This window comes from Taudactylus pleione, unplaced genomic scaffold (genome assembly GCF_031769625.1).
Source record: "Taudactylus pleione unplaced genomic scaffold, aTauple2 ptg000110l, whole genome shotgun sequence".
In the NCBI taxonomy this organism is placed as follows: domain Eukaryota; kingdom Metazoa; phylum Chordata; class Amphibia; order Anura; family Myobatrachidae; genus Taudactylus; species Taudactylus pleione.
This window is the reverse complement of record NW_028284512.1, coordinates 6,902,534-7,190,891: the sequence shown is the minus strand read 5'-3', so window position 1 is coordinate 7,190,891 and position 288,358 is coordinate 6,902,534. Positions and strand designations below refer to the sequence as shown.

The window sequence follows — 288,358 nt, the reverse complement described above, 5'->3', positions numbered from 1 at the left end:
AATTATAATGGACTATGGGCCTGATTCAGACTTGGGAATAGAGAGAGATAGCAGTTAACTGTGAACCTGAACAAACCATATTGCAATGCAAGGGGTGTAAATACATACTTTATTTTTGCATGTGGGGTAAATACTGGCTGCTTTTGCATGTAGCCCACAAATACTGCACAGCTTTATTATTACTCTACAATTTAGAGGTCAGTTTGGACACCTCCCTCCCAAATCTAAATCTCTCTGCACATTTTAAATCTGCCCCACCGGCAGTGCAGCATGGTTTCACTAAGATGATCAGTTGAGAGAGATATCTCACTCTATTCCCAAGTCTGAATCAGGCCCTATGTTTTTGCAAGATCATTTGTATTACAAGAAACCTATTTTTCCTTTCTCATATTGTGTATACATTGTGACACTTGTGGAGTAATATAAGATGTAAATGTCAGTGTAATAAGCATTACATTGTATGACAAAGAGATATATAAATACTAAGACATAAGGAAAAAGTAAGTAACCACAATGACACTGAAAGCACTTACCTCAGGTATTGCCAGGTGTTTTCTTGGCATAAGGACCATGGGTTCAGGTACTGCCAGGTGTTTTTTTGGCATAGGGACCACGGCCTCAGATACTGCCAGGTGTTTATTTGGCATTGGGACCACAGCCTCAGGTACTGCCAGGTGTTTTCTTGTCATGGGAACCATGGCCACAGGTACTGCCAGGTGTTTTTTTTGCATAGGGACCACGGCCTCAGGTACTGCCAGGTGTTTTCTTGGCATGGGAACCATGGCCTCAGGTACTGCCAGGTGATTTTTTGCCATAGGGACCATGGCCTCAGGTACTGCCAGGTGTTTTCTTGGCATAGGGACCATGGCCTTAGGTACTGCCAGGTGTTTATCTGGCACAGGGACCATGGCCTCAGGTACTGCCAGGTCTTTTCTTGGCATATGGACCACTGATGACAATTTAGGCAGCAAAACCCTAAAAAGAGATAACAGACACATTTGCACCTAAAGGACTCCATGAGAATGTAACAATAGCTAAGGTTAGTATAATATAATAATGTACCCATAGCTACATATTATGGTGTATTAGGATTAACATTTGTATAGTAATAGCTAATAAAATACTTCATAACAATCTATTCTTATCTATAAATTACACTAATTTTCATCACTTTACATTTCTATCCATTAATCACATTGTTACATATTGTTCATGTGATATCTGCACAAAGTACTTACTCAGAGCATCTCTTAGGACCAGTGTTACTGAAACTGGGTGCTTTGTCCTTATTGTCCGGCTCTGTGGAAGAAATACAGAAGTAGTACAGTTACTACTATGTCTGGTATATGTTTTGTGTCTGTTAAACCCCTATTTGTTCCTATTGTTCCTGGGTCAGTTGCTTCCTTTGCCTAATCTGTAACTGTAAAGACCAGCATATGTACATACCTCCCAACCACCCAGCATGGTAACTTGTGGTGCAACTACAATCTGTATTGCTGGGATAAGTGTTTATTCAGATTGTTAGTGCATAACTATTATAAACTGACCTCTTAATCTTTTCATTATAAAATACAAGAATACCTGGAGGACGAGGGTCTTTCAGCTTCACTTTGTCTTCTCTTGTAACCTCAAGGATGTTGTTGGGGGCACACACACGGTTCCTCTCCACCTGCAGGAAGAAGGGTAATCAGCAGAGAGTTAGTTACTGGGCACCGGCACAATCCGAGAAAACAGGGAGACAGGAGATTATGGATGGGTAACCTATGTGCCCTCACACAGGGGCCTATTCGTGATGTTAATTATTGGGGTCCAAACGACCCTAATAATTAACATTCTAACTCGCCGTGGCTGCTGCAGAAATTCATCAGTGCTCCAGCACGGTGACAGCTAGTGCGAAACCTGCTGTCCCCACGAGTGGCTTCACTGCTCCTTTTTGGAGCAGTGAATCTTTTCACTGCTCCTCTCGGAGCAGTGACGGGACTGTGCTTGCACGAACTACAGGTCATGCATGTGCACAAGAGCCCAACATCCGGTGGAAGGAGCCAACAGGGGCGTAGTGAGCAACAATTTGCCGGGACAGCTCGTTATAGCTTCAGCTGTCCCGGCAGCAAACTTTATATAGTAAAGAAAATGCGATAGAAAGTGAAATATGGAGAGAAAAATTACGTTTTTTAAATATCCCACTAAAAACCCTTGTTCCACCACAGTTACACCCAGTAACATAAATAAATATGTACAACTGTAAAGTCCAGCATATCTACACACGTCCCAACTGTCCCAGCATGGTAACTTGCGGGGTAACTACAATTTGTATTGCTGCGATAAGCTGTGATGTAGATTGTTAGTCTACAACTATGATAAATGGACCACTTAAACTTTAATTACATGGTAGAAGAATACCTGGGGGACGAGTCTCAGCTGAACATTGATTTTTCTGGCGCCTTCAGGGATCTTGTGGGCCAGACTCAGATGGTGCACCTTCACCTGCAGGAGGAAGGGAGGACAGCAGAGAGTTAGTTACTGGGCACTGCAACACTCAGAGTACACAGGGAGACAGGAGATTATGGATGGGTAACCTACGTGTCCTCACACAGACATGTAATACCACAGGTGTAGCCTTTATCACTGATTGAGCCTGTAGTAGATATTACTAACATATTTCAATTGGCAGCTGAATATCTAATAGAATTTCAGTATTTAATTCTATAATACTACAATGGATGACTAGATGTGTTATATATAATTAGAATACATTTGTTTTACTAGTTTTATCTGGAGTTTTTTCATTACTTTGTTCATATTTCTTAGTATTATATATTTAGCTTATCCTATTGGGTGCGATACGATTCAGCGCGTTGTTAATTCGTAAAAATTGTGGTTCTCATGACTTAACATGGGTATTAGTCGCGAGAACCGGCATTCTCCGTCTAAAGTACCGGCCGCAAGACTGTTAGTGCACTTGTGTCAGGTTTCGCCTCGCACCCCCAGGAGGATGCGAGAAGAAATCCTTTAGTTGGGCCAAACATCAGGCTGAATGGAATAGCTCTGGGAGCCCCCCCATGGGGGTACTCATCATCAAATTGAATCACGGCCATGGACTTGTCCACTACCAATTACTTTTATTAATTTACAATTATAATGGACTATGGGCCTGATTCAGACTTGGGAATAGAGAGAGACATAGCACTTAACTGTGAACATGAACAAACCATATTGCAATGCAAGGGGTGTAAATACACTTTTTTTGCATGTGGGGTAAATACTGGCTGCTTTTGCATGTAGCCCACAAACACTGCACAGCTTTATTATTACTCTACAATTTAGATGTCAGTTTGGAAACACTCCTCCCAAATCTAAATCTCTCTGCACATTTTAAATCTGCCCCACCGGCAGTGCAGCATGGTTTCACTAAGATGATCAGTTGAGAGAGACATCTCACTCTATTCCCAAGTTTGAATCAGGCCCTATGTTTTTGCAAGATCATTTGTATTACAAGAAACCTATTTTTCCTTTCTCATATTGTGTATACATTGTGACACTTGTGGAGTAATATAAGATGTAAATGTCAGTGTAATAAGCATTACATTGTATGACAAAGAGATATATAAATACTAGAATATAAGGAAAAGGTAAGTAACCACAATGACACTGAAAGCACTTACCTCAGGTATTGCCAGGTGTTTTCTTGGCATAAGGACCATGGGTTCAGGTACTGCCAGGTGTTTTTTTGGCATAGGGACCATGGCCTCAGATACTGCCAGGTGTTTTCTTGGCATAGGGACCACGGCCTCAGGTACTGCCAGGTGTTTATTTGGCATAGGGACCACAGCCTCAGGTACTGCCAGGTGATTTTTTTGCATAGGGACCACGGCCTCAGGTACTGCCAGGTGATTTTTTGACATAGGGACCACGGCCTCAGGTACTGCCAGGTGTTTTTTTTGCATAGGGACCACGGCCTCTGGTACTGCTAGGTGTTTTCTTGGCATAGGGACCATGGCCTCAGGTACTGCCAGGTGATTTTTTGACATAGGGACCATGGCCTCTGGTACTGCCAGAAGTTTTCTTGGCATAGGGACCACGGCCTCAGGTACTGCCAGGTGTTTATCTGGCACAGGGACCACGGCCTCAGGTACTGCCAGGTCTTTTCTTGGCATAGGGACCACGGATAACAATTTAGGCAGCAAAACCCTAAAAAGAGAAAACAGACACATTTGCACCTAAAGGACTCCATGAGAATGTAACAATAGCTAAGGTTAGTATAATATAATAATGTACCCATAGCTACATATTATGGTGTATTAGGATTAACATTTATATAGTAATAGCTAATAAAATACTTCTTAACAATCTATTCTTATCTATAAATGACACTAATTCTCATCACTTTACATTTCAATCCATTAATCACATTGTTATATATTGTTCATGTGATAGCTGCACAAAGTACTTACTCAGAGCGTCTCATAGGAGCAGTGTTACTGAAACTGGGTGCTTTGTCCTTATGGGCTGGCTCTGTGGAAAGTAATACAGAAATAGTACAGTTACTACTATGTCTGGTATATGTTTTGTGTCAGTCAAACCCCTATTTGTTCCTATTGTTCCTGGGTCAGTTGCTTCCTTTGCCTAATCTGTAACTGTAAAGACCAGCATATGTATATACCTCCCAACCACCCAACATGGTAACTTGTGGTGTAACTACAATCTGTATTGCTGGGATAAGTGGTGATTCAGATTGTTAATGCATAACTATGATAAACTGACCTCTTAATCTTTTGATTATAAAATACAAGAATACCTGGAAGACGAGGGTCTTTCAGCTGCACTTTGTCAACTCTTGTAGCCTCAGGGATTTTGTGGGGGGCACAAACACGGTTCCTCTCCACCTGCAGAAGGAAGGGTAAACAGCAGAGAGTTAGTTACTGGGAACTGACACACTCAGAGAAAACAGGGAGACAGGAGATTATGGATGGGTAACCTACGTGTCCTCACACAGACATGTAATACCACAGATGTAGCTTTTATCACTGATTGAGCTTTTATGACTGATTGAGTCTGTAGTAGATATTTTTAACATATTTTAATTGGCAGCTGAATTTCCAATAGAAAGTAAATGATCACATTCCAACCAATCTTCTAATAAAACTGATTGTGAATGTTCATAATGTTTGTTTTATTTAATAATAAATCCCTTTTTCCACCACAGTTATACCCAGTAACATAGATACATATACAGTTACCCCTTGGGGGCTGCTCACCAGTGTTTTGATGTACTTGGCCTTGCTCCCATAGGTGAGTGTGCTGCGAGAGTCTTCATAGGCAGCATCCGCAGGGCTGATGTGTGTGATCATCACCATTCTGCTCCTGCCACTCAGTGCACCCTGTGATAGATAAAGCTCTGGTTATAGGGGAGATCACTGAGGAATCCTTACACATTGTAATGAGCAGTTTATAGATCTACTACTATTGTTCTATACTATGTTTGTGAGAAACAAATGATTGCACTAAATACTAATATCATGGTTGATGGCAGCTATTATCTGAGATAACACAAAAGAACAATGTTTTAGGAACAATATTCCTGATGACTGGGGTTCAGGTATAGATGCTGTGGCCACATCCCCTGTACACAGGACCTCAGCATTTACAATAAGCTGTGGCCACACCCCCATACACTAGAGCACATAGTTCTGTTTGATAACTCACATTCATATTCCTTAATGCTTGTATCCCAACAAGATATCGAAGAAGTGACTAATGCTACTTATACATCAGCCGTGGGTGTATCCAGGGACTTATTAAGAGATGTCAGTTCATTGACAGCAGCCAGGGAGAGAGGAGGGGGCCCCAGTTGAGGAGTGAGCATGGGCCCCCTCCTCTTTCCCCAGCTCCCTCCTCTCTCCCCGGCTGCCATCAGCGAACTAACAGCAGCAGCAGGCTCTGGGCACTAGAGTGTGCCCGGAGTCTATTGTGCATGCGTAAGTCATCGGAAAAATGTTGCGAAAGCCAATTTCCTGGTGACTTCCTACTGTACATGCAAAAAACACCAGGAAAAGGCAGCGGCAGCTATTTTCAATGCATTTTGTGTAGCATTACTCAGTGGGAGTGGTAAGTAAAAAAATAAGTATGGGTGCAGGGTGTGTGGTGCAGGCCCCCCCTGAACCGCACACCCTGTACCCATTATAAATATGCCCTGGGGTGTATCTATAATGGGTGCAGGGTATACAATGCACATGTCCAGTGGTCTCACACCGCACACCCTGCACCCATAACCTATACTTAACACTCTGCTAATGCTGTAATCACCAATGTAGTCACCGGGAAAGTGACATGGGTGCAATATTTCCGAAGTCCTGCACATGCCCAGTAGAGAAAGCGCAGTGCCAGAGTATAATTAGTATAATTAGTGCATGTGCCTGTAAGAGAATGAGGAGGCCTGCATAGACACTGCACACGGGGTCCTTCTCTCTTATCACTGTCCCTGACATCAGGTACAGCTGTATGGTCATATGTGTGTAGGAAATCTCATAGTAATAACATACCTTTAGCAGCCAAGTCAATTTGCTGTCCCGATAATTGATATGGCCGCCTGGTCTCTTGCGTAGCGCCATAATGCAGTTCCTTAGGGCCAGAAGGGAGCGGTTTATATAGCCACTTTCTCTCAGGGTTTGGCCAGTGTTCTTAGTCTGATATAGAAACAGAGAAGATTATGAGAACACATCTGACTTCAGCCACAGTGTGGATGTGGTACAAACACATAAACTACTGTATGATAAAACTAATTACACAATTTACTTCAGTTGTGTCCTAAGACAGTGATTCCCATTCACCTTAGTTTTAGTTAGTGATATTGGCTGAAATTCTTTTCTTACTGCATGTAATTTAACCCAAGCTATTAAAAAAAAATGTAATTCAATTAGTAGTACCATTAATTTGATACTAGTTTGTTATTAATTAAAAAATTACTTTAGTCAAAAATGTAAATAATTTGATAAGAGTAAGGTCTCAGTGGGTGGGGGTCACTGACATAAATGTATGTAACCAAGGGGGTGGTGGCCGGTAACAGATTGGGAATCACTGCTCTAAGGGGAGAAAGAACATGCTTAGGGAGTACTCAGTGGCATCACAAGGGGGAGCGGGCCACACCCGGGTGTCACCCGCCGATGGGTGACACCAAAGTGCAGACTCCCCCTGACGACTAGTGGTGAAGCATGAACACTGCAGAAGGATAGCAAACTCTTACAATATTTACCTCTTTGGCATTGCAGGGAAAATACAAAGAAATGATAATGATATGTAAAATACAAGTGATACCTGGCATGCTCGCTCTGATCCCGCCAGGTCTACCATGTACAGCCCGCCCGTGCACACTCCATCATTGCTTGTCTGCTTTACGGTGACTTGTACAACAGCATGGGAGCGGGATGAGTTCTTATTGGCAGCTGTGGCTGCCTTAGAGCGGCGCTTATTCCCTTTAGTCAGTAATGCGATGGCCTGAAAAAGAAAGTAATATAGATGCACCAACACTCTTGTGGTTACACATGACAACTCATAAAGTTACACTTGTCCATGTGTTATAGCTACAGCAGGGTCACTACACCAGCGATCACATAGTCATGGGCTCTGCTTATTCATTCACACATTAATAGGTTCTTTACAGACAGCAAACCTCTTTATATTAGTCTGTACTTATATAACCTATTGTCATTTATATCCTCCTTGTTCAGTGCTGCAGAACCCTTGTGGTGCCTTATAAATAAAAGATGATAATAATAATATAGACAGGGATGACTAGTGGTGAAGCATGGACGCTGCATAAGGGTAGCATAGACTAATGATAGTCACCTCCTCAGGACTGCTGGGGAAGAACTCTGCAATCCCTTCTATCCTGGTGTTGCCGTAGGGATCCTCTCTAAGCTTCAAACATCCAGAGGACGATCTTAGTAGATCCCGAACAGTTTCATTGTAGACCTGAAAATGTAATGAAGGAATAATCACTCTCTGTAATACAAGGAATAATCACTCTCTGCAATACAAGCACAAGTGCGTAAATCACATTTACACTTTGGAAAGGACTTGGGTTACTTGTGGTTCTCCATATGCAGTATATCATGAGGAAAGTTTTTTAGGGAATGTACATATACAGTAGGGCATATTCAGTTCTGCACCAGTCCCCATGAATTTTCAAAAAAGCAGAGTAGGGGGTCTCAGTTGCCCCCTCAAACTTTGTTAAGGGCCTGATGATTGCTAGTTATGCCCAATTACACATGTAGGGGGATCATTTACAGTTGGCCGCATATGTGCGCAGAATGTACATAAAGAGGACACATAAAAAGCTTATTTCATGCATTTGTTGGGCCAGAATCATCTCAAGGTGCATCCAGCTGATATACAGCATTTGCTGCAGGTGTATGTCAGGTTTAATAAGTGTGTATAGCGCACAATAACACAGAGATGGTGTAGAGATGTGGATTGATAGTGTTATTACAGGTTGAGTATCCCATATCCAAAATGCTTTGGACCAGGGGTATACTAGATGTCTGAATATTCCGTATTTTGGAATATTTGCATAAAATAATTAAATTACTTGGGAATGGGATCCAAATCTAAACACAGAATGCATTTATGTTTTATATACGCCTTATACAAACAGCCTGCAGGTAATTTTATACAATATTTTTTATAATTTTGTGCCTTAAACAAAGTTTGTGTACAAAAAGCAGAGATTTCACTATCTCAGTCATGCTAAAAAATTCTGTATTTCGGAATATTACATATTTCAGAATATTTGGATATGGGAGACTCAAACTGTAGTATATTATTAACCTCCTATATGGCCTGCCTGACTCCCATCTCTACCCTCTGTTATCTGTCCTCAATGCTGCTGCCCAGCTCATCTTCCTCTCTAAATACACTACATCTGCCTCCCCTCTCCTACAAGCCCTTCCCTTTGAGAACCCAATTCAAGCTCCTCACACTCACTTACAAAGTCATCACCCAGCCCTCTCCCAGTTACATCTCTGACCTCATTTCCCTTCACACTCCCGTCTGTCCTCACTAATGAATGCTGCTTCTTCTGCCAACTGATTACTTCTTCCCATGACTGCCTCCAAGATTTTGTACATGTTGCTCCCTACCGCTGGAATTCTCTACCTCTCCCTGTCAGACTCTTCACCTCTCTACAAAACTTCAAACAGGCTCTCAAGATGCACATCTTCATCAAAGCCTTCCATCTCTCAGTCTAACACTCTGTCCGAGATTAACATAAATGTCTGTATTTTGATGCCTATGTTACATCCCTTGCCGGGATTTCTTTGTCAGGATTGAGACCGTCGGTCTCATAACTACATCCCGTTGTTACCTCATTAAAACTGAAATAAGATGATTGTGTCCTGCAGTAGTCCTAGTGGTATCAATTAAGTAATGTGAATATATTGCCGTGACTCCATATAACATAGCCGGGATTCTAATGAATCTACTACTATCAGCTGATGGGGTAGATACACAATCAGCCAATCAGAGGATAATAGTTATCATCACTCTGTGTAGTTGCATCCGGTCCTCCAGCACCGGCAATAGACACATAACCCAAAATCTGCCTTTGCGTCATGTCTAATTGTGCTGCAGTTTACGTCACCTATGTATGCTCGCCACTGCCTGTACATGCACAATATGTAAATGCATATCTTATGCCAACCCCCAGAGTTCCATCCATCTCTAAATAAGACACATAGAATATAAACCAAGCACATATTCCTCACATATTTACCTCAGCATAGGACACTGACACTGAGAATTTATTCTGCCCTCTCTGCACCTCGATGGTCTTATACAGATCTTTCAGAGTGCGAAATATCACTCCGGGCTCATGGCCATTGCCCATCATTGTAAAGGTCTTCCCGGTGCCTGTGATAAATATAAAGGTATTAGGCATACACTCACTGACGTTACAAGAAACAATGGCAGATATGTAATTATACAATGTGTCATGTCAGTAATGAACAGTGACAGACATCATGTGACTAAGCCAATATTCATCAGGATGCTGCTCATCAGGTCACTCTCTCAGAGATGTCACCATTTGTTAGTGAATGGGTAGACTGTGCAGCATTGTATATTTGTTCTGCCTCCATATTTGGTGATGGATGCACCTATTCCCCGGTCAGTGAGAGTTAGGAGCAGTGGTAACCACAGCCTATCACAAGCTGACAATGTAACTGGAAACCTAATTCAAGATGCTATATAAAAATCTAATATATGCACATTTGGGAGCTATTTATTAAACAAAAACAAATTGTGACATAGTTATGTGATCCAATACAATTTTACCAGTACAGCTATAGTGTAATATATTGTTAGACTATAGACCAAATCTATAACAATATTTTGGTAAATGAGATTTACCTTCTAACTACCACACTTGTCACCATTCTCATGCTATTACCATGCCCCAAATAGAAGAGTTATACTTAAGAACTATGACTTGTGCCCTTATTGGATGTTTTCAGTTTAAATGTTCATCTATTATCTTGTAACTGTCATCACTATACTGAGGATTCAGTGCTCAGACCCGGATTGTGCCATGTACCTAACGCCTCACTTTCTGGAACCACCTGGATAATTGCACAATTACTAACTAGCTCACAATTACTAACAGTACAGATGGTCCAGATGTTTTACCACCACTCATTTCACCAGCTCACTACTTTTACACAGTAAATATAAACAATTAGATTTATGTATTAATAACATTTATATTACCTGTAGGGCCGTACGCAAATATAGCAGCACTGTACCCCGAGATGATATCATCCACTAGGTTCTTCATTGTGGTCTGATAGACATGCTCCTGAAATGAGACATATTTATTGATGATACATAAGCAATCATGAAAATAATGTAAAAATATGCCCTATAGTGAATAAGGAGAAATGACAGCTGTACAGGCATTACTGGCTGATGCTACAGTCACATATGATGATAATTATTCTCATGCGCTATTTTACTCCCTTACAAGATGCAGCATGAGCAGCGCTGCCATATGTATAATGGGTGTAGGGTGTGTGGTGCACATGGGCACCTGAATCCAGGGGGGTCCACACCGCACTCCACACACCCATTGTATGTACTTACCATGCAGCTGCCTCAAAAGAAATCTACATTGTGGCACCATTTGCCCAGAAATATACAGTATGCTTGCACAATAGGCTCTGGCCATACATGCCTACCCTCCCGGTTTTCACAGGAGGCTCCCGATTTTTCAGGTAACCCCCAGCACCCCCGGAAGGGTAGGCATTTCTCCCACATTCTGCCCACTTCCTAGTGAAGTGGGCAGAATTAGGAGAATTTCTGCGGCAATCGCGGGTATCCGTGTAGGGGGCGAGGCTTAATGACGTGATTCTACATGATTCACGTCATTTGGCTCCACCCCTATTTATATTTAAGCCAATCACGGGCATTTTTCCACGAGGGGCGGGGCTTAATTATGCACATCATCAGGCCCCACACCCATCACCACCCACCTGCTTCTCCTCCCAGGGCTTCTCCCAGGGAAGAGACAGCAAAGGTAAGCAACTATGGGCTCTGGCACAGTACTAGAGATTGCACCTCACGTACAATGGTTTGGGGGAGTGGAACCCGTTCAGAGACGGCACACAGGAACCCTCCTTTCATAGGATGTCCCTGAGTACTATATTATATATAGTATTAACTTATTATTCATTGTAAATATCTCAGCATTACAATCACCTGGGTAGCTGCTTGATCAAACACCTCACTAAAGGTGAACGTCCTCTCCCTGGTCCTGCAGCAACGCAGGACATCATCAGGATCCTCGCCAGGGTCCTGCAGTAGTACTGTCTGTAAGGAAAGAGAAGACACATGTTCACTATATGTCACCAGGCTCTACAAGCACCTCTGTGGCTGGAGCCGAAGATGGATAAAAGCAAACTCACACATATTATAATAATAACTTATTGGATTGTGTCACAAGTGTTTTGCTACCTATTATGGAACTACAATTCACAGCATTAGCTGGTGCAGCCTGGGGAGGGGTTACCACACAGACCAATAGGAAGTTACAAGCAGAGAGCTCACCACTCCCTACTGGTCTGTTGGTCACACCCCTATCTAACAAACTAAGGCCCCATTTAGTAACAAGTTTTATCACCAAAACGAGTGATATATTTCACTGTGTATGATAAATGGTGCTCCAGCCAATCAGCTCCCAACTGTCATTTTTCTAACAGTTGATAGTTGGGAGCTGATTGGCTGGAGCACCATTTATCATACACAGTGAAATTTATCACGTGTTTTGGTGATAAAACTTGTTACTAAATGAGGCCCATATTCAGCAGGTTACTAAGAGGGAGGAGAAGCTTAGGAGCCCTGCAATGGTGTTTTGCAGCAGGTCCAGTATTTGCATAGTCCAGCAATGGTCCATGATTTGCACAGAAAGGTAACACCTGGCACTATCTGTGCAGCAGGTCATTACTCTGATTAGCTTATGGGTATATGAGGACTGTGGATAGCGTTCCACCTCTGATAGTCAAAACAAAACATTTTATTTTTATGATGTTTATAAACACAGATATAAGATATAAATATATATATATATACACAAATATAAATTTATATATATCGTGAAAAATCATATAAATAAATGTGCTATATAAAGTAAAATTTAAACAACATATAAATGTTAGAATAATGTATTGGTAAGAAAACAATTGATTAAGTAAATGTGTTTAATGTTAAACTAATTCAGTTTATCACTAAAATAATGTTATTAGCATTTTCTTACCTGCTGCCCGAGCTGGTGTACAATGCATCGGGCGCTGCTCTTGGCCTCTGTCCTATTAAATGGACGGATGCGCAGAACGACCTGTGAAATAATTAATCAGACAGAAGAATAATGCAGGATTATTCATACCAAGGTAATCTCCCTATAGTGGCAAAAACCACTAACATAAAGCAAACCCAACAGTGATATAGATGCACTTCCCCTGGTATAACAGCATTTCACAGTATTTTTGCTTTTATTTTAAATAATTTGAAATCAGAACATTAACATAATTATTAGAAAGTCTGGAAAGCTACTAAACAAAACACATTAATACTTTATAGTAAATAATATAAATACAGAGAAAATTAGAGGGTTTTTTTAAACTAATGTATCTAACTCTACCCTGAACTTATATGAAATCATATGATAGTGATCTATTACCATTACCCATCAGTAATACAGTGAGCCTATGGCTCTATAAGAGATACTTACAGCCATTTGATGGTCCTTAGGATGGTTATTTCCCGCCTTCTTCATCTTAAAATCATTTTATCCACTCAGAAATGAAAAGAGAAATATCTGTACTGTCACTAGTCCAGCAATATCAGATATGACACAGGAAGCATCCAGCTGCCTTATTATACCCATCATACCTCCAATAGTGACATCATCAGCTGCCACTGTGACATCACTAGGTGCCTTGGCAGGGGGCTACTATGTATCTCAGGCAGGGCATTGGGGGTTAATAGTAAATGCAATGTGATGACTACATGCCAGTAAATCAAAACATAATTGGGATGAGCAGAAATGTAATCATTACACACAGCAGTGATGAGTATTATCTGTGCACTGTGTGTGTCTGTGATACATTCAGGCCCATACTATGCATCTGTGGAAACATATACAGAGTGAGGCTCATGTAGTGTTGGACATACAGCTATTGTGCTGAGTTAGATACGCATTTTCATACTGAATCTACGTACTATAAAATGTGCATATACGTCCGTATTCAAATTTTGCCACCTCTTAAGCATAATTGCCTACTTTTGAAAATTAATTTCAGGGAGATTGCGAAAGTAGGACCTATAAGCGCACGGTAAAGTGGGCGTGTACTGCTACATCTGAGAGGCGTGTCATAAAATTGATTACTTTTCAGAAAGTGCACAGGGATCATTGTGCCTTTTAACCAGGGCCGGATTAACAATGTGGCGGAGGAGCTACAGCTCCAGGCCTCCTATTGAAAATAGGCCCACAGGATATGCTGTGGTGCAGACAGGAAAAATAATGTTTTTCCTGTCACCACCACCAACAGCCCAGTTCACGCACCTCCCGGCCGCCCGTTACCACCTAACAGCTCCTCTCGGCTGGTCAGTTGGCCCAAAGCTCCGCCCACTTCAGTCCCACCAAAGCCCCGTCCCCAAGTAATATGAAGCTCCGCCCCCTATACCGTCCTAGTTCTACTCCAAAGCTGTGTACGGCAGGCTGAGGCTCCTAACTACAGAAGGGAAACAGCCAATCATGTCATGATCGCACAGGTCAGTGTAATATCTGGCCCCTGAGTTTATGTGTATATATTTTTCTAAATAGATTATCCATCTTTATATATAGGTGTTAAGGTGGGAACAGGAGCATATATATATATATATATATATAGGGCCGGATTAAGGGGGGGGACGACAGGGGCGGTCGTCCCTGGGCCCCACACATGGAGGGGCCCCCACTAGAGCAGTGGTGTGTTATCTGCGCCCACCGCTAGTGCCCCCTCCGCTAGTGTAGTGTAGACCGCTCAGTGAGCGCAGTCCACACTACACAGTGACATACACACAGCCGCCGCCGGCAGCGGTGTGTATGTTACAGCAGCCGATGATAGTCACACAGACACTCATTGGCTGCTGCACAATGGAGGGAGCCGGCTGGAGCTTACTCATGAGCTCGGCCTTCCGGCTCCCCGGCAGCATGTGATGAGAGAGACGTCATGACGCTGACGTCTCTCCCATACTGAACTGCAGGAGAAGAGCCGGGACCCGGAGCTGACTGCGGCGGTCGCGTCAGGAGCGGCGATTCAGGTAAGTTGTGATTTTTTTTTTGTGTGTGTGTGTGTGTGTAAGGGGGCCGCTACAGAGGGCACTGCATGGGGGGGGCGCTACTAGGGTCAGTGCATAGGGAGACTACTGCTGGGGCACTACTACTGGGGGCAGTGCATAGGGGGGGACTACTACTGGGGGCACTATATAAGGGGCACTGCATTGTGGGGGACCACTACTGGGTCTAGGGGAACTATATATGGGACACTACTGGGGGACTCTATAGGGGGACCACTACTGGGGGCATTATATAAGGGGCACTGCATAGGGGGACCACTACTGGTTGCACTGCATAAGGGGCATTACTACAGGTGGCACTGCATAGGGGGGACTACTACAGTGGGCACTGCATATGGGGGACCATTACTGGGGGCACTGCATAAGGGCCACTGCTACTGGGGACATTGCATAAGGGGCACTACTACAGTGGGCATTGCAAGAGGGGCATTACTACTGAGGTGAATTAAAAAGAAAATAAAAATGTTCCTAGGGTGACGAGAAACTAGGCCCCCTTCAAGTTTGTTGCCCAGGGGCCCCCACAGACCTTAATCCGGCCCTGTATATATATATATATATATATATATATATATATACATATATATATATATATATACAGGGGCGGGCTGGGCCGGGGGGCAGGGTGCCATATGCCCCCCAGGCCGGTAGACTTTTGCCTCAGTGAGGGCCGGTATCACTAGTGTACATGTATGACTGACGCCCAGGTGACAGGCAGAAAGTGCTCTCAGTAACTCCGACTATAGCAGCATCAGAGCGTCTGGGCAGCATTCTCTGCCTGTCTGTCACTCACATCTATGCAGCTTGTGGCTGCACACTGAGCAGCACTCCTTCCGTGGCCGCTCTCCGTTGCAGGGGCTGCACTTACCTCTCTGTGTCCTCTGTCCCTTCCCCGGGCTCCTTCCTCTCCCCGGCTAAGGCCCCGCCCCATCACCAGGAGGCCCCGCCCCCTCTCCTACCCTGTCTGACTATATTAATCTATCTCCTCCTGTCCCAGCTGAAGACCCCGCCCCCTCACCCCGAGTCTCCGCCATTCCTCTAGTCTAACCTGTCTCTGTCATCTCTTCCTGTACCCTGGAGCTCCGCAGGGACCAGAGACAGAACAGCCTTCCAGGCAGGTAAGTGCCAGTGGAGGTGTACATTTTTACATTATATTTGAGAGGGGAAGGGGGGGTTGGAATACTTATGCAATGGGGGGGTGTAGTTGTTTTTATCTTGGGGGGAGGGGGTGTTTTAATACTGTCGGTGCTGGGGGTGGTGTAATAATGTGTGTGTATGTGGGTTGTATTATTATTGTGTGTGAGGGCTATATTCATAATATCTGTGTTATATGTGGGTCACTGATGATTTCTGCATAATCTGGTGATAGCTACGTTATCTGGCATTATCTGGCAGCCATTACAACGCTCCCTGATCAGGTGGTCACTGCGAACCTCTCTGCATTATATGGCAGTCACTGCAATGCTCCCTGATCAGGTGGTTACTGCGAACCTCTCTGCATTATATGGCACATCTCTGCGATGCTTCCTGATGTGACGGTCACTGTGAACATCTCTGTATTATATGGCAGTCTCTGCAATGCTCTCTGATCTGGCGATCACTGCAAACCTCTTTGCATTATCTGGCAGCCTCTGCAATGCTCCCTGACCTGGTGGTCACTGCAAACTTCTCTGCATTATCAAGCGGTCACTGCAATGTTGTCTTCATTTTATTGTGGTCACTGCAAACCTCCCTGCATTATATGGCAGTCACCACAACGCTCCCTGATCTGGCTGTCACTGCACACCTCTCTGCATTATCCAGCATTCACTGTGATGTTTCCTGCATTATATAGTGGTCACTGCAGTGTTCACTGTATTATGGTGGTCACTGCAGTGCTCTCTGTATTATATGGCGCCCAATGTGATGCTCTCTGTATTATATTGCAGTCATTGCAATACTCTCTGTATTACATAGCGGTGACTGCAATGCTCTCCGTATTATATGGTGAACTCTGCGACGCTCTCTGCATTATTTGTTGGTATGTATTATATAGCAGTCACTCTGATGCTTTCTGCATTTTCAGACTATTGCTGTTATGTTCTCTGCATTATATGCTGGTCACTATGAAGTTTTCTGCATTATGTTGTGATCACTGCAATGCTCTCTGCATTATCTTGTGGGTATTGTTATGATCTATGAATTATATGGTGGTAATTGTAATATTCTCGGCATTATATGGCTATCACTGTGATGTTACTTGCTTTATATGGCAATCGCCATAATATTCTCTGCATTACAATAGTGGTCACTGCAGCAACGCTCACTGGGCCTGATTCAGACCCGCTTGCGGAGTCGGCTCCGTCGTGTGCATGTGCGAGACCCGGATAGCGACGGGCAATCCGTCGCTCCGGGTCTCGTACCAAAGGGGGCGTGCTGTCGATGTTGAGTGACAGCACGCCCCCTTTGGTGGGTGGGCCGGGGGAGTGGCTGCCCAAACGGAGGCGTTCCCATGTGAACGGCTCCGTCTGGGGGCGGCCCCACTGACATCACAAGTGTGTGAGAGCCGAAATCTCTCTGGGGCTTGCGGCAACGAGACCCTACCACAAGGGTCTCGTCGCAAGCCCGATGGTCGCGATGGTCTTGACCATCGCGACCATCTTCCTGGCCGCTCGCTATAGCTGTGGGTGGTCTCCCACAGCTATGCGAGCGGCCAGGAGGCCGCTCTCAAAATCAAGAAGGCCGGGCCTAATTCAGAGCGAGTGCTCTGTCAGAGCGTCCGGCTCTGAATCAGGGCCACTGTACATTATATACCGGTTACTAGCCACTGTTCAAATCATCTAAAGTCTCTCCTGTGTTATGCTTCAAAAATAAATACGGAGGGTGAAATTAACTTGGTCCTTAGGGTGCAAAAATGTCTTGGTACGGCTATGTGTGTGACAGTGCGACTAGTCAAAGGACATAGCTCTGTGAAAGAGCCAGAACCAATTCCAGGATGTTGGGTAGGCTGCTCATATTTACAATTTTTTGATAAACTATTTCAAGTCAGTGAATGAGTACAAACATGCATTGCACACTCTTGTTGCTGCGGCAGCCATTGTTAGATGTGCTGAACTCTTGCTTGACTGTGGCCTATAAGTTCTCATATGAGGGTTTTAATAAATTGAGATTTTCCGTTCCGTCGCCTTTGAACTTATCAATGAAAATAGTACTTGTGTACTTGTGCTGCAGCTTCATAGCCTATGAGCATAATGCAGATATTCTACCTGGGATGTTTGCTTATTGTTCACTAACAAATAGTAGAATACATTATTATTATGTCACATTTGTAATGTCTTTATTTATTTTTTACTTATAGAATGGGAATTTATTAACCATACGTTTTATAAATTATCATAATCACAAGAATGGTCCCTGTATTGTATGCCAGTCACTGCAATAGTCCCTTATATTATATACCTGTTACTAAAATTATGCCTGTATTATATATTGGTCACTAGAATGGTCCATGCATGATATATCGGTCACTAAAATGGTCTCTGCATTCAATACCAGTCACTAGACTGTACCCTATATTGCGTATCAGAGACTAGAATGGTCCCTTTATTATATATCTGTCACAAGAATTGTCCCTATATTGTATATTGGTCACGAGTATAATCCCTGTATTGTATGATGGTCACTGGAATGATCCCTGTATTGTATAATGGTAAGTAGAATAGTTCCTGGATTGTATATCCGTCACTAGAGTGAGCATTTTGTAGGCATTTTGTAGGGGTCACTAGAATAGTTTCTGGTTTGGGATGGGACTGGTCGTTGTATTTGTTTATAGCTCTTTGACATAGCAATTTTTCATATATTTCATTGACTATTTAAAGCATACCCACATTAGGCATACCTTACTTACAGAGGCTATTATCATGTGTTTTCTCTCCATTGCAATGCACTGGTGGAGAAACCGGGCTACTTACTTGTGTCTGCCCCCCAGGCCAACAGATGCCAGCCAGCCCATATATATATATATATATATATATATATAAATATATATATATATATATATATAAATATATATATATATATATAAAATGTAATATGTGTGTATGTATAAATATATGCACATATATGTAAGTGTGTGTTTGTTTTAGGGGTGTGCATCGGCCACTTTTCGTGTTTTGTGTTTTGGTTTTGGATCTGGATCTTTCTTCGTGTTTTGGATCTGGATTGGTTTTGCCAAAACCACCCTTCCGTGTTTTGGGTTCTGGGTTTTGTGTTTTGGATCTGTATTTTTTTGAAAAAAAGCATAAAAACAGCTAAAATCACAGAATTTGTAGGTTTTTCTGCTCCTATGCTATTATTAACCTCAATAACCTTAATTTCCACTCATTTCCAGTCTATTCTGAACACCTCACACCTCACAATAGTGTTTTTATGTCCAAAAGGTTGCACCGAGGTAGCTGGATGACTATGCTAAGCGACACGAGTGGGCGGCACAAACACGTGACCCATCTAGGAGTGACACTGCAGTGGCAGGCAGGATGGCAGTTAGAAAAACTAGGCCCCAAACTGTACATAATGCAAAGAAAAAAAGAGGTGCAAGATGGAATTGTCCTTGGGCCCTCCCACCCACCCTTATGTTGTATAAACAGGACATGCACACTTTAACAAATCAATCATTTCAGCGCCAGGGTCTGCCACACAACTGTGGCTGAAATGATTGGTTCGTTTGGGCCCCCACAAAACAAGCTGGCAATTAATGTGTCCCTGCACAAACTGGCTCTACGGAGGCAAGATGTCATCCTCATCCTCCTCATCCACCGATTCCTCACCCTCTTCAGTGTGTACATCCTCATCCTCACAAAGTATTAACTCGTCCCCACTTGAATCCACCACCACAGGTCCCTCTGTACCTTCTGGAGGCTGGTCTCCCTGGAAGAGCTGATAATTCATTTTGATGAACATCATCTTCTCCACATTCTGTGGAAGCAACCTCCTACGCCTTTCGCTGACAAGGTTCCCGGCTGCACTAAACACTCTTTCGGAGTACACACTGGAGGGGGGGCAACTCAGGTAAAATAGAGCCAGTTTGTACAGGGGCCTCCAAATTGCCTCTTTTTCCTGCCAGTACAGGTATGGACTGTCTGACATGCCTACTTGGATGCTGTCACCGATGTAATCCTCCACCATTCTGTCAATGGTGACAGTATCATATGCAGTGACAGTAGACATGTCAGAAATTGTTGCCAGGTCCTTCAGTCCGGACCAGATGTCCAAACTTGGTCCTGCCTGCCCTGCATCACCGCCAGCGGGTTGCTTAGGATACCTAAGTTTTTTCCTGGCAGCCCCAGTTGCGGGAGAAAATGAAGAAGGAGCCGTTGACGTGTCACGTTCCGCTTCAGCTGACAGTGTGTTCACCAGCAGGTCTTTGCACCTCTGCAGGCTTGTGTCGGCCGGAAAGAGAGACACCACATAGGCTTTAAACCTAGGATCGAGCACGGTGGCCAAAATGTAGTGGTCTGATTTCAACAGATTGACCACCCTGGAATCCTGGCAAAGCGAATGAAGGGCTTCATCCACAAGTCCCACATGCCGAGCGGAATCGCTCCGTCTTAGCTCCTCCTTCACTTTCTCCAGCTGCTTCTGCAAAAGCCTGATGAGGGGAATGACCTGACTCAAGCTGGCAGTGTCTGAACTGACTTCACGTGTGGCAAGTTCGAAGGGCTGAAGAACCTTGCACAACACGGAAATCATTCTCCACTGCGCTTGAGTCAGGTGCATACCCCCTCCTTTGCCTATGTCATAGGTGGATGTATAGGCTTGTATGGCCTTTTGCTGCTCCTCCATCCTCTGAAGCATATAGAGGGTTGAGTTCCACCGCGTCACAACCTCTTGCTTCAGGTGATGGCGGGGCAGGTTCAAGAGTGTTTGCTGGCGCTCCAGTCTTCGGCACGCAGTCGCTGAATGGCGAAAGTGGCCAGAAATTTTTCGGGCCACCCAAAGCGTCTCCTGCACGCCCCTGTCGCTTTTCAGAAAATTCTGCACCACCAAGTTTATTGTGTGAGCAAAACATGGGACGTGCTGGAATTTGCCCAGATGTAATGCCCGCACAATATTGGTGGCGTTGTCAGATATCACAAATCCCCAGGAGAGTCTAAGTGGGGTAAGCCACTGGGCGATGATTTCCCTCAGTTTCTCTAAGAGGTTGTCGGCGGTGTGCCTCTTACTGAAACCGGTGATACACAGCGTAGCCTGCCTTGTAACGAGCTGGCGTTTCTGAGATGCTGCTACTGGTGACGCTGCTGCTGTTGCTGCGTAAGGTGATACATCTACCCAGTGGGCTGTCACAGTCATATAGTCCTTAGTCTGCCCTGTTCCACTTGTCCACATGTCCGTGGTTAAGTGGACATTGTGTACAACGGCATTTTTCAGGACACTGAGGACACTTTTTCTGACGTTTCTGTACAGTCTCGGTATCGCCTGCCTAGTGAAGTGGAATCTAGACGGGATTTGGAACCGGGGACACACTACCTCCATCAATTGTCTAAATCCCACTGCACTAATGGCGGATACCGGACGCACGTCTAACACCAACATAGCAGTCAAGGCCTCAGTTATACGTTTTGCTTCAGGATGACTGCTGTCGTACTTCATCCTCCTCGCTAAGGACTGTTGGAGGGTCAATTGTTTAGTAAAAGTAGTGGTGTTCCTACTTCCTCTCTGGGATGATGAACGACTCCCAGCAGCAGCAGCAACAGCAGCAGCGGCAGCAGTAGGCGTAGCAATGCAGGATCCTCCGGAGGAATCCCGGATAGGAGAGTCAGTCATGCCAGTGATATGGCCTGCAGGACTACTTCCGATCCTGACTAAGGAGGAAATTGACGAGGAGGGAGTTGACGGTGTGGTTTGCAGGCGCTTGGATACAACAGGACAACGGGATTTAGGTGTCCCTGGACTGCTTACGGTCTGAGCCAAAGTTTCTGAACTTGACAGTAACTTTTTATGAACGCGCTGCAGGTGCCGTATAAGGGAGGATGTTCCTAGGTGGTTGACGTCCCTACCCCTACTTATTTCACCTTTACATATGGTACATATGGCAAGACAGTTGTTGTCCGGATTTGGATAGAAATATTGCCAGACCAAAGAGGTGGAATGTTTGGTCTTCTGCCCAGGCATGACCGTGATGGGCTTTTTCATCCCACGGACAACAACTGTCTCCCCCGGAGCCTGATTTAAACAAACCACATCACCATCAGAATCCTCCTCGCCAACTTCCTCCTCAGCGCCAGCTACACCAGTATCCTCATCCTGTTGTACTTCAACAGTGACATCTTCAATTTGCATATCAGCAAGTGGACTGTGGGTGCTCCTTTCAGCACTTGCAGGGGGCGTGCAAATGGTGGAAAGAGCCACCTCTTCCCGTCCAGTGCTGGGAAGGTCAGGCATCGCAACCACCACCACACTTGGACTCTCTTTGGGGATTTGTGATATCTTCTTAGAAAGCACAGTTCTTCGCTGTGCTTTTGCCAGCTTAACTCTTTTGATTTTTTTAGTGGGAGGAGTGCTTCCATCGTCATGTGAAGCTGAACCACTAGTCATGAACATACTAGGGATCGACCTTAGCCGTTCCTTGCCACTCCGTGTCGTAAATGGCATATTGGCAAGTTTACGTTTCTCTTCAGCTGATTTAAATGTCTTTTTCAAGGTCATTTTCCTGAACTTTGCCATTTGGGATTGTATGTGCCCTCTACTATGACATTGGGCATCGGCCTTGGCAGACGACGTTGATGGCATGTTATCGTCTATGTCATGACTAGTGGCAGCAGCTTCAGCACTAGGAGGAAGTGGTTCTTGATCTTTCTCTATTTTATTTTTATCGGAGAAAGTTTGGTCCTCCATTTATGTTATATCGATTTGATATATACGTGCGGCTAAACACAGAAAATAAATTTTTTTTTGGTTCGGACTGGAGTGTACTTTGTGGGTTACAGCACCCTTTAACGGTCAAGCCAGCCGGCCCTTTACTTATGACACAGGCGCACTCTTGGCACTACTTTGTTGATGCACGTGCGGCTACTGCGCACACAATTCACAAACACAGAAAATTATTTTTTTTTGGTTTGGACTGGAGTGTACTTTGGGGGTTACAGCACCCTTTAACGGTCAAGCCAGCCGGCCCTTTACTTATGACACAGGCGCACGCTTGGCACTACTTTGTTGATGCACGTGCGGCTACTGCGCACACAATTCACAAACACAGAAAATAATTTTTTTTTGGTTTGGACTGGAGTGTACTTTCGGGGGTTACAGCACCCTTTAACGGTCAAGCCAGCCGGCCCTTTACTTATGACACAGGCGCACGCTTGGCACTACTTTGTTGATGCACGTGCGGCTACTGCGCACACAATTCACAAACACAGAAAATAATTTTTTTTTAGGTTTGGACTGGAGTGTACTTTCGGGGGTTACAGCACCCTTAACGGTCAAGCCAGCCGGCCCTTTACTTATGACACAGGCGCACGCTTGGCACTACTTTGTTGATGCACGTGCGGCTACTGCGCACACAATTCACAAACACAGAAAATAATTTTTTTTTTGGTTTGGACTGGAGTGTACTTTCGGGGGTTACAGCACCCTTAACGGTCAAGCCAGCCGGCCCTTTACTTATGACACAGGCGCACGCTTGGCACTACTTTGTTGATGCACGTGCGGCTACTGCGCACACAATTCACAAACACAGAAAATAATTTTTTTTTTGGTTTGGACTGGAGTGTACTTTCGGGAGTTACAGCACCCTTAACGGTCAAGCCAGCCGGCCCTTTACTTATGACACAGGCGCACGCTTGGCACTACTTTGTTGATGCACGTGCGGCTACTGCGCACACAATTCACAAACACAGAAAATAATTTTTTTTTGGTTTGGACTGGAGTCTACTTTCAGGGGTTACAGCACCCTTTAACGGTCAAGCCAGCCGGCCCTTTACTTATGACACAGGTGCACGCTTGGCACTACTTTGTTGATGCACGTGCGGCTACTGCGCACACAATTCACAAACACAGAAAATAATTTTTTTTTGGTTTGGACTGGAGTGTACTTTCGGGGGTTACAGCACCCTTTAACGGTCAAGCCAGCCGGCCCTTTACTTATGACACAGGCGCACTCTTGGCACTACTTTGTTGATGCACGTGCGGCTACTGCGCACACAATTCACAAACACAGAAAATAATTTTTTTTTAGGTTTGGACTGGAGTGTACTTTCGGGGGTTACAGCACCCTTAACGGTCAAGCCAGCCGGCCCTTTACTTATGACACAGGCGCACGCTTGGCACTACTTTGTTGATGCACGTGCGGCTACTGCGCACACAATTCACAACCACAGAAAATAATTTTTTTTTGGTTTGGACTGGAGTGTACTTTCGGGGGTTACAGCACCCTTTAACGGTCAAGCCAGCCGGCCCTTTACTTATGACACAGGCGCACGCTTGGCACTACTTTGTTGATGCACGTGCGGCTACTGCGCACACAATTCACAAACACAGAAAATAATTTTTTTTTAGGTTTGGACTGGAGTGTACTTTCGGGGGTTACAGCACCCTTAACGGTCAAGCCAGCCGGCCCTTTACTTATGACACAGGCGCACGCTTGGCACTACTTTGTTGATGCACGTGCGGCTACTGCGCACACAATTCACAAACACAGAAAATAATTTTTTTTTTGGTTTGGACTGGAGTGTACTTTCGGGGGTTACAGCACCCTTAACGGTCAAGCCAGCCGGCCCTTTACTTATGACACAGGCGCACGCTTGGCACTACTTTGTTGATGCACGTGCGGCTACTGCGCACACAATTCACAAACACAGAAAATAATTTTTTTTTTGGTTTGGACTGGAGTGTACTTTCGGGGGTTACAGCACCCTTAACGGTCAAGCCAGCCGGCCCTTTACTTATGACACAGGCGAACGCTTGACACTACTTTGTTGATGCACGTGCGGCTACTGCGCACACAATTCACAAACACAGAAAATAATTTTTTTTTGGTTTGGACTGGAGTGTACTTTCAGGGGTTACAGCACCCTTTAACGGTCAAGCCAGCCGGCCCTTTACTTATGACACAGGCGCACGCTTGGCACTACTTTGTTGATGCACGTGCGGCTACTGCGCACACAATTCACAAACACAGAAAATAATTTTTTTTTGGTTTGGACTGGAGTGTACTTTCGGGGGTTACAGCACCCTTTAACGGTCAAGCCAGCCGGCCCTTTACTTATGACACAGGGGCACTCTTGGCACTACTTTGTTGATGCACGTGCGGCTACTGCGCACACAATTCACAAACACAGAAAATAATTTTTTTTTAGGTTTGGACTGGAGTGTACTTTCGGGGGTTACAGCACCCTTAACGGTCAAGCCAGCCGGCCCTTTACTTATGACACAGGCGCACGCTTGGCACTACTTTGTTGATGCACGTGCGGCTACTGCGCACACAATTCACAAACACAGAAAATAATTTTTTTTTGGTTTGGACTGGAGTGTACTTTCGGGGGTTACAGCACCCTTTAACGGTCAAGCCAGCCGGCCCTTTACTTATGACACAGGCGCACGCTTGGCACTACTTTGTTGATGCACGTGCGGCTACTGCGCACACAATTCACAAACACAGAAAATAATTTTTTTTTAGGTTTGGACTGGAGTGTACTTTCGGGGGTTACAGCACCCTTAACGGTCAAGCCAGCCGGCCCTTTACTTATGACACAGGCGCACGCTTGGCACTACTTTGTTGATGCACGTGCGGCTACTGCGCACACAATTCACAAACACAGAAAATAATTTTTTTTTTGGTTTGGACTGGAGTGTACTTTCGGGGGTTACAGCACCCTTAACGGTCAAGCCAGCCGGCCCTTTACTTATGACACAGGCGCACGCTTGGCACTACTTTGTTGATGCACGTGCGGCTACTGCGCACACAATTCACAAACACAGAAAATATATTATTTTTTTAGCACTTGGGGGGAGCACCCCTGATGGACAGAGCACCCCCTGGACAACACTACAGCACCCCTTTAGGACTGGGACACTGCACAGGACTTTGGAACTGACTGCACAACACAGTCCAGCCAGCCCCTATGGACTTTGAAGTAGTGGACACAGCCCCTATTAACAACAGCAGCACAGCACAACACAGCCAGCCCCTATGGACTTTGAAGTAGTGGACAACAGCAGCACTACACTACACTACACTACACAGCACTAACTCCCACCCTCCCTCTTCACTGTCCACAGCCGAGTGAGAAAATGGCGCCGACGCGGGTACCTTATATAGGATCCAAAACCCGCGAGACTCGGAAGGCGGGATGATGACGTTTTGCCTCGATGTCAGATCCGAGTCAGGCGGGAAAAGTCGAGCCTGACTCGGATCGGACTCGGATCGGGGGGGCTCGGGGGGGTTCGGATTTCAGAAATCCGAACCCGCTCACCCCTAGTTTGTTTATATATATATATATATATAATATATATATACATACATACAATGTATATACACACACACGGCAGTATTCAATTTGCAGCGAAAAGTTGGAATCGGCGATAATTTATCGCTGATGACGTCATTTTCGCATATTTCAATTATCCCTGTATTCAATTGCAAAGACTTTTCGCCAGGGAGAAAAGTATTTGAAAAAAAAAAATGGGATAACTTTTCACCATGTTTTACATGGCGAAAAAAAGTGCAGAATTGGGGTTTAAGGGTGCAGGCTTAAAAAAAAATAAATGTGTGTCAAAAAAAGTTTAAAAAAAAAAAAAATCGGGACACCCCAAAAAATTAACTTTAATTTTGGGATTAAAAATAAAATGGGGGACAAATATTTAAAGTAATGAAATTGAGTCAGGGGGGATCCCCATGTATGCAGCAGGTGTTTTGAAGAATGCGGGTAGTAGCTGCAAGTGCATTTTTGAAGAGTTTTAAAAATGCACTTTAGGGACTTAAAAATATGTTTGCACCCATTTCCATGTACCCCAAATTTGATGGAAATAGTTAATTAAAAAAAAATTATCTAAATGCTATTCTTCACCCCTTCTTCTAAAGCCGCATTTATACTCCTGCTGCGGCTATTAAAAACCCTGACTTCCTTTAGCAGGCAAAAATAGGGGTACACATAGTGATCCCCCATGTCTGGACATCTTTAGGGGGGTCCCTGGATGATTTCCCAAAAATTCCCCATTTTTTTCCATACTTACCTTTGCGCCGAGTCCTGAATCTGCAGCTTCTGGAATTGAATACATGGATAAGCGGGCACGCGCCCAATACTTTATCCTTTCAGTTCCAAATGTAATACCCCCCACAGTGGTAAACAGGGAGGGACAGGAGCTTGAGGCACACTTAAGGGGACTGAAGCGGGTGTGGTGTGATATATCAACATGATGAACATATCACTCCTGTTGGCCCAGCAGTCTCTAACCTGCTCTTGACAGCTGCAGCTGTCTTCCCCCTCCAGTATAATGCTGGGTACACACTAGACGATATGTCATCTGATCTGATGAATCAGACCGATGTATTAGTCACATCATCTAGTATGTACCCACTATGAAGCAGACGATGCTCACTCTGGCACGTCGTCAGCGACATCCTCTGTCGGCCCTACATGCAGGGCCAACGGGGGATGTCATTAGCGAGTGCCATGCTGCAGAATACAGCATAGCTCTCGCCGTTGCTGCCTGCATCGGCAAGTGTGTATACACTTGCCAATGACGACTCCCCCGATCGGGCTGGGTACACATTGTCTAGGCTGTACCCAGACTAACTGTAACTTCCCCCTAGTACTATCCCTCCCTGCAGTGCCTACCCTATACTCCTTCACCCCCCACAGCCTAACCCTAACCTTCCCCTAGTGCCTAACCCTCCCACGCAGCCAAACCCTAATGTCAACATTTTCATTTCAACATGATGAATGCTGACATTATGGGGTAAATTTACTAAGAATCGAGTCTGGGAGAGTTTGGGCATTTTATCCCACTCGCAAATTTACTAATGTAAAACTTGGGAGAGAGATCTCCTTTGCTACATTAAAATACTGGAGAGTTAGCAAATTATTTTCAATTCACCATTGGCAAAACTAGAGAACCTTTTCACTAGTGAAGATAGGATTTGGGAAGAGAGAGTTTCTATACTCTCATGAGAAGGGAGAACTCTCCTGTAAAAACTTGTGAAAAAAAATTCACCTGCCTGTGATCTGCGAGTTTGGCAGAAACACACACAGATCACTGTGATCCATGTATGTTTCTGCCTGGAAAAAGCAAAAAACGGGTTCAAAGTTATTAAAAAAATTGACATAGGGCTCCCCCCTAAAGCTTAACCAGCCCTGGACTTGCCAGCCAGTCCTGGTTCTTAAAATTACTGGGAACAAGACGAGTAGGGTTCAACCGTAATTTAAGAACCAGCACCAGGCAGAAGGGCCAGACCTGGTTTTAAATATAGGGAGAAATAAATGTACATGACGTTCTTCCTATATTTAAAACCAGCTCCAGACCCTTTCTAGCGGTGGGCTGATGCCCCAGCCAGGGGAGCCCTTTCACCGGGCCCCCCAGCCGCAGTATCAGCCCTGACCGCAAATCCTCCCAATAAAGGGGTCCCCCACTCCATGGCACCCCTGACCTAGGCTGATAGCCTGGGGCTACCCCGCCACCTCTAGGCGGTGGGTAGCGGGTTGATAGTGTAGGTGTAGTGTGAAAAAATTACAATTATTCACATTGTATTTACAGTGGAACTACAGGTCCCAGCAAGCCTCCCCATCATGCTGGTACTTGGAGAACCACAAGTACAAGCATGTGGGGCATTAATGGTCCACTGGTACATGTAGTTCACCTGTAAAGAAATGTGTAAAAAACACAACACACACACCGTCCAAATAAAGATTTATTACATCCATACACACTCACACATACTTACCTGCTGCCAGATGTTCACGTCCCCTTCTCAACATAAAGTATCCTATGGATGTACCTGAAAAAAAGATCCAATACTCACCTTTTGTCCCACGATGTTCTCCGCAGAAATCCAATAAGGGCCACAAACACACTGTAACTACAAGCTTCAGCATGTAGTTACATTACGTGAATGACAGCTCTTGAGATTGAGGGCTGTGAGCCAATCAGCGGCGGCTTCACATTAGCGGCCGCTCATTGGCTGGGACCCACGTGGACTTAGCCAATGAGCGGCTTCTCCACGTGGGTCCCAGCCAATAAGCAGCTGCTAATGTGAAGCCACCTTGAATTGAAAATGGCTTTTACTGACAATCGCAGAGCGAACATGTTCCCAGCCACCAATTCTGTGAGAGTCTATTGAATTTTCTACACATTTCAGAATTTTTAGGCATCTTTAAATACCTCTCTTCAGTGCAAAACATCCATGCAAGCTTTGGCTTACTTGACGAGTGGCTGGATAACCGCTGTATGTAATTTAGATTTGTGCAATTTGAAAATGATCTTGTTTTGATTCTATCCATATGTGGCATGCTGGCTCCCTGTAGCAGCTATCACAAAGAGATTTATTACAGTTCTGATGCAACAGCTGCCTTTCCTTGTCCTTCTGTACTATTACATAGCAAAACAAGTACTCGTACATGAGAGACAACAAAATGCCTGATTGTACAGTATTACTTTGTTTGAGCACAGGTGGCTTTTGAAAGTCACTATATTGGCTATTATATAATTTATTTCGGGTTTTTAAAATCTAGTGTATATTCATCATTCACTCACTTATCTCTCTTTCACAAATGGAACAAGTGTATATTCCTCATTCACTAACTAATCGCTCTTTCACAAATGGAACAAGCTAATGGTAATGGCCTAAATCAGATGTGGACGCAATGCAGATATTTATGCAGATTGAGCCATTGTGCATGTACAGGGATGGATTGTGGCTGTAGATCAGCCCTGACCATCGTCCTGCCTGTGGGGGTGTGGTTAAGTGTGACGGGGGCGTGCCGCAAGTCATGGGAGCCTAGCCTCGTTGCACGCCCCCGTCTCTTAGTATCCCGGGTGAACAGAGCTCTAGGAGGCGATGGTGCTCGGCAAGGATTTAAGACCAGACCGGCCCATCATGTGCGCCGTGTCCATCATGTACACCGCCTAATATTGCCGCCGCCCCTTCCCTCCCCCTGAACTCATACCATGAACTCCAGCAGGGGGTGGAGGGCGGCAGCCCCCCTCCAAAAACCGTCCCTGAGGCCATCGGCCCTTCTGACATTTGCCAGATGGCCAGTCCGACCCTGTGCACGCGTGTAAGCCATACTGCGCACAAGCAGTGATTAAATTGCAATTACGCTGGGGCTCTAGATCAGTCCTGGCATTCCTTCAGGTGCAAGTCACAAAAATATGTCTGTGATTTCACAAAGTCAGCATGAAGCTGCAGTTCACATTTAGGCACTTTCGTAGATGACCATTGCTGACTACAGTATCTCATGGACATGATTACAAAACCAGGGTATTTCGTAGTTCAACCGTTCCTTTCTTCATGTAGTACATGCAAAGCAACCACTAGATGGCAATAGACCAGGTGGAAAACTCAGTAGAATCATTATTACATACAGCACAACATTTAGCATGTGGATAGCTCCAATGTAGAGTGATGGAGACAAGCTGAGTAATGCAGGAGGCTCAGTCCAGGATTCCATGCGGGGAAATGTAATAGCATGCAACTTGTAGGCATTGATGAATGGTGAGATTGAGTCTGCCCAATATTTTAAATGTACAAAAAAGAAGAAAGAAAAAAGAAGAAAGAATTACAGATGCACAACTCCAACATTATTCATTATATATTAATAATACATTTTGCAATAGAATTTTGCAAATGATAAAAGAGGTTTTGGCATAATCATGGCCATGGTTATGGGCCTACCCACCGCGCCCAGGTAACCTCTGAGGGTATGTCCCTAACATACTGGGGTTGAAATCCAGAGCGCAGGACACCCCCAAACCAGCCCAGCTGAGCCACCCCAGGGCATTACTCCAATAAGGAAAGGTGAAGTGTATGTAGGATAGATAAGAGCAGCCTGCTGCTGCATGTAGGGAGGTGAAAAATAAAGATGTGAAAATAATACATATATATTAAACAAACAATGAAGGTGCTAAAAGTGCAAGAAAGGAAAAATGTGTATATAATGTGATGCCCTGAAGCAGCCCAACCAAAGCAATCCAGGGGGCCCACGCCCCAAAAATCAACCCGAAGCTGCACTACAGTATAAACATTTTTAGGACTTACCTAGATTGTGCCTCTTGTTAAAGTGCAGTCAAAATGCCAGATCCCTGCTTAAAGGGTCATTTTTAAAAAAAGGTAAATCAAGGTTGTTTTTGCCTCTTAAACGATTGCCACTTTAAAACATCGGTCAGACTCACTGGGATCTCACCAATACCTACAAGTCGCAGGCTATTACATTTCCCTCCATATCAGTATGTAAAACAAATGTCCTTCCACCTATTCTCATATTCAGATTCCATAACATTGGTTGACGGAAGTAAAAAACATTTACTGTATAAGTGGAATTGAGAGACTTTCATACTGAATTGCCATTGGGGCCATAGGGGTTTATGATGTTTTGCAAATTTGCCCCAATAAATGACAGCAGAAGGTGATTCTACTTTAGGCAATTCATGAAGAAACTCTGGGGACAGCGGCAGCGCATCCGATAATATAACACTGTACTTATGGGGAATACTAACTGCACATGCAAAGGAAGGTGTGTTGGAGCATCTAGTCTACCGGGCATGAATCAGAAGGTGATGTTAAAGGCTCCGTACATCAGACGGCCAATTCCACAATCCGACTAGAACCGCCAGTTGGAAAGGCTGTTCGGTGGCCATCGATCATCGCCGGGAAATTCATCATGTTAAAAATCCCTGATTTGCCGATCCTGGTCGTATTTTGGTTGGGATCGGCAAAACAGGGATATCCAACAAGTTGGATTTCACCGATGCCCCGCCCCCAGTGTCTCATGGTTACAAACTTGTTATCCTCTTCACTGCTGAGCCCATTTTGGGCTTGCCACATTCTGACATCAGTGTCTGTAAATATTTTTGCCATGCCCACATAAATTGCATCTTCATTTATGTTTTTTTCAGCTTCCAGAAAACACCATTAGTTTGCTTATTTCTCCTCACACAACAAAAAACGGGTATGGATCATTAGGTCTATAGTAAAAAGGTAGACAGTGTTTAGGTAGACAATACAAGTTAGACAGGCAATAGGTCGACAGGGTCTGAAGGTCAACACTCTAAAGGTCGACTAGTAAGAAGGTCGACAGGGTCATTAGGTCAACACAGAATTGGTCAACATGTTTTTTTTGTTTCCTAACCCTTATCTTCACCCTAACCCTCCCCTTGGTGCCTAACCATCCCTCCTGGTGCCTAACCATCGGCGTAGGGACCTCACCCTAACCATCCCTTCTAGTGCCTAATGTTAACCCTCCGGTATGTACCCAACCCTCCCTCCTGGTGCCTAACCCTAACCGTTGGGGTAAGTGCCTAACCATTGGAGTAAGTTCCAAACCCTCCGGTAAGTGCCTAACCCTAACAAAAAAAACAACACATGTTGACCATTCGTGTGTCGACCTAATGACCATGTCGACCTTCTGTCCCTGTCGACCTTCTTACTAGTTGACCTTTAGTGTGCCAACCTTCAGGCTCTGTAGACCTATTGCCTGTCTAACTTGTATTGTCTACCTTTTTACTGTAGACATAATGACCGGATACCGCAAAAAAAAATCTGTCCAAAATTGGCAACAAAAAATGTTTTTTTTTTTTAATGAAACTGCCCACTTTGGCACTGGCACGCTTGCTTTCGCCCAAACACCCCCGTCACCACCCACAAACGGCTCTTCCTGTCAATCACTCTGTCTGCGTATCCTCTGCGATTCCTGTCCCGATCGCAGTGGCTAGTTCGCGCACGTGCACTGCTATACATATGCATGTGCAGTACGCTACAATCGACCGATTGCGTGCATATAAGCAACTGCATTCCTTGCTGAACCAGTACACAGACGCACTTACATTTGTATGCAGCAGCTGCAGGTCGCTATTGGGGGCAGGCACATCACATCATTAAGCTCCGCCTCCTCGCATCATAATATCGCGATTCACCAGGTGATATGGGGGTGGGGCTTGTGGTGAAGGGGAAATTGGTCCGTCAGGGGGGCTTCTAGGTACTCAGAAACCCCCCCTGTGTGCTCTAGTGTGGGGGCTCCTCTGTGTGTGGGGGGTACCCCGTGACAACAGTGCACCAATGAACAACAGCATTAATTGAACAGGCGTTAGAACTCATAAAGATCCCACATTGTACTAATAATATCCCCAACTATTCCACGTTACATTAATATCCCCCACAGTTAATAAGGAGCCATCACATAACATAATATGCTCCACCAGCCCCCACATTTAGCAGAGAGCAAACATTTAACATTAAATCCCCACAAAACATTAATACCCACATACAATACACACATCAGCCCCAACATAACAACAATACTTTCCCCACAGTTCCCACTTAACATTAATTCCCCCACAACACTCTCACCTGCTCTTAAGTATTATACAAAGCAAGGAGACTTGGCTGCCTGCTTCCATAGCTGCACCAGCTCGTGTGTGCAGAGGGAGAAGAGAACAGAGGGGATGGAAAGAAGGTGAGTGGAGGGACAGATGGCTGATCCGTGGTGCAGCACATGGGTTGGTACTGAGGGGAATTGGAGTAGTAAGGGAATAAAAGTACATAGGAAGGAAATGAATGGTAGGAGAAGACAGGAGTATTGAGGAGAGGGATGGAAGGAAATGGAAGGGAAGCAGAGAAAAGGAAAAGGAAGGGAGGAATGTTGAGCCATGTCAGGACACATAGGTTGCTGGTCCTGGGTTAGGGCCTAGTCTGGGAGGTGTGGCAGAAGGGGCGTTCCTTGCCTGCAAGGGGGGGCATTTGTTCCCCTCAGCAGCACAGCAACCCCTTAGTGACATCACTGCCCAGCCTACAGAATATCCTCCCAATAATCCAACCCACAGCAAAACACAGCACACGTTGTCTGCAAAGATTAAACACAGACAACTAGAGAGCTTCCCCCCCCTGCAGCCTAACATTAACCGGGTCATGTGGTTGTGATATCATTAGAGGTCCTTTAGCCCACTTGGAGCTAGCATCTACCCTCGCTCACTGAATTGTACATCATTATCTATCAGGGCTTCTTATTGTCGTCAATGGGCAATTCATTCTCAGCTCTGCAGATTCTGCCAATTCACTGGTGTCATCCCCTTGTATGGTGTCACCAGGTGCAGTCCGCACCGCCCTAGTGATGCCACTGAGTGCACCTATCGATGGACTTCCCTGCTCTGGGGAATGGCAGGCGGCAAGTCATTTAAGTAAGGGGGGTGCAGCTTAGCCAGTTGCTGGGGGAGGGGCTAAGCTCCATGCCCCCTGCACAGAGGGGAAATTATTGGCACCATAGTTGCCTTTGGTGGCAAACTATCGATGGTTGTTAACCAGCCTCCAGGAAAGAGAGCATTGGCTGGACCAGAGACAGCACTGATAACTGGGCCTAGATTTCCTAGCAAGTGATTTGGCCCGGGGAAGCACTCATTCCTACAGAATTGATTTCATAAATATACTGGTTCAGTCCACAAAATGGCTACCTCCACTATGCTGCGGTGATGGATGCTCTATTAATACCGTTTGCTATAAATCATAAAAACAAAGCAGTTATTTATTTTTAAAACAGATGTCAGCTTCTGTGGTGTGACTGCTATTGTCTCCAGGGCCCAATAAATCATGTATGACTTTGTTCTATGCAAAGAATATAGCAGAAATGACAGTCTCCTTTGTAAATTAGTATTGAACATAATGGATACTATTTATTTCTTTCCTCATTGTAGAGATTTTAAAAACCCTTTTTATCATTACCTGTTTATTAAATCATTTCTGTAGAATGTATTTTACAGGCCTGTGATCTATTATAATATATAATTTGGAAGAGTTCACAATGGCGATTGTTGTTTGTGCAACAAGTTTCAAATGGAATGGTATCGATATACCGGCGGCTCTTCAGCCTGACAGGAGGAGATCCCGATGAGGGAAGGTAAGTACTCTAACCCTGCCCTCTCCCCCCGGTGGTGCCTAACTCTAACCCCCCCTCCTGTCACCATAAACCTAAGTCTTTCGAGGGGGTGCCTAACCCTAACCCCCCCTCCCCAGTGGTGCCTAACCCTAACCCCCATAGCCTAACACTAACACTCCCGGGGGTGCCTAACCCTTACCCCCCCTCCTGGCACCCTAAACTTAAGTCTCCAGGGGGGGTGCCTAACCCTAACCCCCCAGTGGTGCCTAACCCTAACCCTCCCTCCCCACAGCCTAACCCTAACACTCCCAGGGGGTGCCTAACCCTAATTTCCCCCCAGGTGTGCCTAAACCTAACCCCCCCTTCCCCGGGGACATGACAATACTCACCCGCCCTGTGGACGTTCAGGATTCCATCAGTTCGGGATGCCAATGCCGGTATCCTGATCTAATTCGGGATATCGGCGTCAGTATTATACAGAGAGGTGGGATTCCGGTGTCGGTATATCGACACCCGGCATCCCATCCACCGGCAATATCACTACATCCCGTTTCAAACTACAGTACTGCTAAGCTTATGGCTTTATAAGAAGTTTTTAAAAATAACACTTAGCTGATAAAATGATAAATCTTATGACTTTACTTACGTACGTGTATATATGGATTTGTCACTTGTGCAATTTTATTTTATGACAAGGCTGTCTCCTGTGATGAAGACAGAGCACTTCCTCGCTGCTGTGATTTCATGTCAGCATGCTTCTCTGTCTGCTGGATCCAGCTTGTAAGGAATAAAAGCAACATTTCGTTCAATCAACAGCCAAATTATCGTGTGTGTGATATTTACACAACACTTTATACCTTTCCGTATTTATAAAAAACCTCAGGAAACATTCACTCTCAAACCCCCCAATTTCCGTACCATGCAGTGATTCTGTTGCACAGAGATGAACTGTGAGGAGGAATATGCTACAGCACTTCAGGAGTCGTGATGAAGTAATTAATACAAATTAGCAATTGCTTCATATGAGACACTCTTTCCTTAATTGATTCTCTTAGACATCCAATTGAGGAACACATCCAGAAAATGTCATTAGTAAGCTCGGCCTGTCTCTTGGGTTCACTTAAGTGCAATACAGTTTTTTTTATCTTTTGTGCAAACACACCTAAATTGCTGCTGTCATATAACTCTGTGTTTGTACTTGGTGGTGGTTTTCCCCTTAACATCGTTTGCGACCATGCTAGGCTGTGCATTACCGGACATGGTCCCGTCCTCTCAGTATCCTCCCCCAGTGTCTGCCGTGCTGCCGGTCACTGCTGATTGGGCAGCCCGGCGCCAAGTTAGGCCAAGTACATGTATTTATAAACTATCCAACATCATTTAAAAAAAAGGAGCCGCCGCCATCGTAATTCAAAGTTGCGATGTCCCAATATAGCGCTGACCGATATATTAAAAATCTATATTAATGTTCTATTACCAAAAAAAATATATAATTTTTTTGTTTTAATTGTGTTGGATACGTTATAAATAGATGTTTTTGGCCGAATTCAATCATAAAAAACCCCCAACAATTTCTGAGCAGTTTTTGGAAAAAGTATTGGCTTGGCATTATGCTGAGCATCTGGTAAAGCATGCTGGAACTTGTAGTTTCACAACAGCTGGAGAGCCACAGATTGGTCACGCCTGCGGTAAAAGTTCAGAACATAGGGTACACTATATATTCCGATGCTGTAGGAGGTCAGGGAGAGAGATGCTTAAGAGCCCCCAGTGCCATGTCGCTTCCATTGCTTGATAATTAGAGTATGATACCAGATAGCCTGCTCATGGCTCCCATTACTCCCCTGCTAGAGCCGTTCTCCATGTACAGACACTTGTGTGCCGAATGTGGCCTGCTGTCTTGGAGTTATCCTGGACTACTCCCTCTCCTTCAAACCACATATCCAGAACCTCTCACAGTCCTGTCATTTCCATCTCAAAAATATTTTCAGGATCAGACCCTTTCTCATCCAGGATGCTACTAAGACCCTCATACACTCACTGGCCATCTCCAGACTACTGTAACATCCTCCTATCTGGCCTCCCTGACTACTGTCTCTCTCTTCTCCAGTTTGTCCTCAATGCTGCCGCTCGACTCATCTTTCTGCCCAAATATCTGCCTTCCCTCTCCTACAAGCCCTCCACTGGCTTCCCTTCCCCTTCAGAACCCAATTCAAGGTTCTCACACTCGCTTACAAAGCCCTCACACATTCTTCTCCCATTTACATCTCTGACCTCATCTCCTTTCATCTCCCTTCACTCTCCTGCCTGCCCTCTTAGTTCAACAAATGCACGCCGCGTCTCATGCCAACTGATTACTTCCTCCCACTCCCGCCTCCAAGATTTTGCCCGTGCTGCTCCCTACCTTTGGAACTCTCTCCCTCTTCCCATCAGACTCTCCACCTCTCTACAGTCCTTCAGATGGGCTCTCAAGACCCACTACTTCATCAAAGCCTTCCAGCTCTCATCCTAACCTGCTACTCCATGCTCCCTCCTCCCTGTCTACCCCATCTGTGTCAAGCCTGTTTTTCTGAACCTCCCCTTAAGAATGTAAGCTCTTGCAAGCAGGGCCCCTCTACCCTCTTGTGCTTCTCCTTATTTTATTTTCATCTACTTCTTACTCCCCACTAGGGCAGCTAACACTTGGGTGCTTATGCTCTGTTGCTTATGGTCACCAATGTAGCAATTTATATTATCCATGTCCTTGTCCTGCATTGTATTGTATTGTATTGTACGGTTAGTCACATTTTTGGTTATGTATTTTGTAAGGCACTGCGGAACACTTGTGGCGCCATATAAATAAACTATAATAATAATAACAATAATAATAACAATGGTAAGGCTCCCTAATCATAATGACTTGTATTAATATGCCCTTGTTATAAAGGGGATTCGCATCCTCTGATATATTTGGTATTTTACTTACCTAGTTACCCATTCTCACCTACCACCAAAAGGCTGGTGGACTGGAGCCTGGAGAACCATATGAAACTGTAATGGCAAAGCTTTGTAAGTTAAGTAAGTCAGGCAGCTGATTATTCTGGCCAATCCAAAATGTTAATATCGTTAATGGAAGGAATTTATCTTACACCAATACTTCTTGACTAGTGCCAGCACTGTTCATAAGCATCACCAGCTTCTGGTATATTGATCTGATTGCAAAACTGCAAAGCACACGTCAGAAGTATTGCTGGTAACAGGTCTAAGGGTTGAGGTACAATATCACCTCTTGGCACTTCTGCTCAAAACAGCAATCTGGACTGAGGGGCAATATCTGAATGTAGTCCTTGGCCTTAACTCACAGCCAAGGATTGCACAGCACAGACAAAGGTTTGAATCCAGGTTTGTCATGTTTATTGTTTTGCCGTGTTTTTTCCCTCTGCCTTTCCTCTAAGAACTCTATAATCTCCTAAAGACCACGGTCTGTACACCCCCATTATTTTACAGCCTACTTACCCACTGATTTGGACTCACGTCCACCACAATCCTACTTTCTCCCACTCTTTTAAGATGACATGATCCATTACGGCTAGTCTCAAGGCAAGCTCCTTGGTCAACACAAGTGAGTTTCTATGTACTACTACCCCGTCCTACCTTTTACTGAGAACAACAATTCTTCACTCCAGCAGTCATTTGCCGGACCTACAAGGGGACATTTCATGACAAAAACATTGTTTTGTATAAACTATTATACAGATAGCGAGATTCACTTAATACATTCTTTTTTTTATTGTTTTGCTGTTTTTATGATTCATTTATTCATTTCGATTTTATTCTTACACTGGGGCTTAAGCTATTCTTTTTACTGCAATAATTATGTTTGTACTTTATATATTTTGTATTATTATAAAACTTTCCAAAGTTATTCCTACTATAAGTATACATCATTTCTATTCATAGTGCGGGAGGCAATGTGCGGCATGGGTATTAGTGTTAACTTTCTATAAGAAATGTATTTTATGCTATTATACATGTTAACGACAGAATACATGCATACCTATACAGAAAGTATTTGTGGGGTTTTTTATTGAAAGAGTTAAAACTGGCATAATAGGACTGTGAGGTCTATTTACTAAGTCTTGGATGGAGATAAAGTGAACGAAGATAAAGTACCAACCAATCACCTCCTAACTGCCATGTCACAGACTGTGTTTGAAAAATGACAGTTAGGAGCCGATTGGTTGGTACTTTATCTCCGTCCACATTATCTTCATCCAAGGCTTATGCGGGCCATACACGGTGCGATATAGTAGCCGATCCGACGGATTGGCACGATATAGCTGCTATATCATACTGTGTACGGGCATTATATCGTCCCGTGCGCGCTCCCGTGGGGTCGTACATTGCATCCTTAGATCTCACGGAAAATTCACTCGATCAGGGGCGCGATGTACGACCCCATATTGCGCTATGCGGGTGAGGGAGGGGGTGCCGGCATATCAGGCGGTCGGTCACCACTTCGCTCCGTGGGCCTGATTCAGAGGCGCTCGCAAAAAGCGAGCACTCACTCTGAATCAGGGCGGGCCGGTGTTTTTTTTTACACCGGCCTCTTGGCCGCTCGCTAAGCTGTGGGTGACCACCCACAGCTTTTGCGAGCGGCTAGGTGATGGTCGCGACCATCGAGGCTTGCGACGAGACCCTTGTGGTAGAGTCTCGTTCCCACAAGCCCCAGTGAGCTTCCTGCTCTAATAGAGCAGGAAGCTCTCCACTGACATCACTGGTGATGTCAGTGGTGCCTCCCACAAACGGCAGGCGTTCCTTCGGGGACGCCTCCGTTTGTGTAGCCTCCCCGCCTACAAAACGGGGCGAGCTGTCGCTCAACATCGACAGCTGCCCCGTTTGTAGCGAGCCCCGGAGCGAGAGAATTTCTCTCTCTCTCCGGGGCTTGCGCCGCTCGTGCGCACTGCCTAACAATCGACCCGCTTGCGAGCGGGTCTGAATCAGGCCCCGTGTGTGGGGACTGCTCGATATGTCGGGCATCGGATCGGCCGTCGTCATACATGGTGCATATCACACCGTGTATGCCCCGCTTTAGTAAATAGACCCTGTGTCTGGCTCTGTGTCTTTGGGTCTCTCACAAACATACCCACAACATGCAAATTCACTGAACTCCAAGCAGTCCATTTGCATCAGTAACAGGCTGATAACATCATGAAAAAAGGGGAACTACATTAACCCCTCAATCAGTGCACAATACCACCATGGACAGCAATTATTGCTTTGCTTTTCTCCTCTGCAAACTGGCACTACAAGTCTTTACAAGCGTATGGGAATTTAATTCATATGTGCTGCATATGGGCATAGACACCCCTACAGGATATATATTTCATAGGTACCATTAAATTAAATATATCATCATCTTGGTTAATGCACAGTCTGAACCCAAAGTAACTGAAGCCTGAAGAAGCAATATCATTTAAACCCTGGATCCACTCAACTCTTCTGGTGTTCCCCCCTCCTCCACAGAGTCATTGGGTCACACCAGTGATAGTCCACCCTGGATCAAGCAGAATTTCCAGTCAGATAGAGACATGTGGGGTCAGGACACGGTCCAGCACACACAAATGATTTTCCAATAACAATTAGTTGGGCTGGAGAGAGATGAATAATCGTCTGTACCCAGATTGATTTCAGATGCCTGGAAAGCCGTGCATGAAAACCCCACTCTGTGTAATAAAATCTCAGTCTGCACATTGCCTGCTTGGTAATTAGGGTTAGAAGCTGGGAATGGATAAAGACACTTAAGTGTAATTTTACTGTTTATCATGAACGCGTAGACAGCTATATTTTTCCCCATATATTAACCCCTCTTTCGCTGCAACGGCTTGTTTACAGCAGCAAAGGAACCCACATTCATCTCCATATAAGGGCCTAATAAATATTCAAGAGCCCAGACAGCTATTTAGTCACAGCAGAGATTTATGAAACTGACTGGTCAGGTTTTTTCTGCAAAACACACCTGTGCATTTACCCTGAGGCTGCACACTGGCTGGGTAACACATAGGCCCCGATTCATACCCACTCGCTAGGCCTGTGGGCGTATTTTTTATTTTTTGTCTCCGGCCGCTTGCAAAGCTGTGGGAGCCCACCCACAGCTTGTGCGAGCGGCCAGGAGACCATCGCGATAATCGCCACCATCAGCCTTGTGGTAGGGTGTAGCTGCCGCAAGGCCGAGTGGACTTCCTGCTTTGTATATACCGTCCTAAATTGCCAGACGCACCTGTGAAGCAGCATATCCTGTATTATGGTGCATCGTCTGTTTAGGTATGGGGTAAATGATTACAGAATCTCCAACTGCAGCCATTGTGCAGGTAATGATAATTTGGCCTAGTACATGATGCCCCTTAGGGTGAGTCATCCACCACACGACCTCAGCAAGTTGCAGAATCATACCATACCACCAATACTGCATGTACTTAAGCTGGCCATACACCAGACCAACTTTCCACCAACCATCTAACTTATACCCCTTTTCCACCAAAATACCGGGTCTGACCCGGAGTTGGAACAGGGTTCCTATCCGGATCAGACCTGGAATTTATCCGGCGCCGACTCGGGATATTCCCGAGTCGGCGCCGCTCACACCGCAGTCGGGTCTGCACAGACCCGGCTTTTCCGGCGTGAAAGTGGACGTTTGGAGATGACGTCATTTCCAGGCACCACTGAAGCCAGACCAATCGGCCGGCTAGCAGCGCACTCCAGGTCATCGTGACCCGGAGTGCGCTGTTCTCACAGCAGGGTTTCACGGGCTACGCACGTGTTAAACCCTGCTATTTACCTGGGTTGGATTGCCGGGTCACTCGACCCAGCGATCCAACCCTTACCCCTTTTACACCAAGGAGCTGCCCGGGTTAACCCTGCAATAACCCGGGTTTTAGCACCGGTGTAAAACGGGTATAATACCCCTTTTACACCAGAGCAAAAACCTGGGTTTTTGCTGAGTCTACCCGGGTCGCAGCTCAGTGTAAAAGGGTCCTGAAAAATAACCCGGGTCAAGTGACCCAGGAATCCTACCCAGGTAGCTATCAGGGTTGGACCCACGATGGACCCGGGTAATGGTGCCGTGTAAACGGTACAACCCTGGTTATCCGACCTGGGTCATGCCTAAAATGAGCTAATTTGTGGTTGTGGAGCAGTCACCTCCCACTTTTTATGACCTCACAGGTTTAGCAGGGCAGACCTGGGTTCAGTGTGAACAGGGCCATACTTGCCTACTTTTGAAAACTAGTTTCAGGGAGATATGGTGGTAGCATAATGTGACAGAGGTCTCATTGGCCCCTTCTAATTAGATTGGAGGCCACACACCTGTCTGTGCACACACAGTGCAGCGCTGCTGATCAGTGAGTGCAGCGCTGCCGGCTCCGCTCTACTCTGCCTCTGCCCGCCGCCGCCGCACCTCCCAGCCACAAGCACAGCTTCCTGACTAGCCGGCCACCGCTACCCAGAACCCTGCGGTGGCCGGCCCTTAAGTATCATGGCGTCATGGGTCGTGACGTCATGACGTCCCCTCCGTAAACTCCGCCCCCCGGCAGTCCGGTTTGCGCATGCGCAGTAAAGGAGGGTTAGAAATAATCGGGAGATTCGGAAATGTTTGCGGGGGAGCGGGAGGGTTAATTAAAAAACGGGAGACTCCCACTAAAATCGGGAGGGTAGGCAACACTGGACAGGGCTGACCTGGGAGTAACCCAGATCGAAGGTGCAGCATAAATGGGGTCTGACATGGGTTGGAACCATGTCCAAATATCCATGTCAGACCCAGGTTTTTGGTGGAAAAGAGGTATAATTGGTTGGTTGGAATGAAAATCCGGTAATGCTTGGGAGCAAATGACAATCAGCAATTTACTGCCAAACACCAGAAAACACAAAAAAGGTCATTCAGGCAAGTTGGTTAAATCCGCTTGATTTAAAAACTTGTCAGAACAACAGCTTTCGTCTGTATTCCGGTGTTTGGGAGCAAATGACTGATTGTCAACTGTAAAACCTGGTTTATTACTAATAATTACCTTATTATAGCACAGTGGCGCAATTGTTAGCTTGCTGCCTCACAGCACTGATGTCTTGGGTTTGATTCCCACCAAGGCACTATTGGTGTGGAGTTTTGTAAGCATCCTCCTGTGTTCCTGTATCCTCTCACAATCCAATAAAATACTGGTAGTTTAATTGTCTTCTGACAAATTATTAACCCTAGTGTATATGTGACATGTAATATGGAATATAGATTTCACTAGGGCAGTGACTGATGTAAATGACTAAATATTATCTGTAAAGCGCTGCGTTATATGTGTATATATTACTGTTAATAAATAAATAATGATGCATCTCACTCTTTGGACCAACATATACCAGGGATTGGTAGCATAAGACCATTTTCAGAATGATAGGCGCTAGGTATAGCCCTTATAGATAGACAAGGCTGATTCTGAATTGGACTCATCTGCGTCCGATTTTCCATACGCCAGCCTGCTTACTAGCTCATGCTGATAAGTAAGCTTCCACATATCCATGCATCTGCCCGTGGAATGCGCTTACCACACACTGCTATTCCATCTACTGCTGCAACCATCGTTATCAGCTTCTGGACATGTACCTAATCCATGCTGGGTGCAAAGGATCGTCTGAAATGGACATCCCACCTCGCTACTGAAGTTGGCAGTTGGATCGTCTATTGTATACAGAGGGGTAAATTTACTAAAGTGAGAGTTTTTCAAAGTAAGTTTTAGAAGAGATGTTGCCCATAGCAAGATTCTAGCTACTGTTTTCTAGGAGGGGCTGGTTAAATGTTAAGTAGAATCTGATTGGTTGCTATGGGCAACATCTCTTCTAAAACTCACTTCTAAAAACTCTCACTTTAGTAAATTTACCCCTGAGAGGGGAAGCGGCAGTAGGCAGGGGAATTACAGCCACAAACACTATAACATTAAACTCAATAATAACCAAGTGTGATAAACGATGTTCATTTTAGGAGCCATAAAGACATTTTCTGGAGCCAGTGAATAAATGAGTAATTTCATCCTAAAACCTGATTATACCATGAGGGGCATCCTATTTACAGCAATGTTTTTTTTCTCCCAAACATAATTCAGAATAGTACTGAGGGCCCGATTCAGCACGGATCGCAATTGCTACCGCGTACGCAGATCGGCCGATTATTGCTTAGCAGGTATGCACCGCACTGCGCGTGTCGATCACACTGCGATTATGTATGCAGACAGGAATGCATTGCAGAGTGAGTGGCAGTCTGTGAGTGTTTGGGGGTGGTGACGAGGGAGTGGTTGTAGAAACGCAGGCATGCCTGTTCGTTGGAACGCCATTGCATGGGGCGTGCATTGCATGGGCGGACGCTCTGCAGTTAGCGGCCACTGATTGGCTGGCGGGACGTGCAAACCCCGTTCAGTCCCGTCAGCTGGCATTCACGAGGTATCTGTATGTGTGGCAACACACATACAGTTACTGGGTCCGTCTAGTCGGGATTCATTTTTTTTTTTTTGCCAAGTCCCGGAGATCCTACGGAGACCAGCGCCAGGATATAGGTGAGTATAGAATCTTTTTTGCAGCTACAGCCGTGGAATCTACTGGAGAAGAGGACAGAAACATCTGGCAGCAGGTAAGTCATACATGCCTACCCTCCCGGTTTTCGCGGGAGGCTCCCGATTTTTTGGGTAACCCCCCGCACCCCCGGAAGGGTAGGCATTTCTCCCGCATTCTACCCACTTCCTAGTGAAGTGGGCAGAATGAGGAGAATAACCGCAGCGATCGCGGGTCTCCGTGAAGGGGGCGGGGCTTAGGATGTGATTCTGCATGAATCACAGCATTAGGCCCCGCCCCCTATGTAAATTTTACCCAATCGCGGCAGTTTTGCCGCGAGGGGGCGGGGCTTAATGACGCAAATCGTTAGGCCCCGCCCCCATCAGCCCCTTGCTGCTTCTCTTACCTGGGCTTCTCCCGGGAAGAGATTGTTGAAAGTAGGTAACTATGAGGTAAGTATGTGTGAGTGGGTAGGTGTATGCAATAAACTTTTACTAGTCACGGTGTGTGTGTGTTCTGTATTTATTTAACTATTTATTTTACAGTGGGGGTACGGTTGCCAGCCGCTTGCTGGCACTTGTAGTTCCACAAGTGCCAAAGGGCAGGCATGCTGGCACCTGTAGTCCCAGTGTAAAATACAATAGTTTAATTCTGTTCTTTACATCATAACCCCCGTACCCAATGCTCCAGGGCTTCAGTCCAAGCCTGGGGTTTCGGGGAGGGACCCCTTCTTGGGGGGGTCCCCTGAGATACCCCGGCTTGGCCTGAGCGGCTTGGACTGATAATACTTTGGCCACGGAGCCCCGTAAATAGGGACTCCGGGCTGTAGCATTACAGCCCAGCCGTTTTGGGTCCGGTGCTGGTTTTAAATATAGGAGGGTACCCTACGCAATTTTTTCCCCCCTATATTTAAAACCAGGTCTGGTCCTGCAGCCTGGTGTTGGTTTCTAAATTACGGTGGAACCCTACTCATTTTGTTCCCCGTAATTTTAGGAACCAGGACTGGCTGGCAAGTCCGGGGCTGGTTAAGCTTTAGAGGGGGGGGACACCTTATGTAATTTTTTTAACAAACATTTAATCCGTTTTTTTTTTACAGCTACAACACAAGCAGCTTACACATATCTCACTGATATGTGCAGGCTGCTTGCTCTGCAGAGTTTTGCAGAGAGAAGACACTGCAATCTCGGGTGAGTAATCTCCTGCAAACCCTGCTACTCGGGGGAGAAATCTCCTGCAAACCCTGCTACTCGGGGGAGTAATCTCCTGCAAACCCTGCTACTTGGGGGAGAAATCTCCTGCAAACCCTGCTGCTCGGGGGAGTAATCTCCTGCAAAACCTGCTACTCGGGGGAGAAATCTCCTGCAAACCCTGCTACTCGAGGGAGAAATCTCCTGCAAACCCTGCTACTCGGGGGAGTAATCTCCTGCAAACCTGCTACTCGGGGGAGAAATCTCATTCTGCTTCACCATCGGACATCTCACTCTCAGCTAAACTCACTTCTTGGTAAATTTGAGATTCTCAGGAGCCTCAAATCACCCGAGTTTCGGTGTAGCTAATCGAGTTGAAAAAAAAGCAAACTCTCACAGACTCGATTCTTAGTAAATTTACCCCTAAATGTTTCGGACAGCCAGGAGCAGAGGGTACAGGGATTCTTCAGTCCCCTTTAGAGATCAGATAAACAGGAAAACTTTCCTCTGGCACAGATGGTCATGGGGAAAGATATATATTGTGTAATACAATACGTTCACAACAGATTGTGAGTGACAATTCTGATGAGGTTCTGCTCCCCTGCTTATGGTGAGAATTAGCGCCTTGTAGAAATCCCCTCTCTGCTGGGTCTTTAATCGATCACATGGATCAACCTCCAGCACGGTTATATGAAAGACAGAGGTGGTATACATACAATATACTGTAATGCTTCCTGAAGATCAGAGAACGCATACCTTAGAACATTTTGAACACCTGATGAAGGTGAAGTGCACATAGGCCCTGATTCAGAGCCGGACGCTCTGACCAGAGCGCTCGCTCTGAATCAGGGCACACCTCCATTAAAATGGAGCGTCCTCCTGGACGCTCGCATAGCTGTGGGTCACCACCCACAGCATATACGAGCGTGCAGGATGATGGTCGCGATGGTCTTGACCATCGCGACCCTGCGAGCAGAAGCCTGCGGTTGAGTTTCTCAACCACAAGGCCAGGAGTGATTTTGGGTCTGGGCCGGCTTCTGACGGTAGGCGTTTCCTTGGGCGTACTGTCAATCAACATCGACAGCACGCTCCCTTTGATCAGACACTACGAGTGAAGGAAAGTCCTTCGCTCGTCGCGTCTCGCGCATGCGCACGACGGAGCTCCCTCCGTCGTGCGCATGCGCAGTGCAGACCATCGACCCACTTGCGAGCGGACAGCCGCTCGCAAGTGGGTCTGAATCAGGGCCATAGTGCAGAAATAACCCTTCTGCTAGGCCTTTAGAAGTTTAGAGCAGCATTGCATGTATTAGCTTGTAAAAGCATTCCTCAATGAATAGTTCACTAAACTTTTATTCTGTATGATGTAGACAAGTCCATATGAAACAACTCACAATCTCACCTTAAATTTGTTCAGCTACAGTTTTGGATGGAATTCTAGGAAAAGATCTGTAGTATTGATCCTAACAGAGCCTTGCACACATTAAAATGTGAGAATTGTCCCAAGACACAGGCTACTACTAGGGAAGGGGATAGATCCCCTTCCGTTTCTGTACGATGACGTCATCTGCCAGTGTCCAACGTCATTCCTACCATCCAAGTGGGCATAGAGGGGGAATATAATAATGTGGCGAGCGAAACGAGCCTGCAAGGGGCCAACTTTCTAATTTTCGTGAAAAGTGTGGGCAGAAACCTCCACTTCCGCCCTCACTCACGTCACTTCCAGGTACGACTAGTGAAAGGGATTTATACTCTTCTCTACTACTAGCTGAATGTCCATTTCCTGGTTCTTGGAAAACTGCTCCTCCACTAGCTGAGCTCGTTTTGACATGTAGGTGCACTCATGTATCTAATTCACACTCAGGGCCTGATTCAGAGGCGCTCGCAAATAGCGAGTGCTCGCTCTGAATCAGGGCGGGCGCTGGTTCTTTTAGTTGCGGCCTCCTGGCCGCTCGCATAGTTGTGGGTGATCACCCACAGCTATTGCGAGCGGCCAGGATGATGGTCGCGATGGTCAAGACAATCGCGCCCATCGTGGCTTGCGATGAGACCCTTGTGTAATAGAGCCAGAAGCTCTCTCACTGACATCGCTTGGGAACGCCTCCGTTTGTGAAGCCACCCCGGCCACACCTACTAAACGGGGCGAGCTGTCGATCAACATCGACAGCCGCCCCTTTTGTAGTGAGCCACGGAGCGAGTGATTTTTGCGCTCGCTCCGGGGCTCGCGCGTGCGCACTGGGCCAACATCGACCCGCTTGCGAGCACTATGCGCTTGTGAGTGGATCTGCATCAGGCCCTCAGCTCAGAAGTCCTCTATGGGCCATATTCAATTAAACTGTGGCAAGCTGATGACGTCATTTTCGCCGATTTCACTTATCCCCGTATTCAATTTGTCCGACATTTCGCCGGTGCGAAAAGTCTATGCATTGGGAGCAGCGAAAAAGTATCACCTATGAATAAGTGGCGAGAACAATTGCAGAATTGGGGTTTTGCGGTGCAGACTTCCCAAAACAACCCTGCCCCCTTTGGACAGGCCCCCAAAGGTATTCTGTGTCAAAAATGTTTTAAAAAGTACCACATGACACCCCAAAAAAGGTATTTTCATTTCTGGGGCAAAAAACAAAAAGCTGGGGGACAAACTTCTAAACTAGCGAAATAGACTCAGGGGGGGTCCCCAAGTATGCCCAACGTGTTTTTTTTATTGCAGGTGGTTGCAGCAGGTGGATTTTTCAAAATTCATATTAGCCACTTTGAAATATGCTAGTACCCATTTTCATGTACCCCAAATTTGATGGGACTACTTATTTTCCCCCCAAAAAATTGCTAAATACTATTCTTCACCACTTTACCAAAGACGCTAAATAGCACCTATTGAGACCATATAAAAACCCCAAATACCTTTTGCAGGGCTATTCGGGGGTACCCATAATGAACCCCCATGTCAGAGCATCTTTAGGGGGTGTCAGGCTGATTTCCCCAAAAATGACAGCACTTTTTGCTTATTTTGTTATCGCCGGCTCCCGTTTTCACTGTTTTGGAATTGAATACGGGGATAAGCGAGGACGATCGCGATAACTTTTCATCGGGAAAACCTCCGATGACCGCGAAAAGTCTGGCAATGGACTTTTCGCACCAAATTGAATACGGCCCCTATGTGTCAACTTCTCCCATTGGATGGTGAAAACTGTGGCACCAACAAATAAAACTTTCTTCACTCACAAATCCTACACTTACTGTACCTATAAAAACAGATGCATTTGTGCAAAAGTGATGTCACAAAGTCGCATTTATACCGCCGTAAGACTTTTGCATGGTGATACATTTAGGTTAGTGAGGATTATATGTGTGAACCTTTTTAGAGCAATTCTGCACTAAAACCAAAGCTATTGTCTCCCTAGTTAGACTTGCGATCACTGGCAGAGATAGGGGAGTCAATTACAGAGATTTAAAACATGCAAATTAATTTGTGGATCAGCTCTGATTCGGGTTACTCAGATTCGTGAATTGAGGCATCATTTACAAATCGTGCATTCAAATTCAGTTGTTTCTGCACAGACAAAATTTCTGAGCTGTAATAGGTTGCTACTGACTTGTTGCTATGGTTTTAGTGGAAAGTTAGGTCTTTGATAATACTAGTACACAACTCTCAGTCTGCCCATAGGTGGGATCCTGTTTTGGCTATGGATTCAGTCAAGAAAGAGCGACTTATGTGCACATTTGTCACAAGGGATATTTCTCAATGTTTTCATTGGTGAAGAAGGTACAATAGAAAGAGACAGAATAAACACAGCTATGAATAAGCTACTTGTAACTTATTTCTGCTTTCTTTGTTATTCTACCTACAGTATGCAGTGGTGTGACTAATAGCCCCCACTCTTAGGGGCCTATGTATTAATAATCGCGGTACTTCCGCGATTATTAACGTCCCAACTCGTTGGTAATATTTTCATTTTTTATTGAAATTATCTCGGCTATGTACTACCGGGAACTGACAGGGACAGCGGTTGCGGTAACCGCTCTCCCTGCGAGTTATATACCCGGTATTTCGGAGAAGTCTTTCACTGAAGTGGAAGACTTCCCCGGGGGAAGCTGACACTACGAATGCGCACAGTGTCAGCTTATGGGACTGGCCGGTGGCTGCGGGGGAGAGATCAAAAGATCTCTCTCCTGCCCCTGTAGCCCCCATAGGCAAACAGTATCTGAAGATGGTGTAAACTACCGGTACTAAACTCCGAAAAGCTTTGCTTTTTGGAGTTTAGTACATAGGGGTCAGATTGTAGTACTCATTGATAATGATGGGGACTGCAATCTGAAGTGCTAATTTGCACTTTGCCGGAGATTTCTGTGAAATCTCCTGCATTGTGCTATTAGTACATAGGATCGATAAATAAAATTATTCGGAAAGTGCAGTTTCTGCATAATTTTATGTAAAACTGGTTTGATACATAGGCCCTCAAGTCACAGCAGCAATGTGAGATGTTGCATCCTAGTAACTAATATTTATACAAAATCACATTTTTTTCAGATTAATAAGAGTCAGACAACGATAACACTCAGGGTCATATTTTGTCATTCGCCAGTGGTTGTAAAAACAGTTGTGAAAACAATGGTGCCCGGCGTAAGTACCCTGGTTGCCATGATGACCTTTTGCATGGGCAGATCATAATCTGGCTATCTTTGGCATTACCAAGGTACAATAGTAAATAGCAGACCTTTCTGCAGTTCTCACTCCAAATGCATGTATAATTCCATATGTGTAACTAGTTTTAATAAGCACACAAGTGGAGACATTACTCATAGCAACCAATCAGCTCCTAACTAGCATTTATCTAGTATTTATAAGGTGAGCTGACCTGATTCATCTCCCTCTAAGGGCCGTATTCAAATAGGTGCGAAAAGCTGTTTTCGGACGTTTATTTTGCGAAAATTTAGCAATTTATATTTACTCCGTATTCAATTCCATTCCGTATTCTCCAATATAGAGAGTCAAGGCACTGAAATCGGCGATACAATTTCGTCAATGGAATAGCAGGAGAAAAAAGGTGCAAAATCTATATTTTGGGGTGCAGATGTGGGGAAACCACTCAGAACTCTTGCTACACCCCCCCCCCACTCAGAACCCTTGCTACACCCCCTCCCCCCAAAGGCCAATTCACCCACACAAAAAACAGGAACACCCCAAAAAATGCCCTACAAATTTGGGGCGAAAATGAAAAAAGCGGGGGGAAAACTTTAAAAACTAGCTAAATAAGCTTCTGGTTGTCCTCTAAGAGGGGGCCAAGTGTTTTTGGGATTGCAGGTGCTTGTATGTAGGAGGAATTTCACTTTTTCTAAAACTTCACTTTAAAGACATTAAAATATGCTAATACCCTTTTTCAAGTACCCCAAATTTGATGGAACTACTTATTTGCTCCAAAAAATACAGCTTTATGCCATTCTTCCCCACTTTTACTTAGACTCTAATAGCAAGCAATTACCACCACTTAAGTACCTTAACTAGTTCAATAAATCAGCCCATCTTTTTCTGGGGTACAGAGTGATTCCCCCAATTCTGACAGTACTTTCCGCTTGTTCTGCATTTGCAATACGGCAAAAAGCAGAGACGAACACGATAACTTTTCACGTCCAAAACACGCGATGTAGGCGAAAAGTCGGGTATGCGGAACTGTATCGCGGATGCAAAACTAATTGAATATGGCCCTAAGTCTGAGAACAAATTATTACTATGCTACCTGAGGTCTGCAAATCATAGATGCCGAAGGGTAGATTCAATTATCCCCATTTGCTCACGTGGTAATCCTGCGGCTAACTTGCGTTAACCCATAGATTCCGGGTAACTTTAAATGCCCAGAGCTATGGGTTACTGTGCTTGCGGCGCCTGCATAAGATCTTGTCGCAGATTTCTGTTCGCACCTCAGGAGGGAGTGAACATAAATCTGTGGTAACTTCAGCCTGCAGGCTGCAATTGAATATCCCCAGTCACCCCTACAAACCCGTGGTAAGCAGCGCGGCTAATTGAATCTGTCCCTTAGTTATTCAAAAATGCATGCCAAGGCTTTATTTTATTTTTTGCCACCAAATAATAGCAATCACTAACTAATATGGATATAACATTGTTGACACATAATCACTGAGGAACATTTTAATACCAGTGTTATGTTTCTGTGGATTTCCACCAGCTTGATAACAAACGGTAACACAGAATTCTATTATAATCATATCCAGGGGGTCAGGCTTTGATGGGTTTGTGCAATGTTCTATGTATGTACTGTATAACATACATACATAGAACAAAAGAATTGTGTTATGATAAAGCCAGGGGCGTTTTAAGAGAGGAGGGGGCCCGTGTGTACTCCTCGTGCGCGGCCACCTCCTCTCTCCCTGGTGGCTGGCAGCAGACTGACGCGGCTGGCCAGCCACCGGTGCATTAGTAGACTCCGGGCACTAGAGGGTACCCGGAGTCTACTGCGCATGCGCAGAATGCCGGAAAAAATGGCCGCGGCGGCCATTTTTCCTGTGTTCTGAGCAGCAGTGACACCCGACACGGGACCTCGGACATGTAAGTTTAAAAAAAATATGGGTGCTGTGTATGCGGTGCGGGGCCCCCCTGCACCCATTATAGATACGCCACTGGATAAAATGGAGTTGTATTATCAAGTTATATAGTTATAGGGGAAAGGAAAGATGTTGCGCTGTAATTCAAATGTTGTCCAGTATGGGAACCAGCTGCTGACACCTGATAGAGGGCCTGATTCAGCAAGGATCGCAGTTGCTTATATGCACACAATCGGCCGATTGTTGCGTTCTGCACATACGTATGCATCACAGTGCGCGAACTAGCTATTGCGATCGGGACTGCGATTGCAGAGTCTACGCAGATCCAGAACAGAGTGATTGACAGGAAGTGCCGTTTGAGGGTGGTGACGGGGGGGTGGTCGGGCGAACACATAAATTATGCGTGGCCATACACAGCCGTAGCACTGATAGCGTGCGTGGCTGTTAGCAATTTCTGAGTAAGGTTTGGGCTTGTGCAAGTGTGGGTATGGGTCCGATGTTACTCAATGTTACCGATTGTTTTGCCATATTGCTAAGTATTACGGATATGAGACAAGGGAAAGTGGGCGTCCTTATGTGAGGCTGTGATCGCAATGCTATACTGCGATCGCAATGCATTTGCATAGCACCGCTGATATTAGCAACTGCATTGCGTGCGCATTAGCAAAATAGTGATCCATAGTGAATTAGACCCAGAATCCTATGCCATCCAAGTGTGTTTCGCTCATAAAAACTGTATAAGGTGCCACTACAACAAGTGTCCCCTAATTGTTAGTAAATACATGTTTTATCTCAAAATTTTTAATGCAAGACTATAAATGATTCGGGGAATCTGTGACACACTGAAGCCCATATTTTAGTAACCAGTAATTTGCCTCTGGCTGGTTGAATTAACAGTAACTGTAGTGAACTGGAGCTCAAGAGAGACAGGTTTCATTCCTCTGCATGTAAATCCTGGATTCTATATTTATTACAGAGCAGCAGCTTGTGATTATTTTAATGATGGCTTCTGAAAAGATCATGTTATGCTGAATGATGCCAGATATAGCCTATTCTGCATACGTGGTGAATGCATTTCTGTTAGGATAGGGTGTTTATAAAAAGCTAGGGTTTATTTTCAGGCTTATTTCGTAAGCACAGGCACCGATCTTTAAATAAACCCTTCAGTCTATTAATAACTGGCAGAAAGCATTCCAATACAAGGGCTCCATGCTGCTCTTTTGTGTGTACCAAAGGAAAGTGAGACTGTTTGAATTGATAATCCTGGGAAGTAATCACTACTGTCCAAACACTCCTAATAATGCTAGCAGCTCTCCCCTGTAGGTTTACTTAACAGTGTTTATACTGTAGATATTACAGTGATTGGAAAACATGTGTTGTAGATAGGGAGGGTGGCAGTTGTAGATAGGGAGTGCGGCAGTTCAATTGCGGTAACCTAGCAAAAAGGGATTGGTTTACTAGAACATAGGAGCTAAGAGATGTTTGTACAACCTATGTGAAAATGTCTTCTATTTTATAATGATGTCTTGTAATCTTTATTCCAACTGAAACAGATTGTTTGAAAGGATGGCCAATTTCAGACACATATGTAGCAGGGTTTGGTGCACCATCTGGGGTGACATATCATGTAATATTATGCTGTCGGTTGTTGTAATCCCTACAACGTATTGTGGGCCTGATTCAGTAAAGATCGCTATTGCGATCGCAACTCCGTAATCGCACGCAGGTCTGCTGTGAAAAAATGCTAATGAGTACAAACGCAATGCCATTTCACTGCTAGCATAAAGAAGCCCACTGCCTCCCACTACCGCTATCTCACACCCGTAATACTTAGCAATCCCTTACAAACATTGGTAACATCGTCCCCTCGCACAATTGCAACAAGTCTGACCTTACTCGTCGCACGCCATTGCAGTGGCCAATTTATGCACGCCCCTGTAACAGCGTTAAAACGGTCAGGCATGTCTGCGTTTTACCGACCACACCCCCATCACCACCTTCAAACATTCATGGCTTGTCAATCACTCTGCGATGGGTCTGTGTAGTCTGTGTAGTCTCTGCGATCACAGCACGATCCTTCAGTGATATAATTTGGGTGGCATACATGACAGGGACCGGCTCTGCAGTTAGTATAACCAATGTTGAGAAGCCCTTGAAGTGTTAAATAGAGAGCAAGTGTGTGGAACATTAGAGGCATTATAGTAATACCCCCAATGGCAATGATTGCATGATGCCCCCATTTTCCCCAAGGTCTGCATCATGGCTTCAGCTATGGAGCTGCGAGGGGCAATCTGAGTAACTGAGATTGGCGATGGTCTCACAGATGATCCGATGCTGCATCTTAGGATGCAGCACTCGGATCTGCGATGCTGTCAGGAGGCGTCTACTTACAACAGACGACTCCTGCAGCTGTGTAATACCACATAACTATGAATCAGGCCCATAATGTGGTCAGAATTTTGCTTTGTGTTAATATCATGATTCGGGGGCAAAAAACCCCAGTAAATTATAGTAATATATGCTGCCTGTCAAACAAATATACTGTAATCTTAGCAAAGCCCATAATGAAAAGTGGTCCTTGATGGCATTGTCCTTGAGCCCTCCTACCCACCCTTATGTTGTATATTAAAAAGCACAGGCACAGTTTAACAACCAAGCACTTCAGCAACAGGGACTGCCACTTTTGTGGTTGAAGTGCATGGTTTGTTTGGGCCCCCACAAAAGAGAACATCTTTTTGGTTTGGTTAAAACAAGCAAACCAATGGGCTTAAGGCGAACAGTGTAGTTAATCATCATCACAGTCAGAAAATGTCATTATCATCCTCATCATCACTCTTAATATCATCATCACACTATTTTAGCTCATCCCCACTGGAATCCAGTTACAGAAGTCTCTGTTGCAACTGATGGCCTTTCTCATAAAATTTGTTGATCATTTTAACAAACATAAGGTTTCCTGCTGTGCTAAACACTCTTTCTGAGTACACACTGGAGGGCGAGTAGCTTAAGTAAATCCCAGCTAGTTTTAACAAGGGGTTCCAAATTGCTTTTTTCGCCTCCAAGTATTCAAAGGGACTATGTGAGATGCTAATTTGTACATTATTATTAAAACAATCCTCCACCATTCTATTGATGTTTACTGTATCAGATTGAGTCACAGCAGAGGTGTATGTAATTATGGACAATTCTCTTAAACCTGACCAGATGTCATAATGTTTCACTCTGGTGCGTTGAGTTGACTCTTGTCTTGGAAAAGGTGAGTTGTTTTCCTAGCAACAGCATTTCCAGGAAAAACTGAAGTAAGCATCGTCATGTCATGTGTCACTTGAGCTTACAACTTGCTTGCAAGAAGCTCTTTGCATCTCTTAAGATCTTTGTCAGCTGGAAAGAAAGACATTACATTGGAACATAAAGCTAGGATCAAGCATGGTTGCCAAAATGTACTGATCTAATTGCAAGATGTTGCAAACCATTTGTTCCTGGTGAAGCAAATAAATAACTTGATCTACAAGTCCAACATATTATACTTTGCGGAGTGGCTTAGTTTCATCTTCTTCTTCAACTGCTTTTGCAGTAGTTTAGTTTAGGGTATGACCTGCCTCAGCTTGTCAGTGTCTGAACTAACTTCATTGGTTACAATTTCAAATGGTTTTCAATTTCACTAGCTTGCATAAAGCAGAGAATAGTCTCCACTGTGCTTGAGTAAGGTACATCTTCCCTCCTCTCCCTATGTCATTGCTTGATTATGTATGTTAGGATGGCCTATTGCTGTTCCTCCAGTCGCTGAAGCAAATAAAAGGTGGAATTCCACAAGGTTACTACCTCTTGCTTCAGTTGGTGGCATGACAAACTGCTGTTGCAATCTTCTACATGCGGTTGCTGAATATGCCCAGAAGTTTCTACAGGCCACAGCCAGCATCTCCTGAATGGACCGATCATTTTTTGAAAGAAATTCTGAACCACCAAGTTTATTGTGTGCACAAAACATGGTACATGTTCAAATTCACCCAGTTGTAATGCTCATACAATGTTAATTTGAGTTATCAGGAATGACAAATCCTGAGATGAACGGGGTAAGCCGTTTTGCTATCACATTACTGAGTTTTTCCAGCAGATTGACACCAGTTTGCCTCTTAGCAAAGCTACAGAGAGTAGCCTGCTTGTGAATGAGCTAGGGTTGCTGCTGATGGCAATACACACAGTGCATTAACTATATTGCACACTCACGTGCAAGCTCGGTGTGGGAGAGCGAGCGTGTGCTTTCGAGAAATAACTTATTTATTTTGTGTTATGGTATTAAAAGTTCAACTTTAGTGTTCAGTTGGCTGTCACAATCATGCAATGTTTAGTTTGATCAGTACCTCTTGACCACATATCTGTAATTAAGCGGATAGTCAGTAAAATGGCATTTTGTAAGCAAACAATAACTTTTTGTTTAACATCACAATGAAGATGAGGAATTGCTGTTCTGGTAAAATAGAAATTAAATGGAATTTGGTGACCTCAAATAATCGTCTAAAACCAGATGCATTGAAGGTGAATAGCACTAGTACTGGGTTGCTCCTGTTCTTCTATAAACTGATCCATGATTGTTTTTCACACCAGGACAGGGGTAAAGCTACTGTAGTTGAACTTAACTGCCACCACACCAAGTGAACATACAATGAGATAATATATGTTGCCTCTCAAAAATACACACTCTTTAAATTGAACTATAAAAGAAGACTGGAGATCTTTTGTTTTAAAACAGTAATTTATTTTTTATTTTTTTGCAATTATTATTTTGTGGTGCAGCATCAACACAGAAGAAGTACAGTAATATATGCTGCCTCTCAAAATCACACACTCTTGAAATGCAGACTGAAGATTTTTATAGACACCAATAAAAAAAAGACAGGTTATGTGAACGTAACTCCCAGAATCTGGTAGGCTGGTATAGTCATATGAATGAATCCAAGATGACGACACCCATGCTCCGCCATGGGTACTACCAGATGGGATTTTCCAGGCCCGTGAATAGATGTGAAACCCAGAGTTTCAGGAACTCCAGGAGTGACCAGGAGTGGCATGGATGCAGAATACAAGACACCTCCAGACCCAGTAATACAATAGGCATTCTAGTGCATGAAAGAGCAGTAGCAGGATCACAACTTGCAAATAAAGACCATGCTCTGAGCCTTTCCTTGCCACTGAATGTGGTGTATGGCCTGTTGGTAATTGAAAAATTTTTTGGTTGTAACTTTTTGCTTCATAGGTAGAGATGATGTTTTCTTAAAGATTGACAAACATTGTTTAAATTTGGAGTGCTCTTTATTACACCTTCTTCTCACCCTAAACCGGTATCTTGCCTTAGGCCCCATGAGGTCTCAATCCGGCTGTAGGTCCTCCAGGAGCATAAAAAGTACATCTCTACTCTTCAGAAGGCACTTATCTCTTCCCCCCTTCTATCACAAGTGCATATATGCTTAAAGGGGATGTAGTCAACAGTCATAATACCGACAATGGCATCCGCACTGTCAGAACAAAGACAGATGGCGGAGGTAAGTATTGAGGTTAGGGGGAGGGTTATGGTTAGGGTTAGACTGTGGGAAGGGCAGGTTAGGGTTAGGCTGCAGGATGGGAGTGTTAGGCTGTGGGAGGGGAGGGTTAGGCTGCGGGACGGGAGAGTTTGGGTTAGGCTGTGGGAGGGGTGGGTTAGGCTGCGGGACAGGAGGGTTAGAGTTAGGCTGCAGAATTGAGGGATAGGGTTAGGTTGTGGGAGGGGAGGGTTAGGATTAGGCTGCGGGACGAGGGGGATAGGTTTAGGCTGTGAGACAGGAGGGATAGGGTTAGGCTGTGAGGCAGGAGGGATAGGGTTAGGCTGCGATGCAGGAGGGATAGGGTTAGGCTGCAAGACGGGAGGGATAGGGTTAGACTGTGGGAAGTAAGAATTAGGGTTAGACTGCAGGAGCGGTGGCTCAGAGGGAGGGTTAGGGTTATAATACTTACAAAATCTGCTGGGATTTTGAATCAGAATCCCATACCCAACCCGCTTAAGGACATATTCAGTTAGGATCGAAAAGTCCGTTATCGGCGATAATTTATCGCCGATGACGTCATTTTCACTTATCCCCATATTCAGGTGCGAAAAGTCTTTATAAAAAAAAAGGAGATAAGTTTGAGTAGGTGGTGAAAAAAAAGTGCAGAATTGGGGTTTTGGGGTGCAGACTTAAAAAAGTACCCTGCACCCCTTGGTATGTCCCCTTAAAGGAATCTGTGACAACATTTTTTTTTAAAACGTTTGATAGGACACCCCAAAAAAAAGTGGTTTCGATTTGGGGGCAAAAAAAAAGTTGAGGGACAAACTAAAAAAGTAGCAAAATAGCCTCAGGGGGGTCCCCAAGTATGCATCAGGTGTTTTTTAGAATGCGCTTGGTTGCAGCAGGTGGATTTTTAATGATTTTTTAAATATCACTTTAGGGACTTAAAAATATGCTACACCCATTTTCATGTACCCCAAATTTGATGGGACTATTTATTTTTTTTAAAAAATGAAGATAAATGCTATTCTTCACCACTTCTTTAAAGACGCGTTAAAGCACCTGTCGAGGATGTTTAAAAACCACAAATACCTTTAGCAGGCCAATTCGGTGGGGTAGTGATCCCCCATATCGGACCATCTTTTAAGGGGTGACAGGCTGATTTCCCCAAAAATGACAAGACTTTGATACTTACCTTTCCGCCGGCTCACGTTTTTGCCAATTCCTAATTAAATATGGGGATACGCGGGCACGAGCCCGATACTCTATCCCTAGGAAAAGCTGCGATGAGGTCAAAAAGTCCAACCTCAGACTTTTCACCTCAAATTGATTATGGCCCTTAAAGTTCTTGTGTTTAGCAGAATTAATGAAGTAAAGGGATAATGTCATTTTTGCATTTGTCACATAGAATCTTTATTTGTTGCCTGGAAATGTGTTTCTCATGGATGTCTCTTTCTCCTTCCACAATTTCCCAATGGAGACAGATTATACTGTAAATGAGACAGTAGTTTATGAAAAAGTTGTATGTCAACATAGAAATTGACAAATTCATTAAATTGATGGGTCTTCTTGGTCTACGTTAATAAACTCACATTCCACTCAAGTCAATACCTAAAGCAATTGAACAATGATAGAGCCACATTGCACATAGTTAATAACTAGATATTAAGAATTGGAAATTAACAATCGTTCACAGTGTGCATGTTATAGAGCGTTGATGCAAATGAACAGTTTTGCAGTTAGTGGTACAATGCACTGGAGAATAATAGGGCTATTATCACTATGTTATATTCTGTATTATTACATAGTTATTTGTAACCTCGTTCTTTCCTGTACCTTATTCTGCACTTATGAGTATAAAAGCAAGCATGAGCAGCAGCAAAATCTATGTCTTGATTGATATGATCCAGTTATCCATTAGAAGTAGTCCCATGCTTGCCCTGCACCTTCCCATGTAAATTATGTGAAGTGTTTACACCTCTGTAGCTCTCAGAGAGAAGCAGCCATAAATCCTGGCAGTCAGATGCATTAAATCAACAGTAATGTTGTGTGGTTGGAGGCTGCAAAGAAACCCCATCAGCCACCCCCCTGTCTACAGAGTGAGTTACTGCGTTGTACGGCAACTGGAGCAGCGTTACCATGTCTGGCTCATCTTCCAGTTTAGTGGCAGCTGATCATTTATTTACTGTACAACAAGCCATTTCCTTGCTGGAGTAGCTATAGAGGCCTAGGGAAGGGTGAGAGATTAACACCAAACAGTACAAAGGGACGTTTGAGCAATATCTGCATGGCAATATGTCTGCACAAATTAAGAGATGCTATTTGTTTGGGTAAACTGTATTTTCAAATGAGGATTATTTGAATGTATGTAGAATCCATAAGAAATCAGGTGGTATTTATTACCCCAATGGGATCTCAGCAAAAGCTGTGTTCAGGGGATACCTGCATATATAAGGTATTACCCCAATGTATGAAGGAGGGACTGCAGCTGATATCTCCATATCTGGTGCGGACCCTCCCATAGGCAAACGCAGGGGGGGTTTCCGTCTGCCTGGAAACCTCCCCCCTCAGAATTCACCATGACCACAATAGTAATATAATAGAAGGTTACTAGTGCTGCATGTTCTTCTCAGTATCACAAATGAAATAATTAGCACCACCTGTGGATGTTTTAACATGTATCAGCCAGTAATAAATAACCTGTGCACCAACTAGGAGATCTGGAAAACATGCACTATTTGGGATGCACTGCTATAAAGCCCAATATGTACATATATGTCCAGGGCAGTGCTAGGTTCTTCTGCTGCTCTTTCAGGCTCCCGGACTTGCTCCAATTGTCTGGAATGAAGCCCACATCTAAAATAAAATCATTCAGCTCAGACAAGATGGCTTACTGCCGCATCTAATGGCTCACTGTGATCGCTGGCCCTCTATATGCTGGAATTAATACACACAATACACTTTGTATGGCACATATTAAAGCTGGATAAGTACTAATTATGCCCTCTTCATGGACTGACCACACTCACTCTAAAATCAAGGATTTGGAAACCCCCTTATAGAAATCCTCCTTTTGCCACTGCCTCCGTTTCCAACAACAGCTGCAACCCTCCATGGGTTTCTATGGGGACTAAGCTGCCAAATTCACCAAGCTCCAGAATGCAAAGTTGGTGCCACTGAAGCCCACGGGCCACATTTTGCAAACAATACGGGGTGAGGGTTCCTCCGAAACTGCGCCCGCACAGTAGCACACGGGAGTCCTAAAAGAGGAATGAAGAGACCACTAATTAAATCACATCCCTCCAAACACATCACAGGGCCTTCCTGTGGGTGGTATTTGATACATTCAGGTGGTATATAATTTCTTATTGCTGCGAATAGCTGCAATTAGATATACAATCCTGATAGTTGATACATACGCCTCTTAATCACTAGCCTCAATAATTTATAGAAACCTTCACCATTAAACTAATAGCCTATTAATTACATGAATCACTACAGGCAGCTCAGCTGCAACCTGCAGACAAAGCAGAGAGAGGACAGATTTAACCTTAAGGCATTTCCTACGCCTTTAGTGTGCCAAGTTCTTCTCACCTGCTGACATACTGTAGTGCAGCATCATTAGTTGACCTCCGGGATCGTATTCTAAATTGGAGTTGAAATATAATATGTCTCAGTGCATAATGTGTTTGGCCATGTCAGCCACAGCCACTACTAGTTGGCCTTGCTGACATCACTAGTGTCCACATTCCATATCCCACCAGTATCATGCGTTAAGGGACATTGCAATACATTTCTGTTGCATTAGCTGCTGGATATGCCTCAATTTAAAAAGAGATGGTTCCCCGTCTGCCTGGCTGCTCCTATTTCAGAACTCTGACTGCTTCCCATTTATTCTCTAAAGAACAGTGTGCAGGAAAGAGGGAGAGAAGGGAGGGAGTTCCCATAAATAAAGGCAGAGAACATGGCTTTGATGAGATATCGATTGATTGAGAAGTGGAAGGGGGTTTGCCTATGATACTGGAGGTGAATTAGAACAACAGCTTCAAGCATTGCTTCATCCACCTCACAATTAAATTATCACTGCCAAAGTGACTGGAACTGCCTTAACCCTTTCCTAGGACAAGCGGCCGCCCTGTCAGCTAGTGCAGCCGGTAGCATCAGATGCATTCTAAATACAAAGCAATCACATGTTACGGAATTATGAAACTGTTGCATGAAATATTAGCTCAAAATGTTGAATGATTACACAGGCACAACTTGACTTTAAGGGTCTGGTTCAGAGATGGACAAATGCCAATGTATGTGCAGCTGAGTGATCATTTGCTACTGCGCAAAACGTCCCGAAATACCAACGGAGCGGACATTAGAAATGATGTTGCAAAACTATGGGCGTACCTGGGCTGTGATTGGGCGGTGGCCTGTAGTGAACGCATAAAAAGGCCGTCTCATAGGTGTTATGAGAGTGTCAGTGGCGTGTCCGTGACCGTGGCTGGGTTTCCAAACACAGTAGTCACAGAAGCCATGTTTATAGCAATCTCAGAATACACGGCGCCCGCCATAGGCTGGTACAAGGGTCGACGGAGGACGCAATGGTGTACAATGTACGTGGGCATTGATAGTGGGTGTCTCAGGACTTGCACAGTCCAGTGCACGTTAGTGCACAAGGGGAAGGCTGAAACTAGCATTTGCATATTATCCCTGCTGCGACTCCGCAAATAATCACAACTGCGACTGCATTAGCATTCACCTCTGTATTAGAGGCGTGTGGGTCTGGTTCTCAGAGAACAGAAAACAACCGAATTTAGGGGTTCCGAGATCATAATCACTTTGGGGTACCGAGTCTGAGTCCCGGCTCGGTTATTCCTGCGTTTTAGAACTCTGATTTAAAAACCGAACTCGGGTTTTGGATTGCATGCTGACAGGTCAAAATGACGTAAATTTAGCAGTTTTTAAAAAAAAAAAAAAATTTAGGAAAAAAAAAAAAATACATGTTTAAAACCAAAACACATGAGGGTGATTTACAAAACCAAACACAAAGATGGATCCGGATCCAAATCCGTGTCGGTGCGTATCTCTACTCTGTATTAGGTCCTGTGTTTTCAGTCCTAGCCCGACACACGTAACACAAAGCAGAAATTATTGTCTATCATCATCCCTGCTCTATCCATAGGTTAGACATTCCACAAAAGGCAAATGTACATATTGATAGGCTGGATTCAGAGTTGCCTGCGATGTCTGCTCTGAAAAAAATGCAGATCCCCTGTTTTTAGAGTTGGTCGCATCTGTTTGGCCACACTATCCCTATACATGGGATATAGTCGGCATCCCGGCATGCAGGATGCTGATGGTCTAAATACCGGTGCCAAAATCCAGACAGGTCGGGATCCCAGCACCAGTACCCTGACTGTCAGAATCCTGAAGGTAAGTATCAGGGTGTTAGGGGGAGGTTAGGGTGCGGGGTTAGGCACTATGGGGAGGCAGGGGCGTATCTATCCATTGGCCAGGAAGGCACTTGTCAGGGGCACCGACCAAAGGGGGGGCGCCGCCCGGCAGTGCCACCAGTAGCCAAGGGGTGGACAAGTCCCTCGGCCCCACAAGTGTAGGGCAGACCGCAGTGAGAGCGGTCTGCCCTACACAGTTTACAAACAGACAGCCGCCATCGGTGGCTGTGTGTTTGTAATAGCAGCCAGCTAATGAGAGTCATACAGACTCTCAGCTGCTGTGTTGTCCATGGAGGGAGGCAGCTGGAGCTCACTCATGAGCTCCGTGTTCTGGCTCCACTCGCACCATGTGATGGGAGAGACGTCATACGTCATGACGTCTCTCCCATGCAGGAGAAGAGCGGGCCGGGACTCGGGCAGCGGCGGTCGCGTCAGGAGTGGGGACCAGGTAAGTTGAATTTTTCTTTTTGTTCTTTGTGTGTGTGTAAGCCTGGCACTAAAGGGGGGGTGGCACTGAAATAGGGGGTGTCCGCTACTGGGGCACTTTATAGGGGATGCCCGCTACTGTATTGGGGTGGCCACTACTGGGGGCAATTTCTGGGGGGTGGCCACTACTGGGGGCAATTTATGGGGGGTGGCCACTACTGGGAGCACTGTATAGGGGTGGCCACTACTGGGGGCACTGTATAGGGGGTCTACAACTGGGGGCACTGTATAGGGGACTACTACTGGGGGCTATTACTGGGGGCACTGTTTAGGGGGGCTACTACTGGGGGCAATGTATAGGGGGGACTACTACGGGGGGCACTGTATAGCTGGGACTACTACTGGGTACTATTACTGGGGGCACTGTATAGGGGGGACTACTACTGGGTACTATTACTGGGGGCAATGTATAGGGGGGACTACTACTGGGTGCTATTACTGGGGGCACTGTATAGGGGGACTACTACTGGGTACTATTACTGGGGGCACTGTATAGGGGACTACTACTGGGGTCTACTACTGTTGGCACTGTATAGGGGGGACTACTACTGGGGGCAATGCAGCATAGGGGGATTACTACTGGGGGCACTGTATAGGGGGGGCTACTACTGGGGGCAATGCAGCATAGGGGGGATTACTACTATGCCAGGCACTGTATAGGGAGGCTACTACTGGGGGCAATGCAGCATAGGGGAGATTACTACTGGGGGATTACAGTACATTACATTGCCAGGGGCGCTTGGATCCCTAGATACACCCCTGTGGGGAGGGTTAGGCACCGGAGAGGGAGTGTTAGGATTAGGGTGCGGGGAGGGGGAGGTTAGGTTTAGGCAGTAAGGAGGAGGTTAGGTTTAGGCGCCGGGGCGTGGGTGTCAGGTTTAGGGTGCGGGGAGGGGGTGGTTAGGCTTAGGCACTGGGGGGGATGGGGGGTGGTGGTTAGGGTTAGCCACTGGGGCGGTAGGGTTAGGGTAGGGGATGGGAGAATACTTACGATGCGTTCCTATGGGTGTCGGGATTCTGGCTGGCGGGATGCCGCTGTCGGTATTCTGACCAGCGACAGCCAAGATTTCATACCCAACCCCTATACATCCACTTGTGAAAGTATCCTTCAACGCTATCAATGCGCATTTGCCCCAGCGCTATGCTTGACACACATCCTACGTACAATCACCCATAGGTGCAAGCTCCCGGACATACGCAGCTGCTGACATATGTGAGATGTTGAATGGCGGAATAAACACAGAACTTGGAGATCGCGTCACTGATGCTTCTAACGTCTCTGCCTTGGCCCTGTTCCGCAAAAAAAATTCAATCCCATTATTGATTTATACTTTTTCAAAAAAATAAATGGTTAGTGTGTATTGACTTCCATCAATTGTCAATTATCGCTTGCTAAAGTATTGATCATCTAGCCGTCAGTACTGTGCTGTCTATGCTGACAACAATGATTTATAATTAAAAAGAACAAGGTAGTAGCAAACAGCTGAAATTTGTTAAATCAAACACTGGCGCTGCTAATAGGGCATTTTTTATTTTCAACCTAAATGAGTGAATTTGTGTGATTGGACCTCTCTCAGCTATGGTGACTTAGTTACACTGAGCTGAAACCAGAGCTGGATTAAGGGCCACATGGGCCTGTGGCTGAAAATGTTCAAGGGCCTATACTGAGAAGGGGAGGAGCTATGACCTGTGCTGTGTGGGTGTGGCCAGAGGCATGTGTGTACACCCCCTACATTACCAGCCCCAATGTCTCCCTAAATACATAGAAATAAAAAAATATTGCATCATTGTACTAAGCCCTGGATAGAGATAAAGGACCTCATTCAGAGTCAGTCGTTGCGGCCACACGGTCGTAAGGGAAAAGGGGCCGGATATGCAAATGATGCACTCGCAAGTTGCGTCCTTAAGATCGGATCGTTAGCTGGCCGACCAAGGGGAGGATGCGGCTGTAAGACAAAAAATGCGCCCCCTTCTCGTACGCATTACACATCATCTACGGCCATATAAGGATTAATCGAGACCATCGGTAACCATCGGAACTGGTCGTAGAGCTTAAGGTTGACCATACCATCTCTTAAGCACTACGATCTGGTCAGTGTACAAACCACCCATGTCACGTGTGCCATGACACTACTTTGTTAATTATGCACTCCCATAAAACGCCGTTCGCATAATTAGGCACGCCTGCGTTCGGATCTCCACTCCCCCGTTTTCAAGCACCTTCCCCTGTTACCACCCACAAACGCCTCAATCTGTCACTCAAACTACCGACCTGGCTGTGTTCAAGGAGAGAGAAATTTCTGATCGTAGCAGCTAGTTTGCGCACGCGCATTGCGAACTTTACGCATGCGCAGTTTAGCGAACATCGGTGGCATACGACCATGCGGCCGCAACGACCGACTCTGAATGAGGTCCAAAGTACCAACAAATCAGCTCCTAACTGTCATTTTTTAAACACAGGCTGTAAAGTGACAGGTAGGATATGATTGGTTGGTACTAAGGGGTCTATTTACTCAGCCTTGGATGGAGATAAAGTGAACAGAGCTAAAGTACTAGCCAACCAGCTCCTGTCATTTTTCAAACACAGCCTGTGACATGGCCGTTAGGAGCTGATAGGCTGGTACTTTATCTCCATCCAAGGCTTAGTAAATAGACCCCGTTATCTCTCTCCAAGGCTTAGTACATCTCCCCCTTTGTGAGGTCTAGAAAAACTATTTTAATACTTATGATTTATGTCTGACAGTGTGGCCAGCTTGACAGCTGTACATCATCATACTATCATGCTGATAGGCCTATTTTCAAGTGGAGGCCTGGAGGTGTAGCTCCATCTGCCCCTTTGTTAATCTGGCCCTGGCTGAAAGACATACAGGTAACAGTATATAGAGAATTTCTTTAGCTGCCTGCTCTAAAAACCTACTGTAGCATTTGTGACTCTTGACTGCATTCAACAATGAAAAAAATAACACTGAATTAATCATACTTGGGAATGGATCCTGACATCAGTCACACAAATGTATCTAGAAAAAGAAACAAAAACACTCATATAATATTTAGGAGGCCCAATTACCAACATCCAGTATTTCCGAACATAAGAAAAGGTCATTGAAAGACAGTGGTAAGAATGTTTCCTAGGCCTCTGATTGGTTGGCCAGGCCACCAATGCAGGAAGTCCATCGATGAGACTCCTGGTTACATTGATTCAGTGCAGGATGGCGATCGTGAGCATTGGGTTGTGTTCAATGAGGTCTCATATTCTTTTGTTGGAGGAGGGTGGGGGTATTTGTTACTTCTTTTTGGTCTGTATTGGATGCTAGAAAGAAAACTTAATGGGGTGATTCATCACATTTGACAATGAGAAAACTTTTAATGGATCTTTTTTAATTAAGATTTAATGAATGATTTTTTTGGACAAGAGTATCTTTTGCTGAAATAATATGTAGTAAGGGCAAAATATGTTTCTGTTTGTGTTATTTTTCTCTGCATCAAGTTCAGTAAGATTACAGAGAGCGAGTTTCTGAAAACGGTTCTCTGTAGCAAAGGATGAATCAAAGATGCAGTAAGATTGCTGTTTCTTTGATGTCTGGTCTCCGCGATAGTCAGGAGAGACAGACCATAAAATCTAAAGGTGTCAAATAAAAATACCCTGAACTGAATCTAATATAGGATTTGTTTGCTTGCTCCCTACAGCTCTAGAAATATCCATCAGATTCAAAAAATTGCAGGGAGACCACCCACCCATTCACATGAGCAGGCAACAAAATCTGGAAGAGCACTTACTTGCTGCAAGGCTCGCATGATGCAAATTGCTTTAATAAGCTCCACCCGCATCAGTAACAAGCAAGCGTCAAGGTTTACTCTGGTTGATGGGGCTTGATAATATAATTGCCCTTTTGAAGTAAATAGTAAGACAGCGCTACTCGGAGGAAGTAATTGGTCATTGCAATCAAACCTGAGATGAGAATAACTTTTGAGCAATGTATTAGAGGATTATGGGGCCTATTTATCAAAGTGCTCGGCCCCGTTATTCAAGTGGAACAATTGTTTTGGCATGAGTTATGCATTTGTAAGTATCAGACCTATTTATGAAACTATTAATATTGGCAGGGCTGGCTCATGGGGTGTTCGACCAGTGTGGTCGAACAGGGGTGCCACCCCATAGAGGGCGCACCCCTCCCAACGCATGTGATTTCAGCGGGACAGCAGTGTCCTGCTGTTCCACCCGTGGGCCGAAGTGTCCCGTGGGTGGTCCGGTCGGAAGGTTAGGCACCCCCACTGCAGCGGTGCCGGAACCCGGAGTAGCTGAATGGATGCATTCAGTCCTGGGAGAGGGTTGGGAGAAACCAAGATTTGAACCGCCAGGCTTACGTCCGGCGGTCATTCATATAGTTTCCAAGAAGCTTTATGGTCATGCAGAATGGCCGCCTGAACCAGTCAGAACCACTTAATCTGCCCAGGAAACGGCCGGTACTCCCTATTGCCTCCCCCAAAGGCCTCTAACTGTTAATTACTTTGCGAATGAAAAGTGGCTACGAGCGACTACGGTAACTTGACGCATGCACAGTGCAACCCAGACGCATGCACAATCAGACAATAATTGCGCAATTGCATGAACATCGGAATAGCCTACATCCCATTTACCGAATTTCAGAATCCCGGGGGTATGTGCGCTCCCCATACCCGCGGGATTTAATTTAAAAAATAGTGGATGCGGGGTTTTCATCATTGAAAACCTTGCGCCGCATAAAATGAATAAAAAAAAAAAAAAAACACCTGCGCGGGGTTCTCCACAGCTCCTGGTGGCTTCCCCTCTCTCTTCTTACTGGAGAGGGGGCTGCTGGGAGTCCCGGGGAATGGTGGGAGGGCAAGGGCTGCTCTGATATGTAGTTCTCCCAGCGCCCATTCTGGGGGGAACATAATGAGACGGGGGGGGCACACTGACCCCGGGACACACGCACACAACACTCATACATATACACACACACTCATACACACTTACATACAGCACACACACTGACATACTCACCGCTGCTGCAGAAGACCCGTCTTCCGACGCTGGATGAAGAAGAAGATGCAGAAGACAGCGCTGCAGAAGGTAAGTAATTAAGGACTAATTAAGCTAATTGGATACTTCCAATTGCTTAATTAGTCCTCCATGGGGGTGCCGCCGGGGTGTCAGAGCAAGTCCCGGTGATTTCTCCTAAAATCAACGATTTTATGCAAAATCACGCTAGCTCAGGAGGTGCATAAAAAAAAACCTCCCAGCGCAACTAATAGAATAGCAGAAAACCTGCACCTGCAGGAAAAACCTCGCAGGTGCGGATTTTTTGCTATTCTCGCAGCCTAATGAATATGCCCCTATGAGTGGTGGATTGTCTGTAAATAAACTGTGATGTAATGGCATTAAAATCACTTCCCAGCACCAGCGAAGTATCAATAAAGGGATAAAGCAGAACAGCAAGTGGTATAAAAAAGGATTTTTCATAGACAGCCGGGGCATAAACATTACAATAGGTATAAGGGACACTATGGAGCTGAGCTCTGACAAAAATATAAGTCCGCCTGGATCAGATGCTGCATAATATTGATAGGGATACCGTTTAGTACTAAATAGCCACACCACGAGATTTGGATTTATATGATGAGAAAGCAACTACCTGTTGCTTGAGCATGATTAGTTTGAAGCAGAAGTTCCCAAACTCGCCGATTACAGTCCATATATTAAGGATATTCAGGCTTGAGTCCACATGGTTAAGTCAAATTGAGTCACCTGTGCCCAAGCATGTATATCCTTAAAATGTGGACTGTAATGGTGGAGTCTGGGAACCCCTGGTTTAGGAATCGGTATGTATTACCGCTGGGATGAATTCCCAACGCCAGAAGGCTGTCAGATGAAGATCCCGACTAAGGTAAGTTAGTACCCTAACCCTCTGCTCTTCTCCCCCTAACCCTCCCTCCCGGGGTGCCTAAATCTAACCCACCCTCCCCGCACCCTAAACCTAATCCTCCCGTGGGGTTTGCCTAACCCTAACCTCCTCCCGGTGGTGCCTAACCCCCCCTTCCCCTAGCCTAACCCTCTGTCCCCCCAGAAGTCCCTAAACCTAATCTGTCCCCCCTGCAGTTATGAGCTCCCGACGCACGGCTTAGCTAGGTTCGGTGTGCCGGGCGTCGGGATTTCGGCGTGGGGCTAATGATAGGCATCGGTGTTTAGATGCCTATCATTAGTCCCATGCCGGGCTTTCACTGTCGGGAAGCCGGCAGTCGGCATTTTGACTACATCCCCTGGTTCAAGGTGTTTCCGGAGTCAGTGAAATGAGTTTCCTGTAAAAAGGAAACATCAGCTTCAAATTCAAATAAGAGATAATTTTACATTGTTTTACTGGGGAACTTACAGTATACCCAGGACATTCCAGGAGCGGATTCTGATGTTAGGCAGGACAAAGGGGGGGGGGGGGGTGACTTAAGAACAGAGCTGAGACCCAAACCAAGGAAATGTAAAAAGTAACAGATACCATTGTTAGGCAGCACCGATATACTGTAGCGTGGGGACGTGGGTGGAGAGGAACAGGGGGGTGGGAAATGAAAGACGAAAAGTAGGAAAGAAGAGCATCAGTTGGAAGTAAAGGCAACAACAAAGAAACGTGGGGGAGATTGGCTCCCTGGGAATATAAGTTATGGAAAAAGCATTCACGACATATAACAACAGCAACATTAACTTTAACACGGAGATGATGAGATATAAGAAATGAAGTGGGCAATGAAGCCGCCCACCTACTCATCCAAACTTGAGAGAAAAACATCTTGAATGAAGACATGTTAACTAGCAACACTGTAGACATTACAGAACAAAAGACCTTGGTATTTGGCAAAATAGAAAGAGAGAAATTGCAGGGAGATAACTTTGCTAACATGAGTTAGAAAACGAATGAAATTACGTAGTAAGGGGTCTATTCATCATCACTTAGGAAGGGCCCATGGCCCGATGGGCCAGTCCGGATTGAAACCCTGGCCGAGCAGCTCTGCCACCCGGTGCGCTGCTCAGCCGGAACCCTGAGAGACGGGGGCGTGTGGCGAGGCCGAGCCCCCCTATGGCCAAGCCACATCACCGTCCGCTGAGGCCACACACCCTTTTAGCACCCATGCGCGCCTACGCCGCGCACATCAGGGACTTATGCCAGGGCTGTTTTGCAGCCCCAGTCCGTCCCTGCTTAGGGGTCTATTTATCATCACTTAATTTCTACAAAGGCAGGTGAAAATTAAAATTTTTACCTGCAATTGTAGAAATGAATTGTCCGGGTCATTCATCAGGAAGGTAAAGAAGGAGATATCACAGATATCTCCTGCTTACCGGAATTGCCCGCTGTCACCATACACTACTGGTAATTTACCAAGAATTTACCAAGCTCCGAAAATACAATATTTTTGGATATTGACTGCGGGAGCATTCGCCATCTTCAGATGGCGTTTGCTCCCGCTTGGGCTCGCAACCTGCTCCTTCCCTATTGGATGGAATACCGGGTTGCGAAGAGGGATCCCTCCGCCCCTGTCCGGCTCCGGACGTCGGGGCTCTTGTGCGCATGCATGACCTGTAGGTCTCGCATGCGCACTTTTCTCCCTGCTCCGAAAGGAGCAGTGAAAATATTCTCACTGCTCCGAAGGGAGCAGTGAAGCATCTCGCGGAGACAGCTGATTTTCGTATAAGCTGCTTCCGGCGCTGGAGCAATTATGAATAGCTCCAGAGCTCACAGCACGTTAGTATGTTAATTATCGGGGTCCGTTCGGATCCCAATAATTAACATAACGAATAGACCCCTAAGTCTCACTAGTAAAATATCAAAATCAATAAAAAAAAGATTCTATAAACAGAAATAATCATCAGGAGCATACTCAGCAAAGCTCCTGCTGGATATAAAAGTGCAAACTTTCTTTGAACCTGGAACTTGGCACAGATAGTGGTCATTTCTTTTGACCACACGTGACCTCAGAAGAGTAATTTTGGAAAAGGAACAAACGATGATCCATTTATTCAAACCTACTATACTCAGTTTGTGTGCTGCAGACCAAATGATGACTTTGTGGAGGCAACAAAATATCACTGTACAAGGATGAGTGGAGTATTTAAATGGACCAATGAGCACTCTCGATAACAATGATCTGCAAGAAGAAATTTGTCTAGATTAGGACCCTTCAAGTTTTCAGGTAGACCAACTGCTCTCAAATTCAATTTTCCAGATCCTCTAACTTATTAAGGGCTCTATTTATTAACATTATTTGTTTTCACACCCTTTTCACATTATTTTAGTATCACATATAGTTATTACAGGGCAATTGGAGTAGAATTTGTAAAATTCTACTCCAACCCCTAAGTATCACTTATTTTTAGTAAGCAGATAGCATTTCCCATAATTGTAATGGGAAATGTGATCTGGCCAAAGTTACTAAAAATAAATTGTGAAAAAAATACCTAGGGAGGCCCTGTGATAATAACGCCACCTGGAGGTGGCGTTATCCAGGGTCTCCCCCGGTTACCGGACTCCTGCTCCGCTCTAACGGGGAGAGCAGAGCCAGGAGTCGGTCCCAGTAATCAGCTGTGTGGTCTAAACAGACCGCAAGTTGATTACTGTAAAAAAAAAAAAAGAAAAAAAAAATAGTCAAAATTTTTTTTACTTACCTGACTCCAGGGACCGGTGATCGGGCCTCCAGTGAGGTCTCCCCTCCGGTCAGCTGGTCTCCCATAGTGCACTGCAGCCCTGTCATCAGGTGATCGGGTCCCAGTGCAGTATGGGATATCACCTGACCGGACGCATGGAGGACATCACCGGAGGCCCGGATCATGCAGGTAAGTGCTATTAATGAAGGGGGTGGGGTCGCGGAGGGTGGTCACGGGGGGTCCGCGATCACGGGGGGCGGGGCTTAGTACACTACAATCCGCATTCAATATGCCGATTGTAGTAAATAGAGCCTTATGTAGCTAATAGTTAGGGTTTTTTTGCAGATATGTCAGCTGCTGTTGTAAATCAAATATCAAATATAGCTTGCTCATGTTCCCTGAGTTTTGTTTCATTTGCTACGACGTGGAGATCTGTGGAGGCCAGCTGATCTTTGTAATCTGTAATAGATTGGCGAACTCAGCAGCCTGCTGTTTCACGATAGGAGCCATTGTACTGTATCTTTAATAACATGCACCATGTCATCGCATGCCAATGGTAAAGCAGGAGATACAGCGGTTGATTGAGATGTAGGTGAGGATAACAAATCTGTAGTATATGATGCAGTAGAAGGTGCTATAGTACAGAAGAAACAGCAGGGGGCTCCACATATAGGGAGGGATCCCCTCGTCTGCAATGTTTAGGGCGTTGGAATTTTGCTGGAGTAGGTGGCATTATCCATAACCCTCTAGAGGAATACGTGAGGGGGTAGAGGAAATCCTATGATGTTTATGAGGATTGTCAAATACACTTGTAGAGTGAGGAGTATATTTACTAAAGTGAGAATGTTGCCCATAGCAACCAATCAGATTCTACTTAACATGTAACTAGCACCTTCTAGAAGATAATAGATAGAATCTGATTGGTTGCTATGGGCAACATCTCAAATTCAAAAGATTCTCACTTTATTAAATGAGAGTCAGTGAAAAAGTTATGCAAAAATCAGCCTTCCATGTAAGGCTTTTAGGGCTCTATTTACTACAATCCGCATATTGAATGCAGATTGAAGTGTGATATTATCGACTGAATTCGCAGTGCAAATTTAGGCAATATCAAAGGGATTTACTACAAATCCCTTGCAGGGACAGAGCTTGCGATTAAGCTCTGTCCCTGCGAATCCCCTCCGTACACTAGTCATGGTATTTTTGCAAAAAATACCGTGACAAAGTGCCCGCGCATGCGCCGACCGGCCGCCGCTGCTACCCCCCTCGGCGATAAGCCCCGCCCCCCGCAATCGCATGACCCCCGCAATCCCCCCCCCCCCCGCGACCCCCCCCTCTCCCTTAATTACACTTACCTGCATGATCCGGGCCTCCGGAGGCATGGAGGACATCACCGATCAGGTGATCTCCCATACTGCACTATGACCCGATCACCTGATAACCGGGCCGCGGTGCACTATGGGAGACCAGCTGACCGGAGGGGAGTCATCACCAGAGGCTCGATCACCGGTCCCTGGAGTCAGGTAAGTTAAAAAAAAATTGACAATTTTTTTTTTCTTTTTCTTACAGTAATCAACCTGCGGTCTGTTTAGACCACACAGCTGATTACCGGGACCGACTCTCGGCTCTGCTCTGCCCGTTAGAGCAGAGTAGGAGTCCGGTAACCGGGGGAGACCCTGGATAATGCCACCTCCAGGTGACGTTATTATCACAGGGCCTCCCTAGGTATTTTCTTCACTATTTATTTTTAGTAACTACCAGGCAGATCACATTTCCCATTACAATTATGGGAAATGCAATCTGATTACTAAAAATAAGTGATACTTAGGGGTTGGAGTAGAATTTTACGAATTCTACTCCAATTGCCCTGTAATAACTATAGGTGATACTAAAATAATGTGACATGGGTGTGAAAACACCCTTTTTCACTTTATTTTAGTAAAAATAATGTTAATAAATAGAGCCCTTAAAGAGCAAGTTTGGAGAGCTCTATTATCTGGGGTCACTAAGGGGCCTATCCATTAGCAGATAAATTGAATGATAGAATGATATATCGTCAATTTATCTGCTGTGGAAAGGCTCTGAACGATGACTGATGCGCACTCCCACGGCCGATAAATTTAATCTTTCATCTCTCCAACATGTCAATTATCGCATATCCCTGCCAGATGTTATCATATTAGAAATATCTGGCAGTTTATAATATGCGGTAAACGATGAACGACGAACAATAATTTATTCAAGCCACCCTCGGAAAACTCAGAATTCCCGCCACTGTTCCCTGGAGAGAAGCAGCAGCTACAGAGCACCGGGGGACAACGCAGCTTTGCAAAATAACAAAGGTAAGTACAGTGCATCTATGGGGTGATTGGTTAGTGTAGCGGGTGGTTTGTAGTGCAGTGGGGGTGGGGTAGCGGGGAGTTGTTTATAGTGGGGGGTTTGCAAAGTAGTTTATAGCGGGGGTAGCAGGGTTGTTTATAGTGGGTGGGGGGGCAGTGGGCTTGTTTATAGTGCGGGGGGGCAGCGGGCTTGCTTCTGGGGGGGTGGCGGGCTTGTTTATAGTGCGGTGGGTGGGGTAGCTAGTGCGGCAGTCAAAGGAGGTGCGTGTTTTTTTTAATTGTATTTTATTTTTTAGGTGTATGTAACGAGTAAAGGGGCTCTACCAGGGGGCACTATGGGGGCTCTAAAGGGGGCACTATGGGGGCTCTAAAGGGGGCACTACAGGGGCTCTAAAGGGGGCACTACAGGGGCTCTAAAGGGGGCACTATGGGGGCTCTAAAGGGGGCACTATGGGGACTCTAAAGGGGGCACTACGGGGGCTCTAAAGAGGTCAGTACAGGGGCTCTAAAGGGGTCACTACAGGGGCTCTAAAGGGGGCACTATGGGGGCTCTAAAGGGGGCACTATGGGGGATCTAAAGGGGGCACTACAGGGGCATTATGGGGGCACTACAGGGGCTTTAAAGGGGGCACTACAGGGGCTCTACAAGGAGGGCACTACAGGGGCATTACCGGGGGATGTGAAGGGGCATACAAGGGGAACTGAAGGGGCACTAAAGAGATGAAAAGGGGCACAAATGGGAGCACAGCAAAGGGGATCTAATGGGAGCACAGGGTCACTACTGTTTGCAAATGTCTATTAAATATATTATTTTAATATTATTTTGCAGATGTCAGGATCCAATGCACGCTGATTTTGGATGGGATTCATCGAATTGTACCAGGCCAATGAGTGCCTGTGGAAGTTATCCAGCAAGGACTACTCAGAGAAAAAAATCAGGCACTTAATAAGCTTGTAATCTACAGCCGAGGCTGAGAAAAAGATGCTAACGTCGACTGGGTAAAGGCGAAAATTCAGAACTTCAGGACAGTGGCACTGATTCAGAGCCGGACGCTCTGACAGAGCGCTCGCTCTGAATCAGGGCCATCCTTCTCTTTTTTTAGAGCGGCCTCCTGGCTGCTCGCATAGCTGTGGGTGACGAGACGAGACCCTTGTGGTAGGGTTTCGTTGCCGCAAGCCCTGGAGTGCTTTTGGCTCTATCAGAGCCGAAGGCATTCCCACTGACATCACTTGTGATGTCAGTGGGGCTGGCCCCAGACGGTAGGCGTTCCCATAAGAACGCCTCCGTCTGGGCAGCATACTTACCTACATTGCTGGGCAGCTTTCCGGAAGCAGCAGGAGGGGACCTGCTGCTCTCCTCTTCGGGGGGCGGGGCCAGACGATAGATGACATTAGGCCCCGCCCCCTTTACAGTAAACCCCCGTGATTCGCGGGTCCGTGAGGAGGGGGCGGGGCTAAATGACGCGATTTGCCTAATTTAGCCCCGCCCCTTCCCGACGGACCCGATAATTTCAGGTAAAATCTCCCCATCTTGCCCACTTCACTAGGAAGTGGGTGGGATGCGGGAGATATGCCTAATCTTCCGGGATCGCGGGGGGTTACCTGAAAAATCGGGAGCCTCCCGCGATTCCCGGGAGAGTAGGCATGTATGCTGGGCAGCCACGCCCCCGGCACGCCCACCAAAGGGGGCGTGCTGTCACTCACCATCGACAGCACGCCCCCTTTGGTACGCGACCCATAGCGATGGCTTGGCCGTCGCTATCCGGGTCTCGCGCATGCACACGACGGAGGCGGGTCCAACGTGCGCATGCGCACTGGGCCAACATCGACCCACTTGCGAGCTCTGAATCAGGCCCTGTGTTCTTAAAAGCACACAATAAGTACATAGAATGCACAACATTCGGGAGCAGGTGCTGATGAAATCCAGAAGCCCAAGCTGTGGTATTATGACCTGCGCCTATTTGTTCTTGACCAAGACCCAAAGACACGGTCGCGGTGATCGCTGGAGCCAAGGGTTGAGGAGGAGGAGGACCTCGAAGAAGAGTTGGAGGGTCAAGATGAGATAAGCTATTAAAAATGTTATACTATTTGGATTAGGTAAAGTCTATTGCTTACCTTAAAAAAAATGTTTATTGATTGTGCGTCAGAATTTTTACCTTTCTCAGGGATTCCTTAATTTCCAGATCACTTTATGGTAAGTATTATTGTTTTAGTAAATGTATATTAATTAATTTTTTTTTTTTTTTTCAAGGTCGAAAGACCAGCTTATCCAACACATCCAATGCCTCCTCCGTCACATCCCCGCCCGTATGCTGCATCGCGTAGCCCAGCGTCACCATCTCCCTATCCCAGTACATCGATGAGTAGTGTGGATGAGTGCAGAAGCTACCCTCCAGGTTGACGAGGAATTTTTTAATTAGTATTTTTTTTATATTCAGTTTTTAAAGTGTTTTTTTAATTGGTCAGTCCTTTTGTCTATGGGTTTTTTCAAGAACGACCGTGAGTTTGGTCAAATGGCAAATGGACTTCATCAAACTTGCTGCCCGAACGTTGTGTCAGCTAGTTACTTATTGTGCTCAAAGAACACTGTTTTGGAGTTTTGTTTATTCCCCTTTACCCTATTGACTCGACTGTATTTCACAACATTGTTATGTGCCAGATTCTTTTTCTGTTTGAGTAGTCCGGCACTTGGCCTGGTAGCAAGGGATGAATCCCATCCATACTTCATCAGAAGTAAAAAAAAATTAAATGAAATAAACAGTTGTTGCGTTTTCATTTTTTTTTTTTTAATATTGGTAAATTTTGTGTCTTAACATGTGTAGTATTGGTAAATTGTCTTGTGCTAATCAAGTTGTTTTTTAGAGGCAATTCTACAAGATTTGGCTATCTGGATCACAACTGGAGAAGGGCCTTGTTGAATTAACATAGGTGTCTTTACTTGGACACCTATGTTAACTACAACGGCAGAACTACGATGGACATTATTAGCAACAAGGTAAGTACTTATAACCCTTTTACACCGTGTCAAAAATCCAGGGTTGATGCGCATCAACCCGGGATTTGTGGCAGTGTAATTGATCCAGCCAGGTCCATGGACCCGGTGATCCATCCTGGGTAAACTGCAGGGTTGGCCACGGGTTGTTCCCGTGCCACCCTGTAGTGTAAACGGCGCAATGCAGGTCTAGAAGACCTGCATAGCGCCGCAGGCCGGACAATTGGCTGGCTTAAGTAGCGCTTGGAGATAACGTCATTTCCAAGCGTCCACTTTCATGACGGAAGAGCCGGGTCTGTAGAGACCCTGCTCTGGTGTAAACGGTGCCGACTTAGGAATATGCTGGATCAGCGCCGGATCTGATCTGGCCCTTAAGAACCCAGGATAGCTGTGTATGTGCCTGGGAAAGTTCAGAGAGATAGTTAGGCTCTGCATAGGTGAGAGACGCTGGGAGCTCCTGCACTCCAAGATGGCTGCTGGTAGTTTTACTATAACAGGAGCCAGGGAGGGACCCACCATCTTCACCAGTCACCCATATCCTCCAGCAGTGTGTAAGTAGGCTGCGGTATGCAGACCACTCCAGGTGGCTCAAATTTCGGCTTCCGGCAGACCACAACGTCCAGGGGGGCAGCAGGTAGTATTTGAGGGCAAGATTGCCAACTGTGGTGGAGTAAGAGTAGATAAACAGTGCTACAAAGTGAGGAGCTCAATGGTGCCGCTGCCATTTAGGGGTCTATGTACTAAGCAGTGATAAGTGACAGAGTGAAAAGTGATAAGTCTGTGATAAGTGCCAGCCAATCAGCTCCCAACTGTCATTTTTCAAACACAGCCTGTGAGATGGCAGTTGGAAGCTGATTGGCTGGCACCTTATCACAGTCTTATCACTTTTCACTCTGTCACTTATCACTGCTTAGTACATAGACCCCAGTTTGGTGTCCAAGATACGGAGTCTGATTTTTATACACTGAGGGCCTGATTCAGCAAGGATAAGTACGCACATTGCCGATGTTTGCTTTCTGCGCATGCGTATGCATTGCAGTGCGAGTGCGCAAGCGGCTCACTGCGAACGGGAAAACAATTGCTCAGATTACACAGATTCATTGTAAAGTGATTGATAGTCAGCCGTTCTGGGAGTGGTCGGCTGAACGCAGGTGTGCCACTGCGTTTGAACGCCGTTAAAGGGGCGTACATAAATTAGCCACTGTGATGCCATACGTAGCTTGGGTGTGCACTGCGTACAGGAAAGTTAGCAATTTATAAGTAAGGTCTGACCTGCCTTAATTGTGCGAGTGGCTCCGATGGTACTCGATGTTACCGATGTTTTGGCTGGATTGCAAGGTATTACGGATGTGCAGCACAGTAAGGTGACATGTGGTGCCCCCCCCAGCAGCACAGTAACAGTACGGAAAGTAACCTCATTACTGCTGGTTAGTTACTGGCCCCGCTCACTTAACAGTGCAGGTTGCATGAACAGAGGGAGGGGTCAGGAGGAAGGCAGAGGGTGAGTACATGGGATGGGACTAAGAGGAAGGCAGGGGGCGAGGCTCAGGAGAAAGACGGGGGAGCAGAGGACAGGAATCTGAAGGAAGGCAGGGGCCGGGCTCTGAAGGAAGGCAGGGGCCGGGCTCTGAAGGAAGGCAGGGGCCGGGCTCTGAAGGAAGGGCAGAGGACGGGGACAGAGGACAGTTATTTGGAAGAAGGAAATAAGTGGTATGCTAGTTGACCACAGAATGCTTGAACAGGAATAAAAGGGGCAGAGGGGCTGGGACGGGGCTTGGGTGGAAGGCAGGGGGCAGTGACAAAGAACGGGCCTTGGGAAGAAGAACTGTCAGATGGCCAGTATGGCCATGTCTACGGCCATCTCCTTGGCACCCCCTCAAATACGACGCCCGATGCACGTGCCCCCTAGCTTCCCCTTAGTTGCGGCCCTGATTTGTAAATGTATTAAGCTTGAGATTACAGAAGGCATTTGAATTTCTCCAAGGACCGAGATGTGGGCACGCAGACTGTGAACATATAAGTACAATGAAGAAGAATTGCGGGTTCCTGCTTTTGGCGGTTCATAGACTAGGGGGTATATATATTAAAGTGCTGGTTCTACTTAACATTTTACTAGCACCTTGTAGAAGATAATAGGTAGAATCTAATTGGTTGCTATGGGCAACATCTCCACTCCGTTACTGTAACTTCCATATGACTAACAAAATACATAAATAAGGCAAAATCAAGAAGTATTCAAAGATGGACGCAGTTAGCATCGCTGCCGTTACTGTCATTCAGGCTGCGGCTTAGGGGGCACTGCATGTGAGGATTCAGGACCCGTTCTGCATGCACAATCCCCCCAACATCGTAGTTGTATTCGAACCATCGGGTTTTGTGCACAACTATAAATCAGGCCCTGTATACGTATGCATTTGGTAAGCAAATAATTACATTTGTGTACATTTTAAAACTCTGCTCACCTCTGTTTTGTGCTTTTTTCAGTGACGCTATTGCCGCCTATTGAGCCAGCGACAGCTGAGATTGTAGAACTAACCCATGTTGATATAGATTATCTGTTTATTACTTTCACACTTAAGAAAACTGTTGATGTCCATAAAGTGAGAATTAAAATTCAGATGTGAAGCATCTTCTAAATAATACAAATACTGATTTCTGTTTCGGCGGTTCCTGTGCAAGCATCGAGTTGTACTTGAACAAGAGCTCAAAGTACACAGGTTTCTCATGCCTAACCATTGACCTTAATGAACAATAGACGACAGACTACCCTTGTGTCTACATCCTACAGTATACGTGTCACTAGCTGGAAGAGGTCAGCATCTGGCGTACCTCCATCAGCCTCTATTCTAATGATATCCAATGCTATACACATTTCTCACTCCCCCCTCCCCTCTGGGTACACGAAATCTCTGTGATGTCACTATAGAGTTGCTATGGAAAAGAGTCATCTAGCCGTCCAATGATCATGTTTATTTTACAAAGAGCTAATACATTCAGGATACTCATAATCCATACTAAGAAGGTAACCCCTTTCTAAACCAGCCCCTTGCACTGGTAGAACAATACTTTCAAGCCATGTATAGAAATAGTTAACAAGCAAGATGATTTTCTCAGCTACTGATCAGGGGAAGAGTTACGGCTTAGGAAATGTCTCCTTTAATCAATCTTTGGAAGTATATTATTTACTAACGTTTTAAACAGCACATACTTTGGGGTTGATGTAGACTTGAACACAAGTCATTTTGCTGAATGTATATATTGCGTGTTTTTGCACTGCAATTGTTTAAGACCTACGCACGCGCATCTCCACTTGGCGTTCACATGTAGGGTAGGTATATAGAGGACATGTCAATGGAACTCTGGGAAATGCAGAGTCGTGTAAATGTCTAAATACGTCTTTTATCAGATGGGTATCTTGCACCAGGGAAAAGAATAGGGCAAGTGCTTGCGAATAATGATGACTGCTATGAAACCAAGCGTATGGATAGAGGCGGTCCGGTTGCAGAGATCCATATAACTCGACATACAGGTGAACATACGTAACATTTATTTTCATGCACAAAAATAATGTCGGAATAGGTACTGCTGACTCTGCTCCAGCCCTGAGCAGGTACTGCCGACTAGTTGATCTTACAATTTAAGGGGTCTATTTACTAAGCAGTGTTAGGAGACAGAGTGAAAAGTGATAAGGTGCCAGCCAATCAGCTCCCAACTGTCATTTTTCAAACACAGCCTGGGAGATGATAGTTGGGAGCTGATTGGCTGGCACCTTATCACTTTCTTATCACTTTTCACTCTGTCTCCTAACACTGCTTAGTAAATAGACCGCATACTTTGTTGTAGATGGCTCCTTAATGGTCAGATCCACGGACTCATATTAATGATGGATTAAATGGTGATTTATACCTTTGGACAAACCTTCATCCTGTTTATTGTCACCACACTCCCCCCCCCACACACAAAAAAATACCTAAACAAAAACAACCAGGTGGATCCTCTGCTGCCACGTCATCTGTAGCTATGGCAGTTTAAAAAATGCATTCCTATAACATGGGGGCAGAGCCATAACAAAGGGTGCAAGGCTAAGGGGAGGGCACAGTTGCTGCCCCAGATGCACCAGTCTGACTTGTAGGGTTTCTGGAAGGACATCTTGCTGTCTGTAGAGGTGCCCGGTTCTTTCTATGGATGTGCCCGGAGCCCGTCTTCCTGCACCCGGCCCCCTCTTCTGTGACTTTATGACATTACATGTGCTGAGACGGGAGCAGAAATGCACTTGTACAGACCTGCATGGGAGTACTCATGTTTTTCTTTACAAGAATAGCCATTCATTTATTCTAACACTGCTTCTTTCTTGTGCAAAGGCATCTATTATTCTGCTCAGCACATTTCAAGGTGCTCACCCTCTTCCCATTCATTGGGAAGTACACCCTGTAAATCAAATAATCAATGTACACCTGGGAGCGGTTACAATACTACGTAAATTATTTATTATCAGTTATTTATATAGCGCACACATATTCTGCAGCGCTTTACAGAGATAGTTGGCCATTCACATCAGTCCCTGCCCCAGTGGAGCTTACAATCTATATTCCCTATCACAGGTGCACACACATACACACTAGGGTTTTTTGGGAGCCAATTAACCTACCAGTATATTTTTGGAGTGTGGGAGGAAACCGGAGGAAACCCACGCAAGCACAGGGAGAATATACAAACTCCGCACAGTTAGGGCCGTGGTGGGAATTGAACTCACTACCTCAGTGCTGTGAGGCAGTAATGCTAACCATTACACCGTCTTTGCTGCCCGTAAATGGTTATACAGGTAGGAAAAGCCTGCTTGTTTTAGCCCATGTCCCATAGAAGTGTGAGCTATAAACAAGAGATATATATGGGCACCCATACATTGTGAATATATTTATTTATCAGTATTTACTTTTATAGTGCCAGTATATTTTTACAATTGATATCACATTAAGGTCCAAACTACATACATTTTAGTGTCAACCCTTCATTAATTTCATTTTTTTTAACATTTTAAATGTATTCGTTGGTTTCCTTTTAGTTATGTCCAAATTGATTTGAGAGTGAGGGAACATTGGCAAAGTCCATAGTATATGTATATGTAATTTTATTTGGGTGGGGTATACAAGGTCAATATTAATTATGTTGACAGCATATGAATGTCAACAATGGGATTTTACATGAAACCCTAAATCTAGTTGCATCTATACCCCAACCTTAATCTAACCCTAATTTCAGCCAAAACCTAACCCTAATCTAATCCTAATTTCATCCTAAACCTAACCCTAATCTAACCCTAATTTCAGTCAAAACCTAACCCTAATCTGACCCTAATTTCATCCTAAACCTAACCCTAATTTCAGCCAAAACCTAACCCTCATCTAACCCTAATTTCAGACCAAACCTAACCCTAATCTAAACCTAATCCTAACTCAAAACCTAATTACTGCTTAACTTTAACCTATTTCTAACCCTAACATTATCCGTCGACATTCTGTCCGACTTTCAAACTGGAAGGTGAAAATATAGGCTGAGGCCTACAGTATGTCACCTCAGAGATTGTGGAAAAATCCTTTGCAGGGAGTCAAAGGATCTGTGTCCTCCCTTAAAACACAGTTTTATCCTATAAATGTTCCCTCATATACTAACATTGCTCAACAGTGCTTGTTTACACTATAATTAAACTATACAATCAGAAGTTAACTTTTATCTACTGTATGTAGTCATACAATAAAATGAAGTGTCTCTGTGGTAGAACAGTACTGTATCAATTTTAGAGACTCGCCATTGGTGAGCTAATTCATGAATATTTCCTGATTGGCCAAAATTTGTGTAAATAATGCCCTATAAAAGGAGCTTATAGTCACACAGACACTTATTCTACCTCTACTGTACGAGGGCAGGGGCGTTGGAACGATTATATGTTGGGGGAGGGGGGGGCAACATAAAATCGTTCCGGAGTCTGCCGCTCCTCTCTCCCCTCCTCTCTCCGTCTCCCTCCCTCTCTCTTACCTGAGCGGCAGCCACGTAAGAGTCACTGTCGGGGCTGTGCTTTATAGCAATAGGCTGTACAGCCCCTGCACCAAACAGAGGAGGAGGTGTAATGTGCGGTGTTTTAATATAAAGACTGCACATTACGCCTCCGTGCGTTCTAGGGGCCGTGCAGCCTATTGCTATAAAGCACAGCCCCGGCCATGACCGTCCGCCACCCCTTTCAAATGTTGGGGAGTGGGGCGAGCCACCCCCTTGCCCCCCCCATTCTGACGCCCATGTAACATCTGTGGCAGTGTCACAAAACAGCAGTTATATTGAGCTCAGAGCAGTAGGGAGGGGTGTATGAGCCGTGCCGTCACCCAGGCACAGGACACTGCCCAAAGGCCACTGTATCTGACTAGTAGGCTACTTGGAGCAGCACCTTGTTGCCATTAGTGCAGCTTCAGTGCTGCTTGGAGTTTCCTTTGGACACTCCAGGCAGGATGCGGTTAAAATACAGACAGAGGGGATTCTGACAGTCAGAATGCCGGCATCGGAATCCCGATACCTGTCAGAATCCCGGCGCTGGCATCCTGACCGCCGTAATCCCGAATGTAAGTTGCGGGAGGGTTAGGCACTAGTGGGGAGGGTTAGGTGTAGGATGCGGAGAGGGGGAGGTTAAGCTTAGGCATTAGGGGGGAGGTTAGGGTTAGGCACCGAGGAGGAATTGTTAGGGGAGGGGGAAAATTGGATACCGACCAATAAAGTGTTGGTATTCTTACCCTGTTGGATTCTGAACATCGGCATCCCGTACCCATCCCCTCCAGGCACATACCCTGCAATGTGTAGAGCTGTCCGGAACATCCGGGCAGCTCTCCACACGGTATACAATCGGGAAACCGGCTGCCTTAATACCGACAGCCGGCTTCCCGACTGTCATATCCCGGCGAGGGTGAAATGCTGGGCATCTATATCTAGACGCCTAGATCTAGACGCCTGTCATTTCCCCAACGCCGGGAGACAGGCGCCCGGCATCCCGATCGAAGGGATGACTGGCGCCGCAAGCGGACAGCCACGGGGGGGGAGGGTTAGGTTTAGGGCATCTGGGGGGACTTAGGGTCAGGCACCCCCCCGGGAGGGTTAGGTTAGGGGGAGGGAGGGTTATGGTTAGACACCCCCGGGGGGGACTTAGGGTTATGCAACCCCCCCGGGGGACTTAGGTTTAGGCAGCGGGGAATGGGGGGTTAGGGTTAGGCACTTAGAGGGGGATTAGGGTCAGGCACTTGGGGCGAGGTTAGGGTTAGGCACTCCTAAGGAGGGTTAGGGGGTTAGGTTAGTTTATACTTACCTTACCGACGATCGGGATTTTAAGCGCTGTCGGGCTTCCGCTGCCGGGAACTCTGCTTTTGTCGGCCAGGCGCTGCCGGGAATCGAACCGCCATGCGGCCGGCGGTATTTCATACCGATTCCCTCCACACTTATCCTGCCATCTGCCCCTCCCATGACATCACAGGTTCAGAGGCAGGGCCGACATAAGGTGCCGTTGAGCGCTGCTGCAGTGCTGATTAAGGCCCTCATTCAGAGCGGTCGTTCGTTCAAAAACAAGGGGTGGCTATTCAAATGATCCGTTCGCACATTGCAGTCTGTTCACACCTCTAAGTCTGAACAAGCGAGCAAAACATACGCTCGTTTATTTGATAAAAACGCCCCCTGGCCGCTCGCACCATACGTCATATCCGCTATTTATTAGATTAATCGAGTACATCGTACAGCGTATGAACTGCTCGCTATTCTTGTGGTTGGTTTTTTCAACCGCTATTTTGCGAGCAGTTCTGAGTTTAAAAAAACCAAGTGACGTGGTCAATGACGCTGCTGGATTAATTATGCACACCCTTAAAACGCCCGTTTTGACCTTTAAGCACGCCTGCGTTCGAATTCCACTCCCCCGTTTTCAAGCACCTTCCCCTGTTACCACCCACATACGCCTCATTCTGTCACTCAAAATAGCAGGCACTCGCTATATAGCGTACAAACGATTTTCGGCCGCACTGACTGGTTCGCGCATGCGTACTAAAAACCGTACGCATGCGCAGATGTGCGAACATCGCTCGGAACGAGCGTACTGCCGCTAACGAGCGGCTCTGAATGAGGGCCTAAGCCTTTACACATTCTGAATTTAATCTTACTGTTTCCTAAACTATTGTAAATCCAGATATGGATAAGGATAACAGAATGTGTTAATCTTCTATATCTATACATTTCCTCCTTTCATTTAGTTAATATGAGGCAAATATCTTTTTTTTTTTTCAAATGCTATAACACTTCCTTCATAGTTCCCTTGGGCTTAGGACTGACCATACAATGTTACTTGGCTTAAACCCCACAAATCCTGGCTAAGTCAGCGAGAGTGAGAGGCTTGACCCAGACTTTCAGTGTATCGGATCCATCTCATTAATCGCATCACCCCTCTCACTCCCTGCACTCACTGCCTTCAAGTTATTGATTACGCCAACGGCAATACAGACGCCTGGAGTTTTTCCCAAGCTTTTTAATGCCTGTAGGTTGAATCAGTATATACACGTGGTTCTGCAGGGATGGTGTCTCATAGACATAATTATTGCGATGCAAGAAGTAACGGGGGGTACGGATATTGCCTATAATGTATGAGCTGGGGAGGTTTCAAAGTTGATAAGATGAAATAACAAAAAGTTATGGGGGACATACAGTTTATACAGAGCTGTACAGTTACTGTACTGTATATATAAAAAATAACTACATAAGTCATAAACTGGTAATCTACATATAATAATCATTGTAACAGTAAAAATATGGAATAGCAATTCAAAAATGAAAATGTAAACAAATGTGTATGTAGACAAGCTAGTGTTTCTTTAAAATAAACAGCACAACTGAACGCCTGTCACTGTGGTTGGTAATCCCGTTTTATGAACTGAATCGCACCACGCTACTCAGTCTTTACAAAGAAAAGGCCTGAAGTGGTTAACAGTACAGATGGAGCCCAGCATATTGCACAATTAGGTGCATACTCCATGGTTTGGAGGTTACACAGTATATCCCAATTAAACTTGGTCTGCATATACAGTGGGCGGTTGGCTGATGTGAGAGTTAAGGTGCGTATACACGCAGCGATTTTTTTTTTACGACTAAACGATAACGATATTGTTATTGTTCAGTCATCCAAAAAATCGTTCAGTATCAGCCCCTAAACGGTGAACGATAACTACCAATGCGCGCTCCAGTTTGTAGTTGGTAGTTAACGTTCATCGCCCGAACGATATTGTCAGGTTGAACATGTTCGGGGATGAGAGGGGGAGCCCGGCACTGAACGATATCGTTCTTAATTTCATTCAGTTCGTTTGTGCTCAGTGTCGTTAACGTTTCTGTACATAGTGCCTGATTCAGCAACTAACGCAGCTGCTACTACGTACACGCAATCGGACGATTGTTGCGTATTGCGTATGCATCGCAGTGCGCGAACTAGCCACTGCGATCAGGACTACACAGACCCATCGTAGAGTGATTGACAGGAAGTGCCATTTGTGGGTAGTAACGGGGAGGGGCGGGGCCGGCTGAACGTAGGCATGCCAGTGCGTTTGAACGCTGTTGCAGGGGCGTGCATATATTTTCCACTGTGATGCCCTACTCAGCCTGAGGCCTGATAGCGTGTGATAAAGTTAGCAATATCCGAGTAAGGTCAGAGCTTGTGCAAGTGTGTGTGAGGCTACGATGGTACTCGATTGTAATGATGTTTTTGCAGTCTTGCTAAACATTACGTATGTGTGTTAGGTAAAGTGGGCGTCCTTATGTAGTGCTGCGATGGCATAGCGATTGCAGTGGATTAGCATACTATCGCAGTTTAACTGCATGAGTAATCGCTATTGCATTCGCAGTTGCGTTCCGTAGTGATTGTGATTAAGTCCCCTAGTTGTGTAGCGTTACTGTATTAGGCTGTCATTGTGGTGTTTTAGTGCAGGAGCCTGTAGTTATTGGATATAGCGATTTTGTTCTATACCCTCCCTACCTATATACTGTAAATAGTACATCAGTATAAAGAGGGGTAGTGTGAATAAATTCCCACTAAACGATAAGCAATTAATATATAGGGGCATATTTACTAATCATCGGGTTTCAGGTGCCGGCATCCTGTACCCATCCCATCTGACAGCTATGGGGGCTACAGCTACCGTCACATAGACAGAACACAGCAGATATTGGAGAGAACTGCTGCGGCCCCTCTTTCATATATTCGGGGGATCCTTAATATTTGTGGGTATCCCCCGAAAAACACTTTTTTGTGGAATATCCCACAAATATTATCTGATAAATAGGCCCCATTGACTTAACAGCAACTGCTAGTGAAAAAAGACTTATGCCTGAAGTGTACACAATTATAACTTGGGATGTGCAGGCTCGGCTTAGTTCGGATTTTCCAGCCAAATTCAGATTTTTCCCACCAAAAATCGTGTCTCAGAAAGAGGCAAAACGTCATCTTTCATGGATTTTTGTCCAGGAATGATGATGTTTGTCCATGAAAGATGACGTTTTGCCTCTTTCTGAGATCCGATTTTTGCCGGGAAAATCCGAACTAATCCATACTTGCCTACCCTCCTGATTTGAACGGGAGCCTCCCAAAAATCGGGTGCCGCTCCCGACCTCCCGGGAAGGCAGTCAAGGCTCCCAGACACCAGCGACCTGTCTGCCCCCTCTGCACTTACTATAAAAATCCCAGCAGTGGAGGGGCCAGCGTCGCGATTCGCGCTGAATTGTGTCATCACGGCCCCGCCACCTGCATACAATGCCTTTAAAAACGGCATTGTGAAGAGGGGGCGGAGCCACGATCACGATTCCATGCCCCCATGCTCCGCCCCAAAATGCTTGTCACCGCCGGGCCACGGCCCATTTTTGCCGCGTCCTGCCCTCCGCCGAGAAAGCCCGACAGCTCCCTCCCTAAAGGAGGGAGTGAAATGTCGGCATGTATGAACTATTCCGAGCCTGTACATCCCTAATTAAAACAAAGGAAAACATGTATCACTGAGCTGGTATAAATTGCAATAAAAAAGGAATAACATTCCTTTTAATTCCACTTTGTATCATGGAACACCCAAGGACTTGTAAATAAACATATGATATTTATTACAATAACATACTGTACGTATAGTACATATATTTCATTAGATGTCAATAATAAAATCAGAAATAAAAGAGGATGGTACCATCAATACCTCTTGAAAGCAATTGCACTCTGTCAGACAAATGCTGAATCTAGTTATTTTGCTAAATGCTAAATCTAGGTATTTGCAGTATTTTCCTATAGAGGTAATAGTCTCTGGTATGAGCAGCTGCTAAATACTGTAGCTGATCCTTTTAATACTGAGGTAATAACACCTTGTGATCCGGTAAAGGAGTGCAAGTCCCCCAAAGGGGTCAGGCCAATGGGGAGAAGGCTATCCAAAATGACACAGCTGTACGGGGATCTGCGGCAGCTGACTGCTGTAAACCTCACGGCTGGGGCAGAGCGCACTGAAAGATGGCCACAGGGGACCAGTGAAGCGACACACAGGTTACCATTGAGTTGGCTGCTAAATGCTTGGACTGGGTGAGTTCCGGTATCTTATTAGTTCAGCAAGTGGAATCGCAGGGTAGAGGAGGTCAACGCGTTTCGCATGGAACTTTTTCAAGCTAAGCTGATTTAAAAGGAATTTTATTCCATTTTGATTTTAGTTTACACCAGTACAGTGATACCTGGCAGTCCCAGAGAAAGTGTTTTCTCCCCCTGGGACTGCCATTCTGGACCGCGATTAGCAGTGCGTCTAATAGGAAGTCACTCTCCTGCCTTGCCGTGAGCCCTATCCGACTTCTAGGGGTTGCAGCTAATGCAGTCTCTAGAAGCCAGTGCTTCTGCACATGTGCCGATTGCGGGCCCTGCCAGATGCAGTACCTGGCAGGAGCCAAAGAGAGAATTGGACAAAGCCAACCAGCCTGCTGCATGGGTAGCCCCCCCACCTGAAAAAGGTATCAGCTGATGCTGATATCTACATATTCAATATCCATGGACCATAGTTTCTGCACAACAAAATCACAATGATAACCTACTACAAGCAGCGCTCCTCGGCTTCGGACAGATAAGTATACAGTAAGTTATGTACAAGAACAAACATTATCTGTATATCAAAACAGTACATAGTAGTATGCAGTGACACGCGGTGAGGTCAATGGCTGGGGAGGCACACATGGAGATGGGTCTGGGAGCCTGTCTCACCCCCTAATCACTGTAACTCTCCTCTTCACTACACTAAGCTTCAGTGTCCATTGATTCTCCTACCTTAATCACTGAGGGGTCGTTTCAGACCCGGAAGCTAAGCTGCGCTCTCTCGCTGCCAAAAGGGACCGGGTATGCAAATTCCACAATCGCACTGTCTGGTGTAAGGACGCCCTCTATGTTTTAAAGAGTGATGGCAGAGTGAGCACAAGCTGTTATAAAGACGCCCACTTTTCTTTCTTGGCACACGTCATCTCCAGGAAGTGTATGATTAATCAGAACCATCGTGAACCATTGAAGCTGCACGCAGCGCTTGAGGTAGACCCTACCCCACCGCAAGCACTGCGATCACTGCAGGCTGAAATACAACCAAGTGACATGTACAATGACGCTTCCATGCTAATTATGCACACCCATAACACTCCATTTTGACGCCCGGACGTGCCTGCGTTCGCAGCACCACTCCCCCGTTCTCAAACACCTTCCCCTGTTACCACCCACAAACAGCACATTCTGTCACTCAAAGTAGCGCTCAGACTTTCTGCTAAGATCGCACGATTCCCGATTGCAATGACTGGTTCGTGCACTGCAATGCATATGCATGTGCAGACGGGCAACAATCGCCCATAGTGTGCATCCGCAGCTTAGCGTCCGGATCTGAATCGGGCCCGGTGTCTTCTCTTGCTGCTGTTGCTGACTCAGCTCTGATCTCTAAACATTGCAGTGCACTTTCTGGTCACATGACACATCCAAGGTGTCCATCAGTGCTCAAGGCACACCCCCATACTTAGAGGCATGCCTCTATTAGCTCTCTATCTGTGCAGCTTACTGCTCAAGCTGTTGCTGTCTCATCTCTCGTATCCCTGCTGTCCCAGGGAGCTCCACAAAGCTGGTGAGTGTTAACTATAAAAATAATTACAATAAACAAAGAAGATGTTTATAAGTTATACATATCTTCTTTGTATTATTCGAATAATTTTTATATCAAATCTCAGGAGTATGACAGGGGAGGCGCTGCCTACTCTGCTTACATGTCCCTGGTATTATGCATAAAAATGACTGCATCTATTGCATGCAAATTTTTATACTTTCATTTATTCATCTATTACCATTGACTATGTATAAAGAAGAGACTGTGTTACAAAAATAACACGCAGTGATATTAAACGAGAGATTAATTGGCTTGTACAGCATTGAGCACAAACATCTCAGTGCCAGCTGCACTATGCCCCATGCTGGTTACACAGGCAGTAACAGATTCCACTGTGCAAGGCATGCCATTCCACACATAGGCACTTACAAGCCACAAGGGAAGAAAACGGAGATGGCATTGTATTAGGCAAATATTTTCCTAAGGAACGGATTCAGAGATAGACGCAAATCCTGTCACGACTGCAATTCTGTGCGCAGTAATCTTGCAAAACTGTGCTAATGACTTAGCTGATGTCTTGTGCACTGAGGGCCTGATTCTCTATATATTGCTATTCTGCAGTTGCTATAATCAACGGTGACATGTAAATGTTTGCATTCGCATTGCAGATGCAGCCTGACATAAGGACGCCCACTTCCCCTTACTCACATCCGTCTACTTGGCCAACATAGAGAAGCCATCGGTAAGACCGAATAACACCGGACAGGTCATGAAGCCCTGGCCTTACTCAGGAATTGCTTACTTCAGCACACGCTATGAGACCTCAGGCGGCGTCTGGTATCGCAGTGGCTAATTTATGCACACCCCTACAACAGCGTTGAAACGCAATGGCACCCCTGTGTTCTCCCAACCCCCCCCCCATCACCACCCACAAATGGCACTTCCTGTCAATCACTCTGTCATGGGTCTGCGTATCCTCTGCGATCGCTGTCCGGAACAATCGACCGATTGCGTGCATATAAGCAACTGAGTTCCTTGCTGAATCAGGCCCTGAGATGTCAACCTCCGGCATCTAACATTGGTTGCCCATCAAACTTCTGAGTAAGCCTATGATGTCTCAGACAGAGCGGCTCTCCTGAGATGCCGGGGGCTCTGCAGCTGCAAATGAGTTCGGCTCCACAGAGCATGCTCAGAAAACAGCCCCGACTCTCCTGTGTTTTTTTAACCACCCCCTCGTTACCTTCCCCAAACGCTGATTAGCTGTCACTCACATTGCAAATCCTCTCTGCAACTGCCTCCTCTAATCCACTGCGTATGTACGCGGTGTGAATATGGTGCATGCGCAATGGCGAAAAAAAAATCGCTCCACTGCGTCCAACATCGATATTGTGTCCATCTCTGAATCAGCCCTAAGTCAGAGTAACACTCTTGGTAGGCATTATGCTATGAAACATCATCATCTTAAGGCTGTTTTCAGGCAACTGGAGCCAAGTGTAGATATTTCACATGATATTACTTTAGCAGGACATAACGAAATGGAAGTAGTAGTTTAAAGACAAATAAAAAAACAGTGAGGGTTGTTTGCTAATAAAATGCAAATGTGAAGTATTGCATAGCAACCAGCATTCATTTGCTTTCATAGATAAACTGCACTAGATAAATCAAAGTGAATTGCATCTAGCTGCTGATTATTGATTCATTTCAGGTCATCACAAGCAACCCGGGCTGAAGGTGCGGTTTCTATAGTAAGTGATGTTACAGATAAATAGTCACTAAGCAAAACTTACTTACAGACCAGAGGTGGAAAAGATGTTTGCAGAGAAGCTGCTGAGCTATGCTAATGACAGTATTAGAAAAGGGAGTGTATTGAGAATGAAGAAGTCTCTGTTGGTCCACACTTCATTATACAGACAAAGATGTTTGCATGGTACATTAACTAAACATCACAGTACAGCCCCCACACCAGGAAGGCAAATACAGACATCCATCCATCACTTAACTTGGAGCATCCTGCAGTGTTACTAAATAATGCAAAAGGATCTAGAGAAAACTGACCCTGTTATAGACTAAGTCCGTGGACTATTATTAATCATAAGATCAGTTTAAAGGTTAATTTATTTACAAGAAAAGGGGTTAAATGTGTATCTAGCTACTGAGATTAGAATATACTCTGCATCACATTACAGCCACAGGTGTATGCAATAGTAAGGACTTGACATAACATAGGTTCAGTAAATGTAAAATCACATCTTAGGAACAAAGCAGAGCAAAAAAAAAGACAAACTACTGTAGGTATTCCTTCAAGTTATCTTGCCAGGCAAACAATGGAGAGTCACAGGCAGTTCTGTCTGCACTGAGGGCCTGATTCAGATATGGATGGAGTTGCAGAGCCGCGCACACGCTGCTGAGCAAATCCGTCCATCTCAGATGTAAATACAGAAGGGGGTGTCAGGCAACTCCTTGCTGCATTTGGGATACCAGCACTGCGACCGACATCGCAGACTGGGATGACTGGTTGCTCCTTTGGTCAGGCTAGGGGGAGCTGATGCTTCCCGCAGCCTGACCAGGTACTGGTCACTAAAGAAGCCAGGAATCTCTGTCCACCAACGCAGACCCTGGCCTCATCCCTCCCGGAAAACTTCTGGGAACGGTGACCATGCACGCCCCTGCTCCACCCTTCAAACGCAGCATGTCATTCAACATCGGAGTTGAACGTTAATCACCGGATTAATGTACATTTCTGAATTAGGCCCTAAGCCTGTACCCAAGTCAATGAATTGGGACTAGGAGACAAGCGACAGAGTGCACTTGAAGCAAGGAAACTTCTAGGGATGAACAAAAGGGAGGGGGGCCCTGCCCGTGAGAGCTTAGCTAATAAGAGACACAGGGACATTTCATTAGCTACACTGACCAGGAATGGTTGCATATATGGGCTGAAATTCCAAAGGACACAAATGATCACAGAGACCACTATCTATAGGATGAAGAAGTAAGCCTCGAGCAATGGAAGAAGGTGGCCTGGTCTGATGACTCTCACTTTCTTTTACATCATGTGGATGGATCGAGTGCGTGTGCATCAGTTACCTGGGGAAAAGATGGCACCAGGATGCACTATGGGAAGCAGGCAAGCCGGCGGAGGCAGTGTAATGCTCTGGTTTAATGTTCTACTGGGAAACTTTGAGACCTAGCATTCATGTGAATGTTACTTTGACACCTATTAGCAAAGTATCAATAGGTGTATGGGGATCCAGAGCCTATTAATTTGAGATTGCTGGGACCATAACCTATTAGCAGAAGTGTGTATCAGTGTGGTGCACAGCAGTGATGCTAGATGTAGTAGTCCCCCAGACAACTTACTCACAGGAGGGAATACACTTTGACATAGTATATATATGTATACATGATATTGAGCATGTTGTCACGACCCTGTTTAGTTTTCACCTTTTGCCTGTAGACTTACCCCTGCCAACTGTCTCATGGATCTGTGTGTGTAATCTGCCTGGGAGATCTGCTCTGATCATGCTGGCTGCTGCACATCTCTGTGTGCATTCATTTCCACAGTGATTATTCACCTGGACCCTCCTCTGTCTGTAAACACTGCTAGCCTTGATTGGAATCGCAGGTGTAGTTCTGACTTTCAGTACTGCAGAGATGATTGCTCCCTCTGCATGTTGTGCCTCCACCACTCAGAGAGCTACTACCAGGCCACCTGTCCGTATCCACCAATTCCTGCGAGACCAGGGTATAAACACCGTCCTCTGATGGCATTCTGGGCCTGAACATCTCGTTACTTCCCGTGGTGTATAGTTTGTGCTTCTTCTGAGTACAAGTGTATCCCAGGCTCCTGCTGGTTCTTAGACCAGTTCATCCGGTAATCCTGCTAACAGCTACACCTGGTGCATCCTACAATCCTGCTGGTTCCTAGACCAGTTCATCCAGAAATCCTGCTTACAGCAATACCTGGCAATCCAGAAATCCTGCTTACAGCAGTACCTGGCAATCCAGAAATCCTGCTTACAGCAATACACGTTGTTACGTGACACATATATATATATATATATATATATTTATTTTTTTTATTATTATTTTTTTTTTATTATTATACTTTTTTTTTTACATACACCAACTACAAATGTTTTATTATACTTGTTTTTAATATGTATTTTATATGCATGTGTAATAAATATGTGTTTATTATTAAGATATCCATCTTGTCATAGAAGATATCTCTAGGTTACTGCCATCCACGATTCTCTATATAAATATATATCAAATGCCAGTTGCGCTATCACCTTTTTTCTTTTTCTTCAGAACCAGATATCAGGAGCAGTACAAGGGGTCAGATGAAATCGCAGTCACAAACAACGGAAGGTCAAGATCAGGATAAAAGGTAAGTACTATGAACGCTGGAGTATGGAATGGAGCCTATACTCTGGCACCTGTCTGGTGCCAGAGACTTCCTCTTATAGAGGAAGTTAAAATCTCGCGCCAAACGTGACTTCACATTTGACGCACCTGTGCCTTTAAATTACTTTGCAGGACGGCGCGCGCTACTAGGAGAGCCGCGGCCGCCTGCAGGTCCAGCCGGCATGCGGGGGACCCAGAGGAGACGTCATGGCAGCAGACGCCGGGGACTCCCCGCCCGCTGCCCGACGCAGATTCCAGTGCTGCCAGACCCGGTAAGTGGAAGCTGGGGTCCGGCGCACTGTGACAGTAGTGTACTTGCGGTGTTTGAATAGGCTCTGCACAGATAATATGTTAGTGAGTCTTGGAGTCATGTCTAGTCGGCATAAATACCACGGAAAAAGACGTGCAAAGATGGTGTGCTCGTGCAATAGCGCGTGTTCAGAGGTTAGACCAGTCATTGAGCTACGGCAGCTCAGCTTAGCTGTCTGCACCGAGCATGGAGGCAGCACCAGTGCCCTACTCTTCCAACACCAAATACATAAACATTGTTGTAGTCCAAGTGTACCCCTCCATGGCAACGGTATTCCCTGACGGCAGTGGATAATGCGTCCTGCCACACTGCAAAAACTGTTTAGGAATGGATTGAGGAACATGACAAAGAGTTCAAAGATGTTGACTTGGCCTCCACATTCCCCAGATCTCATTCCCATCGAGCATCTGTGGGATGTGCTGGAAAAACAAGTCCGAGCCATGGAGGCAGCACCTTAAAGTACATGACTAAAAGCATCTGCTGCTAACCTTGCCAGATACCACTGAACACCTTTAGAGGTCTTGTGGAGTCCATGCCTCAATGGATCAGACTCGGAGCTGTTTTGGTGGCATGAATGGGACCTACAAATTATATACTGTATATATCTTATCCTGTAGATAGGTACAGTACAAAGCTGCAGTGTTAAATGTACTGGAATTGCCTATTTCTGCCCCTTACTATACACGGTTTACATGTTAATAGCGCTGAACTTGTCTCCATGTGCATCTCTGTACAAGTAGGTGCATGGTTCTGGATACGAGCACAGGGATGCGATCGGGAAACCGGCTGACATGATCCCGACAGCCGGCTTCCCGACTGCTTTATCCCGGCGTGGGTTAAATGACAGGCATCTATATCTAGACGCCTGTCATTTTCCCGACGCCGGGAGACAGGTGCACGGCATCCCAATCGAAGGGATGCCGGGGGGCTGCGAGCGGACAGCCACGGGGGGGAGGGTTAGGTTTAGCGCACCCGGGGGGGACTTAGGGTTAGGCACCCCCCTGGGAGGTTTAGGGTTAGGCTAGGGGGAGGGAGGGTTAGGGTTAGGCACCCCCTTGGGGGACTTAGGTTGAGGCAGCAGGGAAGGGGGGGGTTAGGGTTAGGCACTTACATTGGGGATTAGGGTTAGGCATTTGGGGGGGAGGTTATCGTTAGACACCCCTAAGGAGGGTTAGGGTGGTTAGGTTAGGTTAGTGATTACTTACCTTAGGACGATTGGGATTTCCAGCGCTGTCGGGCTGCCGCTGCCGGGATCTGTTCCAGTGTCGGGCTGCCGCTGCCGGGAATCGATGCGGCCGGCAGTATTTCATACCGATTCCCTTGCACATATAGGGTCTGATTCTGGATCACAAGCTGCTGTGACCACTGTAGCATCTTTTGCCGTAGTCGCGTCTGCAACTTTATGCTGATGCCATTATCAGCCTTTCCCTGTGTATATCCGGGTGTTTGAATGTGCAAGGACTGAGGCACCCACTTTGTGCTTCTAGAGATGCTGTAATACCGCTTGGTGCATCATTAGGCGTCACTATCAGTCGCCCGATCAAAACTTGTACCAGCCAGGGCCAGATTAAGAGCCTCATGGGCCTGGGGCTGAAAATGCTCAAGGGCCGATACTGAGAAGGAGAGGAGGTGTGACCAGTGCTTTGTGGGTGTGGCCAGAGCCAAGTGCATCTGTACACACCCTATACCAGTTGTAGCCAACCCTGGTCCTCAAGAGCTACCAACGGTGCATGTTTTGCAGGTCTCCTCACAGAATCACAAGTGATATAATTAGCTCTACCTGTGGATCTTTTCAAATGTGTTAGTTAGTAATGAATAGACCTGTGCACCTGAACTGTTGGTAGCTCACGAGGACTGAGGTTGGCTACCCCTGCCCTATACTATCAGCTCCACTGTCTCCCGAACTACATAAAAATAGAAAAATTTATAATTTTGTGAGGAAACTAGAAAAACTATTTTAATATTTATATTTTATGGCTGTCTATGTGACCAGCTAGACAGCTTGTCATCATCCTGCTGCTGATGGGCCTATTTTTATGTAAGTCCTGGAGCTGTAGCTCCATCAGCCCCATTGATAATCTGGCCCTGGCACCAGCCCTATAGTAGGTGCAGGTTATCCGTCTGAGTGTGGCTTCCAATGGAAGCGATTAAGCATTTAAGCTTCTGTGTGTGAAAACACTGCAGCAACACGCCCATAACACGCCCATAACACGCTCATAACATGCTCATAACAAGCCCATAAGACAGACCATTTGCGTCCATCTGAATAGCCTCGCCAAATCACCGCGAAGGAACGCCCAGCACGTTTCCAGTACATTTCTAAAACCATGGGGTATATTTACTAAAGTGCATGTTTTTAGAAGATTCTACTTATCATTTATCTAGCACCTTCTGGAATATAATAGCTAGAATCTGATTAGTTCCTATTGGCAACATCTCCACTTCTAAAATCCCGCAGTTTAGTAAATAAATATACCCCCATATGTCTGAATGGCAGCTTCGCCTCTGTGCGCACACACAGTGTAACACATGTGCCGTACAAGGTTTTGGGGCTTTTTACACATATGCAATAGCAAAAAAAAGTGACCCTTCGTGTGCTGTCTTATACTGTCCAGGATGATTTGACCTTGTGATAGACTGTCATTGCGACTGACTAGATCACTCCGACTTTAGGCTACATTAGTGCAAGGGATAGTGAGGTTACAGTAGGCAGATTAAGGGCCTGATTCAGAAATTTACACTAATGCAGTCGCAACTGCATTCTCTCACGGATCGCAGTTGCTACAATATGCTAATGCCTTCCAAAGCACAGCCGGGCATAGGTACACCCACTGCTGCCTTCTCCTATCTGTCCAATGATGTGCAACAGCATAAACATCGGTAACAGTGACGCAGATCGGGCAGCCACATAGCGTGTAAGGCAAGTGTGACCAGCCGTAAACACTGTGTCTCTCCTGACACGCAGAGAGCTCTCATGCTGTGAAGCTCGCAATGGCTAATTTAAGCATGACTACCTGTCACTCACTTTACGAGTGGTTCCTATGTATAAGAGTAATCACAATGGAATAGCTGTGCGTGCGAAGTCAGTGTGGCTTTCGCACATGTGCATTTGCAAACAATCACTGCATCTGCGAAGATATTGGCTTTACGTAAATCTGAATCAAGCCTTAAGTCTGTGTTCTAAATAACTGGATGCACAATAGATGGCATCAAATTTCCAATGAACGAACAGTCATTTGCATTTATTTCCTGGATGTAATTAATATTAGCTCAGTTCTGCTCATCTGATAAAAAAAGACGATAGGCTTGTTCATTAGAGACAAATGGCAAATCGTATATTTTCAGGGTAACCCTTCTTTATCTGATGACAGATGATTTTACCTTGTCCTGTGGATTCTCCTTTCCTCCCATTGTTACTACAATGTTTAAATAAATGAAGAAATACAAATTGTAACTTTTGTCCCCAGCTACTGTATCATTAAGACTACCTCTCCCCTCCACATTCCTTCATCCTGTAGCTCCTGCTGCTGTTCCCTCTGTCCCCCTCCCTCTATGTCTTACATAGACAGAGCCCAGAGCTGCTGATGAAATACTCTCAGCAGTTTTCGTGCCTGTCTAACAGATTGGCTCTGAGTGTTACACCAAAGACCATCCATATTTATTAGCTACCTTTCCCGCTCTCCCTCCCTCTCACTCTCCCCCCCCACCTTCCCTCCTCAGCTCTGCCTCCCTCCTTTCCAGCAATGCTGATGCTCAGAGATACTCACAGGGAAGAAGGCATGTCTCTGCGTTCTGCAGCAGTCTGATTAGGCACAGGTAGCTTCATATGTGTACGCTTAGGAGGAGCATGAGGACCCAACATCTGCTGTCCTCTCTGAGGATCAGCAATCTAACATTTTAAAAAAGGAGTCCCATTTTCTATAAGTATATATGTCCTGGTACCCCCATTATCCTGGGTAGCAGTGGACGGCAGCCCTGGAGAAGAGACTACTTCATAGGGGGGAGGGGAGGAGAAGTGGCACCCCATTTCTGGAAGATGAGGGGGGCAGCTGCTTATCATCCTCATAATGTTAAGCTTCCCCCCTCTCTGCCCCCCATGGATTACCAGGTCCCTCTGGATGGATAATTAAAGGTTTTTATACTTTTGATCTGGGTCCCCTACTATACCGCTATTGGCTTTGGACCCAATAGAAGGGGAATTGAGTACACATCTCTGACTGGAAACCAGGCAAGATTGGGGGTGACCAGCCCCCTTCTATCACAGACCTGCACCCTCTCCAAGCTAACATGGGATGTAACATGTGTGTGGTTCGGAAACCAGAGGAGCATTACAAAGTGATGCTGCAGGTAAGAGATACCTTTTTTTAAAAAAATGTTTTTGTTTTTGTTTTAAAAAAAAAAAAGCATGATAAGGGTTAATAGGTAGGGGGGAGCGACACGGCTTTGGCGAAGATGACAGAGGTTAAAGAACAAGGATGGTGGAAGCATTAGAGGAAAGGAATGTGGGTGATTGAGACGAAGGTAAAGGGAAAGGGTGTGCAGGAAAATATAATCATGGGGAAGATACATAATAAGAACAGTGGGAATGAGTAGAAATATACAAATATTAAAAACAATGATATAAAATAAAAAACAGGTGCTACTAGATGGGTGTGGTAAAACAGAATGAAGGGTGTAAAGGGGGAAATTTGGGAAGATAAGATAAGCTGAGCATATCAATGTGATAAATGTAATAGAGGTTGTACTGTATCATTTTATACTATGAACATTTACATATAATGTCACCGATACATATACTCTCAAAGCACCCATACACTCTCACACTTGCATGCATACATACATACACGTGCGACAAAAATACACTCACGTGTCCCGCGCAACCACTCACCTTCGCACATTGTTGGACTCTCATACGGATTTGTGTTTCGGTTTGGTTCAACACACATACAGCTTTGTTTTTTTTTGATCTCACAGATGTAGCCGTGTTCTCACATACATAATATAGGTATGTGCACGTTGTCTTATTTGAGTATGTTAATACAGTATAGTTGACATTACTATATCTCTATTTGCTCTATATTGTAGTAATTACTTTAGTACAGTATCTTCAGTACTTATAGTGGTAAATAAAATATCTATTATGACTATACGACTGTGAATGCATTCTTGGCACATGTTCACACGTGTTGTTTATATGTTTAGTGAGAATGTATATATGTAGGCGTAAGTATCTGTATGTGGGTGTATTAATGATTGGGCATGAATGTGGTGGTATTATTAAAGGATGAGGAAGACGGGGTATAATGATTGGTTAATTAATTTAGTGGGTGGTCTGAGACTGGGATAGAAACCACAAATAATATCTTCAGCCCCTTGGAGGCTGTATTCCTGCTTTTATAAGATTGAATTTACATAGATTACCGATATAAAGATACGCCAGTACAGCCAGGAATGGATACTGTATATACTTTTGTTTAAGTTCAGTGTTTTAACTCATTTAAACCCAACAACTCCCTTACTCACCGCTAATCTGCTAACATGAGTAAATGGTCCTCATTCACCTGGTATCTTAACGTCATCTTTACAACACAATATTTATCATAAACAACTCTTGCATCTGTCTGTAGCTCACTGTCCAATCTATATACCTTTATGACCATATTATATGGTGTATTAGATCCTGCCTATTTAAGTAGATGTCAACTTAGGGTTAAATTTCCACTCGAATATCAGTGGGCTGCCATTCTCTGCGGGGAACTTAGGGCAGTCCCCGTGTATCGCTTTATTATCTATTGTCCCTCAGTTTCTATTTTCTATATCTGACCTTTATCTTCCATGATCCACCTCTGTCTGCGAGTTCCATTCGCTTCAGCCTCATCCCACACCCAACAGCCCATTGTTTCTCAGTATAGCAATGTTTCTCCCCATTCACCTTTCATCACCTTCTTAGCTTATTTCCTTTTTCACACTGTGCTGCTTTTATGTCTTTCTTTCATTGTTCCTCTTAGGCTATATTTATACTCTTTGTATATGTTTGCGTTCATTTCTATTCTGTTTTTATTCCCCGCTCCATTCTCTTTCTCTCTCTCTCTGTCCCTGATCCTGCTGGTGAGGTTTTATAGTGGCAGTAAGGAGGGTTTTATTATACAGTTAAAGCCACCTTAAATCTTCTCTGAGATTCCTCTGGCATGAGCCCATAATAATGAATCTTGTCTCGGTCCCGGAGCACTGTGTGACTGGAATAGAAAGCTGCATTAGGGAACTTGTGAGCAAGATGAGAGAGAATCTGGAGAGGATGTTTGAAGTGTGACAGAGTATTGTTACATTGGATTACCAATTCTCTTTTTCCTGTTATCTAACAATTAAAAAAACACTGTAATATATATTGATTTAAAGTTAAACACGCCTACCTGGTGCTTTACAGTTTATCATATATTCTAAGTTTAGTCTTTCATGGTCCATGATTGTCAAACTGACATGTTGCTGCTATGACAACAACTAATTGATATTTTGCTACATTCTAAAATCATGACCAATAACCTGCTCATTGGGGTATGAGTTGGAAATTATGATTAACAAACAGGGCCTGAGTGATAAACAGGTAGCTTGTACCACTGGATCCGTTATCATGGGGTCATATATTGTAAACAGAGTTATTTGCAATGTAAAATATGGAAGTTGAACATGTTGGAAGAAATTGTGGTATATTATATAAGCCACACAGAGTTTTTGGTACTAGCTGGCTACAAAACAGGAAGTGTTTTTATTGCTTCCTGTTTACAGCTTCCTGGTTGCTCTAGGGAGAGATACATGACTGGATATACATGCGTAACAGCTACCAGGGACTCCAGCCAAAAGTGTGTGTATATATATATATATATATATATATATATGTAGATATATATAATTTGCTGGGGATTTGTCTGCAACATTCTACAGTACTCGCTCAGAACTCATATTTTGCCACAGTAACTATTATATTTGATGGTTATAGGGCCTGTTTCATTACGGATCGCTATTACTAAATCGTATACAGATGGGTAATTGTTGCATACTGTGCATGCAGTGCACATGCGCGAAGGCACCACTGCGATCATGGAGACCACTCAGAGCCGTCACAAAGTGATTGACAGGCAGTGAGCGTTTGGGGGTGGTGACGGTGGAGTGGTCGGAGAAACGCAGACGTGTCTGTCCATTTGAACGCCGTTGTGTGGGCGTGCATAAATTAGCTAGTGCGTTTGCATACGCAGCTTAAGTACTCACTGCGTGCATTGAGGTTAACAATTTCTAAGTAAGGTCAGGGCTGGTGTAATTCTGCATGAGAGGCCGATGGTACTCTATGTTACCGATGTTTATGGAGGTTTGCAAGGTATTACGGATGTGAAATAGCGGCAGTGGGCGTCTCTATGTTGGCAGTGCCACGGCATTGCGATAGCAATCATTAGCATATTTTCGCAGCAGCCCTTCATGCAATTACGGAGCAGTGATCGCAATATCGATCCTTAATGAATCAGTCTTTAGTATCTACATTTTTGATGCACCCTAAGCAAAGAATATTCTACAGTTGTTTTACTACATCTTCCAACTACAATCAATCAGGTGATTTTAATGGACTAAAAGGGAGTCCCAGTTCCCTGTTTGAAATATAGGTAAAAAAGATACTGGCAGTAGTTCATCAATCACCATGTAGTATAACACAAAATCCTGAGCTACAGGAATAACCCTACCCTTTTACTATTCGATATACATATTCTAATCTCGGCACCTTAAAGTAAGAATTCCCAATACCTTTCCCGTTGTGAAGCTCTGCATAGATTGCTGCCATAGAAACTGTCATATAAATACTTCAAAGAGGGAAATCAGTTCTAGCATTAAACAAATGTTTACATAGTTGGGATTGAGCTGAAAGATCTTATCAATGTGGAATTTATCTTGTGTATGTGACGTCATATTGTAAACCTATAATAATCCATGTTTTATAGGTTATTTAATCAGTAACAGTCAAACAAAAGACATAAGGAGCACTATACTGTAATTGCTGGCTGTTGGAATACTCCGTACTGTTACCATAATAAAGCTCTGCATATTACTGCTACGTAACCAGCTCAATAAATATAAAAAATGCAAAATTGTTTTTTGTTTTTTTTAAATTAAGAGTTAAAGTATTTCTAAATACAGTGTTGAGTAAAGTACCTTGCAAATTTGGTTCAATGTGCATTATGTATCATCTTTTGTGTGCCAAAAATGTTAATTTCTGGTGTTAATCAAACAATGGAAGACCTTTAATGGAAATATTAGACATGAATGTATGAGTAATAGAACCCTGTATACTGTATTATTTGGCTCCTTTGCTTTCAGCAGTTTATTTCTCCTGCCTTATGAGAAAATCCCATTGCAGTACCAGGGAGCTGTCCGCAGTGCTGAATTGGTATAACAATAGGGCTGCTAGCGGAACTCTCCTCTCCTTACATCATTTTGCTTAGCAACACCTCATAATCCTATAGAACATAAAAGGTTAAATTACCAAATGCCCTGCTGGGGACACACTGCTGTTGCTATTTTAACTGTAAAACAATAACTTAATTCTTTAATTAAGAGGTGAGCGCTTACTGCTAATTTTATTGCTCCTGAATCACTGAAGGCTGTGAAATATTTAAGGTGGTTTATCTAGATAACAAAATACCTCAGCCTGGTGTAGTCTTAACACAGTAAGACCACATGCTAATTCCAATTATTAAGAAAAGTTCAGTTATATTGACATTTACTATATTATTTGCCAAATATTTATTTCTACAATTTAGAGCATGCATTAAACAATTTGGCCATCTCCTACTGGCCATGCATACACACTGTTACAATTCATGTGCTGTATGTGTGTGTGCATACATACATACATGCATACATACATACATAATGTTGAATATGTACACACACAGAGGAAACTCTTTCCCCTATCTGAGCACAGAAAGAATTGTTTTGACAGCAGGGTTAAATGCTGATAGAACACGTACATATAACTGACTGTCAGAGGTGACATGTGAGTGAGAATTAGTGCTAGTAAATGACAAGGAGAGAGCTTGCACAGATAACAACACAATCAGTGCGCTGCACATAAAGTCACAATTCAAGAGGTGTAAAATATACATGTAGATATATCATATAATAAAACCTTAAATTAAAATAAGTCCTACCAGTGTATAACAAGAGATGTATATATATATATATATATATATATATGTATATATATGTATACACAATGTATACAACCCATAAGAAATAGGCGGCACTCCAGCCGGTGATTTACTACAATGTTTCGGGGTCAAACCCCTGTCATCAGGACCCCGAAATGTTGTAGTAAATCACCAGCTGTTACTTTGCCTTTCCAGTCCTGGAGTGCCGCCTATTTCTTATGGTTTGTGAGGAGGGGGCCAAGTACCCCGGCGTGAGCACCCTGGCAAGTTTTTCTTAAGCTCACTTTCTCTCTGAGCGTCAGTAATTTGGATATATATATATATATATATATATATATGGGAAACAGTGGGGAAGCTGATGGACGGAATCCAATCCGCTGGCTTCCCGACTGTATAATCCCGGCAAAGGGTTAAATGACAGGCATCAAAATCCCGACGCCTGTCATTTTCCCTACGCCGGGAGCCCGACACCCATCTTAACGATCGAAGGTAAGCCGGGCGACGGGCGCAAACAGCCGTGCGGGGGGAGGGCTATGTTTAGGGTTCCTGGGGGGGAATTAGGGTTAGGCACCCCCCCGGAGGGTAGGTTTAGGCTAGGGGAAGGGGGGGTTAGGGTTTAGCACCCCCGGGGGGGAGGTTTGGGTTAGGCACCCCCCCAGTGGACTTAGGTTTAGGTGGCGGGGAAGGGGGGGTTAGGTTTAGGCCTTAGAGGGGGGAGGTTAGGGTTAGGCACCCCTAAGGGAGGGTTAGGGTTAGGGGGTAAAATAGGTTAGAGAATACTTACCTGGGGACAATCGGGATTTTCAGTGCTGCCGGGATGCCGCTGTCGGGATTTGAACCGCCGGCTATATCACACTGAACCTATATATATATATATATATATATATATATATATATATATATATATATACAGTTTATACTGGAGAAATAATTTTAAAAAAAGGACGTTCCCGGATTAAAACTTCAAAACAGAACTATTTGAGTATAAAAACATTCACATATAAAACCTAGTTGTTGTTTTGGACAAGAAGCTGTTGACACCCTTATAAAAGCTTAATACAATTTCCATATGGAAAGAAGGTGAATGTGATTCTCTGCTTACCTGGGTGGAATTCAACTACCCAGTACTGATAACATACAGTATATACAGAATTTGGTGTTGGAGGTGTGAAATCTCTACCTTATTCTGAGAACCAAGGGTTTCCTAAGAATATCCATTGTTCCAGTATGTTTGAGACCATTTGGAATTGCAATAAGTATTCCTTTACGTGAAGGCACAGAGATTAACCCCTGAAGAAGTCTCTAAGGAGACGAAACACATAGGGTAACTGGTTTTTATCCTAATTCTGTGACTACACCATTACAAATACAAGCTTTAAACCTAAGGATTTAAAGGTGGAATCCTGTAAACTTAATCAGCATAATCTAATATTGTATTGGTACTATATAAAATGTTTTTTTATTGTAATAAATTGTAGTTGTTAAGATTTTTTAAGGGTGTCAACAGCTTCTTGTCCACGAAAACTACTAGGTTTTTATATGTGAATGTTTTTATACTCCAATAGCTGTATTTTGAAGTTTGAATCCAAAACAGCCTTTTTATTAATTCTCCAGTATAAATTGTAAAGTTACTCAAGCGCTCTCTCACAGACCTTTTTACATTTCTATTATCCAGTCCCACTAACAGGGGACTCTGTATGAGCAGCTGCTAGGTTGCTAGATTTAGTTCTCTGTATAGGTGCAGAATAGCGGTGGTTTGTATAGCTATATATATATATATATATATATATAGATATATAATATATATATATATAGTGTGTAGATATGGAGAGATATATATATATATTATATATATATATAAAATCCTTAATGAAACCTTGTTTCAAGACTACGCACTGAAATTAACTATTTATTTAAAGTGGAGATGTGCTGGTTCGGTTTTACTCGGATATGTTCGGATCTCAAAAACGGCATCTCATTGGCAATCAGCTATCACATAGCCAATAAAATAAATCTGAACTACTGTAATCCGAACTTGCGATAATTTTGGCGAAAAACAACCAAGTAAAACCCAACCCGCACATCTCTAATTTACAGATGTGGTAAAAAGAAAAAAAAAACTAGATATAGAGGGCTGAGCTACTACTGTTTGCTAGAATATAGAATGTGTGGAGAAGTTGTAAATAAAATATTACTTGTTGACTCACAAAGAACTATCAGGAAGAAATTTTTTTCCAACCCATCGATTTGACAGCTGAGGCATTTAACACCTGGAACCTAAGGCAATTGCCTCCGTACTTTTTCTCTTGAATGAGCTCTGATTCAAGTATGTAAAATAAGATGTAGTAATTTTTTTTTTATTTGTTATGGAAGTATAGCAGCAACGTGTGACATTTATAATGACATTTTGATGCTTATATTTGGCTTTTGCAGCTCTTTGCAGAAGGTACAATACTGTATATTCATTATTTTTTTGTGGTGAATAGAAAATATTTATGTAATTTAAAATGAAATACTGAAATGTAATCAATTTCTCTTACCTGGGTTCTAGGAATGTCATTCCTGATCCGCAAGTATATCAATCCTCACATTTACATAGAAAAACATTCAGATAACTTCGGCGATAAAAAGAAAACTGTTTAGAAAAGTGCCGATAGAATAAGTTTATTTGAGACAAATGACACAACATGAGGACAATTAAATAATGGGCTTTGTGGAGCCGTAATGGGATGTAGTTACCATGCCGGCGGTCAGAATGCCGGCGCTGAGAATACCGGCGCCGGAATCCCATCAGCAGACAGAATCCCGGTTCCAGAATCCTGACCGCTGGCATCCCGGGGTTACGGTTAGGCACTAGGGGAAGGGTTAAGGTTAGGCTGCTGAGGGGACGGTTAGGGTTAGGCTGAGGGGGAGGGTTCGGGGTTAGGGATGGTATACTTAGGTACTTGTGTCAGTATTCTGACTGTCGGGATTCCACTGTCGATATCCTAACTGCTGGGAACCCGTACCCAACCAGCTGTAATAACTCCTCCCACCTATATACTGTGTGTATCTGATTATGGCGGCCTGAGTGGGCTCAGCATGCAACAAGCACTGTGTAAGAGTAGCCTTTTGTTTTGTCTTCAGTTTTATATTTTCTGCCTCTTGTATTAAAAATGTATCATAGCATTATATTTTTCATATCAATCCAGGAAACATATACTACTATGGTTGATCTTTTCTCTTCTGAAAACATCTCAGTAACAAATATTGCCATGTATTGGAATGCACAGAGCCCATATGTATTTTAAAAGGATAAGGATATAGGTACAGTTAGATCAATAAAACAACAAAGTCTTAGTTGCCCTCTCTCCCTCAGGGTGGGATGTATACATCCTGCCACTTACTGCAAGCATAGCACCTTTATTAACACCGTATGCATGTACATTTGTTATTAAAACTGCAAATGACAGCTCTTCCCATAAGAGCTTTCCTTTGTGGTGTGAGGACTTTCAGGTTTATGACCCAGGATTCTTACTGAGCATGTGTAGCCATAATACAGCACATGCGCGAGCCACAGGAGACCCTAGGAATTTTGGAAATTGCTGCAAAAAGAATAGATGGCATTGTCTATTGGGTACAAGCTATGGAAAGTTTTGCTCTCCGGTGCTGGATACATATGGGGTATGTGGTCGCACCTTCTAAAATGCGGTTTGACCGGATTTTAGTGTTAGTACATCCCCCCCTCAATCTGTTGTTGCACAAAATCTCTCTAATGGTCAGAGGCATTCTCTAATGGTCAGATTACAAGATCCTGTAATAGTCAGAGTGGGAGATAATCTAATGGCCAGAGCAAGAGATCTTCTTATAGACAGAGCAGGAGATCCTCTAAAGATCAGAGCTGGGGATCCTCTAACGATCAGACCAGGAGATCCTTTAGGGGTTAGAGCAGGAGATCCTCTAGTGGTCAGAGCAGGAAATCTTCTCATGTACAGAACAGGAAATCTTTTCATGGATACAGCAGGAGATCTTCTCATGGACAGAGCAGGAGATCTTCTCATGGACAGAGCAGGAAATCTTCTCATGGACAGAGCAGGAAATCTTCTAATGGACAGTGCAGAAGATCCTCTAAACTTCAGAGCTGGGGATCCACTAATGGTCAGACCAGGAGATCCTTTAGGGGTCAGAGAAGTAGATCCTCTAGTGATCAGAGCAGGAAATCCTGTAGTGGTCACAGCAGGAGATCCTCTAGTGGTCAGAGCAGAAGATCTTCTCATGGACAGAGCAGGAGACCTTCTCATGGACAGAGCAGGAGATCTTCTCATGGATAGAGCAGGAGATCTTCTCATAGACAGAGCTGGAGATCTTCTCATGGACAGAGCAGGAGATCCTCTAAAGATCAGAGCTGGGGATCCACTAATGGTCAGAGCAGGAGTTCCTTTAGGGGTCAGAGCAGTAGATTCTATAGTGATCAGAGCAGGAAATCCTCTAGTGGTCAGAGCAGGAGATCCTCTAGTGGTCAGAGCAGGAGATCCTCTAGTGGTCAGAGCAGGAGGTCCTCTAGTGGTCAGAGCAAGAAATCTTCTCAAGGACAGAGCTGGAGATTTTCTCATGGACCGAGCTGGAGATCTTCTCATGGACAGAGCAGGAGATCCTCTAAAGATCAGAGCTGGGGATCCACTAATGGTCAGAGCAGGAGTTCCTTTAGGGGTCAGAGCAGTAGATTCTATAGTGATCAGAGCAGGAAATCCTCTAGTGGTCAGAGCAGGAGATCCTCTAGTGGTCAGAGCAGGAGATCCTCTAGTGGTCAGAGCAGGAGATCCTCTAGTGGTCAGAGCAGGAGATCCTCTAGTGGTCAGAGCAAGAAATCTTCTCAAGGACAGAGCAGGAGATCTTCTCATGGACAGAGCAGGAGATCTTCTCATGGACAGAGCTGGAGATCTTCTCATGGACAGAGCAGGAGATCCTCTAAAGATCAGCTGGGGATCCACTAATGGTCAGAGCAGGAGTTCCTTTAGGGGTCAGAGCAGTAGATTCTATAGTGATCAGAGCAGGAATCCTCTAGTGGTCAGAGCAGGAGATCCTCTAGTGGTCAGAGCAGGAGATCCTCTAGTGGTCAGAGCAAGAAATCTTCTCATGGACAAAGCAGTCGATCCTTTAGCGGTCAGAGCAGTCGATCCTCTAGCGATCAGAGCAGGAGATCCTCTAGTGGTCAGAGCAGGAGATCCTCTAGTGGTCAGAGCAAGAAATCTTCTCATGGGCAAAGCAGGAGATCCTTTAGCGGTCAGAGCAGTCGATCCTCTAGCGATCAGAGCAGGAGATCCTCTAGTGGTCAGAGCAGAAGATCCTCTAGTGGTCAGAGCAGAAAATCTTCTCATGAACAGAGCAGGAGAACTTCTCAAGGACAGAGCAGGAGATCTTCTCATGGACAGATCTTTTCATGGACAGAGCAGGAGATCTTCTCATGGACAAAGCAGAAGATCCTCTAACAGTCAGAGTAGCTGATCCTATAATGGTTAGAGCAGGAGATAATATAAAAATCACATTATGAGATCATGTCATGGACAGAGCAGAGTATCTGCATAGATACTGTGGCTTTTCACTTAACTCTACTCCAAAATGTAGTTTTGGGTGGGTTTAGGTATGGTCCAAAAATCTATTCTTTAACTTAAGTAGGAATGTGTGTTCCTTTACTTAGTCAAGATGATATCAGCTATAGACTCTAGAATTCATCATTGTGGAGCAGACCCAAGGCGATTTGGTGATTGGTGATTTAGTGATTGGTCATATGGGGTTAGCTCTTTCATTCCTTATGGTGTTTTTTGTTTATGTGGCTTTACAAATACGTGCATGAGTCGTTAAATAACTAGCAAACAAATATCAATCAGTAATTATCTGTTTACGTAATTCTAAATTAATTGGAATTCAACATACATACAATGTTGACATCATAACTGTCGACATTACGAATGTCGACATTGTTACTGTAGACCTTTTGACTACATCCCCTATACACAGGTGAAACATAACAAGCTAAAAGGATCAGTGGGAAAGGAGTATACACGGGCTGATTCTGAGTTGGACACAATATTAACAATAGTTTAAGTTTGCGCATGTGTCTGAGTCGCACAGCGCATCCATCCCGAATGTCAGCGCTCAGTACAGAATACAGAATCAGCGCTCAGTACAGAATCAGTATGTGATTTATAGTGGGTGTTCCTATGAGATAACGGGGAATGGCTAAGCCGATGCTGGCATGTCGCTGAAAGCGGCTGCATCTAAAGATGCTGAGCCACTCTCACAGGAGGCCATACTCGGATGGAGAGACTGCACCAAGTATCAGTGGTACAACTGATGGTGCACTTAAAGATGCAACAAAACAGAAATGCACTTTCTCAAGACGCTGCAAGTAGGCATCTCAGTTTTCTGAAAATCGGATGCAGCATTAACATAAGATACGGCCGCAACTGCGCTCTACACACAATCAGGCCCACAATGTTTCATTTACATTAACACATATCTCGAAACATGTTAAGAACATCTAGTGTTCCTTGTAGCATACACATGATAATGCAAGGGTATAAATAACACATACAGTAGTGGTATGTACTGGTCATAGTAGAATTTGTACAATAAATGTAAATGTTGGATTATTTCGCTAGTGGTGATTGCACATGATCACCTTTGCACTTTGTTGGTAAATAACCCCAAAAGCCAATTAAACCAAATAAATATAACAATTTCCCACAACACTGCTCCTTTCCCCGACAGACAGCTACTGATAAAAGCCATCCTTATTACAGCTGATCACCATATTAATAAGAAAATAATCACTCAATTAACTGAATACTCATCAACCAAGTAGAGTATTAAATGATTCCCACATGGAAACACCAGTAACTCAATCTCAGAAATCAATTACAATGTCTTGAAAAGCAGTGATTCTCAAACCACTTCTCTATGACCCCCAACAGGCCAAAAATTATTGATATCTCCAATTGATCACACATAAGTCAATCATAGGTCAAACAGGGGGCCGGATCATTTGATTGAGTCATGTTGGGCTCATGTCCCGATGCTTTTAAACAGATATTTCCCAACAAATCGACATTACTCTGCAGTGTTCGCAAGCTATCACAGCCAAATATATATTCTACAAATACACTTACAGTAATAGTTTTTGAAGTATAATTCAGCTTTGTAATTTTATTTTAATAAAACATTTATTTGATTATATTTATTTAATTGTGATGAGCCTATTAAAATGGACAGGATAAAATTGCTGTATATTGTATCGCGATATACTTAGATTTTTGCTGAGGAGCAGCTGAGAGACAGGGGAGGGAACTGAAAAGATCCCTCTCTCCCTGCAGATTCGGAAGGAAGCCTCTGCTAACGATATCTGAAGATAGCGTTCTGGAGCTTGGTAACTTGCAAATTACAGCATTTTCCACTACAGATATGGAAAATATGATAACAGTACAAAGATGCTGCTGTTCTTTAGTCAAGGAGGAGATTTTTGCGAAATCTCCTCCTAAATGACTTTATTACATTTTGACTAAAATTATGTGAAAAAAATAAATTTTTGCATTTGTTTAGCAATAAGATGAATAATAAATACTGTATGCTCCATAAGCTGCATCTTATAGGGATTTAAAGTTCATATACAGATAATAAATCATGTCAATGCAATGTCCACTCTGGATATGCCAACAGCCCTGCGTTCAAGTTCCAACAAAGGAAACAATTACAGTGTTGTTCTCAACAAACTCAATAGTGAAACAACATATGGCATCTAGAAATCATCAGAGCCAAAACTCTACAACAGCCTTGCACAACCTGCGGCCTTGCGCTCATTATATGCGCCCCCCTGGTGTAACCGTCAGACAGGGTCGCCACTCTGGTTGAGTTTATTTTTTTCTCTTCCTCGTAAAGATTTTTATTAATTACCATTTTGTTTCTGCACCTGACACCGGGGAGAGGGGTGGGACTCAGCAGAGACATGTCTGTGACAGGCAGCCTGGCGGCCAATCAGATTAGCTGCCATGCATCTGTCTTTGCAGAGAAGTGGCCTCAGAGCTCTGGATAATGTAATCATTACATTGCAAGATTGCCACTAAACACTTAAGCTGGGTACACACTGACAGATATATTGGCGGCCAGTGTGTACCCACGATATGTCTGCGAACGTCGTCGTTCACAGACATATCACATTGGCTGTGCTGCACAGCTGATGGACAGATGTGTCTGCAGACATATCTGTCCATCGTCAAGTGTGTACAGGGGGACTGCAGACCGCCCGTACACACACAGCAGCTACCGCAGTGACATGCCCCCAACCCTCGCCCCAGGCCGCCGGGACCCGCGGGCAGACACAGATGATTGCCGTTCAGTGTGTATGAACGACCGTCATCTGCAGATATATCTATATAGTGTATATTCTGAAAGACAGGGTGAGCCACAGCTCCTAGCCCAGGTAAGTATATTTTCTTAATGGATCTCCACACTTCATCAATTTTAACAATGGTTTTTATTTAAAGGGAAACTAAAGGAATTGCAGAGAGTTATTTAACTGCCTGATAGCAACAATTACTGGCTTCTATTGCATGTTAGAGAAGTTTGTATAATTTATTTTCTTTCCCATAGTCAGACTGGGACTTTTTAAAGCAAACGTTTGCATTAAAGCACATTAGCCCATATTGATTAAAATGTCTAAAGAAAAAAATGTTTTTCAATCTTCCTGAATCTAATATCACAGGGAGCAAAATTATTCTGTAAGAGCCTCAGGATTGCATCTGTTTGATGGTACCATTACTGACCCTACAGCATTGAGTGCCAAATGCAGAGGGTACAGCAGTAGCAACACTATGGGTGGTGACACTTAGTACGGCACTGAGAGACTCATTGCGCACGACAAAGGCAAGCGTGAGCCACACCCCTAATATTTGCCGTTTTGGGGCCATGACATAGCATCAAGCACGTTCTTGGCACTCTGGGGGCTTGCACAGTACTCCGGAAGCTGCTGGGCAGCCCCCAGCCTCACCGGACAAGTTGGGTATGCATATGTGCACCCCATCCATCACCGCTGCTGAGCTGCTCGGTGACACCATCTGCTATTTTGGTGCCACCCCCTGGGATGGTGTCACCCAGTGCGGCCCATGCCTCCCTAGTGACGCCACTGCAGTACAGTGGCAGTGCAGGTGGATGTGTTGCTATGAGCTTGTGATGGTGTTGCTACAGAGGGAAAGGGACCTGTGTTGCTCAATGGGATGGCCACACCCCCGATGGTGGTGCATGCTGCTTTGCGGCATCACATAAATGACTGTCTCTATAGGAACCTTCCAGCAATGCTGCAAGGCCTTTTTCACTAGTAAATTGTATGTATTTAACATGTTTGAGCCAGTAATTCTTTATTGTGGCCCCATCAGTGAGTGGGACCTCCCAATGAGGCCCTCAGACTAGAAAAGGTTGTGCACCTCTGATCTACAACAATCCATGCAAGAACATAAGCAGCTAACAGAATTTTATTATCAAGCATTTTAAGTGTATTTCTTAACGTAACTGATAGCAATGCTACGTAACTGTGTGAATATAAAACTTAAAACAAAATATTTTACCTATTATTGACAGTTTCCTCTATATAAATGAACATAAAATAAAGATATAATTAATCTAGAATGCTATTTAAAGAAAGCTTTACCTCTCCTAATTAGGAAAGCATAATACAAAATTCCCATTTTGTTAACAACCTTTAAATTGCAGTGGAGGAGATGTGTGTGTGGGAGGACCAATCACAAGCTGCAATCTCTTTTTTGTGGCTCATGATTGGTCCTCCCACTTACACCCCCACACCAGCACCCCATCATAATCCAGGGATATGAGAGAAATAGAAGCAAAACTTCTGGGGAGAGGGGAACCACAGGATAATTTTTTACCTAGGTGGCTCTGCAGCTTTAAAGAGTACATTATAGATATGACTGGGAGCAGACTGGGTTGGGACGGACTGGTGGTCCGGTGGTAAATGTATATTCTTTGTTGCTGTAAGTCATTGTGGAATGTGGAACATATCATTAGGGGTCAATGGGTGGGTCAGGTGCACATGTGGGGTTGGGGAGAGCCTGCTTGTGGAGTATATTATTAATATGGGGGGATCTGGTGCATATGTGTGGCTGGAGGTAGCCTGCTTGTGGATCATATTGTTAATGTGGGAGGGGGGGTCTGGCGCTCATGTGGGACTGGAGGAGCCTGCTTGTGGACTATATTATTATTGTGTGGAAATCCACGAGGGGGGGGGAGTCAGTATTATTCTTAAACTGCCACCCCCCCTAAAAGTAAAGTCTAGATCTGCCACTGCCTCGTGATAACTGTTGCCATCTGTAACCCAAAGACTACAGCGCCTAATGCCATCTGGAGATGGCGTCAGCTACTGGGGCCAAGCGGAGCTTTATATATTCGGTAAAAAAAGCAGCCCCCATAGAACCCTATATGGGCTGCTTTTGCGAGTGAATACTATATCTGCTGCAGTCCCTCTGGTACATTGAGGGGATGCTGTAAATATGCGATATCCCCCCAAAACTGGTGTTTTCAGGGGATAGTCTGCAAAATTGCTCCAGTAAATTGGCCACAAAGACTGAATTGCTAGCTTGGTCTTCGTGCATTGTTGTCATAAGGTTTTCAGTTTTATTTGAACACAATAAAGGGAAGTCAGCTCTTATACCAATAGATTAGGAAGTTTAATTAACTGACATAAACTAAGCATGCTACAAAGCAGTATTCTGCTCCCTCCTGAAGTCTGTGTTCTTGGCATGTGCTTATTATTTAAGCTAACTTTGGTGTGATCATGCTATTCCAAGGTTAATTGTTTCAGTAATTAACTGTAGCCAACAAAGCCGCTACAGTATACATCACAGAGTACAGTGTTCTTGTTTGTTGTCTAGGTGTCTTCATTAGCAATAAAAAATCTTTCTTTGTTACCATTTTCCAATACCCTCTCACCCCACACCCCTGCTGTATTCTTTGAACTCTTTCCCCATAATGTCTTCATTATTCTGTAACGAATCAGCAATCACCGGCTTACCCCATCCTCTTGTTTCCAGCTCTCCCCCTGCTCCCGATTTCTCTCTTTCCTTCCCCCATATTCCCTCCCTCGCTGCAGTGACACAGAACTCTGCATTCTAAGCTGCAAAACTACCGCACTCCTTCAGCCCTTTGCAGGTTAATGTCTGTTTTTATGCATTCTAACTCATTTTGCCAGAAATAGCAGGCGCCTTATGGAAAAAAAAAATGACAAAGTCCAAGCAATTTCCTTTCAACAAAATGCAGTGACACAGAAAACAGGTTTGAGAAGAAAAAACAAAAAGGCCCTCTCGAAACACCTTGACAACCACTTCATTATGTGACTCTAATTGATCTGGGGGAATGAACCACTCTTGGTACAGTAGATGTCATTTGGCAGCTCAGGGGTTAACAGCAGGCTTCAAGCTCCCCAAGATAAACTATAAATATATGTACGCATATTGTAGATACGTAGTGATGGTCACATAGAACGCCATCATGTCTTGGGTGAATGGTAGATTTGCAATACATTAACTGTGGTTAAGTGAGATAGTGAATTTATCTTGCACATGACATTATTGCAGCAATAATGCGGGGCTGTAGGGCAAAGTAAAGACAATAGACCTGTGTATACGGTAGTTCTATCGTGACCTGTCCTTTGATGACAAATGTGTGGAATAACCTGTCTTAAAATATAATTATTAGCATTTTTATTTTTATAGCACCTTAACTGAGGCCAGCACTGTACAAAGACTATTTGTCATTCACATCAGTTCCTGCCACCGCGCTGCCTTGGCCTAATTCTGATAACTTTGTCAGATAAGCTGTTTTGCACCCATACACTATACCTTTACCACAGCATGCTGGAGTTTGAAATTAGGAAATAAGGACTTTTACATCGTGTCCTCACTTGCCTGCATCTGCGATATTTGGTCTTGTTTTGGGGATCATTCTTAAGGCCCCCAAAGATCTGCAATGTATTGGGCCAATTCCCCCATCCCTAGACTCCAGAGTCGGGGCTTCGGTGAAATCCAACATGTTGGATTTCCCAAATCATCACCAAAATATGATCGGGATCAGCAAGTTGGTGATTTTTAACATGAAGAATTTCACAAATACCCCAACGGATCGCCGGTCATCAATAGCCGCCGATCGGCATTTCCTACCGGCGGATCGGCGGTTCCAGTCCAATCAGGAGTCGAGGAAATGGCCGGCAGATGTATGTAAAGGGCCCTTTACTGCTGGATGTCTGGCCTTTAATAATTGCTAGTTATTGATAATTTCAGGGCTAACACCATGATTTTTTTCCGTACTAAAACCAACATTTCTTCCATAGCCTTGCTTGTTTATTGCATAGACCCAAGTATTAAGCCCATGGGCTCAGCCTGTTATTCCAGGTTTGTATATTTGGCTAATACCTTTTTCTTTGCCTGTCTTAGTTGTTTTTTTTTCTGTATCTTTGAAATTCTCTTTTATCTGTATACTCTGCTCCATTCATGGTCATGCATTCTAGTATAGTACCTTCACTTTCATGGGAAGGTGTATCAAACCTTCTAAAGAAGTCAGGTAGAGAAGTTGTCTATTGCAATCAATCTGCTTCTAGATATAATTTTTCATAAATGATATCTAGAACATATTTGTTTGCTTTGCAACTACTTCACTTGTCCTTTGGCACTGGCGGTCGTGAGCCAATAGCAGCTCGTGGACTGGCAACCAATCAGGAGTGATCGCTGCGGCCGCTCTTGATTGGCTGCCGATCGGCGAGCTGTGATTGGCACATGGCTGGTGCCAAATTCAAAATGCCGCCATTGTGTCTCCATGGCTGACGGTCCATGAGCTGCAATCAGCTTGTGGCCCATCGCAAATCCACACCACTGCCACTCGATACCTCCGTGCTGACAGGCGGTTCCAGAGCGCCGTTCCTGATAACGTCATTTTTCAAAACTGGAATGGCGTTCTGCCTGAAAAAATAGCCCTGTGGAGAGTCATCCATACAGTATGCGGACTTGCACACATCTATGATTCATAATCTATTATTTCTATGACCTGTAGCCCATATAGTGTATGAGTAATTGAGTATACTTTCTGAATGCCACTTCTGCTACCACTGTCCTCTTCTTGCTTCCGTCTTCCTTGTTTCCCAGAATATCATACCTAAAGCAGCTTTGGCAAACTGATGTTTAGTAAATTTACCCTGGTTTTTGCACCATGTTAGAAGAGAATGATTTAAGTGGCGACACCTGTGTGCTAACAATGAGGCTTTCAGGGCATTTGCTCAGCAGTATCAGACAGTGGGCCTGATTCAGACCCGCTCGCGAGTGATGAGCGCTCGCAAGTGGGTCAATGGTGCCCTAGTGTGCATGCGCACGACGGAGGGAGATCCGTTGTGCGCATGCGCGAGACCCGGGGAGCGACGGGGAAGCCGTCGCTCCAGGTCTCGCACCAAAGGGGGCGTGCTGTCGATGTTGATTGCCAGCACGCCCCCTTTGGTGGGCGTGCCTGCCAGACGGCGGCGTTCCCATGAGAACGCCTACCGTCTGGGTCCGGCCCTACTGACATCACTAGTGACGCGACCATCGGGCTTGCGACGAGACCCTGCGGTAGGGTCTCACTGCCGCAAGCCCTGGAGTGATTTTGGCTCTATCAGAGCCAAAATCACTCCCACTGACATCATGTCAGTGGGAGTGATTTTGGCTCTGATAGAGCCAAAATCACTCCAGGGCTTGCGGCAGCGAGACCCTACCGCAGGGTCTCGTCGCAAGCCCGATGGTCGCGATGGTCTTGACCATCGCAACCATCATCATGGATGCTCGCATAAGCTGTGGGTGGTAACCCACAGCTATGCAAGCGTCCAAGAGGCCGCTCCATTTTTAGGTAGGAGGGCCCTGAGTCAGAGCGAGCGCTCTGGTCAGAGCGTCCAGCTCTGAATCAGGCCCAGTGCCCATCTCTTGCATTCAGCTCATTCCTATATACTGCATAAATCATAGTGGACACCTCTTTACATATAGGGCCTGATTCAGAGGTGGACGCAGTCAGGGTCGGACTGGCCCACAGGGGTACAGGGGAAATCCCTGGTGGGTCCCACTGCCTGAGGGCCCCACTTCCTCTTCTAATATCAGGTTTCAGACACTGCACTTGAATGATACATTGTTACTCTGTTACAGAGTCATTTCCCTATTTTGGAATATTTGGATATGGGAGACTCAACCTGTATTATAAATGATGTTTCCATTATGGGAAATATCTGGTTTCCCTTGGTAGTGAGATGCATCTACACATGAGAATATGAAAGAAAATGTACAGTAGGTCTATTTTCAGAGCTGCTATTGCTGATCAGTGCAATATAGAGAGGATATGAGTAACAGAACCTGATCAACTCCTGAGGCAAACTATTTTATTCATCTATTGACTTCAACTTGGCCATATTGTTATTATTTTGATTGTGCAAGTGTAGGCTGTACACATATGGGAAGCCCGGGGTATCATTCTCTTCACCCTTCTTAATAAGAGCCGTCTCTTGTTTTTGCTTTGTAATTTGGCTTTTTATTTTTTTATGAGCTTCTGCTAAAGATTGTAGCAAGGACCGGACTGCCAAAGATCTCCTGCCAGCCAAGATGCTATGTCTGGGTGATCCTCACAGATAGGAATATCTATTATGAATTATTGAGTCTGCCTTCTGGCCCTTAGCAGCAGAGTCTTTCCTTTATCAGATAAGTTTCATCTAAAAATCAGTCCACGCACCACAATATGCAGCATACTACAAAGCATCTAAGTACTGTATCTAATGCATATCTATCAATCAATCTATTGCAAATCTATCTATAGCCTATCTATGTATCTACTGTACGTAACTATTTATCTGTTTGTCACAATCCGCATCTCAGATGCAGATGGGCTGTGATAAATTCGCCCAATATCGCAATGCGATATACATTACAAGGATGTATCAAAAATCGCATGCAGGGACAGAGCTTGCGATAAAGCTCAGACCCTGCGAGACCACTTAATATACTTTTCTCTGTATTTTTCTAAAAAAAATACAGCAAGTATGTGTCCGCGCATGCCCTGGCGCTGGCTACCGCTAGAGCAGGAGTCGGAGAACCGGTGGAAGAGCCCCAATAACGCCATCTGAAGGTGGCGTTATTATCTCAGGGCTTCCCCCGATATTTTTTCAGAATATATTTTTAGTAGATTTCAGGCAGACCACATTTCCCATTACAAGTATTGGAAATGCGATCTACTTACTAAAAATATGTGAATTGAAAGGATTGGAGTAGTTTTTCATGAGAACTACTCCAATTGCCCTTTAATACATTCATGTGATACTAAAATAATGTGAAACACGTGAAAACACCCGTTTTAACATTATTTTAGTAAAAATAATGTTAATAAATATGCCCCTAAAATAAAAATCAGTCCATGTACCACAAAATGCAACATACTACACAGCATCTAAGTCAGGCTTGCCTACCCTCCCGATTTGGTGGGGAGCCTCCTGAATATCGGGTGCCACTCCCTACCCCCCGGAAAGGCAGGCAAGCCTCCCGGCTGCCGCCTGCCCCCCCGACTACAACTAGAAACCCCCCACAGCGGGGGGCCCGATGACGCGATTTGCGCTATATCGCGCCATCGTGGCTCTGCCCCCCGCTTCGCAATGCCCATATTTTCGGCACTGTGAAAATGTGGCGGGGCCACGATGATGCGATCACGCTGTCACGCATGCAGAGTCAGTGCCCAGCCACGCCCCCGCAGTGTGCAGGCATTCAGCTCCCTCCCGGAAGGAGGCAGCTGAATGTCGGCAACTATGATCGAAGTACTGTATCAATCTAATGCATATCTGTCAATCTATCACAAATCTATCTATAGCCTTTCCATGTATCTACTATATGTAACTATTTTCCTGTTTGTCTATCAATCAATCTATATCATATCTACTGTATCTATCAGTTTATCTCGTGGCTGTCCATCGATTATCGTGCCATTGTCTATCGATTTATATTATACTGTATCTACCTTGTCTATCGATTAACTCGAAATTATTGATTTATCACAGATGTCTATCTGTGAAACTATCTGTTTGTCTGTCTAGGTTATTACTATCAATCGATTTATCGCATGACTACACCCCCCCCCACGATCAATTTGTCTCATAGCCCCCTATCAATTTATTGTATAGCTATCAATCTATCTATCCATCCATCTAACCAGTGTTGGCTCATACCATTCTTGAGGGGAGGGGCTGCTTGCCGTGGTGGTTTCTGGTCCTGGACTTCAGTGCCGGGGTCTCGCCTATGGTTGCTATACGGGTTCATACTGGAATTGGGGTCCTGTGTCCTGAATTCGTGGGGAGGGTGTCTAGTGGGGCGGCTGCTGTCACTGAGGGCAGTCTGGGGTCCCTGCCGCCCAGTCGCAGTGTCCAGCCCAGGCATGCCCTTCACCACGCCCCTCTCTGTTCTGCAGCCTGGCATGCTTAGTGCTGTGTCTTGTCATGTTGTGTGTCCTGCTGATGCATGGGCTGTGCAGGGAGTTCCTGGGAGGACAGGAGACTAGAAAATGCTCTGAGGTACAGAGCTGTCATGTGTCCATTCTGCTTCTCCCTTCTCTCTGCAAACACAGTAGTGAGCAATGCAACAGTCTCAGCAAATAATCGCAGCTGTGATGTTTAACCTACTTACTGGATGCTGAAAACTTCTCATGATGTGGTGTTTTATTCATGTTAGTAATTTTATACATGTATTGAGTGTATACTAGGCATATGTATCATACAGCCATTACTGAGTAACATAGTGCTCAGGTTTTGGGGAGTGCATGGGGTTCCCCAGCTCTATTCTATACTGTGATAAAGTCTCTTATGCTATATGCTCTATAGCTCATTGATCTGAACATATCCCTACTCTCTGTCTGATTAATTCCACAGCTGTGGGATTATAGCTAACTTACTTTATATAGGGATGGAATTACAGGACAGTTACTGGACGGACAGCATGTGCCCATGATCCGCCTTTCTGATCAGTACATCAGCTGCAACTGTTGCTGTGAGGGCTTGCATAGGGGCCCCAGAGCCACCCCTGTGCTGAGCTTGAGGCGGCGGGCAAATTATGTTTTAAACTTCTTTTTGGAGGGGGTGTGGCCATGCCTCTCTGATTTGGTCACCCCCCAGTGTGTCCCAGATTTTTTTTTTTTTAAATATAGCAACCCCAGGCTTGACTGGCGCAAGCACACAAACCCCGGCAGACCGGCGCATGCGCACAAAGTCCAGCATCTACTTACTGCATCAACTGCAGCCCCAAGGAGCCAGGCAAGGCTGACAGCAAGACAGGGAAGTGGTTTCCCACTGGAAGCATGCTCTCTGTTACTCACATCCTCCTGGGACTGCCTGTCCTGTGTGTGATTAGCAAATACTGCTTCCCATGGGAAGTCATTGCCAGAGTAGCCTCTGCGGGGGTTGGGTATGATATACCGACAACTGGAATGCCGGCTGTCAATAGACTGACAGCGGCAACCCTGTTGACTACAATCCCGACAGGGGAACGGTAAGTAGTATTCCCCTGTCCTATTTACCTCCTAACCCTCCTTTACTGTACCCTAATACTAACCCTCCCTACCCCACACCCTAACCCTGCCGGTAAGTGCCTAAACCTAACCCTCCCCCCTTAGTGTCTAACCCTCCCACCCTAGTGCCTAACCCTACCCCCCACCCGATGGAGCCTAACCCTAACTCCCCCGTCTAGAGCCTAAACCAAACCCTCCTCCTCCCCCTGCAGCTAACTCCTACCCAGCCCTGCTATACTTATGGCCCCACTATACTTAAGATCGGAATGCCGGTTGTCTGGATTCTGGTGTCGGCATCTCCAGCCATGTTAAGATTCCGTCGCCGGATTTCCCACGCTGATTGGGATTCCGGTGCCAGGATTCCGGTAGTTGGCATCCCGCCTGTCGGTCAAATTACCGCATCTCCCTTTGCATACAGACCAACTGGCTCACTGTAGGTGGTGGATTTTACTGTAAAATCTGCCACTGTATCTAACCATCAATCTATCTACCTACAAATGCCACCTTGCCACTCTAAGTCATGTTGCCCCTATACACCACTAACCACAGCTCAGTCAGAAAGAACATTCTGCAGCTCTGCTGGCCTTGTTGCAGAGCAGACTACAGTGGTGAGAGAGAAGGGTATTGGTAAACATGACAGCCGGTCACTAAAAGAAACGTTCTGGAGACCGTGTTAGTACTAATCGTAGTGTCGCCGCCTAATCTTCCCTGTTTCCCGAGCACCAACAATTATATTGTAGCCTCACTTGGGAAGATAAACTGTTGCAGAACAATTCTGTGTGTACTGTAATTTCTATATGAAAATCAATACATAATAGCAACTATCAATAGAAAAGTAGACTAATGGTTACAAATCCATCAATTCTGTGTCTGTAACAAAATTCCAACATCTCAGAAGTGTGCATAGTGACATTATTATATAGGAGAGATGGAATGGAAACAGTTAACAGAAAATTAGCATTTATTTAAGTATTAAGTAACAGTAAGACTGAACCTGCCCATTGTAGCACATGGTAATAAAGACCCTGCTATGCATAATAAAATCACTATATTACTAAACAAGTCACTCCAGTGGTTTTTATTATGGATTTTGGTTATGGATTATTGGTGTCTATATAGGTTTGCAGGTTTTGTTCACGTATGCAATTAAACGATGTGATTTATGGTTTTAATATATGTTGTCCTGTATGTTATTGACTCTCAAAGCAATTAAGCTCAAGGGATCATTTAATAATGTAGCATGACCACCTCACATGTTTTATTTCTATTGTAATGGGAACAAAATAGAATGCTGAGAGTTTAAACAAATTTGCATAGCATAACCACTTTAACAACTGCAAAATTGCTAATGAGTATTTCTGCTGTTAATTTGGTAAAGATGAAAGTAGTTGCCTGGGTGAACCGAACAGTAGGGAATTATTTGGACCAATGTCATGAGAGTTTGGAGCATGAAATATCTTGATCTTTTAAAGGTTATTCAAAAGACTGATCACCTTCCACAGAGAAAGGACTTTCCCCAAATAGAATCGGAGAACAAGCAAAACTAGAGAATGATGAATATAAGAGTCACAGGGTCTAAGTCAGATGTGCGCGGAATGCCAACTTTCATTCAGTTGAGCTGCGGCTAGGGGGGCACGTGCCCCAAGCTCTAGATTTGAGGGGTCGCCGAGACAGTCGGTGCCAAAAATCGGGAAACCTGTGATGAGTCGGAAACATGCCATGGTGGCGGTAGGCTTCAGAAGGTAGGCAAGAGCAGGATTATGGGGGGGGCACGGGGGGCGAGTACCCTCAGGCCCCTCGGCCGGAGCACCTTGCCCCATCTTTAGCTGATGTCTGGCCCAGTGATTGTGACGGGGCTCCGTGCCTGCCCTGCTAAACTAATCATCAGGGTGCAGGCACAAAGGGATCGAGATCACCCGGCACTATAAAGTTTTTTTTCCTTGTTTGTGCTGCACGCGTGACTTCACACACGCTGAAGAACAGTGGCCCTGATTTAGAGCCAGACGCTCTGACAGAGCGCTCGCTCTGAATCAGGGCCGTTCTTTTTTTTTTTTGGAGTGGCCTCCTGGCCGCTCCCATAGCTGTGGGTGAAAAACCCACAGCTATAGCGAACGGCCAGGAAGATAGTCGCGATGGTCAAGACCATCGCGACCATCGGGCTTGCGACGAGACCCTTGTGGTAGGGTCTCGTTGCCGCAAGCCCCAGAGAGATTTCGGCTCTAACAGAGCCGAAATCTCTCCCACTGACATCACTCGTGATGTAAGTGGGGCCGGCCCCAAACGGAGACGATCACATGGGAACGCTTCCGTTTGGGCAGCCACTCAACATCGACAGCAGGCCCCTCTTTGGTACGAGACCCGGAGCGACAGATTGCCCGTCGCTATCCGGGTCTCGCGCATGCACACGACGGAGCCGGCACCGTCGTGCGCATGCGCTCTGGGCCACCATTGACCCGGTTGCGAGCACTCAGCGCTTGCGACTGGGTCTGAATCAGGCCCAGTGTGTGAGGAGCCTGCCACTGCCGCTACCTTGAGGAGGATCAAGGAGAAGATCCAGGTAAGTGGTGGGGTGGGAAGGGTAACACAAACACAGGCTGCTGCTGCAGAGATATACGGAGAGAGACAGGCTGGTGCAGTGATATGGGAAGGGGGGTTGGGGAACAAACTGCTGTAGAGACACCAGGAGGGGGAGTTCTGAAGAATAGAATAGAGTCTATAGGTATGACAAGGGGGGGGCGCCAAATTACTGCCTTGCTCCAGGTGACAAAAATCCTAGTTTCGGCACGGGTGTAATTGGCTGTGTTCTCAGACGTAGTTTAGAAGGAGACACTGCACCTGGCACCTGCCATAGGCTGGTGCAAGTGTCTATAGTGAACGTGATAATGCGCCGATGGTGGAGTGTGCGGAACCATCTGCAGAGTTACTGCGCACACTGAAAGGGGGCATTTCAGGGCTTGCTGGTACACGACGGGAAGGCTGCAATTATCATTTGCATATTATCGCCGTTGCGGCTCCATGAAAAGAAGCAGCTGCGGCAGCGACTATGCGCACCTGTATTAGGCCGACGGGTTTTTATCCTGTTAGAAAAGTAAGTTGAATATAGTGAAAGTTCTAGACTGTGATGGGTACCAGTCCTGAACCTGGCACACAAAGCATATTAGCCAATAGTAACGTGTGTTCTAGAACCACTCCATACCCCCCCCACCAAAAAAAGAAGTCCAGCCTAGTGATGTCACACAAGCCCCAATCACCCACTGGCTGGGTCGTGGCTGTCTGTTGGCACTGACACATTGGAGTATTTGGTGACAGGAGCAGAATGTGCAATGCCTGCAGCCTGTAATTAAATAAGAGTAGGGCTGGGAGTCTGACTGATGATGATCCAGCCTTATTAACAGTGTTGGAGCCCAGTCAGCATTTCCAAAATTCTCAGACACAGTGAAGATTCTGGAGAATGCCAAAGTTCACATATCTGCAGCTAAGGCTTGCGCTATACTGTATGCGCTATGGGCCTGATTCAGAGATGGACGCAATCCCGATGTTTATGGAGTTGAGCGATTATCGCGTTCTGCGCATGTGTCTTAGTCGCACTGCCCATGCTTCAATTTACATTACCATTGGCACTCGCAGCAAATATTTTCCCACAGTGTGATTGATGGTCAGGGAGCATTTGGGGGAGGTAATGGGAGAATGTCAGCAAAAACGCAGGCGTGTCACTACCGTTTATGGGGCGTGTCAGAGACTGTGACTACGATCCCGTACCCAGAAAACATGGCTCCGGCCTCTCTGTTCCCACAGCAATTCTGCGCGACCATAGGGTTACTCAGAAGGACGATCATCGAAGAATCTGCGACCGATGCTGCCTGTTTATACACAGATGCTTGGATCTGCGAAGCTGCCAGCGGGCATCTCCATACAAATCCCTGTGTCTGCGACATTAGCATAATTACGCACATCCACTGCATACACATAATCAGGCCCAATGTGAGCTATTGCTCCTTGTACACTATGCATACCAGTGGCGGCTCCAGAGGTGAGGCTGCAGCGCAGTCCAAAATTCAAATAGGGGACCCACACTAACTGTTCTTCCAAACATCACTGGCTGGGACACACTGGCAGTTGGTGTGACTCCCCTAGTTGAATTTTGGACTGTGCTGCAGCCCAGCCTCTGGAGCCTCCACTGCTGACTACCTATTTTGGAAGCTCACAAGCATGACTTGCAAACACTGCATAACACCAAAAGTACATCAGGTACCTGGTATATGGCCTGATTGTGAGCTGCATGCAAGTCCAAATGCAGCCACATGTCCCAATTCTGTGCATGCATCACACCCTACATAGGTAACTTAGAACATCCGTGAGTGGCTTTCGGATCACTGCAAGAGACAATGCAGGACCTGAGCTGTACATGCGAAGTGCGGCTACTGCGCATTTGCAGATCTTCAATCATTGGAAATTTATGTGAACATTGGCGTTACGTAAATCTCGGAATCAGGCCAATTGCTCATCTTTTTATGGCATCTCCCACCGGCTAGCAGGAAATAAAGATGGTGCCAATTATTTCCTTACTGTGCCTTTTTAAAGTCTAAATATAGATTTGTATTGACACAGTCCTTGACTGCTTTCCAAAGCATCGTTTTAGGGCTGAGTTGCACTAATGGTTTTTGCAATGCAACAAATTGCTTCTGACGGGTTGCATCACCTGTCAGCTACGGTCCCCTGTGAGATCTTCCCCACATGCAACTGTTAGACAGTCATACGCTTCTCTGACATAGTTGTACCATGATGCAATTTTTCAGTGTTGGACCTGTCACATGTAACATTACAAATCACATCTATTCACATGAACTAGTCATATATTTGTTACATGTAGCATTTGATTTTTGTTAAAGCCTACTTACAGCTGATCTAACCTAAACAATGTTATGTGGCAAGATTCAATAGATTTTATATTAATTGTGCTTACTGGTAAGTGGTAATACATGTCTGCCTAAAGTCGCTGGCCCTCATTCAGAGGCGGTCGGAGGATGCAAGCGGTCGCTCAGAAACTGGGCGGCCGCTTGCATCCTGGCTGGCCGCCTCTGTTTCGGTCGTTAGGCTGTGGGTTTACACCCACAGCTCTAACGACCGCTAGGGTGATGGTCACGATGGTCATAGACCATCGCGACCATCGGGGCTTACGACGAGACCCTAGGGTAGGGTCTAACTTGTCGTAAGCCCCGGAGAGTTTCTGGCTCTGTCAGAGCCGGAAGCTCTCCACTGACATCACTAGTGATGTCAGTGGGGCCGCCCCCAAACGGTAGGCGTTCCCATGGGAACGCCTCCGTTTGGGCTGCCACCCCCCCGGCCCGCCTTACAAATGGGCCGAGCTGTCAATCAACATCGACAGCTCGCCCCCTTTGGAAAGAGACCCGCTACGACCGGCGCTGTCGGTCGTAGCGGGTCTCACGCACGCGCACGAAGGAGCCGGCTCCCTCGTGCGCATGCGCACTGGACAAACATCGAGGCGGCCGTGCGGTCGTAGACCGTACGACCGCCTCTGAATGAAGCCCTCTGTGTGGCCTGTCTATGCTACTCATAGGGCCTGATTCAGCTGTGCACTGATGATCGCGGATTCACGATTATCGGAAATCTGCACTTGCGCAAGACCCGTTCTGGGCATGTGCAGAATGGGTCTGCAATCGTGCACACAGGGCCTGATTCAGCAAGGAACGCACGCTAGCAGAAGCACGCACCCGTCCGGTGCGAGAATTTGCTAATCAATGCATACACACGGAGACCGCAGCACAAGATGCAAACTCCCAGCCCCATACTAAGCCACCCATCTCCCTTTACTCACAGCCTGATCAGCACACAAGATAGCGTAAACATCGGTAACATCGAGAACAATTAGCATAATAGTGGTTGACCTGACCTGCTGCAGGATTTTGGGCGCTTCCTGTGTACAGCTTACAGTATGGCTGCGTATGCCGCCACACTGCCTTAAATATGCACGCCCCTATAACGGCGTTATAACGCCTGCGTTTGCCTGACCAACCCCCGTCACCACCCACAAACGGCACTTCCTCTCAATCAGTGTCGGAAGGGTCTGTGTACATACTGCTTGTAGTCTGCTTACCATAACCCGATTGCAATGACTAGTTCACACACGCACAGTGCGATACATACGCATGCGCAGTGCAAAAGCATCTACCGAGTGCGTGCGTTCTCTCCTTTGCGTTCCTTGCTGAATCAGGCCCACAGTCCAGAAAAAGTCTGTCAGTCTGCTGCCATTTCTGGGCAGGGAGGGGGCGGCGATGGCAGATTATGTGACGCTGCATCCTTGGACGCAGCTCGGATCATCCTGCTGCATTACCATATATTAGTGCGATCGCAGCAGCTAACATGTTAGCATTTGCGATAGTAAATCCGTCTGCTGCTGAATCAGCCCCTTAGTGCAGACCTATTACCTAACTCAGAGGAGGCTGTAACTGTGTGGGCTGAACTAAACTAAAACCCAATGGCGTATCTATAGTGGGTGCAGGGAGTGCAGTGCACACTGGCCCATGCCGCACAACCTGCACCCAATGCTTTATGTATCATTTGCCCTTCCTGCCAGCCGGCCGCGTTTTATTTATGGCTATTATCTTATGAAATACAGCACTGCTGCCATATTTACAAAGACAAATATGCGAATATGCGCTGGCATCAATTTTCTTCAAGGGGGAGGGGGGGGCCCACAGACAGCTGCAAATGGACTCCTGCTAAAACCTACATCAATTACTTTATATGTATATATAGATAGAAAAACATACTGGGAATAAAAACAAATACACATACTGTATTGTAATAATGTTTATGTAAGCTCCCCAAATGTGCATAGTGATCAGGTATTGGCAACTGAGGAGCTTCATGACAGCAGGGAACACAGGACACAGTGAAGGTCTCAGGCTGGATCTCTGCATAGCTCACTACACCTGCTCAGATTACACCAACAGCCTGAATGTATGGAATAGCATAGCTTTGCAGCACTTTCATTTTTTTGCTGATGTGTGCGGTTTGGTGCAGTGTGTGCGGGGCTATGATCTGTAGTATTATATGTGAAGGCATCCAGAGACCCACAGGAGAGGACTTAACACCTGACCCCAGTCATCACATGACACATTTCTTCTATGGTAATAGGGTGCAGGATGACAGCTGCTGAGCCAAGGATATTGAACTCATTAGTCACTATGACTTGGTGAAGAGAACAAGCAGGGTAGAAAATGAGGGCGAGCGAGATTGCCTGCAGAGAGTAACATATGATGTGTTAAAGACTGTGTGGAAGGTGCAAAATATTAAAGCTTTCAGATGTTTCTATGCTACCTATCGATCGATACCAAAACTGACAACAATCTACCATATAAACCCACAGCCTGTCGTCACGCTAATCACTTCTAATTGTCAGTGTGTATGGCCTGAAAATGACTGATATAATAATATTACTATTAAAAAAAAACTGAACTAAATTGATCAATTTACAATTGGCGATGTTGGTAACTGTGATTATTCTAGATCAGGGGAGCACAAACTTTTTTAGTCTGAGGAAGAAATAGACGGCAAGTAAGTCACAACCCCATAGCAACACATTCTTCTGCATTACTACTGTACGCTCTTCATGTGGCTGCCACTACTGTAGGGTCAGTAATGGTGCCATCAAACAGATGCAATCCTGAGGCTCTTAGAGAATAATTGCTCTCCCTGTGACATTAGATTTAGGAAGATGATTTTTGGCTTCAGACATGTAAACAAATGTGGGCTTCAGTGCTTTAAAGCAAACTTTTGCATGCAAAGTACCAGTCGTGCGCTGACTATGGGTATGGAAATAAGTTATATAAAAAAAAATTGTAAAATGCAACAGAAATCAGGCATTTGTTACTATTAGCAGAGTATAGAATTAACATGAGGCTGGGGGTTTGGGCACTGGACCCATAACCTATTAGCAGAGTAATGTAATGTGAGCAGTGTATTGTGATATAATGTAGATATATAAAAGCAGTCGTGAAAATTAGAAGGCAACAATTAAACTCAAGTCAATAGCAAGGTGAATGATAATCTAGACCATTTATTGACACATTTAAAAAAACAGTCACACATGTGACCTGACATAGACCATAAAAAATTAAATAATAATAACAATAATAAAGTGGTATTAGAATCTTATTATAAACAATATAGATATTTCAGTAGAAACTGCACTAATACTTTCATAGCAAAAATAACAATTTAAAATGTTTTTTAAACACCGCTGGATTGTACATGCATTGACCAATAGTGAACCCTTGTTGGTGTAGGGTTAATTGTACAATGAGCTGAATTAGATCATACTAACGAGAGATACTATTTAAACACCAATAACAGACTACATTGTATCTGCCTTGACAAAGACGTCAGTGTGACGTCGAAACGCGTAGGCGCTCACTCACTTGCTGAGATCCTTAACTACATCCCGACCAGAGTATATGTGATGGTATGCAGTTGTATGGTGATGGTGGCAGTTAGTCCACACTTGATATAACATCACCAGTTATTAGGTTTATTAAACCTGGTAGAAACAGCAGGTAGTAAACAACACAGGCATATAACAGGTGCAGTTGCAACAGAGTAGAATCAGCCTGGAGCCCTGTGGGGTTCTCTCCACCATTATCAGATCTTAGTACTTTCAATTTCAGACCTGACTGGTTTATAGCAAGATTCTTGTATATTTTGATCTTACCTATTACTACACTTTTGTTCTTCAGAAAATAAACATATGTAATTCTGAGTGCCATGAAATAATGTTTCCCACTCATGGACTCTACTTCCATTGGTCCACACACATCAATATGTACAAACTCCAATGGCACTTGTGCTTTGGATGCGAACTTAGGAAAGGTGCAACGTGTTTGCTTGCCTTTCACACAGCTCTCTCATGCTGGTCTTACAGGACAGTCACCATACCATGTTAAAGCTTCTGTACATTGTCATAACCTTGGTAACCTAGCCGCCTGTGCCACAGTTCCAGTTGATTGGTTCTATTCCTCAGTGACCATTGTACGGAACCCCTCAGTGTCTAGAGTTTATAATTGTTGGTACCAGTTTGCTGAAGCAATAACAGTCCATCTACCTCCTACATTAGGCACAAATAGTAAGTCTTCCGTGTCTGTGACAATTTCTTTGACATTCATAGTGTAATTGGGCAACTTAAGTGGCACCCTATACCTCTGGTTTGAATGACTCTCATTTGGTTTATTGACAATTAACAACCATCGATGGCTTATCACCGATGATAGATAGCTTTATCTTCAATGGCGAAGATCTAATGGTTCTCCGCCATCGATAGTACAGAGCTCCCCGATGGTTTTTTCTACTTCGCACCGGGAAATGGAAACCTAGCTCGGCCCCCAGACACAACTAGTGAAGCGCCGCTCCCACCTCTCATTGGCTCAATATTAGAGCAGGGATGATCATCGGTGAGTGAAACCATCGATGGTTCCCCTGGTGATGGTTTCATAACATTGAGATTAACCACCAATTGTACCATCGATGGTGACCATCTATGGTTAGCCCACTGATGGCCATCCTTAGTGCAGTACCTACTCACCATTAGAACCTACCAACTTCTGTAATCAGCTTGTTATTCCCGATTTCCAAGGACAGTTGGAATGTACAGAAAGAGCATAGCAAGAAAAGAGTGCACATTCGTGCAGTGGCAGGACTGCAAAGCTCTGAGGTTCTTGCAATAATTAACTTCATAGGACACCAACCCATGCACCAGTAGCTCTTACTGTGGCTATCTCCTTCATTTAAGTTGACTCATTCCCACTGTCACACTTAAGTGATGAGATGACACTTGTTACATTTGATCTGCATTCTGAGGCCTTGTGTCCCAACTAGTAAGATTTATTTATTACCACACACACACATACAGTATTCCACATTGCATTACAGAGACTATTTGGCCATTCCCTTCAGTCCCTACCCCAGTGGAGTTTACAATCTATATTCTCTATTACAAGCACACACACATACACACTAGGGATCATTTTTGTTGGGAGCCAATTAACTTATTAGTATATTTTTGGAGTGTGGGAGGAAACCAGAACACCCGGAGGAAACCCACGCAGGCACAGGAAGAATATACAAACTTCACACAGTTAGGGCCATAGTCGGAAATGAACCCATAACCTCAGTGCTGTGAGGCAGTAATGCTAACCATTATACCTTGATCTTACGCTTACTGTGCTTTGAACTTGTACAAAATTCTCAGTATTTGTTTCTGTTGGTATGTGTTTTTGAAACTGAAATAATTTAGCACATACAAAACTCAACACTAATGCTACTACCAAGAAGTTATACTCTTGCCTAAGATTTTGTAGCATCGCCATAGCAACCTCCTTGTCATCTATTATGACTCCAACTAAAGTCAATTGATGAGCGATGGATAACATTCTATCTATATTCATTCATGTTATTACATGTACTGAGCCTTAGTTGATTACAATATGTGCCTTATTCCCAACCTTATACTGATAAACATTTATTTTCAAATATCTCCGTGCTTATATGTTGAGAATAAGTGGTTACAAATGACAAAATATATGTGAATCCTGTGCTAGGTAGGGAGATGCTAATTCTTAGCAAATTAATTATTACAAGGCATTGTATTTTAATGTTATTGACTTGGCAGTAATTGTCCTGAAGCTCATGGGATTTATTGCCCTAACCCGTGGTCCTGATCATAATGGGAATGGACATGATTATATAATTGATACATTGAATTTGCAAATACGATAAACTGTGGGCTAAGTAAAATTTACATTGTATTTACATTTTCCACATCCTTTTGAAACATACATATTTTAAAATTTCAACAAGATTTGTGATATAGGTTCTTATTTTATAATTATCTGGGAGAATTACGCCTCCAAGTGACTTTCATTTTTGGTATGTATGTGTCTTCCAGTAACTTTTACTAAATACATTGCTTTTTATTTACAACACCCTCATGTGCCTTTTAGCCATATATTAGTATCATCGGGATGTTTATTTTTAATGGCCTAGGAAATTACACCATTGTATTTCCTATAATTTATGGAGTTTATCTGCGAAACTAGAGTCCCGATACTTGAACAAAATGTGGGTGTGATTTAGCATTCAGGAGAGACTTTGGGATGGTTGGGGTGACGGACATGTTTACTGGGAAATGTAAACATGCAAATCTTCAATATCTGGTCAATTAGAAATTGTTCACTTGGATGTGGACCAATGATCTAACTTTGTGGCCCAAACAACTAGGTTGAGCTAGACTAAGTTCCAATTGTTTCTATATATTCCCGTTCAGGGCTCGGTGTGAGATACGCTTTACTTCCCACTAACAAGTTGTAAACATCAGTCTTCTTGTGATAGGCTTTAGAAAAACATACACATGTAATCTCAACGAAATTCAAAGGAATTGCAAAGGTAATAAGCAAACATACAAATGAATGGCAGCAACTTGACAGGGAATTCCTGTCCTTGAAATCTTCCAATCTGAGAAATGTAGCCGGCGGTAAACTTGAAACCGGGTGTCTGTTGTTATGCAAGACAGCCAGATTGTGGAGAACATTCAGAAATAACCGAGGAGAAAGTTATATAATAGATGTAACTGATGTAGCACAAAGCTGTAAGGTGTTGGATTGCAAGGAGCCCTGCTGATGTTCTCTCCAGGCATGTGGGCAAATAGAGACAGGAGGCTGCCAAAGCATTTACACAACAGAATACATTAAGATCTATGCAGTTTATCTCTACAGAGGTACTGTTTGCAGGTTGTAAAATAATATATGTACATTTGTAGTTAAACCATATAATAATAATAATCCATACATGACTATTGTTTAATATAGAGATGCTTTACACATCACAATCTTCTTGCATAAGGCGTCTGGTATCACTATTCTGTGCTGTTGCGGGACTTTTTTTCTTCAGTGACAGAGAGGGGTTAATAGCTCTAATAAAGAACAAACCCCCCTGGCACTCCTTCCACTAGATTAGATTAGGGCCCACTTCTCAAAACTCAAGTGTCCCCCAAAACCTCTTTATTGTTACAAAAGGACTGCTGGTAATGTATGGGGTAGGAGAGTCACAAGATTGGCGTGTGACTGCAGATGCATCAGTTGCAGAGATGGATGCAAGACAGCTGCTGCCTCATGGCCCCAAGATGGTCACTACCTCATGGCCACCTTTGACCTGGTCATGCAAAACAGAGAGCCAGTGAGTTCAGTGTGACTCCAGGTCTTAGAAAGGGAGTCTCCCAACATGCAGAAAGGAAGGAGACCCCGTCTGTGGTCAGTGGCTGGTAAGGTCATCATCTCGAGTCCTAAGGGCATCTGAGGATTAGTTGAAAGACTCATGGAAGAACTTGCAGAAGCAGATGCAAGACTTATTTAATAATTAACGTCGGTATGCATGCGCTGAGTGGCGGGAAGCATCGCATCCTGCCCTAAATCACTGAACATTTAATCCAGGCTGATGTTGCTGGGTACAGGATAGTGTGAGATAATTGCAGATTTAACCTGAAGGAATTAGACAAGACTTTTGGACCTTTATCGAGGAATCTGTAATTATACGTTTGGCACACAGCCCTTGCAATACACAATGCAAATAAAGAGCAAGCTACAATTGATATATGCAAAGATGGAGTTCAAGAGGCAGTAGGAAGCCACACATATATTGAATGTATAGTCAGTACAGGTTATATCCACAAGGACTTACAGCTGAAGCTATTAGACAATCCAATATGTTTAAATCTAATATAGAGGTGGGGTTTACTATCTAGATGGACAGACATCTAGGTGACAGTGGGGCTAGGTATTTATTATGTTAGTATAATAATCAGAATTGTAGCTGGGAGAGCTGCTTCAAGGATGGACATTGGAAACCAACGGTTGGCAACCATTGATGTTCCCGGCTCAATGGAAATGGTTTTTTTTCATTCAATGCAAGGTTCTCGATAATGCCACCATTGTAAGCCTGCTTTATGATGTTTATCCCATGGTGCATTGCCTCGATTCAACCCGGAAGCGGTGTCCACAGCACAGCTCCAGAGCTAGGAACACTGCACATGTGCACCAAATAATCATTGATGGTTAATTCATTGCATGGGTAACTTGTAATGGTTGCATGCCGTTTCAAGTCATGTTGTTCTGGCGGCTCCGCTGCCACTCTTTAATGGACATCTTGTGACCATACCAAATTTGATTTAGCTATGTCTAGTTGCATGCTTGACCTGGCCACAATTTTAGTTCTTGCACATACAGATGTGTCAACATACATCTTACTTCCTAGCATGTTAAACAGCTCTTCTTGTTGCGCCATGCCGTGGGGTGACTCGGTAGCGCCGAGCATCTTTTGTGCAACTTTTTACCTTTAAATGCATCTTATTCGCAGAGTGATGCAAACAGGATGCACAAGCAGCTTCTGCTGATAAAATGATATGTTACATGCCTAGCTTCTGTGTGCAACTGCGGCGGTATCTGCATGTGAAAAGCTATGTTACAGTGTCACACCCGCAGTTAGGCTTTAACTAACTATTCCAGTCCCCCTCCCCAAACTGAAGCTCCATCAACCGCTCCTTCAACCCAATGACTGAAGATGAAGTCAGCTCACTCCTTTTTCATCCTCTAACCCAATGGTTCCCAAACTTTTTTGAATCACAGCGCCCTAGAGTATCAGCATTTTTTCCATGGCACCCCTAGGCCAAAAGTTTCTTATTGAGAAATTCTGCAAAAATTATTAAATTAAGTAAATTGTGCTTCTTTGTCATCCTTAGGATAATTTACGTGGTGGTAGACAGTTGTGCTCCGGCTTTTCCACATATTTTATGATAGGAAAAACCAGTGCTGGTGGCTACCAATGATTCACTATAAATAATTTGATTTGTTTCTGGACCACTAGCCTGTGGCCCCCCTGGAAGTACCCCACTGCACCCAGTTTGGGAACCACAGCATTAAAGATAAAATTTGAAATGAGGAAGAAAGTATACAAGGCATGGATTGGGCAGCAACACTGAACAAGACAGGATGGAGAGGAACACTGAGAGACTGAGAATGGGAGCAACAAGACGTGAAGGTGACATACATGAAGAGGAAAGACAGGGAGAAGTCACAGAAAACGACACAGCTATGTGTCTTTCAAATGGCCATGCTGCACTCAAGAGCCTACAAACAACTCATAGGTTAGGAATCATTAATCCCTTTGGTGAACACAACCTCCACAGACCCAGACATTCTAAGTGTGGACCAAGAGGACTTTGGACAAACTACAAAGTAGATTGTGACGACCTTTTTTGCCCAAAAACCTTCCAGTGTTCACTACAATGTCAAAGTACACTGAAGACATATTCGTCATAGGGATCAATAATCCACATATATTTTAATACATTCACAGAAGCCCCTTGAATACACACAGTGCATCACACTACAGGCACCTGAAATACACCCATGGGTTAGAGTCCTCGTGCATACTTAAAAAATAATACCTAGAGCAGTGGTTCCCAAACTCGTTTGAATCACGGCACCCTAGAGTATCAGCATTGTTTTCATTGCACCCCTAAGCCAAAAGTTTGTTATTGAGAAATTCAGAAAAACATGTAGTGCAGTAGTAAAGTGAAGTAAATTGTGCTGACCTGTCATCCTTAGGCTCAGTTATGTGGTGGGTGACAGGTTTGCGCTTCTGTTTGTCCACATATTTGCATTACATTGACCATAAATAATTTGATTTGTTGCTGGACCACCAACCTGAGGCACCCCTGCAAGTGTCCTGAGGCACCCCAGGGTGCCGCGGCACACAGTTTGGGAACCACTGCTCTAACCTAAAAACCTGCCCGATTTCTCAATGTATCCTATCCCTTCTCACCTAGGGGGAGATGCATCAAGCCTTAGAGAGTGATAAAGTGGAGAAGTTGCGCAAAGCAACCAATAAGTTTCAGTCATTTGGAACAGAGTAAAGGTGCCCCATACACGGTGCGATATACACCTTGGGACGCGACGGCCGATACGATGGGCGTCATATCGGGCGGTCCCCACACACGGAGCGATCCGCTGCCCGATATGCCGGCACCCCCATCCCCCACCCGCATAGCGCTGCATGGGATTGTACATCTCATCCCCAGATGAAGTAAACATGCAGTAAGATCTGGAGGTGTGATGTACGACCCCACGGGAGCACACACTGGCCGATATCATGCCCATACATGGTACGATATAGCAGCGATATCGTACCAATGCGTCGGATCAGCTGCTATTTCGCGCCGTGTATTGGCTCCTTAAGATACAGTACCAGTCAAAAGTTTGGACACACCTTCTCATTCAGTGGTTTTTGTTTATTTAAATTATTTACAACATAGTAGATTAATACAGAAGACATCAAAACTATGAAAGACCACATATGGAATTATGTTGTAAACAAAAAAGTGTTAAACAAATCAAAATATGTTTCATATTTTAGATTCCTCAAAGTAGTCCCCTTTTGCTTGTATGACAGCTTTGCACACTCTTGGCATTCTCTCAGTCAGCTTCATGAGGTAGTTTCCTGGAATGGTTTTTCCAACAGTCTTGAAGGATTTCCCAGAGGTGCTGAGCACTTGTTGGCTGCTTTTCCTTCACTCTGCGGTCCAACTCATCCCAAACCAGCTCAATTGAGTTTAGGTCGGGTGATTGTGGAGGCCAGGTCATCTGACGCATCACTCCATCACTTTTCTTCTTGGTGAAGTAGCCCTTACATAGCCTGGAGGTGTGTTTGGGGGTCATTATCTTGTTGAAAAACAAATGATGGTCCCAGTAAACGCAAACCAGATGGCATGGAATGGCGCTGCAGAATGCTGCGTTAAGTGTGCCTTGAATTTTGAATAAATCATCAACAGTGTCACCAGCAAAGCACCCCCACACCATCACACCTCCTCCTCCATGCTTCACAGTGGGAACCACACATGCAGCTCACCTTCTCTGCTTCTCACAAAGACACATTGGTTGGAACCAACTATGGGGGCACTACTGCCTCTGTAGTAGTGCCCCCATATAGTGCCCCTGTAGTAGAGCCCCCATATAATGCCCCTGTAGCAGTGCCCCCATATAATGCCCCTGTAGCAGTGCCCCCATAATGCCCCTATAGTAGTGCCCCCATAGTTATGCCCCTGTAGTAGTGCCCCCATATAAGGCCACTGTAGTAGTGCCCCCATATAATGACCCTGTCGTAGTGCCCCCATATAGTGCCCCTGTAGTAGAGCCCTAATATAATGCCTGTAGCAGTGCCCCCATATAGTGCCCCTGTAGTAGAGCCCCCATATAGTGCCCCTGTAGTACAGCCCCCATATAGTGCCCCTGTAGTAGAGCCCCCATATAATGCCCCTGTAGCAGTGCCCCCATATAGTGCCCCTGTAGTAGTGCCCCCATATAGTGCCCCTGTAGTAGTGCCCCCATATAGTGCCCCTGGAGTGCCGCTTGTACAAAGAAAATAAATAAATAAACAATTACCTTAATCCCCGCTCCTGCGTCCGCCGCCATCCTGTCCGCCCGGCTGCTCCTCAGAACTATGGGAGAGACGTCATGATGTCTGTGCCATAGTGCGCATGGGGAGAGCCAGAAGTTGCAGTTGAGAAGAGAACTCCAGCCTCCGGCTAACGCGGCGCTGCATGGAAGGAGCCGGGCGCTCGCTGGTAATAACATCTCAGCGGGCGTCCGGCTTAGAGCCCTCCCTGCGGCGCCGGGCTGGAGGTATCTGGCGCTGCACCCTGCACCAGTGACCTCCCTGCGGCGCCGGGCTGGAGGTCACTGGCGCTGCACCCTGCACCAGTGACCTCAATTCCTGGGGGTAATGGACGGACAGCCGGGCATGCAATGATTAATATGCATGCCCGGCTGTCCATATATTACCCCCAGGAATTTAATTTTTACCCCATTTGGGGTAATTTACCCCTGTTCCCCGACCAGTGCTGTACTTGCTCTTTCTTGTTCTATTCCCAATGCACAATGCAGAATCAGGCCCACAGTCTTTGAAATGACAGTTAGGGGTCTATTCAGCAAAAGTGACGATGTTGCCCAGAAGTTTATCGGGCAACATCATCACAAATTTTTATGAATTCTTAAAACTTAAGTAAGCTATTCAGCATTATTTTGTGCAGGGACAGCAGTTGCGGTAACACGCTGTCCCTGCGGTGTTACAGAAGGTATTGTTATCGGTTTCCGAAAACAATATCCTCTGTTTCTGCTACCACGCATGCTCAGTCATCTGCTACCGAACAGTCTCCGTCCCGGCTTTGAGGTGACCATGGAGGGGTAATTTTAATTGTTTAATTATGGTCTTTCCAAAGTTATTGACATGTGTAGACAGGCTTTATACTAGCCTGTATACATGTATATTTATGTGCTTTTATATTTAAAATGTATACAGGTTGAGTTTCCCATATCCAAATATTCCAAAATATGGAATATTCCGAAATACAGATTTTTATTGGCATGACAGATAATGAAACCTTTGATTTTGATGGTTCAATGTACACAAACTTTGTCTAAGACACAAATTTTAAAAAATATTGTATAAAATTACATTCAGGCTGTGTGTATAAGGTGTATATGAAACATAAAAGAATTTAATTTGTGTGCACAAACTTTGTTTGAACCACAAAATGATTGAATATATTGTATAAAATGACCTGCAGGCTGTGTATATAAGGTGTATATAACACATAAATGCATTCTGTGTGTATATTTGGGTCCTATTCCCAAGATATCTCATTATGGTATGCAATCATTCCAAAATACAGAATATTCCATTATCCAAAATACCCCTGGTCCCAAGCATTTTGGATATGGGACTCAACTTGTATATACATTTTAAATATAATAGCACATATTTATACATGTATACAGGCTAGTAGAAAGCCTGTATACACATGTCAATCACTTTCGGCAGGTTTAACAGGCTCTAATTGGACTTACCTGCATTCCGAGATGGCGTTATATAAAGTAATGATATTTCGAGCAATTTAACACTTTTTGATTTGCTGAATAGCAAAGAGCGTTAAAGCACTGTAGAGATCAATGGCTGATCTCTAAAGTGCGAGATGGAAATTAATGGAGAAGATAATTGCGTTATCTTCTCCAGTATCTCATTGCTGAATAGGGGATTTACATAAAAAATGCAGAAATCATAATTTCCGCATTTTTTATGTAACAAAATCATTGCTGAATAGACCCCATAGACACTGATAGGTTGGTTTCGGCAACAACTTCACGTTATCTCTCTCCAAGCCTTGATATATCTTACCTCTAGTGAGTAGTTATTGCACCACGCTGGTCCCTGCATTCACGTAATGATTCAATCTTTTCTTCTCCACACTTATTTTCCCTCTTGCTCTTATCATTCCCATTCTCAGGTCACCCTCTCTTGACCTACATCGACCCACTTCTCCCATCTGCTTCAAAATGACTTGCATGTGATAAGGAACGGTATGATTCCTTGTAAATGCATAGCCAGACCTCTATTAATAAACATATTTAATGCAAATGAAGCATTAGGGTAATATAATACAAAAGGAAAATAATATTTTAATAAAATACTGGCTTAAAAATACAATAAATATTTGATGCGTTGTGTTGAAAGGGTAAAATTGATGTGTCTTAAAATGATAAGCTAAAATATGTATAATCAGTATAATTTATTCTCATATATTCTCATATACTAAAAAGAAATTTGATAGTTAAATAATGTTTTGTATAAATAAATAGTAATAATAAACAGCTCATACATTTACTAGAGGATTCTACATGTGCCAATGTATTTCCGCCCTACTGATATAGTATATGGCACAGTGTTATATGGTAATGTCTAAATCCTCTTCCTGGAGAGGACCCTGATGTCATCTGCCAGTGTCCAGTGTCATTCCCTACCATGCAAGTGGGCATAGAGGGGGGATATAACCCTGTGGCGAGCGTAGCGAGCAACCGAGCCCGAAACGTGGCGAGCACAGCCAGCCCGCGAGGGGCCAACTGTCTTTTTTAGGTGGGGACAACTTACTTGTTTAGCTGGCCTTAATGGGCCCTCACTCACGTCACTTCCAGGTCCCTAGCATGAAGGGCAAATAAGCTCTACCGGTGTCATATACTGTAACCAGGTGACTTTTGTGCAGCAACTAGTTGTTTCCAAGTGGCCCTACACTTGTATGAACATTTATATGTTTGTGTAAATGCTGCAATCACTTTACTCAGCCTCAGTCACAGAAGGTCAAAGTAGTATGTTTCAACCGCCTCCAATCCATACTTGCCGACTTTTGCAAGCCCATCTCTGGGGGGTCCATGGAGACGGAGGTCCAGGTGGGCTGGGCCATGGAGAACCATGTCATTGTGATTCCTGGCTTTGTGTCGCTGGGGGTGGGGCAGAGATGACGTGATTCATAGCGAATCATGTCACCTTATAAGTGGAGGCTTTCAGCAGGTTGCACTGCAGGAGAGATGCCCACTTTTCTTGGAGGCAAGAGTTTCTCCAAAAATTCAAGAGTCTCCCAGCAGTGGGCAAGTATGCTCTATTCAGGCCCGAGCACCCTCTCATCTGAGCCCAGGCCAGCATCATGTGATTGTGTCTGAGTGAAGAGAGACTGCGGAGCAGAAAGGCCCGCCCTTGCTGCATTGTTAGTGCTCTGAGGCACATTTTATTTAAAAAATAAATAAGAAAGGAAGTTATTTAAGCAGCCATGAGCCACCTACATCGCCTATAAAATAACCCAGCTCTGACAACAGGGATAAAGCATATCAAGATACAACTGTAGACTGCATCACTTGAGTACTGTGACCAGGTCTGATGCTAATGTTATGCAAACTAAGGTTGTTGTAGCGCCAACATTTCTGCCCACCTAAAACAATGAAATACTGCAGGACATCATGTCACTCATTTTCATCTTGCCTGGCACCACTGCGCTAAGCTACAGCCGCTCTGGGGATTTAGATTAAACACAATCCTCTGCTTCATCGCCTGAAAATAGGACAGAGGAAACATGGGTGTTTAATTATTTCACTTAACTTTAGCCATAGTCTTCTACTCTCCTGGTATGTCCGGGAGGCTCTAGGAATATTGGGAGACCTTTCACACTCTGAGAACACTAAGGCCGATGTCTAGTGTGTATAGGCCTTGTTAGCGATGGGACTCAGCGGGGTGCCGGCAACAGCAAGTGCGTACACATTTCCCAATGCTGCGAGCGATGGTGCAACAGCGGGGGCCATGCTGCATTCGTCAGCATGGCCCCTGCTGATGAATACCGCCCACTGAACCTGCATGCCAGAGCGCGCATCGTCAGCAACCTAGCCAGTACACAGAGGCCAGTGTGGACGATATGCAGTCCGATCCGGTGGATCCGATGACATATCATCTAGTGTGTACCTGGCTTAATACTAATCTTATAGACAGGTTTCCACTGCCCCACAGCCTCGCCATGCAACCCTCAGAGTATCACTGCAGTCTGCTCTCTACAATGAGAGCAGAGCTGACATTAGGGATGGCCATTAGTGGGTTAACCATCGATGTTCTCCATCAATGATACCATTGGTGGTCAACTCAATGGTATGAAATCATCGACAGGAGAACCATCAATGGTTTCACCCACTAATGGTTAGCTCTGGTCTATTACTAACTGGGCAGCGGGCCAAACAGAGATGAGGGTGAGGCTTTGTGGGTCGTGTCTGGGGGTGGAGGTAGACTCAGTGTCCCGGCACCAAGTAGAAAAATAACAACAGTGGGTAGCTCTGTACCATCGATGGCAGAGAACCATTGAATCTATGCCATAGATGGTAAAACAATCTACTATCAGTGGTTAACCATCAATGGTTGTTATCCATCCCTAGCTGACAGACGGCCTCTGCTGAAGTAGACAGGAGCCACAGACACATCTCAAAAAGTGCTGTGACATTAAAGAGTACAGTGGCTGAAAGTGTGCTCAATTGTAATGTTGGGGGATATATACAGTATCATAACTTCTAAAGTGGACTATTTGAAAAGTTACCCATAGTACCCAATCAATTTCTACCTATCATTTAGCTAGTAGTACATTCTATAACATGATAGGGTGGGTCTGATTAGTGGCTATGGACAGTAGTGGCTACTAGATCTCTTTAGCAAGTTTCATATAAAACATCTCCCTTTACATGAGTAGGGTGAAGAAGTCATTGACTGACTATAACTAACACAGGATCCGTAGTCCACTGCTGCCAGGGTCGCATGGGGATTGGGGGAAGGGGCCTATTGAAAGCAAATAAATGATGGGATGGGGTGGGGACTAAATTTATTTAGTCAATAGTATAGCTAATGTTAAAGGCTTTCAGTCTACTTGCATTTGTAGGCCGTGTGACTAGCCAATCCCCAACCCTATCACAATCATCCAGTTTGAAAAACTGAAAAACCAGTTAATGCAGGAGCAACAGATGGCTAAATGATGGACAACACTGACTCGTACACCACCCACCTTTGCCTGTTGCTCCTCCTTCCTCTTACTCCACACAGGGCAAGAAGTGCATGGCTGGTGCACAAGGGATACGGGAAGGTTGGGGTGGGGGGCATCCACTGGTTCACAATCCACCCCTCTGCATGGGACTGCATTTCAGTCAGACGTATAATATAATCACTGCAGTGGTCTGTACCATCCCTGACATGCACAGTGGGAGACAGTGTGCACACTGCAGGTGTGGGACCCCTTAATTGAGGAGGAGGACCACTGTGCCAGGAACAGGGGGTAAATATAGCGAGGGAAGGGTCTGAGCCAGTGGCGTATCTATAATGGGTGCAGTGTGCGCGGGGCACATGGGCCCCCAGGTCCAGGGGAGGCCCACACCGCACACACTGCACCCATATTTTTTTAAAACTTACCTGTCCGAGGTCCCGCGTCGGGTGTCACTGCTGCTCAGAACACCGGAAAAATGGCCGCCGCTGCCATTTTCAGGTGTTCTGCGCATGCGCAGTAGACTCCAGGCACTAGAGTGTGCCCAGAGTCTACTGAACATGCACAAAACGCTGGAAAATGGCCGCCGCGTTTTAAGAGAGGAGGGGGCTCCCTCCTCTCTCCCCGGTGGCTGGCAGCCGACTGGCGTGGCTGGCCAGCCACCGGAGCATTAGTAGACTCGAGGCACTAGAGTGTGCCCGGAGTCTACTGCGCATGCGCAGAGCATCAGAACAATGGCCGCGGCGGCCCCCTCCTCTCTTAAAACGCCCCTGGTCTGAGCATGGATATCTCCGATATCTGTCACAGTCCCTCTATTTCCAACAGCAGAAGCAGTCCCCATAAATTGCTATGGAGACTGCTAGGCTGCGAATTTGCCACTTGGACCTCCCCTTCCTGGAGATCCTAGAGTGAAGCTGCCCAGGCGTTAGTCGTTGTAATCTATGGGATATATTAAGCCGAAATGACCAGGGCAGGGTTCCGTAGGAAGGAATCCGTACTGGCAAATGCCACCGCCCATGTGTGGTCAGCAGGGGGACATTAACGATCATTTCACTTTTAGTACATTGCAGGGACCCTGTCCCTCCGTGTGTTTATTAATACATTCAGGCGGTATGTAATTTCATGGCGGTGATAAGAAAGTTATAATTATCGGGTTTAAAACCAGATAATCGACAAATATGCTCCTTAAAATTAAAATATTACACAAATAGAAAATTGGAGGAGACCTGTAGAATTAAAAGACCTTGTCTGTCGCTGACCCATAGCAAAGCACATTTGAAGACCCACAGTTGTTACTGACGCAAGCCTTGTACCTACTGTATCCATCTATCCAGCAAGCAGCTGTGTAAGGAGTTTAACTTGCAATGGGAAAGCTGAGACTGAAATAGGAAACACAATGAGAAGTGATCAGGATGAGTAAAGTGCTGAAACAAAAAGGCAGAAAAAAATTATAATCTTGTATAACTTGCATCATTCAGGCAACACAGAGGTTAAAATGAGAGGTGATTGGGATCCAGATTAATTTTGGTGCAGACAATACTGGCATGTGATGTGCTCCTGGCTCCTGGGTAGACCGAGAATTCCTCAAACAATAGATAGCAGTAAATTACTTTTTCGTTCTGCAGTTTCTTGTTTTTTTTTTCTTATTGTCTCATCTCTGATGCACAGCACAGGGTACATGGCTCATTTCAAAAGCAGGCTTTAGGGCATGACAGCACTCTAAGGGCACACATCCTACCTGCCAGCACTGTCCTAATAAACCTGAGACTGGATGGGGGGTATTACAAGAAATAATAGACACGGAAGTTGAGTATTGATGTGTGGTATATGATATGGTTTTTTTTTCACTATCTATTGCTGGAGGGGCTTTCATAACCAAGGAGCATAACAGACATTATTGATTTGGACCAATGTGTGTTTCCGCTCCTCTACTACTGAGGCTGGCACAGTTGTTTCAAAATATCTCGGCAACATAAGGATGATTACAGAATCTCGCTTCATGAATCCAATCTAAGGGTTATATATACTAAAGTGCGGGTTTATAGAAGTGGAGGTGTTGCCCATGGCAACCGATCAGATTCTACTTATCATCTATCTAGCACCTTCTAGAAGATAATAGCTAGAATCTGATTGGTTTCTATGGGTACATCTCCACTTTAGTAAATATAACCCTAATAACCCTTAAATCACGACTTTAACCTAGCATTTGAGGGCTGGGTCTTTCTGCCGGTTCTAGGCTGACGCTCCTTTGACACAGAAAACGAAATTACCGGGTAAAGCACTTTCACCAGGTAATTTGCTGTTCAACATGGGTATATTTTCTGTGTGAAAGGGTCAACCTGGGTCAAAATTGGCAGGTCTCCGACCCTGGTAAAAAGCAGGGTCGAAAACCCGGTAATTATGACCCGGGTTGACCATTTCACACAGAAAAAGGACCCTTGTCGATCAGCAAATTACTGGGTAAAAGTGCTTTACCCGGTACTTTCGTTTTCTGTGTGAAAGGGGTATCGGTATGTGGGCACAATCAGTGTGTGGGCACAGTTTTAAGATTTTCCTGCTGAATGTGAATAAAGTCTCTATAGTATGTTTTGTTTGATCCCAAGTTGACACTAAAATAGATCATTTCTGCCCATCAATTGTATTGTAGCAGAGATTAAATGATCAACAAAGTGTAAATATGTAAATTAATGGTAACCAATGGCAGCAAGTTAGTAACCAATCAGTTTTCATAGTCTCATTTATGTAAATAACCAACATCTGGGTGTTATGAGTTACTGCACAGTTAAACTTTCATAATAAATAGATTTTACTGACTCAAAACCACCAAGCCACCGAACAATACCAGGTTTTGCTGAACTACATCAGGGTGCTCATACTATATACTTCCCCTATAGGGGTAAATGTTTTTACTGTACAGTTCTTGGGTAAAGTCAGTGCAACTTCATAGAAGCCTAACACAGGCGCCATTCTTTATTTTAAATGCTCAGTATTATAAAGTAGCTGAGTCTTGGGGGTTAATTTACTAAAGTGAGAGTTTTTAGAAGTGAGTTTTAGAAGAGATGTTGCCCATAGCAACAAATCTGTAAATTACTCCTTTGTGGTGGCATTCACTAAGCCTTTCTTTTTTGGAGCACTAGGCTTGTGCTATTTATTCAGCAATGTCATTATTAAAATTTACTACAGTAATACAGACTTATTAAGTTATTACTTTCCCCTGTATGCCTTGCAGTGTAGTAATCTCCTATATTATCCAGTTCCAGTTCTCCTGCATTCAAGAATCACTACCAAACAGCTGGTAACATTACGGTGGGCTGGGTTGCTATGCAGGTCTACCGAAGCTGCTATAAATCTCACTGCAGGGTACAGAAATCTCTGGGGAATACAGAAATTCAGACTTTTCTGGCTTTCAAGGTAGTTCAGAGAAACAGCTGCAAGGTGCTGGTTATTCCAAAAGCAAATCCACAACTTCACATAGGACGCAGTACATCCATGCAAAAATATTCATGTGCATTCTGAGTAGTGTGTGTGTGTATAATACTGTCTGTAAAAAATGTAAACAAATACATCATATTAAAGAATCAAACCAATCCAATTCAAGAACAGAATATATAACCATGAAAACAGTTCATGTGCACAATCAGAAATAGTCCACACAGGATGTATGACTTCCTAATACACCAAAGGGGTGAAAACCTGGTTGTACCCCAGGAAACACACCCAGGAATCTCTCTCTCTCTCTCTCTTTCTCTCTCTCTCTCTCTCTCTCTCTCTCTCTCTCTCTCTCTCCTCCCCCTCCCCCTCCCCCCTAGCCCAGGTGCCCTCAGAGGGTAAAAAATACCAAACTACGGCACATACAGGTTTTATTTTTGTAAGAGGACTCCACACAACAATGACCACTGTATGGAGTCATCTCCAAAAGGACCTGTGAATGCCGCAGTGTACAATGTTCTATATATAAATATAATATTGAAAGAAATGGACACTGCCAGGATACAATTTAGAATAGGGTGCCAGGATACAAAAATATAAATGCAGAAAAACAGAAGTCCTGGATAGATTCAAATACCAGAGTGTTTAGTAAAAATCCATACAATGTGCAGCGTACAGTTCTGTACGCTGTACATTGTATGGATTTTTAATAAACACTCGGTTTTTGAATCTATTCAGGACTGCCATTTGTCTTCATATATATATATATATATATATATATATATATATTGTATATATTGTATATATGTATTTAGTCAGGCAGCTTCCCATACCCAACCCATATATATATATACGATATTATTTTGCAGCATAAGCCGCTGTATAAGAAGGATTAGTAGCGTAACATTGAAAATGCTCTAACAGCATCCTCGTTCCTCCTCCAGGCACGGGGGGTATGATACATGTTTTGACCCCTTCTACTGTACTGAGAATAATGATGCAGAAAATGTAAAGGTCTTTTTGATGACTGTTGCATAAAGCACAGCTCCCCAGCAATACATCTATTCTCAGTTAGTAGGAAAAAAGCAGTAATACTATACAGTATTTCTCCTCAGAATCCATCTGTGCATATTAACCAATGCATGAGTTATACACTGAAAGAGCAAGCTTTAAAGAAGTTCATACTGTAGGTCAGTTTTCAGAGACCCCGCTCCCCAAGCACAGCAACTAAGCAACTACTGTAGCAATGTCAGGGTTAGGGTATAGGTTAAAACAAAATATTCAGTATTATATGACTGTGTAATTTAATGGAGCAACATTTGAAACATAATATATATTTCCAGGCAGCATGGTTAGTTGAATGTACTGACGAGACCAAGGAGCACATGTTATGTCCATGCTATCCTGCGCTGCCCGGCTATACGGTGCACACTCACGCAAAGCTGAGCGAGTCGGCACAGGATGGGGGCTGGGAACTCCTTATTGCAAAAGAAAAGCAAACAATCAAACACAGCTATTAAATCTCATTACAGATTATCTTCATTTCCTAAAGTGTCCTAAATGGATTACATGCTTACAGCTGGTACTGCCGCAGGAGAGTAATGTCAGGGAGAGTAGTGGCAGAGAGGAATTTGCATGTCTGTGTTGTCACTTATCAGTAATATGTGTGCTCTGTGATTAATCTGTGTTGTTAGTAATATGTGTGTTCTGCATGTCTGTGTGTCAGTAATGTGTGCTCTGCAAGTCTGTGGGCTTGATTCAGAGCCGAACGCTATTTGCGGACGCTCGTTCAGAAAAAGGGGCTGGCTATTTAAATTAAGCGCTTGCTCTTTGCGGTCTGTTGACGCCTCTGAACGAGCGAATGAAACATGCGCTCACTATTTTGGAAAAAACGCCCCCTGGCCGCTCGCATCATACGTCATCTCCGCTATTTATTAGATTAATCGAGTACATCGAAAGGTGTATGAACTGCTCGCAGTGCTTGTGGTTGGATTTTCCTACCGCAATCATGCGAGCAGTTCAGGCTAAAAGACAACCAAGTGACGTGGTAGATGACGCTGCTTTGTTAATTATGCACACCCTTAAAACGCCTGTTTTGACCGTTTGGCACGCCTGCGTTCGGATCTTCACTCCCCGTTTTCAAGCACCTTCCCCTGTTACCACCCACAAACGCCTCATTCTGTCACTCAAATTAGCAGGTATTCGCTATTTTGCGAGCACACGATTTTCGACCGCACTGACTGGTTTGCGCATGTGTACTAAAACCCATACGCATGCGCAGATGTGCGAACATCGCTCGGAGCAAATGAGCGGCCACTTACGAGCGGCTCTGAATCAGGCCCTGTCTTCTTAGCAATAAGGAGCTCATTCAGACCCGCTCGCAAGATGCGATCGCTCGCTGGCAAAAAGGGGCCGGATATTTAAATTAAGCGCTCGCACTGCGTCGCGTAAGGACGCCCACTATGTTTTGGCGAGCTACGGCAAAGTGTGCTCGCAAATGTCTGAAGACGCCCCCTTGCCACTCGCAACACACGTCATCTCCAGGAAATGAGGGATTACTCGGGACCATCATGAGCCATCAGAACTGCTCGCAGCCCTTGGGGTTGCCTTAGCCTGCCGCAAGCACAGCGATCAGCGCTGGCTGAAATACATGCAGGTGACGTGTACAATGACGCTACTTTGCTAATTATGCACGCCCTTTAAACAGCGTTTTGGCGGCCAGACACGCCTGCGTTCGCACATCCACTCCCCCGTTCACAAGCAAATTCCCCTGTTACCACCCACAAACGGCACTATCTGTCACTCAAAGCAGCAACCTTAGTGGCTTATGAGCTACCAAAATCCGATCGCAACAAATGGCTTGCACACTGCGAATTATACGCATGCGCAGATGGGCAAAAATCGCTCAGAGCGAGCGATCGCGCCATAGCGAGTTGGTCTGAATGAGCGTCTAAGTGTGCTCTGCAAGTCTGTGTTGTTAGCAAATTAGCAATATGTGTGCTCTGCAAATGTGTGTTCTTAATATGTGTTCTCTGCAAGTCTGTTCTGTTAGTAATATATGTGCTCTGTAAGTCTGTTCTGTTAGTAATATGTGTGCTCTGTAAGTCTGTTCTGTTAGTAATATGTGTGCTCTGTAAGTCTGTTCTGTTAGTAATATGTGTGCTCTGTAAGTCTGTTCTGTTAGTAATGTGTGTGCTCTGTAAGTCTGTTCTGTTAGTAATGTGTGTGCTCTGTAAGTCTGTGTTAGCAATGTGTGGTCTACGAGTTTGTGTTAAGGCTGTGTTAACACTACCAGATTAAAATGAGCGATTGAACGATAACGATATCATTATCATTCAATCATTCATAAATCAGCCATGAAAATGTCGAAAACGACCAGCGATGCGCGCTCCCGCTGGTCGCTTATGACATCTGTCATCGCCTGAACATGCTGGTCATGTTCAGGGATGAGGGAGGGTGCCTACACTGAACGGCTGATCATTCAGTGTAGGCACAGCACAGACTGTGAAACGACTGCACGATTACAATGTCGTAATCGTGCAGTCGTTTCACAGTCTGCTATTGGATGTGCCCCTTTAGTACATACATACTTGCCTACTTTTGAAAAAGCATTTCAGGGAGATTGTGAAATCAACACCTATGAGCACGGCGGTAACGTGGATGTGTACTACTACATCTGAGAGATGTCATAAAATTAACTTAAATCCAAATGTAAACAAGCCGCAAAAAACACACTGATACTTTTCAGTGCTTGCTCATATATTATGTATTACAAGTGGTTCCATATCAATGGCCACAAGAAACCTTATGTATGAAAATGCATATAGCCATAGACATCATTGTGCCTTATAACCAATGCAAGGAAATGGCACTGATTATACCATATGAATGTACAGATGTGTCCGCTTGCATCTTTGCTGACCACGCAACAAACGTGCGCACGCCTCATCGCGCCATGTGATTACCCACAGCAGCATACAATACGGTACGCTATGGCGTGCACTGCGATCACACCATACAATCCGATGGAGTCGCAGGTGCGAACTCAGTGCGCGTACCCGTTCACAGGCACACGCAAAGATGCAAGAGGACACATCTGTATATATCACCGATTTTTCTTTTTTCAAGTGTATAACAGCTACATAATTGGGGGTAAGGAGCAATCAGGGAGATTGCTAGACTCTTCAGTGAGTCAGGGATATTGCTACTATGGTGTGTACAGACGGGACAATCGACAACGATAACAATATCGTTGTTCAATCTCCCGGGTGTGCTGGACGATTGATATCGATCATCCAGCACACCACCAACTCACCGACTATAGCGATCAACGATCGCGGGTCCCTGTCGTAACCTGGTCGATATCAACCAGGTTGGCCTGCATGCACGGGTGATGGGCGATATCGATGGGCATATGTGCTGCGCATCGCAGGTAGTTGGGCACCGAAAAATGCAAGATATGAATGATAACGGTATGATCGATATCGTTATCGTTCTTATAGTCCATTTTAATCGTACCATGTGTACGCACCATTACAATCAGGGAGAGTTGACAAGTATGTAGTAATATATGTGTACTCTGCGAGTCTGTGTTAGTAATACTGTATATATCATAGTTACCAAATCTCCCTGATTGTCAGGGAGACTCCCTGAAATAGTAGCAATCTCCCTGACTCCCTGAAGAGTCTGGTAATCTCCCTGATTGCACCTTATCCCCATCATGAAGCTGTTATAACAAAAAACAGAGATATACAGTTACAGTATACATTCAAATGGAATCAGTATAATTTCCCTACATTGGTTATCAGGGCCGTAGCTAGGGTAGTGCGGACGGTGCCATCGCACAGAGCACCACAGGTCAGGGGGCACTGTTTGGGTGTGTCAAATTTCTGTTTATTATCATTCTTGCTTGTAGCTTCCTCTTATTTCATCCCCAGCATTTCCTGGCCTCTCCTATCTCTTCCCTGGCCCTTCCCCAAGAAGCCATGGCCCTTTTTGGGTGCATTATGTCCCTTTGAAAAATGAGGGGGGTGCCAATGCTTTTTCTGGCACAGGGCACCAAAAAGTCTAGTTACGGCTCTGTTGATTATTCGGCACAATGATCCTTATGGCTACATGCATTTTCTGAAAAGTATCAGTGTGTTTCCATCAACAAGTAGATCTTAGTAACGGCGTTGGAGCTCATTTACATTTGGAAATAAATCAATTTTATGACAAGTCTCTCAGATGTAGCAGTACACGTCCAGTTTCACGCGCACTCGTAGGTGTTGGTGTTTCACAATCTCCCTGAAATGCTTTTTCAAAAGTAGGCAAGTATGATATATATGTCTGCTCTGCACGTCTGTATTAGTAATGTGTGCTCTGCGAGTCTGTGTTAGTAACAGATGTGCTCTGCATGTTTGTGTTGTCAGTAATATGTATGCTCTGCAAGTCTGTGTTATTAAAATATCTGAAAGTCTGTGTTTGTAATATGTGTGCTCTGCGAGTCTGTGTTATCAGTAATATGTGTGCTCTGCGAGTCTGTGTTATCAGTAATATGTGTGCTCTGCGAGTCTGTGTTATCAGTAATATGTGTACTCTGCAAATCTATAAAGTGGATAATATTTGTGCTCTGCGAGTCTGTGTAATATGTGTGCACTGCAAGTATAGGTGCCCATCCACTAGCCGATTACACTGTACGATTGCACGATTACGACATCGTAATTGTGCAATCGCTCAGAAATCGTCCGCAAATCGTGCACAAATCGTGCATCAAATGTCGGAAACGACCAGCGATGTGCGCTCCCGCTGGTCATTTCCGACATCAATCATCGGCCGAACATGCAGTCCAATTTGCCGATAACGACAGATTGACCATGTTCGGGGATGATTGATGTGCCTACACTGAACGATCAATCGTTCAGTGTAGGCACTGCACCCTCTAGGAGAACGACGGTACGATTACGATGTAGTAATCGTACTGTCTTTCCCTGATCTGCTAGTGAATGGGCACCTTATGTGTTGTTAGTGATATGTATTCTCTGCAAACTCTGTTATGCTGGGCATAAACTATACAATTATCTGTCAGATATCTGTCCAATCTGGCTGGTTGGAATGAAAACCTGGTATGGGAGCAAATGATAATGGACCATTTGCTCACAAATACTGGAAAACAGACAAAAAGATAACCGAGGTTCGGATAGAACAGAGGGCACATAAACCCCTAGGCAGGGATGCGTGGGGTTAATAAAGTTACAGTAGGTAGGGGAGTGTTAGTGTTTTATGGTCAGATTGACATTAGGTTAGGATTGGTGGAGTGTTGTGCAAGGGGTGTGGTTAATAGGAGTGTGGGTAGGTCAGCACTGTTACTCTGTCTCTTTGGAATCTGATCTCCCACCCTCCCTCCCACTTTTTTCCTCTTGTGTCTTGTGTCGGCTTTATTTCAAGGGCGGGAAAGAACGGCAGTATCTATAAAGCGTCCACCTTGCTGCAGTATGAGCGGTGCGCCCCCTTCTATGCACTGGTTAGGCTGATTTTACCCTACTGGGGTCAGCGGCACCTCTCGTCGGAGAGGGCTAAAATAGTGCATTGGGATGGGGCTGGATACCGTCTCACTTGCCAGAGAGGGATATCGGCCCTTGCAAGTTTTATATCACTATTACACTTGAATTGGGATATTGGCCCGTTCAGTGAGTGTTTTTACATCCTTGCATAAGTCTAGTGTGGGGCGTCAGGTTACTGGCCGTTCTTTCTTATGCCACCATACTCTGATTGTAAAATAAATAAAGCTGACCATATATTTTTGATCGCATATATACTTGGTCTGTCTCTTTATTATATTTAAGCTTGGTTTAATAACTTTGTTGTTGCACGCATTATCTGCCGATAGGGAGTTTAATGGTCGTTCAGACAAATTGGTTAAAACACACGAATTTAACCAATTTGAACAATTGTTTTTTTGTCAGTTTTGCAGTGTTTAAAAGCATATGATGGACTGTCATTTGCTCCCAAACATTACCAGGTTTTCATTCCAACCAGTCAGATTGGACAGATATCTGACAGATAATTGTATAGTGTATGCCCAGCAAGTAATATGTGTGCTTTGCAGGTCTGTGTTGTTAGCAATATGTACATGTGTGCTCTCCATGTCTGTGTTAGTAATATGTGTGCTCTGTATGTCTGTGTTAGTAATATGTGTGCTCTGTATGTCTGTGTTAGTAATATGTGTGCTCTGCATGTCTGTGTTAGTAATATGTGTGCTCTGCATGTCTGTGTTAGTAATATGTGTGCTCTGCATGTCTGTGTTAGTAATATGTGTGCTCTGTATGTCTGTGTTAGTAATATGTGTGCTCTGCATGTCTGTGTTAGTAATATGTGTGTTCTCTATGTCTGTGTTAGTAATATGTGTGCTCTGTATGTCTGCGTTAGTAATATGTGTGCTCTGCATGTCTGTGTTAGTAATATGTGTGTTCTCTATGTCTGTGTTAGTAATATGTGTGCTCTGCATGTCTGTGTTAGTAATATGTGTGCTCTGCATGTCTGTGTTTGTAATATATGTTTTCTCTATGTCTGTGTTAGTAATATGTGTGCTCTGCATGTCTGTGTTAGTAATATGTGTGCTCTGTATGTCTGTGTTAGTAATATGTGTGCTCTGTATGTCTGTGTTAGTAATATGTGTGCTCTGCATGTCTGTGTTAGTAATATGTGTGCTCTGCATGTCTGTGTTAGTAATATGTGTGCTCTGTATGTCTGTGTTAGTAATATGTGTGCTCTGCATGTCTGTGTTAGTAATATGTGTGCTCTGCATGTCTGTGTTAGTAATATGTGTGCTCTGCATTTCTGTATTAGTAACATGTGTGCTCTGCATGTCTGTGTTAGTAATATGTGTGCTCTGGGCCTGATTCAGAGCCGGACGCTCTGACCAGAGCGCTCGCTCTGAATCAGTGCCCTCCTACCTAAAAATGGAGCGGCCTCCTGGCCGCTCGCATAGCTGTGGGTGACCACCCACAGCATATGCGAGCGGCCAAAAAGATGGTCACGATGGTCAAGACCATCGCGACCATCGGGCTTGCGACGAGACCCTGCGGTAGGGTCTCGGTGACCGCAAGCCCTGGTGATGTCAGTGGGGCCGGACCCAGACGGTAGGCGTTCCCATGGGAATGCCTCCGTCTGGCAGCCACACCCCCGGCATGCCCACCAAAGGGGGCGTGCTGTCAGTCGCCATCGACAGCATGCCCCCTTTGGTGCGAGACCCGGAGCGACAGCTTGGCTGTCGCTGTCCGGGTCTCGCGCATGCGCACAACAGAGCTCCCTCCGTCGTGCGCATGCGCATTGGGGTAACATCGACCTGCTTGCGAGCGTCCTGCGCTCGCGAGTCGGTCTGAATGACCCCCACTGTGCTTTGTGTTAATTATGATCTTTGGCCCTGATTCAGAGCCGGACGCTCTGACCAGAGCGCTCGCTCTGAATCAGGGCCCACCTCCATTAAAATGGAGCGTCCTCCTGGACGCACCCACAGCATATACGAGTGTCCAACAAGATGGTCGCGATGGTCAAGACCATCGCGACCATCGGACTTGCGAGTGAAACCCTGTGGTCGGGTTTCTCAACCGCAAGGCCAGGAGTGATTTTGGCTCTATCAGAGCCAAAATCACTCCCACTGACATCACTAGTGATGTCAGTGGGGCCGGCTTCAGACGGTAGGCGTTCCCATAGGAACGCCTCCGTCTGGCAGGCACGCCCCCGGAACGCCCACCAAAGGGGGCGTGCTGTCAATCAACATTGACAGCACGCCCCCTTTGGTGCGAGACCCGGAGCGATGGAAAGTCCTTCGCTCACCGGGTCTCGCGCATGCGCACGACGGAGCTCCCTCCGTGGGGACCATCGACCCACTTGCGAGCGTACTGCCGCTCGCGAGTGGGTCTGAATGACCCCCTTTGTGTGTACATTATGTCTGGAGGGGTTGGGTATGGGATGCTGGCGCTCGGGATCCCGGCTGTCAGAATCCCGATGTTGGCATCCCGACAGTGGTAGAATCCCGATGAGGAGAGGTGAGTATGCTAACCTAACCCCTAACCCTGCCCTTAACCCTCCCTCCCCCGGTGCCTAACCCTAACCTCTCCCCCTAACAGTTCCACATGTTATCTGATGGTTCGGCCTGAGTGTTCAATGGATGTGTTTGTAATTCAAGTGGATAGCTAAATTGGAAATGGATCCTGTATATAAGTATAGCTGATCAACCAAAATAGGCCACTGTGTGGCCAGCGTAACTTTCAACTATCTAAACAGCAATTGTCTCTTCAGTGTTTCCGGTGCAGCACTCACAGAAGTGATATTTTAAAGGGGCAATGCTTTAAAAGGCAAAACCATGTTGGTTTTGCCTTTTAAATTATTAAAACATCGGACAGACTTGCGGGGAACTCGCCGATGTCTACAAGTCGCAGGCTATTACATTTACTGCATAGTAACAAAATAGTAACTAAGATGATGGCAAGGCGACTGCTGTCCATTATTTCCAATGGTTGCAGTTCTACCAGATACCGTAGGACAGTCAGACTGGTTTCAAAATGATCTGCATGCTTTATTGCTTAATATACTTCGCATAAGTGCAACTCACTTGCATTTAATTAGAAGCACCTGCCATTGCCTATGTATTTCTGCATACTAAATATAAGCAAGCTGTGAATGTTTTATGCAGCAAAGAAACATGATGTTGGCGACCACTTTCAAGAATCCACAGCTTGATAAACAGATCCCTAAAGGCCATTACCCACTAATGTTGCCTTGATCGCCAATGACTCAGCACGGCAGACGTGATGAACATTTGATACGTGTGGGGGGGGGGGTCAATGGAAAATACTCCACTGACACCATTGTGGTCACTTGCAGTGAATGCAAGTAAAGGGAGCCTACATCATTGGAAATAATGCGCTACGCTGCAAACACTCCGATGTTCGGCAATCTGTGCAGACGCCAGACCCGTTCTGAGCATGTGCAGAACGGTTCTGCGAGGCCGCACGTAAACTGGCAGCAGACTGTCAGTGGTTGACAGTCAGCAGCTATTTGGGGGTGGGGAGGGGGTGGCGATGGCTTGTGTCACATTGATGTAAGTACCAAACGCTGATGCAATGTGGAAAGCACTTGTACATGAAACACAAAGTTTATGTAGCCAAACGTACTGCTGAGACCGTCACATTTATTTGCCTCTGACATTTTATCACTTAGGGGTATATTTACTAAAGCTTCTAAAACAGACAATTGGTGATGTTGCCCATAGCAACCAATCAGATTCTGTGTATCATTTTCTAGAATGCAATACAGAAATGATAGCTAGAATCTGATTGGTTGCTATGGGCAACAACACCACTTGTCTGTTTTAGATGTTTTAGTAAATCTACCCCTTAATGTCAGTGTATTCTTTCACCAATTTATAATCATCCTATACCCCAACCCAACTTCTGTTCTCCAGGGACAGACAACAGAATGTTCATTGTTACATCTTGATTATTAAAGAAATTGTCCTATTATCTTTTATAGCATACTTCTTGATATGTTACCATAGGATAATTCATTACACGCCTGAAGCTAATCAGTGCTTGAGGAAAGAGTCCCGCCAGCATTAAACATGGTGCGTGTTATTATCTAACGTGTGGGTAAAATCCTATCAGGTGCCTCTGTAATTAATCCCAAAACTGAGCCAAAATCTAATTAAGCATAATGAACAGCATAACATGGAAAAGGTCAGAAGTATAACCTCTGTGGAGTTATGCTATAGAAGTATTGATTTTAACGCCTGCACAGATGGAAAGTAAAACATGTTTATTCGCCTCATCAAAGCAACTCTGTCAGCATAACGGACACTGGAGTAATATTATTTTCTTGATGTATTTTTTGTTACTACATTTTCTGCATTGTAAAATTATTATTTTTTTCTGGTACAATGAAACATTAACAATCTATATTTTCTTGCCTCCGGCAAAAGGAGAAGATAGAGACCAACCTAGTGTCTCTTCTGGTATTTGTCAGAAGCAGAAAAAGATTCCATGTGCACCAACACAGAGGGAAGTACGTGTTAATGAATTGCTCTGATTTTTATTTATAACTGAAATTTCTACTACGAGTGACACTTTGACATCTGCCAAAGGATGGAAAAGCCAGCAGTGCTAGATTTTATTGTCAAAGAAAAATCACTGTGAGATAAAGAAAGCATTGACTGCAAAATCTTACTTGTATTGATTTCCGTTATTCATAGACAAAAGACGTATTTACAAATAAACAGTAATTATGTTCAGTGCTGTGGAGAGCGTGTCATTTCAGCACTCTGGACAGAGCATTAAACCATATCAAGGCCTCTAGGCTGTTATCTTTATGTGATGTGACAAGTGTTTACATTTTGGATTTGCTGCAGTATCTTAATGTTGTTTTTTTTTATTGTGACTGAATTTCATTTATTATAGCAATTTTTTTTTTTTTATGGTGTTTACCTATGGGATTTTGCTTTGATAGTATATTGAACTAATTATATTTATTTATTACAAGTTATTTATATAGCGCACACATATTCCACAGAGCTTTGCAGAGAATATTTGGCCATTCACATCAGTTCCTGCCCCAGTGGAGCTTACAATCTATTTTCCCTACCATATGTACACACATTAGATTTGGAAGCCAGTTAACGTACCACTATATTTTTGGAGTGTGGGAGGAAACTGGGTACTCGGAGCAAACTCGCGCAAGCACCAGGAGAATGTACAAACTCCACACAGTTAGGCATGTGGTAGGAATTGAACCCAAGAACTCAGTGTTGTGAGGCTGTAATGCTAACCACCCTGTGCTGGCCACGCCCCCTGAGAGCATGACATCATGGTATCATGAAGAGGGGGTAGAACCGGCTGTTCTCCCGGTAATTACAGCTGCGATGGATGCTTGGGGGTGGGGCACCCCCGGTAATTACAGCTCTGATTGGAGCAGCCTCAGGGTGCTCTGAGAGGGGGCTCTAATAACTGCAGGGTGCCTGTCTGGAGCATTCAGAGGACTCTCCGGTGGCACTGCAGTAGCAGTTCTGGGTGCAGGGTGTTCCAGGCACCTTGATAACCAGATGCAAGGGCTGTGGGTGAGCGATAGTGCCGGTGTGTGGCAGTACCGCTCACACTCCTCTAGTTACGGCACAGCTAACTATTATACCAACGGTGCTAAATACAGTGATATTATCACTGCTTTATTTATAATGCAATGTCATATAACACAATGCAGTGCATTGTACTGCATAGAGAGGATCAAGACATGACACATCAATATGACATACAATGACATAAAACTGAAGGTAAAGATGCCCTTACCCTAGCAAACACTTGATCCATCAGGTAGTGGGACAACAATTGCTGGTGGAGAAAGCGCTGGCAGTTATTGTTAGGCACTAGCATTATCCAATAATCAAGCATTTATTGGTGACTTGGAATTCTTTGCAGCTGCTTGTGGTGCATTATGTTTGCAATGAGGAGAGTCAGCAAATGGACAAACACGAGACACAAACCAGTCACTGTAGAGGTCTGAAAACAGTAAAGTGCTGGTAACCATAACTGTCTTTTGAACTCCTGCCCTTGTGCTTGACACATCATTCACTTTGAAACCCTTTACCACAGTACAAAATTTAGGGGTGTGCATCGGCCACTTTTCGTGTTTTGTGTTTTGGTTTTGGATCTGGATCTTTCTTCGTGTTTTGGATCTGGATTGGTTTTGCCAAAACCACCCTTCCGTGTTTTGGGTTCTGGGTTTTGTGTTTTGGATCTGTATTTTTCTTTAAAAAAAGCATAAAAACAGCTAAAATCACAGAATTTGTGGGTTTTTATGCTCCTATGCTATTATTAACCTCAATAACCTTAATTTCCACTCATTTCCAGTCTATTCTGAACACCTCACACCTCACAATAGTGTTTTTATGTCCAAAAGGTTGCACCGAGGTAGCTGGATGACTATGCTAAGCGACACGAGTGGGCGGCACAAACACGTGGCCCATCTAGGAGTGACACTGCAGTGGCAGACAGGATGGCAGTTTGAAAAACTAGGCCCCAAACAGTACATAATGCAAAGAAAAAAAAGAGGTGCAAGATGGAATTGTCCTTGGGCCCTCCCTCCCACCCTTATGTTGTATAAACAGAACATGCACACTTTAACAAACCAATCATTTCAGCGCCAGGGTCTGCCACACGACTGTGGCTGAAATGATTGGTTAGTTTGGGCCCCCACAAAACAAGCTGGCAATTAATCTGTCCCTGCACAAACTGGCTCTACGGAGGCAAGATGTCGTCCTCATCCTCCTCATCCACCGATTCCTCACCCTCTTCAGTGTTGTGTACATCCTCATCCTCACAGAGTATTAAGTCGTCCCCGCTGGAATCCACCACCACAGGTCCCTCTGTACGTTCTGGAGGCTGGTCTCCCTGGAAGAGTTGAAAATTCATTTTTATGAACATCATCTTCTCCACATTTTGTGGAAGCAACCTCCTACGCCTTTCGCTGACAAGGTTCCCAGCTGCACTAAACACTCTTTCAGAGTACACACTGGAGGGGGGCAACTCAGGTAAAATAGAGCCAGTTTGTACAGGGGCCTCCAAATTGCCTCTTTTTCCTGCCAGTACAGGTTTTGTTGGAGACTAGTGCACTTTGTGGGTTACACCACCCTTTAAGAAATGAGCCAGCTGGCTCTTTACTTATGGGACACAGGCGCACGCTTGGTGCTGCTCCTTTGTTGATGCACGTGCAGCTACAGTGCACACAATTTATGGAGCGCACTTTGAGGGTTACACCACCCTTTAACAGACAGATGCACGCTTGGCGCTGCTGCTTTGAGGATGCACGTACAGTGCAGCCAATTCACAAACACAGAAGAAAATGTTTTATTTTTGTTGGAGTGCACTTTGGGGGTTACACCACCCTTTAACAGACAGAAGCACGCTTGGCGCTGCTGCTTTGAGGATGCACGTACAGTGCAGACAATTCACAAACACAGAAAAAAAAAATATTTTTTGGAGTGCACTTTGGGGGTTACAGCACCCTTTAACGGACGAGCCAACCGGCCCTTTACTAATGACACAGGCGCACGCTTGGCGCTACTTTGTTGATGCACGTGCGGCCACAGTGCACACAATTCACAAACACAGAAAAAAAAAAATATTTTTTGGAGTGCACTTTGGGGGTTACAGCACCCTTTAATGGATGAGCCAACCGCCCCTTTACTTATGACACAGGCGCACGCTTGGCGCTTCTTTGTTGATGCACGTGCGGCCACAGTGCACACAATTCACAAACACAGAAAATATTTTTTATTTTTTTTGGAGTGCACTTTGGGGGTTACAGCACCGTTTAATGGTCAAGCGAGCCAGCCCTTTTCTTATGACACAGGCGCACGCTTGGCGTTACTTTGTTGATGCACGTGCGGCTACTGCGCACACAATTCACAAACACAAAATAAAAAATTTATTTTTTTTGGAGTGCACTTTGGAGGAGCACCCCTGATGCACAGATCACCTCCTGGACAACACTACAGCACCCCTCTAGGACTACAGCCTTTATGGGACACTGCACAACACAGTCCAGCCAGCCCCTATAGACTTTGGAGTGGACACCGCCCCTATGGACAACTGACTGCACAACACAGCCCAGCCAGCCCCTATGACAGCAGCACAACACAGCCCAGCCAGCCCCTATGGACAACAGCAGCACAACAGCCCAGCCAACCCTAGCTCCCACCCTCCCTCTACACTGTCCACAGCCGGAGTGAGAAATGGCACCGACGCGGGGACCTTTTATAGAATCCAAAACCCGCGAGATCCAGAAGGCGGGATGATGACGTTTTGCCTCGATTTCAGATCCGAGTCAGGCGGGAAAAGTCGAGCCTGACTCGGATACGACTCGGATCGGGGGGGCTCGGGGGGGGGTTCGGAATTCAGAAATCCGAACCCGCTCATCCCTAGTACAAATGTGATGTTGGTTTTGTAACCTTAGGCTGTCATCAACAGCTGGTTCCATCTATGGAGCAAATGTTTACATGGTACAAGCAGGTTAAGCTTTCTTCTTGTTGAAATAAAAATGCACTTCTCACTTACTGTAGATTGTCTTTATACAACTCAGTGTACAGGGAATGTGTTGAACTGTTTTAACAGAAGGGATTTCCTTTAATAAATGATAAATTAGAAGAAAATAATTGGGCTTAGGACAGTGCAGGAGACTATTCCCAGGATATAAGGACCTTCATTTCACACTGAGGCTTATAAATTACACCAATGCTCTCCAAAGTGATGTCCTTTCATCCTGCCATGTATGTCCAATCCTCTAGTGGTGACTGCCTGAGCAGAATGCTTCTTTTATCCTAGTTTGACAAAGATGAAACTATTTTATTATTGGAGGAGGGGTACTATTTTGACACTGGGGCTTTTGTTATGTAGGTTATTGAGAAATGTGACACTGGAACTATGTTTTAAGCCACTGGTAGGTTCTCTGCATGCTTCTGATGTTTATCTGTATTGTTGTTATTCAGTGGACTTCCTTTGTATTTTCCTATGGAATAAAAAGAAAATGAATATATTTCCATTTTAGCCAATAGATGGACAGATAGATAGACCGGTAGATAAATTCTGAAAGGTTGACAGACAGGAAATATATACTGGACAGATAGGCATGATAGATAGATAGATAGATAGATAGATAGATAGATAGATAGATAGATAGATAGATAGATAGATAGATAGATAGATAGAAATACATACAGTACAGGACATCTAGGCAGGACAAATAGAGATATAGGGGTTTATTTATTAAGCCTTGGATGGAGATAAAGTGCAAACCAATCAGCTCCTAACTGCCATGTCATAGGCTGTGTTTGAAAAATGACAGTTAGGAGCTGTTTGGTTGGCACTATATCTCCATCCATCTCCATCCAAGGCTTAGTAAACAGCCCCCATAGATACTACAGAATATTAATGAATATATCTGGCACCTTGGCTAGGAAGCTGCAGGCTTCAAATACAGGGCTCTGCATGATAAATGCTGATTTTCACTCTCCATTTCCATCATGGAATCATGATAAAGATAAATGTGTAGGTTGGCGCTACTAAGGTATATGTTTTACCCCTAGCTGCTGGTCACATTAGGGGTATCCCCACCCCTCTGTTACAAGTTTCTGAAAAATGTGTGTCCAAGCGCTCCAGAGTATCGGGATTCATATTAATTAGCGTTAGTATTTGTGTGTGGAATCATGATATGTTTGGCTTCAGTTCAAGGACAGATTGGTCGATCTGTGTAACAAACTAATATTATGTTAATCCTCAGTGAATTTCCCAGAAAATATATAAATGAATCTTTCCTTCAGCAAATGATACCAAAATACCACCCCACAAATAAATTTGCCTTTTTCTTGGAAGGGATCTTGTTGCATCCTCTATACGACAGCGTGGGTGGGATTTCTTCTTTTCTATAATAAACATTGCATAGAGTACATGATATTTGTAATGGTAAATAATAGAACTTACTTTATTCATTAAGAAGTCTATTGTAAGATTAAGTTGCATAGGCGAAGCCTTTCCAGTTTATTATAATAACAAACTGCTATATGTAAATTAGATGTTTTGGATGGTTATTCTTTAATTACTTGGTAATATATTGGATTTCTCTTTGCAGTTAGGGTCTGTGAAGAATGGGTCCCTGTGTTATATAGTTAGCAATGACAATAGATAGGCTGAGCTGGCATGTTGCTTGTCGGGAGAAAGATACAGGTCGTGTCTTGAAAAATATTCTGCAAGAAAGGTGCTGATTGTATTCCATTTGCTAGAATGGATAATCCACTTGGGTGGGTTATTTATTACATGGAATGAGCATTATCCAATATGTACCCTATAGAGCTGATGCTGAAGATGGTAGATTTTAATTTATTGAGGGTAAGCAAGGTCCTTTTGCAATTAGGAAGAATCTTTTCCGGTACGTCGGTGGCTGGAAGCACTTGCTCATTACACCGAAGGTTAGTCTTGAACGGAGCAATGGATTGTCAGTGAGAGAACAGATCTTTGGGCTAGATTAGCATGGTGGGGTGATGACTCCATAGTAACCTGTCCTAGGAATATACTGTCACATTTGTTATACTGTACAGACAAGGCTTTAGTCTGTGACATGTAGGAGAGGTGGGTTGAAGGACGTTGACGTGTTGATTGTAATCTTTGTTGCTTAAATGGAGTTTTACCAAAAATGTAAGACTTCTTAATAGCAACAGTTAAATACATTTAGCTCTATTTATATTGTTGTATAGCTGGCAAAAACACACAGATATTTTAAACATAATCTTAATATTTAATCTGGTATTGTGAAGTCATTCCATGTAGATTGTAAAATCTCACGAGCAGGGCCCTCTACCCTAATGTGCTTGTCCTTCCCTCACTTAGACCATCATCTCCTCCTCACTGTCTACAACAGGGCCAGATTAAGGGGGGGCGCGACAAGGGCGGTCACCCTGGGGCCCCCACACAGGGTTGGTGTGACCCTGCCAAGAACAGGTGTCCCGCGGCACCTGTTCCCATTGCTCTTTGTTCTGCTGCATGCAGTGCAAAGCGGCTCCTGTATCCCCTCATCAGCGTCACGTGACACATCACACTGATGAGGGGACTTGGGAGCAGCTCTGCCGGCATCAGTAGGCTCCATGTGACTTGGGGGTTGGTTAGGCTTTGGATGTTTGGATAAAAAACTAATACTGCTTTTATACCTAACTTTCGAGTCTGACACGGAGGTTGGAAAAGGGTTCCAAACTGAATCAGACATGGAATTTAGCTGGTGCCGACCCAGGATATTCCCGAGTTGGCGCCATTCACACCAGCCGGCATATGGCGCGCTCCAGGTCACCGTGACCCGGATCGCGCCGTTTACCCTGCAGGGTTTCATCGGAATGCCCTTGTTAAACCCTGCAAGTTACCTGGGTTGGATTATCGGGTCACTCCACCCGGGAATCCAACCCGGTCCCCTTTTACACCAAGGAGCTACCCAGGTTAACCCTGCAATAACCCGGGTTTTAGCTCTGGTGTAAAAGGGGTATAAATGTACCATCACAACAAGAGGTTAAGCAGCAACATTTGAGAGCCAACTAACCAGAAGCAAAATCATTACCAAAGTAATTTGCTTCTGCAATTATATCAGTCTATCAAGATACTGTATATTAAAATTGATTAACTACAAACTTTCATTGAATTAATTTACTTTAAACCATCTGCTAAGAGGCAATGTATAATGTATGACATCAATGGGTGAAAAATATTTGAAGGATCATTTCCAAAGACAAAAAGACAAAAGTTATTTGGATTAAAGATAAGGATAAATCTTTCAATTGTAAACCATTTTGGGAATAAACCATAAATTTCTATTTTATATTTATGGGTACAGGACCTTTTAACCTGAACGCATAGGGTTTTTATGGTACAGAGGTGAATTTACTAAGCCTTGGATGGAGATAAAGTCCCAACCAATCAGCTCCTAACTGCCATGTCACAGGCTGTTTAAAAAATGACAGTTAGGAGCTGATTGGTTGGGACTTTATCTCTGTTCACTCTATCCCCATCGAAGGGTTAGTAAAGAGTCTTCACACTTTTCAGTTGCTTGGAGCATCTGGATGTAATTTCTTTACATAGTGGCACTTTTCACAGTGACTATAGAATATGCTCAGTGATCACGTCTGTGTATACTGTAGGACACTCCACTCCTCTTTAACGTGTTTAGTAGTGCTCCTCACAGGTATTGTTGGAGAATGTACTCAGTGTGTAGGATATTTGCCTCCCTGCTTCATCAGGTAACAGTGCTCCTCACAATGACTGTAGGTGACCTCAACAGTGCTCCTCACAGTGATTGTAGGAGGATGTGCTATGTGACCATGCCTATGTGTAGGACCCCCTCAGCAGTGCTCCTCACAGTGATTATAGGAGGAAGTGCTATATGACCATGTCTATCTGTAGGACTCCCACAAGAGTGCTCTTCAAAGTGATTATTAAGGAAGTGCTGTGTGCTGTGTGATCTTGCATATGTGTAGGATCACCTCAACAGTGCTCCTCACAGTGAATATAAGAGCACATGCTATGTGACCATGGGGTCTATTCACTAAACCTTAGCTAGAGATAAAGTGGTGAAAGATAAGTCCCAGCCAATCAGCTCCTGTCATTTTTAAAACACAGCCTGTAAAATTAGGAGCTGATTGGCTGGGACTTATCTTTCTCCACTTTATCTCTCTCCAAGGCTTAGTGAATAGACCCCCATGTCTGTATGCAGAGCCCCTTCAACATTGACCCTCACAGTGATAGTAGGAGGAAGTACTACTGTATGTATCCATGTCTGTAGTCTGTGTCTAGGACATCCCTCTTCTCATTGTTTAATTATGCTTCTAAGGCTTTAAAGTACTCTTATGATAAGCTGATACTAATTGCTTATCAAGAAAGATGCAATGATATTATAATAACATTTTGGGGGTGATGATCCCAGTGACGTGCCCCCTTTCAATATACATGTATATGTTACTCCAAATGCTGCTTACTGTATGTTAATTTATCCAATGTCTGGATACAATTATAATGAGTGTATAAAAGAAAACATGACTGTGTGGTAAAGAATACAAATATACAGTCAGCTAGGTTTTGAATCTCTGCTTTATAGTGAGTGATTAGCCTCTGGCTGTTTATAGGCAAGATCATTTGTACATTTAGAACAACTATAACATGAAACAGCCACAAAATGCCACTGCTGTATTCTTTCATCTTAAAGTATCTTTATGGTGACATTTTTCCTGTTGAATGGAAGAATGGAAATAAAATAACATGTAACAAGTCGTACCATAGCCACTGCTACACAGCACCCCGGTCCCCACTCCCTGAGCCAGTGCTGTAGGGGAAATGGCAGAGGGTAGGTAACTTCTGTATATAAGGAATTGCAGGGATGGGTTAAGATTTCCATTGCTTGAAACTGTTTAACTGGTTTTAAATTTTCAGTTTCCTGTTTTTAAAAAATAAGTAAGAAACCCTATTAATGGACAAATGTTTGATTGGACCTAATTCCGAGCACTGATATAATAATATCTATGAATATAGAGATACTTCCATTAAACACAGGTTTAACATTTTGGAGAGTGATCACTATATATAAAAGCAAATATTATAACTAAAATAACTTTATAATTAACCAAATTTGTCTACTCGGGATATAGTCAAAAGGTCGACAATGACAGTTATGACATCAACATTGTCAAAATGTCGACAGGCAACGTGACCACATTCTCAGAAATGGTGAAATGTCAACATTGTCAGTATGTTGACATTAGGGTAAGCCTGTGGGTGGAGGGATATGGTTAGGCTTTGGGTGGGAGGGATAGGAATAGGCACTAAGGGGATGTTAGGGTTAGGCTGTGGGTGGAGGGATAGGGTTAGGCACTAGGGGGAGGTTAGGGTTAGGCTGTAGGTGAAGGGATTGGGTTAGGCTGTGGGTGGAGGGATAGAGTTAGGCACTAGGGGGAGGTTAGGGTTAGGCTGTGGGTGGAGGGATAGGGATAGGCTGTGGGTGGAGGGATAGAGTTAGGCACTAGGGGGGAGGATAGGATTAGGTTGTGGGTGGAGGGATAGGGTTAGGAACTAGGGGGAGGGATAGGGTTAGGCACTAGGGGGAGGTTAGGGTTAGGCTGTAGGTGAAGGGATTGGGTTAGGCTGTGGGTGGAGGGATAGAGTTAGGCACTAGGGGGAGGTTAGGGTTAGGCTGTGGGTGGAGGTATAGGGTTAGGTTGTGGGTGGAGGGATAGAGTTAGGCACTAGGGGGGAGGATAGGATTAGGTTGTGGGTGGAGGGATAGGGTTAGGAACTAAGGGGAGGGATAGGGTTAGGCACTAGGGGGAGGTTAGGGTTAGGCTGTCGGTGGAGGGATAGGTTTAGGCACTAGGGGGAGGGATAGGGTTAGGCACTAGGGGGAGGTTAGGGTTAGGCTGTCTGTGGAGGGATAGGGTTAGGCACTAGGGGGAGGTTAGGGTTAGGCTGTGGAGGGATAGGGTTAGGCACTAGGGGGAGGGATAGGGTTAGGCACTAGGGGGTGGGATAGGGTTAGGCTGTGGGTGGAGGGATAGAGTTAGGCACTAGGGGGAGGGATAGGGTTAGGCTGTGGGTGGAGGGATAGGGTTAGACACTAGGGGGAGGTCAGGGTTAGGCTGTGGGTGGAGGGATAGGATTAGGCACTAGGGGGTTAGGCTGTGGGTAGAGGGATATGGTTAGGCACTAGGGGTGGGATAGGGTTAGGCACTAGGGGGAGGTTAGGGTTAGGCTGTGGGTGGAGGGATAGGGTTAGGCACTAGGGGGAAGGATAGGGTTAGGCTGTGGGTGGAGGGATAGGGTTAGGCACTAGGGGGAGGGATAGGGTTAGGCTGTGGGTGGAGGGAAATGGTTAGGCACTAGGGGGAGGGATAGGGTTAGGCACTAGGGGGAGGTTCGGGTTAGGCACTAGGGGGTGGGATAGGGTTAGGCTGTGGGTAGAGGGATATGGTTAGGCACTAGGGGATGGGATAGGGTTAGGCACAAGGGGGAGGTTAGGGTTAGGCTGTAGGTGGAGGGATTGGGTTAAGCACTAGGGGGAAGGATAGGGTTAGGCTGTGGGTGGAGGGATAGGGTTAGGCACTAGGGGGAGGTTAGGGTTAGGCTGCAGGTGGAGGGATATGGTTAGGCACTAGGGGGAGGGATAGGGTTAAGCACTAGGGGGAGGGATAGGGTTAGGCTGTGGGTAGAGGGATAGGGTTAAGCCCTAGGGGGAGGTTAGGATTAGGCACTAGGGGGAGGGATAGGGTTGGGCTGTGGATGGAGGGATAGGGTTAGGCACTAGTGGGAGGGATAGGGTTAGGCACTAAGGGGAGGTTAGGGTTAGGCTGTGGGTGGAGGGATAGGGTTAGGCACCAGGGGGAAGGATAGGGTTAGGCTGTGGGTGGAGGGATTGTGTTAGGCACTAGGGGGAGGTTAGGGTTGGGCTGTGGGTGGAGGAGTAGGTTTAGGCACTAGGGGGAGGGATAGGGTTAGGCACTAGGGGGAAGTTAGGGTTAGGCTGTGGGTGGAGGGATAGGGTTAGGCACCAGGGGGAAGGATAGGGTTAGGCTGTGGGTTGAGGGATAGGGTTAGGCACTAGGGGGAGGTTAGGGTTAGGCACTAGGGGATGGGATAGGGCTAGGCTGTAGGTGGAGGGATAGGGTTATGCACTAAGGGGAGGGATAGGGTTAGACTGTGGGTAGAGGGATATGGTTAGGCACTAGGGGATGGGATAGAGTTAGGCACTAGGGGATGGGATAGGGTTAGGCTGTAGGTGGAGGGATTGGGTTAGGCTGTGGGTGGAGCGATAGGGTTAGGCACTAGGGGGAAGGATAGGGTTAGGCTGTGGGTGGAGGGATAGGGTTAGGCACTAGGGGGTGGTTAGGGTTAGGCTGTGTGTGGAGGGATGGGTTAGACACTAGGGGGAGGATAGGGTTAGGCACTAGGAGGGGGTTAGGGTTAGGCACTAGGGGGAGGTTTAGGTTAGGCACTAGGGGGAAGGATATGGTTAGGCTGTGGGTAGAGGGATAGGTCAAGCACTAGGGGGAGGTTAGGGTTGGGCTGTGGATGGAAGAATAGGGTTAGGCACTAGGGGGAGGTTAGGGTTAGGCTGTGGGTGGAGAGATAGGGTTAGGCACTAGGGGGAGGTTAGGATTAGGCTGTGGGTGGACGGATAGGGTTAGGCACTAGGAGGAGGGATAGGGTTAGGCTGTTGGTGGAGGGATAGGGTTAGGCACTAGGGGGAGGTCAGGGTTAGGCTGTGGGTGGAGGGATAGGGTTAGGCACTAGGGGGAGGTTAGGGTTAGGCTGTGGGTGGAGGGATACAGTTAGACTGTGGGTGGAAGGATAGGGTTAGGCACTAGGGGGGGTTAGGATTAGGCTGTGGTTGGAGGGATACGGTTAGGCACTAGGGGGAGGTTAGGGTTAGGCTGTGGGTGGAGGTATAGGGTTAGGCACTAGGGGAGGGATAGGGTTAGGCTGTGGGTGGGAGGATAGGGTTAGGCACTAGGAGGTTAAGGTTAGGCTGTCGGTGGAGGGATAGGGTTAGTAAGTAGTGGGAGGTTAGGGTTAGGCTGTGGGTGGAGGGATAAGATTAGGTATAGGAAATACGGTTAGGGATAGGAGATAAATACTCACCAGAATGCTGCATTATCGGAGGTCTGACCTGGAAGTGATGGTCACATGACCGCCATGACCTGGACGACGCTGCTGGAGCAGATTCAGCCATTGGGAGCAGGTAAGTCAGTGCTGGGCCACCAGGGACGATAAGTCGCCATTCTAACATGTTGACAATTCATCCGTGTCTACATGATGAATGTTGACATAATCAATGTTGACATTATTACCATGTCGGCATTATGACTGTCGGCATATTGTACTCAACCCATCCACTCAGCATTTGCCCGACCCCCTTGCATAAAGCAGACATTTGTATAACTCATATCTTTTTCGAACGGACACAGCTTGATATGCATTTTGCTGTATGTGATGGATGAGATACTATATTATTCTATCACAATTTACTTGCAACAAACTGCAGAGAATAGTCACCAAAGACTGAGATTGCCTTCAAACATTGTCATTGGAAAAATGTAAAACATATTGGGGCTGACGGAGAGTTGAACGCAAGTCGACCGTAATTGCTCCCAGGTAATTGCTGGGAGAGGCCGGGGGCTGCTCTGCAGCTCCAGAGCTCTGGGCAAGTCCCCAGCACGTTGTTAACCACGAGTCACGCAAACCAAAAACAGCACAAACCTTGGGACGTGGCTCTGAGGACACGACTCCACACCTCCTTTGGTGTGGGCCTTTGGCGTTCACAGTGGTTTCTACTTTATCTCTCTCCACTTTATCTCCAAGACTTAGTACATATATCCCTATGGTAATATAAGAATCTCTATGAATCCTTCTCTCCACATATTATGCCAATACTGCCACTACGTAATCATCCTGTACTCTCCCACCTCTCACCCTCCCATCATATACCTGTTTTTTCCATCATTAGTCGAATTCTTCTCCTGCTAGTGTCTCATTCTTCAGTAATGAATAGCCTCAATGTGTCAGCTCTATTACACGTTCTGTACCATTCATCCCATCCCATTCCATTGAATGTATTTAACAACCCGATGCAAAGATCACAAATTCAATGCAACAAAACATCCAATTATATATTAGCTTTGATTATTTAAATAATAAAGATATTTGATCATTTTAATGATCATATATATTATTTATTGTATGCTGTTGTTAGCTAAGGCTGATCATTTACTGCTGTGTGTATTATATATACAGTATTTGCGCTGTTTCTACTACAGTATGTCATGTCACATGCTGCTAACCCCTCTGTGTTATAAGATACTTTTTCACAGTATATGTAGATGCTATATGAGGGGAAGTTGGGGCAATAGTAATAGCGAACTAGTCTCTGCCTTCCTTGTGAAGGCTAAAATCTTTTTTGTTTGTGCGCATGATTAAAGTGGAACGTGACCAGAAATAATTATGTTTATATGTTGTAGAGGAGTATAAACTGTATGGTATCACCTTTCCTTCAATGTTTGATTAGTTTTGGGTAATCAGAAAATCAAATGGAAATTGTCCAGCTGTGAAGGGTATGCAGTCGGGATGCCGGCGGTCTAATCCCGGCAAGGGTCTAATGACAGGCATCAAAATCCCGACACCAGTCATTTTACCTACGCCGGGAGCCCGACGCTCGGCATCCCGATCGAAGGTAAGCCGGGCACAGACAGCCACGGGGGGAAGGGTTAGGTTAGGGGCTCCTGGGGGGGATTTAGGATTAGGCAGCCCCCCCGGAAGGGTTAGGGTTAGGCTAGGGGAAGGGGGGGTTAGGGTTAGGCACCCCCAGGGGGAGGTGAGGGTTAGGCACCCCCCTGGGAGACTTAGGGTTAGGCTGCGGGGAAGGGGGTGTTAGGTATACACACTTAGAAGGGGGTTAGGGTTAGGCACTTGGGGGGGAAGGTTAGGGTCAGGCACCCCTAAGGGAGGGTTATGGGGGGAGAAAGGTTAGCGATACTTACCTTAATTAACGATCAGGATTTTCACCCTTGCTGGGCTGCCGCTATCGGGATTTGAACTGCCGGCCGTGCGGTAAATCATACCGATTCTCTGTAAAGCATGGTCCTGTAGCGTCCACATCCTTATGCACATACAGTAGGGCGTGATACAGAGACGGATGCTAATGTCGCCGCAGCTGCACATAAGTGCGCAGCAGCTGTACGAAAATATGCAAATGTTGCAACTGCCGGGATTTATTTTGAGACACCCAGTGGTGGCTTCCCAAATCCAAGTGGCCGCGTAAAAAGATGCAGCTTGGTCACAGATCAGTTGATTATCAGATGACTGAGTAACTTCTGAGTAGCCCTATGTTCGTGCAGAATGGACGTGGGAACTGAGATGCCGGAGCCATTTTCACTGCATACAGGATTGCAGTCGCAGGCAGAGGCACGCCCCGAAAACGGTCATGATGCATCTGTGTTTGAGTTGACACCTCCCCGCTGCCGCCCACAGACAGTCCCTGCCTGTCAGTCATTTTGCGAATAGATCCTCACTGTGAGCGACACGGACAATTAATCTTGACGCGAGTGCAGTGTGGCTCAGACGCATTCACAGATCAGCGACAATCACTCAAACTGCATAAACGGCATTGCGCCCATCTCTGAATCAGGCCCATAGATGGGAACCAGAGACGTATTAAGAGAGGAGGGAGCCCGTGTGCATTCCCCGTCCGGGGCCCCCTCCCCTCTCCCCAGCAGCCGGCCATGTACTGATTGCAGCAGTAAACTCTGGACTCGAGTCAGTGCCCAGAGTCTACTACGTATGCGCAATACGCCGGGAAAATGGCTGCGGCAGCCATTTTCCAGGTGTTTTGTGCAGCGCTACAGCCGACGTTCGACTTCAGAGGGGTAAGTATTAAAAAATATGGGTGCAGGGTGTGCGGTGTGGGCCCCCCCTGGACCCAGGGGCCCGTGTGCACTGCACCCATTATAGATACGCCCCTGATGGGAACATCTGACCTGGAGATGTGGGCAGTGTATTACCATACCTCCCAACATTTATCCAATGACAATCTGGATAAAACCTCTCATGATCCAAACACAGCACAGCCCCAATTATCACAAAGCAAGCCCTACCCTGGCCAAACATGCCTACTTTCCAACTAGCCATCCCACTTACTACCAAGTGCCACCTGCTTCCCTATAAAAAACGTCCTTTTTTTATGTCCACGAATTGTAAATAATCTGCACAAATTATTGATAATGATGAGAGGTATAGAGTCAGGGACCGTGATCATAATATTTGGCAACACCTAGGGGCCTATTTACTAAAGTCAATTTGTGGATATCACCCGAAAACTGGTGTATTTTCGAGGGATATTGCAAATAAACAATATCCCCTGAATGTATCTCAGAGGGACCTCAAGAGAAGATATGTTCCAGGTCTTGGCCTCGGTGGTAGCCACTGTAGCTATGGGCTACAGATCGCAAGAGTTACTGGGAGAGGGATCCTTAGGATCTCTCCCCGGCACTATCCACTTGTGCATGCGTGCTCAGTAGCGCTGAAGGAGAATTAAGGGATCGCATTAACGAGCCCTTCACTTTTACAACACTGCAGGGACTGGCTCCTTTTGGAGACCCTGACGAGTGTTTTTCTTAATACATCTGGGCAATGATTAGTTTCTTATTGCCGCAAATAATGGCGATTATAAATTATAATTATTGAGTCTAGGGGGTATATTTACTAAAGGTCGATTTTGATCAATTTAAAATCGATCAACATCGATGTTGTGTTCCTGGACCAAAATCACACATTTACTAACAGACAATTTTTAATTTTTTTTTATTTTTTTAAGTATTAGTAAATGTGTGATATAGCCCCAGAAACACGACATCAATTTTGATCGATTTTCATCAATTTTAAATCGATCAAACTCGACTTTTAGTAAATATACCCCTAGGATCCAATAATTAATAAATATGCCCCCCTAGTGTATGCTGGCATTGATAAATTCCATCCCAAATTCATGCTAATTACTTTGACACCAATCTAGGAGTCAGAAGAGCATTATTATACTAGCCACTCATTTTAAATGAATGAATAATCCTGTTAGTAACAATGTATACCATTGTACTGTAGGTTATTTTTTACATCGTTTACCTGTTTATGTACTGTATCGCACTTTAAAAAAAAAAAGACATTTCCATTCTACCGTTACCATGTTCCATGCATCATTGTGCTTATTCTATACCAAAAAAAAGTTCACTATAAGGGGTAAATTTACTAAAGTGAGAGTTTTTAGAAGTGAGTTTTAAAAGTGATGTTGCCCATAGCAACCAATCAGTAAAATAAAAATGTATGTATCATTTTTAAATGTATCAATAGAATTATCATATAGTAAACAAGTGACCCCCTAGTCAATGCTCCCTGACCCTCCATCACGATCCCTTCCACTAACTATAAAAATGCTCTGCTCCCAAAATGTCTACATACATAGGCAAACGCAGGGGGGGTTTCCGTCTGCCTGGAAACCTCCCTCCCCAGAACACACCATGACCACAATAGAAATAGTAATATAATAGAAGGTTACTAGTGCTGCATGTTCTTCTCTGTATCACAAATGAAATAATTAGCACCACCTGTGGATCTTTTAACACGTATCAGCCAGTAATAAATAACCCGTGCACCAACTAGGAGATCTGGAAAACATGCACTATTTGGGATGCACTGCTATAAAGCCCAATATGTACATATATGTCCAGGGCAGTGCTAGGTTCTTCTGCTGCTCTTTCAGGCTCCCGGACTTGCTCCAATTGTCTGGAGTGAAGCCCACATCTAAAATAAAATCATTCAGCTCAGACAGGATGGCTTACTGGCGCATCTAATGGCTCACTGTGATCGCTGGTCCTGTATATGCTGGAATTAATACACACAATACACTTTGTATGACGCATATTAAAGCTGGTTAAGTACTAATTATGCCCTCTTCATGGACTGACGACACTCACTCTAAAATCAAGGATTTGGAAACGCCCCTCTAGAAATCCTGTGTTTGCCACTGACATTTATTGCACAGCAACCATAGTTAAATAAATGAATCCATGTTTAAAAGTACCATCCACGAGTGATTACCATCCTTTATTGCCAAGGTCATATACTGTAGCACTATGAAACATTCCTATCTTGTCAAATTAACTTATTATTTTTAGTTTACTAAGGTAAATTCATTTTTTCGTGATAGGCTCTTTGTTGCATCATGAAGTTTGTTCTGTCCTGGATATTGGACCTTTGTCACACACCAGTGCCCAGGGCCCCATTACTAGGTCCGGCAGTGTCACCTTACTGCCATCTGTGTACCCGCTGGCTACCTGCAGCATCCGAGACCTATATTCACATCTGTAAATGTGGCTGGCATTCCACTCCTGACGGTTCCTGCTGTTCTGCATCGTGGGCGCCGCCATCTTAGACTGTATCACACGATCCATTCTGTCTAACCAGCTCCCAGCACTCTGGTCACATGTCTCACCCAGCCTATTAGCACTCAGGGTGCCCTATTTAAATCAGTAACTGCTGACAGCACAATGGCAGTACAACATCTTTCCGTGATGATCAGTACCTGGCTCCCGAATCAGTATCTGCTCCAGTGCTATTTAGAAAACCTGCTCCAGTAATGGTTCACAGCATTCTGCTCCAGTGTTTGCTTCACAAACATCCTGCCTCAGTGTGTTACAGCACACCTGCTCCAGTAATTACTTCACAAGCATTCTGCCTCAGTGTGTTTCAGTACACCTGCTCCAGTGATTATTTCACAAGCATTCTGCCTAAGTGTGTTCTGGCACACCTGCTCCAGTAATTACTTCACAAGCATTCTGCCTCAGTGTGTTCCAGCACACCTGTTCCAGTAATTACTTTACAAGCATTCTGCCTCAGTGTGTTCCTGCACACCTGTTCCAGTAATTACTTCACAAGCATTCTGCCTCAGTGTGTTTCAGTACACCTGCTCCAGTGATTATTTCACAAGCATTCTGCCTAAGTGTGTTCTGGCACACCTGCTCCAGTAATTACTTCACAAGCATTCTGCCTCAGTGTGTTCCAGCACACCTGTTCCAGTAATTACTTTACAAGCATTCTGCCTCAGTGTGTTCCTGCACACCTGTTCCAGTAATTACTTCACAAGCATTCTGCCGCAGTGTGTTTCAGTACACCTGCTCCAGTGATTATTTCACAAGCATTCTGCCTAAGTGTGTTCTGGCACACCTGCTCCAGTAATTACTTCACAAGCATTCTGCCTCAGTGTGTTCCAGCACACCTGTTCCAGTAATTACTTTACAAGCATTCTGCCTCAGTGTGTTCCTGCACACCTGTTCCAGTAATTACTTCACAAGCATTCTGCCTCAGTGTGTTCCAGCACACCTGTTCCAGTAATTACTTTACAAGCATTCTGCCTCAGTGTGTTCCTGCACACCTGTTCCAGTAATTACTTCACAAGCATTCTGCCTCAATGTGTTCCAGCACACCTGCTCCATTAATTGCTTTACAACATTTCTCTCCAGTATAATCCAGCAAATCAGCTGCAGTATTGCTCCAAAGCATATATCACTGCAGCCTGCTCTATTATTGCCCCAGCTCTCCGTTCCAGTGTTTCTTGCAGCCTGTTTCAGTTGTGCTCCTGGCACCCAGTTCCAGTATAATTGCAGTCTGCTCCAATATACCCTGCTTACTGCTACACCTGCAGGCTATCCTGCTAGCCTGCACCTGTACTCAATACCTGTCTGCTAATCACTCTGCAGAATCAGTCTTCTGTTGCTCCTAGTGGCCTGCATGAGGAATAGCATTATTAAGCCATCTAGCTTCATTCATACAGCTAGCCCAAGGGGTCCCAACCCAAATTAACAAACCCTCTCGGGCCATGATAACCTTATTTGGCGAGCTGGATACTCAGCTGAACGTGGTACTTTTATCAGATAAGCTTAATGATGTTTTACTTTTTCTAAGTGGCCTTTTTTTTGTATTTACTGTTGAAATAATTCCAACGGTGTTACACTATATAAGCCTGCTATAGCTTGTGATTTGTTGTAGGACTGCCTGTTTGGTGTCTTTATATTGCTGCTGCATTAAGAAGCTGTCATCTGCTGATGAGTTCTGTGATATCATGCCTTTATAAAGCTTTATTGATGTACATGCAGTTTAAATGGGTGGGATTAAAATTATCAATATGACATTGTTACACGTACGCCCCTCAGTCTTGTTTTTAACTAGAGATGTGCGCTGCTCCCCGTGTTTTGGTTTTGGATCTGGATTCATCTTCATGTTTTGATTTTGGTCTTGCATAGAGATGTGTGGTTCGGTTCTCCAGAAATCCGAATCCACCCGATTTTAAATCCGAATTTCGGGTTTTGGATTGCATAAATTACATGATTTTAGCTGTTTTTAAAACTTATCTATTTTTTTTTTTTTTTATCCAAAACCAAAACACTTGAGGGTGGTTTTGCAAAACCAAATCCAGATCCAAAACCTTGAAGGCGATACAGATCAAACCAAAACACGGGGTCGGCGCGCATCCCCACTCTTGCAAAATCACCCTCAAGTGTTCTGGTTTTGGATCTGGATTTAAAAAAATAAAATAAAAAAATAGATAAGTTTTTAAAAACAACTAAAATCATGTAATTTATTTTGGATTTAAAATCCAAATTAGAACTGCAACTCAGATTTATACGGATCTCCTCAGGAGATTAGAAACACGGATAGAATTTATCCGGATTTACGAAATTCGGATGGATCCGGATTTCTGGAGAACTGAACAGCACATTTTCAACTTATTGTTTTTTGGATGGTTTTTTTACAAGACGATGCAGCAGATTTTCAAGAGTATATCTCTTAAAAACCTTCATTTGGGTACAGTACTAAATTTAAGGGAATTGATTTTGTGCTATTACTAGAGGTTACAGAGAAAAAAGTCTAGGTTGGCAAAAAACTGAAAAATAATGTGCATTTCGGAATTACATATAAAGACCTTTTTCAGGGAGTAAGTAATGTTTTAAGAACAGACACAGGATTTTTGTATGCCGCTGAGTAGGTCGAAAGGTTGGTTTCTCAGGGTGATGGTGGTTATTAAGCAGGTGTTTTTAAGCCCACACTCCATGTGAGATACTTTTTATGTTTATTTTATGCTTTATTTTATGTTATCCTTTTCAAGTCTTTTTTTGGACTTTTTATTGATTTTAATCTATCTGTTATACTGCCATTTGTTCTTGCAAAAACAACCATCTGTATTTTAATTCACTGCCATGGACATGCGAATGTTATTTCTGTTTTTCCCAATTAATGTGTAATTTGTTGTCCTATATATGGGAAATCATAAAATGATTTAATTTTTATGCTTGTTCTCGCCCACTCCCCCTACTCAAACACCCCCAGCAAACTATAACATTGTTTAAGTAGATTAACAAATAAAAAGTAAATCCCCAGATTTTAGGTAAATGAACAAATAAAAAGTAAATTCCAGCAACATTGGCACATAATAGGGTTATCACCTTTTCATTTTCAGATTCCCAGACAGGGAGCATGACCAGTAGTGTGGCCCAAACTGCACCTTATACTGCATGTCTCAGAGCCCCCTCATGCCCTTTTATATACCTCAGAGCTCCTCATGCTTCTTTATATGATTCAGACCCCCTGATGCCCCTATATATGATTCAGGGCCCCCATCCGCCTTTAAATGCCTCAGAGCCCCCGCATGCCTCTTATATGGCTCAGAGCCTCCTCATACCCTTATTTGATAGTCCAGTGCCTCCTCATGTCTTTCTATATTCTCAGAGCCCCCTCAGCAATGCCATTTTTTAGGTCAGCATCAAAGCCCCCCTAATGCTTCTTCATATGCCAACCTCAGACCCCCCCCCCCCCCCCCCTCAGGTGGCCTTTGGAGCTTACACCCCTGTGCTGGTGACAGGTACAGGGTAACACATAGGCACAGACACTGGTAAGTAGCAATTATCTTCTACCCTCTACCTCCACCTCTACTGTGGCCTCTGGCCCGTGTGCTGCCATAGCAGAGATTCCAGCACCTTCTTCATCCACTGTGTGTACAGTGTATTAGCCCAGCACCTCTACTGTGTTCCAACCACTGTCCTCCACACACTACAGAAGGAGGATGACCATCGACCATTGATGGCTTGCAACCAATGATGGTTTGCCACTGATGGTTGATAGTTTGCCACAGGTGGTAGATGTCCGATGGTTCTCTGAAATCGATGACAGAGACGTTGCAATGTATTTTTGTCCTAACACAGGGGGCATGGCGCTTAGCTCTACACCTATTACACTTAGCCCCACCCTCTTCCCTGATTGGATTGCCGCTTAGCTCTTCTTCCCCGTCATGTCACTCAGCCCCAACATCTCTTTGGTTGGCTCACCAATTTCCACAACAGTGATACCAACTGATTTTTCAAACCATCAATGGTTTCTCATCTATGGTTTAATGCCATAAATGTAAAGCACCAATGGCACTGTCAATGGAGACCACCGATGGTGGACCTTTTGTTGGATACCCCTACGCTCCATTCACACCTCTTGTCAGAAGGATTATTCAGAGAACGTGGACCATGGGGCAGGCTGGAGGTGGAGTGGCAGAGAAGGATGGCCGTTGATGCACTGACAGTGATTTCACCAGCGCCGCGCCCCACCATTTTGGACACTACCCTGGATTAGGGAGCCTTTGGACTCCAGACAGAGCTGCTGCTTTCCGGACTGTTCAGAGGAATTCTGTACGGGTGGCAACCCTAGAACCATGTAAATAGGTCTGGTCATAGAGCTATAAATGAGGATTTAAAGGGTTACTGTTTAGAAGCAATTCAATCTCACAATATAACATTTAGCATTGCTTGGAGTTCAGTAAGTTGAAATATAAATAGCGTTATAATGACCTGATGTGTACTTTTCACCATAATCCAATTAGATCAATTGACCCACACTGTTCTGAGTATAAAATTAAGTGTAAAAATATTCCAATAGTTGCCAATACATGCTTATAATTATATATGCCCTGTCCAAGTACAGTCAATAGCCCAAACCAAGATAGAGAAACGGATAAACCAAGTGGATTCAGAATGATTTCAATCAGCCAAACAGTGTTTAGTTTAGTTTGACAGTATTTAATGTCATCTTAATACATGTAATGAAGTAGCTGAATTGGAAACCCCCAAAAATCTATATTCTATTCTCTAGCATATAGGTCTATGCTCCTTCTCTTCAAGAGTCAAGCAAGCGATTACGTACAGTAGGAAGTAGAGTTTCTGGAAGTAAGGCTACAGCAACATACATACAACACGACTCAAGTTGCGTGGCTGTATTTGCATACTGTGCATGCTGAGCGGAGAATGCATAGAAAATAAATCAGTTCATTTGTTTTTAACTGTACAGTGTCATTATGTATAGAACAATTTAGCTCAGACTGTGCAGGATTTCTTTAAGAGCAATGAATGTCTGCAGCATCTTCTGAAATTCTTCAGCGATATAGGGGTCTATTTACTAAGCCTTGGTTGGAGAGAAAGTGGACGGAGATAAAGTACCAGCCAACCAGCTCCTAACTGTCATTTTTCAAACGCAACCTGTCATGGCAGTTAGGAGCCAATTGGCTGGTACTTTAACTCCATTCACTTTATCTTCATCCAAGGCTTAGTAAATAGACCCCATAGCTCTTTATTACTAGTTTGAGGAGCACTGTGCACTGCAAATATCATAGCCCTTTAACATTTATATTATAATACACAAAAATGATCTTAAAAAAGGAATGAAGCATGAAATGCGAAGGAAGAAGCACTTAAGCAAGCAAAACTCATGTTCTTCGCCTATCACTCAAGTGGACATTTTGAATGGCAGCGAGGAAAAATTAACATATTAAGATTAATAACATAGCTTGAGGTTGCTCTGTCCTTAAACTATGTTAGGCGTTTACATTTTACACCTTCTCAATCAAAAGTGACTTTGTGAGAGACTTAACTGTGAGCAGTCTGTCCAGCAGTGATGGTAGAAAACCGTGAATAAACTATTTCTGCACAAACATAAAGCTGGGGACGTGATTTGTGTTTCCAGAACTCGACACAAAAATATACAGTAGTATATCACATCACTGCTGTTTTTAAGACATTATTAGGCCAAGAGCATAGGTTGATATTAGCAGGCCCCCACGTCTCTTTGCAAAACACAAGGGACAACCCTGCAGCTGTATCCCAAGAGTGTCAAGTGTACTGGACCAAACAAACAAAAAAATAAATGTATTGTACTATAAGAAGTTTTATTTTACGTCTTTAGAGGCTAGATCAGAGATCGGATAGATCATGCTTTAGGTTAAGATTTAGGGTCCTTTTCATCATTAAATATTTGGGGCATTATTCACGAAAACACTCTTTTTTCGGGGATATCGCAAGTATTAAGTATCCCTTAGATGTACTATTGAGGGATTGCTGCAGATATCTTCAACGTCTGCTATGTCAGATTTACCAAGCTCCTCCTGAACCCTCTTGGCATTGGGCGTCACACATGCGTGATCTGTAGACTGCTAAAATCGCATCCAGATTGCATTGAAGTATGTGATGAGTGATAAATGGGCCCCTTAGACTTATGTGTTAATTGGGCAGGACGGTTGTTGTAATGGTTAGCATTACTGCCTCACCGCACTGAGGGCCTGATTCAAACCCGCTCACGAGCGCTATGCGCTCGCAAGCGGGTCGATGGCGGCCCAGTTTGCATGCGCACGACGGAGCCGGAGTGACAGCACGCCCCCTTTGGTGGACGGGCCGGGGGCATGAATGCCTACCGTCTGGGGCCGGCCCCACTGACATCACAAGTGTTTGAGCCGAAAGCACTCTTGGGCTTGCAGCAACGAGACCCTACCACAAGGGTCTCGTCGCAAGCCCGATGGTCGTGATGGTCTTGACCATCGCGACCATCATCATGGCCGCTCGCATAAGCTGTGGGTGGTTACCCACAGCTATGTGGGCGGCCAGGAGGCCGTTCAGAAAAATCAGAGGGCTGGCCTTGATTCAGAGCGAGCGCTCTGTCAGAGCGTCCGGCTCTGAATCAGGCCGTGAGGTCGTTGGTTCGTTTCACACCGCGGCCTTAATCGTGTGGTGTTTGTATATTCTCTCGTGCTTGCGTGGGTTTCCTCCAGGTGCTTCAATTTCCTTCCACACTACAAAAATATACTGTTAAGTTAATTGGCTCCTGACAAACAAATTCATTAACCCTAATGTGTATGAGTATGTACATGTGGTAGGGAATACAGATTGTAAGCTCCACTGAGGCAGGGATTAATGTGAATGGCCAAATATTCTCTGCAAAGTGCTGAGGAATATGTGTGCGATATAAATAGCTGGTAATAATAATATAACAGCTATATAGGTTTTAACATTAACAGGTCTGTTTATTAAAGGGTAAAAAGCCCTATGGCAGCGAAAATGGCTGTCAGTGTTGGCTTCTCATTGCAAAACCTATTTAACAAAGATCTGGGTTTCGATGGCGTACAGAGAAACCTGATAGCCAGGTCACGCATGCGCATACCCCAAGACTGACCTGGCGATGCTGCAAGTCAACACTTAGGCTGGGTACACACCTAAATGACCGGCAATCGTGCCGATGTTCAGGGCGATTTGCCTTCCCCCTGGACATGGCATGATTGCCGGGACACACTTGAAAGACGTAATGAAAGACCGAACAATCACTGTTCCGTCCTTCGTTAACTTGTACAGGCTCATATGCGATATCGTATGATTGACTGTGTAGCACAGCCGATCGCTCTATACCGCATGTGACCGCGGGTACGTGCAAATTGGGCATACACACTGCACGATATGCCCGATCTGTCGTTCTGATTTGGCTATATCGGACAAATCGGGCCGATATCGTACAGGTGTGCATGCACCCTTACTGCTATGGTCCAGTATCACAAGGCAGCCCAGTTTCGCTCTGCTTCCTCAGCTATATTTTATAGATAAATGTTGGTGATAACAGGTTCTCTACGGCTGCGATAATCAATGGTAGAAAATCATCATTATCAACACTTTTCCGTAAATCGGCCTGTGAAGCTGTTAGGCTGTAGTCGTGGTTTTGTTCTTTTTTTTTTTTCATTAAGTTTACATGAAAGAGGAAATTCTCCTATGCTTAACAAAGAGACTATAATCTTTCTCAGAACTGAGGGGCCTGAGATAGAAGATCTTTTAGGTCTCCTCCTATTCAGTATACAGTAAAATATTATATAGTCCTGGTGGGACAATAGCAATTGTTGGAAGGATAACAATAATCCTAATTTCACCTGAAATAAAATAAAATTACAGACATAGTAATAGGTCACCCCTGAAATGAGCAATACTTTCTACTGTACAGTCTTATTTTAAATCACTTCATAAATACATAATAACGTTTATTATTATTATTATTATTATTATTAAAAGAGGACCAGGGAGTTATATAACCCTCCCCTTACCCTTGGAAGAGTAGGGTACAGTGACTGCCTACACACATGCTGTAACACAGGAGTGCCTCTGAAAACTCTAACCACAATGCATTAATAATACAATGTTTATGGGGCTGTGTATCGGTAATGGCAGGAGTTCCAGTTGAGGACCCCTGCTGTTCTGCTAGTCAGAGAGGGGGATGGTGACGTTGTGTAAAACACTCCCTGAGGTGGACATCCAATTAGATGTGATTGCTGGGTTTTTACTGTATTTATAGCCAAACCAATTCTTTATACACAACAAAGAGACTTGAATATCATGTGAAGGTTCAGTGCATAATCTTTTTTTTTTTATAAATTCTTTATTTTCAGAACAAAAACACATTTTTGTAAACAAAAAATCAATACATAACACGGACTGTATATATAAGAAACATTACACACATATACAGACATATCCTTACATACAGACATCTGTTTTTGTAAAGAGAAAAGAAAAAGAAAAAGAAAAATACATACAATAAAATAAAACAGAGAGAGAGTAAGACAATGGGGGAAAAGGGGGAAGGTATGCAGATAGACCCTGAATGCACCGAAATCCGAAATAAGACAATTTATTTCCTTTTTTCCCATAATTAAGAATGTGGAATGAGGGCTGCATATGAGGCAGATGATTTAAAGTCAATCCATTTGGACCAAATAGCAGTAAACTCAGAGTGTTTCTCAGGGGCTGAATAAAGAACATCATCCATTGTCATATAGAAGTCAAGACGTTGACACCATTCCCAGACTGTAGGAGGGGTCCGGAAGCGCCAATGCACTGGGAGTACCGCCCTTGCCGCATTATTAATATGACTAAGGAGGGACTTTTTGTATAGAGAGATCGGGTCAGATGTATGTGAGAGCAACCAAAAATCCGAGCCAGATGGAACAGTGAAGCCTAAGATCTCCGAAGCCAGGGCTATTATTTTACCCCAGAAGGGGATAATTAGTGGACAATCCCACCAGATGTGCATCATCGTACCCGTTTCCCCAAGACATCTCCAACAGAGAGGAGACACCGTGGGATAGCATTTGTGGAGAATGACCGGGCAACGGTACCATCGTGTCATGACCTTATATTGTGTTTCCAAAACCTCTAAACTGTTGGAGCACGCATTAATAACTAGAAACACTCTGTCCCAATTGATATGTATATCTTTTTTAATAAAATCTCTATCCCAGGCCTTTACAAAAAGAGGGTCTCCAGAAAACATGTTATGTAATAAAATCTTATATATACCCGAGATTATATGTGTAGGAGGTTGCCGATGCGAACACATAGATTCAAAGGATGTCATATCTCTAGCAAATACTGAAGGACCCCCCAGAGAAGAGACAAAATGTCGGATCTGAGTGTAGGCCCAGAGAGATTGGGTTGTAAGAGAGGTATTGGCACATAGATCTGAAAAGGGTACGAGTTTACCTTTGGCCACAAGGTGACCAGCTCTAATAATCCCTGCAGCAGACCATATGGAAGAAAACCGCCCAGAATTCCCAGGAGGGAAAAGGGGATTGTATAAGATAGGGGTAAGAGGAGATATCACTGAAGATATTCCGGGTTTTACTCGCAATTTTCTCCACATTTCTAAAGTAGGGCCCACTGTTGGGTGTGCGGAACGAACAATTTTGGAACACCACGGCAAAGTACTCAGATGAAGATTAGACGATTCTGACTCCAGCTCCACCCACTGCTTACCCACTGTACCCCGAGTCCAATCTAGAACTCTACCGAGTATAATGGCCTGATAGTAAGTGGATATCATTGGTAATTGTTGGCCTCCCTGACTTTTCTGCCTAAAAAGCACTTCATGTTTAAATCTGGGCTTCCTACCTCCCCAGACAAATTTTCGGATGAGGGTATGTGCTTCTGACAAGAAGCTTGAGGGAAGAGCAATCGGTGTGGCCTGCAACAAATATAAGAGGCGCGGAAGAATATTCATCTTGATAATATTTAGGCGGCCTAGCCACGAAAACTTTTGCAAACTCCACTTATCCAATTCTTTACGAATAGAAGTGATCAAAGGCGTATGATTAAGGGCAAACAGGTCACATAAACATCTAGGAACAAATATGCCTAAGTATTTAAGAGAAGAAGTCTGCCATTTAAAGGGGAAGGAGGTACCAAGTGCAGACACTGTCTCGACCGAAGCGGTAACATTTAAGGCAACAGACTTACTATAATTAATCTTAAAATTAGAGAGGTCACCAAAACGCTGGAATTCTTTCATTAAATTAGGGAGAGAGGTAACCGGATTAGTTACTATTGCTAGCAGATCATCCGCAAAGAGGGCAAGGCGATAATCCCATGAACCCACCTTAAGACCCGTGATACTAGGATTCGCTCTAATTGCTCTTGCCAAGGCCTCCATGCAAAGTACAAAAACCAAGGGAGAGAGAGGGCAGCCCTGACGAGTACCATTTGATATGTTGACTGGGGCCGACAAGATCCCATTCACTCGTATCTGGGCCGAAGGGGCTCTATATAGGGCCAAAATTTTAGAAAGGAAGCTTGCACCCAACCCTAAGCGATTCAACACCCCTGTCATGAAACCCCAATCCACCCGGTCAAAAGCCTTTTCAGCATCGGTGGAGAGGAGCACCATGGGAATATCAGAGGAGACTGCATGGTGTATTAAATCAAGGACTTTGGTGGTATTGTCCTTCGCCTCCCTACCCGGGACAAAGCCCACCTGGTCAGAATGGATGATAGATGGGAGATGAGGCTTAAGCCGATTAGCTATAAGCTTTGCATAAAGCTTGACATCTACATTTAAGAGAGATATCGGGCGATAACTCGCTGGTAGTGATGGATCCTTGCCCTCCTTAGGGATAACCGTAATGTGTGCTGCAAGCGATTGATCTGAGAAAGGGGTATACTCTGAAACTGCATTACAGGCCCGTAACAAAAGAGGCAAGAGAGTATCTTGGTAGGCCTTATAATATGACAGCGTGAAGCCGTCAGGACCAGGGCTCTTTCCGGATGGGGAAGATTTGATGGCAACAGATAATTCGTCTTCTGTGAAAGGGGAGTCAAGAGCCTGTGTCACCACTTCGGGGAGAATAGGGAAGTCTATTTCTTCCAAATACTTCTGAATCTGCAATACTCGAGCTGCGTGATCTAAATTCGCATTATCCGGACCTAGATTATAGAGGGCAGAGTAAAAAGTCTGAAAGACTGCTGCAATGTCCTTGTCGGTATGACAGAGATTACCTGTATGATCCTTGATACGTTGAAGATAAGTCAGGGATCTCTGAGCTCTAAGAGCCCTTGCCAGCATTTTGCCTGGTTTGTTCCCCCAACGATAATATTTATGGCGGCATCTTCGAAACCCTCTCCTAGCCCCTTCATAAAGTAAATCATTAAGAGCGTCTCTAGCCTTTTGAAGTTCTACAAATACATCAGAGGACATAGTAGATTTATGGGTAAGTTCGAGCATCTGGATTTTAGATAACAAAGCATCCCTACACTCAGTTTTCTTTTTTTTGAGATAGGACCCCAACTGAATACATTTCCCCCGGACAACACATTTGTGAGCCTCCCAGATTGAGACTGATGAGACATCGTTGGTGACATTATGAGAGATGTACTCTCTTAGGGTTTCCCCAATTTGATCTTTACAGTAAGAGTCTCGAAGGAATTGCTCGTTAAACTTCCAGTTCCACTGGCGAGAAGGGGGATCACGCAGATACAAGGTTAAAAAAACAGGGGCGTGGTCAGAACCAGTAATCTGCCCAATAGCGGCATCTGCCAGGAGATCTAGATGGGAATGATCTACACAAAAATAATCAATGCGTGAATAAGAATTATGAGGGGAAGAATAAAAAGTGTAATCCCTCTCTGATGGATGTAAAAGTCTCCAAGTATCTACCAACTGAAAATCGTGCAGGGTCAGCCTGAATTTCCTAACCTCTCTAAAAGAGGTGCGTGAAGAGCCAGAAGTGGTGTCAAGAGAGGGCTCCAGAGCCCAGTTAAAATCTCCACCAACCACTCGGATGCCCTCCAACTGATCTTCTATCATTTCTAATGACTTACGTAGAAAGCCAGACTGACCTTTATTGGGTACATATAAATTTACCAGAGAATATTTTTGATTAGCTATGGTAACCTTGACCAATAATCCCCAACCTCCCCAATATGGACCACTGAGGTATCAGAGAGCACCAAATGTTTAGAAAACAATATGGCCACCCCTCTAGCCTTGGCTTCGGAGAAATCATTGAAGTACCCCACTAGGAAATAACGAGATCGTAAAGATGGCGCCACACCTTTCTTAAAATGCGTCTCCTGGAGAAAAGCTATATCCACCTTATCTATATGTAACGTATGCAGAAGACGGGATCTTTTCTCCGGTATATTAAGACCCTTTACATTGTGAGAAAAAATAGTTAACTTAGCCATATTTAAAGTGTGTAGGAGAGTGTCTCATTTGTCGGATACAAGGAACAGTTACCTGCATGCAGAGAGCGTCTACCAGCAAAAAGATATTGGGAGAAGAGGGGACACATAAGAGCCAAAAGGGAAGGAAGACAGGAAGAAAACAAAGGAAATACAAGGAAAACATGGAACAAATCCTAAAAAACAAAGGACATTGTAACATCAGATTAAATCTCAATTCAAAACTGAATATATTAGTGTAGTAAGAACAGAACTCCGTAATAAAGGCCATGGAAGCCCTTAAGGGGTCCATGGACATTGTATACACAACGGAGTAGGGGGAAATAGGAGGGTAATAGTGAACATGACACCCAAATAGGTCCCTTTTTGTTTTAGGACCTATCTAAATTAGAGTAATATTAAAGCCAAGTATTCGCCTAGATCAGTAAAATATATAAAATCAATAGGAAAACATTAATCTAGAATATTAAAAATTAACATGAAATAATCAGGTTAAACAAGAACTGTTCATGGGCCATTGCGACCCACATAGACATCTAGCAGGATCGCATTTAAATGGAAGTGAAAAAGTGTTAAGTGACCTACAATGTATAGGAAAGACAGCAAAGATCAACAAGTAGACCACAAAAATCATCAAGCATAAAATAAAATGTTACGGACCATAATAACTGTCCTGATCAGGTAGTTTCCTCACTTTCAGCTGTAGGATCTCTTCCCGGTCTACGTCTGGAGCCTCGGGCTTGTAGCCAGAACTCCCTACGAGGTGGCACGGGGGCACTGGTATCCAATAAATCCAGCCAATTGGGGACTGAAATAGTAGGCAGACCCAGAGAAGAGCAAAACTGGGGCAATTCAGCAGGTTCTCGAAGAATATGGAGCTTCCCCTCATACATTACTTGCACACTTAGCGGAAAGCCCCATCGGAATTTAATGTCCCGCTTATGTAGTTCCTCTGTGAGAGGACGGAGAAGGCGCCTCTGTTGGAGCGTTGACCACGAAAGGTCCTGGAAAATCTGTACTGGACATCCATTGAAGTCGATCTCCTTTGTTTGTCTGGCATGTCGTAGAATTTGCTCCTTAACCTTATAATAATGCAATCGGCATATAATGTCTCTGGGTCTTTCAGAGGGCATACCTTGAGGGCGCAATGCCCTATGGGCTCGATCAAAATGAATCCGTGCATCAGGATCAGCATGTAAAAGTTCATTAAATATTTTGGTGAGAGCATCTTCAATTCCCGACTGAGGAATATCTTCAAGAACCCCCCGAATCCGCAGATTATTTCGTCTACCCCTATTGTCAATATCGTCCAATCTACGCTGCATCGCCAACAATATACTGGAGTGGCGGGAGAGCAAGGTGTTACATTCGCCAAGCTGGGTATCCACAGATTCCACATGTTCTTCCAAGGCAACCACTCTCTCTGCCACGTGGGTGAGGTCTGAGCGGATGGAGGAGATATGAGTCTAGACTGTTTCCTGAATCCGTTTTTCTAGGGATTGCAGATCTTGTTGAATGTCCTGCCGAGTCGGTAAGGACCGTAAATGTTGCAGAATCTCCCCTATATCGGACGATTGAGAAGAGGCGGGTGGGGTTAAATGAGGTGAATGAGACTCCTGGTTAGAGCCTCCATCTGAGCCCCCCGATGCCATGTGTGGAGAGGCTGAACCTGTTGAAGTACCAGTCGGAGGGGCAGAAACAGCAAATAGAGTATGGAATGCAGAGTTAGATGATTTCCTAACTGGAGTGGCGGCCGGGCGTTTAGCTGTATTCTTCCTCCCCATGAGGATACATATCAGAGCGGATTGGCACAATAAGGAAAAGGCGGAATACCAGGCTTAGCAGAGAGTGGGTGTCATATTTCAGGTTCCCCTCAGTGACATGTTGTTATATCATGGTTGAAGCTGTCAGGGCATGCATTGTAGGGCTTAATATCCACAGAGTGCAAGGAGGCCACCAATCCAGCACACAAGCTCCTTTCATGCAGGTTATCAATTTAAGGCTGATTTGGGCAAGACAGAGTCTCCAAGGGCCAGTACAGGGCTAAGCAGATTGGGCAAGCAGCAACCTGGTCAGGGCTCATATACACCTGCCTGTGCCACAGGCCTTATTCCGAGGAGCTTCTGATTAGCAGTGTGAGTGCATAATCTTTATCTATGTATATATTTATTCATTTATACTGTTGACTGGCATCTTATCACTTTCACACCTTATTGCACTTACAAACTTCTTTGCTAACTAAGGGGTCTATTTACTAAGCCTTGGATGGAGATAAAGTCGACGGAGATTAAGTACCAGCCAATCAGCTCCTAACTCTAATTTTTCAAACACAGCCTGTGACATGGCAGTTAGAAGCTGATTGGCTGGTACCCTATCTCCATTAAGCATAAATCCATGGACGCAGTATGGGATCATCTGCCTGATCCTTGGCCGGCTGAGTGACCATGAGGTCACGCAGGCCGGCCATTGCAGATGTCCAAAAGAGTCCAGGAGATCTCCGTCTGCTGACGGAGATCTTGGCCTTTACACTCCACCCCAACGGCGGCGACGCGTCTCCGTTTCGCGACCACATTCCTACCCATAAATGGCAGCAGACTGTCAATCACTGACAGTCTGCTGCCGCTCTGCATACAATCATGCAGGACCCATTGTGCACATGCGCAGAATGGGTCCTACGCACATGCAGATTCCCGGCTATCAAGATTCTGCGTTCAGCAGCGCACTGTCATGCGCTGCTGAATGAGGCCCCAAATACATAGGAATTGTGGACTTGCTGGCAGGCTTGTCTTCATATGTTTATTTTCAATGTACACTCTGCATATCTATCAACTTTCCATCTATCCCTATGGTCAGGATGTTGGGACGTATGACCTGGCCACTGCCACTATGCACAGCAGGAGACGGGTGATGTGTGCATCTGCCACTGTTGTGAATGGCATTGCATGATGTGAGTAGGCTCAACAAGTCCCTGGAATGTGTGGCCACGCCCCTTATTGTGATGTGGGCATGCTGCCACTGTAAAGGCCCCCATACACGGTGCGATTCAAAGTTGGTAAGATGAGTTGTACTATTGCCCTTGAAATTTTTCATAAGATGTGGTCAAATGGTGTATGATCGATCGTTACGATCATAGGATAAGATGCATAGAAGTGTGTCACATCGTACACGATCGGTTGAGATCTCTCTGCAAAACCATCTGATCTGCGATCCAACTAGACGGCAGCGTGGACGCGCATCAGGGTCGCAGAACACACAAAATACACCTATTTTCACACGATTGGTTTGTCCAACCTGACGTAACTGGCCATGTCGTGAAAAAAATCGTCCCGTGTATGGGCACCTTAACAGGGCTACGCACTCTTTAATGGCTGTACTACTTTCCGATTGGAAATATGGAAGCGTTTGGAGGTAAAGGGCCTGATTTAAATTTGAACTGGTCATGCTCTCAAGGCTAAACAGTGCTTACTTACTCATCTCTGCCGATCTGCAGGGCTACTCAGAGCAACATGAAAATCAGATAGATCAACACATGCTAAATGGGTGTAATAGACGTTTTCATAAGTTTCCTCTGGGTGTGTTGTGGCCATGTAAATGGAACCCAGTCTATTCAGAGCTGAACGTACGCAAAGATCCAGAAATATATGGCTGATAGGTCCGAAAATTGGATATTGTGCATGCAGGGGCGTTAGTACACAGACGGAATCCACCAGTGTTTTCAAGCACAAGGGACCTGGTTCAGAGATGTGCGCTAATGCATCCGCAACTCCGATCCTGAATGCAGCTGCTATGCGAAAATATGCTAATGCTGTAGCCACCTGAAAATGTATCGAGACGCCCATGGCGACATGTTTTCTGCATATGAGATCGCAGTCGTAGGCTGAGACACATCCCAAAACCGCTGGCGACACGCCTGCGTTTTTGCTGCCACTCCCCATAACTGATCCCCAAATGGTACCTGACTGTCAATCACTAAGGTACTGTACCTTGGTGTGCAAGCATTCATCTTGTCGACAATCACACTGTCGACAGTGAAGAAGTCAACACAATAATGTTGCATGTCATTATGTCATCATGGTTTAAATGCCGACACAGTCGAAATGTCAACACATGAAACGTTTACACAGTTAATATGTTGACAATAGAAAATATAGGGTTAGGGTAAGGCTCAGGCTTAAAATTTGAAGTTGACATTTTGAACATGTCGACATTTTGTCTTTGACATAATTAATGTGTCAACATACAGCAGTGGAGTCTACATAATGAATGTCGAGATGGTGAATGTTGACAAAACCTACTGAAAGCGCTTATTACAGGGTTCTCTCTTTATACAGCCAGCGTTATACACAGGCCAAAAGTGGTGTTGAAGTGAGTGTGGTATTATAAAGAGAGTGGCATTTCATGGAATTAAAAATATATATGTATTTTTGGATAGAGTGTATAGCCAGTGGTAAATTAGGAAGGTATTATAAAGAAGGATGTTATAAAGAGGGAGCAATGTATTACCATCTCCTCTATGCAGTGAACAAAAGAACATAAAACAGCTGTAATCCCAGTGCTCCCTATTATATAAATTCCCTCGCCTCACACTAGATGCTCTGCTGCAGAGGTGAATGCAAGCTGGATGTAACTACACCCAAATTCACCCATATGCAGAGATGGGATGTAGTCAATGCCTAGGAAGCCGTCTATCGGAATCCCGGCGTCGGAATCCCGATTTAGGACTAAAGATAGGCGTTGGGATTTAGGGCCTGATTCAGACCCACTCGCGAGCGGCTGTCCGCTCGCAAGTGGGTCGATGTTATGGACTGAGCATGCGCACGACGGAGGGAGCTCCGTCGTGCGCATGCGCCAGACGCGACGAGCGAAGGAAAGTCCTTCGCTCGTTGTGTCCGATCAAAGGGGGCGTGCTGTCAATGTTGATTGACAGCACGCCCCCTTTGGTAGGCGTGCCGGGGGCGTGCCTCCCTGACGGGGGCGTTCCCATGGGAACGCCTCCCGTCAGAAGCCGGCCCACTGACATCACTAGTGATGTCAGTGGGAGTGATTTTGGCTCAATCCTGCATATACATTGGGAACCGAGTAACTTCGGACCCTCACGCACAATTACAACAGGTCCGACCTTACTCAGAAATTCCTAACCTCGGCGCACGCAGTGAGTACACAAGCTACGTATGCCGTTGCAGTGGCTAATTTATGCACGCCCCTGTAATGGCGTTCGAACGAACTGGCACGCCTGCGTTTCACCGACCACCCCCCTGTCGCCACCCCCAAAGGCTCGCTTCCTGTCAATCACTCTGTGATGGCTCTGCATGGTCTCTGCGATCGCATTGGTGACTTTGTGCATGCGCACTGCGATGCATAGGCATGCACAATACAATACGATTGTCTGCGTGCGTAATCGCAATAGCATAATGAATCAGGCCCGTAGTTGCCTACGCTCAGCTCCAGTGTATGCACAGTGCAACACTGACTTAGCCACATAGACTCTATACAAAAAATATTAAAATATATTAATTCAATTGTATTTGACTAAGCTGGTGGCAGTATACAGTGACCAAGCGTCAAAATCTCTCCTATCTACCATGGCTGCAGGTAGTGCAGTGAAAAGGGCCCCAGAGCATTCCTTTGAATATGGGTTCAGCCCTCACCACCACTTTCTGCCCCTGGCATCCTCCTGTCCGGTCCTCTCACCACAACAGTAGACGTTGCACTCCCTGCACTGGATGTGACTGTTCCCAAACACTGAGTGGTTAGGAGAGCATGTAGCATGGACATAAGGCCATCATGTGACCCCCTCCCAGCCAGGACCGGCGCTAGGCCTCCATGAGCCCAGCGCCATCCTGTGCTGCATGGCCGCGCCCCTTCCCTCCCCCTGAGCACTTACCCAGTAACGCCAGCGGGAGGGTGAGGGGCTGGCTTTTCCACTGCAGCCAGTCGAGGGCGAGCTCAGGCAGGGAGCAGGGCGACGGCTCTGCTAGCCCGTGCCTAGAGCCGCCACTGCTCCCAGTTTACCACTGACTGAGAGCCACCATATCCAGTGCATGGGATTCAGCATCTCCCATGTGGCAGAGAGAGGAATGGACAGCTCACTATGGGGTAGATGTACTAAGCCTTGGAGAGAGATAAAGTATCATCCAATCAGCTCCAAACTGTCATTTTTAAAACAAAATTAAGGTCTAATTAGCACCAATATCTAGCAAAAAATATACAAATCTTATAAATTCTAAATAATACAGGTGTGGAAGTTCTGTTTCAGAGATGGGTAGCAAGAAATAAGGGAATAGGCCTCAGTCCCCCTGAGAAAGGGTGTTTGTGTCACCCTTAATTAATTGACAAGAGGAATAGGGAGTGAGCAGGGTGCACTGACGTAATCTCAATGGGATTAGGTCAGCACACCCTGGTCACTACCTATCCCGGTTTTCAAACACAGCCTGTAAAGCATACCTCCCAACTGTCCCGCATTCAGTGGGACAGTCCCGTTTTCCTGGGACTGTCCCGCCGTCCCGCCCACGGGCCGCAGTATCCCGCGGTGGGGGGGAAGTTGGGGAAAGCACATACCGCTGCTCTGCATAGCAGAGCAGCGGGTGTGCAGGAGGAGAACAAATGCCGTGTAGCATCTGTTCTCGTGTGAACGGACTGCCCAGCATCTCGGAGAGTGCTGGGCACGCCCCCAAAGTGACGAAAATAGGGGAAGCCGCGAGGCTCTGCCTCGTTTTCAATAGGCTCTGCCCCTTTTTACTTAGACCACGGCCCCTTTTCGGTCACGCGCACCTTCAGAGTGCGACCTGTCCCTCCTTCCAACATTGAAATGTTGGGAGGTATTGTAAAGTTAGTTAGGAGCTGATTGGTTGGTACTTTATCTCTGTCCACTTTATCTTCAAGGCTTAATACATCTCCCCCCTATTAGGCTTTAGAACTCAGAAGTGAAAGTGCACACCCTGGATTTAAGTTGCAGCAATCAAAAATCACATGCCGCTGGGGATCACAGAGACAAACTCAGGCCAGTTGAGCCTGCAAACGTTACATTGTCCATTGCAGAGTGTGAAAGAAACTGGATAAACTATACTTTATCATGTGTTGCTGTTAACAGAGCAATTTATTTCCCCATTCAAGCCAGTAACTTGGAAGGTGAAGGGAGAAAAATGGTAGCATTCACTGACTAACTGATGAAATGATTTTATCAGTTAACAGAACCGTAGGACCATACATTTCACTTTCATGTCTGTGACAAAGGGAAGCAAAGCGTTTTGCTGAAATTCAAACTTCAATCTCCATCCCGTCTATCAGTGTCATATTTAACCACTGAGCCAGCACCTTTCCTATAGAACCAGGTTATTTTATTTCAGAATGCAGTGCTGTGCGTTTTCACTGTACCCTGACTCCTCTTCAGTTGCTCATCATTATATGTTCTTATGTTAGTGCACTTTTGCAATATTTCAGATATTTTATTATTTCAAACAACTACAAATATATTTTTGTTATTTTATCCTGCAGCAAGAAGTAAGTTCAATTTCTCCATTTCCGCACAATTGGCCCACCGTCAGATAGAGCCCGGGCATCTGTGCTGTGTTTACTACTGACTCTAGACTAGAGACGATACTGTATACTGAGTCTGTGATTTTTATTTGTATATATATATATATATATATAGATATGAAGGTGAAGAAAAGTGCCTTCAGTGTAAAAGTATGATTGAAAATCTTTAGTGATGAACAATCTGTTCCAAAATGTTCTGGGGGGGGGTCCAAGACGTCCCTACTGACAATTCTAGGGAATCTTCATACAGTACTCTCACGATGTTGAACTGTAATGAAACAGACAAAACCAAACATAGTGTAAAACTGTTACTTATATGCTCACATGCAAAGAAAAACGTGTAGTGAATTATTGAAAAAAAATAATAATGAAATCACCAATGGTATAGAATGCACTCTACTCATGCTCAGTATAGGCTCCCAGCACCTATTCAAAGACAAAAGCAATGCAAGCCTGCTACCAACTCTATTCATTCAAAAACAGGTACAGGTAAAGGTCATCTGCATCTGGTCCCATTCAGTCAGTGAATGCTCATGTATAAATTGGAATTCAAAGAAAGAGAGCCTCCAATCATGTGGTATACAGTATTAAAACTAGGGGTGTGCACCGGCCACTTTTCGTTTTTTGTGTTTTGGTTTTGGATCTGGATCTTTCTTCGTGTTTTGGATCTGGATTGGTTTTGCCAAAACCACCCTTCCGTGTTTTGGGTTCTGGGTTTTGTGTTTTGGATCTGTATTTTTTTTTTAAAAAAGCATAAAAACAGCTAAAATCACAGAATTTGTAGGCTTTTCTGCCCCTATGCTATTATTAACCTCAATAACCTTAATTTCCACTCATTTCCAGTCTATTCTGAACACCTCACAATAGTGTTTTTATGTCCAAAAGGTTGCACCGAGGTAGCTGGATGACTATGCTAAGCGACACGAGTGGGCGGCACAAACACGTGACCCATCTAGGCGTGATACTGCAGTGGCAGACAGGATGGCAGTTTGAAAAACTAGGCCCAAACTGTACATAGTGCAAAGAAAAAAAAGAGGTGCAAGATGGAATTGTCCTTAGGCCCTCCCACCCACCCTTATGTTGTATAAACAGGACATGCACACTTTAACAAACCAATCATTTCAGCGCCAGGGTCTGCCACACAACTGTGGCTGAAATGATTGGTTCGTTTGGGCCCCCACAAAACAAGCTGGCAATTAATGTGTCCCTGCACAAACTGGCTCTACGGAGGCAAGATGTCATCCTCATCCTCCTCATCCACCGATTCCTCACCCTCTTCAGTGTGTACATCCTCATCCTCACAAAGTATTAACTCGTCCCCACTTGAATCCACCACCACAGGTCCCTCTGTACATTCTGGAGGCTGGTCTCCCTGGAAGAGCTGATAATTCATTTTGATGAACATCATCTTCTCCACATTCTGTGGAAGCAACCTCCTACGCCTTTCGCTGACAAGGTTCCCGGCTGCACTAAACACTCTTTCGGAGTACACAATGGAGGGGGGGCAACTCAGGTAAAATAGAGCCAGTTTGTACAGGGGCCTCCAAATTGCCTCTTTTTCCTGCCAGTACAGGTATGGACTGTCTGACATGCCTACTTGGATGCTGTCACCGATGTAATCCTCCACCATTCTGTCAATGGTGACAGTATCATATGCAGTGACAGTAGACATGTCAGAAATTGTTGCCAGGTCCTTCAGTCCGAACCAGATGTCCAAACTTGGTCCTGCCTGCCCTGCATCACCGCCAGCGGGTTGCTTAGGATACCTAAGTTTTTTCCTGGCAGCCCCAGTTGCGGGAGAAAATGAAGAAGGAGCTGTTGACGTGTTACGTTCCGCTTCTGCTGACAGTGTGTTCACCAGCAGGTCTTTGCACCTCTGCAGGCTTGTGTCGGCCGGAAAGAGAGACACCACATAGGCTTTAAACCTAGGATCGAGCACGGTGGCCAAAATGTAGTGGTCTGATTTCAACAGATTGACCACCCTGGAATCCTGGCAAAGCGAATGAAGGGCTTCATCCACAAGTCCCACATGCAGAGCAGAATCGCTCCGTCTTAGCTCCTCCTTCACTTTCTCCAGCTGCTTCTGCAAAAGCCTGATGAGGGGAATGACCTGACTCAAGCTGGCAGTGTCTGAACTGACTTCACGTGTGGCAAGTTCGAAGGGCTGGAGAACCTTGCACAACACGGAAATCATTCTCCACTGCGCTTGAGTCAGGTGCATACCCCCTCCTTTGCCTATGTCATAGGTGGATGTATAGGCTTGAATGGCCTTTTGCTGCTCCTCCATCCTCTGAAGCATATAGAGGGTTGAGTTCCACCGCGTCACAACCTCTTGCTTCAGGGATGGCGGGGCAGGTTCAAGAGTGTTTGCTGGCGCTCCAGTCTTCGGCACGCAGTCGCTGAATGGCGAAAGTGGCCTGAAATTTTTCGGGCCACCCAAAGCGTCTCCTGCACGCCCCTGTCGCTTTTCAGAAAATTCTGCACCACCAAGTTTATTGTGTGAGCAAAACATGGGACGTGCTGGAATTTGCCCAGATGTAATGCCCGCACAATATTGGTGGCGTTGTCAGATATCACAAATCCCCAGGAGAGTCTAAGTGGGGTAAGCCACTGGGCGATGATTTCCCTCAGTTTCTCTAAGAGGTTGTCGGCGGTGTGCCTCTTACTGAAACCGGTGATACACAGCGTAGCCTGCCTTGGAACGAGCTGGCGTTTCTGAGATGCTGCGACTGGTGACGCTGCTGCTGTTGCTGCGTAAGGTGATACATCTACCCAGTGGGCTGTCACAGTCATATAGTCTTTAGTCTGCTCTGTTCCACTTGTCCACATGTCCGTGGTTAAGTGGACATTGGGTACAACGGCATTTTTCAGGACACTGAGGACACTTTTTCTGACGTTTCTGTACAGTCTCGGTATCGCCTGCCTAGTGAAGTGGAATCTAGACGGGATTTGGAACCGGGGACACACTACCTCCAGCAATTGTCTAAATCCCACTGCACCAATGGCGGATACCGGACGCACGTCTAACACCAACATAGCAGTCAAGGCCTCAGTTATACGTTTTGCTTCAGGATGACTGCTGTCGTACTTCATCCTCCTCGCTAAGGACTGTTGGAGGGTCAATTGTTTAGTAAAAGTAGTGGTGTTCCTACTTCCTCTCTGGGATGATGAACGACTCCCAGCAGCAGCAACAGCAGCAGCGGCAGCAGGAGGCGTAGCAATGCAGGATCCTCCGGAGGAATCCGGGATAGGAGAGTCAGTCATGCCAGTGACATGGCCTGCAGGACTACTTCCGATCCTGACTAAGGAGGAAATTGACGAGGAGGGAGTTGACGGTGTGGTTTGCAGGCGCTTGGATACAACAGGACAACGGGATTTAGGTGTCCCTGGACTGCTTACGGTCTTAGCCAAAGTTTCTGAACTTGACAGTAACTTATTATGAACGCGCTGCAGGTGCCGTATAAGGGAGGATGTTCCTAGGTGGTTAACGTCCCTACCCCTACTTATTCCACCTTTACATAAGGTACATATGGCAAGACAGTTGTTGTCCGGATTTGGATAGAAATATTGCCAGACCAAAGAGGTGGAATGTTTGGTCTTCTGCCCAGGCATGACCGTGATGGGCTTTTTCATCCCACGGACAACAACTGTCTCCCCCGGAGCCTGATTTAAACAAACCACATCACCATCAGAATCCTCCTCGCCAACTTCCTCCTCAGCGCCAGCTACACCAGTATCCTCATCCTGTTGTACTTCAACAGTGACATCTTCAATTTGCATATCAGCAAGTGGACTGTGGGTGCTCCTTTCAGCACTTGCAGGGGGCGTGCAAATGGTGGAAAGAGCAACCTCTTCCCGTCCAGTGCTGGGAAGGTCAGGCATCGCAACCACCACCACACTTGGACTCTCCTTGGGGATTTGTGATATCTCCTTAGAAAGCACAGTTCTTCGCTGTGCTTTTGCCAGCTTAACTCTTTTGATTTTTTTAGTGGGAGGAGGGCTTCCATCGTCATGTGAAGCTGAACCACTAGTCATGAACATACTAGGGATCGACCTTAGCCGTTCCTTGCCACTCCGTGTCATAAATGGCATATTGGCAAGTTTACGTTTCTCTTCAGATGATTTAAATGTTTTTTTTAAGGTCATTTTCCTGATCTTTGTCATTTGGGATTGTATGTGCCCTCTACTATGACATTGGGCATCGGCCTTGGCAGACGACGTTGATGGCATGTTATCGTCTATGTCATGACTAGTGGCAGCAGCTTCAGCACTAGGAGGAAGTGGTTCTTGATCTTTCTCTATTTTATTATTATCAGAGAAAGTTTGGTCCTCCATTTATGTTATATCGATTTGATATATACGTGCGGCTAAACACAGAAAATATTTTTTTATTTTTGCTGGAGAGTAGTGCACTTTGTGGGTTACACCAGCCTTTAAGAAATGAGCCAGCCGGCTCTTTACTTATGGGACACAGGCGCACGCTTGGCGCTGCTCCTTTGTTGATGCACGTGCGGCTACTGCGCACACAATTCACAAACACAGAAAATATATATTTTTTTGGTTTGGACTGGAGTGTACTTTGGGGGTTACAGCACCCTTTAACGGTCAAGCCAGCCGGACCTTTACTTATGACACAGGCGCACGTTTGGCACTACTTTGTTGATGCACGTGCGGCTACTGCGCACACAATTCACAAACACAGAAAATATATATTTTTTTGGTTTGGACTGGAGTGTACTTTGGGGGTTACAGCACCCTTTAACGGTCAAGCCAGCCGGCCCTTTACTTATGACACAGGCGCACGCTTGGCACTACTTTGTTGATGCACGTGCGGCTACTGCGCACACAATTCACAAACACAGAAAATATATATTTTTTTGGTTTGGACTGGAGTGTTCTTTGGGGGTTACAGCACCCTTTAACGGTCAAGCCAGCCGGCCCTTTACTTATGACACAGGCGCACGCTTGGCACTACTTTGTTGATGCACGTGCAGCTACTGCGCACACAATTCACAAACACAGAAAATAATTTTTTTTTTGGTTTGGACTGGAGTGTACTTTGGGGGTTACAGCACCCTTTAACGGTCAAGCCAGCCGGCCCTTTACTTATGACACAGGCGCACGCTTGGCACTACTTTGTTGATGCACGTGCGGCTACTGCGCACACAATTCACAAACACAGAAAATATATTATTTTTTTAGCACTTGGGGGGAGCACCCCTGATGGACAGAGCACCCCCTGGACAACACTACAGCACCCCTTTAGGACTGGGACACTGCACAGGACTTTGGAGTGGACACAGCCCCTATGGAGAACTGACTGCACAACACAGTCCAGCCAGCCCCTATGGACTTTGAAGTAGTGGACACAGCCCCTATTAACAACAGCAGCACAGCACAACACAGCCAGCCCCTATGGACTTTGAAGTAGTGGACAACAGCAGCACTACACTACACTACACTACACAGCCCTAACTCCCACCCTCCCTCTTCACTGTCCACAGCCGAGTGAGAAAATGGCACCGACGCGGGTACCTTATATAGGATCCAAAACCCGCGAGACTCGGAAGGCGGGATGATGACGTTTTGCCTCGATTTCAGATCCGAGTCAGGCGGGAAAAGTCGAGCCTGACTCGGATCAGACTCAGATCGGGGGGGCTCGGGGGTGTTCGGATTTCAGAAATCCGAACCCGCTCGCCCCTAATTAAAACAGACACACACTTTAAAAATAATAATCAGCTTATCTGTCCAAGAGCTTGGAGGACCACAGGAGGCCCAACTTTTCGTGCATCTGTATTATCTGGGGACAGCGTATATGATCCAAACAGCCACTCCTCCCAGCGCTCCCTTGAACCTTACCTCTCCGGCCACAGATATGCGTATTTTTATATGTATATATATATTAGGGGTGTGCACTGGCCACTTTTCGTGTTTTGTGTTTTGGTTTTGGATCTGGATCGTTCTTCGTGTTTTGGATCTGGATTGGTTTTGCCAAAACCACCCTTCCGTGTTTTGGGTTCTGGGTTTTGTGTTTTGGATCTGTATTTTTTTTTAAAAAAGCATAAAAACAGCTAAAATCACAGAATTTGTAGGTTTTTCTGCTCCTATGCTATTAGTAACCTCAATAACCTTAATTTCCACTCATTTCCAGTCTATTCTGAACACCTCACACCTCACAATAGTGTTTTTATGTCCAAAAGGTTGCACCGAGGTAGCTGGATGACTATGCTAAGCGACACGAGTGAGCGGCACAAACACGTGACCCATCTAGGCGTGATACTGCAGTGGCAGACAGGATGGCAGTTTGAAAAACTAGGCCCCAAACTGTACATAATGCAAAGAAAAAAAAGAGGTGCAAGATGGAATTGTCCTTGGGCCCTCCCACCCACCCTTATGTTGTATAAACAGGACATGCACACTTTAACAAACCAATCATTTCAGCGCCAGGGTCTGCCACACAACTGTGGCTGAAATTATTGGTTCGTTTGGGCCCCCACAAAACAAGCTGGCAATTAATGTGTCCCTGCACAAACTGGCTCTACGGAAGCAAGATGTCATCCTCATCCTCCTCATCCACCGATTCCTCACCCTCTTCAGTGTGTACATCCTCATCCTCACAAAGTATTAACTCGTCCCCACTTGAATCCACCACCACAGGTCCCTCTGTACGTTCTGGAGGCTGGTCTCCCTGGAAGAGCTGATAATTCATTTTGATGAACATCATCTTCTCCACATTCTGTGGAAGCAACCTCCTACGCCTTTCGCTGACAAGGTTCCCGGCTGCACTAAATACTCTTTCGGAGTACACACTGGAGGGGGGGCAACTCAGGTAAAATAAAGCCAGTTTGTACAGGGGCCTCCAAATTGCCTCTTTTTCCTGCCAGTACAGGTATGGACTGTCTGACATGCCTACTTGGATGCTGTCACCGATGTAATCCTCCACCATTCTGTCAATGGTGACAGTATCATATGCAGTGATAGTAGACATGTCAGAAATTGTTGCCAGGTCCTTCAGTCCGGACCAGATGTCCAAACTTGGTCCTGCCTGCCCTGCATCACCGCCAGCGGGTTGCTTAGGATACCTAAGTTTTTTCCTGGCAGCCCCAGTTACGGGAGAAAATGAAGGAGCTGTTGACGTGTCACGTTCCGCTTCAGCTGACAGTGTGTTCACCAGCAGGTCTTTGCACCTCTGCAGACTTGTGTCGGCCGGAAAGAGAGACACCACATAGGCTTTAAACCTAGGATCGAGCACGGTGGCCAAAATGTAGTGGTCTGATTTCAACAGATTGACCACCCTGGAATCCTGGCAAAGCGAATGAAGGGCTTCATCCACAAGTCCCACATGCAGAGCGGAATCGCTCCGTCTTAGCTCCTCCTTCACTTTCTCCAGCTGCTTCTGCAAAAGCCTGATGAGGGGAATGACCTGACTCAAGCTGGCAGTGTCTAAACTGACTTCACGTGTGGCAAGTTCGAAGGGCTGGAGAACCTTGCACAACACGGAAATCATTCTCCACTGCGCTTGAGTCAGGTGCATACCCCCTCCTTTGCCTATGTCATAGGTGGATGTATAGGCTTGAATGGCCTTTTGCTGCTCCTCCATCCTCTGAAGCATATAGAGGGTTGAGTTCCACCGAGTCACAACCTCTTGCTTCAGGTGATGGCGGGGCAGGTTCAAGAGTGTTTGCTGGCGCTCCAGTCTTCGGCACGCAGTCGCTGAATGGCGAAAGTGGCCTGAAATTTTTCGGGCCACCCAAAGCGTCTCCTGCACGCCCCTGTCGCTTTTCAGAAAATTCTGCACCACCAAGTTTATTGTGTGAGCAAAACATGGGACGTGCTGGAATTTGCCCAGATGTAATGCCCGCACAATATTGGTGGCGTTGTCAGATATCACAAATCCCCAGGAGAGTCTAAGTGGGGTAAGCCACTGGGCGATGATTTCCCTCAGTTTCTCTAAGAGGTTGTCGGCGGTGTGCCTCTTACTGAAACCGGTGATACACAGCGTAGCCTGCCTTGGAACGAGCTGGCGTTTCTGAGATGCTGCGACTGGTGACGCTGCTGCTGTTGCTGCGTAAGGTGATACATCTACCCAGTGGGCTGTCACAGTCATATAGTCCTTAGTCTGCCCTGTTCCACTTGTCCACATGTCTGTGGTTAAGTGGACATTGGGTACAACGGCATTTTTCAGGACACTGAGGACACTTTTTCTGACGTTTCTGTACAGTTTCGGTATCGCCTGCCTAGTGAAGTGGAATCTAGACGGGATTTGGAACCGGGGACACACTACCTCCAGCAATTGTCTAAATCCCACTGCACTAATGGCGGATACCGGACGCACGTCTAACACCAACATAGCAGTCAAGGCCTCAGTTATACATTTTGCTTCAGGATGACTGCTGTCGTACTTCATCCTCCTCGCTAAGGACTGTTGGAGGGTCAATTGTTTAGTAAAAGTAGTGGTGTTCCTACTTCCTCTCTGGGATAATGAACGACTCCCAGCAGCAGCAACAGCAGCAGCGGCAGCAGGAGGCGTAGCAATGCAGGATCCTCCGGAGGAATCCGGGATAGGAGAGTCAGTCATGCCAGTGACATTGCCTGCAGGACTACTTCCGATCCTGACTAAGGAGGAAATTGACGAGGAGGGAGTTGACGGTGTGGTTTGCAGGCGCTTGGATACAACAGGACAACGGGATTTAGGTGTCCCTGGACTGCTTACGGTCTTAGCCAAAGTTTCTGAACTTGACAGTAACTTATTATGATGCGCTGCAGGTGCCGTATAAGGGAGGATGTTCCTAGGTGGTTAACGTCCCTACCCCTACTTATTCCACCTTTACATAAGGTACATATGGCAAGACAGTTGTTGTCCGGATTTGGATAGAAATATTGCCAGACCAAAGAGGTGGAATGTTTGGTCTTCTGCCCAGGCATGACCGTGATGGGCTTTTTCATCCCACGGACAACAACTGTCTCCCCCGGAGCCTGATTTAAACAAACCACATCACCATCAGAATCCTCCTCGCCAACTTCCTCCTCAGCGCCAGCTACACCAGTATCCTCATCCTGTTGTACTTCAACAGTGGCATCTTCAATTTGCATATCAGCAAGTGGACTGTGGGTGCTCCTTTCAGCACTTGCAGGGGGCGTGCAAATGGTGGAAAGAGCCATCTCTTCCCGTCCAGGGCTGGGAAGGTCAGGCATCGCAACCACCACCACACTTGGACTCTCCTTGGGGATTTGTGATATCTTCTTAGAAAGCACAGTTCTTCGCTGTGCTTTTGCCAGCTTAACTCTTTTGATTTTTTAAGTGGGAGGAGGGCTTCCATCGTCATGTGAAGCTGAACCACTAGTCATGAACATACTAGGGATCGACCTTAGCCGTTCCTTGCCACTCCGTGTCGTAAATGGCATATTGGCAAGTTTACGTTTATCTTCAGCTGATTTAAATGTTTTTTTCAAGGTCATTTTCCTGAACTTTGTCATTTGGGATTGTATGTGCCCTCTATTATGACATTGGGCATCGGCCTTGGCAGACGACGTTGATGGCATGTTATCGTCTATGTCATGACTAGTGGCAGCAGCTTCAGCACTAGGAGGAAGTGGTTCTTGATCTTTCTCTATTTTATTTTTATCGGAGAAAGTTTGGTCCTCCATTTATGTTATATCGATTTGATATATACGTGCGGCTAAACACAGAAAATATTTCTTTATTTTTGCTGGAGAGTAGTGCACTTTGTGGGTTACACCAGCCTTTAAGAAATGAGCCAGCCGGCTCTTTACTTATGGGACACAGGCGCACGCTTGGCGCTGCTCCTTTGTTGATGCACGTGCGGCTACTACGCACACAATTCACAAACACAGAAAATAATTTTTTTTTTGGTTTGGACTGGAGTGTACTTTGGGGGTTACAGCACCCTTTAACGGTCAAGCCAGCCGGCCCTTTACTTATGACACAGGCGCACGCTTGGCACTACTTTGTTGATGCACGTGCGGCTACTGCGCACATAATTCACAAACACAGAAAATATATATTTTTTTGGTTTGGACTGGAGTGTACTTTGGGGGTTACAGCACCCTTTAACGGTCAAGCCAGCCGGCCCTTTACTTATGACACAGGCGCACGCTTGGCACTACTTTGTTGATGCACGTGCGGCTACTGCGCACACAATTCACAAACACAGAAAATAATTTTTTTTTTAGTTTGGACTGGAGTGTACTTTGGGGGTTACAGCACCCTTTAACGGTCAAGCCAGCCGGCCCTTTACTTATGACACAGGCGCACGCTTGGCACTACTTTGTTGATGCACGTGCGGCTACTGCGCACACAATTTACAAACACAGAAAATAATTATTTTTTTGGTTTGGACTGGAGTGTACTTTCAGGGGTTACAGCACCCTTAACGGTCAAGCCAGCCGGCCCTTTACTTATGACACAGGCACATGCTTGGCACTACTTTGTTGATGCACGTGCGGCTACTGCGCACACAATTCACAAACACAGAAAATATTTTTTTTTTTGGTTTGGACTGGAGTGTACTTTGGGGGTTACAGCACCCTTTAACGGTCAAGTCAGCCGGCCCTTTACTTATGACACAGGCGCACGCTTGGCACTACTTTGTTGATGCACGTGCGGCTACTGCGCACACAATTCACAAGCACAGAAAATATATATTTTTTTGGTTTGGACTGGAGTGTACTTTGGGGGTTACAGCACCCTTTAACGGTCAAGCCAGCCGGCCCTTTACTTATGACACAGGTGCACGCTTGGCACTACTTTGTTGATGCACGTGCGGCTACTGCGCACACAATTCACAAACACAGAAAATATTTATTTTTTTGGTTTGGACTGGAGTGTACTTTGGGGGTTACAGCACCCTTTAACGGTCAAGCCAGCCGGCCCTTTACTTATGACACAGGCGCACGCTTGGCACTACTTTGTTGATGCACGTGCGGCTACTGCGCACACAATTCACAAACACAGAAAATAATTTTTTTTTTGGTGTGGACTGGAGTGTACTTTCGGGGGTTACAGCACCCTTAACGGTCAAGCCAGCCGGCCCTTTACTTATGACACAGGCGCACGCTTGGCACTACTTTGTTGATGCACGTGCGGCTACTGCGCACACAATTCACAAACACAGAAAATAATTTTTTTTTTAGTTTGGACTGGAGTGTACTTTGGGGGTTACAGCACCCTTTAACGGTCAAGCCAGCCGGCCCTTTACTTATGACACAGGCGCACGCTTGGCACTACTTTGTTGATGCACGTGCGGCTACTGCGCACACAATTCACAAACACAGAAAATATTTTTTTTTTGGTTCGGACTGGAGTGTACTTTGGGGGTTACAGCACCCTTTAACGGTCAAGCCAGCCGGCCCTTTACTTATGACACAGGCGCACGCTTGGCACTACTTTGTTGATGCACGTGCGGCTACTGCGCACACAATTCACAAACACAGAAAATAATTTTTTTTTGGGTTTGGACTGGAGTGTACTTTCGGGGGTTACAGCACCCTTAACGGTCAAGCCAGCCGGCCCTTTACTTATGACACAGGCGCACGCTTGGCACTACTTTGTTGATGCACGTGCGGCTACTGCGCACACAATTCACAAACACAGAAAATATATTATTTTTTTAGCACTTGGGGGGAGCACCCCTGATGGACAGAGCACCCCCTGGACAACACTACAGCACCCCTTTAGGACTGGGACACTGCACAGGACTTTGGAGTGGACACAGCCCCTATGGAGAACTGACTGCACAACACAGTCCAGCCAGCCCCTATGGACTTTGAAGTAGTGGACACAGCCCCTATTAACAACAGCAGCACAGCACAACACAGCCAGCCCCTATGGACTTTGAAGTAGTGGACAACAGCAGCACTACACTACACTACACTACACAGCCCTAACTCCCACCCTCCCTCTTCACTGTCCACAGCCGAGTGAGAAAATGGCGCCGACGCGGGTACCTTATATAGGATCCAAAACCCGCGAGGCTCGGAAGGCGGGATGATGACGTTTTGCCTCGATTTCAGATCCGAGTCAGGCGGGAAAAGTCGAGCCTGACTCGGATCGGACTCGGATCGGGGGGGCTCGGGGGGGTTCGGATTTCAGAAATCCGAACCCGCTCACCCCTAATATATATATATATAAACAGTGCTATTTTTCAGCAGGAACTCAGTTCCTGAACCTCTCATTAACTATGACGTAATGTCTTGTGTCTTGGGTGCAAAATGTATTTTCCATAAGATAAGTTTTACTTTAAAGTCCCTTTTGAGTGTCTTCTTTTCTAAATGTTATATAAATGTATATATAATATATATTTATGCCTATATTATATTTAACTGTTTTTCTATACCTCCACCCCCTGTAGCTCCAACCCCAATTTCCAGAAAAATAGCCCTGTGTGTATACTGTATATACAGTATATCCACAATAATGCCCAGCACTCCACTGGTCACTGCGGACCAACCCTTGTTACAGGTGCCTTCCTTTGTGGGTATGCACCCCCTTAATACAGCATAGCAGATAGGCAGCACTCAAGAGACTTGTACCTCTGAGAACAAACGTGTTTTATTCAATCAACGTTTCGGGGATACATCCCCTTCATCAGGATACACTAAGTGATGAAGGGGATGTAACCCCGAAACGTTGATTGAATAAAATATGTTTGTTCATGGAGGTACAAGTCCCTGGAGTGCCGCCTATCTGCTATGCTAAATATATATACCCTGTAATAGCCTGTTATGTAACTTTCTGTTAGTTGTATTCCCCTTGAAAAAAGCTAATAAGCTAATAATAATTGATGATACAAGCATGACAGCTGTGATCTAAAAGCCATCTTTAATATGTCCCACTAAGTAATGGCTTTCCAGTGTTGCCTGTACCAGTGGCAGGTGAACACTGCATTGAAGGGGTGTTTTTAAGGAAGGGGAATGACCATGGATACAGCAAAGTGCTTTTGGGGCACTGGCCAGGGGGGAATCGGTATGATTTACCACCAGACCCCTGCCCGGCGGTTGGAATCCCGACACCAGGAGGCTGGCAGAGAAAGAAATCCCGATCGTCGAAGGTAAGTATTAGCTAACCTATTTCTAACCCCCTAACCCTCCTTTAGGGTGCCTAACCCTAACCTTTCCCCCCAGTGCCTAACCCTAATCCCCCCTCTAAGTGCCTAAACCTAACCCGCTCTTCCCCGCCGCCTAAACCTAAGTCCCCCAGGGGGGGGGGCCTAACCCTAAGTCCCCCCCGGGAGCCCTAAACCTAACCCTCCCCCCACCCGTGGCTATCCGCAGCGGCGCCCGGCATCACTTAGATCGGGATGCTGGGCGCCGGTCTCCCGGTGTTGGTAAAATGACAGGCATCTAGATTTATATGCATGTCATTTAACCCTCGCCGGGATAAAGCAGTCGGGAAGCCGGCTGTTGGGATTACGTCGGCCGGCTTCCCGACTGCATACCGGCCAAGGGAGTAGCGAGGGTGGCTCCAGTGGAGCACCTGCTCCATTCCGAGGAAGGGCAGAGCACCTGCTCAGCTGAGCGTGAAACACATAAAGAGGTCAGTGCTTCCAGAAAAGGGGCATGGTGTGGATGGTGCAGCGCCTGTGGCTACACCCACATCACGCCCCAGCAAGGACGCACTGATCTCTGTATAAGGCATAATGTGAATAAGGGGCACTACTATGGCATAATGTGAACTATGGATATTACTGTGGCATAATATGAAATGTGGGGACTACTGTTTAGCATAATGTGAAAAAATATGCCCAACCTGTGGCATAACGCAAACTAATGCGTACTAATGTGGGCATAACATGCATTATGTGGCCATTTTTTTTGTAACATAATGTGAATAAGGGGCACTACTGTGGCGTAACATGAATAAAAGACACTACTGTGGTGTAGTGTGAATAAGGGGCACTACTGTGTGGCATAACGTGAATTGTGGGCACTACTGTGTGGTTTATTTTTAATTGGTGGTATTACTTTAGTGGGTTGGAATATATCTAGCCCTACATGTACCAGTTTGATACTGCCCCTAATGTTTATTTTTATTTCCATTTAATTTGCCCCTACATGCTGGACACGTCCCCTACCTAGCACACTTAGGGGGTGGGGGCGCAGTAACACACACATGCTCCAGGCGCCATGGCTAAACACTACACCCCTGGCACTGGCTGTCCCCAAGGAACACGATATACCCGCAATGTGATATGGTCACATCCTCTATAGCATAACCATCCTACATTTGGGTGTGCACTCTATACCTCTGTCCCAATACTTAATTAAAAAATGTTGGGCGATATTCATATGGAGTAGGACAACTAATATCTTCAAAAGCACCTGTGATCATATGTTTTGGTAATATTGACCCCAAGATACCGCAAAGAATCTGTTCTCCAATGGAAATGAAAATTCAATTGCAATAGCTGCTTCAAACCCCCGGGAGATGGAGAGGGAGATCTTCAGATTTAGTTTGATTGATTTTGTAGCCCGACAGATCTCCATATAGGGACAATTTGCTAACTAAGTTTGGAAGAGAGGTGAGTGGTTTAGTCAAAGTGAGAAGAATATCATCGGCGAATAGAGAGAGAATATATTGAGAGTCTCCAATAGCCACACCAGCAATATCAGGATTAACACGTATTCTCCTAGCCAGTGGTTCTATAATCAACCCAAAAATAAGGGGCGATAAAGGGCATCCTTGTCGGGTACCGTTGGTTACAGAGAAAGGATCTGAGAGTACTCCCCCTGCGAGAACAGAGGCAGTTGGGTTAAAGTAAAGGGATTTAATGGCTTGTAAAAACTTACCCCTGAGACTAAAAGGAGTAAGCATGTGCATCATAAATGACCAGGAGACCCTATCAAAGGCCTTCTCCGTGTCCAGAGCAAGCACAAGAAGAGGGAAGTTGATGAGTATTATTTATATAGTGAATAATGTCCACTGTACATCTATCTAGTATTATCAAGTGCTTGCCTGGACGGAACAAAGCCCACCTGATCAAGGTGAATAAGGTTGGGTAGCAGGGGGTTGAGCGAAATTTTTTAAATCTGCATTAAGTAGTGAGATAGGTCGATAATTAGAGGTTCCTTACCTGTTTTGGGAATGACCGTGATGGTGGCTCTGGTAGTAGAGGGGTGAAAAGTTTCACCAGCCAGAATCTGGTTGTACAAATTTGTTGTAATGTTTTGTAGCATGTTGGTTTCTTAGTGCTCCAGCTTTATAACTCCACCTGAACACACTGGCTAAGACTGGCTTTTTAGTGATGTAGTGTTATAAAGAGGGAGATATAGAATTCATATATTTTACTGTATTTTTTTGAGCAAATATATTTGGTGTTAAGTGAGGGTGGTGTTAGTGAATGCCAATATATTAGTACTACTGTATACAGGCCAGGGTGGGCTGGTGCAGGGGGTATGTGTCCCCCGGGCCAGTGCCCTATTGCATGATTTGGGCTGCCCGCTGCACAAGAAGTGTTGAGGGCAGCCTCTGGCAAGGACCTGAAGTAGCAGGCCGCAGGCTTCAGACCTCCCACACCTCCCGGGGGCTTCCACCTATGCCACTATGGGGTCATGGCTACATGTGGTGCCTCTGGCTATGCAATCAGCAAGAGAAGTGGCCTTGCAGGTAGCAGGCCTTGCAGTTACAGGCTTCCCCATGACTTCCCCCTATGTCAACATGGGACTGGGGCTACCCAGAGGTGGGGTGCCAGTATAGCCACATCACTTCATTCTGTATGGTGGGTCTTACTACAAAGACTACAGGTAATGGATAAAAAGAAGGACTGACAGCAGCAGAGGCAGGAGATGATAAAAGGAGAAAGAGATGGAGACAGAAGAAAAGAAGGAAACAGAGGAGCAAAAAAAAAAAAAGGAAACACTATCCATCTGGAGAGAGAACAAAAAAAAGAAACAGAGTGGAAATAGTAAAATAATAATAAGGCATCAAGACAGAGATATAGGGAAATACTTTTTAATTATTGGGAATTAAGGATCACCGGAATGTACCAAAATACACATGCAGGGGCAGGGACACTGATAAAAGCCGTTCCTGCAATGTGTTAGAAGTAAAGTGAATCATTTCAATACATATGGGAAACCATATGATTTGCACTAAAAACTGCAGTTTTCTGAGGTTTTACCACATTTGTTTGATTGATATATCCCGCCCTGGGGAGACTTCTCAAGTCTTGGAGAGAAATAAAGTACTAGCCAATCAGCTTCTGTCAGTTTACAGACTGTGGGCCTGATTCAGCAATGATCGCAGTAGCAAAGATGCACGCAATCAGTTGGTTAATTCGCATTGCGCATGGGTATTCATCATAGTGCGCGTGCGCAAACTAGCAATTGCGATGGGAACTTTGTTTGCACAGGCTACGCAGACCCAGAGCTCATTGATTGACAGGAAGTTCCGTTTGTGGGTGGTGACGGGGGCAGGGGGGGGTTGGAGCGATCGCAGCCGTTGCAGAGGCGTGCATAAATTATCCACTGCAATACCATACGCAGCATGAGGTCTCATAGCGTGCGCTGAAGTAAGCAATTCCTGAGTGAGGTCTGACCTGCCTTATATGTGCGTATGGGTCCAATGTTACTCAATGTTACCGATTATTTCGCTATGTTGCCCAAGTATACGGATGTGTGTAAGGGGAAGTGGGCGTCCTTATGGTAAGCTGTGACCGCAATGCAATTGCGAAAATTTGCATTTCACTACTAATATTAGCAATTGCGGTGCATGCATTCTAATAGAGTAGTGATCCTTGCTGCATCAGGTCCTGTGTTTGAAAAATGACAATTATGTGCTTCCTGGTTGGTACTTTATCTCTCTCCCCGCTTTGATTAATCTCCCCCAAAGTACCAACCAATCAGCTTCTAACTGTCATTTTACAGGCGAGGCTAGAAAAAGGACAGAAGCTGATTGGTTGGTACTTTGGACCTGATTCAGCAAGGAATGCACAGGAGAGAATGCACGCACCTGTCCGTTGTTTTTGCATTGCGCGTGCATTGCAATGTGCGTGCACGAACTAGCCAGTGCGATTGGGTTAGGGTATGTAGACTACAATTAGTGTGCTCGCAGACACTTCTGAAACTGATTGACAGGAAGTGCTGTTTGTGGGTGGTGACGGGGGGTGGTCAGGTGAACGCAGGCGTGCCTGTGCGTTGGGACGCCGTTATAGGGTGTGCATAATTAAAGCAGTGCGGTGGCATACACAGCCATACCGTCAGCTCTGCACAGGAAGCAGCCAAAATCCTGCGGCAGGTCAAGTCAACCACTAATATGCTAATGGGTCCAATGGTTCTCAATGTTACCGATGTTTACGCTATCTTGCGTACTGAACAATCTTTGAGTAAAGGGAGATGGGCAGCTTAGTACGGGGCTGGGCGTCTGCATCTTGCGCTGCAGTCTCCGTACATATTAGCATATTATCGCAGTGGATGGGTGCATGCGTTCTCTCCTGTGCGTTCCTTGCTGAATCAGGCCCTTTATCTCTCTCCACTTTCTCTCTCTCCAATATATGATAAATCTCCCTCACTGTCATAGGTAGATGGCATAAATTAGGTTGGCATAATATAAAAGCAATGAGAAATAGCCATATAAGGTAGCACTTATTATTAAACAACATAATCTTAAACACACTAAAAAATAATGCACCAACAAGAAGACAAAAAAATATCAGTTTTTCTGTGTAGTTTAATTGGTACAGAACTGCACTCAATGACCGTCATTCAGAGGCGGTCGCTAGAAGCGAGCGCTCTCTCTGAATGAGGGCGGCCGCTTACCTTTTCAAGTGCGTCCTCCTGGTCGCTAGCTAAGCTGTGGGTTACCACCCACAGCTTTAGCGACCGACCAGGTTGATGGTCGCGATGGTCAAGACCATCGCGACCATCGGGGCTTGCGACGAGACCCTAAAGTTGGGTGTCGGCAACCCAATCTCCAGGGAGCTTCCTGCTCTGATCGAGCAGGAAGCTCCCCACTGACATCACTGCTGATGTCAGTGCAGTCGCCCACAAAACGGCCGACGTTCCTTAAGGAACACCTCCGTTTGTGAAACCACCCCCCCCGCCATGCCTACAAAACAGGTCGAGCTGTCGATCAACATCGACAGCCGCCCCTTTTGTAGTGAGCTCCAGAGTGAGAGAGTTTCTCGCTCCGGGGCTTGCGCACGCGCAGTGCGGCCGCTGCGTGTGCGCAGGGCCTAAACATCGACCCGGTTGCGAGCGCTCAGCGATTGTGACCGGGTCTGAATGAGGGCCAATTTCCCTTCTGAATTCCTATATTCAGGAACATCGAAGGTAGAGAAGTACCAGTACTAACCAATGGCAACAAGTCAATAAAGGGGGGGACTGGGGTACTGCTAGGTAAGCAGCCTCTAAGTGTTTCATCAATTTATGACTTCATCAGGACGAAAGATGAATAAACTGAAACGTTGACAGAGGGTACAGCTTTTTATGGTGGATTAAGGGCCTGATTTAGCAAGGAACGCAATTGCTTATACGCATGCCATCGGCCGATGGTTGTGTTCTGCGCATGCGTATGCATCGCAGTGCGTATGCGCGAACTAGCCACTGTGATCGGGACTACGATCGCAGTGACTACGTAGACCCATGGCAGAGTGATTGACAGGAAGTGCCGTTTTGTGGGTGGTAACGGGGGGGTGGTCGACTGAACGCAGGTGTTCCAGTGCGTTTCAACGGCGTTGCAGGGGCGTGCATAAATTATCCACTGCGATACCAGAGGCCACCTGAGGCCTCATAGCGTATGCTGAAGTAAGGTCTGGGCTTCATTACCTGTCCGATGTTACCGATTGTTTCTCTATGTTGGCCAAGTATACAGATGTCAGCATGGGGCTGGCTGGCAACTTTCAGCCTGGGGGGCAACACAAGCAAGTGGCCCTGGTGTTGGTAACCCCGACTAGAAGTTGCATTTAAAACACAATAACGCTCACAGGAAATAAATGAAACACATTGTCCCCTAAAGGAAAAAACAAATCAAACACAATGGCCCTCACAAGAAAATAAATAAACACATATTCATTGCCCATGCCGCCCTACAAAAGTCTGACCTGACCTGTCAGCATCACACAGCGGTACTACCAGTTGCCGCCACTTCAACTTGCAGGCGCTGAAGAGCGGAATAGAGAGAGGAGCTTCCAGTTTCCCCCTTGCCCTCAGCCACGGGCAGCAGCACCGGCACACTGCAGCATCAGTGACTACATCACTGCAGATCACAATGCACAGTACTAAGCCCTGGAGAGAGTTAAAGTGAATTAAGATAAAGTGCCAACCAATCAGCTCCTGTCATTTTCAAACACAGCCTGTAAAATGACAGGAGCCGATTGGTTGGTACTTTATCTCCATCCACTTTAGCTCTCTTTAAGGCTTAGTACCCTTAGTGTTGATCTTGCATGTGTGTGTGTGTGTATCTGCCTTCAGTACACTTAGAAAGGATTCAGCTATTATAATCTTCCAAAAATACAACATTACAGCAAAAACAATATCCACAAAAGGATTGACATTTAAAAACATACTGCACATAATATATACACTGTATTTACACACACTAGATATAATGTTCGGCGTTGCCTGGCTTTCTTTTTAATTCTTATAAACTCTCTTTCTTCTCTCTCTTCCACCCCCGTTTCTTCTCCCCACTTTTCCCTTCTTATTCCATCTTTCACTTCCCGCTCTGTTTCTTCTCCCTCCACTATTTCTTTTTCTCCGAGCCCACTACTTTGTCTCTCTCTCTTCAATCTCATCTTGGTCTTTTTCCCTTCTTGCTCTCCTGCTCCTCTCTATCTGTCTTTGTTTCCTTTCTGCCCTTCTTTCCTGCTCGTTCTGTGTGATGGAGAACATCAAGAGTGATTTTGCAGTGTGTTGAGTGTGTGGTGCTTAGCGTTAGGGCCAGGGTGAGTGTGTGGTGCTTAGCGCTAGGGCCAGGGTGAGTGTGTGGTGCTTAGCATTAGGGCCAGGGTGAGTGTGTGGTGCTTAGCATTAGGGCCAGGGTGAGTGTGTGGTGCTTAGCGTTAGGGCTAGAGTGAGTGTGTGGTGCTTAGCATTAGGGCCAGGGTGAGTGTGTGGTGCTTAGCGTTAGGGCCAGGGTGAGTGTGTGGTGTTTAGTGCTAGGTTCAGGGTGAGTGTGTGGTGCTTAGCATTAGGGCCAGGGTGAGTGTGTGGTGCTTAGCGCTAGGGCCAGGGTGAGTGTGTGGTGCTTAGCATTAGGGCCAGGGTGAGTGTGTGGTTCTTAGCGTTAGGGCCAGGGTGAGTGTGTGGTGCTTAGCGTTAGGGCTATGGTGAGTGTGTGGTGCTTAGCGTTAGGGCCAGGGTGAGTGTGTGGTGCTTAGCGTTAGGGCCAGGGTGAGTGTGTGGTGTTTAGTGCTAGGTTCAGGGTGAGTGTGTGGTGCTTAGCGTTAGGACCAGGGTGAGTGTGTGGTGCTTAGCGCTAGGGCCAGGGTGAGTGTGTGGTGCTTAGCGCTAGGGCCAGGGTGAGTGTGTGGTGCTTAGCATTAGGGCCAGGGTGAGTGTGTGGTTCTTAGCGTTAGGGCCAGGGTGAGTGTGTGGTACTTAGCGTTAGGGCTAGGGTGAGTGTGTGGTGCTTAGCGTTAGGGCCAGGGTGAGTGTGTGGTGCTTAGCGTTAGGGCCAGGGTGAGTGTGTGGCGTTTAGTGCTAGGTTCAGGGTGAGTGTGTGGTGCTTAGCGTTAGGGCCAGGGTGAGTGTGTGGTGCTTAGTGTTAGGGCCAGGGTGAGTGTGTGGTGTTTAGCGCTAGGGCCAGGGTGAGTGTGTGGTGTTTAGCGCTAGGTTCAGGGTGAATGTGTGGTGCTTAGCGTTAGGGCCAGGGTGAGTGTGTGGTGCTTAGCGCTAGGTTCAGGGTGAGTGTGTGGTGCTTAGCGTTAGGGCCAGGGTGAGTGTGTGGTGTTTAGTGCTAGGTTCAGGGTGAGTGTGTGGTGCTTAGCGTTAGGGCCAGGGTGAGTGTGTGGTGTTTAGTGCTAGGTTCAGGGTGAGTGTATGCACAGGAAGTCAATGGCCAAGTAGTAGAACCCCCGGACTTCTTACCTCCATGTAAGGTCCAGGTGATTCTGGCTACCTGGGAAGTCTCCAGGCATCTGTATCAGCGCAGCTGCCGCAGGGATCACTGTATGCTAACAGTACAGTAGACAGACCGCGCGGAACAGCTGGGCAGTGGAACGGAAGAGGAGGTGCCTTGCGCCCTCCCCTCACCCAGTGGCGCACCGCGCCCAGCTAATTCAGACTCACGCTCATGGTGAGTGATGTGCCCCTGAGTCCGGCTCCTGGCCTGCATTGCCTGCTGCTGAGCGTGCGGACTGTGGCGGTGTGGATCTGGACCGAGGGTAATCACAGATGCACTGCTAAGGGGTGGCCCTGTGCACTCCTGGACCACCCCTCGGTTTTGCCCATGGCTCTGGCGGCCGGGAGACATTCACAAGATGCTCCCCGGCTGCTTATTACAGGCGCTTCAAGGAAACTCAGTGCGGCATACGGGCGCGCTGATTATCCTTGTTATACTAACTGAGTGGCCGGGGAGCATCCTCTGCATGTCTCCCGGCCGCCAGAAGTGTATATATATAACAACTAAGGAGGCAACTGGCGGCCCCATAATACTGAGATTATACCGGCCCGGGGGGCAGATGGCACCCTGCCCCCCGGCCCAACCCGCCTCTGGATGCCAGTAAGGGGAAGTGGGCATCCTTATGCCAGGCTGCGATCACAATGCGAATGCAAACATTTAAATATCACCGCTGATATTAGCAACTGTGTGGCGTGCGTATAAGCAGAATAGCGATCCGTAGGGAATCAGGCCCACAGTCTTATGATGCTGTATCCCATCTACATCAAGGTTCAACATGCTGTACGTTCAGAGAGGCTCTTCTGCATACCACTGCTGTACTGTATCCTTCTGCATACCACTGCTGTACTGTCACCTTCTGCATACCACTGCTGTACTGTCGCCTTCTGCATACCACTGCTGTACTGTCACCTTCTGCATACCACTGCTGTACTGTCACCTTCTGCATACCACTGCTGTACTGTCGCCTTCTGCATACCACTGCTGTACTGTCACCATCTGCATACCACTGCTGTACTGTCGCCTTCTGCATACCACTGCTGTACTGTCGCCTTCTGCATACCACTGCTGTACTGTCACCTTCTGCATACCACTGCTGTACTGTCGCCTTCTGCATACCACTGCTGTACTGTCAACATCTGCATATCACTGCTGTACTGTCACCTTCTGCATACCACTGCTGTACTGTCACCTTCTACATACCACTGCTGTACTGTCGCCTTCTACATACCACTGCTGTACTGTCGCCTTCTGCATACCACTGCTGTACTGTCGCCTTCTGCAAACCACTGGTGTACTGTTGCCTTCTGCATACCACTGCTGTACTGTCACCATCTGCATACCACTGCTGTACTGTCGCCTTCTGCATACCACTGCTGTACTGTCGCCTTCTGCATACCACTGCTGTACTGTCAACATCTGCATACCACTGCTGTACTGTCACCTTCTGCATACCACTGCTGTACTGTCACCTTCTGCATACCACTGCTGTACTGTCGCCTTCTGCATACCACTGCTGTACTGTCACCTTCTGCATACCACTGCTGTACTGTCGCCTTCTGCATACCACTGCTGTACTGTCACCTTCTGCATACCACTGCTGTACTGTCACCTTCCTGCCAGCTTGAACCAGTCTGGCTATTCTCCTCTGTCATTTCGCATTAACAAGGAATTTTTGCCCACCAAACTGCCGCTCATTGGATGATTTTAGGTTTGCGAACCATTCTCTGTAAACTTTAGAGACTGTGGGCCTGATTCAGAGCCGGACGCTCTGACCAGAGCGCTCGCTCTGAATCAGGGCCCTCCTACCTGAAAATGGAGCGGCCTCTTGGACGCTCGCATAGCTGTGGGTTACCACCCACAGCTATAGCTAGCGTCCATGATGATGGTCGCGATGGTCTTGACCATCGTGACCATCGGGCTTGCGATGAGACCCTGTGGTAGGGTCTCGCTGCCGCAAGCCCTGGAGTGATTTTGGCTCTATCAGAGCCAAAATCACTCCCACTGACATCAGTAGTGATGTCAGTGGGGCCGGACTCAGACGGTAGGCATTCCCATGGGAACGCCTCCGTCTGGCAGCCACGCCCCCGGCACGCCCACCAAAGGGGGCGTGCTGTCACTCACCATCGACAGCACGTCCCCTTTTATTCGGGTCTCGCGCATGCGCACGATGGAGCTCCCTCCGTCGTGTGCATGCGCAATTCGGCACCATCGACCCGCTTGTGAGCGTCCAGCTCAGGCCCTGTGTACTCGTATGCGTGTATTTTCAAAGAATGTTTTCTTTTTGTTTTGTGTTTTGCTCTGTCAACATGATCTTGAGATGGCGTTAACAGGACAACCAGACATAACCCATTTGACGCACAACGAGCACTATTGCCAATGAAAACAACTGTTTTCCCAGCAGCCGGGCACCTTACCCTTTGGTAAATAGACCCCTTATATCACTGAGGGGGCGTATTAGAGTTTGTTCATATGGACATATTTGAAACAGAATTTTGGTCCAAGGTCCACTGTGAAATATACATAGATGAATATTGGGTCTATGTACTAGGGGCCTGATTCAGAGTTGGGAATAGAGAGAGAGATAGCACTTAACTGTGTACCTGGACAAACCATGTTGCAATGCAAGGGGTGTAAATACATAATTTTTTTTTGCAAGTAGGGTAAATACTGGCTGCTTTTACATGTAGCCGACAAATACTGCACAGCTTTATTATTACTCTACAATTTAGATGTCAGTTTGGACACCTCCCCCCCCCCTGCAGTGCAGCATGGTTTCACCAAGGTGATCAGTTGAGAGAGATCTCTCTCTCTATTCCCAACTCTAAATCAGGCCCTAAGCCTTGGAGATAGATAAAGTGGGCGAAGATAAAGTACCAACCAATCAGCTCCTGTTATTTTTCAAACACAGTCTGTAAAGTGACATTTAGGAGCTGATTGTTTGGTACTTTATCTCACACTTTTTAAACTCGGCCAATGTAACAGACTCTGAGAACAGGCAAACTCACATGTTTTTAGACTCAAAGAAACTCACACAATTTGAACTCTCATCCAGATGTTTTCCCATTTTAAAAATAAAATTCGACCAATGTGAGAAATTACTGCTAAACTATCACATTTTCTAAACTCTCACCCTATTACATTTGGCCCTTGGAGAGAGATAAAGTGGACGGAGATAAAGTACCAACCAATCAGCTCCTGCCACTTTACAGGCTGTGTTTGAAAAATGACAGGAGGTATTGATTGGTACTTTATCTCCATCCACTTTATCTTTCTCCAAGGCTTATCCACTACACGATTAATGAATGACTGAACGATAACGATATTGAGCCCACACTGAAGGATATATATCATTCAGTGCAGTGCCGAACCAGCACAACCTGACGATTTCGTCAGGTTGGACAGCTGGTTCGGGCGATGAGCGACAGCATCAACGACCAGCGGCAGCGCACATCGCTGGTCGTGAAGACATTTCCACTGCACTATATTGCGGACGATTAATGATATCGTTATCGTTCAAATCATCCAATTTATCATGTAGTGGATATGCGCCTATAGTACATAGACCTCTATATCACAAACAGTGATACCCAACATACTATACTACCATATAAACAGTCTGACATCGCCAGCATGTCACAGACAAACACTGGCTAGTGGACTGATATCTTGTACAAGTAGTAACATACTCTATCTAAAATCTTCCCTCATTCATCATGTAAATTCAGAATATTAAAAGGTTATTCTAAAAACTGCACACGATGATGATCATTCCCACTGCATATTGCTGCTCCCTGCTGATCTTGATTAAAATGAGGGTCTGCGTTATTAAACAAGATTACAGATATTTCTCTCACTTGCAGACATCAGTGTCTGAGCTCTGCTCTGTCTCCCCCCAGCCGCAGGCCTCTTCTCAGTGAAGCTTTTCAGTAGCTGAGGAACACTAATGAAACCCAGCTCCTCCCACCACACTGACTTCCTCTCTGCTGCCATTTTACTAATGTTCTTCTCACAGCACCTTGAGATTGGAAGCTCTTTGGTAACATAATTATGTTTTCCTTCATTCTCTAACATATACAGTTCCTACTCCAACAATGGACGCTAAATCAGCATCAAAATGAAGAGTCAAGGACATGTACTGTACCAGTCTTTTCCATCCGTCAATACACACACTGAAGGCTGCCATTCCTTAGAAATACATGAAATAAAAGACACATAAGCATTACATTGCAGGAAAGCAGAAAGATTATTAACGAAAATGCAATATACTTATATAAGACAGATGTGTAGAAGCTCAAAATGTTACAGTCAATTAAGTGGGCCATGCAGAAATTGGGCGATGCAGAGTTGGTTGCATAATGGACATAATTTACGCCAACATAAAATTGTACAAAATATTTGGTATTTCCAGCCATCTGCTGGGCCGTACCGCACGGCATCTTCGGCATACAGCAGGAACGTGCAAACAGGGTAGGCAGGGGAGGCAGCGCCTCCCCTGTCATACTCCTGAGATTTGATACAAAAATTATTAAAATAATACAAAGAAGATATTTATAACTTATAAACATCTTCTTTGTTTATTGTAATAATTTTTATTGTTAACAATCACCAGCTTTGTGGAGCTCCCTGGGACTGCAGGGAGCCGAGAGATGAGGCAGCAACAGCTCAGCCTTGCTCCTGTATTGTCAGACACTGCTTACAGAGCTGGGGGCGGGGCCGCACCACAGGCAGTAAGCTGCACAGAAAGAGAGCTAATAGTGGCATGCCTCTGAGTATGCGGGGCATGCCTTAGACACTGATTGACTGATTGAAACCTTGGATGTGTCATGTGACAAGGAAGTGCACTGCATTGTTTAGAGATCGGAGCTCAGTCAGCAGCAGCAAGAGAAGTCAATCAATGGACACTGAAGCTTAGGGGATAGTTACAGTGAGTAGAGGGTGAGACAGGCTCCCAGCACTCAGACCCAACTCCATGTGTGCCTCCCCTGCCATTGACCTCACCAAACGTCACTGGCATACAGTATGCACCTGCCTTTTATCAGCAGGTGGCTGCTACATACACTTATGCCCAGGCTTTTAACCATTAGTTTTACTTGGAAAAGACACTTTTGTTTTTAGGCATCAATAAAACCCTACAGCAGAAACATCCCATGTATATAAAAGAAACAAGTTTCTAAAGCATACACACAAATGCATAATATGCCTGAGCAATGATGAAAGCACCCATTGTTGTCAGTGGGGGTGCATTCACAATATTGACCAACTGTATAATAAATGTCCTAATTTTTCTGCATGTTGTATGCATTTTTTACCATTTAGTTTTGTTCACTTTGCTCAGATGCTCGGTGGTTAGCGTTGCTGTCTTGCAACGCTATGGGGAGATTCAATTGTTTTTCGGGCGCCCGACAGAACTATTTAATTGTTGCTCCGGTTGAATTAAGTTCGGCAGATGGCCATTAATTATTGCGTAAAGTGGCTAAACATGTCTAAACAATAGTTTTGGGGCCCAAACAGACAACTTTTCACATATTTCTGTTTGCCACTACATGAGGGTGCGAGCAGAAATAATGGGCGTCTGTGGCATTCACAACCGATCGGATCAACAATTGAATAGCTCCATCGGGCGCCCAAAAAAACTATTGAATCTTCCCTTATCTGTGTTGAGTTTGTATGCTCTCCAAAGACCTAATCAAATTGACTCTAGTGTGTGAGACCATGTGGTATGGAATATGGATTGTAAGCTCCAGGTGGGGCAGGGGATAAATAAAGAAACAAAGTGGTGTGTGTGTGTGTGTGTGTGTGTGTGTGTGTGTGTGTGTGTGTGTGTGTGTGTGTGTGTGTGTGTGTGTGTGTGTGGGTGGGTGGGTGGGTGGGTGGGTGTGTGTGTGTGTGTGTGTGTGTGTGTGTGTGTGTGTATAAATAATCACTGAAGAGGATTATTCAATGTGCAAAAAAGTATATCAAATTTAGTAAACATGACATTATGGGCACTTGTGGTCCAAAGGGTCACCCGGACAGTGGGCCTGATTCAGACCTGGTCGCTAGCAAGCGTCCACTCGCTGCTGCCGGTGTTCGCTAATCTGTGTATGCAACACAGTGCGCGACCTACTCATAGCGATCGGGAGCCGCTCGCCCTGCAAAGACAGCCCAGTATAATGAATGACAGGAGAGGCCGTTTGTGGGTGGTAACAGGGGCAGTCCAGTGAAAACGGGGGTGTGAAGGAGCGAACGCAGGCATACCTGAGTGGCTCAATGCCGTTTCAGAGGCGTGCATAATTAACAGGCAGCGTCATAGTACACGTCACCAGCCTTTTTTTTTTACACTGAAATCTCGCAGTGCTTTCGGTAGGGTAGAGGCAACCACAAGCGCTGCTATCACTTCCGATGGTCCTCGATGTACCAATGTTTTAATACACTTCCTGGAGATGACGTGCGCTAGTGGGCGTCTCACCATACGCTAATGGGCGTCTGCAAACACAAAGTGATCGCTCGCCAAGACATAGTGGGCGTGCTTATGCCTTGCCGTGCGATCGCCTGTCTTAATGTCACTTAGCTGAATTTGCATGGGCAGGGAGCGAGCGGCCGGAGCTAGCGAACGAGTCTGAATCAGGCCCAGTGCATGATGTGCTTAGTGCACTGGCTCAGCAGCAAATTGCCTCTGCAGTCTATCTAAAAATGTTGTCGGCTAGGTCTTGTTTGCCTATGAATGGAGGAAAAAAGATGTATTTTTTTTTAATAGCAAATCTTCAGTAATCCTGTTGACCATCTGGAATGATATGAGATATGGCCTTGAAGCAGTCTGCACTATATAGATTTGCTTTGCACTGTATGACCCCACTGCGCCCCATCATTCAAACGCCTGCGCAATTACGGCCAGACTACAAAGTCATGTGCAAAACCTTGACCTAGGAAAATCCCAACAGCTTCCAGACAAACAGGGATGACATACAAAGGCAGAACAGACTTAGAAGCAATTGCTGTCTAGGACCTTTTCTTCCATTATAATCTCGCATCTTCCTTAATGCACTGTCTTCTCTCTCCCAATGTCCTTGCTGTCTTCCTTTCAATCTTATTGTCTCTCTTCCCCGCTCTCCTGCGTGCTCATTAACTCTCCCTGTCACTGTTTCTCTTCCCAGTGTCCTGAAGCTGTCACTGTTACACGGTTTTTCTGTAATAATTACACAAGCAGAATGCCCCCATCATCCCCGTGTCCGCCACAAACCTTGTCCCGTATCCCCAGTGCCCCATCCCCCCACACACACAAAAAATGTTCTCTGTTGCCTCCCAACTGTGTTTCGTTCCTTCAGAAAAGGCCCAGTTTCCATGGCAACGGCTGCTGTGTATCAATAAGACACAGTAAGCAAGAACACCATTGATCGGTCTCTGATAGAGTCACAGGCTAATGGCAGAATGCTATGTGGTGTACAAGACGGGAGGGGGCAAAACATCTGCAGCTAGTGCAGCGGAGACAGATGAGGGGGTGAAGGGAGGATAGTAAACATTTTAACAGAATATGAGGCAGATTGTGGTTTATAACCCTGGATAACGGGTACTATACCAACTTAAATACAAATTAGAAGCTTAGTTTTATCATGCAATGCAGGAAAAAAATATATAATTCTAATTTTAAAAAAAAGTTTATCCATGGTAGGGGAATATTGGACAATCTAGTAATATTACTTATTAGAAACTGTGTTTTTCATTTGTTTGCGCTGTCCATAGATCTTATGCAGCATACAAGTGCCCTTAAATTAATAAGGAGATAGCTAATACATAATGATGGAATTAATATAATATAATATAGATGATTGCAGGGTAGATATTATACTGTCCTACAAAACCGGACTTTGATGACCAATTGACCATTTTGCACAGTGAGACATTTCCACCTCACACATGGGCTCACCCCCTTTTAGTTTGTGGAGGTATCTCCTGACACTGGTGCACATCATACTTGCCTACCCTCCCGATTTGGTCGGGAGCCTCCTCAAAATCGGGTGCCACTCCCGACCTCCGGGGAAGGCAGGCAATCCTCCCGGCTGCCGTCCACGTCTCCTATCCCCCCCGCAATTACCTTAGAAACCCCCGCAACGGTTGGGGCGGTGACGTGATTCACGCTGAATCGTGTCATTTTGACTTCGCCCCTGCTTCACAATGCCTGTAATATCAGCATTGTGTAGCAGGGGCGGGGCCAAAATGATGCGATCTCATGGCCCCGCCCGCAATTACTCACAGCCTGGCCGGCCCCGCCTCCTTGTGCTGGCCACGCCCCCTGCCATGCCGATCCGACTGCTCCCTCCCGGTAGGGGCAGTCAGAAAGTTGGCAAGCCTGGTGCACATCTAGGAATAACAATACACAGGTAAACCTTGCGCAGAACCTTCAATGGGGAAATCACTAATGGTATGGTGATATATTTGTAACCACCACAGTAGTCAATAGGTCAAGTCTGAAAAATGGATATTACTGTATGTTCATATCAACATAAAATTCATGCTTCTAAATCCTCTTCTTAAAAGTAAAACTGGTCTGCCCAAATCGTCGCACACGTCACTTGTTGATTTCCTCACACCCACCGTGGTACCTCCTTGTTCCTCAAAGAAAAAAAAAGGAGACAAAGGAGGCCACAATAGTGTGATACAATTTATTACACATCTAGGGGTCATTCTGCGTCGCATGCAAAGTGACTGTAGTTGCGGGCAACTGCAGAAGCCTGGTTTACTATCTTTTGCTTATGTGAGGATCTGTGCATCTGCAAGCAGAAAGTCGCGCCACCCACTGAATTTACACCAACTGACGCATCATTTGTATCGACATGTGTACCAGCACCATGCTAGGTACAAGAGGTCCACCAGAAACCATTTGCAACATTTCACTCATTTGGGCTCACATAATATACATAGATCATATTGTTATGAACGGCCAGTAGAGGACACTGGCCATTCATAACAGGAGATGTACTAAGCTTTAAAGATAAATAAAGTGGAGAGAGATAAAGTACTAGCCGATCAGCTCCTAACTGTCATGTAACAGTCTGTGTTTGAGAAATGACAGAGCCTGATTGGTTGGTACTTTATCTCTCTCCACTCCTCCCTCCTATAATTTGACACAGTCTTTCTAATACGTTGTTCAATAAATGGATAGTGATCTCTTTAGCCAGCTTGACTAGCCAGATACAAAATAACCTACAGTACTGCATGTGCTATTCGAATGCCTCATGCTGGTTCTCTGATTTATAATGTGGACTGGTGATTCTCCATTAAGGTAGTATACAGCCCCCTGGTGGAACTAGGGACTGCTTGTGAGGTCCTTTAAAAATATAATGTTGTACAATGCTGATCTAATGCACGTAATCTCAAATTTCTGCAAAGACGTAAGCATCTGAACATTTATTTATGTGCATGTATAATACTTGTTTCCTTCAAACATACTGTACTGTAATTACAACAATCGTTCTCTATACAATGTTTGCTCACAGATGTTTTATTTATTTCCATTACTGCACAAATGTAACCCTCTTCAATACATTGCACTTCAGATAGGATGGAGAATAATTAGGTTAGGTAACTCTAAAAACTGGTATAAAAGAGATTTTTTAAAAATGCGTTGACCCCAGTGAGTTGAAGAATTGGGTAGATTATTAATATAGAAAATCCATGACATATTAGGTAAAGGTGAGGTGATAAATACGACCACGCAGACCCATCGCAGAGTGATTGACAGGAAGTGAGCGTTTGCGGGTGTTGACGGGGGGTGGTCGGCGAAACACAGGCATGTCAGGGCGTTTGAACGCCGTTACAGGGGCGTGCATAAATTAGCCGCTGCGAAGGCATACACAGCTTGAGCTCCTACTGCGTGCAACGAGCTTAGCAATTTCTGAGTAAGGTCTGACCTTGTGCAGGTGTGTGTGAGGCTCCGATGGTGCTCGATGTTACCGATGGTTATGCAGAATTGCAATGTGTTACGGATGTGAGTAAGGGGAAGTGGTCAACCTTATGTTGTGCTGCGACAGCATAGCAATTGCAATCGCTAACATATTTTCGCAGTGGGTCTGCGTGCGTAATCGCAGCTGCAATCGCAATAGCAATATGTAATAAACCAGGCCGTTCCTTGCGAAATTGCAGATGCAATGGCATTAGCGTCCTCTAAATCAGACCCAGAGTAAGAAAGAGCAAGTAACTGTGCACCTTGCTGAAACCATGCAGGTGGGCAGATGTAAAATGTGCAGAGAGATTTAGACTTGGGAGGGGTAAGTCCAAACTGACATCTAAATTGCAGTGTAATAATAAAGCTGTGCAGTATTTGTGGGCTAAATGTAACAGCAGCCAGTATTTACCCCACATGCAAAAACAATGTATGTATTTGCACCATTTGCATAGGAACATGGGGCCTGATTCAGACTCACTCGCGAGCGCTGAGCGCACGAAAGTGGGTCGATGTTGGCCCAGTGCGCAAGCCGTCGCTCCGGGTCTCGTACCAAAGGGGGCGTGCTGTCGATGGTGAGTGACAGCACGCCCCCTTAGGTGGGCATGCCGGGGGCATGGCTGCCCAGACGGAGGCGTTCCCATGGGAACGCCTACCGTCTGGGGCCGGCCCCACTGACATCACAAGTGATGTCAGTGGGAGTGCTCTCGGCTCTGATAGAGCCGAAAGCACTCCAAGGCTTGCGGCAACGAGACCCTACACAAGGGTCTCGTCGCAAACCCGATGGTCGCGATGGTCTTGACCTTCACGACCATCTTCCGGGCCGCTCGCTATAGCTGTGGGTGGTCATCCACAGCTATACGAGCGGCCAGGAAGCCGCTCTAAAAATTAAGAAGGACGGCCCTGATTCAGAGCGAGCGCTCTGTCAGAGCGTCCGGCTCTGAATCAGAGCCATGGTTTGTCCATGTACACAGGTGCTGATTCAGCTACTTGCAATGCTGAATGCAGATTCCGGATTATCGGTAATCTGCTCGTGCGCAGGACCCATTATGCGCATATGCAGAGTGGGTCCTGCGTGATTGCACGCAGCTCCTGCTATGCCTCTGCCTGATTGACTGGCACAGGCATTTACAGGGCAGTGTGGAGATGGCTGGCGTTCCCGGAAACGGGGGCGGGTCGCCCCTGTATTCTGGGAGTGCCAAGGCCAGGATCTTCATCCAAGAATGCAGTTTCATGGCCGTGCTAGCTGGCCTGCCTGCGTAAGCTGAGGCTTACTCAGCTAGCCGGCGCTTTCCACCACCGTGACAGATGGTTGCGATGGTTATCCCAGCTGGCAACGTTGGTTGCAGTGCTGAGATCGCAAATGCCGCAAGGGGTGTCAGCGGAGGTATCACCAAGTCTGATGACACCCGGTTCACACTCCACAGCCCCTTCCCGCGCGCGTCCCAAAATGGGGCGTGGTCTAACAAATTGGGTGTGGGAAATCCCCCCGGGGGCGTGCCCAGCATCTCCAGTGATGCTGGGTTGCCCCTGGCGACTAGTCCCTGCACTTTCAGGCTCCTCCTCTGTGACAGGGGAATGTCACACTGCAGCACGTGGCTCCTGTCACTAAGGAGGAGCCGGCATTTTGGTGTCACCCCCTCCGAGGGTGACACCCGGTGCTGCCTGCACCCCCATAGTCATGCCACGGGTGTCAGCACCTCCTGCTGCATTTGCATATTTGCAAGGACGGAATTCCAAAGCTGCTTGTGTGTGGCTTTGCAATTCCGTCCAATGCTGAATCAGCCCCACAGTTACTGTCAGGCCCTTAAGTTTGTAGTAGAGAACTTTGGGTCTAGGGACAAATTGGTCAGTATAGTTTGAAAAACAGGCAGCAGTAAAATGTTATACAATTCTAGTCTAGTGTCACCTGCCCTGAGAACATGGTGAACTAACATGAAATGTACCTTTGCTGCTTCCCCACAGGTGAATGGAAAGGACCTTTCGCGACTCTCCCAGGAGCAGACATTTGAGACATTACGGACCACTAAGGACCCTCTCTTGATCCAAGTGCTGAGACGGAGCCCTCGTATGAAGGGAGCGCTGACAACTTCCTCCCATGACCTTCAGTTTGTGGACAGTGGAACACAGACAGATATCACCTTTGAGCACATCATGACATTGGGCAAACCGAGACCCCCCAGCCCTGCCATAGTTGTCTTAGAACCGTATGTACTATCAGAGCTGTGAGTAGAGACTCTACTACTAATGAGTGAAAGTTATATGTTGTGTTTGTGTACAGTAGGTGATATTACACATTGTACTTTTACTCTAGAACACATTTATTTTAATAGTGGCTGTAGTTACTATAGAGGCCAGATTAACCAAATATCTAGGACAGGATTGTTCTGGGGCCCTATAGAAATAACATTATGTTTATTTACTCTTTTGTGTAGGTTTTCTTTTTCTCCTAATTGTTTTATTACATATCAATTATTAAAAATAAAGATTACAAAGGTGTTGTTGGGAAAAGGGTAAAAAACATATTGGGTACATGATTGACCATTTTGGGAATACTAACTTATAATGGCTCAGGGCAACAGTATATTGTGGTCCAAGATTACGTTACTTTGTTTAGGAGTACAAACAGGTGCAAGGATAATAGGAGGAGTTGGTAGTCACCAAGGGGTCTATTTACTAAGCAGTGTTAGGGGACAGAGTGAAAAGTGATAAGAAAGTGATAAGGTGCCAGCCAATCAGCTCCCAACTGTCATTTTTCAAACACAGCCTGTGAGATGACAGTTGGGAGCTGATTGGCTGGCACCTTATCACTTTCTTATCACTTTCACTCTGTCTCCTAACACTTCTTAGTAAATAGACCCCCAAGTGTTTCACTGACGATCAGAAACATGATTTCATTCTGTTGGATAGAATTATATAAATAAGATAAAGGGGAATAGATGGTGCATTTCCAGGGATGTTCCCTGAATTACGAGGGAACGGGTACAGCAAAACACATGTATACTCTTTAGGGTGTGCGAGAGGAAAACTCTGCGCCAACTGGCATGTATAGCATTATTTTCATGTCCCCGCTCATTGTAATGTCCCCCCAATCTCACCCCGTACCATATCCCATCCAATCTCCCCCTTATCGTCATATTCACCAGCTCCCTCCTCTCACTTACCTAAAACCAAATTATGCCACACAGTATTGTAGTTCATACAGTATAATGACAACTAGAACTGGAGGCTGTATTTTATATAGAATATGTACAACTCACTGCACTGCTCCATCCCCAGCTCCTCCAGGGGTGAAGATAATTAGGGCACATATTGTTATTATTAACCTTTATTTATACGGCGCCAAAAGTGTTTCGCAGCGCAATGCGGGACATAGACAAATGAGTGAACAAGCAACAAGTGGCTTACCGTGCAATACAATGCGGGACAAGGACAAGGTTTATATACATTGCTGTAAGCAGAGGCGAATCTACTGTGAAACTAATGAAGCACAAGCTTCAGGGCTCATAACCCCGGAGGGGCCCTGAAGCAAAATATTTTTAAATTAGTACATTTTTCAACAAACTCAATGGAGTTTTTTATGTGTGTGTATAGTTATCTCTACTTTTAGTGATAGAATCACAAGCCAATGGGTTGAAGTACTTAATATTAACCTTAGTATATGCTCTACAATAGTGCATGTAGGGGGGGGTTTCTGAGTACCCAGAAACCCCACCACCACCCTGATCAGTGCTGGCTAGCAGACACTCTATCTACAGTTCTGACCAGTGGATGTCTCTTATAAGCCGGCCGGGGGTAGAATAGAGAGCTGCTGTCAGTGTCACATGTATCTATCTACAGTTTCTAACTCTCCTGGGTGGTTTCTATATCTATCTATCTATCTATCTATCTATCTATCTATCTATCTATCTATGTACAGTTTCTCATGCCCTGGGGGGGAATATTATTATTATTATCATTTATTTATATGGCGACACAAGTGTTCCGCAGCACCTTACAAAGTACATAAACAAATTGTTGACAAGCAACTTACAGAACAATACAATACAGGACCAAGACATGGATAATATATGTTGCTACATTAGCGACCATAACACCTAGATAAGCAACAGAGCATAAGCACCCAAGTGTTAGGTGCCCTAGTGGTGAGTAAGAAGTATATGAAACTAAAGTAGGGAGAAGCACAAGCGGGTAGAGGGCCCTGCTCGTAAGAGCTTACATTCTAAAAGGGAGGGGAAGACAAACAGGTTTGACACAGATGGGGTAGATGGGGAGGAAGGAGCATGTAGCAGGGAGTTAGAATGATAGCTGGAAGGCTTTGATGAAGTAGTGGGTCTTGAGAGCCCATATGAAGGATTGCAAAGAGGTGAAGAGTCTGATGGGGAGTGGGAGAGAGTTCCACAGGTGGGGAGCAGTGCGGGCAAAATCTTGGAGGCGGTAGTGGGAGGAAGTAATCAGTTGGCAGGAAAGGTGATGTGCATTTGTTGAGTGAAGAAGGTGGACTGGAGTGTGAAGGGAGTTAAGGTCAGAGATGGAAATGGGAGAGGAAGGGGTGAAGCAGTGCGGGGAGGGACGTTGTAAGCGCGGCGAAGCTGCGCGCCCCAAAAAGAGGCGTGGCCTCGTGGTCCGGGGGCGTGGCTCCGTGGGATGGGGGCGTGGTCTTGCGGCCCCATCCCCTGTGGTCCTGCACTTTACTAGGGGGTGCAGGGGGTGCGTGCCAGCTCCCTCACAGTGTCAGGAGCCGGGTGCTGCACTTAATACTACAGTGCAGCACCTGGCTCCTGTCACTGTGGGGGAGTGTCAGTCTGCACCTTGGTGTCACCCTTCGGCGGGTGACACCCGGATGCGGCCCGCACCCCCCTTGTGACGCCACTGGGGTGAGGGCTTTGTAAGTGAGTGTGAGAACCTTGAATTGGGCTCTGAAGCAGAAAGGAGGCCGGTGGAGGGCTTGTAGGAGTGGGGAGGCGGATATAGAACTTTTGGAGAGGAAGATGAGATAAGCAGCTGCATTGAGGACAGATTGGAGTGGAGAAATGTGGGAGTCAGGGAGGCCAGATAAGAGGAGGTTACAGTAGTCCAAACTTGAGATGACCAGTGAGTGAATAAGGGTTTTAGTAGCATCCTGGGTGAGAAAGAGTCTGATCTTGGAAATATTTTTGAGATGGATACAACAAGACTGTGAGAGGTGCTGAATGTGTGGTTTGAAGGAGATGGAAGAGCCCAGGATAACTCCAAGACAGCGCACTTTGGGGCTAGAGGAGATAGTTGTGCCATCAATTGATAATGAAATTGTGGGAAGTGAGGTTATGCGGGAGGGTGGGAAGATGATCAGCTCAGTCATAGACATATTAAGAAAGCGCTGGGACATCCAGGAAGAAATAGCAGAGAGAGAGTTGGCGATACGAGTGAGGAGAGGGGGGGAGGGGTCAGGGGAGGAAAGGTAGATCTGAGTATCATCATCATAGAGATGATATTGGAGGTCAAAGAAGCTGATGAGTTCACCTAGAGAGGATGTATAGAGTGAGAATGAGAGAGGTCCAAGAACAGAGACTTGGGAAACACCTACTATAAGTGGAAGTGGGGGAAGAGGAGTCATGAGAGAAGACAGAGAATTAATGATCAGAGAGGTAGGAGGACAACCAGGAGAGGGCAGTGTCATGTAGACCAAGGGAGTGAAGGATTTGCAGGAGGAAAGAGTGGTCCACAGTGTCAAAAGCAGCAGAGAGGTCAAGGAGAATGAGTAGAGAGTAGTGACCCTTGGATTTGGCAGCAAGGAGGTCATTGCTGACTTTCATGAGAGCAGTTTCAGTGGAGTGGAGAGAATGGAAGCCAGATTGAAAAGGGTCAAGGAGGGAGTGGGAGGAAAGAAAGGTGGTAAGAAAGTTGTAAACAATATGCACAAGGAGTTTGGAGACAAATGGGAGGAGAGAGATGGGTCGGTAGTTGGAGAGAGTGTTAGGATCAAGGGTAGGTTTTTCTTAAGAATGGGGTAGACAAAGGCATGTTCGTATGCAGAAGGGACAGTGCCAGATGAGAGGGAGAGATTGAGGAGGTGGGCAAGATGGGAACAGGCAGAAGGAGAAAGGTAGCTGAGGAGGCGGGAAGGGATAGGGCCAAGGGGGAAGGTGGAAGGGGGTGGATTGGATGAGGGCCATGATACAGGGAAGAAGGATGTCAGAGTTGGTAAGATGGATGGGGAGAGGTGGTCAGGGAAAGGAGAGGGAGGAGTCCTGAAGGTCTGGTGGATATAATGTCCTGATGAATGGAGTCGATTTTAGACGTAAAGTAGGTGGCAAAGTCAAGGGCAGAGAGTGAGGAGGGAGAAGGCAGAGGAGGGAGTTGAAAGTGGCAAAGAGATGCCGTGGGTTTGAGGACTGGGAGGAGAAATATAACTGTTTAGAGAGGGAAAGGGCAGCACTGTGGGATGAGAGCATAAATTTGAAGTGGAGGAAGTCTGCCGTAGAGCGTGATTTTCTCCACTGTCGCTCGGCAGGGTAATAGAGAAGGGATGGCACTGCTGTCCTGATTCATCTTGTGAGTCATTGAGTGACTCACTCACTGTCAATGTCATCTCATCAGAGTTCCGGCACCATAAGTTATTTTCACTAACAAGCATTAATATGGTGTCCTACATTAGGATCTGCACAGGCTTATGCGTAAACACATAAAGGGATGCACTTTACAGCTTCCAGTTGTATGTTTTGGGGCACTTACAACAATGTAATAAACAACTTCAAACACACAAAGGGGACCCAAATAATAAAGGACAATCCCGATGTTCCCTCTGGAGTAATATGGAAAGTTTCATATTCAAAGAATCAAAGGTGTAATTAGGCTGGCCGTTGGTGTGACATTTTTAATGTTTAAACTTACAGCGTAGGATACAGAGTGCAGTAGGGTTAGAGACAATAGAACTCTGGTTTACAATGCTGAATTTTCTCCCTCATGCAGACCTCCCATTGGGAATGAGTTCTATGAACAAGCTGAGTATATGGATGGCGTGCAGCCAGAGGGAGAGCGCACTGATGAATTGGAGTACGAGGTGTGTACCTGGTAACAATCATTTACTTTCATTTTCTAAACTGCTCTAGATAAAGGACAATTACAATCTGGTTGCCCTTTATTACAGCCATTTTATGCACATTGCACCATGATATTAAATTAAGGGCCTGATTCAGAGCCGCTCGTAAGCGGCCGCTCGTTCGCTGTGAGCGATGTTCGCACAACTGCGCATGCGTATGGGTCATAGTGCGCATGCGTAAACCAGTCATTGCGGTCAGAAATCGTGTGCTCGCAAAACAGCGAGGGGCTGCTAATTTGATCGACAGAATGTACCGTTTGTAGGTGGTAACAGGGGAAGGTGCTTGAAAACAGGGAAGTGGAGATCCGAACGCAGGCGTGCCAAACGGTCAAAAGGGCGTTTAATGGGAGTGCATAATTAGTAAAGGAGCATCATCGACCACATCACTTGGTTGTCTTTTAGCCTGAACTGCTCGCAGTGATTGTAGTAAGACAAAACTACCACAAGCACTGCGAGCAGTTCAGTTGCCTTTCAATGTACCCGATTAATCTAATAAATACCGGAGATGACGTGTGATGCGAACGGCAAAGGGGCGTCTTTACAAAATAGCGAGCACATTTTTCGTTCGCTCGCTCAGACATAGAGGCGTCAACAAACCGCAAAGAGCGAGCGCTCAATTTAAATAGTCGGCCCCTTTTTTGGAACAACCGTCCGCAAATAGCGTCCGGCTCTGAATCAGGCCCTAAGTCCAATGTATTCTATGTTTACTACAGTATTATCATTTTATGGCAGTCTCTCATCTCATGCTGCCTAACTTTCTTGTCATTGCTCCCCTTAAACCTTATCCCTGACTTTAAATGGGATCCTTTTCACCCACAGATTTACTGGTGGCCATTCTTAATAAACTCTGTGAAATTCCCAACATGGAAATTTACTGAGGGCGTGATTCAGCATGGGTTTCTATTCTGCTAATACACCCGCAACGCAGTTGCTAATATCAGCGGTGATATGCAAATAATTGCAAATGCATTGCGATCGCAATCTGACAGAAGGGCGCCCACTTCTCCTTACTCACATCCATATACTTTAGCAACATAGTAAAATAATCGGTAACATTGAGTAACATCGCACCCATACGCACAGTTAAAGCAGGTCAGACCTCACTCAGGAATTGCTAACTTCAGCGCACGCTATGAAGCTTCAGGCTGGATAATGTATGCACGCCCCTGCAATGCCGTCCCAATGCACTGCATTCGCCCGACCCCCCCCCCCCCGTCACCACCCACAAACGGAACTTCCTGTCAATAACTCTGTGATGGATCTACGTCGCCACTGCTATCACAATTCCGATTGCAGCGTCTGGTTCGCGCACGCCCACTGCAATGCATATGCTTTCGCAGTGCAAAATAATCGGCCGATTGCGTGAGTATTAGCAGCTATGATCCTTGCTGAATCAAGCCCTGAGATCAAAGAATGTACTATTGCATGCAGGTTTCTTGTTTGTTGTGTGCTACTGTAGTTGTTTCTGTCACTGAGCAGGAACATTGTTACTGTAAGTTTTTTTTTTTGGCTAGCTCACAGGGCCTAATTCAGACCCGTTTGCTAGGCTGCGTTCGCACGTAGCCTGACGATGTTTGCAATCTGCGTACAAGACGCATTGTGCGTGCGCGAACTAGTCCATGTGATCGGGAAGCGTTCGCATCCTGTACACAGATGCTCCGCTAGAATGAGTGACAGGTCGTGCCGTTTGTGGGTGGTGTCAGGGAGTGATTGAGGGTAATGGGGGCATGGTGGTGTGAACGCAGGAGTGTCTGTGCATCTGAACGCCATTTCAGGGGCGTGATAATTAAGACGCAGCATCAGCATACACATCACATGGCTGATTTACACACAGCAGTACTCGCAGTGCTTGCGGTAGGGTATGGTCAGCCACATGTGCTGCGTATGGCTCCGATGTTACCGATTGTTTAGTTACTAAGGGAAAGTGGGCGTCTTGTCTCAGGCTGGTGAGCGTCTAAATACACACCGCGATGGCACGGCAATAATTACAGTAGTGCATACATGCCTACCCTCTCGGTTTTCGCGGGAGGCTCCCGATTTTTCGGGTAACCCCCCATACCCCCGGAAGGGTAGGCATTTCTCCCGCATTCTGCCCACTTCCTAGTGAAGTGGGCAGAATGAGGAGAATACCCGCGGCGATCACAGCATTTGGTCCCGCCCCCTATGTAAATTGTACCCAATCGCGTCAATTTGACTGCGAAGGGGCAGGGCTTAATGACGCAAATCATCAAGCCCCGCCCCCATCGCCCCCCTCCTGCTTCTCTTACCAGGGCTTCTCCCGGGAAGAGAGTATGAAAGGTAGGCAAGTATGCAGTAGTGGGTGTACTAATGTCTTGCTAGTGATCGCGGAATTTGCATGCTGACAGCTGCGTGCGAACACAGCCTAAGGAACGGGTCTGAATCAGGCCCCCAGTACGCAATCAATGCATCACGTTACGTTAAGGATGATTAAACAGCAATTTATAACCTTAGTAGGTTTCCATCCACTATAATTTAAACAATAAGGAGCATATTTAATCAACTAGTTGTTTGGTCAATCCTCCAATGGCAGTTTTCGGAGGATTTCTGCAATATTTAATTATTAGGGCTATGTATTAAGAGGGTATCGCAGCAGAGAGCATTGATCTCTACTGCTGTCCCTCTGTTATCACTCGCAGAAGCAGTCCATGTAGTATTAGGCTATTGTTAAATAACCCTGATACTTAAAATAATGAGTAAACTTGTGTTTCAGCTTGATTTACTGTAAGTAAAAAGGGGCTTGATAAATAGGGCCATTGGTCTCATAACTCTATGGTTTGCTTACTATATTTGTTTTACCTGGTTTGTGAAATAAATATGTGTTTTTCAATAAATAATTGCTTAATCTATGCAATCAAACTAATAGAGACTTTTCAGAAAAAATTATGCCTTTTATGGCTATCTACTTGTATTACCTGTGCTGGATAGGACCTCACGTGTCCCTCTTTCCCATAACTTACTATTTTTTTGTCACTGGAATGTTCGTATCTTGGAAAGTTCCTTTTACTAGAATTATTTTTGCCATGAACCCAGGAAAATAATCTTGCTAGTGTGCTACCATAACCCTACTCCTTTCCAAAGCACAAGGAGTATCCCAAAAAACGAATTTGACTCTAGTCTATTATTATTGACCCATTAGAATTTTAGATCGACTTGGCCAAACAACTCTCTTTCATTAGGACTACCCCTGTGAAAGGATGAATCTCTCGCCTCCCAAGAGATAAATGCTCTTTTAGCACCTCACTAATGAAATGGTGGCCACCCTTGTCATGGATGGTCCAAAGGAAAGTCCTTCGTTACCGCTATACTAAAAACCCTGGGACCATGGCCATTGTCCTCTGCTGGGCTCTTATTTCTTACATACAGAAGTAGATGAGACGTCATGCACTAGGTAGCTAAAATATGATACTAATATCTAGGCCTGCCATAACCCTATCATCCGGGACACACCTATGATTTACACAGGTCCTGTGGCTGATTAAAATCAGTTGAAATTCAGACTTGAATTTCGCCAGCCACAGAACCTGTGTAATTCATATGTGTCCCGGATTAAAGGGATATTATGGCGAGAGTACTGATATCCCATATTTTCAATGTACTACATTTATATAGTCCAGTATAAGCATATTTTAAGAACTTCTTCTTCTTTATGCTTCTTCAACACCTCTTTCCTTTGCATCATTCTTTACTATCTTTTAGAACAGGGATGGGGAACCTCAGGCCCAGGGGCCATATAAGGCTCTTGGAAACATTTGGTCTGGCCCTCTGAGCTTTTTTCCACTAGCCTCATCTGGCTAGCAGGGTGCCTAGAACAGCACCCTGCAGACAGAATCTATGCAGCAGTGCCGCCTGGAACATCCTTAGAACGTCCTTAGAACGGGTCACACCGCTGCCCTTATAGCTCCCCGGAACATCCTCAGGATGCTCCAGGCATTGCTGTAATCACTGGTGATTGTGGCCCCACCCCCGTGTGATGTCACACTGAGGGGCGTGGCCTGCAACGGGCCTGCGAATAATGTTGTATAGATCATAATGGCCCTCGGCAGAAAAAAGGTTTCCCACCCCTGTTTTAGAACATGGCTTAGGGGACACCACAATCACTGTCTCTATAATTCCTTACTCTTCTTTTGTTTTCCTCTCTCCGCTCTCTCTCCTCCAGGAGGTGGAGCTATGTAAGTCCAGCCATCAAGACAAGCTTGGGCTAACCGTTTGTTACCGCACCGATGACGAAGAAGACCTGGGGATATATGTGGGAGAGGTATGAGGCTCTGAATCCTCCTCCAAGACAGATAGCTATAGCAGCATATCTTAGTACATAGGCCGTAACAGAAGTGACTGTGTCCAACTCAGAATTGGGACCATTGTTTGTAGAACCATATATATAGAAATGGCTATTATACAGATGAAGAAATAGTGAGAGGTTGAACCTAAGATGATATATCTGTGACCATTTTCTCTCTAACAGGTGAACCCAAACAGCATTGCAGCAATAGATGGACGCATAAGGGAAGGAGATAGAATTCTTCAGGTAATAATGAAACTACAACATAAGCAATAACGTATAATTATGTATTGTCAGCTGAGACTACAGATGGCTAGCTTGTGTTTTATAACTAATGTTTGATAACAGCCGCCACCATCTGTAAATTCAGGATGTGGCGTGTGCAATTAGGATGGAAAGAGACAACATTTCAATCTTTCGCTCCCACACACACTTATCTCTGCACTACGAGATAGCACTAGCCCCTATCACATTCCATATGTCCAGTATAAAAGATGAATCTACCAGCAGAGGTAAAGATATGTATTGTCAGACTGTTGGGTGGTGTGTCCTGCTCATTGCATTGTTTTCTAGGGAATGGAAGGGGGTTTGTGCTACAGAATTTATAGGAACTCCCCAACCTGACTTGATGACACCCTCAACCTGATGTCTCCATGCCTCTTGAGCCATTCTTGGCTACTTTCCTGGAATGGCTGGGAGGCTCCCGAAAAACTTGTGGCGCTCCCAGTCCCCCCAGAAGAGTGGGCAAGTCTCCCGGACAGCGCCACCGCCCACACACCCCTGCCCTCCCCCCCCATTTTCTGCTAGCTTCCACTCCCCCCTTGTATAAGTGGTCTTGGGAAGCAGATGATGCGATTCGCGCTGAATCACGTCATCCTGGCCCTGCCCCCTGTTGCACAATAGTGCTAGTGTCGGCTTTGTGTAGTGGGGAAGGGGCTGGGTGACATGATCACGCAGTCACAGCCCCCTACCCCGTCACCAAACTCGCATCATGCCCCCCCACTGTGGTGACCTGGCTGCCTCCTCCTGCTGAGATGGAGGATGTTGGTGTAGTGGGCATAGCTATGGGTCCATCCCTCCTGTAAAATGCCATGATTTCAGCATCACACAGCAGCAAGCAGGGCTATAATGACATAAGTTGCCTCTATTGCGTCATCACACCCCTGTCAAGGCTACGGATGTCTCCTTTCTTACTGTTGCTTCAGTCGCGCCAAGGAACCTTTCTCAGCGTGCCAGGTCCTGTACGACTCTGCAGCGCCAAGCATTTTTGTGGCTGAGAATATGCGTCTTATTTGTATAATTAAAACACATAGAAGTGATAAAACTACATTGCTTATTATTACACTGTCCAATTTGGTGTGCAACATTTTTACATAAGTGTGCAACTGAGTCTCAATCTGTGTAAAAAGGGTTCTGATGCGAGTGGTCGCAGCTTTTCCTAGTGCCAAGTGCTTTATCTATGACGTGTGTACAACCAATTGCTGTGACATTAAAGTTGCAGCCTAACCACTGTCAGCGGCTTTTGCTGCATCTTTGATGCGACTATGATGCTGATTACCTGGGGCTTGGACTTGGGCCCTCATTCAGAGGCGGTCGGAGGATGCAAGCGGTCGCTCAGAAACTGGGCGGCCGCTTGCATCCTGACCGCCCGCCTCTGTTTCGGTTGTTAGGCTGTGGGTTTACACCCACAGCTCTAACGACCGCTCGGGTGATAGTCGCGATGGTCAGAGACCAACGCGACCATCGGGGCTTACGACGAGACCCTAGGGTAGGGTCTCACTTGTCGTAAGCCCCGGAGAGCTTCTGGCTCTGTCAGAACCGGAAGCTCTCCACTGACATCACTTGTGATGTCAGTGGGGCCGCCCCCAAACGGTAGGCGTTCCCATGGGAACGCCTCCGTTTGTGCTGCCACCCCCCGGCCCGCCTTCCAAACGGGGCGAGCTGTCAATCAACATCGACAGCTCGCCCCCTTTGGAAAGAGACCCGCTACGACCGGCGCTGTCGGTCATAGCGGGTCTCACGCATGCGCGCGAGGGAGCTGGCTCCCTCGTGCGCATGCGCACTGGCCAAACATCGAGGCGGCCGTGCGGTCGTAGACCATACGGCCGCCTCTGAATAAGGTCCTTGGAGTGGCCGGCAGGTCCCATTGTAGTGCTGCTAAGGGGCACACGTTTTTTCATGTATTTCGGAGGGGCCATGGCCACACCCCCCAGTGGAAGCCCCGCTCAGCTCTCGGCGTCCCTGCTTGCACCATATCGCTGATGGACAACCAGTAAGTGAGGACTCATCTGTATTTGGTGGGATCCCGGATGGTGGGCTTCTCTCCTGGGACTCCAAGGGAACTCACTGAAATTGGGAGCCTTCTGGACATTCACAAGTTTCCTGGACATTCGGGGAGAGTGGGAAACCTAGTTGCTCAAATTTCAAACCTAAAAAATATTTTAAAAACCAATTCCCCAATTGATCTTACCTGGTGCTGCAGAATTGTTCTATCACTGGTAGCCCAAACACATGCAAATGTGCAGTTAGTAGTAGTAAACGTATTATATTCAAAGTAGAAACTCTTAGCTAAGAGGAAGACCAGGGAGACAGCAAGATCTCATATAAACACATGACTCTGCCCTTATCCTTTCATTACAAGACATAATGGGGATTGGACACCACATCAATTGCCTAACATCAGGGGCGTCAGAACGATTTTATGTTGGGGGGCAACAAAAAATGTTCCCGGTGCCGCCACTGCCCCCCCCCCCCTCTCCATCTTACCTAAGCGGCGGTTGCAGATTTTCTGGGACTGTGCCTTATAGTAATAGGCTGCACAGCCCCTGCACCGCACAGAGGAGGAAGTGTATTGTGTGGTGTTTTAACTTAAAGACCGGCACATTACACCTCCTCCTCCATGCAGTGCAGGGGCTGTGCAGCCTATTACTATATAGCATGGCCCCTGACAGTCTGCTCCCGCCGCTCCTTTTAAATGTTTTGGGTAGCCAGACACCCCCTTGACCCCCCACCCCGTTCCGACACCCATGCCTATCATACAAGCAGAGATGGAAATTTGTCAAAGTCCAGTAAGCAGTAATATAATTTATTTATGTTGCTTTAAGAAGCAACCTATAAAAGACCTTTAAACTTGAATGCTGAAGTGAAGGGACCCAAGCAGTATTGCAGGTAACAATTTGTGAGATGGATATTATCATATATTCTCTATCTTTCAGATTAATGGCATGGATGTACAAAACAGGGAAGAGGCCGTGGCTATCCTGACACAGGAAGAGAGCACAAACATCTCCTTGCTAGTTGCTCGTCCCGAGACTGAGGTAAGATTAAGATTATATTTGTTTCAGCTCAGGGGCGTCACGGGGTGTGGTGTCACACAGTGCAGCCAGCGTTGCCAACTCTGAAATGGAAAACAAGCAACCTATAAGCAAAAATCAAGCCCAAAACAAGCCCAACCCAATCCTAAAAAGCCCAATAAAAAAGCCCAATTTATGAGGGTCTCTTTGTCCTCACTCTCTACCTGCCTAACTTCCTTTATTCCCCCTCTTCTCTAATCTAAATATGTTAGTGTATGCACAGCCTTATCTGCCTATATTGCTTTTCTCCCTCTACATCAGCCGCCATATTTTTACCTCCTCCCTCTTTTCATACCTCATTCCCTTGCCAGTCTTCAGCCGGGTACACACTTGCCAATGTGTGTACCCAGCAATGCAACGCCCGATCACGCAATACATATCAGGAGGTCGATACATACTACACGATGTGGTGACCAAACATCCGATATGTCGGGCACCGGCTCCATCCACTGTGCCAGCGTTGGCATCTGGGTCTTTCCATCGGCCCTACATGCAGGCCAACGGAACGACCCCGATGGACGACCTGCAGAAGTGAGCAGGGTCACGCATAGTGGGTTACACACTGGCCGATTTGGACGATATGTCGGCTCAATCAGCAGGATCAGGCGACATATCGTCTAGTGTGTGTACCCACCTTTCCTTTACCTGACTCTTCTCCGCATTTCTCTCACCCCTCTTCTTTACCTCCTTCATTCCTGTCACCTAATTCCATTATCCCCTCTTTTTAACAGCCTCAGTAATTTTAACTTGCCCCCATGTACCTGCCTCATTTCTATCATCTAGTTTACCTCTCCTTCTTGCCTTTTCTTCTACAACTTCACCCTGTACTCCAGCTACAGCCCTCTATTCCCCAGACACAACTTTCCCCCCCTCCCTCAGTCACTACCAGTGCAAAAAACACACACACACACATTTACTCCAGGGGTACCTCGGCAATGCACACAAAAAAAAACAAGTGACCTTAAAAAAAAGAAGCCCAAAAACAAGCAACAAGCAACTTGTAAAAAAAAGAAGCCCAATTTCGCTTGTTATAAGAGGACTTGGCAACTATGGTAAGATTATATTTGTTTCAGCTCAGGGGCATCACGGGGTGTGGTGTCACACGGAGCAGCACTTACTGGCCTCTTGCGTACACGATGGCGAGCACAAAAGGGGATGTGCCCGTGAGGCCACGCCCCCTAATGGGTGCCATTTTGGGGCGGGTGACCGTGTGCCACTCCTCTGTTCTAGTCATGCTGAGGCCCAGCTCCCTGGCAACTGCTGGGTAGCACAGTGGTGACACCAAAATAGCAGAACAGCTCTGGTGCAGCTTGCACCCCCTATTGATGCCACTGTTTCAGCTATATACAAATACTATTCATATATATGAAATGACCAAATTTATATGCATAAATTGCTGCAAATAATTTCTATATAAGCAAGTGAGAAAAATTTGGAAGGAACAAATGATTATGGGTTATTTATTATGATTGTTATTATGGACTAGTAAAATGAATCTGCATATGTCAGATCTCCCCAGCCCGCCACTGCGTCATTCCTGCCTGGCCCACAATGACCCTCCGCTCCTATCTTGGTGGTCTGTCCCCTCTGTGTCGCTGTGATGGAAGCCATTTGGCCACAACACCACTCTCAGGACCTCATTCAGAGTCGGTTGTTGCGGCCGCATGGTCGGAAGGGAAAAGGGGCCGGATATACAAATGATGCACTCGCAAGTTGCGTCCTTAAGATCGGATCGGTAGCTGGACGACCAAGGGGAGGATGCGGCCGTAAGACAAAAAAGTACGCCCCCTTCTCGTACGCATTACACGTCATCTCCGGGCATATAAGGATTAATCGAGACCATCGGGAACCATCGGAACTGGTCGTAGAGCTTAAGGTTGACCATACCCTCTCTTAAGCACTACGATCATGTCAGTGTAAAAACCTCCCATGTCACGTGTGCTATGACGCTACTTTGTTAATTATGCACTCCCATAAAATGCCATTTGCAAAGTCAGGCACGCCTGCGTTCGGATCTCCACTCCCCCGTTCACAAGCACCTTCCCCTGTTACCACCCACAAATGCCTAATCCTGTCACTCAAACTAACGACCTGGCTGTGTTCAAGGAAAGAGAAATTTCTGATCGTAACAGCTAGTTTGCGCACGCGCATTGCGAACTTTATGCATGCGCAGTGTAGCGAACATCGGTGGCGTACGACCGTGCAGCCGCAACAACAACCGACTCTGAATGAGGTCCTCACTGCTTATGACAGACGCATGACGGATTACCTTCAAATAATATATACTGTAGATCAGTGTTTCCAAACCTCGGTCCTCAAGGCACACTAACAGTCCAGGTTTTAGTGATATCCATTCTTGAGCACAGATGGTTAAATCAAATTAAGACACCTGTGTTCAAGTATGGCTTTCCTTAAAACCTGGACTGTTAGTGTGCCTTGAGGACCGTGGTTGGGAACCCCTGCTGTAGACATTAGTGGGTATATTTATTAAAGGGCGATTTTAATCTCAAATCGATCTACAGTAAATCGACTAACATTGATGTTTTGTTTCTGGGGCCAAATCATACATTTACTAACAAACAAGTTTTGATTTGGTTTTTCAATAATTAGAAAATGTGTGAGTAAGCTCCAGAAACACAACATCAATGTTGATCGATTTGAAATTTATTAAAATTGACCCCTAGGAGTCAACTCAGATTTCTGCGACATGCATAAAACAACTGTTAAATAGACGTCGCATCGTCACAGGTGGCATCTACATTTGACTTGTAAGGTGCCTGGAACAGCACCCTGTAGCCTGAAGAGCCGCCTGGTACATACTTAGGGGTCTATGTATCAAGCAGTGAAAAGCGCAGAGAAGTGGACCAGTGAAGATGTTGCCCATAGCAACCAATCAGCTCCTACCTATTATTATATAGACTGTACTTGATAAATGCTACTTCAAAGCTGATTGGTTGCTGTGGGCAACTTTTCCACTGGTCCACCTTCCCAGTCTTTATACTGCTTGATACATAAACCCCATAGGATGCTTCTGGTGCTTAAATTCCTGGTTTTAGTCCCCTCTTCTGAGATCATGACATTACCTGTGCTGGGGGCAGGGGCAGTGGAGCAGGCCTAGAGCTCACAAATGCCCTGCATCCTTATAATTTAGAGTACAGTGTGAATTAATAGAGAATTTGATATACTAATGGAGTATGATGAGTGCTGAAGGGGCAGTGTCTCAGGCTCACAGACCCTCCATTCATCTGTCGTATGCAGACGTCTACTTACAGGTACATGAGATTGCAGTGAGGAGCATTTGTGCGACATGAGATGCATCCTTGTGCGATGCTGACACACTGTGCAGTCACATCCATTTACAGTTTCATGTATCCCGTGCTTGTAGCCCCTATTGGTTGTAGAGGCGGATCGTGGGCCTCAATATGCAAATGCAGTAAGGGCCCACAAACACAAGGGAAGCTATCCCCTTTTATGTCAAGTTGCATGCTATAATGTATAGATTTTGCACCTACATGAAGCGGGGACAAGTTTTGCAGTTGATGATGGTCACATCTTATAATCGAGATTTATATTTTGAATTTGAACCATTATAAAAACAATCAAACAACAATCAAGACAATTGTTGCTGTTATGTTTAATTGAAACCTCTGACTGTAAATGGACACTAGAATTATAATTTAACATTAATTTACTGAGCATACTTACTATTTAAACTACTGAGGTAGCCCTGGGTGAGAGAACCATGACAGGATTCTCCTCTGGTTTCTCCTAGATGGGCAGGAGATGGAAAGATAGTGACAGAGAGGACTTCTTGGATGATTTAGTATCTGAAAATGAGGAGGAACTGCAAGCACAGAGGCTGAACTCCCCACCTCAACAACAGGTACAGATCTAGCAGCAAAACTCTGTTGTGGTACCATCTCCCCAATGCATCTTTAAGCCCTTCTATAGTAGCCCAGTCACTTATATACGTTATGTTTTATACTAACATTTATAGTTAGAAGCAACAATTATAGACGTCCCCCCTCCCAGTCATGTGCTAGAAATAGTCAAAGCTGGCTTTAGTTTAGATAGGTGTTAGCAGCAAACACTTCAAGACATGAGAGGGTTATTCATAAAGATCAAATGTGCAATCACCCATAGCAACCAATTAGCTATGACCAGTCTAGTGCAAGTTATATTGTAGATCTAATTTGCTAACATTACATTAAGATGCAAAATGTGCTTGGAACCACAGCAACCAATCATACTCTTGCTTTCATTGTCTAGCTTACACTAATCTGATAAAAGCTAATTAGTGATTGAAATGAGCCATGTTGAAGGCAAATGACTGGTTGTTATGGATTACTGCTGATTTGTGCATGGATAGCAAATAGTCTACAGAAGATAGATATCCCACATATACTAAAAGTTTGTCGATTACATTTTGGGGTCTCTAAACAGACACTTCCAAAAAGTCAGATAAACATGTTTATCCCACTCTAATTCCCACCCACACCCAGTGTCAGTTAGAAGCTGATTGGTTGGTACCTTATCTACGTTCACTTTGGGCCAGATGTACTAAGCTCTGAAAAGTGATAAACTGGAGAGTGATAAACCACCAGCCAATCAGCTCCTAATTGTCATTTTTCAAAAACAGCCTGTAACATGACAGTTGGGAGCTGAGTGGCTGGTGGTTTATAACTCTCCAGTTTATCACTTTTCAGAGCTTAGTACATCTCCCCATCCAAGGCTTAGTAAATAGACCCCAAGGAAATATTTATTTTAATCATTTATCTGTCAAAGCATAAAGAGGTAAAAAGATGACGACACAAAGATGTCAACTATTGAGGGGGAGAGAGATGGAAAGGAAAACATTTTGCTGAGAAAGAGAAGTGTTACAACAAGAGGATAAGCATCCTAAAATGTGAACACAACTTTACAGAAAGGATGCGAGACAGATAGAACAGCATTCCAATAGCGGGATAGAGGTTAGTACAGTGGGACCATTTACAATGCCTGGGATAAATATACTGTAAGTCCCGAGTATTAGATGCAAAACACTGTACACACACATGCTCTCTCTCTCTCTAACACTCTCACACACACACAGGCACACACATTTTCCAAAGGAAATAACATCTAGATATGAGACCCGTCCTATATATTTATACTCTTTGTCTCAATATTAAAATATATGGAATTGATTAGAAAAGTGTATTACAATTAAGCATAGTGAAAATGAAGGAAAGGCAAGACAAAAACATTAAATAGGGGAGGGAGGGTCCCAGAAGTGCAGTATTTTTTGGCTGATTATTAAATGGATTAAGTTATATGTATAATCTATAAAGTAAGGCATGTCTCTGATGAAGTCTTACAGGTGAAACGCGTAGGGTAGAAGGGACTCCTTTCATTAAAGTGCTCTGAGCTCATAAGTTAAACTGAGAATTGATTTAGATTTCTCTTGTCTTGCTCTGGTTTTACCGAGGTGCATTTACAACTTCCCCTTTGGGGCATAAAGGAATTCCAAGCATATGGTTAGCCAGGAGAACTGTATCTGGACTCTGAGTTAAGAGATACAACTTAATTATTTTAACTTCTTTATGTAGGTTCATCCTTTAATTACAGTACTAAAGCTCTAAAATGATACTGTAAGGGATTTTCATCCTGATAGAGCTGACTGGTAGTTTATCTGATTGAGATGGAACATAAAAGGAAAACATATGGCATTCTCTTATGAATGAAAAAAATAACCGATAAGCCAGTCCTTATTTTCTATATCTATATAATAAATTGGACTGCTGATTAAAATTTTGTCATTAAGTTGGAATGTAATGAAATTTGGTCTAAACTCTGACTCCAGTGTCAGAGATGTACATGAGTGAGGGGGTGGTGACAGAGACAATGGGGTCTATTTACTAAGCCTTGGATGGAGATGAAGTGAACAGAGATGAAATAGCAGCCAATCAGCTCCTAATTGCCATGTCACATGCTGTGTTTGAAAAATGACAGGAGCTGATTGGTTGGTACTTTATCTCAGTTCAGTTTATCTCCATCCAAGGCTTAGTAAATAGACCCCAATGGAAGAAGGCAAGGTGGGGAAGAGAGAGAAAAGGAGGGGGACAGGTGGGGAGAAAGTGTCAGGGGGAGAGAAGGATGAAGATGGGAAGAAAGAGAGAGGGACTGGAGACAGAGAAAAAAATAATTAAATAAATTCCACACAACGATGGGCATTACAGCTAGTTGTACATGTAACTTATTAGACTTACTAACCAACTTCTGAATAGTACAGCACAATCTGTGTACCTGTTCTTCTTTATGTTTATTCTGTAATATCCTGACCCTTGATCTAAGCATTTTACAAGGAAGGAAAACCAAAAGAGAAAATATATTTATTATCACTGCTAAATATTAGCACTGAACACAGCAACATCTGCTACAGTATTTGTGCAATATATCCAAATAAAGGTCAGCATTCACCATAGTTTACCTATTAATAGAAATCTATTAATTTCAGAATAAACTTTACTTATGTTCTGTATTCTTTTTTTCATGTGATATTCTTTTTTACTTTTAGGTTGAGAATGAGGAAGTTGTTGAAGCTAGCCCCAAATCTCCTCGTCCTTTCCCACACCCTGCGGGCTTAAGCCGTAGTCAGGAACTGGACAGTGGAGTAGGACGGACAGATGAGAGCACTCGCAATGATGAAAGTTCCGAACATGACATTCTGGGAGATGATCAAACCAGCAGTGCTAATACCCCAGGCAGTCAGCGTCGTCTACGCTTCTTGCGTGCAGACTCCCAGCATCCTCTCCAATACCGTGAATTTCATCACAGTCTGGACTCCCTTCTTGCAGCAGATGGGTCAGCCCCTTACAATGAGGTCCTTCCACCAGGGGCAGGGCTAACAGATGAGGAGTATGAACGTTATAGAGAACTACTTGAAATCACCTGCCACCTGGAGAATGGAAATGGACCCGCCTTCCTTTATGCTTCACGACAGGGTGGACTAGATGTAAATCGCAATGAGAGTGTCTTAAGGGAGATGGCAGTGCTGGAGGAGGAATTGAGGCATCTGGAGTTTAAGTTCCGCAATGTTCTAAGGGCACAAAAAATGCAGCAGCTGCGAGAACGTTGCATGAAAGCCTGGCTTCTGGAAGAGGAGGACAGTCTTTATGAGTTTGTGGGTGGGGGCAGTGCAAACAATGATGTTTCCACAAAGCTTCCAGATATAACAGAGTTGCCAGAAAGGTCTGACAAAGACAGTACCAGTGCATACAACACTGGTGAGAGCTGTCGGAGCACTCCACTTATGATGGAACCACCATTACCCCAAGACAGTCCCTTACGTAGAATTAATGAGCCTTCAGGTGCATTTTGCCAAGCAGTAGAGGGGCTCTCCTCTAATGCGAACATGAACAGAGGGCATTGTAAAAATGTGCCCCCATACCCTGGTAGCCCAGATCCTGTGCCATCCAAATTTCGCTCTCTATGCCGGGATGGGCGGCACACGACTGAAGAAAGATTAAGAAGAGCAACAAAACACGGGAATGAGTTGGAAAGGGGGAGCCGTGAGCATAGCCCATACCTCAGTAGGCGTCAGCACTCCCAAAGTGGGGAACGTTACCGAAGCTGCCTCCAATTGGCCCAACAAAGAAGTCTTGATGAACTTGATGTAGACCCCACATGTGGAAAGGTAATGGGTGCTACACAGGGAAATCACTCCCAACCAGAGCCAAGAATGGAATGGAAGGTAAAAGTGAGGAGCGACGGCACACGTTACGTGACTAAACGTCCAGTTAGAGATCGCCTCCTAAAAGCGAGAGCCATGAAAATCAAAGAGGAGCGTAGTGGGATGACCACGGATGATGATGCTGTGAGTGAGATGAAAATGGGGCGTTATTGGAGCAAGGAAGATAGAAAGCGGCATCTGATGCGAGCTCGGGAGCAAAGGAAAAGGAGAGAATTCATGATGCAGAGCAGGTTAGACTGCTTGCGGGAGCAACAACAACAGCAAGGTGCAGAGGGAAAAGGTGAGATGAGCATTATCGCCCTTAGTCACCGGAAGACTATGAAGAAACGCAACAAGAAGATCTTGGATAACTGGATCACCATCCAGGAGATGTTGGCCCATGGCACACGATCAGCTGATGGAAAACGGGTTTACAATCCCCTGCTTTCCGTTACCACAGTCTGAGCGGCAGCTGGCATGCCTATCAATCTCTTTGCCAAATCAAAAACTATCATTACTGTCTTTGTGCCACACCATTTCTAGACATCTCTACTTTCATCAATTCCAATATTCTCAGTTCCTAGATTTCCTTTCATTTATGCTTTTTTTTCCCCAGAATATCTGAGAGATATTTAAAATACAGGGTTAACTTTTAAACCAGATCTAGCCTGTAGATGCCACAGCTCAAAAAAAAACTATTTGATTTTGACTGGGGCAGTTATTGAACAAGACCGATGTTTAAAAAAATATCTGGATGTCACAATCTAATGTCAAACTTCTAAGTGGAATAAAAATGGAGCACAAGTTTGTTTCCTATAACTGCGGTACTTGGAGATGTTTTTGGCCTTGCCGATGAATGGAATAGCCTTTGCCGATTTTACTTCCATGGTGTTTCTCTCTAAAGGTGTGGCCCTTCCATAGGGCTTTGTTGAGAAATACGATCACGCAAATTCATAAAAAACAAAAACAAACTAAACACTGCCATCTGGTGGTTTAAGAGCACATGGAGAGCTATAAAAACCAGCAAAGTACAAAAAGGACAGCACACAGAGGTGGAAGGGGGTTGTGAAATTTAGATAAAGAATCTGCCTTTTATCTTGTGGACATAACTGCACATTACAAGAAAGGTTTTGTGCAAGCTTACGTCTTAGAAAATTGAACCTGTCTGTTGTTTCCAATGTGATTGTGACCTCTGTTTGATCTTATTTATTGTCATGTTTTCACTATTCTGTTTGACTTTGAATGTGTGAGCCTGAGAGAAGGGATAGAGGTGTTTTTGGTACAGTACGTGCAAGAGGTGAGGGTAATTATTTGCAGGGAGTAGAACAAAGACTTTCTTAGTCCATTTTAGTTGTTCTTTTAATAACAGGAGTAACCTAGAAAGCTCTTGCAGTGTGAGAAACATTCAATATTTCTTTATTTCACCACCTACAGTTTATGTCCTATATGGACTGAACACGACATGAAAACTCAAGGGACTTGTCCTATTCTAGCTGAAAGCTTTAAAGCGCTATTGATTATGGAAGACCTTTGTGCACTTTGCTGTAAACAGAGAAAAAGTGCATTAAAGACCCATTACGTGAACAAATCCGTGTTTGTCAAAAGCTTACAATGGGTTCTAAGCCCAAGTGACATATAAACACACAACACATCCAAAACTAGCACAACAGTAACTAAATATAAGCCCCTGGCCATATGAAAGTATGGCAACCAATGAAAGGGGGGTAGATAGGCTCTATGACAAAGCATATAACAGAGTATGGCTGAGTAGTAGAACCTCAGTGATCCTCCTTTACAACTTTTTCCATTTACAGCATCTTCAACTAAAACCCCTATTCCTCCCCGCAAAGTAGCTGCCTGATCAGCTTTAAATGACAGCCTAACTTTAATCATGTTTACATTGAAAATCGCCCAAGCCACTTTGACTAGGAAATGTCGATAGTCTGGAGAAAACCTACAGTCATCACAAGGGTGCAATGGCTATGGGGCATGGAGATGAGTGGGCCCGGCTATGCCCACGGGAGAGCAAAGCGATTAGGAGGGCATAGCCGTCTCAGAGCGGTGGACACAGTGTCTCAGAGCATGCACAGTGAAGCCTGTTTCAGATTTCAGTTAAACTGAAAGCCCAAATGGGCTTTACTGGCCATGCATTGGGCCTACATATTCAGTAGCGTGTGGGCCTAAGGGGCATATGGAAATGTATAGCACAAATTGAGGGGCGACTTCATATTGAGCCCCTGCCATGTACAGTAGTTGTACAGTAGTTGTGGCCATGGTTGCTTTGTAGAGAGATGAATAGTCAAATGGAGGGGAATCCGTAAAATCTAAATACTGCTTGGCAATCTTTATTAGAGAATACAAATACTAGGTCTGCCTGTTTTCCCTTATATCACTTGAGATCTTTGCCACCAGCACTGACCTATGAAAAATGAAAGGGTCAAAGCGCCGTATTGAGGTTGAGCCGATCCGCGTTAAGTTAACGCGGCCCGGACTTAACGCCTGCCTCGCCTGTTTTGGAAGCGGAAAAGTATCGTGCACGTGCACGCTTTACCCCGTATTCAATTTGAAAGTACGCATAAACGGGAACCAATGATACTTTAACAAGCAGAAAGTACTGTCAGTTTTGGGGAAATCAGCCTGACACTCCCCAAATGATGCTCTGACATGGGGGTTCATTTTGGTACCCCCCGATTTGGCTTGCTGAAGGTATTTGGTGTTTTTAAATGGGCTCAATAGCTGCTAAATAGCGTTTTTCTATACCTGATGCAGAATAGTATTTAGGAGTATTTTTTCCAGAAAATAAGTTATCCCAGCAAATTTGGGGTACTTAAAAATGGGGGCATCATATTTAAAGTTGAAAAAGTGAAGTTGGAAAAATCGTGAAAAATCCACCTTCCGCAAGCACCTGCAATCAAAGAAACACTTGGGGCGTACTTGGGGACCCCCCCAGAGTCAAGTTTGCTAGTTTTTAAGTTTGTACCCCAACATTTTTTTTTTCGCCCCCTTTTTCAAAGTAAATTTTTGGGGTGTCCTTAAGTTTTGTGTTTTTTTACACAGATTACCTTTGGGGGACTGTCTGAAGGCTGCAAGGGGGTTCCCGCAACGTTGCACACCAAAACCCCAATTCTGCACTTTTTTCCGCCTGCAATTCATAGGTGATACTTTAACGCCTATTACATTGCATTGACTTTCCGCCTAGGCGGAAAGTCTTTCAAATTGAATACGGGGTAAAACCAAAACAGGCGATAATGACTTCATCGGCGGTAACTTAATGCGGATCCAGACTTAACGCTTCAAATTGAATACGGGCCATAGTCTCAAAAATAAAAAATAAAAAATTAATGTTTTCTTTGCTTAATTGTAGAAAGTATATACAAGACAAAGTGTTGTGTAATCCCTCTGCAGGTGTCAAGCAAGCTCAGGGGATTGTACCTGCCACCTCTTGCCTGCTCACTTATGAAAAGATAAGGGGATTATAGAGAAAGCATTACAATTAGTGTGACCGTTCCTGAATGGTCAGTTCCGCTAGCAGTATAACTACTGTAGCACCATCATAGATGTAGACAACATCCTATAACAAGAATATTTATATACTTTCATCCCTTAATGTTTATATTAGACAACTACAAAGGGAAAATAAATAAATAAATGTCATGTATTGATGTTTCATCAATAGATCAAGTTATCAAGAACTCACAATAGAATGGAAAGTAATACAATGGTGTGCAAATTAATTGGGGCACAGCTTGTTTAGAAACTGCATAGAATTATTCACATATTATTATTAATTATGAACACCACCCTTAATTGAAATAAATTGTTTTGCACACATTTTCTTCATTTTAATTGTAAAGAACTGTATTTGTAATAATCTTTTTGCAGTTCTTCCCAGCTGCACTGAAAAATCAGAACACCACAAGTCTATTTTTAAGACCTTAATTTATCAGGACAAATAGCACTCTTTCTGATCAGTATTTTGCCGGTTTGTTGCATTGTTTAAGTTTCTGTATGCATTACCACTACCGTTTCGGTGACACAGATATTGTATTGTTTTGCCTGGAATTTTAAACAGGCTTGAAACACTAGATTTACTGCTGATCAGCGTTCGCAATACATCTAGTTTTTTTTTTATTAACCTCCACATTGAAAATCACGGAAGATAATAACTTACTCCATCCTAATTAATTTCCGCGCTACTGTAGATTTATGTACTACCCATAAACCTACAAAACAGTCATGTTTGGTTAAACATTTTAAAAATATCACTCTAGCCCAGGGGTTCCCAACCACGGTCCTCAAGGCACACTAACAGTCCAGCTTTTACAGATAACCATACTTGAGCACAGGCAACTTAATTAGTACCTCAGTTATTTTGATGAAACCATCTGTGGTTTAGCATGGATATCACCAAAACCAGGACTGTTAGTGTGCCTTGAGGACCGAGGTTGGGAATCACTGCTCTGGCCATACATGCTACTAAAATCCACTTACAATTTGAACAGTAGATCCTGTGGCACTTTTAATGGCCTGTATGATCTAGCTTGGGTAAATGGCAGCAAAGTAGGTACAGATGTAGGTATACCCTTATAATAGATTGTATACTTCTAATATGTATTTGGTACTATGAGATTCCCCTGATACTAATAATAAATCCATATTTGCAAATTCAGCCAAAAAAAAAAAAACGTATAAAGGGTAACGGGAAATAGCAAATAGTCTTATCAGGAACCAGAACTCCCACAGGTGTCCTTCACTTTCTGCCTCCATACTTCATTGCTGTGGTGCCTTCATGGTCCACCTCTCAGGCTCAGTGAGTAGATGGTGACTGAAAGACTAGTGTTTAAATTCTCTTGTGGGTCATATGTTTGGCATTATTTGAATCACCATTGTTACTGTGTCTCATCTTCTCTGCTACTGGGTCGAGAATCTTAATAAACTGTTACCTTTCTAATAGTAGGGAAACTGTGTGATGCTGCTTTTCATTATTATTTTCTTTAAAAACAAAAAAAAGTTCACAGCAAAACAATATTAGTTGATCATTTTTCTTAATGAGGAAAAGCCAGCTGGGGCACAACTTCTAAATTGTGCAGAAGCATGAAAGGATAAAAACTCAGAAACTGGGGGAGATGTACTAAGCCTTAACGAGAGATAAAGTGGAGAGAGATAAAGGGCTCAATTCAGACCGTTCGCGCGTACCCAGCGTATGCAAATCCAGCACACACCCAGCATGGCAGGCGATCGCACGGAAAGGCATTAGCACGCCCACTATGTCTTGACATATGATCGCTTTGTGTATGCAGATGCCCACCAGCCTGTCTTAAGACGCCCACTTGCGCACGTCATCTCTAGGAAGTGTATGCAACCATCGGTACATTGAGTACCATCGGATGCGATCGCTTGTCAGTTCATACCCTACCGCAAGCACTGCGAGCGCTTCAGTGTAAAAACCAGCCAGTTGACGTGTACTATGACACTGTCTATAAATTATGCACGCCTCTGAAATGGCGTTGAGCTCCTAACTGTCATGTCACAGGCTGTGTTTGAAAAATGATAGTTAGAAGCTGATTGATTGGTACTTTATCTTTCTCCAAGGCTTGATACATCTCCCCAATAGAATTAAGTTAAGCAGCGCTTACAAAAACACAAAATAGTCATGACATAATTAAAAAAAATTGGAATAATCAATAGACAAATGTATATGGCACAACATTAATCAATGGTAGACATGCATGTCAGACTAAAGTAAGCTCACATGTATAAGCATACACCCTTGTCAGGCTCCGTCACTGTTCATATGCACCGCACCAAGTCCAATAAGATGCTCCCGTTAAGAGTAACAACTTTGTCGGCTGAAGAGAAGTCCAGTGTATCCTTTGTGAGGTGCATATGAACAGTGGCGGGAATAGACCCGGGCTATCAGCCTAGGCCAGGGGTGCCCTGGAGAGGGTGACCCCTTTATTGGGGGGGTCCCCAACTCCCCAGGGATCCCTGGCCTGGGCTGACTAGCGGTCAGGGCTGATGCTGCGGCTGGGGGGGCCCTATAGCAACGAATCAACTTCATTCATGTTAAAGACTGTGGGCCTGATTCAGATATGTACGTAAACCATCAGATTTACGTACATATCTGAATCAGGCCCACAGTCTTTAACATGAAGGTTTAAGTACATATCTGATTGGTGTGGGTCTGCACATGCGTAGCACAGGTGATTGCTCGCAGTCCCCCCTTAGCTGCATGATTGACATACTGCGGCGTTTGGGGTACGGCGACCAGGACAGTTGTACAAAATCTCTCACAATGGCCTCATCATACTTCTATAATGTACTACCTAAAGTATTTTATAACGTACTTGCCAACTCTCCCTCATTGTCAGGGAGACTCCCTGAAATAGGAGCAATCTCCCTGTCTCCCTGAATAGTCTGCCAATCTCCCTCATTTCACCTTACCCCCATTATGAAGCTGTTATATAAAAGAAAAAAAAGAGATATATACATTCAAATGGGATCATTAGTATAATCTCCCTGCATTGGGTATAAGGCACAATGATCCCAATGCTTACATGTATTTTCTGAGAAGTATCAGTGTGTTTTCATCAACAAGTAGATCTTACTAACAGCTTTGGGGTTTACTTACATTTGGAAGTAAGTCATTATTATGACACGCCCCTCAGATTTATCAGTACACGCCCACTTTACCACCACGCTCATAGGTGCTGCTTTCACAATCTCCCTGAAATGCTTTTTCAAAAGTAGGCAAGTATGTTTTACAAGCCAGTAGCAAATGTTGATAGCCAGCAATTTGATAATGTAATATGTGATGGACCAAACAGGTTGGGGTCTATGTAAGTGGATAGATCTCTTGTGCAATATTTGCCATCTAGGACTGCCAACCTTGCATACCAACTTAGGTTCCTCAAATGTTGTACCTGTCATATGGCCAATATATTCTACTGCACACCTAATTGGTCAGCTATACCGTATGTCCCACACATAATATGCCAGTTGTTGTCCACACACAATACACAAGAACTGTGGGCCTGATTCAGATCCTGTTTCACGCAAGTGGAGCGATTGTTTGTCATTGCGTTTATGCCAGAGCGTGGCGATTGATTACCGATAACACGCATGTAGAGGAAATCCATTGCAAAGTGAGTGACAGGCAGTCAGTGTTTGGTGGAGGTAACGGGGGGGGGGGGGGAGTGTAGGCAAACGCAGGAGTGCTGACCATTCAAACGACATTCATGGGCATGTATAAAGTAGCCACTGCAATCTCCTTCACAGGGCGGAATTCAATTGATTCCAGCCCCTATGGCGCCCAACGGAGCTATTCCATTCTTGCTCCTGTCGGGCGCGATCAGCTGCCAGTGCTACATTTCAGCTCACAGCCCCAGGGGGATGAGAGCTGAAATGTGCGAAAAGTGACCTGTTTAGGCGCCCAAACATCACTTTTCGCCGTCGCACCCAGCACTTTGGTCGGGTTTAGCTGCTTTACGCGGCTAAACCTGACCTCTATGGGCGCGATCAGCGCGAAAAACTGCATCAATTGAATAGCGGCCAACGATCTCCTGTCACTTTAGACGGGAGATCCGGACCGCGTAATCAATTGAATTCCGCCGCCCATAGAATGATAGCTCTCAGTGTGTCAGGAGAGCCACGGTGTTTGTCGCTGGTCAGACTTACTCAGAAGCTGCATGGCTGCTCGATGTTACCGATGTTTACACTGTTGCACGTAGTCGGACGGATATGAGAAGGCAGCAGTGGGCGTCCCTATGCTCGGTAGGCTTTGGGGACATTAGCATATTTACACTATTATGATCCGTGAGAGATAGCAGCTACGAAGGCATTTACGTCCGGACATGAATCAGGCCCAGTGTCTGCACACGCAAAGCTCCACTTATGTACCCATGGACTATTGTACCAGCCTTGCCCCATGCACTGTACGAAATGCCCACACACAAACCAGTTATGTACTCACAAATTGTGGCAATAGGCATTTCAACCATATACATACAGGTGGAGATGTACTAAGTGCTGGAAAGTGATAAATTGGAGAGTGATAAGCTACCAGCCCCTCAGTTCCTAACTGTCATATTACAGGCTCTGTTTGAAAACTGACAGTTAGGAGCTGATTTGTTTGCACATCCCCCCAGCCCCCTCTCTTAGGGGGGCCTTCATACTGTACTTTAATCACAGCTGCAGTGCAGAGCAGAAACAGCACTGCAAGCATTAGAAGAGAAGAGGGAGTTGGAGTCTGAGAAGGGGACGGGGCTATACGGCACTGGGCCAGCAGCAGCATTAGAGAGACCCAGTTGGAGAGACCCAGACTGCTACAGACCCAGTTGCCAGAGTGATAAAGACTATCCAGCAGCCAGCTTATAAGGTAAGAAGGACTCAGTGAGAGGGCACTTTTTCTATATGTATGTACAGTATGTATGTATGTTTGTAATTGTGTGATGATTAAGGGGGTGTACAGGGGCAATGCAGACCAGGCCTACATGTGTGCAGTGAGGCTTCAAGCTCTGGAAAAGGAGACTGACACAGAGGTGGAGTTGAATCGGGTGGCGGGGCTACAAAGCACTGTACAGTCAGTGCACGAGCAGCATAGAAGAGAGGAGGGAAGGACCTGCTACAGTGTGCCCAGAGGAAGGAGTACTATTCAGCCTGCAGCCCTCTAGGGTGTGGGCAATACCTGTAAAGGGGGTCCCTGCCCATGCAGGCTCCAGAGGGGGCATTACGTGTGTGTGTGATCATGTATGTGTGCGTTACTGTAATGTATGTGTGTATTTGTATATATGTGTGATTATATATATATATATATATATACAGTATATATATATATATATATATTACTATGTACTAGCGACCCACTGCGGCTTCGCATGGGAGCAATTTCACCTCACCACAGCACCCTGCTTCTCCATAACAATCTATGCCATGTTACCACAGTCCCCTTTATCTCACAACAGCCTCCTGCTTTTTACTCCTGCCCCCTGCATTTTACCACAGTGTCCTATATTTCACCACAGCCCCTTGCTTCTCACTCCTGCCACTGGTTCTTACCACAGCTCCCTGCATCACACCACAGGCCTCTGCATCTCACTGCAATCCCATTTCTCACTCCTGCCCCCTGCTGCTGCCCTGCAGCTGGCTGGGGCCCGGCCACTGGGATGTGCTTGGAGGGGCAGGAGGATCATGGATGAGAGGTTTGTATCACAGCTACTGTAAGCATTATCAGCAGGATGTCCCCATGGCTGGGGCACCGGTGCATACTTCCGCAGCCTCCATGCGCACCCCTCCCCAGCTGCTGAGCATAGTGACGAGCAATGTCCTGTTTGCACAATGTACCCTGTATTTCCTGGCCTTCCTGTTGAGCTTCCTTGCCGTGGTGCCCCTGTCTGCCTCCCATTCACCGAGGGCAAGTGGCTGGGCAGGAACATCACGCTGGAGAGGGAGCACTTCACGGTGGAGGAGTGGTGTCCGGAGTCTGCCTGCAGGTTCAGCGTAGGGATGGATATCGGAATCCAATGGTTACTAACCATCAATGTTTTTGTTCTGATGGTAGTTTTTACTATTTGACGGTGGCTGTCCGATGTTTGCCACAATTGATGTGTTGTTTGTTTAATTCCTGATGGCTATGTCTCTCCTGGCTCCATCCTGGCTACTGTGTCTTCATCAGGGCATCTTCATGGGTTTGCTATGTAGAGAAACAGGCAAGGGAAAAGGGCAAAGCAGAGGACAAGAGAAGAAAAACAGTCGCACAGGGGTACAGCAATACCCGGTAGATATATAATAGGGTAATAACGAAGTCAGGGGGTGCTCCCTGGAGTAATAACAGTATTGTAAAAACAAAAGAGAAAAAAGGACCCCAAAAAATGAGGCACACCCCAGACAGAGAGTTACACTGAATTACAGCATAAGAAAGGAATGAATAAAAATTCAAATTTTAATTGGTATTACTAAAATCAATGCTAAGTCTATAGGCAAGAATCACGCGATCACTGTACAACATATAACACAAAACAAAAAAGACAGTCACAATCCAGAAATATCTCAAAATCGTGTTGCGCAGTGGGATAGATAGTAGGAAAAGCAATTACTAACCTACTAAGTCCCAGTGTTATATGGTCATGGAGACCATTCTGGGATATATCTACTTGGAAAATCCTCCTACTCAGAAATAGTGTGAGGGATTAATGATAATCAAATTATATGGTAAATAATTACCACAAATGGCTCTTGACCAAAAACTCGCAACAGAAATAATAATAATTAGTACTGGGAAATATATTCCTCATAAACATGGCGAAGATCAAACATAACAACACATATATAGCATACAAATGTCAACAAGACATAACATGATTAAAAAGCTGTATACCACAATCAATAATTGACCCCATTTCATCAAAAAGATATATGAGTATATTGTATACATAGAGGCGTCCCTCTATTAAATGTATGAGAGCATATCATGTGTTTTATAGGTTTGAAATACAGAACGTATGCACTTAGGGGTCAGATGCTGCTGTTCCACATCAATGAAATCAGAGGATGTGAAATGAGTTTCACTGTCACCAGGCATACATAGAAACAGTGTAGACTGCCTCTGCTATTAGTGCTACTGCATGGGTGATATCCCTGTTGCTCTAGGCAGCGCAGAGATTCACCGAGCAGGCAGCTAATGAGAGATCAGAGAAGGAGAAGATAGCAGCAGTACCTGTAGGAAGTGTGCTCTCAAAAGACTGGTATCTGAGAAGCGCTGAGAAGCGCCTTGAGAAAGCCCGCTTCTGGCGAAACGCGCGTCGGCTTGTTAGCTGGGGGACCCCAGTGCGCACTGGGGATCCCTTTACCAGATACCCGTCTTTTGAGAGCACACTTCCTACAGGTACTGCTGCTATCTTCTCCTTCTCTGCTCTCTCATTAGCTGCCTGCTCGGTGAATCTCTGCGCTGCCTAGAGCAACAGGGATATCACCCATGCAGTAGCACTAATAGCAGAGGCAGTCTACACTGTTTCTATGTATGCCTGGTGACAGTGAAACTCATTTCACATCCTCTGATTTCATTGATGTGGAACAGCAGCATCTGACCCCTAAGTGCATACGTTCTGTATTTCAAACCTATAAAACACATGATATGCTCTCATACATTTAATAGAGGGACGCCTCTATGTATACAATATACTCATATATCTTTTTGATGAAACGGGGTCAATTATTGATTGTGGTATACAGCTTTTTAATCATGTTATGTCTTGTTGACATTTGTATGCTATATATGTGTTGTTATGTTTGATCTTCGCCATGTTTATGAGGAATATATTTCCCAGTACTAATTATTATTATTTCTGTTGCGAGTTTTTGGTCAAGAGCCATTTGTGGTAATTATTTACCATATAATTTGATTATTATTAATCCCTCACACTATTTCTGAGTAGGAGGATTTTCCAAGTAGATATATCCCAGAATGGTCTCCATGACCATATAACACTGGGACTTAGTAGGTTAGTAATTGCTTTTCCTACTATCTATCCCACTGCGCAACACGATTTTGAGATATTTCTGTATTGTGACTGTCTTTTTTGTTTTGTGTTATATGTTGTACAGTGATCGCGTGATTCTTGCCTATAGACTTAGCATTGATTTTAGTAATACCAATTAAAATTTAAATTTTTATTCATTCCTTTCTTATGCTGTAATTCAGTGTAACTCTCTGTCTGGGGTGTGCCTCATTTTTTGGGGTCCTTTTTTCTCTTTTCTTTTTACAATACATCTTCATGGGTTTGTTAGAGGCCGTCTCTCACTCTGTCTGCCTCAGAGGTGACCCTGCTCATTCCCCGTCTCCCTCCCCCTTCTCGGCTGCTGCTAAGCGACAAGGCACATTGCTATGGAAGCATTTCACGGTGGAGGCGTGGTGCCGGAGTCCTCCTGCGTGTTCAGCATAGGGATAGACATCAGAATCCAATGGTTACTAATCATCAATGTTTACCATTTGATGGTGGCAGTCCGATGTTTGCCTCCATCAATTGGAAATCATTCGAAGGTGGTCCAGTGGTTGTTTGTTGTTATTAAATTCCTGCTAGCTATGCCTCCCCTGGTTCAATCCTGGCAACTGTGCCTGCAACAGGGCATCTTAATGGGTTCATTGGAGACAGGGCAATAGAGAGCCAGCCCGGGCCCCTTTACTATTGAGGGGACACGCCCCCTTAGAAAATTTGTAAAAAACCCTATTTGCAGCGACGCTGGGGAGAGAGGCACTGTGAGTCCCTCAGCCCAGCGCAAATCCAGGAGGGGGGGGGGCGCGATCAGTGTGATCACTCCCCCCACAGGCAGAGGAGGCTGCTACTCAGTGGCAGCAGTCCCCCTTGTCTCCCACTGCAGCCCAGCATACAGCAGTGTGTACTGGGCTGCTGACAAGTAAGAGGGAGGTGGGGTGGTGGCAGACCTGGGCCACCAACCCCTCCAACAAGCCCTGGTAATTAGTACCCACTCCCCTGCCCCCGCTTGGTGCCCTTGGTTGGAGGCTGTCACTCTCTGCCTCAGATGTAAAGAGGCGAATTAAGAAGAGTTATATCGGTGCGATCCGTGCCACTATAATAAATCCTAACCTGTGTCTTATAGTTGTTGTAGGAGTCTTGGACAGCAAGATATGCATATAATGGGGGGATATTTGGTACGGTGATTTTATTTGTGGGGTCACCAAAATAAGAGAACAAGAAGGAGTGGGTTTTATGTGATTGTAATGATGCCAAATGCTAATAAGACCAAGAGATGATAGTATAAATGACAATTGTATTAGCTTCACACCAGTAGGCTGGTTATGGAAGCCAACGGCATCGAAAACGACTCTTTATTGTAACAATGATCAAACAACAATTCATCGTTATAATATAAAGATCGGTTTAGGAAGTAGTCTTGGAGGTTGGGAGCAGTTATCAATGAACAGGTTATATAACCCACAGGAGGTGGACTGGAGAACTACTAGTATAAAGGTGCCCATACACAGTGCGATAAAGCAGCCGATCCATCGGATTGGTACGATTTGGCTGCTATATTGTACCGTGTATGGGCATGATATTGGACAGAGCGTGCTCCCGTGGGGTCGTACATTGCACCCTCAGATCTTACTGCAGGTTCAGTCAATCTGGGGATGCAATGTGCGATCCCATGCAGCGTTATGCAGGTGGGGGAGGGGGCAGCCGGCATATCGTGCGGTCGGCCACCCGATCGCACCATGTGTGGGGACAACCTGATATGTTGGACGTCGAGTACCCCATTGCATCGCACAGTGCATATTGCACAGTGTATGGCCAGCTTAAGTCTCTTGAATGTTCAAGCATGATACAGTGAACCCCAATGCAATAAAGGCTGAATGGAATGCATTGTGGTTGTTAGCTCTAGAATGCAATAGACATTCCCCTTGCTGGGTCCCCGTTGCTGGTAACGGGGACCACATCGCCCTGTGACAAAACAGTGACAAACAGAGGCAATCTTAGATTACTGCTGTTTGTTGAATACAGAATGGATGACATAACCCCTTTAGCGAGCGCTAACGGGGTTAAGCTTCATTGTTAAATGGGGACCTTAGTGTGATAATTAGTCTCTGGGATGCAATCCAAGATACATTAGGCAAATATATATGTAATGTGATGATTAGTCTCTGGGATGCAATGTAACATGAACCACAGGAAGAGAATTTGTCTCTGCTGGTAATACAACATGCATGAAGCTTTTTTGAGTGGTGTTTGTTTTGTGGGCATTTTGTCTGCATTATAAAATAGGAAGATGAAGTTGGAGGCGGGTGAGTGTGTAGTTTATATTTTGTGATTCATTTTCACAAAAAATATTGAGACTCGGCCCATTTCATGCAAATCTGATTTTTTTTTTATTCTGTTAATCTCTAATTTTATACTATTTTTGATAACTGTTTTCATATTTCTGTTTATGGGAATAATAATATACCGCCTGTGTCAGTGTGCTATGGGTGGATCTGATTTTAACATGGAGGAAGGATTTGTGGATGTGATATAAAAGAAAAGTGTAATAATAAGGTACAGACCATTTCAAAGATGTGATGCAAAATGTCAATACAACAACTCCATAACTAGGGGTGTTTGGGCCTGATTCCGCCCCAGATGGAATAGCTAAGCTGCTCGCAAGCAGCTTTGCGATTCCGTCTGTGCAGATATGGTAATGCAGCAGGGGGCATCACGCCTCCTGCTGCATTACGTATCCGAGCAGCATTGTCCAATGCAACATCAGATACTCTGCAGGAACATCAGCTGGCTAAGGGACCCATGGCGTCACGCAGCCGTCCGCCACAATTGAAAGGAACAAGCAAGGAAATGTGCAGAACGGGTCATGTGCCTATGCAGATTCCCGATAATCGGGAATCTGCGTTCAGCAGTGCATTAGTGTGCACTGCTAAATAAATGGCCCTTAGAGTGGTGTCTCCACTTAGGGCCTAGGGGGCAGCACCTTCACTGCCTCATGGCACCTACATGTGGCTTGCAGGTTGCCCGGCAGTGCTCTTCATCCTGGTGCTCAGCGTGACATCACATGGTCAGAGGGGTGGGACTGGCACATGGTAGGGATGGCCATTGGTGGGGTATCCATCGATGGTTACCATCAGTGGGCCTATCGGTGATTACAATCGATGGCACAAAAACCATCTATGGTGAACTATCAATGGTTTGCACTCCTCGATGGCCAATGCTGCTGGAGGTGTGGCAGGCCGTGGACCAATAAAAAATGGGGGTGGGGCTTAGTGGGCATCGGGGGAAGGGTGGGGTGGGACTGGCACATGGTAGGGATGGCCATTGGTGGGGTATCCATCGATGGTTACCATCAGTGGGCCCATCGGTGATTACAATCGATGGCACAAAAACCATCTATGGTGAACTATCAATGGTTTGCACTCCTTGATGGCCAATGCTGCTGGAGGCGTGGCAGGCCGTGGACCAATAAAAAATGGGGGTGGGGCTTAGTGGGCACCGGGGGAAGGGTGGGGTTAAGCTCCCGTCAAGAAAAAAATGTAAAGATAACCATAGGCCATCAATCATCCATTGATTATGGAGAACCATTGGCTCTCTGCCATCGATGGCAAAACCATTGGCAATCGACAGTTAACCATTGATGATTGCCAACTATCGATACCTACAGTAGCACATGGTGGAAATGCCCTGCTCCAGTGTCGATACATATCATAGGTGCAGGGGTGTTGGTTAGGTATATTAAATTGTTTTTTTTGGGGTAGAAACAAATATGCATCAAATAACATGATCAAAATGAATGATATTTAATGAACAGTAAACAAAACAGAAATAAAGAACCCGGAAAATATTGTGATGGAGAATAAAACATGCACAGTGTGCAGGGAGGGAGTTGGGCTGTAAACAGGTGCACATTACTGTAAATTACCATAGCTGCAAACGACCCTGCTAACACCCCCACAATATTATCCCTCGCTGCTGCACTACAAATCCTTCTATCCATTTAAATTCCCATTTAGATTTCAATCAGTATTGAATAGTCTTTCAGGAAGATATACTCACTATAGATTTAAATTCATATGTGACTTCACAGCGGTAGACTTTTTATACACATATATTTTCTTCACGAATTAGCAGGGACGTGAATGATACTAAAGTCATCAACTTCAAAGCTTGGCTCACTCAGAAGAACAGGATGACTTTCAGGGCTGTTTGTTTTCAGTCGGCTTCATGTGTCTGCGTCTTCGGCAGGCCAATTACCACCATCCCGCGGTTAATGATTGATTGCGTTATCCTTCACACTGCATCAAACAGAAAAACATTTGTATGTGATACATTATTACAGACCGGATGCTGCTCAATCACTGATCTCTTGCAGTAAAAATGATATTTTAGAAAATGTGTTGATTGAATTCTACAGAAAACTCTCCTGTGATGGATACAGACTGTAGGGGGTATATTTATTATAAAAATCCTGTGTACTAAGGGCCTGATTCAGAGCCGCTCACAAAAAGCGAGCGCTCTCTCTGAATCAGGGAGGCCATTTAAAAAAAAAAAAACGCCCCCCCCCCGGCCGCTCGCATAGCTGTGGGTGACCACCCACAGCTTTTGCGAGCGGTCAGGTGATGGTAGCGATGGTCGCGACCATCGGACTTGCAACGAGACCCTTGTGGTAGGGTCTCGTTCCCGCAAGCCCCAGTGAGCTTCCTGCTCTAATAGAGCAGGAAGCTCACTACTGACATCACTAGTGATGTCAGTAGGCCCGCCCTCAAATGGCAGGTGTTCCTTCAGGAACGCCTCCGTTTGTTCAGCCACCCCACCTCCCCGCCTACAAAACGGGGCGAGCTGTCGATCAACATCGACAGCCGCCCCGTTTTTAGCGAGTGAGAAATTCACTTGCTCCGGGGCTTGCGCACACTGTGCGTGCGCAGTGCCCCAACATCGACCCACCGCTTGCGAGCGGGTCTGAATCAGGCCCTAAGCCTTGGCAACAGATAAAGGACCAACCAGTTAGTTCTAAATTGTAACTTTAGAGGCTGTATTTCAAAAGTGACAGTTAGGAACTGATTGGTTGGTACTTTATCTCTATCCACTTTATCTCTCTCCCAGGCTTAGTACATAGACCCCTAAATCTGACAAAAACAGGTATTTAAATAAAGCACTTTTTTTCCTAGTGTATAAAAAAAATATTTTTACAACTATTTTATCTATTTTGTGTAAAACTATTCATCCAGTATCCACAAAAGTGTTAGTGGAAGTCCAGGCTTCCAGCCCCACTGCACATGCTTGTAAATGCGCAGAAGGTCCCAGGCTTACTGATGCCAGACAGTAACTTGTACTGGAAAATTGTGGCAATAGGGGATTGTCTATCCCTGTGATCAGTTCCGCCATCAGGGAGGTTCAACCGGCAGACATGTAAGGGGCCCAAGTAGTGTATAGTGTATGGGGCCCGGTACATGACCAGCGACCTTTCTTATTTTATTCACTGCCACATGAGACAGGGGCCCATCTCTGCAACATTGTGCCGCTATCCACAGTTGGCATTGGATGAGACATATTAAGAGGAGGAACATTAACTGTGAGCCTCTCTTCGCTGGACCAAGTGCATGCTCTGTCTTAAAGAGGCGGTTGTGTAGCATAGTCTAACCTTGAAATTGTGCTTCCGCCCACTGCATCTGACCCCTCCAGTGCTTTCCCACCTCTCCCCCTGGGCTCCTTCTCTGATTGAACCTCTTGTGCACTGCACAGTCATGGCTACCGAAGTCATCAATGGGAAAGTTGCACAGAATATTACCCCCTGCGTTTGCACCTCTCTTAACTTCTCCCAACAATGTGTGTGTCTTTGTATTCTCATCTGTCTTTGTTTGTCTACAGTTTAGTATGTGTGCTTTTGCCCCCTCCCCTACATGTGTGCCTCTGCCTCACCTGCCCATGAGTGCCCCTGCCCCACTCCCCACGTGTGCCTCTGACACTCCTCATCTGTTCTCATGTGCCTCCACCCCCCACATGTGCCCCTACCCCTCTCTGCCTCACCTCCTAATGAGTTACACTGCCCCACCCACCTGTGCCTCTGCCCCACTCCACTACCCACATTTGCATCTGACACTCTTCAACTCCACTTATGTGCCCCCGTCCCTCTCTACTCCACACATGTGCCCCTACCTCACTTTCTAATGAGTGCCACTGCCCCACCTATGTGTGCCTCTGCCCCACTCCACTCCCCATGTGTGCCTCTGACAATCCTCAACTCCACTCGTGTGTCTCCGCCTCCCTCCACCCCCACGTGAGCCCCTGCCCCTCTACTCAGCACGTGTGCCTCTGCCTCACTTCTTAATAAGTGCCACTGCCCCACTTCCCACGTGTGCCTCTGACACTCAACTGTACTTATGTTTAGTGATGAGCGGTTCGGATTCTGAACCGCTCCGAACAGGTGGAATCCGAGTCCACCCGAACGCAAGTTCGGGTGTTCCCACCTGACTCAGATTCCACCTCGAGGCCGAACGTCACCCGGCCAGTGTCGAATTCTTGCGAGACCTCGCGAGAGCTGGGTGACGTTCGGCCTCTATAAAAGGCGCGGTGCCCGGCTGTCGGCGCCATTTTGCGTGACTGTATCAGACGGAACAGTCACGCTTAGTTAGTTAGTGATAGAGAGGGGAAAAGTGAGACTAGAGTTAGATTACAGTTAGAGAGAGTAGTTCTTGCCACTGTGTGCTCCGTGACTGGGCTTAGCCCACTGTGTGTGTATTATACAAGCTCCGTGACTGGACTTAGCCCACTGAGTGTATTATACAAGCTCTGTGACTGGACTTAGCCCACTGTGTGTTTTTATATTATACAAGCTCCGTGACTGGGCTTAGCCCACTGTGTGTATTATACCAGATCCGTGACTGGAAGCCGACTGTGTGTATTATACAAGCTCTGTGACTGGACTTAGCCCACTGTGTGTATTTATAATATTATACAAGCTCCGTGACTGGACTTAGCCCACTGTGTGTATTATACAGGCTCCGTGACTGGACTTAGCCCACTGTATACAAGCCCAGTGACTCTGTGGGCCTTAGCCCTCTGTGTATACAAGCTACGTGACTGGACTTAGCCCACTGTGTGTATTATACAAGCTCCGTGACTGGGCTCAGCCCACTGTATACAAGCCCATTGACTCTGTGGGCCTTAGCCCTCTGTGTATACAAGCACCGTGACTTTGTGGTGTCTGTGCCACTGCGCCGCTGCTCTGACGCTTGGTAACCAGTCAGCTCACTGCAACCCTTGGCCAATAATGGTGAAAACAATAGTTTAAGCTGTGAGGTGGTCTAAATTGACTGGAAATGACTGGAAATGAATGTTATTGAGGTAAATAACATTCTAGGAAGAAAAAAAAGCCCAATTTATGTCATTTTAGATTTTTTTGCGAATTTTGGCAAAAAATGCGAATCCAAATCCAAAGCCAGTCACCGCAGTTTGGCAAATCCAAAGCCGGATGACGAATTAGAACCAAATCCAAATCCGGCAAAAATGGTCCGGCGCACATCCCTACTTATGTTCCTCCGCCCCCCTCCAGCACCATGTGCCCCTGCCCCTCTCTACTCCACACATGTGCCTCTGCCTCACTTCCTAATGAGTGCCACTGCCGCACCCACGTGTGCCTTTGCCCCACTCCACTCACCGTGTGTGCCTGATACTCAACTCCACTTATATGCCTCTGCTCCCCTCCACGCGTGTCCTTGTCGCTCTCCACTCAATGTGTGCCTCTGCCGCCCACCAGTCACCACATGTTCCCATGCCCCCTCTCAACTCCACACATGTGCCTCTGCCTCATTTCCTGAGTGTCACTGCCCCACCCACGTGTGCCTCTGCCCCACTCCACTCCCCGTGTGTGCCTCTGAAACTTCTCAACTCCACTTATATGCCTCTGCTCCCCTCCACGCGTGTCCTTGCCGCTCTCCACTCAATGTGTGCCTCTGCCGCCCACCAGTCGCCACGTTCCCATACCCCCTCTCAACTCCACACATGTGCCTCTGCCTCACTTCCTAATGAGTGCCACTACCCCCTCTCCACTACCACGTGTGCCTCTGCCAATTCCACTTCCCACTTGGAACTACGCACAGGGACGGTTTAAGAAAGGAGGGGGCCTGTTTGCAGACTCTGTGTGGCCCTGCACCCGTAGTTAAAATTATACTTACCTCTCCGCAGATTCCGGAGTGCTGCTCCACAGTGCTTGAACGGCACTGCAGAGCAGCAAACACTCACTGGGAAAATGGCGGTGGCCATTTTCCCAGTGATCTGCGCATGTGCAGAAAAGATGTCCCCGGGAAAGTAGGCGCAGGTGCCATTTTCCGAGAGACCCATGCATGCGCAATAGATTCTGGCATGAAGTCAGAATCTACAGCACTTAGTGCGCTGACATAGAGGAGGGGGCCTAAACGGTGCTTAGTGCGCTGACATAGAGGAGGGGGCCTAAGCGGAGCCCCCTCCTCTCTTAAAATGCCCCTGCACAGTCTAATGTGCATGTGCAGGTCTCTAGGAACATGACACCCGCGCCATGTTTCTGGTGAAACCTCTACTGCGCATGCAAAAATCTCCAGGAAAATGGGCACCGTGCCATTTTCCTGGTGATTTCTGCTAGAGAGGTCAGTTTAATTATATGGGGGCAAATTCAGACTCTTAATATGTTAATGTTCTAATTAAAAAAATATATATAAAAATACTATAAAATGTACATATTTCAGCCAAAACAGGCAGTAACTGTGAGCTACAAATAAAAATTTTGAGAAACAAATTTAAAATAACAGCTTAGCAGTGGGAACCAAAAGTTTTGAGATTGAAGACTGAAGATCATTGGTATGACTTTCTCTCAACTCTTTCATTATTTATACTCTTCACCAACCACGGATCTGTTCATCATCGGGGAATTTGGTCCCCCTGTGATCATGACCAGAGGTTTTCACCAAGAGTGCCCCTTGTCCACTCCATTGTTTGACATAGCCTTTAATCCTCAGTAACGCATTTTACAGTCATGAAATGACTTTGCAGGCATCACTATAGGCTCCAGGGAGGTTAAACTACAGGCATTTGCAATTGATCTCCTTTTGTAAATATCTAACCCTGAAGCCGAGCTACTTGATTAAGTGGGCTACTAAATCCTTGATGTATTTGGGACTTGTATGACCTTCATAGAAAGACTTTGATCGTTGACTAGCTTAGTGAATTGTCTCATGCTTTCTTATTTAGGTTGTGTTCATTTACTTATTATTACTTATTTATTTCCCCAATCTTCTTAACCCTTCACAGATGCTGCCCATTCTTTTAATGAATGCTTATGAAAAGCTGTTATAAAATTATTTTCGTAATTTCAAATGGTGTAAGAAAGACCCACACATTGGTTTGATGTAGCTTCAACAATCCCAGGCTAATGGGGGCTTTCATCTTCCAAATTTTATATAATGACTATATAGTGATGCTGGTGTATAGTGTTATCTTAGGGACTGGCTGCATAATACAGATACACGGACTCTCATATTGTCCAGGCTTTCTCACCAAGCCACCGCCTTCTTTGCTTTTTGCACTCTCATAAACAGGAGCTCGCAGGCGAGGTAATCCATCATCCCTTGTTAATGCCTGTATAGCGAATCTGGTGTTACATCAGTAAACGTTGAAATCTTGATAGTCACCATTCCTTGTTTTTGTCACTGGTTGTGAACCTCGAATTTCAGAATAGAGAGGCGCCTTTGCCTTCTCTTTATAGTCTGTACAGTAATACAGTAATAGTCTCTACTATTCGTGCTCTGGGTGATCTCACCTCACACAAACCTCTTAGTATACAGTATATGCGCAAGACGTATTCCATTCCCCAGTCTCAGACCTTAGCGCTATTTCAGGCCCAACATTATGTACGTTTGGTGGCTCTTATCCCTTCCCCCCAAGGTTGGTGTAACTCACTGAATACGTTATTGGTTATTGGCCCGCCCTCTGGCTGGTACTAAGGCTATCTCTCTTCATTATAAGGTGTTACATACACCGGTGGCTCATACTAAGGTACGCACAGGACTATTTTCTTGGTTAGTGACATTCCACCCACTTACAGTACTATGGATGGGCTCTTAAAATATCTCTGCTACTATCGTTTGAGTTAGTGATCCAGTATGTACCAAGAAATGTTTTATAATATCTATCATAATGGTTACTTATCACCTCATCCATGGGCGTAACTACCGTAGGTGCAAGGGGTGTAGCGGCTATGGGGCCCAGAGTAAGGGTGGCTCCATCTTCTTTGTCAAAGTTACATGTGTTATATACATTTTCCACCATAGGGTGGTATATAGGGGCCCTTACATACTTTTGCTATGGGGCCTTCAAATACCTAGTTACGCACCTGACCTCATCGTAGATCTCTTATAGGCCTGTCAGATTCTTCCAACTGCATCAATTGTAATGATTCTGATGCTGGGTTGGGTATGAAATCCTGGCTGACAGCGGCGTCCAACAGCCTGAATCCCGATACCTATAGAGAATAGCGGTGAGTATTTTTCTAACCCCTAACCTAACCCTCCCTCCCCGGTGCCTACCTCTAACCTTCCCCAAGTGCCTAAACCTAACCTCCCCCTCCCCGCACCCTAATCCTAACACTCCCTCCCTGTGTCTAGCCCTAACCCTTCCCATAATGCCTAACCCTGCTAGCTAACCCTAACCTCCCCCTAACTCCCCGATACTTACCTTCGGGATGCCGGCGGTCGGGATACTGGTGCCAGGATTCCAACCTGTCAGGATTTTGGCGCCAGTATTCAGACCATCCCCTGATGCTACCTTTTTACATTGTATGTGGGAATGCCTCCTTATCTGTCACTTTTGGAGATAGGTTGCTCGATTTTCTTCCACTTATTTATTAAGTTATCTTCCCCTCTCTGCAGAATGGGCTGTATTGGGGATGCCTCCAGCTAATATTCGATTACCAGGTGGGAGTAAACGGTTGCTGCTAATAGTATCTGCAGTGGCGTGCAAGTGTATACTTCATATGTGGGTGCAAAGGGATTCTCCATTGTTGTCCTTATTGAAGGCCAGATGATTATATCCTTTCTGTATGGACTACATACTTTCTGTATGGACTCTACATAAGAAGCTTCGGACGGCATATTTTTTTCAGTTGTGGGAGGGTTATAGTGATTCTTTGTCACTGAATTTTAAACGTCAAATTTATTGTTGTTTTGGCACAACTTTGTGGGAGGAGACCAGACTGTAGCTGCCACCTACACCTTAAGGCAGTGATTTTCAACCTTTTTAACTCGAGGCACACTACACAAGATATAAAACGGCTCCCACATGAAAATATACACACATATTGGCCTCCTCAGGAATAAAACATACTACAGTACAAGTGCATTGAGCTGACCGCCGCGGCACACTTGAGAACTGCTCACGGCACACTAGTGTGCAGGGGCGTATCTATAATGGGTGCAGGGTGTGCGGGGAACATGGGCCCCGCACCGCACACCCTGCACCCATAATATTACTTACCTCTCCAGAGACTCACGTCGGCGCGGGGGTCCGGCGCTGTAAAAGGACTGGAAAATGGCCACGGCGGCCATTTTCCCAGTGACCTGTGCATACATTATAGACTCTGGGCACACTCTAGTGCCCAGAGTCTATAACTCCGGCGCTGGCTGCGCACAGCTCAGTACACTGACGGCCGCCGGGCGGAGAGGAGGGGGCCCGTGTCGGAGACTGCACACGGGCCCCCTGCTAGTGTGCCACGGCACAGTGGTTGAAACACTCTGCCTTAAGGGGTCTATTCACAAAGCCTTGGAGAGAGAGAAAATGGAGAAAGATAAGTCCCAACCAATCAGCTACTAACTGTCAGCTTACAAGCTGCGTTTGAAAAATGACAGTTAGGAGCTGATTGGCTGGAACTGATCTTTCTCCATTTTATCTCTCTCCAAGGCTTAGTGAATAGACCAGTCAATGTTTATTTACATGCATGTTTTACTTTATCATGTCAATTGTGTGTGTCGACCATATCTGGATTGGAACAATGGGGGCAGAATTTACTGTGCTTTGCCAGCTTCTCCTTAGTATGTTAATTTTGGTACATTTAATTTCTGTATACTCTTTTGATCTATTTTACATTGATGTATGATTGCCAGTATATGTTTGCTTGTTTGCTCTTTACTGCTCCAATAAAGGAAAACAAAATAATAATCCAAAAAATTTTAACTTGCATGCTTGGGCCCAAAACCTGTTGGAATTTGTGTGTTCAGGTGGAGGGGATATGGCAGCGGTTGCCCTGAGACAATGAACAAACCAGTACTTAACCAGTGGGGTGGTTTATTCAGTGGCAATGTGACTATACAGCCGTACTGACTTGTTGCATGGAGCGGAGTGGAGCAATAGATCACCAGCTGCTAACTGTATGTGGGTAGCAGTGCAGGATGCAAGTGGTATCAGCATCTTTAATAGGGTTGGATAGGCAGTAAGCACATGGGAGCTCATTCAGAGTCGGTCGTGAGCGCTGAGCGCTCACAACCGATTCGATGTTACCCCACAGCGCATGCGCACAACGGCGCTGGCTCCATTGTGCGCATGCGCAAGACCCGGCTAACGACGGGCGCTACATCGTTAGGGGTCTCGTAGCAGACGGGGCGAGCTGTCGATGTTGAGTGACAGCTCGCCCGTTTGCTGGGCGGGCCGGGGCCGTGCCCGGCCAAACGGAGGCGTTCCAGTCGGAACGCTTGCTGTTTGGGGGCGGCCCCACTGACATCATTGCTGATGTCAGTGGGGAACTTCCTGCTCGAACAGAGCAGGAATCTCCCTGGGGCTTACGAGTGCCCAGACCCTACCCTAGGGTCTGGTCGTAAGCCCCGATGGTCGCGATGGTCAAGACCATCACCCATGTCGGTCGTTAGAGCTGTAGGTGTTAACCCACAGCTTAACAATCGACAAGGAGGCAGCCGTTCAGGATGCAAGCAGCCGCCCTGATTCGGAGCGACCGCTTGCATCTAACGACCACCTCTGAATGAGGCCCATGGTCCCTGAGGAGCTAAGTGGAAGACGTCCATCTCCCTCTGTTGAGCTCTAGAACTACATAGGGCGCCATCTTGGTAAGGGATTGAAGTCTCCCTGGAGGAACCAATATGGAGGATGCACAGTAGCGCTCTCCAGCTTCAACACAATGCTGGTTAGAAAATGGGGGCAACACTGACATAATATGGTGAACTGATTCCATAAAATGACTAGATGCTGGTAGTATACTGTATATGGCAAAGCTGGTATAATATAGAGCACTCTTACTACACTATGAGACATCACTATTATAATATAATGGATGCAATGGAGAATCTGCTGGTATAATTGTGTTGCTTGTTATTAATATGATGGTTGGGGAATTGGTAACAAAAACAACCCTACAATCAAATCACACAACACACACAATTATACCAGGTATAAGGGGTGCAGGTGTGTTTAAAAGGGGGCATTTAAAATGTAGGGCTGTTATTAACCAGCTACTATACTTCCCATTGGTGCACATGACAAACACAGAAATAACAACGGACCTAGGCCCTGATTCGGGGCCGGACGCTCTGACAGAGCGCTCGCTCCGAATCAGGGCGTCTTATTTTTTTGAATGGAGCGGCTTCCTGGCTGCTCGCATTGCTGTGGGTTGCCACCCACAGCTAATGTGAGTGGCCAGGATGATGGTCGCGATGGTCAAGACCATCGCGACCATCGGGCTTGCGGCGAGACCCTTGTGGTAGGGTCTCATGGCCGCAAGCCCCAGAGAGCTTTCGGCTCAAACAGAGCCGGAAGCTCTCCACTGACATCACTTGTGATGTCAGTGGGGCCGCCCCCAGACGGTAGGCGTTCTCATGGGAACGCCCCTGTCTGGGCAGCCACCCCCCCCGGCCCGCCCACCAAAGGGAGCGTGCTGTTACTCAACACCGACAGCACGACCCCTTTGGTGCAAGACCAGGAGCGACGGATTGCCCATCGCTAGCCCGGTCTCGCGCATGCGCATGACGGAACCGGCTCCGTTGTGCGCATGCGCTCTGGGCCACCATCGACCCGGTTGCGAGCGCACAGCGCTTGCGACCGGGTCTGAATCAGGTCCCTAATTCGGAGATGCAGGCAATGCCGATGTTCATAGAGGTGTGTGATTTTTTTTGCAACTGGGCCCACGGCGCATGCATTCCTGGGCAGTGGCTGGGAGGTGTCTAGCGGCGCACGCACAAATGGTCCGTTCAGAGGGCGTGTGATGGGAGTGTCATGAGCATGTCAGTGACAGCGGCTGCATACAGAGACCTAGGAGGCCATGGTCAGGAACTGTCATAGGGCTGGTGCAAGTTTTGATGGTGCGACCGATGGTGGTGTATTAGGACGCACCAATCTGTATTACTGTGAGTACAGGCGCTGAAAGTGTGAGTCTCAGTCCTTGCACATCATCAATGAGCATAATGTATGGCGGGCGCTGTGCTAGACAAAGTAATGGACCCCCAAAACTGCTACTGTGCTTAGGTCCCCAATTGGACATAATAAGATTTTAACCTGCATTAAGGGCCTGATTTTGTAAAGATCGCAATTGCGGAACGCAGTTGTGAAAATATGCTAATACCTGCCACAGTTCAGCCGGCACAGAGACGCCCACTGCTGCTTTCTCACATGCGTACTACCTGGCACTCCTGTGTATACATCGGTACCATCGAAGCACATCAGCCCGTCACACCGCATTTACAGCAGGTCTGACCAGCCGCAGATACTGCAAGTCTCGTCCCACGCAGTACTCAAGCTGCGTATGCAATGGCAGTGGCTAATTAATGCACGCCCATGCAACGGCGTTCAACGGACGGACAGGCCTGCGTATCTCCGACCACTACCCCGTCACCACCTCCAAACGCTCACGGCCTGTCACTCTCTCTGCGATGGATTCCTCTGTGCGTGATCGCAGCACACATGCAGTGCAGCTTATGCGCATCCACAATGGCTAACAATCGCTCGATATGTGATCGCTGCTGAATCGGGACCTAAATCCTCTCCCTTCCTAACGCTTGGCTGTCTACCTATCCGACTCTAATTAAAAGTAAATGTGTACTGTCTGTAACATAGAGGGAGACAACCTGGGGCATAACAGCTGTTGCTGAACTGCAATTTCTAGCAATAGTTAGATATCCACAGCTCATCTAAGCCTTGTTAATAGGAATGTATTTACTGTAATATATGAGCATAATTTACTATCAGCAGCAAAAATTACATCTCGGAATATCTGTAATCATACATATGTATATACAGTATGCCTTGATTAAAGCAGCCTTATTATAAGTACATGAGATCTGCATAAATGAATCACATTATATATCACCACAGACAAGCAGCTCCACCACCAGGTCTGCACTGTGCAGAGAGAAACGTACCGTTTGCTTCATTAGGTCTTGTCCAACGAAACAATGAAATTCATTAGGTATTGGAACAAGGTTAGGGGGAAATGGGCTCTTTGGGGGGTCCAGTATATTTTGTTGACATTCATCAATGTCGACGGGGGTTCAGTATATTATTTGACAGTCATCATAATGTCAATGTGAGAATGTGGACATCGTAATGCCGGCATGCAGCATGTTGACATTGACCATGTTGAAATTAATCCTGTTGATACTGATAAAATGTCGACATGATTAGAATGTCGCCAAAACAGTGTGCAGCTCTCAGTTACCTGCTAACGAATCACTTTTGTGGCTCAGGCGTTGTCTTCTGGGTCTGGCGGTCAGTGATGGTGAGTTCCGGCTGTCATCCAGCGGTTCCTTTGGTGATTAACTATGATCCCCCTATGCCTAATTCTAACCCTATCCCCTAGGCCAGAGGTTCTCAAACGCGGTCCCCAAGGCTCCCCAACAGGTCAAGTTTTAGAGATATCCATAGTTGAGCACAGGTGACTTAATTAGTACCTCAGACAATTTGACTTAATCACCTGTGGTCAACCATGGATATCTCTAGAACCTGAACTGTTGGGGAGCCTTGAGAACCGCATTTGGGGACCTCTGCACTAACTTTAATTCATTTCTTCTGTAGCCTAACACTAACCCTCCCTATAGTGACTAACCCTCCCCTTCTGTAGCCTAAACCTCCACCTGTCCCTAGTGCCTAACCCTATCCTCCATCAGCCTAATCCTAATGTCTGCATTCTTCGAAGTTCTACATTTCAAATGCTAATATTTCAACAATGTTGCCATCAGAACTGTCGACATTATGACTGTCAATATTGTGATTGCCAACATGGTGACTACATTCCCTTTTGGGATTTAAAAAATTCAAGAGCAAAGGCTGACACTTTGGCTCAAAAGAGGACCATATAGTATAATGTTCTGGGCTGATTTGGCCATTTTAACTTACTGCAGCTGAATACATGAGGCTCAGTCAATCAACCATCAAATTCCAATCAGGCTGGAAGTGACAACATTGGCTTGGATTGGGAATCATTAATGCTGGGCATACACTATACAATCATCTGTCAGATATCTGTCCAATCTGGCTGGTTAAAATTAAAATCTGGTAATGTTTGGGAGCAAATGACAATCGATTATATGGTTTTAAACACTGGAAAACAGACAAAAACGATTGTTCAAATTGGTTAAAATTGTTTTATTTAATCAATTTGGCTGAGCGTCCATTTTTGTCTGTTTTCCAGTGTTTGTGAACAAATGTTCGATTGTCATTTGCTCCCATACATTACCAGATTTTCATTTCAAACAGCCAGATTGGACAGATATCTGACAGATAATTGTATAGTGTATGCCCAGCATAAGTGATAGAGAATATTGTGCTCTTGTAATCCATTCGCTCAGCTGACCCTATCAATGATCTGTTTTGTGTAACCATCATCAACACTTAGCCAAAGGGATCCGGTCAGCGTCTGTCTGCAAAGATTGGTTTACTCACCCATGTATACATTCTATACCAGAATTATAAAGTTATGTTTTTTTCTCATCTACTTAAATATAAATATATTTTTGTAAATCTATTTGTTTGGTCTCCTTCTGTGCCCAGAAAGCCAAGCACAGATATACAGTATAGATTTTTAGAACATTTTTTTTCATCTAATCAGTCCATTATATGTGCATATCATTAAAAAAAGGGACTCATTTATGCATAAAACCAAATGTTAAAAGTTGTTCTTTCTGTCATAGCAATATGTATCATTAACCCTTTCTGTCTGCATGAATGTCCAACATCAACAGACCCTACTGCGCATGCTTAAAGGTTTAAGCCTTAAAACAAGGGTGGGGAAACTTTTTTCTACCGAGGGCCATTTTGATATATATAACAATATTCGTGGGCCTGGTGCAGGCCACACCCCCTCAGTGTGATGTCACAATGGAGCGGGGCTACAATCACTGGTGATTACAGCAATGCCCGGAGCAACCAGAGGATGCTTTGGGGAGCTGTAAAGGCAGCAGTGTGGCCGTCTGAAGCATCCTAAGGACGCTTCAGGCGGCACTGCTGCATAGATTCTGGCTGCAGGGTGCCATCCTAGGCAACCTGCTAGCCAGATAAGGCGAGCAGTAAAAAGCTCAGAGGGCCAGTCCAAATGATTCTGCGGGCCTTATACGGCCCGCGGGCCTGAGGTTCCCCATCCCTGCCTTAAAATATAAAAAATATTGTTCAATTATACTGGCAAACAAAAGCCCTATCTGTTACAAAAAGACAATACAAATTTAATTTAGAGACTAAGGGGCCTATTTACTAAGCCTTGGATGGAGATAAGGTGAATGGAGATTAAGTACCAGCCAACCAGCTCCTAACTGTCATATTTCAAGCACAGCCTGTGACATGGCAGTTAGGAGCTGATTAGCTGGTACTTTATCTCTGCTCACTTTATCTCCATCCAAGGCTTAGTATATAGACCTTAGGGGTCTATGTAATAATAATCACGGAACTGCCACAATTATTAAGGATTCATATCGCAGGGGTAAATTTCATTTTAATGAAAATATTCCCGCTATGTACAAAGGGGAACTCGCAGGAGCAGCAGTTGCCGTAACTGCTGTCCCTGAGAGATATATCCCCGGCAAGTTATAGAAGTCTTGTGAAAGACTTCTCCAGTGGAAGTCGACACTGTGCGTGCGCACAGTGTCGGCCTCCAGAGCCGGCCGGAGGCTGCGAGAGAGAGATCCTGCTCCTGGAGCCTCCATAGGCTTAAAGCACTTTACATCATTTGAAGATGGTGTAAACTATCGGGGCAAAACTGTGAAAAGTTCTGCTTTTCGGAGTTTGGTACATAGGAGTCAGATCGTAGTCCCCATTGCTAATTAACACTCTGCCAGAGATTTCTGTGAAATCTCCTGCATTACGCTATTAGTACATAGCAACAAACCATAACATTATGCAGAAACTGCAGTTTGTACAGTACATCATTTTATGGAAAAAATCTTGATACATAGGCAGGGGCGTTTCTAGAGAGGAGGGGGCCCGTGTGCAGTCTCCGTCACGGACCCCCTCCTCTCCGTCCGGCGGCTGGCTGCACACTGAGCGGTGCTAGATTGTGCCCAGAGTCTATGGCGCAGGCGCAGGTCACCGGGAAAATGGTCACGGCAGCCATTCTCCCTGTACTGCGCATGTGCTAATGTCGGGAAAATGGCCACGCGGCCATTTTCCAGCCGTTTTTTTACAGGCGCAGACACCGGAAGCCGATGTGGGACTCCGGAGAGGTTAGTTTTATGGATGCATCGTGTGCGGTGTGGGCCCTGCTGGACCCAGGGACCTGTGTGTACCCATTATAAATATGCCCCTGTACATAGGTCTCTAAGAAATGTGTGTATATATATATATATATATATATATATATACACACACACACACACACACACACACACACACACACTGCTCACCCCTATTGTGGTCTGTTCAAGAATTTAGGTACATTGCTATTAAAGTGGACTGTTTAATCCACCTAACAGAGTCAGATTAGAAGAAACATTCCTACCTACAGTACTAATGAGCCGTTGATTCACAGTACCTTACTTAAATGAAAGATAGGCATGATTTGTTCAAACTGACCATGAAAAGTTATATTATATTATCAATGTTGTTGGTTTATGATACTTTCTTAGGCGTCTAAGCATTGAAAAGTAACTTTTTAACTATACAATAAGTTATCTGTAATTACAGTTTTAATCATTTACTCACATGTTTTGTTATATCTGTTGGACAGTAAGAAGCATTTTATAAGTCATAACGCATTATTAATGTTGTAGATTTATTATACATTCCTTGCTGTAAAATACAATAATTATCTTTTGGTTATACATTACTCACATGTTTTTCCTGTTGAATAGTGATTCTACTCAAACTATCATTTATGTTTTAATAAAAAATGTCTCACACTACTCTAACGCTTGGGGTCAATTCTTCTCCATTACTAAGCAAAACAGGTGGGTCCATTGACCATATGTTTATTTCTAGAATATACAGTCTTGGTAAGCAGGACCTCTATTTAATGTGTTTCATTAACAAGCAACAATTATCCAGAACATTAGTATTAATTGATTTTAGAAAGCACATAGAACATAAAGCTGTGAGCATGTAATGTAATGGAGAAAGGTTAACGGATTAGCACCTCTAACCTTACATCATTCAGCACAAGAAACCACTTTTGAAGATTAAAAAACAATGATTGAAATTTGCATAATTTATTCATTGTATGTAAATGAGGGAAGTTGTATGGTTCACTGCGTGTTTCGGCACAAGTTGAGAGAAGCTTTGATAGCACCATGAAAAAATAGACAGTGTATTGTTCTGTTACTAGAATGATTAAATTTGGAACGATGAAGGAATTCATTATCACCGAATCCAGGCTAGTAATTTGTTGCTTGCCTACATTTCAACAGACTAATGAAGTCACAAAGCCTAGTTTCACCACATCTGTAGATTTCAGAAACAGTCATTGTTTTAGGGATCTTCAAACAGGATTGGCAGCTGAGAAATCACTGTTTGAATCGATTATAAGTTTATACATATGTTAAATTTATATAGGTCCACACAACTTATGCTGCACCGTACATGACAAACAAAATGTGAATAACAGTAAGTTCCAACATTAGAATAGAACAGTAAAAGACTACCTTCCGCAAATCAATTTACAGTAATTATGTAAGTGCACAAAACATAACACATTCTATTAAGACTCAGTGTAAACTACAGTATAGTATCAATGAAAATGTGATACAATAAATAAACAAAACGCAAACATAAAAACAAACTGCTTTGAAGACTAATATCAAAAATCAACTTATTACTAGAGATGGGCGGTTCGTGTTTTTCCTGAAAACCGAACACACCCGAACTTTGGGATTCCAAGTTGAATCGAATGCTGGCTCAGATCACTTGCGGTTCTGAGTAGAACCGATTTAAAAACTGAATCTCGGGTTTTGGATTGCATGTAAACATGAATACATGATTTTAGCTGTTTTTATCAATTTTAAAGAAATCCAAAACCAAAACTAAATCCGAACCAAATCACTGGAGTGAGATTTTGCCAAAACCATAACATCTAAGAGCGATTTTACCAAAACCAAAACACGAGGGCCCGAGCACATTTCTTCTTATAACGATATGTTTAATTATCAGTTTAATAAATGCTAATTGGGCGCTATGGAATGCTATACATATGTATAATAAAGATAAGTCTGTAATAACTTGCTGTAATAAATCTGCTTATCCCACATGTGCAAAGTGAGGGTTCTGTAGTTTTAACAGTTTTCCATGCGAATGGGAAACTTTGAGCATAACAATGTCCCATGATTAAAATCAAAGTCTGTTATACCCCTTTTACACCGGAGCTAAAACCCGGGTTTTTGAAGGGTTAAACCGAGCAGCTCCCTGGTGTAAAAGGGGAGAGAGTTGGATCGCCGGGTCGAGTGACCCGGCAATCCAACCCAGGTAACTAGCAGGGTTTAACACGGGCGTAGCCCGTGAAACCCTGCTATGGGAACAGCGCACTCCGGGTCACGATGACCTGGAGTGCGCTGCTAGCTGGCCGATTGGTCCGGCTTCAGTGGCGCTTGGAGATGACGTCATCTCCAAGCGTCCACTTTCACTCCGCAAAAGCCGGGTCTATGCAGACCCGACTGCGGTGTGAGCGGCGCTGACTCGGGAATATCCCGAGTCAGCGCCGGCAAAATTCCGGGTCTGATCCGGATAGGAACTTTGTTCCAACTCCGGGTCAGACCCGGAATTTAGGTGGAAAAGGGGTATTAGAAATGATATGTATAACTCGTATTTTGGACCTACCATTCGCCAGGTCTCTAGCTGTGGTTTCCGGCGTTGCAGGTATTCTCCCATAATTCCCCACCCTCCCATCTCTCTTCTCCATCTATTCCTCTTCCCCCTCTCTCTTCCCCGTCTCCACCTCTTCCTCCCATTGCTCTTTCTCCCCCTATTCCTCCCACCTCTATTTTTCTTCCCTAAAGGGTTGCTGTGTGGTGGAGGGCAGCATAGTAGAAGTTGCTGTGTGGTGGAGGGCAGCATAGTAGGAGTTGCTGTTTGGTGGAGGGCAGCATAGTAGAAGTTGGTGTGTGGTGGAGGGCAGCAAAGTAGAAGTTGCTGTGTGGTCGAGGGCAGCATAGTAGAAGTTGCTGGGTGGTGGAGGGCAGCATAGTAGGGGTTGCTGGGTGGTGGAGGGCAGCATAGTAGGGGTTGCTGTGTGGTGGAGGGCAGCATAGTAGAAGTTGGTGTGTGGTGGAGAGCAGCATAGTAGAAGTTGGTGTGTGGTCGAGGGCAGCATAGTAGAAGTTGCTGGGTGGTGGAGGGCAGCATAGTAGGGGTTGCTGGGTGGTGGAGGGCAGCATAGTAGGGGTTGCTGTGTGGTGGAGGGCAGCATAGTAGAAGTTGGTGTGTGGTGGAGGGCAGCATAGTAGAAGTTGGTGTGTGGTGGAGGGCAGCATAGTAGAAGTTGCTGGGTGGTGGAGGGCAGCATAGTAGGGGTTGCTGTGTGGTGGAGGGCAGCATAGTAGGGGTTGCTGTGTGGTGGAGGGCAGCATAGTAGAAGTTGGTGTGTGGTGGTGAGCAGCATAGTAGAAGTTGGTGTGTGGTGGAGAGCAGCATAGTAGAAGTTGGTGTGTGGTGGAGAGCAGCATAGTAGAAGTTGCTGGGTGGTGGAGGGCAGCATAGTAGGGGGTGCTGTGTGGTGGAGGGCAGCATAGTAGGGGTTGCTGTGTGGTGGAGAGCAGCATAGTAGAAGTTGCTGGGTGGTGGATGGCAGTATAGTCAGAATTGCTGGGTGGTGGAGGGCAGCATAGTAGGAGTTTCTGTGTGGTGGAGGGCAGCTAGGAAGTGAAGGGTAGCATAGTAGGGGTTGCTGTGTGGTGGAGGGCAGCATAATAGGGGTTGCTGTATGGTGGAGGGCAACCTAGTAGGGGTTGCTGGGTAGTGGAGAGCAGCATGTAGCAGTTGCTGGGTAATGGATGGGAGCATAGTAAGGGTTGCTGGGAGGTGGAGGGCAGTATAGTAGGGGTTGCAGTGTGGTGGAGGGCAGCATAGTAGGAGGTGCTAGACAAATTAAAGGAAATATCTGATTGATTGCCATAGGCAGCATCTCCACTTCTAAATACCCGCACTTTAGTGAATATACCCCTAGGTGTAGTCTTATGGTTAAGACAATATGCACATATATACAGTGGCAAGAGAAAGTATGTGTACCCTTTAAAATTACCTGGATTTCTGCATAAAATGTGATCTGAGCTTAGTCACAAGAATAGAGAAACACAGGGCCTGGTTCACCAAGGATTGAAACTGCTAAAGCGTACGCAGACAGCCGATTGTTGCGAACTGCGCATGCGCAAGCATCGCAGTGCGCGTAAACACCACTGCATTCACAGTGACTATGCAGACCTATGGCAGAGTGATTAACAGGGAGCATCGTTTGGGGGTGGTCAAAGAAACGTGTGCCAGTGCCTTTTTAACGCCGTTGCAGGGGCATGCATAAATTAGCCACTGCAAGGTGGTAAAAGTTTATGAAACCTTGGATTTAATAACTGATTGACCCTTTTTTGGCAGCAATAACTTTAACCAAACGTTTCCTGTAGCTGGTGATCTTGCACAACGGTCAGGAGGAATTTTGGACTATTCTTCCTTACAGAACTATTTCAGTTCAGCAATATTCTTGTATTGTCTGGTGTGGACCACTTTCTTCAGGTTATACCATAGCATTTTAATTGGGCTGAGGTCAGGTCTCTCACTGGGCCTCTCCAGAAGGTAAATCTTCTCCTGATGAAACCATTCTGTGGTTTATGTCATACATACCGACCAGGAAAGTGGGTAGTACAGAGACATGTCATACGTACCGACCAGGAAAGTGGGTAGTACAGGGACATGTCATACGTACCGACCAGGAAAGTGGGTAGTACAGGGACATGTCATACATACCGACCAGGAAAGTGGGTAGTACAGGGACATGTCATACGTACCGACCAGGAAAGTGGGTAGTACAGGGACATGTCATATGTACCGACCAGGAAAGTGGGTAGTACAGGGACATGTCATACATACCGACCAGGAAAGTGGGTAGTACAGGTACATGTCATACGTACCGACCAGGAAAGTGGGTAGTACAGGGACATGTCATACGTACCGACCAGGAAAGTGGGTAGTACAGGGACATGTCATACGTACCGACCAGGAAAGTGGGTAGTACAGGGACATGTCATACGTACCGACCAGGAAAGTGGGTAGTACAGGGACATGTCATACGTACCGACCAGGTAAGTGGGTAGTACAGGGACATGTCATACATACCGACCAGGAAAGTGGGTAGTACAGGGACATGTCATACGTACCGACCAGGAAAGTGGGTAGTACAGGGACATGTCATACGTACCGACCAGGAAAGTGGGTAGTACAGGGACATGTCATACGTACCGACCAGGAAAGTGGGTAGTACAGGGACATGTCATACGTACCAACCAGGAAAGTGGGTAGTACAGGGACATGGCGGCACGATTGCATCATCGTTGCCTCTCCCCCGCGATACAGTGGCAAGCAAACAGGCATTGCATAGCAAAAGGCTGGGCTACGATGAGGCGATTCACCGTGAATCGTGTCATTGGGCCCCCCGGACAGTCAACTTGAGCTCTGTAAGTGATCGGCCGCAGAGTTGAGTTTGTGAGCATGTGCGGGCGGTGAAGGAGGGTGCAAGAGACCCCATACGATTTTCGGGAGCCCCCCCAGCCATTCCTGGAGAGTAGGCAAGTATGGTTGATACACTTATGTGTTTTGGATCGTTGTTCTTTTGCATCACCAAACTTTTGTTGTGCTTCAGTTGTTGGACAGGTAATCTTACATTCTCCTGCAAAATGTCTTTATAAACTTTGGTATTCATTTTCTATCAATGAGAGCAAGAAGTCCAGACCGAGGCAGCAAAACAGACCCAAATCATGATGCTCGACCCATCATACATTATAGTTGGGATGAGGTAATGAAGCTGTGTGCTTTGACATTTTTTTCTCCACACATAGGGCCTGATTCATTACGGATCACAACTGCGATCGCAATAGCGATTACGCACGCAGTCTCACTGTGATAGTATGCTAATCCAATGCGATTGCTATGCTGCCACAGCACAACATAAGGACGCACACATCCGTAATCCTTAGCAAGACTGCAAAACCATCGGTAACATTGAGTACCATCACAGCCTCACACTGACTTGTACAAGCTCTGACCTTACTCAGGAATGCTAACTTCATCGCACGCCAGGTCCGTAACTAGGGTATCGTAGTGGATAATTTATGCATGCCCCTGCAACGGCGTTCTAATGCACTGGCACCATACTTGCCTACAGAGCCGTAACTAGACTTTTTGGTGCCCAGTGCCAGAAAGAGCATTGGCGCCCCCCTCATTTTTCAAAGGGACATAATACACCCAAAGAAGGGGAATGGCCTCATGGGGAAGGGCCAGGGAAGAGATAGGGGAGGCCAGGAGATGCTGGGGATGAAATAAGAGGAAGCTGCAAGTGAGAATGATAATAAACAGAAATTTGACAGGCCCAAACAGCGCCCCCTGATCTGTGGTGCCCTGTGCGATTGCACCGGCCGCACTACCCTAGCTACGGCCCTGCTTGCCTACCCTCCCGAAATGGTTGGGAGCCTCCCAGAAGAGGGGGCAAGTCTCCTGGCCGGCGCAGCCCACCCGCACCCCTCGGTTGCGTCCGGTCCCCTCTCGCCCGCGTCACCACTTACCTGGTCAAAGTGGCTGGGTCGGGGAAGAGAATCGCGTCATCGTTGACCCGCCCCAGGCTACACAACGCTGATAATATATGCGTTGTGTAGCGGGGGCGGGGCCGCAATGACACGATGATGCAGCCACGCCCACTGTTCCGCCCCTGAAAACAAGTCACGCCTTCTTTCCCCCCCACCACTGTGCCGAGCTGGCTGCCTCCTCACGGAAGAGGCAGCCAGATTGTCGGCAAGTATCCCTGGCACACCTGCATTTCGCAGACCACCCCCTCCAGTCACCACCCACAAATGGCACTACCTGTCAATCACTCTGCGATGAGTCTGCGTAGTCACTGCGATCGCTGTCCTGATCGCGTGCGTAATCGTGGTTGCGAACAGTAATGAATCAGGCCCATAGTCTTGTGTGTTCAACTTTTTCCTGTACCAGAATGGGCTCCTGTGAATAACAAACACATCTGTGACTGATTTTTATTAGAGATGAGCGGTTCGGTTCTATTCTGCTCTTTTCACCAAATTAGCGCAAGTTCGGATTTATCTTATTGGCTATCCAAAACATGTGAGCCGGATAGCCAATAAGATGGCATTTTCAGATACAAACCGCTCATCTCTCATTTTTATAGGGTAGGGCAACTGTAACAAACACTCCAATCTTTTCTCATTGATTGCTTAACTCCTGATTCAAATTAGTTCCTATTTTTAGAAGTCATTAACCTAGGGGTTCGCATATTTTTTCCAACCTATACTTTGAATGATAAAAGTATGTATTTAGTATGGACAAAAAGTACTGTAATTTGTGGGTTAGTTTAAGCAGACTGTGTTTGTGCTGTTGAGCGATTATTTGCTACTGCGCATGCGCAAAAAGTCTTGAGAACCCCTACGGCGCATGTACCACTGAGTGTACGCATATACTGCTGCTACTTATGGAAGCGCTCTCATCTGAGTTGGCGGCGGAAAGCCATCGGTGTTCCTCGATGGTGTCTGGGAGGTGGCCTGAAGTGAACGCTAAAAAAGGTTGTCTTATGGGCATGTTATGGGAGTGTCACATGTGTGTGTGTGTGTTAGTGTAAGCAGCTGCGTTCTCATGTGCAGAACCACAACAACAGAGGCCATGTTTTGAGTTTTTTCAGGAGACACTGCGCAAGTTTCTGAAGTCTATTTATAAAGTCCCAGCCAATCAGCTCCTAGCTGCCATGTCAAAGGCTGTGTTTGAAAAATGACATTTAGGAGCTGGTTGGTTGGTACTATCTCCGTTCACTTTATCGCCATCCAGTGCTTAGCAAATAGATCCCTAAGTGTTGATATATATATATATATATATATATATACACACACATATATGTCACACATATATGTCACACATACATTTCATACACACACTTATTACCATGCAGCACCTGTAGGTTGGAGATGGAGATGGGACCAGGCGCCATGTCAATAAGCCCCGCCCCCTCACTGCAAAATGCAGCAATTCGCGGGTTAATTGGGAGGGGGCGGAGCCAAATGATGCAATTCTGATTATATTGCATCATATTGGCTCCACCTCCTCAGTGACCCACGAATCACAGCAATTTGATGTAAGGGGTGGGGTTTAATAACATGGTGGTGCTTGATCTCCCCTCTGTCAGGGGGGGGGGTTCTGGGTTTCAGAAACCTCCCCTGCATGCGCTACTGGTGCTTACAGCGAGACACAATGGTAATCATAGCGGTACACCTGGCCCCCCATAATTAACATAACAGTCCCCAAAAAACCTCAGGACCAAGTCCAAACAGGTTTTAATTCCATATGTTCCAGTACGTTTTGTCTTGTACATACCTCATGTCTTTATTTAATATAATTTAATTATACAAAAAAAGTTAAATATTAAAAACAAAAATCAGAAATGTGAGAAGAAAATAAAAGGGATTGAAATGGAAATGCCACTACCGATAGCCAGTATAATAACTTATTCATAATCCTAATACACCACTAGAGGAAAGTAGTTAAACTTTAGATTGTAGGTCTATCTGACACAGAGAATTAAAGGACATAAGTAAGGAATAGGGTTATATGGGGGTAACTGAAGTATAGAATGATAGTTATATGTTTTCACTAATACCTTTATAAACAATGTATGTCTTTAAAATTACATTACTTAATGCTTACCATACGAGCAATAATATGCTTTTGCTATGCCTACCAGCAGTTAATTAAATTTTAACACGTCCCTCCGTGCAGAATGGTTCCTGATTGAGTTATATAATAAAACTGTTCTGGAAGGTTTATAGCTTATTCAGCTCTAATAATATTAAGCAAAAAAATGAACGTATGTTCTTATGTAGTCTAATGTTTATTAATGCGTCTGGTTGTGAAAGTATGCTGGCCTAAAGGTATTTATGATGGTAAATATCTACTGATTGCCAGAATATGTTGTTATTGTGCTAATTATAATGGTATACGCCACTTAGTAATGTAACAGCAGGAAGTGTCACAATAATATGATGGAACTACTCCCTTCTACAATTATTAATAGTGGGCCTGATTCATTACCAATCGCAACTGCGATTACGCACACAATCGTCTGATTGTTGC

The 288,358-nt window shown here is 45.2% G+C and overlaps 1 protein-coding gene across 1 annotated transcript; it reads left to right on the top strand.

The window, feature by feature from the left end:
* Nucleotides 1-99,753: 99,753 nt before the first annotated feature.
* Nucleotides 99,754-254,045, top strand: PDZD4 (PDZ domain containing 4). Its single transcript, XM_088471129.1, has 8 exons — nucleotides 99,754-99,867; nucleotides 228,622-228,881; nucleotides 233,608-233,698; nucleotides 237,915-238,013; nucleotides 238,221-238,283; nucleotides 241,253-241,354; nucleotides 245,163-245,273; nucleotides 247,947-254,045. Exons 1-8 carry the CDS (start codon nucleotides 99,808-99,810, stop codon nucleotides 249,564-249,566), a joined length of 2,406 nt encoding a protein of 801 aa, XP_088327255.1. The 5' UTR covers nucleotides 99,754-99,807; the 3' UTR covers nucleotides 249,567-254,045.
* The last annotated feature ends 34,313 nt before the right edge of the window (nucleotides 254,046-288,358 follow it).

Bases quoted from the DNA above. Each gene is read 5' to 3' on its own strand.
- PDZD4 (XM_088471129.1), top strand. From the start codon at position 99,808: ATGGGATGTAACATGTGTGTGGTTCGGAAACCAGAGGAGCATTACAAA. The intron at 241,355-245,162 runs GTAAGATTAAGA...GGTTTCTCCTAG, and splicing joins TTGCTCGTCCCGAGACTGAG to ATGGGCAGGAGATGGAAAGA. The intron at 245,274-247,946 runs GTACAGATCTAG...TTTTACTTTTAG, and splicing joins ACTCCCCACCTCAACAACAG to GTTGAGAATGAGGAAGTTGT.